The sequence below is a fragment of the Homo sapiens genome, chromosome 1 (genome assembly GCF_000001405.40).
Source record: "Homo sapiens chromosome 1, GRCh38.p14 Primary Assembly".
Taxonomy (NCBI): domain Eukaryota; kingdom Metazoa; phylum Chordata; class Mammalia; order Primates; family Hominidae; genus Homo; species Homo sapiens.
Genome location: NC_000001.11, coordinates 90870180 through 91158537, shown reverse-complemented (window position 1 = coordinate 91158537; position 288358 = coordinate 90870180). Strand labels below are relative to the sequence as shown.

The window sequence follows — 288358 nt, the reverse complement described above, 5'->3', positions numbered from 1 at the left end:
GGAACCAATCCTGGGGATGCCTTGATTTCTTACTTCTAGCCTCTAGAATGGTGCCACAGTAAATTTCTGTCATTTAAGCCACCTAGTTTGTGGTAGTTTGCTACAGTATCCATAGCAAACTAATACATCTCTTTTGCCACTTAAGGTAACATATTCACAGATTCTGAGGATTCAGACATCGGAATCTTTGGGGGGACAGGGCCATTATTCTGCCTACCACAGGATTAGACAGCAGATCCTGGCCAAATGACTTTCACTTGACCTTGTCGTGGGACTGTGGTCGGTAGCCCCCTACCATAAATGAAATAATGTCCTAGACCACAGGCCTGTTGCTTACAAACACCCTACCAGCATGAGAGGAGACTCAAAACAATTGGTCTTTGCATGGGACACCGTCCGGCTCCAGGCTCACTGATTTTTATATACGACAGTGAAAGGTGTTGGTATTTTCTGCTGTTTTTGAGAGGAAAGGTTGTGTTCCCAGAATCCACTGAACTGGACATCATTGGCTACTTTTGTACAACAAACAAATACATATATTCTGTGTTATCCTCTGTGATGGTTAATACTGTCAACTTGATTGAAGGATACAAAGTATTGATCCTGGGTGTGTCTGTGAGGGTGTTGCCAAAAGAGATTAACATTTGAGTCAGTGGGCTGGGAAAGGCAGACCCACCCTTAATCTGGTGGGCACAATCTAATCAGCTTCCAGTACAAAGCAGGCAGAAAAATGTGAAAAGAGAGACTAGCGTAGCCCCCCCACCTATATTTTTCTCCCATGCTGGATGCGTCCTGCCCTCGAACATCAGACTACAAGTTCTTCAGTTTTGGGACTCAAACTTGCAGACAGCCTATAATGGGACCTTGTGATCATGTAAGTTAACACTTAATAAACTCCCCTTTATATATATACATCCTATTAGTTCTGTCCCTCTAAGAGATCCCCGACTAATACACCCTCCAATGTGAGTTCACTGTAAGTTGCTTCCCTTACACTGTAGTGAGCAAGCATCACTCCCAGACCTTCCACCCAGCTCCATCACCCGCACAGGGACCAGGCCAGCTTGGCATGGACCATCTCCCCTGCCAGTTGGAGTAGCCCAGATGCCAGATAGCAGAAACTGAAGTAGAGTCCCAGCTGGTGAGACATGAACAACAATATTGGAAAGTAAATCTGTGACTGATAATAAAATAACAGGTTCATGCTCACTACAAAAAAGTGTTCACCTTGCTCCATGTCCCCCACCACTGTCCTAATCACGTCCTTATTCTCTTTGATTTGGACCACGCAACACTCTTCTAGGTGGTTCCATATCCTCAATCTCTTTCCTTCCATTTTTCATCCTCGATCTGTTCTTGTAATCAGGAAAAAGAAGAGTAAAAAACACACAGAAATCTGATAGTGTCATTCACCTGCTCAGGCTTAAAAGCATCCAGTGGCTCCCCCTGACATAAAGTGCAAGTTTCTCACCATGGCATTTGAAGTCCATCCCACATGGGCCCAGCCTGCTTTTCCAACCTCGGTGTTCATTGCTCCACACATCCAGGAATCTATGACAGTTTTCCCCGAAGTTTCTTGAGCACCAGAATTAGCATCACCTGGGGTGCTTGTAAAAAATGCCAGTCCCTCTGAATCAGAATCAGCAAGTGCAGGAAACCATTTCTGTGCTCACTCCAGCTGGGGTCACTCACCTAGAGCCACCAAGTTCTTTCTCCCGAGCCATTCCCCCTTCTTGGCTGCCTCCTTTTGAAGCATTGTTCATGTAGCCTCTTTTCTTTCTCATAAGCCAAATAAGTTGTTCCTGTACCCCTATTTCCTTAGCACTTTATGCAGATCCTCATAATACGTTTTGTTTTACAGATGTTTGCTACAGATCTGTCTTTCCTGTTGAGTTCTGAATTCCTTGTCATTAGGAACCAGGTCTTATTCATACTTTTTCCTGTAAGTAACTCTATAATTTCTCTGTTTCTACAGTGGGAATGTGTATTGACCATGTTTTCCTTTTCTCTGGCCCCCTAATGTGCTTAGGGTAAAATATCCAACTCAGGTATAACAATTAGGAAGGCCTGCATGTGCTGTGTATCTGTGTCCTCTTTTCTCTCTGGACTTGACCTATTTTAATTCATATTTCCCTTGCTCTGAGTTTTAAAAACCTGCATTTGAATGTTTTATTTTATATGTTTCTGCTACAAGCTGCCTCACATCCTTTCTGGAACAAGGTGGGAGAGAAATAAATTATTCATCTCAGTATTTCTACCAACCTGGACAGCATCTGGCAGATAGAAAATACTCAATAACTGTTTGTTAAATGTAATCAAAGGAATAAAGTTATGTAGATTCTGTGACAGCTATTTGAATTGTCGCTTAGAACATTTTCTGCTGATTTTTATCATAGTGTTCAAGAGCTAAAAATGCTGGAAGGATACCTGGTGGATAAGTGCCTGTTTCTGTATTAGGTTGGTGCAAAATTTATTTGATCGCAGCAATTCAATTATTGCGATTTTCCACCTTGATCCAAATGTAAACCATTTGAGAACTCAGACTGCTCATCAACTCTGTACTGTGCGATTAATCTTAAAAGATGGTGACTAGGTAGCCAGGAAATGAGAAAGGGGACCAGGACAGTGCAGCTCCATGAACAGGGAAGAGAGGTGTTCACATGGGATTGCATGAGGACAGAGCTGAGGATGGGACACAGGATGTTGAGGACAGGACCTCAGAGATGGGGAGGCGCACCAGAAATGGCAATAGACCAAGGGTGAGGAGCCCATGGGCAGAGGCGAGCCTTCTGTTTCCTAAAGACAAACCATCCCTATGCCCCCGTGTGCTGCTGGAAAGATGAGTGTGTTTAAGCACGCAGTTAAAGATGTCAGTATCAAATCTCTGCATAATAAAACTATGAAGAGATAAGAGGAAAATCTTCAGAACAAAAAACAGTCTCACTTTTTATACTCATTTTTCTTCAATTTACAACTAATGTTTCCATAAGAAAAGCCATCTTTTCCATCCCTATGTATTATATCTGAAGAAATAACAGCAGTACCCACATCTCTTTAAATTGGAGATTTTTTTCCCCTTGCAAACACATGAGCATGTGTAGTCTTGACTTTCAGTTGTCACCTCAACTTTCTAAACAAGTCCCTCACGCTTCCAGTTAGCTATTTTCAAAGCATCATTCAATTGGAATTTTTTTTTCTTTGAAGAAAATAAAGGTATGCTAACCTATTGATTGCTACTCCTAACCAACTACATGTAAAACCACATGTTTAATTTAAATTTGCTCCAGACGTATTTGTTTCAATCAAAAACATCAATTCAATGTGTTGATTTTAATCATATTCTTCTTCACAAAAACCTAGAGAATCTGAGTGAATTCTTTGAACAACATAAAAGAAAGGTGTTAATATTAAAAATATTAAAATGGAGAGTTTGTAGGAATGAATTTGGTTACATTTTTACCATGTGAACACATACATATGTGAGATTAAAGGACTGGCCCATCATAATAAAGTATGGCTCTTCCCCCCAAAATGATTTGAACAGCGAAACTGTGGGTTAAGGTTTGGGATACATGGTTTTTTATGTTGTCTTGGCCCAGTGAGCTACTTGTTCTGCCTGAGAGTTTGGTCTGGCCCTCAAAGGATTAAGTGTTAATGACAAGGCAGTCACCTCATCAGCCCAGACAAGGAGGCCTAGTTAACCTATGATCTGAGGGTCCAGTGCCTGGATATGTCAGACCAGGGCTGGGGTCAGGGGTCATGTGCCAGTCGCTCTATGGCAGGGGCCTCCTGCTCAGCTGAAGCTAAGCTGAGAGTCAGGCAAGTCTGTCATTTGTCACCCCCAACCCTAACTGATGGCACCAATACCCTCAACTTGTAGGCTTAGCCCTCCCGCATTCTGAGCCTAGGAATCACAACATGTATACGGCTGAAACAGTAAACTCAAAGGGACTCGATGCTTGGCATGAGGTTAGTCAGGCTGCTGTAAGCCTGGGAATGGGCTTAGGGACAGCCTGGAAGCATCTCTGCACCCATCAGGCTGTCTGGGCACTTCCTTGAACCCTTCTGCCGTCCCCCAATTCCTAGAATATGTAACTGCTCATAACTGCTGCTGTTTCCTCTGTAGCATTCCAGTTTCCCTTCTGAGACCTCAGCACCCTTAATGGAAGTCTTGATACCTCATCAAACTCTCTGCACCCATCAGGCTCCCTGGGCACTTCCTTGAACCCTTCTGCAGTCCTCTAATTCCCAGAATATGTAACTGCTCATAGCTGCTGCTATTTCCTCTGTAGCATCCCAGTTTCCCTTCTGAGACCTCAGCACCCTTAATGCAAGCCTTGATACTTCATCAAACTTTGGCCAGTTCCATCCCAGAAGCTGTATCCTGACTTGTTAAACAGAGGCACAATCCCCACCTCACATTCCTATTGGGAGTCTACCTGGTTCATCCTCCCTCCAGTCCTAGTCCCTAATAGCCCCCTTTCTATGCTCCTTTATGCCCCATGACTACTGCTGTTGTGATGTCAAATCACAATAATACAAGCTGACATGACTTCAGCCCTTGCCATGCACCAGGCTAGGTGCTAAGAACTTAACATACAGTATCTCAGGTCATTCTCACTACAACAGGATGAGATAGATATACTGTCTTAATTTTACAAGGTAAACTAAGGCTCAAAGAAGTTAAGTCGCTTACTTATGAGAACAACACTCATAAATGATAGAGCCAGGATTCAAACCTAGGACTGAAGAAGGCCAAAGTCACCCTATTTCTCCCTTACAATGAATGAGAGACGAAGAGATCATAGGAGTCATCTAGAATCTTAAGAATATTTCATTGCAATTGGTTGGTTTATTGACATGTCGTTAGTACCACTCCAAATCCCTTCAGCCCTACCTCTTCCTCCAGTCATGGAAAACTCAGCCAGTTCTGTGCAGGCTTCAGTTTGCCTCATGCACAAGTAAGCAGGCAGTGCCTTGCCTCATCCTGTGTCTCCCATCCTCTCACTTCCTGCTTTGTGACTTCTCTGATGTCACACCATGGGACACCATGGCACAACATTTCTACAGGACAACTCAAAACATAGGGAGTTAACCTCCTGGGGCCACTGTTGACCAGTGGCAGATGAGAGCTGATAAATAGATGTTTTACTCTTCCATTTCCACAATGGATATTCTGAAACACATCTCATCTGGCTCTGCAGAAAGTTCCACTGAGTTGAGCTCTAGTTGCCTATGGCTGTGGCCAACTCGACAATACATCCTTATATTGGCTTTCATTGCTCATCCCTGACCCCCTGGAACCACATCTCAAGTTACCTATCTGTACATAATCCTTTGTCTCAGGCTCTGCTTTTGGGGGAGCCCAGGCAGGTGAACAGAGAAATGCCCATTTCTCAAGAAAACTGGTCCATTCACTTACATATTGATTTCTACTAGTGACCACAGAGATTTTTCTCTCTGTTTCTGTTCAGTATTTTTCATCATGGGATCCCAGTCCCCCTTTCTCTTTCTAAAGTCACTACTGATTAAAATGTCCTGAAGAAGAGCTGACTGTGGCAGAGAGGACAGCCAACATCTCCAAGTCAAAGGCTTAGTGAGGGCAGGGCTTCCATAACACAGATGAAGATATGAATTTAAACAGAAGATAAAAGGTTTTCCTGCTACAAATATAGAGTAATTATTTTTGGAAAGAAGCTTCTCTCAGGACTGACAAAACACACAAAGAATATTGCTCATCACCTAAATGCAGGCATCTGGGCTGGGGCTGCAAGCCTGTTTCTAACCTGCTCCCACCAGGCTTCCCAGCATTTCTTTCCCTGTGGCAGGCAGAGTTCCAGCCTCTTTGTTTCCTTAAACCATTGCTACTTTTAATCAATGTAGTTGCTTCTTCTTTCCACATATATTCTCAATGGGGAGGTCAGTGTCATCACTCTCAGCCTGAAGATGGGCCTAGGGAAATCAGGAAGATGAAACGGATGAAGAGAATCCCCATTGCAGCCATACTTTCCATCTTATCTCAGCAGCTGAGGTGCGCACTGAACATTCCTGAGTGCCCTACTTGAATTCCTCCATCTACTTGAGCACAGGCAAAACCAAGGAGTGTGTCAGCCTCTTTTCCAGCCCTGAAATGAACTTTATTCGTTTTTTTCCAGATATTTATTTATTCTTATTTATTTTGAGACAGAGTCTCGCTCCGTCACCCAGGCTGGAGTGCGGTGGCACGATCTCGGCTCACTGCAACCTCTGCCCACCGGATTCGAGCAATTTTCCTGCCTCAGCCTCCCGAGTAGCTGGGATTACAGGTACCCACCACCATGCCCAGCTAATTTTTATATTTTTAGTAGAGACAGAGTTTCACCATGTTGGCCAGGATGGTCTCAAACTCCTGACCTCAGGTGATCCACCCACCTTGGCCTCCCAAAGTACTGGGATTACAGGCAGATATTTATTTAGAGTCAATTTTACATGGAGCCTTTCTGCTAAAATAGGCCTTGTACCCTTTTAGTTGTTTTCATCCAAAAATGGTGACCCATTTTTTGCTTTTGGATGCAACAGTTTCTTTTCTAAGAAACCTAGAATTTAATAAAATCATAGCACCCATGTCACATAATACATTACACTAAGAAATGGCAGTTCCTCTTTTTGTGACTCTAGCAATGATCAAATGATTGCCTACAAGTACCCTAAACCATTGTAGCAACAGTCATCTCAATGGCCACTACATTGCAAGGCTGTGTCCCACGGCTTCAGACCTCTGAATTTGGAGCTATTATGACAGAACTCAAATCCAAGCATAATTTGTAGTCTTAAATACCTAATACCTATTGTATGCATATGTATGACTATTTAAAAGTGTTTGTAGAAGCTGTTGTGAACAATACAATGCAAACCCATGGATTTATGTTTTAGCTCACTAGAAACTACTGTCATGGTAGGAGGTAGTATAAGCATATTTTAACTATTAAAATGAGGTCCTAGTGCTCCCAGAAGATTAGGGTAATTGGCGTCATGGAAAGCTTACTCAAGACAAGAGTCAGAAGACTTAGGCCCATATTCTAAACTCAGTTGTTGATGGGCTCTGAAACCTTAGGCAAGACATTGGTCTTGGTAAACCTCAGTTTCTTCTTCCACAAGAAGATAATCAAACCCACATCACAGAACTTTTATAAGAAATATAATCTGGGCCAGGTACAGTGGCTCATGCCTGTAATCCCAGCACTTTGAGAGGCCAAGGCAGGAGGATCGTTTGAGGCCAGGAGTTTGAGGCCAGTGTGGACAACATAGTAAGACCACACCTCTACACAAAGTTTCTAAAAGTTAGCCAGATATGGTGGAACTGAAGGGAAAAACAGACAGAAATACAATAAGAGAGGACTTCAACATCCCACTTTCCACAATGGATAGATCATCCAGATAGAAAATCAATAAGGAAACAGTGGACATCAAATGGACCTAAGACATATGGAACATTCTATCAAACAGCAGCACAATACACATTGTTAACAAATACACAAACATTCTCCAGGATACATCATATGTTAGGCCACAAAACAAGTTTTATCAAGTTTAAGAGGACTGAAATCATGTCAAGCATCTTTGCTGATCGCAATGGTATGAAATAAGAAAATATGAGAAGAAAAACTGGAAAATTCACAAATATATGGAAATTAAACAAACGCTCCTTAACAATTAAGTCAAACAAAAACTTAAAAGGAAAATAAAAAATAATCTTGAAGCAAATGGAAATGGAAACACAAAATACCAAAATGTATGGAATGCAGCAAAAGTAATTCTAAGAGGGAAGTTTATAGTGATAAACACCCACACTGTAAAACAAGAAAAAACTCAAATAAACAACATAACATTATACCTCAAGGAAACAGAAAAAGAAGAACAAACTAGGCCCAAAGTTAGCAGAAGGAATGAAATAATAAAGGTCAGAAGAGAAGTAAGTGAAATAGATTAGAAATACAATTTTAAAAACCAATGAAAGTAAACATTTTTAGGAAAGATAAACAAAATAGACAAACCTTAAACTAGACTAAATAAATACAAAAATCAAATAAAATTACAAACAAAAGAGGAGACATAAAACTGATACCAAAGAAATATAAAGATTTATGGGAGACTATTATGAAAATTTAATATGCCAACAAATTGGAAAACCTAGAAGAAATAGATAAACTCCTAGAAACGTATAGGCATACCTCATTATACTTTGCTTGAAGGTTTGTGGCAATTCTATGTTGAGGAAGTCTATTGTTGCCATTTTTTCAATAACTTGTGCTCACTATGTATCTCTGTGTCACCTGTTGGTAATAATCACAGTTATTTCAAACTTTTCATTAATGTTATATTTATTATGGTGATCTGTGATCAGTGATCTCTGATGTTACTATTATCACTGTTTTGGGTTGCCACAGACTGTACCTATATTTAATTTGATTAAGATGGCAAATTTAATCAATCAAAAGTTGTGTATATCTGACTGCTCCACAGACCAGTTGTTCCTTCATCTGTCTCTCTCTGTCTCTTCGGGCCTCTCTATTCCCTGAGACACAATTATATTGGAATTAGGCCAATTTAAAAACCTACAATGGCCTCTAAGTGTTCAAGTGAAAAAGTCATATGTCTCTCATTTTATATCAAAAGCCAGAAATAATTAAACTCAATGAGAAGGCATGCCAAAAGCCAAGATAGGCTGAAAGATAAATCTCTTGCACAGAACAGTTAGCCAAGTTGTGAATGCAAAGGGAAACTTATTAAAGGAAATTAGAACAATGATCTTGTTCTGATCTTAGAGGAAAAGCTTTCAGTGTTCATCATTGAGTATCATGATGGCTGTGGGTTTCTCATATATGAATAGGAGGGGGTTGGAGCAAGACGGCTAAATAGAAGCCTTTATCAATCATCCCACACACAGGAACACCAAATTTAACAACAGTCTATACGAAAAAACCACCTTCATAAGAACCAAAAATCAAGTGAGCAATTACAGTACCTGGTTTTAACCTTCTTTCATATCTCTGAAAGAAGCTCTGAAGAGAGTGGGAAAGACAGTCTTGTCCAGGCACGGTGACTTACACCTGTAATCCTAGTACTTTGGGAGGCTGAGGCAAGTGGATCACTTGAGGTCTGGAGTTCGAAACCAGCCTGGCCAACATGGTGAAACCCCGTCTCTACTAAAAATACAAAAAAAAAAAAAAATCAGCTGGGCGTGGTGGTGGGCACCTGTAATCCCAGCTACTTGGGAGGCTCAGGCAGGAGAATTGCTTGAACTTGGGAGGCGGAGGTTGCAGTAAGCCGAGATTGCACCACTGCACTCCAGCCTGGACGACAGAGTGAAACTCTGTCTCAAAATAAAAACAATAAAAAGACAGTCTTTAATTGCCATACCTGCCCCACCTCCCTGGTAGTGGCTGGGTGACATGGAGAATCTCTGAGTTTGGGAAAGGGGGAGCACAGTGATTGTGGGACACTGCACTGAACTCAGTTCTGCCCTGTCAGAGTGAAAACCAAAACCAGGCTTAACACAGCTGACACCCATGCACAGAGGGAGCATTTAGAACAGCCCTAACCAGAGGGAAATCGCCCATCCCAGCAGTCAGAACTGGAGTTTTGGCAAGCCTCACCACCATGGGCTAAACAAACTTGTATACATTTCACGATCCTAAATAAACTTGAAAAGCTGTCTAGGCGACAACTGCAATTTCTAGGCAATTCCTAGTGCTGTACTGGGCTTAAAGCCAGTAGATTGAGGGGCACATGACCTAGTGAGACACCAGCTGGGGCAACTAAGGAAGTGCTTGTGCCACCCCTCTCCCAACCACAGGGAGCACAGCTTGCAACAACAAAAATGATTCCTTCCTTCTGCTTGAGGAGAGAGGGGAGGTGAGAAAACCAAGAGAAATTCAAGATAATGCAGAGAAGGAATTCAGAATTTTATCAAATAAATTTAACAAACAGATTGAAATAATTAAAAGAATCAAGCAGAAATTCTGAAGCTGAAAAATGATGCATACTGAAGAATGCATCAGAGTCTGTTAATAGCAGAATTGATCAAGCAGAAGAAAGAATTAGTGAGCTTTCAAACAAGCTATTTGAAAATACACAGTCACAGCAGACAAAAGAAAAAATAATAAAAAAGAATGAATCATGATCTAGAAAATAGCCTTAAAAGGGCAAATCTAAGAGTTACTGGCCTTAAAGAGGAGGTAGAGAAAGAGATACAGGTAAAAAGTGTGTTCAAATGGATAATAAGAGAGAACTTCGCAAACCAGGAGAAAGATACCAAATTCAAGTAAAAGAAGGTTATAAAACACCAAGAAAATTTAACCAAAAGAAAACTACTTCAAGGCTTTAAATAATCAAACTCCCAAAGGTAAGGGATAAAGAAAAGATCCTAAAGCCACAAGAAAAAAGAAACAACAATACAATGGCGCTCCAAAACATCTGGCGGCAGACTTTTCAGTGGAAACTGTACAGGCCAGGAGAGAGTGACATGATAAAGTGTTGAAGAAAAAGAACTTTGACCCTAGAATATTAGGTGAAAATATCCTTCAAACATGAAGGAGAAAAAAAAGACTTTCCCAGACAAACAAAAGCTGAGGGATTTCATCAACACCAGACCTGTCCTACAAGAAATGCTAAAGGGAGTTCTTCAATCAGAAAGAAAAAAAATGTTAATGAGCAATAAGAAGTCATCTGAAGGTATAAAACTCACTGGTAATATTAAGTACACATGAAAACATGAATATTTTAACACTATACTTTTGGTGTGTAAACTACTCTTAAGTAGAAAGACTAAAAGATAAACCAATCAAAATAATAATTACAACAACTTTTCAAGACATAGTACAATAAGATATAAATAGAAACCACAAAAAGTTAATAAGCAAGAGGACAAAGTTAAAGTGTAAAGTTTTTATTTGCTTGCTTGTTTATGTAATCTATGTTGTCAGCAGATTAAAATAATGGGTTATACCGTATTTGGAAGCCTCATAGTAACCTCAAATCAAAAAATATATGACAAGCCAGGTGTGGTGGCTCATGCCTGTAATCCCAGCACTTTGGGAGGCCAAGGCAGGCAGATCATTTGAGGTCAGCAGCCTGGCAAACGTGGTGAAACCCCGTCTCTACTAAAAATACAAAAATTAGCCAGGCATGGTGGTGGGCACCTGTAATCCCATCTACTCAGAATGCTGAGGCAGGAGAATTGCTTGAACCTGGGAGGCAAAGGGTGCAGTGAGCTGAGATTGTGCCACTGCACTCCAGGCTGGGTAAAACAGTAAGACTTCATCTCAAAAAAAAAAAAAAAAGTGACAGATACACAAAAAATAAAAAGCAAAAATTAAATCATACAACCTGAGAAAATCACCTTCAACTAAAGGAAGACAGAAAGGAAGAGAAAAAGGAAGAGAAGACCAGAAAACAACAAAATGGCAGGAATAAGTCCTTATTTACCAATAATAATATTGCTGTAAATGGACTTTTATCCTTACAGAGTAGCTGAATGGATAACAACAAAAGAAGGCCCAAAGATCTCCTGCCTACAAGAAACACACTTCACCTATAAAGACACACACAGACTGAAAATAAAGGGCTGGAGAAAGGTATTTCATGCAAATGGAAACCAAAAAAAAAAAAAAAAAAAGGCAGCAGAATTAGTTATACTTATGTCAGACAAAATTGATTTCAAGACAACTATAAAAAGAAACAAAGAAGGTTATTACATAATTATAAAAGGGTTAATCCAGCAAAAGGATATAACAATTTAAAATATATATCCACCCAGTACTGGAGCACCCAGATATATAAGCTAAATGTTATTAGAGCTAAAGAGAGAGATAGACCCCAATATAATAATAGCTGGAGAATTTAACACCCCACTTTGAACATTGAACAAATCTTCCAGACAGAAAATCATCAAATAAACATTGGGCTTAACCTGCACTGTAGACCGAATGGACCTAATAGATATTTACAGAACATTTCATCCAATGGCTGCAGAATATACATTCTTCTCCTCAGCACATGGATCATTCTTAAGGATAGGTCATGTGGTAGGTCACAAAACAAATCTTAAAACATTCAAAAAATTTTAAATAATATCAAACATCTTCTCGACCACAATGGAATAAAACTAGAAATCAATAGCAAGAGGAATTTTGGAAACCATACAAACATGTGGAAATTAAACAATATGCTCATGAATGACCAGTGGGTCAATGAAGAAATCAGAAGGAAATTAAAAATTTTATTGTAACAAATGATAATGGAAACATGACATATCAAACCTATGGGATATAGCAAAAGGAGTACTAAAGGGAAAGTTTATAGCAATAAGCACCTACATCAAAAAAAGAAGAACATCTTCAAATAAATAAACTAACAATACATCTTAAATAAGTAGAAAAGCAAGAGCAAACCAAATTCAAAATTAGTAGAAGAAAAGAAATAATAAAGATCACGGCAGAAATAAATTAAATGAAGAAAACAGGCTGGGTGCCATGGCTCACGCTTATAATCCCAGCACTTGGGAGGCCAAGGCGGGTGGATAATGAGGTCAGGAGTTCGAGACCAGCCTGGCCAATATGGTGAAACCTCATCCCTACTAAAAATACAAAAATTAGCCGGGTGTGGTGGCGCATGCCTGTAGTTCCAGCAACTAGGGTGGCTGAGGCAGAAGAATTGCTTGAACCCGGGAGGTGGAGGTTGCAGTGAGCTGAGATTGCACCACTGCACTCCAGCCAGGGTGACAGAGTGAGACTCCATCTCAAAAAACAAAAAAACAAAAAGCAAAATCAAAAAACAAAAAAAAAACAATAAAAACACTTAATGGTCTTAGGTTTAAAAAATATTTCTTAAGTATGACTCAAACAGCATAACATATAAAGAAAAATTGGCCGGGCACGGTGGCTCATGCTGGTAATCCTGGCACTTTGGGAGGCCGAAGCGGGCAGATCATGAGGTCAAGAGATCGAGACCATCCAGGCCAACATTATGAAACCCCAACTCTACTAAAAATACAAAAATTAGCTGGACGTGGTGGTGAGTGCCTGTAGTCCCAGCTACTCGGGAGGCTGAGGCAGGAGAATCGCTTGAACCCGGGAGGCAGAGGTTGCAGCGAGCTGAGATCACGCCACTGCACTCCAGCCTGGCAACAGAGTGAGATTCCATTTCAAAAAAAGAAAAAGAAAAATTTAAAAATTGGACTTCACCGAAATTAAACACATTAGCTCTTTTAAGGCACTATTAAGAAAATAAAAAGGCAAGTCATAGACTGGGAGAAAATATTTTGAAACATACATCCAACAAAAGATATCTATTAGGTGAGTGCAAAAGTAATTGCGGTTTTTGCATTGTTGGAATTTGCCATTTGATCTTGGAATACATTCTTAAATAAATGTGGTTATGTTATACATCATTTTAATGTGCATTTTTCACTTTATGTTTTTTGCTAATAACTTATTACTTGCTGTTTATTTTATGTTTATTTTAGACTATGGAAATGATATTATTCGAGTTCAAAATGGGTCGTAAAGCAGCAGAGATAATTTGCAACATCAACAATGCATTTGGCCCAGGAGCTGCTAACCAACATACAGTGCAGTGGTGGCTCGAGAAGTTTTGCAAAGGAGAGGAGAGCCTTGAAGATGAGGAGCACAGTGGCCGGCTATGGGAAGCTGACAACGACCAACTGAGAGCAATCATCTAAGCTGATCCCCTTACAACTACACAAGAAGTTGCTCAAGAACTCAGTGTTGATCATTCTATGGTCATTCAGCATTTGAAGCAAACTGAAAAGGTGAAAAAGCTCCATAAGTGGGTGCCTCATGAGCTGAGTGAAAATAAAAAAAATTGTCGTTTTGAAGTATCGTCTTCTCTTATTCTGTGCAACAACAATGAACCATTTCTTGATCAGATTGTGATGTGTGACAAAAAGTGGATTTTATATGACAACTGGTGATGACCAGATCAATGACTGGACTGCGAATAAGCTCCAATGCACTTCCCAAAGCCAAACTTGCACAAAAAAAGGTCATGGTCACTGTGGTCTGCTGCCGGTCTGATCCACTACAGCTCTCTGAATCCCAACAAAACCATTATATCTGAGAAGTATGCTCAGCAAATCAATGAGATGCACCGAAAACTGCAACAATCACACGGGCATTGCTCAACAGAAAGGGCCCAATTCTTCTCCACAACAACCCCTGACCACAACGCTTCAAAAGTTGAGTGAATTGGGCTACAAAGTTTTGCCTCATCTGCCATATTCACTTGACCTCTCGCCAACTGACTGCCACTTCTTCAAGCATCTTGACAACTTTTCACAGGGAAAACACTTCCACAACCAGCAGGATGCAGAAAATGCTTTCCAAGAGTTCATCAAATTCCGAAGCATGGATTTTTACGCTACAGGAAAAAACAAACTTATTTCTCGTTGGCAAAAATGTGTTGATTGGAATTGTTCCTATTTTGATTAATAAAGATGTGTTTGATCCTACTTACAATGATTTAAAATTCACGGCCCAAAACTGCAATTACTTTTGCACCAACCTAATATGATACATAAAGAATTTCTATAACTCAAACAACACAATTAAAAAATGGGGTCTGAACAGTGACTCCACCAAAGAAGATATACAGATGGCAAACAGGCACATGAAAAGCTGCTGTACATCATTAGACATTAGGAAATGCATATTGAAATTAAAATAAGACACCACCACATAGCCACTAAAATGGCTGTTATAAAAAAGAGTGAAAATACCAAGTTCTGGGGAAAATGTGGAGAAATTAGAGCCATCATAAGCCACTGGCGGGAATGTAAAATAGTATAGCCAATCTGGAAAACAAATTGGAAATTTCTTTAAAATTAATCAACTTACCATACAGTTCAGCAATTCCACTCTTAGATATTTACCAAAAAGAAAGGTGACCAGGAGCAGTGGTGCACACCTGTAATCTCAGCACTTTGGGAAGCCAAGGCAGAAGGATCACTTAAGGTCAGCAGTTCAAGACCAGTCTGGCCAACATGGTGAAACCCTGTGTCTACTAAGAATGCAAAAATTAGCTGGGCATGATGGTGTATGCCTGTTGTCCCAGCTACTTGGTGGCTAAGTCAGGAGAATCACTTGAACCCAGGAGGCAGAGGTTGCAGTGAGCTGAGATCATGCCACTGCACTCCAGCCTGGGCAACAGAGTGAGACTCTGTCTCAAAAAAAAAGAAAAAAGAAAAGAAATGAAATCATTTTTTCACCCAAAAACTTGTACACAGATGTTCATAGAAGCTTTATTTGCAATAGCAAAAAACTAGAAAAAATGCAAATGTACATGAACTTGTGAATGAATAAACGAATGTTGGCATATTCATATAAGGTAGTACCACTAAAAATTAGAAAGGAACAAACTGATAAATGCAAAAAGAGAAATGAATCTGAAAGCATTATGTTAAGTGAAAGAAACCAGACACAACAGGCAACATACTGACTCTAATTACATGAAAGAAGGTAGACGCTAGGGCCTAGAAGGTGATAACAGGGCATCAATTGCAAAGAAGCACAAGGAAAGTTTTCGGAGTTTTGAAACTGTTCTATACCATGACTGTGATGATTATGAGACTTTATTATTTATAAGCACTTGTCAAATTTCACACTTAAAATTGATGAATTTTATTATATGTAAATTATACATCAATAAATCTAATAGAAGAAGGTGAAGAAGGAAGAAGAAAAAGAAAAGGAGAAGGAGAGCAGGAACAACAACATCTAGAAGAGTTTCTCTACCTGAGTTTGGTAAAACTACTGTAATCAAGATGGTGTGATATAGGTGGGAAAAAAGATCAGTGGAACAGATTGCCTGGATTCCAGGAATTCACTTTTATCAGACGTGCCAAGGATAGTGGTCCATGTTATGGACCACTACGTGTTCATTTCTTTTATTTTTTTTTAAATTGGGGCAAGGGAGCAGGTGACCTAACTTAGTCATACCATCAACAAAAATAAAAGCCAACCAAATCTTCCTTACAAGAAGAATACACAGATGATAGTGACTATTCAGTTCCCCATTCAGGGATCCTGCACATCTAGAGCTGTTCTGGTATAGGTGTATGGTGCTGAGAACCCATCTGAGAATGAAGTCAGTTCATAGGGAGGCAGAGCTAACAAATGGTAGGAAGAACAGAACCTCTTCTGTTAATATTGGGCTCATGGAGCTAGTTATATCTGACCCAGATTGTCCTTGAACTGCCTAGTTATTTGAACTAATAAATTCCTTTTTCTGTCTAAGCAAATTTGAGTTGGGTTTCTGTTTCTTACAACAAAAGGAGTTCTGAATAATATATATGTGTACTATGAGGTAGTATTAGAAAAGCACTGGCTTATGCACATACTAAATGGGTGCCCTGGGGAGGTTCTTTTAAAGCTCTGGGCCCAGGTTTCTCATCTCTAAGTAGAAGTGATTGGAGTGGGACAATAGTTTCCCAGAAGAGTTGCACAAAACAAAGGCACCACAGTGACCTCAATAGGAAACGAGGGAGAAGCACAGTCTCTACCTAAGCTAGACTGGAAGTAAATCCTCCTTTAAAAAAGTTTTAGACGTTGGAATTACACAGTATGATGTGAAAAAAATTTCTTTGCTTAAAACAATGGCCGGGTGCAGTGCCTCACACCTGTAATCCCAGCACTTTGGGAGGCCAAGGAAGGTGGATCACCTGAGGTCAGGAGTTCGAGACCAGCCTGGCCAACATGGCAAAACCCTGTCTCTACTAAAAATACAAAAAATTAGCCAGGTGTGGTGTTGGATTCCTGTAATCCCAGCTACCCAGGAGGCTGAGGCAGGAGAATTGCTCGAACCCAGGAGGTGGAGGTTGCAGTGAGCCGAGATCACGCCATTGCACTCCAGCCTGGGCGGCAGAGAGAGACTCTGTCTCAAAAAAACCCCCAAAAAACCAAAACTTTTGTGGTCTTCTCTAATTCCAAAATTCCAATATTCTATGTTGCTTTCTCAGAGGCATGTAGCACTGAGCATTGTATTCTAACAAGTGAGGTTGCCTGGGGTCTGAATCCAGCTCCACCCCTTACTAACTGTGTGATCTTGAACAAGTTTCTCTATTCCTTGGCTTCTTCATCAGTAAAACAGGAAAAATAATACTATCTATTTCAAAGGTCTGTTATGAGGGTTGATTGGCAATATATCCAAAACCTTTCCAACCATGCCCGGCACCTGGTACAAGCTTGTTAATTGTTAGCAATGATGATGACAAAGAGAAGGCATTGAAGATTTCAGTGGAACTGACTTTGGGTTTGCCTTTGTCACCTCTCCCAAGGAGTAAGCTGGAAAAAGAACAGAAATGCAAATCAGGTCACCTGCTTGTTCCCTGTAATTGTGTCAATAGGTTGAGAGTAGGGAAAACCTCTGTCTCTGTTCTTTGTTTTCTGAATATAATTATCCTTTCAACTAAAGACTAACCTAAATAATATTTTTTGTAGGCCGGGCACGGTGGCTCACGCCTGTAATCTCCAACACTTGAGGAGGCCAAAGCAGGCAGATCACTTGAGGTCATGAGTTCAAGACTAGCCTGGCCAACATGGTGAAACCCCGTCTCTACTAAAAATACAAAAATTAGCTGGGCGTGGTGGCAAGTGCCTATAATTCCAGCTATACAGGAGGCTGAGGTAGGAGTGAGCCGAGATCGTGCCACTGCACTCCAGCCTGGGCGATAGCGCGAGACTCCATCTAAAAAAAAATATATATATGTATATATATATATATATATATATACACACGTGTGTGTGTGTTTTTATATATATGTGTGTGTATTTATATATATATATGTATGTGGCTTAAATAGCTTTTTTTCTGATTATTAATAGCATATAATACATTGATAAGTATTTGGAAATTTAAAAAGAAAATATTAAAACACATAATCCTACTGTGAACAGATAAATGCTCTTAACATTTTGATTATTTCCTATTTCAACTTGGTGTTATTTTCTTCCAGATTTTCTTTTAAAGCATTTTTTAAAATATATAAATGCATATTAAAAACTTTATTATGTATGTATATATATGCATATGCATTGTTTTATGTCCTTCTTTTCTCAAAGTTGTGTTGTAATTTTCCATGACATTAAATATTCTTTGAAACAACATTTTTATGACTTCTTAACATTCACCGTATCACTCTGTCATCATTTATTTGACAAGTTCCCTATATTTCGACCTTTTTGTTGCTTTAAGTTGGCTCTAGCATAAATAATGCTGTTATAAACATCCTTGGATAACAATCTTGAAACTTCTCTGATTAGGATCCCTAGGATACTATTCCTACAGGTAGAATGTCTAAGTTAAAGTATGTGATCATTTATAAGGTCTCTGGTACACATCATCAAATGGTCCTCCAGAAAGTGTGCACCAATTTACAACACTGACCAGCACTGTGGGAGTGTTTGCAAACAGCGATTTTTTATAAGTTATAAACAATTTTCATTATAGAAACTACAGTGGGAAAGCAACCTGCTGTATGTATTGCCCTTGTTTGAGACATTAGATCGAATTATTTTTTAAGAGTGTTTTCCTTTAAAGCTTATGAAACGAAGCTTTTAGGGCCCAATACAGATCACATATTTTTTTCTCTAGCCCTTAAAGTTTACTATGTTTTTAAAATTGTTCCTGTAGGATCATAAAAATGAGAAGCCCATCACATCACAGTGATTCAGTCTTTATAAGCCATGGTGCTTACTAACTAGAAAATGAAGAAAACATTTTTATGATTATTTTAATTACCACATATTACCCAGGCCTTTCTTGCCATGCTTCATGAAGGACAAACATCCTGTAATTTAAATAGTGTGGTCAAATGAATTCCCTGCCTCACACTAATGCTGACTTCACACTGGCCCTAGAACAATTAATGCTCTCTGGTTTAGATCAGTGGTCTGTGGTTCATTAAGCATGAACATTTGAATTTAAGTGTGAAAGACAATTTGAAAATATTCCTTACACGTCTTTTATTCAAGCCCTGGAAACTTCAAGTAGGAAAACGGTGCAAGAGGGCAATTCTGTGATTGGAATGCCAAGTTGTGAAAAGCAAAATGGCATCGTTTAGAATTTAAAATACTGTTTTTAAAGCCCCAATTTAAATTCCCTAGAGCTATAACTGTGCCCTGACTGACATTCTGTTTCTCCATGAGACCTGAATATGCAGCTGATGTGATACATTCTTGGCCTTCTTCTCAGTGTGTATCTTTACCAACATTAACTGCTCTTTGTAACCTGAAGGGAACGAGCAGAGGTGAATCTGATCATGTACCCATCCTCCCTGCTGCTTAAGCATCTTGTCCAAGCATCAGCATGACAAGCAGACCCCCGACAATCTGGATCCTGCTATTCCACCCTCACAGTCTGTCATCCTCCTTCATCCTTCCCTCTGGTCACACTGATTTTCCCACCACTCTCTGGACTCTCCTTGGCCTTCTGTGTCTTTATTCCCGCATCAGCTGTGTCCCCTGGAAGAGACTTTCTCCTCTGTGTGGTTTGGTAAATTACATTTTCCCACATGGTCCCAGTTCATATGCACTAAGACCAAGATTGACATTTGTTATGTTCTTTTGGTTGCAAGGGATAGAAATTCCTTCAAACCACTTAAGTAATGGAGTTTGTTATTAACATAACTATGGGGGTAAGAGACAGGTGAAGAATCTCATAGAAACCAAGGGCAGCCTGCCCCCTCCCCTTCAAGATCCAAGACAGGTCTCAGATCTGAGTAGTTTTGTCACCCTCCTCAGTTACAAGATGTCAAGATCTCCATTCTCGTGCTCTCTTGCTAGGGTGCCTCCTACTCTGGCCCTGTGTATCTTTGTGTGCGACATCACTTTCTTCTCCCTACTGACAGCTGGCTCTTCCTCTGGCTCCTCATTCAAACTTGCTTGAAGTAGTCTCCCGGGCAGAGCTCCTCAGATAGGACCATCTCATACATGTGTCCAATCCCAGGATTAGCTGCCTTTGCTGGCTGCCCCAAACTAGTCTGGTCCAGTGGCCACCCTTGTTTCAATCCCAGCCTAAGACCCTGCTTTCTACAACAGAATTGTGTGGAAGGGCAGATACCCTTCATAAGGGGATAAAGGGCCGGGGGGAATCTTGCCAGGTATCTCTGATGCACCAAGTTTCTAAGTTTGGCCCTGTGAGTATTACTTTTGTGGATAGAAGATGGAAGACCATAGTTATGTGCTTCATATGTTGTAAGGGAGAGGATTCATAGTGAACTTGCTCTTTTTTTCTTTTGTTTTTTTTCTGTTTTTGAGACAGAGTTTTGCTGTTGTTGCCCAGGTTGGAGTGCAATGGTGCGATCTCAGCTTACTGCAACCTCTGCCTCGCGGGTTCAAGAGATTCTCCTGCCTCAGCCTCCCGAGTAGCTGGGATTACAGGCATGCACACCACCAGCATGCGGGCGAATTTTGTATTTTTAGTAGAGATGGGGTTTCGCCATGTTGGTCAGGCTGGTCTTGAACTCCTGACCTCAGGTGATTCACCTCCCTCGGCCTTCCAAAGTGCTGGGATTACAGGCGTGAGCCACCGCACCCGGCCTTATAGTGATCTTTCAAGCACTATCCTGGAATGATATCAGAGATTTTTAGAAACTTGTTTTACCTATTCCTACATCAACAAGCTGCTGCCCAGTGTCCACTCCATCCCTAGCCCTTTAAATGGGGTAGGCCTACTTACATAGGAAGTACCTAAAAAGCAGCTTTGGTCCACAGCTCCAATAACAGCTCTCCACCTACACTGACTTCCAGCTGGCCTTCCATAATCCCTTGGCTTCATTCTCTAGTTCCCATCACTTGCCCCAGGCCATCTTCCCCTTTCCCATGACCCACTCTGCTGTGGCTCAGCAGCTGCTGCTCAGACAAAGAGGTGCCTTCTCTGCTGGCTGTAATCACCAGCACCCCTTACTCTACCCACTGAATACTCCATCCCTTACCTCAACCCTCAAGAGAGGAGATTCATGATGCAGGGCAAAGTGGAGGATTGCCTGTAATGAGCTTTTGGTTTGGACTATGGCTAAGGAACCAATATATTCTACTTATCTGAGAGATTTGTTGTGAGGACTAAATAATATATGTAAAGTGCTCTGAATAGCTTATTTATTTATTTATTTATTTATTTATTTATTTATTTATTTGAGATGGGGTCTTGCTCTGTCATGCAGGCTAGAGTGCAGTGGCATGATCACAGCTCACTGTAGCCTCCAACTCCTCGGCTCAAGAGATTCTCCCTCCTCAGCTTTCTGAGTAGCTAGGACTACAGGCATGTGCCACTATACCCAGCCAATGTTTTTACTTTTTGTAGAGATGGGATCTTACTAGTTGCCCAGGCTGGTCTTGAACTCCTGGCCCCAAGGGATCCTCCTGCCTCAGCCTCCCAAAGCACTGGGATTACAGGCATGAGCCACTGTGTCCAGTCTAAAAATTAATGTATATATTATTATATTTCGCCATTTGAAATCCTCTTGGCAATCTCCTGAGCTGCTTATCCTTTTAGAGCAGGATCTGCTGTGTGCTGTAGTCCAATTTATGCAGAACAATTATATTACCAAGCAATGAGCACAAAACATTACATTTCGAAAAAGCATAGATGTTACTAATAATAGCTAGCATTTATTGAGAGTTTTAAAAATATCAGACCCTATGCTAAGTGCTTTGTAAATTTTATCTAATTTAGCCCTCATGAAGCATGTTTCCCCATTATCCCCACTTAATTAATGAAGAAACTAAGGCACAGAGAGATTAAGTAATTTACCCAAGGTCCCTTGGTCAGAAAGTATCAAAGTCAGTATTCAAACCAGGGTGTCTCTTCTACAGCCTCAAATTTCTGCCATTAACACTAATTAGACTAACCGCTAACCAATGGTCTTGAAGATTAACTTGCCCCCACTGGCTCGTTTTACAGATGGAGAAACTGAAGCCCAGGCAAGTGAAATGATTTTACCTAGATTGCAAATACTGTTAAAGCACAACAAGGACTAGAACCAGGACACTGCTTTCATTTCAGGGGTTTTCTATTATACTTTATAAGTGTATTAGGGTTCTCCAGAGAGACAGACCAATAGAAGATAGGTGATAGATAGATAGATAGATAGATAGATAGATAGATAGATAGATATGGATGCAGATTGATATAGATATGAGTTTATTAGGAAGAACTGGCTCACACAATTACAAGGTGAAGTCCCAGGATAGCCGTCTGCAAGCTGAGGAAACGAGAAGCCTCAAAACCAGGAAGCCAACAGTGTGGTCTGCAGTTAGTGGTGAAGGCCTACGAACCTCGGCAAGCCACAGGTGCAGTCCCAGAGTCTAAAGGCCGAAGAACCTGGAGTCTAGATGTCCACGGGCAGGAGGAGAGCAAGCAAGCGTCCAGCTCGGGAAGACAGCAATCCAGAAGATGCAGCAAGCAGGTTGATCCCCCTTCTTCCCCGGCTTTGTTCCAACCGCGCTTGCAGCCGATTGGATAGCGCCCACCCACATTGAGGGTGGGTCTTCCTCTCCCAGTGCACCATTCAAATGTCAATCTTCTCTGGAAATTCCCGCCCAGACACACCCAGATACAAGACTTTACCAGCTATCTAGGCATCCCTCAATCCAGTCAAGTTGACACCTAATGTTAACCATCACAATACGTTTATATGTTTCTATCTTTTAGGCCACTTTTATTAGCATCTGCAGAAATGCTATCTTCAGATAACAATGAAAACCAGGTTCATTTTGCTTGAGGGAGTTGTTTCTTCTTTTCATTTGTCAAAGCCAGCTTCCATATTCAGATATATGCTCAAAACTTGGAGAAATTACGTACTTTTCAGGAATTAATTTCTTTCTTTCTTTCTTTTTTTTTTTTTTTTTGAGATGGAGTCTGTCTGCCACCCAGGCTGGAGTGTGATGGCACGATCTCGGCTCAATTGCAACCTCTGCCTCCCGGATTCAAGTGATTCTCCTGCCTCGGCCTCCTGAGTAGCTGGGATTACAGGTGCCCGCCACCACGCCTGACTAATTTTTGTATTTTTAGTAGAGACGGGGTTTCACTACGTTGGCCAGGCTGGTCTCGAACTCCTGACCTCGTGATCCACCCGCCTCGGCCTCCCAAAGTGCTGGGATTACAGGCGTGAGCCACCGCGCCCGGGCTTAGGAATTAATTTCTTAACCTTTTCCCGCTTAGGAAAAAGAAAGTGCAGCTCGCTGCCAGCGCTCATTTAATTTTACATAAACACACTCTTTGAGGCTGAAGCAAGTTCGACTAATTTTCAACGTGAAAATAAAATATAATAACTTTTATTGGAGTTCTTTCTAAACAGAACTAACATCAAAATCGTCTATTTTGGAAAAATCAGATTCACAAAATGAATCTTCCATCAACAACCGTTCAAGAACAATGTTAACATCAAGTGTAGAAATGCTATGTTTTCTAGGATTTGACATTTTTAGCGATTGAGAATCACTATATTTTGCAAATGGAAATACTACTGCTAAAAACAGAATGCTATAAATAGAACGATGTCTTTTGTTTCCAAAGTCATATACTAGAGCGATAGTAAAATAATATTAAAACCTAGATATTTCGTGGCAAAGTTATCTCAGGGTAAATGGAGCAGCCTCAAGTGTCACGGCAAGAATTTTCAGGGAAGACGAGATAAGGGTTAGTATATTATACGTGGTGGTTGAGTTTGATGAGTCGTTTCTAGATTATGAATTTCAGCAAACAATAAAATTTCAAAAAACTTGGAGATGACACAGAATTGCCAACTTTTTGTTTTTAAAGGTAGAGATTTTTAAAAATCCACGTACAAAAAATAAAAACTAAAAACAAACTACCATCTAGATACTATCTTCATTCTGTAATACAAGGAATATTTCAGCACCAAAAAACTAGGATGACCATAATATTAGAATAAAAGATAAATCATTTAAAATGAATAAAATGTATTGCACGGAAAGACAAAAAATTGTTAATTGTTTTCATCATGGACCAGTGGAAATTTCGTCATGGATTGGCATTTGAGAATCTGCGTTAGATGACCGTCGAGGGTCTCTCCAGCTCTTAAACTCTGTGATTTTGAGTATCATTTCTTCCTTTACAATGATTTTAGAGGTTTCCAGTTGTTGAGTCTTTGTAAATTAATCCTTCTTAGGCTTGTCCTTAAAGGCTTTGCTGTGTTGTGTGTGGAATGACTACTGGAGATTTTACAATTAGAATAACAACACATGTGTGGACATATAATTAATTATCTGTGCCCCTTCTTAACACTTTGTAAGACTTCAGCTTCCCTCATCTCCACTCCAGAGAAGCAGAGCAATGAATCTGAACTCTGACCTCTCCCGTCTCCCCAGACTCCTTCAGACCATGGGAGTCAGGCAGAAGCTGCAACTAAAGATTCGCTTCTCTCCTGAGAGACCTCTGAGATTTGACTTCTCCTGTCCAGGGTCTAACTAGAGAATTTTGCCAACCCTTGGACTTAGAGGGAGAAATTCCTTAAGGAAGGACTACCTGATCCCATGTAACAACCTAGAGGAAGAGAAGAAATCTGGCCCCAGGCCCCTTTTGCATTTGTCCCTTCCAAAATTCACTTCTTTGTTTTCCACTTCATATTGCCATGTCGTGCCTATGTGTGTATTTGGGGCGAGAGGTGGGGATGGCAAGAGGAGGTCAGAGGATGCCAGGACTAGAGCCTAAATGCATTGAGGGCAGAGGTTTGTCCACTCTGCCTGTGTAACTCGAGCAATTTGCCTGGCCATAGCAAGAGCTTCGCAAATGTTTGCGAAATAAATCAAGTATTAAGCACATAAATTGAATAGCAACAACCCTTATTGTGTGACTACTAGTGCCAGGCACTGTGATCGACGCTTTACAGAAACTATTTCTACTTCTCACTAGAACTCTATTTGGTAGGTGCATCATTGTTCCTCTTATGTGGACAAGGAAACCGACGCACAAAGTGGTTAAGGAACTTTGGCCAAAGTAATAAAACTAGTTTAAAAGACAACCAAATCATATAACATTTTCAGTGTGCTGAGCTGCAGAGCCTGCACATAAGTTCCAGGAGAAAAAGGAGGGGAAAGGTGGCCGGCATGTTCCTCCAAGGGCTTAGCAAATCTCCTTTCTTGGCCAAGTCTCTGCATAGGCAGAGAGGCAATTGTGTCATCATCAGAGAGGACGGAATCATTGACTTTCTTTTTTTTCTTTTCTTTCTTTCTTTTTTTTTTTTAATTATACTCTAAGTTCTGGGATACATGTGCAGACTGTGCAGGTTTGTTACATAGGCATACATGTGCCATGGTGGTTTGCTGCACCCATCAACCTGTCATCTACATTAGGTATTTCTCCTAATGCTATCCCTCCCCTAACCCCCCAGCCCCCAACAGGCCCCGGTGTCTGATGTTCCCCTCCCTGTGTCCATGTGTTCTCATTGTTCAACTCCCACATATGAGTGAGCACATGCAGTGTTTGGTTTTCTGTTCTTCTGTTAGTTTGTTGAGCATGATGGTTTCCAACCCGACCTATCTCTCTGGCTGCCCTTAACATTTTTTCCTTCATTTCAACCTTGGTGAATCTGATGATTATGTGTCTTGGGGTTGCTCTTCTCAAGGAGTATCTTTGTGGTGTTCTCTGTATTTCCTGAATTTAAATGCTGGCCTCTCTTGCTAGTTTGGGGAAGTTCTCCTGGATAATATCCTGAAGAGTGTTTTCTAACTTGGTTCAATTCTCCCTGTTACTTTCGGGTACACCAATCAAACGTAGGTTTGGTCTTTTCTTATAGTCCCATATTTCTTGGAGGTTTCATTCGTTCCTTTTCATTCTATTTCCTCTAGTCTTGTCTTCATGCTTTATTTCGTTAAGTTGATCTTCAATCTCTGACATCCTTTCTGCTGCTTGATCGATTCGGCTACTGATACTTGTGTATGCTTCATGAAATTCTCATGCTGTGTTTTTCAGCTCCATCAGGTCATTTATATTCTTCTCTAAAGTGGTTATTCTAGTTAGCAATTCCTCTAACCATTTTTCAAGGTTTTTAGCTTCCTTGCATTGGGTTAGAATATGCTCCTTTCGCTCGGAGGAGTTTGTTATTACCCACCTTCTGAAGCCTACTTCTGTCACTTTGTCAAACTCATTCTCTGTTCAGTTTTGTTCCCTTGCTGGCGAGGAGTTGTGATCCTTTGCAGGAGAAGCAGCATTCTGGTTTTTGGAATTTTCAGCCTTTTTGCACTGGTTTTTCCTCATCTTTGTGGATTTCTCTACCTTTAGTCTTAGATGTTGGTGACCTTCTGATGAGGTTTTTGTGTGGACGTCCTTTTTGTTGATGTTGATGCTATTCCTTTCTGCTTGTTAGTTTTCCTTCTAACACTCAGGCCCCTCTGCTGCAGGTCTGCTGGAGTTTGCTGGAGGTCCACTCCAGTCCCTGTTTGCCTGGGTATCACCAGTGGAGGCTGCAGAACAGCAAAGATTTCTGCCTATTCCTTCCTCTGGAAGCTTTGTCCCAGAGGGTCACCTGCCAGATGCCAGCTGGGGCCCTCCTGTATGAGGTGTTTGTCAACCCCTGCTGGGAGATGTCTCCCAATCAGGAGGCATAGCGGCCAGGGACCCACTTGAGGAGGCAGTCTGCCCCTTAGCAGAGCTCGAGCGCTGTGCTGGGAGATCCACTGATTTCTTCAGAGCTGGCAGGCAGGAACATTTAAGTTTGCTGAAGCTGCACCCACAGCTGCCCCTTCCCCCAGGTACTCTGCCCCATGAGATGGGAGTTTATCTATAAGCCCCTGATTGGGGCCATTGCCTTTCTTTCAGAGATGCCCTGCCCAGAGAGGAGGAATCTAGAGAGGCAGTCTGGCTACAGTCTGGCTACAGGTCGAATTTCCCGGGCTTTGTTTACACAAAAGGGAAAAACCGCCTACTCAAGCCTCAGTAATGGCAGATGCCCCTCCCTGCACCAAGCTCAAGCATCCCAGGTTGACTTCAGACTGCTGTGCTGGCAGCAAGAATTTCAAGCCAGTGGATCTTAGTTTGCTGGTCTTCATGGGAGTGGGATCTGCTGAGCTAGACCACTTGGCTCCCTGGCTTCAGCCGCCTTTCCAGGGGAGTGAACGGTTCTGTCTCGCTGGTCTTCCAGGCTCCACTGGAGTATGAGAACAAACTCCTGCAGCTAGCTTGGTGTCTGCCCAAATGGCCGCCCATTTTTGTGCTTGAAACCCAGGGCCCTGGTGGTGTAGGCACCCAAGGGAATCTCCTGGTCTGCGGGTTGCAAAGACCATGAGAAAAGCATAGTATCTGGGCCAGAGTGCACCATTCCTCATGGCACACTCCCTCATGGCTAGGGGAGGGAGTTCCCTGACCCCTTGCACTTCCCAGGTGAGGTGACACCCCACCCTGCTTTGGCTCGCCCTCCATGGGCTGCACCCGCTATCTAACCAGTCCCAGTGAGATGAGCCGGGTACCTCACTTGGAAATGCAGAAATCACCCGCCTTCTGTGTTGATCTTGCTGGGAGCTGCAGACCCGAGCTGTTCCTATTTGGTCATCTTGCCAGCCACCCTTTTTTTAATTTTCTATTTTTGTAGAGACAGGGTCTTGCTGTTTTGCCCAGGCGGGTCTTGACTCTTGGCCTCAAGCAATCCTCTTGCCTTGGCCTCCTAAAGTCCTGAAATTACAGGTGTGAGTCACTCAGCATGACTTTCTTAGACTGTCTGAATGCTCTTCATTTTTCTAAGCGCATTTAGAGCTATCAGAAAGAGACAGGTAGAGCCCAAACTATGACCAGCTTTCCTGACAGCCTATCTGGTGCTTTAATCAACCTTCAGAGACCAGCAAAACCTGGAAAAGCTCATTGTACCTATTAGAATAGGCAAGCTGCTACCACCACTACCACAACTATTTAATTAAAATATCAGTAGCTTAATACAATACGAATTTATTTCTCATTTACATCACAGTCTTATGTAGGGAAGAGGGAAAGAGGGGAACCTCTTCTCTTCCCTCTGGGCTGGCCCTCTCTTAGGCTGTTAGTGTCCTTGGTATTCTATTTCACCAGGAAATGAAAAAGAGAGAGCCAGGATTATACCGGGAGGGTTTTACAGGCCAGGACTGAAAGTGGCACACCTCACTCCCACCCAAGTTCCATTGTCCAGAACTCATTCTGGTGGCTCCATCTAATTGCACGGGAGGTTGAGAGAAGTTGTCATACTGTGTGCTCAGGAAGAAGAGCCCTCATAGACATTTGTCAGTTCTAGAAGTCTATTCCGGGACAAGTTCTAGAAGTCTATTCCAAGACAAGTTCTAGAAGTCTATTCTGGGACCAGTTCCCAGATTGCAATTTTGTCCTGAGCATACTATGAGCACTTGAACTTTAAGTCGCTATAACATATTTATTTAAATATAACTTTCTTTGACGTTCACTGTAATTAGCATGCTTGCAGACAAGGGAGAAAAGGAAGGGGGCAGTGGCAGTGTCAAGCAGCTAAACAACTTTACGTGGCTCTTCAGGGCTTCTTGTCCTGCTTTTGTTGTTTTGTTTCATTTTTGTTTTGCTAATATTTATTGTATGCTTACTACTTGCCAAGTACTATACTAAGCATTTGGCACGTGTTATCTGTGCTAATTCTCATAGCAACTCTGAGAGGCAGGTACTATTATCATCTCCATTTCCCAGATATGAAAACGGTAGCTTAAAGGCATTAAGAGACTGACCTAGGTCACAAAACCAGGAAATGTGAGATCTGAGATTTTAACCTGGGTCTCTCCCATACCAGATCCTATGCTGTCCACTCCATTATCCTCTGACTGGCAAAATTCTGGCCAGAGCTGAAACCCAATTACAGCGTGGGACAGTTCTCTGAAGTTTACACACCTCTGAAGTTTAACCTCCATTTGTTGACATGTTGAGGCAAAGGTCACAAAGTGTGCTCCTCTACTAATAGAAGCTGCGGGGGATACTGACTCCCACCAGCATTCTGACCAAGTGAAGACATCAGCATTGCTTCAACTCTTCCTTGAGTGTAGAACAAGTTATTTTATGTACATACATCTTTGGTCTAAGTTTAGAGACTAATTTCACCCAAAATGAAATAATTTATGTTCAGTCAAATATCTTCTAAATAATTTTTAATTCACTGGGATATTTCAAAAGGAATACTGTAGCAGTTCTCTTAACCACCATGGTTACAGGCTAGTCAGATCTTACATTACACACTTTTAAATACTTAGAATGCTCTGAGATTGAAGCATGGGATCAATTAGGGAAAACTGACTAAAGGTTAATTTCACAGAGCCCTGAACTGATGCTCTGCTGTCCTGGCAGCTCGATGGTCTAACAAGCTGAACTGCTTTGACTGTCTAAACACCATTAAAGTATAACTGGTTGTGTACCCACCCCACCATTAGAGAGTAGCTTAAAAAACCTTATTAGAGGAAGCCATTGGGTAGGAGGCTGGGGAGCAGAAGGGGGACATAGGGGTCTGTAAGCTATTGAACTCTGATTGAACTATAAACAAGGGCTTATTATAAGCACCACTCCCAGTACTGTCAGCATGTGATCTCCTTTGGGAGTTTCACCGTAAGCAGAATGTAATCGCACATCTGTCTTTCTAGGGCATCATGCCACTCCACTTGCCTCTTATTCAAGTAACCGAAAGGTGTGAACAACTGATTTTGAGATCCTGGTGCTTTAAAAGTAGATTGTGCAAAGAGCCCCCAAGCAGCACAAGGCTGAGACCACTCTGGGATGGTCCCATGGCTCAGGACGCAGACTGGGAGCTGGTTCCAATCCCATGCACTCTTCTCTAGCAGTGACAGCCATCATGGCCATGGGCTGCCATATGTTAATTTTCTAGGGACTCATCACCTAGTTTTTAACTTGTCCCCATAGAGGAAGGGGGAGCCCCATGAATACCTGAGTGTCCCGCTCCTTGTCTAGCCCAGTAGTTCTGTTTCCTGGCTGCATTTCAGAATAACCTAGGGAACTCTTAAAATACTGATTCTTGGGCCCCTCCCTCAAGAGACGGTACTTTTTACAAGCTCCTTGGGAGGACCTAATGTGCAGCCCATGTTGAGAACCATCGGTGTGGCCCCCCTCCTTTTCTGTTTGGGTGATTCTGTAGCAGATGGAGTGATTTGGTCCTGCTGGACATCTTGGATATGGAAAATGGAACAGAAGGAGGTGAGTCTGAGAACTGCTAACTGTGACCAAGAGCAACCATTGGGTAGTCCAACATGCCCAATTTTATTAATGAACGGGGAACATGGTGGTGGTGATAATCCTGGGTTTTCAGCTCCCAACACAAGGCCTTTGCTTTTCCTTCTTCCTGTCACATTGCCTTACTTCTTGCCACATGACAATTTAATGAACATTTATTGAATGTCTTCTATATGCCAGGCACTGGGCTGGGCACCGTTAGGAAAAAGAAAGGAAGAGAAAGACATGATCCTTATCCTCAAAGAACTTACTAACCTTCGCTAGGGAAAGCAAATGCAGTGGTATGGAAATCAGTTTCCTACTTATTTACAGCTCCTATTAAAGGTTCCATAGGGTGAGATAAAAATGTCAAATTTTACAACATTTTGAAGGATTATTGGTGCTTTGCCCCATTATAGAAGTAATAAAGAGTTATCAATATCCCTTCTCCAGATCCATTCACATATGTGGCACACATACACACACACCTTCCAAAACAGGAAAGAGCCAAACATATATATTTTACACACCAGTCACAGGCCTGCTATCTTTTTTTATACAGACCTGTTTGTAGAAACACCTGGGTGAGCTAAGTTTAAGCAAGGCCCCAGAGTCCCTCTAGTTAGTCCCAAATTAACAAGAGCTTCCCACTGAGCTCATTAGGCCTTTTCAGAGGACCATTCCAGACCCCTACATTTATTCAAGATTTGAGTCCTATTATGCACCAGACACCATCCTAGACACTGGAAATGGAATAGTAAGCCAAAAAACCATCTCTACTCTAGTGGTGCTTAAAATCTAGCAAGGAAAATAGATATCAATTTAAAATTACTGTTGCAGTAAGATGTACATAAGGCATGTGAGAATGTTAAAGGGGGAACATAGGAAGTCATGGAAGGACCCCTGAGAAGTTGATCATGAACCCAGGCTCTAGGGCACAGAGCGTGATGGCCTGGTGAAGAGGGTGGGAGTGGGGCACATTCTAGTCAGAAGGAACGGTGTGAGTGAATTAGTGAGAATGGGTTGGATTGGTGATTCTCAAAGTGATCTCAGACCACTGGGAGTTCCAGAGATGCCTTCAGAGGTTTTGTATGGTCAAAATTGTTTTTTATAATGACACTAAGATGTTACTACCCTTTTCATTTGATTACATTTGCACTGATGATATAAAAGCACTGGTGGGTAAAACTTCTGATGCCTGAGCACTAATCAAACTGTACTAATTGTCATTGTATTTGTATTCTTTACTCCATGCACTTCAGGAGAAAAACAAAAAAACAAAACCTGTTTTACTTTAAAACGCCTTTGACTAAGTGTAAAAGTTATATCTTTTATTAAATCACTACCCAGGAGTGTAAAAGTTATTTCTCTTATTAAATCACTATCCAGGAGTACACATCTGTTTAATATTCTGTGTGACAAATGAGAAGTATGCATAAAACCCTCCTACTGCATACCGAACTATGATGGTTGTCTTGAGGAAAAGCACTTGTTTGATTTTTTCAGTTGCAAACAGAACTAGCTGCTTTTATCATGGAATGACATTTTTACTTGAAAAAACTGACAAACTATAGTTATTCAAACTTGGGTAGCTGGCAGACATTTTCTTGAAAATGAATAAAGTGAGCCTGTCACTTCAAGAAAAATGACTGACAGTGTTTGTTGCTAAAGATAAAATGCAAGCTTTCAAACAAAAATTGGAATGTTAGAAAACTTGTAGCCACCACTATCAGCTAGACAGCTTCCAGTACTTAAAGACTCCAATAAGATTGATGGTGATATTAATTAATGTGATTTTTTTAAATATTGTATAAAGAAATATGTTAACATTTGGAAGATCTGTGTAACTCAGTGAACTAGTCTTCTCCAAATAACCCATCATAAGGTTATAAGACCATGTATGGGTAAAGGATCCTTTCAAAGTGCAAGAGAGCCTAACAGATTTTAATGTAGCAGAGTATCAAAAGTTCATTGACATGATTTCAGATTCTACACTGTAACTAACTTTTAAGAAACTACCACTTGGGCCAGGCATGGTGGCTCACACTTGTAATCCCAGTACTTTGGGAGGCCGAGGCCGGAGGATCACCTGAGGACAGGAGTTTGAGAACAGCCTGGCCAACATGGCAAAACCTGTCTCTACTAAAAATACAAAAAAATTAGCTGGGCATGGTGGTGGGCGCCTGTAATCCCAGCTACTCAGGAGGTGAGGCATGAGAATCGATGGTACCCGAGCAGCACAGGTTGCAGAGAGCCAAGATTCCAGCCTGGGCAACAGAGAGAGACTCTGTCTCAATAAAAAATAAAAATAAATTTAAAAAAAAGGACAAAAAAAAAAGAAAAGAAAAGAAAAAAGAAATAAAAAGAAACTACCACTTAAAGAGTTTTGATGTAGTGTCTAAAAAGAATATCCACGATTATCAGAAGAGGATACTAAAATACACTTCTTTTCAACTATGTTATCTGTGTGAGGCCAGATTTTCTTCACATATCTCAACAACAAAAACAACAACAAAACAGACTGCAACTGATTAAATGCAGAAGCAGATATCAGAATTCAGCTGTCTTCAATTAATCCAGAGATTTGCAAAAATATAAAACACTGCCATGAGTTTGTTTTGGCAGCTAGCTGTTTTTCATAAAAATATTTAGGTTAAACTGTAATTGTTTTATTATTGTTATTTTAAAATTAATATATACACATCTTAAAATTTTCTCAGTTTTGATTTCTGATATGGAAATATTGATGGATGTAACCCACATAAACCAAAGCTCTTTGGGATCATCAATAAATTTTAAGAGTTTAAAGGGATCCTGAGACCAAAATGTTTGAGAACTACTGGGATAAATTATTTTGCAGTAACAAAGTTGTCTTGAATTTCAGTGGCTTAACACCACAAATGTTTATTTCCCACTCATGCACCATCAAGCAAGTTTCTAAAGACAGCTGTCCTCCATGTGCTGACTCAGCAATCCAGGTTACTCCATTGTGCGGTTCTGCTGTCTCAACACATGGCCTCTAGGATTGCAGCTGCAGAAGAGAAAGCTGGAAGACGGCACACCACTCTTCAATATTCTTCTGTGTGTCACTGCCACTCACTGCTCACTTGGCAGAACTGGTCACATGGCCCCACCCAACTGCAAGTGGGCTAGAAAATGTGAGACAGTTTGTGAATATTTGGTGAGCCACAAATGGCTGGAAACACTATGTGCAAAGAACTTGTGGTGAGAAACTGTAGTTCGATTGAATGAACTAATAGAGCACATACAGTGAGATAAGATGTAATGCAGAAAAAGGCTGAGGAGACCTCTAGGGCCAGATCATGTAGGCTGGTCTCATAAGCTGTGGTAAAGATTGTGGGCTTTTTCAGAGCAATGGGAAGACAATGAATGGTTTAAACAATTGGTGACAATGATCAGCTTTATCTTTGGATAGATCACGGCAGCTGTGGAGTAAAATGTAGGGGGATGGGAGTGCACATGGTGAAGTACTGTGCTGACAAATCAGATCTTCAGGGAAAACCCAAACGCCTTGACTCATGGTGCTTGCCAATTTCTGTAGTGTAAATATTTCCACCATGGCTAATTTCAAGCTTGCAAATTTGATGTCACTGAACACTATGAAGAGGCATGCACAATTAGCTGTTATGAGCCATTAAAGCAGGCTTCAGTGCCCCGGAGGCAAGAAAACTATTTGGGAGGCTACTCCGGACATAAGACATTTGTAGCTTAAACTTTCCTCTCCTTTGAGCATACAGCTGGAGCTAACTCCAGCATTTAGTCACAAACTTCATTACAGTGACTAAAACCCCTTGCCTACACCACAAATACAACCACCACCAACACTGCATATCATCAGGATTTTTCCTGCTATTGCTATAATATATGAAGGTGAGAGGTGTGGCTCTCTCCCCACTTGCATCCACAGTCTTGCTTCCAGTCCAAAAGACATGGGCCTATTTCCGGTAAGGATAGGCAAAGAGATTCTCTTCCACAATTAGCTCATCTTCCTAGCGTCACATTTGCAAACACCTCAGATATTCTGGCATAATATTTCTCCTCAACTCTTCCAAGAAGCGGGCAGCCCAGAAAGCTGCTAGAAAGGCCTTGTTTGGGTTTTCAACCACTCCTGATTTACATGAAAAGATTCACAAGAATCAAAATGGTTACAGGCTCTACAACTACAGGTTATACTAAAGACTTTGCAAACTTATGAAGGGGTGAAACCTTGGCTTTTGCTAGCTGGCTCAAAATGGAACCAGATGACTGTCTGGCAGGGATGAGAGATTGAGCTAGAGTGCCTACTCAGGGCGCTTTTGCTGAAGTTACCAGGTATCCGAGGCTTGCAGCAGCAGACAGCCATGACCTTTGTCTACTCGACCTCAGATTTAGCTAGTTTACCCAGGCTCTTTTTCCTTCTTCCTCCCCGTGGCTCAAGTTTCCAGTGCAAAATAACAGCTTATATATACCTGAAGTGGTGCCTGGGGTGCTGCTATTTAAATAATTCTGCCTCTAAATACAACAGGTGTCCCTCACAATGTAGCTCCCAAATTTTAACTGTTTTGTATTTTTCTCCAGAGAGCCATAGGGATTTTTTTAAAATGGCTTGTCTGGCTCAGATAATAATCCCTTCTTTTTTCTCTCCCTCCCTCCTTTCCCTCCCTTCCTTCCTTCCCTCCTCCCTTCCTTCCTCTCACTTTCTCTTTTCCTTTTGCTTTTCTCTTTATATAAAGCCACAGGCTGTAGTCTTTCTCAGCTGCCTCACCTGTCCCTCCTGCTGATTCTGGAAGTCACTGACCCTTGGGCAGAGTGGGACATTGGTGTGCTGGCTCCAAAGTTCCCTTCTCCTGGCTCTGCCTGTTGGACAAACCTCTAAACAGAAAAACGGGACTCTAACCAGGTTCAGTTGTTGTATCTGCATCCTCAATCAAAGACCTCCCATAACCCATGTCACCAGACACCCAAGTAATCAAAGGGCAACAAAGGCAGATGCGGTAGGCAGATGAGGAAGAAAATCCACAAAAACCTGGATGCCATCAAATGCTAATGTTCTCTCTTGAAACAAATTACAAAAACGAGATTGAATAGCATGGACTTTAATATTCTGTTTTACACATTTCAGTTCTTATTCCTAAATTAACTGAAACCACAAACCAAATAAAAGACCTGAAAACCAAAGAGAATACACCTCTTATTTTGCTGCAGTCACCTAATCCAAATATTCCTGGCTATGCTGGCAGAAATCCCGAGTGAATGGATTAAGATGCCAACTTCTTATATTGCAAGGTAAAGATACTTTTTAAAAACTATATTTTTATAGTTTTTTATAATGAAATAAAGGATATTTAAACATCAAATATTTTAATGAACTTGCATGATGAAAACGCTCTACATTGTCCTTTTTCACCTGGCAAAGGAATGGTGAAAATTATGGTCCATTTAGCAGCATTTGAGAATCCAAATCTCAGTGCATTCAACCACATCTAAGGAAGAGACACTATATTTGGCAGGTATTCTCATTACATCTATGGAGAAATAAAGTATCAGAGGGATTAAACAACTTGCCCAACATCACACAGCTAATAATGTCAGAGTTAGAATTCAACCCAAGATGCAACTCTTTCCATGGGGAAATAAAAATGGTAGCAGATTTTCCCAGCCTCAATATTGAGTATATTTTACTAGGCCTATTCTTCCTGTTGTATAATTCTCTGCCCATCAGGTAATCTTCCAATCATGTTTTTGATTTCACAAGGACACCTACTACCAGGTAAAGAGATTCCAAAATAGACTGCATCTGGTTGTAAATTATTAGCTTTGCTGTTTACAAATCAATCTCAACAGAGTTCAGGTGTCAGAAGCCTATTTCCTGAGGCAGGGCTGGGGAAATGAAGAATAGATTGTGGGATTTTTAGTCTTGAGAAACCTGACTTTCCAGCCCTAGAATTCAAAGGCAACAAACATGCTGATAAGCAGTGACAGGGCTGTAAAGAATATTCTGTCAGGCTGTGACCAAGGATGGACCCTCCACCTGCCAAGCAAATGGTTCTCCAGCAGGTATTCTCTGCAGGTGACGCCAGTAGCTGACTGTGAGCTTGGGTACGTCACTACACTCTCCACCCAAGTTACAGTTTCTTCATCCATGCTTGGGAAGAATCTGGATAAAATAGTCTCTAGGACTTCTCCTAGATTGACAAGCAAAAGTAATAATAATGACCAGTGAAATCCTAAGGACGTTTTCTGCTGCTAAATGTAGAAATCAGGCATTTTTCTTTTCTTTATTTTTTTTTTAAATTCTAATTTGGTTTATATGGCATTTCTTGTTTTTTAGCTACGCACAATCTGGAAACCAAGCAATACTCATTTCCTTCATTTTCTTCCCCCAGTGTCATCCACTTCCACCAGCTCCCAGCAAAACACACACTGTGCCAGCCAAAGCTACTTGCTTTTGAGGAGTGAAATGAGAAAATGGCTGTAATTCATGTAGGGCATGGTACCCTACAGCAAGCAGTCACTAAATGGTAATTATAATTATCATAGGTCTACATCTACTGCTTGATTGCCTCAATTTTTTTAATAGTATGACCTAAGTCCACACCCCCAAGTGTCCCCAGAGGGGACACATTTTATGCCCAGTTGGTCAGCTGCTGTCATCACAATGCCTGCTCTACTGTGGCTCCTGCTGCCATGTGTCTGGCCCCGCAGGCCCATGGGCTTTGGCCTTCAGGTGACTCAGAGACGAGCCAATGTCAAAGTTCACCAAAGGAGTGAACCCTGGACACTCCCAAAGCTCCCAGACACAGCATCAGAACAAAGCTGGGTGAGCTCTTAGGCAACAGAGAGGAGGAAGGAGAAAAATGTGTTGAAAGTCAGTAAAGGTTGCCTCTTATCAGTCATCCCTACCCTGCCTGCTTTGGCACCTATTGGGGTCCCAGTCCAACCACAAGCTACAGAGATATTAACTGACCATGCCATTGTTCATTGATAGAGGTTGAACACATTTGCTCCCCTGGCTCAGCCCATTTGCTTTGATAGGCTTCCTCTACCTCTGCCCCACCTTCCAATGAATCAAGTAATACTAGCCTAAAAGGTCATCCCTACAGGCTAATCCTTACTTAGCCAGACCCAGAAGTGACTTCATAGTTCTCTAGCTGGACTCCCTTAACCCTTTGTTCAGAACTTGCTGCCAGCAATGATCTCTGCAGCACATTCGTTTGCTTCTCTGTCTCACCCACTAGATGGTGAGCATTTTTTAAATTCCCCTCCCAACCCCAGTGCTGAGCTCAGCCCTGGAAACAGAGGAGTACTCAGTAAATGTTTACAAAATGAATAAATAATGAAAAAAATAGAGCATGAGTGCAGTTATTTTGAGAGCTAATAAGCAAAAGTAGCTGAAACTCTTACAGCAAATGAAAAGGGTAGGGTCAAAAATTTTTTCACAGAGGGAAAAGTGGAATGTTCATTCAACATTATTGAATAGATAAGTCATTTGGTGAGCATGCTCAGGGAAAACTGGGTTTTCCAAACCCCAACCCAATGTTTTCTCATAATGCCTTTATTACCTCTGTCACATTACTTTTGTTTGTGATTTGCAGCCTTTTGAGAATTACAACATCATCCTTCATTGTTTACTGGGTTTCACAATTCTCCCTTCCACAAAGCATATACAGTAACTGCTTTTTACATATCTAAGAATTTAAATTGTATTTTGTTTTGCAAACTTCATGACACCCCTTTGAGATAACTGGAAACACCTGGGGATGTTGCGAAAGCAGGCCTAGGAATGGCCTCTTCACAATGTGCTCAGCCGGGCTCCACAGTGGAGAAAGAACATGCAGTTCCTTGTTTGTAGTTTTCTTCTTTATATGTGTATCTGCGCCTATGCTCAGAACTCTCCATGCTCAACTCAGCTGGAACCCAGGAGAAAGTGGCAGGATAGTCCAAATTATTGAGGAACCAAAAATCTAAGCAGCAATAAGCACTTTCCTCCAAAATAGGCTATTAATTTAGGCACGGATTTTTATTTTTATTTTATTTTTTTAGAGATGTGGTCTCGCTCTGTCACTTAGGCTGGAGTGTAGGGGCACAATCACAGCTCACTGCAGCCTGGACCTCCTGGGCTCAAGTGATCCTCCCGCCCTAGCCCCCCAAGTAGCTAGAACTACAGGTGTGGCCACCAAACCCAGCTAATTTTTGTATTTGTTGCAGAGATGGAGTTACGCCATGTTGCCCAGGCTCGTCTCCAACTCCTGAGCTCAGGCAATCTACCCACCTTGGCCTCTCAAAGTGCTGGGATTATAGACATGAGCGACCATGCCCCCACTTAGGCATAGATTTTTGACTTGAATTATCATACTGTTTCTATTCTTTTACTTATTTAGTTAGCTATTTTAGAGACAAGATCTCGCTCTGTCACCTAGGCTGGTGTCCAGTGGCAGCATGATCAGAGCTCCCTGCAGCCTACACTCCTGGCCTCAAGCAATCTTCCCACCTTGGCCTCCTGAGTTGCTAGGACTGCAGGTGCACGCCACCATGGCTGGCTAATTTTTACATTTTTTGTAGAGACAGTGGTATCACTATGTTGCCCAGGCTAGTCTCAAACTCCTGGCCTCAAGTGATTGTCCTGCCTCAGCCTCCCAAAGTGCTGGGATTACAGGCGTGAGCCACCATGCCCAGTGTGTTTCTATTCTTTTTTTTCTTTTTTTTTTTTGGCTGGGGGTAGGGGTGTGTGTGGGGGAGGGGGGATGGAGTCTCGCTCTGTCGCCAGGCTGGAGTGCAATGGCACGATCTCAGCTCACTGCAACCTCCGCCTCCTGAGTTCAAGCGATTCTCCTGCCTCAGCCTCCCGAGTAGCTGGGATTACAGGCTACAGGCGCATGCCACCACATCCAGCTTATTTTTATTAGAGTCGGGGTTTCACCGTGTTGGCCAGGATGGTCTCAATCTCTTGACCTCCTGATCCACCTGCCTCGGGCTCCCAAAGTGCTGGGATTACAGGCGTGAGCCACTGCGCCTGGCCTTTTTTTTTTTTTTTTTTTTTCAGACGGAGTCTCACTCTGTTGCCCAGGCTGGAGTGCAGTGGCGCGATCTGGGCTCACTGCAAGCTCAACCTCCCGGGTTCACGCCATTCTCCTGCCTCAGCCTCCTGAGTGGCTGGGACTACAGGTGCCCGCCACCACTCCCAGCTAATTGTTTGTATTTTTAGGAGAGATGGGGTTTCACTATGTTAGCCAGGATGGACCCAATCTCCTGACCTCGTGATCCGCCCGCCTCGGCCTCCCAAAGTGCTGGGATTACAGAAGTGAGCCACCGCGCCCAGCCATGTTTCTATTCTTTACTTGGCTTTATGTAGGTCTGTGTGGTCCAGTATGGTAACCACAGGTCATTTACCACTACTGAGTACTTGAAATGTGGATTGTCTGAATTTTGAAGACTTACTACAAAAACAAAATGTAAAATATCTCAGTAATTTTTAGCATTGATCACATATTAAAATATAATATTTCAGGCCAGGCATGGTGGCTCACGCCTGTAATCCCAGCACTTTGGGAGGCCGAGGCAGGTGGATCACCTGAGGTCAGGAGTTCGAGACCAGCCTGACCAACATGAAGAAACTCCATCTCTACTAAAAATACAAAATTAGCCGGGTGTGGCTGGGCGTGGTGGTGGGCGCCTGTAGTATTTTGTATTTTTTTTAGTAAAAAATACAAAAATTAGCCAGGCGTGGTGGTGGGCGCCTGTAGTCCCAGCTACTCTGGAGGCTGAGGCAGGAGAATCACTTGAACCCAGGAGGCAGAGGTTGCAGTGAGCTGAGATCGTGCCACAGCACTCCAGCCCAGGTGACAGTGTGAGACTGCCTCAAAAAAAAAAAAGCCAGGCATGGTGGTGGCACACTCCTGTAATGCCAGCTACTTGGGAGGCTGAGGCAGGAGAATCTCTTGAACCTGGTAGGTGGAGGTTGCGATGAGCTGCGATTGCACCATTGCACTCCAGCCTGGGCAACAAGAGCAAAACTCCGTCTCAAAAAAAAAAAAAAAAAGATTTCAACATATTGGTTAAACATACTATTAAAATTAATTTCACCTGTTTCTGTTTGTCTTTTTTTAATGGGGCTACTAGGACATTTCTTATTGCATATGTGGGTTTCATTATATTTCTATTAGACAGTACTGGTGCACACAATGCCTATTCATACTCAGTAGACTATTGATGCAAAAAATCATAAAGATTGGGTCACTAACAGAGTGAAGGGAGAAATTATCCCAGGGGGAAAAATAGCTTATTTTAGATGAAGAGGAAAAGAAAATATCTTTTTTACCCGTTTTAAGTTCATGGCTGAGGCATCTCTAACAAAAGACAGATTAACAAGAGAAAAGCATAGGAACACATTTAATATAAGTTTTATGTGACATAGTAGTAGCCTTTGGAAATAAAGACCCAAAGAAATGGGGAAACCTATGTATTTTTATGTTAAGTTTGATGAAGGTGTGGATATTTGTGGAGTATGTATGGTTAGACAAGGGTGGTATGATCTAATGGTAATAAACTGGGGGCGGGGGGAACTTAGCTACACCTGTTCAGATTTTTCTAAATCTCAGTGTGACATTTCTTTTCCCCAGGTATAGAGAAGGTATCTCTGGAAGGTCTTATGATCTATTTCAGAGAAAGGTGAAAGAATTCTTTTTTGGCATGCTCAGGGGAGAAGGATGAGAGGAAGGTAAGAGTGACCCTTCTGCTTCTGCTGTTTTCTCAAATGCCAAGATGTCATATTTTGGTGTAGCATATCCTGAACCCCAATATAGGCTTATTCTAAAGAATAAATGAGCTTGTTGGGGCTCAGAACACAGTACCCCAAAGTATGACACCTTGATGTGCTGAATACTTTGAACTGAAGATTGGAAAGGCCTCAGGAGCAAAGTCTCTCCGACCTTCTCCTGCCCTTCTTTCTCCCCTGAAGGGAGTCATAGAAACCAGAATTTCTCCATCACAAGCCGGGTCATAGAAACTAGAACTCCTCTTCCCCAAAGCGAGCTGTAAAACCTAAAAAGGCCACACTCTTTCCCTTCTCCCTTTGCCCTTAAAGAACCTCAATTCAGAGGGCCCCTGACCCACGGGAGGCGGGGAATGCTTTACAGAGACACCAAAAAGCATCTGAACAGACAGGCCTCACTGGCTTTCCCCATGTCAATTACCATTCGATCACACCCTTTTGTCCAATCACATTTCTACATGGCTGTCTATCCCTAACTATAAAATAGACGGTTTTCCCTGGATCTTTGGGTCTTCATTTCTGCAGGCTCCCATGTCACACAGAATTTTGATTAAATAAATTTGCTACTCTTTTATGTTGTTAATCTGTCTTTTGTTATAGGAATGCCAGTTGTGACCTTTATGATGGGTGAGGAAAGGTCTCACACCTTTCTACCACAATGAGCTGATGTATGCGAAGCACTTCACACATTTGCAGTTCCTGGCACACAGGAAGTGTTAGATGTAAAGTGACAATGATAATTATTTATCCTGTTAGTCAAGGTCAAGGGAGAAAGGTGGTACAAAAAAGAACATGTGGGCCAGGCGTGGTGGCTCACACCTGTAATCCCAGCATTTTGGGAGGCTGAGGCAGGTGGATCACCTGAGGTCAGGAGTTCGAGACCAGCCTGACCAACATAGTGAAATCCTGTCTCTACTAAATAAAAAATAAATAAATAAATAAAAAATTAGCCGGGCATGGTGGCACATGCCTGTAATCCCAGCTACTTAGGAGGCTGAGTGAGTCAGGAGAATCGCTTGAACCCGACAAGCGGAGGTTGCGGTGAGCCGAGATTGCTCCATTGCACTCCAGCCTGGACAACAAGAGCGAAACTCTGTGTCAAAAAAAAAAAAAAAAAGAGAGAACGTGTGCTTTGGTGTCAGATCTGGAAATATGTTGGCTCAAATCTATATATTTGTGGTCTCAGAAAAGTAACTTAATCTTTCTGTGCTTCAGTTTACGCATTGGCAAGGTAGAACTCCACCTTGTAGGCTTGTTATGAAAATCAAAGGGGACATACTAAATACGCACATGGTGGTCAGCTATGATTATTGCTATTAAGATCTCTCCAATTTTAGCCTGAGAGACCCACCAGATTTACTACCTTCCAGCACCCAGTGCACTCCACACACCAAGCTTCCATGGCTAGGTTCCTGCTCTCTCACCTGTAAAAACTGACTATGATACATTAAAATCCCCCTACCATTCAAAATCCTGCTCAAACCTACTTCCTTAAATGTCCTTTCCTCTCCCCAGACAGAGAAGGTAGCTCTCCTTTGCTAATTATTCCCTCATTTAATCAATTCCAATGAGCCAGGTTGTGTTGCCCTTGGATACATTCAGCCTTCTGCACCACTAGTTCTTTAAAAAAGGCAATATAGATGCCGGGTGTGGTGGCTCACGCCTGTAATCCCAGCACTTTGGGAGGCCAAGGAGGGCGGATCATTTGAGGTCGGAGGTTCGAGACCAGCTTGACCTACATAGTGAAACCCTGTCTCTACTAAAATATAAAAATTACAAAAATTAGCTGGGCATGGTGGCGGGCGCCTGTAATCCCAGCTACTCCTGAGGCTGAGGCAGGAGAATCACTTGAACTCAGGAGGTGGAGGTTGCAGTGAGCCAAGATCGCGCCACTGCACTCCAGCCTGGGCGACAGAGCAAGACTCCCTCTCAAAAAAAAAAAAAAAGGCAACATAGAGAAAAATTATAATAACATAGTGAGTTTTATAAACCAATTCACATATCTTTCTCCTTTTTAAAATCAGTGCTAGAATCCTCTTTATTTTATATAATCATGGTAATGATAGATGATAGCTACTTTTTTTTTAGTGGCCTTCATCTTTTCTTTCATTTTTTATTTTTATGGGTACATAGTATTATATAGTTTGGCACTGTATCCCCACCAAATCTCATCTTTTTTTTTTTATTTTTTGAGACGGAGTCTCGCTCTGTCACCCAGGCTGGAGTGCAGTGGCCTGATCTCTGCTCACTGCAAGCTCCGCCTCCCGGGTTCACGCCACATTCCTGCCTCAGCCCCCCAAGTAGCTGGGACTACAGGCGCCCACCACCGCGCCCGGCTAATTTTTTGTATTTTTAGTAGAGACGGGGTTTCACCATGGTTTCTGACCTCGTGATCCACCCGCCTCGGCCTCCCAACCAAATCTCATCTTGAATTGTAATCCCCATGTGTCAAGAGAGGGACCTATAATCCCCACATGTTGAGGGAGGGAGGTGACTGGATCATGGTGGTGGTCCCCCATGCTGTTCTCATGATAGTGAGTGAGTTCTCTTGAGATCTGATGGTTTTATAAGTGTTTGGAAGTTCCTCCACACACTCACACTCTCCTGCACCTTGTGAAGAAGACGCCTGCTTCCTCTTCTGCCATGATTGTGAATTTCCTGAGGCCTCCCTAGCCATGTGGAACTGTGACACAACTACATTTCCTTTGTTTATAAATTACCCTGTCTCTGGTAGTATCTTTTTTTTTTTTTTTTTTTTTTTGAGACGGAGTTTCACTCTTGTTGCCCAGGCTGGAGTCCAATGGCGCCATCTCAGCTCACTGCAACCTCCGCTTCCTGGGTTCAAGCGATTCTCCTGTCTCGAGCCTCCCAAGTAGCTGGGATTACAGGTGCCCACCACCATGCCTGGCTAATTTTTTGTATTTTCAGTAGTGATGGGGTTTCACTATGTTGGGCAGGCTGGTCTCAAACTCCTGACCTCAGGTGATCTGCCTGCCTTGGCCTCCTAAAGTGCTGGGATTACGGGCGTGAGCTGCCGTAATCTTTATAGCAATGTGAGAACAGACTAATATATAGTAGGTGTATATATTTATGAGATACATGAGATACTTTAATACAGGCATATAATGGGTAATAATCACATTGAGGTAAATGGGGTATGCATCACCTCAAACATTTATTATTTCTTTGTATTGCAAATGTTCCAATTAGTCTATTTTAGTTATTTTTAAATGTACTATAAATTATTGTTGACTGTAGTCACATTTGTGCTATCAAATACTAGATCTTATTTGTTCTATCTAACTGTATCTTTGTACCTATTAACCATCTCCACTCCTCCCTGCCAACCCCACTACTCATCTCAGCCTCTATTAACCATCATTCTACTGTCTATCTCTATGAGTTCGATTGTTTTAATTTTCAGCTCCCACAACTGAGTGAGAACAGGTGAAGTTTATCTTTCAGTGCCTGGCTTATTTCACTTAACATAATGTCCTCCAGTTCTGTTCATGCTCTTGCAAATGACTAGATCTCCTTTTTATGGCTGAATAGTACTCCATTGTGCATATGTATCACATTTTCTTTATCCATTCATCTGTTGATGGATGCTTAGGTTAATTCCAAATATTGGCCATCATAAACAGTGCTACAATAAACATGGGAGTGCAGATATCTCTCTGATATACTGATTTCCTTTCTTTTGGGTATATAACCAGCAGTGGGATTGCTAGATCACATGATAGTTTTATTTTGAGTTTTTTGAGGAACCTCCATACTGTTCTCCATAGTGCCTGTAATAATTTACATTCTCACCAACAGTGTATGAGAGTTCCCTTTTCTCTACATCTTCACCAGCATTTGTTATTGCCTGTTGTTTGGATAAAAGCCAATTAACTGGGGTGAGATGACATCTCATTGTAGTTTTGATTTTCATTTCTCTGATGATCAATGACGTTTAGACCTTTTTTTTTTTTTTTTTTTTTGGTTGAGACGTAATCTCGCTCTGTTGCCCAGACTGGAGTGGAGTGGCAAGATCCCAGCTCACTGCAACCTCCATCTCCCTGGCTGAAGCAATTCTCCTGCCTCAGTCTCCCTTGTAGCTGGGATTATAGGCATGTGCCATCACACTTGGCTAATTTTGTATTTTTAGTAGAGATGGGGTTTAGCCATGTTGTCCAGGCTGGTCTTGAACTCCTGATCTCAGGTGATCTGCCCACCTCGGCCTCCCAAAGTGCTGAGATTACAGGTGTGAGCCACTGTTTCCAGCCTTTGGGCACCTTTTTATATGCCTGTTTGCCATTTGTATGTCTTCTTTTGAGAAATGTCTAGCTGGGACTACATGCATATGCCACCACACCCGGCTAATTTTTTTTTTTTTTTTTTTTTTGTAGAGATGGGGTTTCACCATATTGCCCAGGCTGGTCTCAAACTCCTGAGCTCAAGAAATCCACCTACTTCAGCCTCCCAAAGTGCTGGGACTAAAAGCCTGAGCCACCACATCCAATGTATTCTGCCTATTTTGCCCATTTTAAAATCAGATTATTAGATTTTTTTCATATTGAGTTGTTTGAGCTCTAATACTTTACTACTAATAATAATTAATAATCCCCTGTGAGATAGTTTGCAAATATTTTCTCTAATTCTGCCTGTTGTCTCTTTACTGTATTATTTCCTTTGCTGTGCAGATGCTTTTTAACTTGATGTGATCCCATTTGTACATTTTATCTTTGGTTGCCTGTGCTTTTGGGGTATGATGCAAGAAATCTTTGCTCAGACCAATGTCTTGGAGAGTTTCTCCAATATTTTCTTTTAGTAGTTTCATAATTTTTGGCCTTAGATTTTAAGTATTTAATCCATTTTGATTTGATTTTTGTATATGGAGAGAGGGGTCTAGTTTCATTTTCCTCTATATGGATTTACAGTTTTCCCAGTACCGTTTATTGATGAAAGTATTCTTTCCCCAGTGTAAGTTCTTGGCACCTTTGTCGAAAATTAGCTCATTGTACATGTATGGATTTATTTCTGGGCTTTCTATTGTGTTCCATTTGTTTATGTGTCTGTTTTTAAGCCAGTACCATGCTGGCATTATTATAACTCTGTGGTATAATCTGAAGTTAGGTAATGTGATTCTTCCCGTTTTCTTTTTACTCAAGATGACTTTGGCTATTCTGGGGTCTTTTGTGGTTCCATATAAACTTTAGAACTATTTTGTCTATTTCTGTGAAGAATGCCATTGATATTTTGATAGAGATTGCATAAATCTATAGACTGCTCTGAGTACTGTGGACATTTTAACAATATTGATTCTTCTAATCCATGAACATGGAATATATTCCCATTTTTTTGTGTATTCTCTTCAATTTATTGCATCAATGTTTTTTAGTTTTTATTGGAGAGATCTTTTACTTGTAAATGAGATTATTCTCTTGATTTCTTTTTCAGATCGTTGTTGGCATAGAAATGCTACTAGTTTTCATATGTAAATTTTGTATCCTGCAACTTTACTGAATTTGTTTACCAGTTCAAATAATTTTTTTGGTGTAGTCCTTAGGTTTTTCCAAATATAAGGCCATATCATCTGCAAATAAGGATAATTTGAATTCTTACTTGTTTTTCCCTTATCTGATTGCTTTAGCTAGGACTTCAAGTACTATGTTGAATAAAAGTGGTAAAAGTGGACATCTTTGTCATGTTTCAGCTCTTAGAGGAAAGGCTTTTAGTTCTTCCCCATTCAGTACTAGCTGTGGATCTGTCATATATGGCTTTTATTGTGTTGAGATATGTTCCTTCTATACCCTGCTTTCTTTTTAGGGTTTTTATCATAAAGCGATGTTGGATTTTATCAAATGCTTTTTCAGAATCAATTGAAATGGTCATAGGGCTTTTGTCCTTCATTCTGTTGATACAATGTATCATATTGATTTGTTTATGTTATACCATCCTTGCATCCCTGGGATAAACCTCACTTGGTCATGATGAATGACCTTTTAATGTGTTGTTGAATTTGGGTTGTTGGTATTTTGTTGAGAATATTTGCATCAATGTTCAAGAGAGATACTGGCTTATAGTTCTCTTTCTTTTTGCTTTTTTGATGTATCTTTGTGTGGTTTTGGTATCAGAGTAATACTAGTCTTGTAGAATGAGTTTGGAAGTATTCTGTCCTCCTCTTTTTTTTAGACTAGTTTGAGTAGGATTGATATTAGTTCTTTAAATGTTTGGTAAAATTCAGCAGTGAAGCCATTAGGTCTTAGGCTTTTTTTTTTTTTTTTCCTGGGAGACATTTAATTATGGCTTCACTCTCTCTACTCATTATTTGTCTATTCAGGTTTCCAGTGTCTTAATGGTTTGATCTTGGTAGGTTGTATGTGTCTCAGAATTTATTCATTTCTTCTAGGTTTTTCAATTTATTGGCATATGGTTGCTCATAGTAGTCCCCAGTGATCCTTTGAATTTCTGTGGTATAAGTTGTCATGTCTCCTTTCTCATCTCTGATTTTATTTATTTGGGTCTTCTCTCTTTTTTTTCTTAGGCTGGCTAAAAGTTTCTTTCTTTTGCTTATCTTTTTAAAAAACCAACTTTTCATTTTGTTGATTTTTGTGATATATCACATTGATTTTTTTGTTTCAATTTCATTTGTTTCTGCCCTAATCTTTATTTCTTTTCTTCTAATAATTTTGAACTTGTTTTGCTCTTGCTTTTCCAGTTCTTTAAGCTGCATCATTAGGTTGTTTATTTGAAGTTTTCTACTTTTTTAATGTAGGCACTTATTGCTATAAACTTTCCTCTTAGTAGTGCTTTTGCTGTATCCCATAGGTTTTTGTATGTATTTCCATTTTCATTTGTTTTAAGAAATTTTTCAATTTTTTTCTTAATTTCTTCATTGCCTCACTCGTCATTCAGGAGCATATCATTTAATTTCCATGTGCCTGTATAATTTCAAAAGTTTCTCTTGTAATTGATTTCCGGTTTTATTCCATTGTAGTCAGATGAGAGTCTTGATGTGATTTCAACATTTTCAAAATTTTTAGGACTTGTTTTACGGCCTTATGGTCTATCCTTGATAATAATCTATGTGCTGAGGAGAAGAATGTGTATTCTGCAGCCATTGGATGAAATGTTCTGTAGGTGTCTATGAGGTTCATTTGGTCTATAGTGCAAATTAAGTCCAATGTTTCTTTGTTGTTTTTCTGTCTGAAAGACCTGTTGAATGCTGACAGTGGGATGTTCAAGTCTCTATCTATTATTGTATTGGGGTCTATCTATCTCCTTAGTTCTAATAATATTTGCTTTATATATCTGGGTGCTCCAGTGTTGGGTGCATATATATATTTACAATTGTTATATCCTCTTTCTGAATTAACCTTTTTATCACTATATAATGACCTTCTTTGTCTTGAAATCTATTTTATCTGACAGAAGTAAAGCTACTTCTGTTCTTTTTTGGTTTCCATTTGCATGGAATATTTTTTCCCATCTCTTTATTTTCAGTCTGTGTATGTCTTTATAGTTGAAATGTGTTTCTTATAGGCAGCAGATCCTTAGATATAGTTTTTTATCCAATCAGCCACTCTATGCCTTTTTATAGGAGAGTTTAGTGCATTTACTTTTACGGTTATTATTGAAAAGTAAGAACTTACTACTGCCATGGGATAGTTATTATTTTTCAATATTACTTGGAAAAAGAAAAGTAAGTGGCCCTAAGTTGATCACCAAAATGTTTTTGGTTTTTATTTATTTTGCTCTTTTACTGATTTACAAAACAACAAAACAGTCTGGAAACTACTCCTTTACAGTGTATAGTATAGAAAAAGGAGATAAAAGGATGGAGGAGTTGAGATTAATAGGAGCTGGTCAGACAAAATTCAACAGCGCTTCATGCTAAAAACTCTCAATAAATTAGGTATTGATGGGACGTATCTCAAAATAATAAGAGCTATTTATGACAAACCCACAGCCAATATCGTACTGAATGGGCAAAAACTGGAAGCATTCCCTTTGAAAACTGGCACAAGACAGGGATGCCCTCTCTCACCACTCCTATTCAACATAGTGTTGGAAGTTCTGGCCAGGGCAATCAGGCAGGAGAAAGAAATAAAGGGTATTCAATTAGGAAAAGAGGAAGTCAAATTGTCCCTGTTTGCAGATGACATGATTGTATATCTAGAAAACCCCATCGTCTCAGCCCAAAATCTCCTTAAGCTGATAAGCAACTTCAGCAAAGTCTCAGGATACAAAATCAATGTGCAAAAATCACAAGCATTCTTATACACCAATAACAGACTAACAGAGCCAAATTATGAGTGAACTGCCATTCACAATTGCTTCAAAGAGAATAAAATACCTAGGAATCCAACTTACAAGGGATGTGAAGGACCTCTTAGAGGAGAACTACAAACCACTGCTCAACGAAATAAAAGAGGACACAAACAAATGGAAGAACATCCCATGCTCATGGGTAGGAAGAATCAATATCGGGAAAATGGCCATACTGCCCAAGGTAATTGATAGATTCAATGCCATCCCCATCAAGCTACCAATGACTTTCTTCACAGAATTGGAAACAACTACTTCAAAGTTCATATGGAACCAAAAAAGAGCCTGCATTGCCAAGACAATCCTAAGCCAAAAGAACAAAGCTTGAGGCATCATGCTACCTGACTTCAAACTATACTACAAGGCTACAGTAACCAAAACAGCATGGTACTGGTACCAAAACAGAGATATAGACCAATGGAACAGAACAGAGGCCTCAGAAGTAATACCACACATCTACAACCATCTGATCTTTGACAAACCTGACAAAAACAAGAAATGGGGAAAGGATTCCCTATTTAATAAATGGTGCTGAGAAAACTGGCTAGCCAAATATAGAAAGCTGAAACCGGATCCCTTTCTTACACCATATACAAAAATTAATTCAAGATGGATTAAAGACTTACATGTTAGACCTAAAACCATAAAAACCCTAGAAGAAAACCTAGGCAATACCATTCAGGACATAGGCATGGGCAAGGACTTCATGTCTAAAACACCAAAAGCAATGGCAACAAAAGCCAAAATTGACAAATTGGATCTAATTAAACTAAAGAGCTTCTGCACAGCAAAAGAAACTACCATCAGAGTGAACAGGCAACCTACAGAATGGGAGAAAATTTTTGCAATCTACTCATCTGACAAAGGGCTAATATCCAGAATCTACAATGAACTCAAACAAATTTACAAGAAAAAAATCAAACAACCCCATCAAAAAGTGGCCAAAGGATATGAAAAGACACTTCTCAAAAGAAGACATTTATGCAGCTAACAGACACATGAAAAAATGCTCATCATCACTGGCCATCAGAGAAATGCAAATCAAAACCACAATGAGATACCATCTCACACCAGTTAGAATGGCGATCATTGAAAAGTCAGGAAACAACGTGCTGGAGAGGATGTGGAGAAATAGGAACACTTTTACACTGTTGGTGGGACTGTAAACTAGTTCAACCATTGTGGAAGACAGTGTGGCGATTCCTCAAGGATCTAAAACTAGAAATACCATTTGACCCAGCCATCCCATTACTGGGTCTATACCCAAAGGATTATAAATCATGCTGCTATAAAGAGACATGCACACATATGTTTATTGTGGCACTATTCACAATAGCAAAGACTTGGAACCAACCCAAATGTCCATCAATGATAGACTGGATTAAGAAAATGTGGCACATATACACCATGGAATACTATGCAGCCATAAAAAAGGATGAGTTCATGTCCTTTGTAGGGACATGGATGAAGCTGGAAACCATCATTCTGAGCAAACTATCGCAAGGACAAAAAACCAAACACCGCCTGTTCTCACTCATAGGTGGGAATTGAACAATGAGAACACTTGGACACAGGAAGGGGAACATCACACACCGGGGCCTGTTGTGGGGTTGGGGGAGTGGGGAGGGATAGCATTAGGAGATATACCTAATGTAAATGACGAGTTAATGGGTGCAGCACACCAGCATGGCACATGTATACATATGTAACTAACCTGCACGTTGTGCACATGTATCCTAAAACTTAAAGTATCAAGTCTCAGTGTAGTGACTTTCTGCAGGCAGAATGGGGCCCCAAAGGTTCTGTTTAGGTGCTAATCAGGCACCCACATAAAACAGGCCACAATTAAAAGTACATTTATTTTCTAGAAACAATGGATAATCATGTAAACCAAAAATAAAAATTGAAGCCCCCAAATGACTGAATAGACCCTTCTCTTAGCCAAGGAGACCCAAAGAAACCTAAATAAGTGGTTCAGGCCATAATGAGAAGAGAGGGTCAGACATGCCTCATTATACTCTCCTCCTTTTGGAGTTCAGGCATAACTGAGTAGCATTAACATTAAAACAGAGGTCTTAAGACTGAAAACACAGACTTTCTAGCAATAAGATACTAAATTCTAACCTGACTGTAGTGTAGCTTCATATAACAAATAACAGACCCTAAAAGAAATAAAAGTGTTTTACTCCAAAATATATTTCTTTGACATATTTTAGAATGACCCTGCACAGCTGTCTCTTATGGGAGAAAACTGCATTCTGCAGGAAACATTGGCCATCTATTGTCTCTAAGAGTAGCCACTTATGAGACTTCATTTATGTGATAAGAACCTTGGTCTTCACAACTACTTATCTTTTTTTTTTTTTTTTGACAGAGGAGTCTCACTCTGTAGCCTAGGCTGGAGTGCAGATGTGTGATCTCGGCTCACTGCAACCTCCGGCTTCTGGTTTCAAGTGATTCTCCTGCCTCAGCCTCCCAAGTAGCTGGGATTACAGGTGCCCACCACCACGCCCAACAACTTTAGTATTTTTAGTAGAGACAGGGATTCACCATGTTGGTCAGGCAGGTCTTGAACTCCTGACCTCAAGTGATCTGCCTGCCTTGGCCTCCCAAAGTGCTGGGATTACAGGCATGAGCCACCACGCCCAACCCACAACTACTTATCTTAACCCAGACACTCCTTTCTATTGATTCCAGATTTTTAGATAAAACTTAACTCTTTCAACCAATTGTCATCAGAAAATCTTTGAATCTGCCTATGATCTGTATGCCCTCCCTTTGAGTTGTCTTGCCTTTTTGGGCTGAACCAATGTATACCTCACATGTATTGATTGATGTCTTATGTCTCCCTAAAATGTATAAAACCAAGCTGTAACTCAACTGCCTTGGGTCATGTTCTCAAGACCTCTTTAGGCTGTGCCTCAGGCCATGGTCACTCATATTTGGCTCAGAATAAATCTCTTCAAATATTTTACTGAGTTTGGCATTTTTGTCAATGATCATCTCTTTCTAATTCCAAGTTGCAATAGGTAAGCCTGGCTACACCAATTTTAAAACAATGCTTTTTAAACTCCAACATGCAGAATAAGCATCTGAAAAGTTAGTTAAACTCTAGAGTCCAGAGCCCACCCACAGAGACTCTGATTTAATAGATCTGGGGCATCTGCATTTTAAACAATCCTCGTGGGAATTGCTGATGTAGGTGGTCCCCAGGCCAGCCAGACATTGAAAACACTGTGCTGAAAGACAAATACTGACCAATTGGCTCTCTCCTATGTTTCCAAAGGTTCACTCACTCTGAGCCTCCACCCTTACCACCTTCTGTCTGATATTGCATCTGCTTTCACAGATGTGCAACCCTAAGGTGTCCATAAAACTTTTTTGGGGGGGAGGCCTTAGTAATCAAAAGAAGATGGCTAACTTCTCCTGGATCAAAATGAAGTCCATGTCAGTTTTTGGCAGCTAATTTAAAAGTCATAAGTATTGTGAATATCTGGGCGTTCTAAGACAAAGCGGCACACCTTCTACCTCCCCATCACTGCATCCAATCCATCTCTAGCAAGAGGCAAATGTTTTTCTTTTGCATGACTATATTGTGCAAGAAGCAACAGCATTCTGTTTCTTAGAGCAGATGATTAGGTGTTTGTTCGTGATCAACTATCTGAGTTTAGTACTACAGGTTTTCAGATGCCGCAGGAGAAAAAACATAGCTTAAAAAGTTACCTACTCTAAGTTGGCTGGGAGTGGTGGCGGGTGCCTGTAGTCCCAGCTACTCAGGAGGCTGAGGCAGGAGAATTGCTTGAACCTAGGCCAAGTTTGCAGTAGGCCGAGATCGTACCACTGCACTCCAACCTGGGCAACAGAGCAAGACTCCATCTGAAAGAAAGAAAGAAAGACAGAAAGACAGAGAAAGAAAAAAAGAAAGAGAAAGAAGGAAAGCAAGCAAGCAAGCAAGCAAGCAAGCAAGCTATTCTGAATGTGGCTGATTTAGAAAAAGCAAAGATAGACCTTAATGTGGAAATTGGCTCTTTTGTTTTACCAAAATCACTTAATTTCACTGACTTCACCTTCAGTCTATGCTCGTGACATTTGTCCATTTTCTTGTTCTAATCACCACTTAGTGTTGCTGTCATATTTTAATCATTTCTTTGCAAAAATCTTGACCAAGATTCATGCAAATAGCCCAAAAGAAAGGAAAAACAACCTTTCCTGAGACTCCCCCTATTGGAGTTTGCATCCTGGTGTTTATCCAGAATCATAAAGACTTTGAAAAGACTTCACAGGTGGGTAAAGCTCTCAAAGAGATTGATTTACAAAATGCCAGCTAGGGGCCAACCATGCTCCTCAAAGACTTGAGTTTCTGGAGGAGTGAATTTTAGGGGCCTAGGAACAAAGCCTAGATTTGGTAAGCTTAGGAGGATAGCTGAAGCAAGGAATTTCTTTGCTTTACCTACAAAATAATTGAAAAAGGAGGTGTATCAGTGAGAAGTGTGGGGGAAGGGCACACATTCCTGTGTTAAAAGAACAGAAAAGGACCATATTTTGCTTTTTAATTTTTTTATGCAAGGCAGATGGGCTGTTGATCGATACTAAATAAATCCTTGAATAAACGAATCTCTCTAGCACCGGGGAAGGTGGTGATAGAGAGAGTCAGGGGAGGATGGGAAGTGCCTTGTACATATGGAACAGATAACTCTTTAAGAAAAGGGGGATTAAAAGCAAGAACCTCAGGGCATTTAATAACTGTGGTGTTTTATTCTTACTTTATGTGGATTATTGGGGATTACCTGCTAAAAGCAAGAGCCCAGTCTAGTGTTACTTTTTGACTCACCCTTCCTTTTCTCTCATTTAAAATCTTCTGTCTCTTCCATGATTTTCATTTGGCTAATGGCTGACAAACCCAGAATGCAAAAAAAGTTTTCCTGATGAATAGAAGGCGCTACACAATCAACCTTCACTATGGGTTTTACTGTCAAATTCCACCTTTATAAAATCAAAAAGCCCAGTTAAATGCATTAAACAGTAGATCCATAAAAAGCTTTTCAACCAACTGCACTGGCTTAAAGCGTTGAGCTGCTGAAGCTCAGTAAAGCCAGTTAGTGGCAGAACGTGGGCCGAAACCCAGGCATCAGCAGCAAAGTGCTAGCTTTTCATTCCACCATGTGATCTCTGCAGGTTTTAGGTCGCACATGTTTATTAATACACTTTGCCTCTCAAACATCACAAATTACCTGCATTTCAAAAGGAAGAGTCTTTCCTTGGGCTTTGTGGAGACAGAAGAAAAAGAAATTTTAAGTTGAAACCCAGCATAGGTAAGATTTAGCCTCTATAAATTCAGTTTGGGGATTCTAGACATATGGGACAGTCTAGATATATGGTGTAGGGCTTCCCCTTTGCCCTTGGAAGGTTCGCTGAAAAAATCAACTTACAAAAGGCAGACTAATTTGAGAGAAGGCATACAAATTTATAAATGTGTACTCAAAGGAGAATCACAGAGTGATTACCCAATATACCAATGGAGTCAAAATACTTATATAACTTTATTTCACAGAGGGGTAGGGGGAGATAGGAAAATATGGATAATTTCAGGGGAATAGTAAATAATTCTTAAATTTTTTTTTTTTTTTGAGACAGGGCCTCACTCTGTGAGGTGCAACCTCAGCTCATTGCAACCTCCACCTCCTGGGTTCAAGCCATTCTTGTGTCCCAGCCACTCTGAAACCGCCTTTGCAAAATTATGACTGAGACAGTGAAAGAGAACTAACTTAATTGACTCCATCTTGCTTCTAACCTCCAAGCTGTCCTTGTTCATTCCTGGGCCTAGGCTAAATTAACTTTGGGAGAAACTTAGTTTATAGTTTAAACAAAGATGGTAACAGCCCTTTCCCAAAGCAGACTTCCTTCTTGCCTGGGGACTAGATTGCCTTTGTAGGACTAACATTAGTCACAAGATGAGAAATTATGGTTTAGGAGTCATGCAGCCGGAGGATACAAGATTCTGACTTTCTCTACATTGCTCCCAAGATCAGTGCTTGAGATATTTTGCAGACCCTGCACTTGATGGATCAGCTGGCACCACCCAGATCAATAAACTGGCTCAGCTGATCTTGTGGCCCCCACCCAGGAACTGACTGAGCACAAGAGAGCTCTGACTCCCTGTGATTTCATCTCTGACCAATCAGCACTCCTGGCTCACTGGCTTCCCCCCACCCACCAAGTTATCCTCAAAAACACTGCTCCCCGAAAGCTCGGAGAGTAATAATAAAACTCCAGTGTCCCTCACAGCTGGCTCTGCGTGAATTACTCTTTCTCTATTGAAATTCCCCTGTCTTGATGAATAAACTCTGCCTAGGCTTCAGCTAAGGCGAACCCCTTGGGCAGTTACAACCCGAGTAGCTGGGAGTATAGGCAAGTGCCACCATGCCCAGCTCAGCTAATATTTGTATTTTTAGTAGAGACAGGGTTTTGCCATGTTGGCCAGGCTGGTCTCGAACTCCCAGCCTCAGGTGATTGGATAATTTAGTGGGTTTGAGGAACATAAAAATGGCCTGGCATAAGCTGGTTTGGCCTGCAGAGTGAATAGTGGTTTGTGACAAGTCTGTCCAGGTGTGTTGACTGACTTCAGTCATTCTTCCTGAAATATGAGTTCAGTTAATGGAAACTCAGGGAAGGGACCAGAGGTAATTGTTTTCCTTTTGGGGAGTGTGACAGTTAATATTGAATGTCAACTTGATTGGGTTAAAGGATGCAAAGTATTGTTCCTGGGTGTGTCTGTGAGGGTGTTGCCAAAGGAGATTAACATTTCAGTCAGTGGACTGGGAAAGGCAGACCCACCTTCAATCTGGGTGGGCACAATCTAATTAGCTGCCAGCGAGGCCAGAATAAAAGCAGGCAGAAGAACATGGAAAGATTAGACTGGCTTGGCGTCTGAGCCTACATCTTTCTCCCGTGCTGGATGCTTCCTGCCCTCAAACATCAGACTCCAAGTTCTCCAGCTTTGGGACTCGGACTGGCTTCCTTGCTCCTCAGCTTGCAGATGGCCTTTTGTGGGGCCTCACCTTGTGATCACGTGAATCAATACTCCTTAATAAACTCCTCTTTAAATGTACATCTATCCTATTAATTCTGTCCTTCTAGAGAACCCTAATACAGGGAGGTCTGAATTTTGGCAGATGAGGAAATTTCAGAGAACAACATCCTGTCTTTGGGAGAAGTAGAGGATTGAGAGACAGGAAGGGAGGAGAAAAAAACAATTGTTCTCCTTGTTGGATCTGTCAGGTCTTTATGCAGGTAGGAGAAAAGTCTCTTCCAGCATCTGTTGTTCTCTAAGGGCCTTTAATTGAAAATACTCATTATACTAGGGGGCCATATTTTGGGTTCCCTGCATTCCTTTAATGGAATAATCTGAGAAGATCATAGTAGTATCAGGAATTACGGGAAGAGCAATGGGTTTTGCAGCCAACTCCAAAGTGTGGATTCTACTGCCAGTCCTGTTACTTATTTATGTTTTGTCCTGGGACAAAGTTTTTATGTTCTCTAAATCTAAGTATCTTTATTTATGTAATAGAAATAACAACATCTCTCTCACGGGGTTGTTGTGAATATTTATAATGGAATACGCAGAAAGCTCCTTCCTTCAATATGGAAATACTCAGTAAATATTACTTTCATTTCCCTCCTCTCTGTCTTCCTCCCACCTATCCCCACACTCCTTAGTCCAACCGAAACTCCCCAGTGCTGCTGTGCCAACATGCCTCAGTCATGCTTCAACCATCTGGCTCTTTGAGTCTCCTATTTGCAGAACTCGCATGTTTAATAAATTCCACATTAATAAATTCTTACACTTTTTTTCTATTAATCTATCTATTGTCATTTCATTTCAATAGACTTAGACGTGAACATTCACAGGGGAAGAAAAATATCTCCTGATTCCTACATTATCTATGTCACCTCTAAACAGAAGCTATAGAGCAGGATGATATTAACAGGAAGACTAGAGTCAGGCAGAGTAGAGGCCAAATGCTTAAACTCTTCCTCCTATATAATGAGGATAATAATAGTGTCTTTCTCATAGATATTTTTAATTCCTCACTTGACATTGTTGAGAATAAATGTGACGTTATATTTAAAGTACTCTACAAGGGCCCTGTATGTAGTATGCCCAGTATGTTATAAACGAAGTTGTTACTGATAAGGAAGATGATGATAATAACATGATGATGAAAATATACATTTTCCGTGTAATACATTGAAGAGCTCTCAGTAGGCTAAGCACATATGGTTGAGTATTCTCTATAAAATACAATGGCATGTTAGTCCAAAGCCAAATGGTCACTCTCCATAAATAGACATCCACCTTTATGTCCTGTTATGGCTGACGAGGATGTGGCATGGTGCCTCAAAGTGTACCATGAACTTTCACATCCATAACCTTTTTTAATCCTCACAGCTGGCCTTCAAGGTAGAGAATGAGGGCATAGCAATGTAGTATAGACCACTGGACACGAGTCGGGCTGGAGTTCCGCACTCGCCCTGTGACTTTGAACACGTCCTTTCACCATTTTAGTCTCCATTTGCTCACTTGTGAACTGAGATAGAATTCCTGTTTTGTGGAATCCACAGTCTTGTGGGAATCAAAAGGGAGACCATATGTGAAAGTGCTAAACCACCCTGCCCACATACAAAGATCTGATCTGCCCTTATTTTGGAACATAAGGAAACTAAAGTTGACAGAAGTGACCTGACATGTGCAAAACCTCTCAGCTTACAAGAGGGAGAGGCAGAATAGGAAACTGGGTCAGTGTGCCTTCCTTCACACAGCACTGATCCTGAACCGCTGACATTCCCTGCAGGCCCTTCACTGCAGAGGCAAAGTAAGAGAAAGACGCAGGTCACATAGACCCCTGCGGTCAGAGTTTTACAAAGCAGACCTGGCCAGTAGATCACTGCACCATGTCCCCACAGGTCAGGCCACCACCTCTCTGTGGGAAGCTACAGCTTCCTGTATCAGGCTCTGTGCCAAACCAAAGCCCTTTGTGGGTATTTAACTCTTTGCTACGTCCCAATTTATACTATGGTCATGAGAGGCAGAGTGAAAGTGAGGGGGCGCTGGGTTTAAGTTATCTGCTGATGAACTTGGAGCCATTATGAATTTGTCAGAGGGATGTGAACCAGAGCAACTCCATCTCAAATAGGATCTGGGTAAAATGAGGCTGAAACCTACTGGGCTGCATTCCCAGACACTTAAGGCATTCTGAGTCACAGGATGAGATAGGAGGTCAACACAAAATACAGGTCATAAAGACCTTGTTGATAAAACAGGTTGCAGTAAAGGAGCTGGCCAAACCCACCAAAACCAAAATAGCGATGACAGTGACCTCTGGTAGTCCTCACTGCTATACTTTCACCATTGCCATGACAGTTTACAAAAATGCCATGGCAACGTCAGGAAGTTACCCTATATGGTCTAAAAAGGGGAGGCATGAATAATCCACCCCTTGTTTAGCATATCATCAAGAAATAACCATAAAAATGGGCAACCAGCAGCCCATGGGGCTGCTCTATGGATCAGCCATTCTTTTATTCCTTTATTTTCTTAATTAAACTTGCTTTCACTTTGCGCTGTGGACTCGCCCTGAATTCTTTTTTGTGCTAGATCCAAGAACCCTCTCTTGGGGTCTTTCTTGTGCTAGATCCAAGAACCCTCTCTTGGGATCTTTCTTGTGCTAGATCCAAGAACCCTCTCTTGGGGTCTGGATTGGGACCCCTTTCCTGTAACAAATTGATCATTTAACTCGCTCTTTTTTTTTTCCTTGCTCTGTCGCCCAGGCTGGAGTGCAGTGGCACAATTTTGGCTCACTTCAACCTCCGCCTCCTGGGTTCAAGCAATTCTCCTGCCTCACCTCCTGAGTAGCTGGGATTACAGGCACGCGCCACCATGCCTGGCTAATTTTTCTATTTTTAGTAGAGACGGGGTTTCTCCATGTTGGTCAGGCTGGTCTTGAACTCCTGACCTCCTGATCCACCCGCCTCTGCCTCCCAAAGTGCTGGGATTACAGGCGTGAGCCACTGCACTGGCCCAGTGTTTCTCAAGGAATGGCCTGCAGGCTACATATATCAAAATCGCCTGATGCACACTCTCTCCCCTAACCCCACTCTCACCTATGGAATCAGACAAGAGTGGGAGCCCAGAAATCTGCATTTCATAAGGCTACAGTTCAGTCCCACAGACATCCAAGTTTGAGAACCACAGCCACACTCCCCAGCCTCCCAGAAGCATTCAATCAAAAGACAGACAAGGAAGGGAACAGTGTGACCTTCAATACTGAATGCTTCTTTGGCATCACTGTGGACAACAAAAGCCAAGTCCCTTTCCCCTTACTATTTGCTGAATAACCTGCACAGCTCTTCTTTAGCAGGTCTGAGTGGGACAAGGTTGTTTCTGTTGATTGACAGGGATTTTAGCATGAATATTTAATGGGCAGGGCAGCTGGTACACTTGGCTAATGTAATATTTCAAGCTCTGCTTTCACACTGTGGGGATTTGCCCTCCCTTAATGCATGTCTACATCCTGTCCCAGTCCTTCCAACAGCATTTCCCACACAGATAATGCCAGTTCAGGGGGCCTCTATTTTCCCAGTCCTCAGAGTAAGCTAGCACTTACTCTTATTTTGAGATAAGGTCCTTCATGCTGATAGAAAGCTACTGGGCATTCTCTTGATTTTTACCATTTCCTGTCCGGGCCCTCCAAGCCATCTCGGTTACAACCCATTGATAGAATCCACTTGGCTGATGTCATTTAGATGAGTCACTCACGCCTTTACCATTCTCTCTCTGTATCATCTCTATATCTTTCTCTATCTCTATCTCTGTCTCTGTCTCTCTTCTCCTTCCAGCCTCTGATATTTCCCAGCTTGCAAAATATTTGGTTCCAGTATTGTACTTATGATTTATCTGAGCCAATTAGGGGGACAAAGAACACTGTCATCGAGAAGAACAGTCTTACTTGCTGTGTTTCTGAAAATTCTTGGAGAGTAATTTCATGCAACTAACATTATACTTAATAATGAAGAACTAAATGCTTTCCCCTTAAGTCGGGAACAAGGCAAGGATGTTTACTCTTACCCTTCTATAAGGTAAATAAATAAATAAATGCTTTCTGATTGGACAGGAATATGTAAAACTGTCTTTATTCACTAATAACACAATATTGTATGTAGAAAATCCCAAGGAATCCACAAAAAACTAATGGAATTAATGAACAGGTTGTGAGGTTATAAGATACAAGAACAATACACACAAAAAAATTATACTTCTATATATTAACAGCAAGCAATCCAAAAATAAAATTAGGAAAACAATTTCATTTATAGTAGCACCAAAAATATATGTAGCAATAAATTTAATAAAAAGTAGAAAATGTACACTAAAAACTACAAAACATAAATGAGACACATTAAAGAAGATCTAAATAAGTGAAAAGACATTCCATGTTCATATTCAAAGACTCAATATGTCGAGATGGCAATCTTTCCCAAATTGATTTATAAATTTAATGCATCCCTATCAAAATCATAGCAGCTTTTTTTTTGTTAATTCACAAATGAATTTTAAAATTTATATGAAAATGTAAAAGACCTAGAAAAGTCAAAATAATTTTTTAAAAAGAGAACAGAGGTGGGGGATTTATACTGCTAAATATTAAAATTTACTGTAAGGCCACAGTAGTCAAGACAGTGTAGTATTAACGCAAGGACAGGCATATAGATCAATGAAACAGAATTGACAGTCCAGAAATAAACCTTACATTTATGGGGAATTGATTTTTAACAAAGGTGTCAAAACAATTCAATGAGGAAATTGTAGCCTTTCCAACAATGGTGCTGGGACAATTATTAATAGATACCCATATACAGAAAAGTGAACTTCCGTCATAAAATACACAAAGATTATCTCATAGACTTAAATGTAGGATCATAGACTTAAATGTAGGATCATAGACTTAAATGTAACAGCTAAAATGATAAACCTCCTAGAAGAAAATATAGCAGAGGCCAGGTGTGGTGGCTCATGTCTGTAATCCCAGCACTTTGGGAGGATGAGGCGGGCAGATCACCTGAGGTCAGGAGTTCCAGACCAGCCTGACCAACATGGAGAAACCTCCTCTCTACTAAAAATACAAAATTAGCCAGGTGTGGTGGCACATGCCTGTAATCCCAGCTACTTGGGAGGCTGAGGCAGGAGAATCGCTTGAACCCAGGAGGGAGGGGTTGTGGTGAGCCAGGATGGGGCTATTGCACTCGAGCCTGGGCAACAAGAACAAAACTCCATCTCAAAAAAAAAAAAAAAAAAAAGGAGGGCCGGGCGTGGTGGCTCACGCCTGTAATCCCAGCACTTTGGGTGGCCGAGGCAGGCGGATCACTAGGTCAGCAGATCGAGACCATCCTGGCTAACACGGTGAAACCCTGTCTCTACTAAAAATACAAAAAAAAATTACCCAGGCATGGTGGTGGGCACCTGCAGTCCCAGCTGCTCGGGAGGCTGAGGCGGGAGAATGGCATGTACCTGGGAGGCGGAACTTGCAGTGAGCTGAGATCGCACCACTGCACTCTAGCCTGGGTGACAGAGCGAGACTCTGCCTCAAAAAAAAAAAAAAAAAAAAAAGAAAATATAGCAGAAAATATTTGTGACTTCGTATTAGGCAAAGGTTTCTTAGATTTATCAAAAGTAAACCTATTTTTTGAAAACATGATGAATTGCATTTTATCAAAATTTAAAACATTGGTACTTCCAAAAATACCACTAATCGGTTAAGGCACTTGTATCTAGAATATAAAAGAATTCTTATAACTTAACAATTAAAAAATAATGAATTAGAAAATAGGCAAATGATTCAAATGAACTTTTTCCCAAAGATATACAACTGGTGAATATGCACACAAAAATGTACTCAACATCATTTAGTTATTAGGGAAATGTGAATGAAAATCACGATAAGATACCAATTCACATCTACTAGGCTGATTCTCTTACACTGCTGGTGGGAATGTAAAAGATGTAGACACTTTAGAAAACAGTTTGGCAGTTTTTCTTTCTTTCTTTTTTTTTTTTTTTTTTTTTTTTTGAGACGAAGTCTCACTCTGTTGCCCAGGCTGGAGTGCAGTGGTGTGATCTTGGCTCACTGCAACCTCCGCCTCCTGGGTTCAAGCGATTCTCCTGCCTCGGCCTCCCGAGTAGCTGGGACTACATGAGCAAACCACCATGTCCGACTAATTTTTTATTTTTATTTTTTTTGAGGCGGAGTCTAGCTCTGTTGCTCAGGCTGGAGTGCAGTGGCGCGATCTCGGCTCACTGCAAGCTCCGCCTCCCGGGTTCACGTCATTCTCCTGCCTCAGCCCCCCGAGTAGCTGGGACTACAGGCGCCCGCCACCACACCCGGCTAATTTTTTTGTATTTTTAGTAGAGACGGGGTTTCACCGTGTTAGCCAGGATGGTCTCCATCTCCTGACTTCGTGATCTTCGTGATCTGCCCGCCTCGGCCTCCCAAAGCGCTGGGATTACAGGCGTAAGCCACTGTGCCTGGCCATGCCTATGTATTTCATGCTTTCTGGAACAGAGAATTTATATTACTATTCAGCACAAAACAAAAAGAAAGGAAGAAAGAAAAGAAAGAAAGAGAGAGAAAGAAGAAAGAAAAGAAAGAAAGAGAGAGAGAGAAAGAAAGAAGAGAGAGAGAAAGAAGAAAAAGAAGAAAAGAAAGAAAGAAAAGAAAAAGAAAGCAAGAAAGCGAGCAAGCAGGAAAGAAAGAACAAATAAATGATATATTGTTAGAAGACAACTCTCCGGCTGGGCGCGGTGGCTCACACCTGTAACCCCAGCACTTTGGGAGGCTGAGGTGGGCAGATCACCTGAGGTCGGGAGTTCGAGACCAGCCTGACCAACATGGAGAAACCCTGTCTCTACTAAAAATACAAAATTAGCCAGGCGTGGAGGCGCATGCCTGTAATCCCAGCTACTTGGGAGGCTGAGGCAGGAGAATCGCTTGAACCTGGGAGGTGGAGGTTGCGGTGAGCTGAGATCGCGCCATTGCACTCCAGCCTGGGCAACAAGAGCGAAAACTCCGTCTCAAAAAAAAAAAAAAAAAAAAAAAAAAAATTCTCCATGGTCTGAGGCACTGATTGCCTGTTCCAGACCATCCTTTCAAGGATGATTGTATAGCAAACAGCTTCAGCTTTGGAAGATTGAGATAATACCTCTCTCTAAAGCAGAGAGATGGCTTGTGTGATATCCAGTTTAATGAAGACAATGTCCCTCTCCAAGACAAAGGTTGAGTAGGTTTGCTTGAAGGCTCTTATAAAAAATTAGAGCTAGGCATGGTGGCTTATGTCTGTAATTTCAGCACTTTGGGAGGCCAAGGTGGGCACATCACTTGAGCCCAGGAGGTGGAGACCAGCCTGGGCAATATAGTGGGACCTTCTCTCTCCGAAAAAACAAACAAAACCAAAATTATCTGAGTACGTGCCTGTAGTTGCAGCTACTTGGGAGGCTGAGGTAGGAGGATTGCTTAAGCTTAGGAGGTTAAGGCTGCAGTGAGCTGTGATCATGGCACTGCACTCCAGCCTTGGTGACAGTGCAAGACCCTGTCATAAATAAATAAATAAATATAAATAAAGGTTTCCTTAGCCTGTGGTCCCTTCGCTTTGACACGTTTATGTCCACTGCCTGTGCAGCATCCATCTAGGCCCCCTGTACCACTCCCTGGGACCTGAGGGGCATGGAGAAACAGCACAAACACAAAGCTGCCTGCTGAGCCATGAGTAATGAAGTCCTTTGCCCATGATGCAGGAGTCTCATGGTTTCTGTCAGTAGACATGAAACTGTGGCAGGCTACCTGATTAGCCTGCAAGTAGGGTAAAATCTCAGACCTTCCATAGTTCTTGATATATAAGCGAAACATGAATGAGCCTCAAAAATATTATGATAAGTGAAAGAAGCCAGAAGCAAAAGACTACCTATTGTATTATTCTAGTTACATGAAATATCCAGAAAAGGTAAATTTATAGAGAAAGAAAGCAGATGAGTGATTCCCTTGGGCTGAGAGTGGGAGCAGAGACTGATTGCAAATGGACATGAAGAAGCTTTTTGGAGTGATAGAAATTTTCAAAAACTGGCTTGTTGTGATGTTTACACAAATCTCTAGACTTAATAAAAATATCATTCAACTGTACCCTTACAATGGTGAATTTTTATGGTATGTAAACTACACCTCAATAAAGCTGTTTAAAAAACACAGTAAAACACTACTTCATACTCACCAGAATAGCTAAAATGGAAAAGATGCAATAACATGGGTTGGCAAGGGATGGAGAGCAACAAGAATATTCATGCATTGCTGGTGTGAATATGAAATGGGGCAACCCCTCCAGAAAACCATTTGGCAGTTTCTTGAAAAGGTAACATACATCAACCCTATGAGCCAGCAATTCAGCTTCCTAGGTATTTACACACAAGAAGAGAAATGAAAACATCTGTCTGTCCATGAAAGGGCTGTACTTCAATGTTTGTGACAGCTTCATTTATAATTACTCTAATTTGCAAATTACCCAAATGTTCTTCAACAGGTAAAGTGATAACCAAATTGTGATATATTCATACAATGAAATACTCTTGGCCAAAAAAAAGTTACTGATATATGAAGTAACATAGATGAATCTCACAGCTATTATGCTGAGCAAAAGAAACCAGATACAAAGGAGTACATAACATGAGTATTTATATAAAGTTCTAGAGCAGGTAAAATTGATCTAGAGTAATAGAAATCAAATTAATGGTTATTAGGCATGATAAGGGAAGGAAGGGCCACATGGGAATTTTCTGGGGACTGGCAAACACACACACACACACACACACACACACACACACACATATATTTCTTGTCAGAGACAGCGTCTCACTATGTTGCCCAGGCTGGAGTGCAGTGACTATTCACCAGCACAATCATACAAACACACTGTGGCCTTGAACTGCTGGTCTCAAGGGATTCTTCTGCCTCAGCCTTCCAAGTACATGGGACTACAGGCGGATGCCACCATGCCCAGCTAATTGTGTATCTTGATTTTCAGGTGGTGGGTACACAATACATACCTTTGCCAAAAGGCATCAACCTGTTTCATCAATCTGCTTACCCTGTGTAAATGTTATTGTACATAAATTACCTTATTTGAGTTCAAATTAAATAAGTTTATTATCTTCTCTCCAAATCACCACTATCATGGACGATAACACCCTCCACGTTAACCAGGTCAAAAACTTCAAAGGTTTGGCTGATTTTTTTCCTTCTTTATCTTTCAAATCCCATTAGCTATAGGTCCAGTGGATTTTCCCTTTGAAATCTATGCATTCATTCCTACCTTGGCCCCAGTACTGAAGTCTATTGTTTCCATTAGTCTTGCACAGGCAAAAGCAGAGGCAGAGTAGAGAAAAACAGAGAGAGGAGGAAGGGGTGGGGGAGGGAAACTGACAACCGTGAATTCCTTGTTTGTTATTTTTTTTGTGGGGGGCGGGATTTAAGCTTAACCTTTGTGTTTTGTTTCTATTATTGGCAACGAATGCTGAGGCAGAGTGATGTGGTGATTAGAAGCTTGACTGGAGCTAGAATGACTAAGTTTCGATGAATCTTGGCTCTATTAACTGTGTGGCTTTGAGCAATTTACTTATCCCTTTGAGCCTCAGTTTCCCCCCCATTACTGCACTACCACTACAAATGAAATGACCACACACTGTAAACTCTTTTCCACTCCTTGAGCATTTTTTTTTTGCCATTACATAATTAAATATTTAAAAAGCAAACAACGAAAAGCACATGTTAGATGCTGTGATAGAGATGGTGACCAAGTGCTGTGGGAGAGCTGAAGAGGAGCATTACTCCATCAGCCAGACTTCAAAGGCTGAGGGCTAATCCTCAAGACGGCTCTCACCAACTCCATGTTCAGGAGTTTCCCAAACTACCCTCAGATGCTAGGATTCTATAAAGACACAGAACTTACAGAAAGCTATTATTCTCCCAGTGACGGTTTAATTACAGGGAAAGGATACAGATAAAAATCAGCCAAAGGAAGAGGCACACAGAGCAGAATCTGAGAGGTTTTCAATTGTGAAGCGTCCATCGTCCCATCCCCCCGAAGTCAGGAAGTGTTACCCTCTCAGCATTGATGTGAGACAATGTGCATGGAATATTGCCAACCAGGAAGCTCACTTGAGCTTCAGTGTCCAGAGTTTTGTGGTTTCATTTATTTATTTACTTATTTAAGGTGGAGTCTCACTCTGTCACCCAGGCGGGAGTGCAGTGGCACGATGTTGGCTTACTGCAACCCCTGCCTCCCGGGTTCAAGCAATTCTCCTGTCTCAGCCTCCCAAGTAGCTGGGACTACAGGCGTGATCCACCTCCCCCGGCTAAGTTTTTGGATTTTTAGTAGAGATGGGGTTTCGCCATGTTGACTAGGCTAGTCTCGAACTCCTGACCTCAGGTGATCCACCCGCCTTGGCCTCCCAAAGTGCTGGGATTATAGGTGTGAGCCATCTTGCCTGACCTGTGGGGTTTTAAATTTTTTTAAAAAAATTTTATCTCTTAGACAGGGTCTTGGTATGTTGCTCAGGCTGGTCTTGAACGCCTTGGCTCAAGTGATCGCCCTGCCTCAGCCTCCTGAGTAGCGGGGACTTTAGGCACGTGTCACTGCACCCATCTCAGTGTCCAGAATTTTTATTGGGGATTCATTACATGAGCAGGATTAATTTATTGATTGACTGATTGATTGCCATGCGGTTGAATTCAGACTTCAGTTTTTATGATACCGCAAGACCCAAAGCCCTGACCCTAGGTCACATCATTGGCCTTTCTGGTATGGCTCATTCCCACCCTAAGACTGTTAGGTGTGATAAACCCCACGCTGAAATCTGGTGTGGCCATCCGCCATCCTAAACAGAGACTCTCCTGTCAGGTATGACAGAGTACCTCCTAGAGGTCTAGAGTAAAAGCCAGATATATTCTTTGGTGAGGCCAAATTCTTTACTACAAAGAATTTGGGAGCCAAGCTTTATGGTTAGGGTTGAGATAAGTTGAAGTCTAATTGAAGTCAGCAGAAGAATCTGACAAAAGCCATGATGGATTGATTTGTTACTGATATTTTTATGTAAAAAAAGAATCAGGGCTGGGAGCATTGGCTCATTCCTGTAATCCTGTAACCGCCCAAGAAGTTCACCTTGCCTGCTGCGTAGACAGGGCCACTTCATCAAGACAGGGGAATTGCAATAGAGAAAGAGTAATTCATGCAGAGCCAGCTGTGCGGGAGACCAGAGTTTTATTATTACTCAAATCAGTCTCTCCAAGCATTCAGGGAGCAGAGTTTTTAAGGATAACTTGGTGGGTGGGGGGAAGCCAGTGAGCCAGGAGTGCTGACTGGTCAGAGATGAAATCACAGGGAGTCAGAGCTGTCTTCTTGTGCTCAGTCAGTTCCTGGGTGGGGGCCACAAGATCAGCTGAGCCAGTTTATTGATCTGGGTGGTGCCAGCTGATCCATCAAGTGCAGGGTCTGCAAAATATCTCAAGCACTGATCTTAGGAGCGGTTTAAAGGGGGTCAGAATCTTGCATCCTCCAACTGCATGATTCCTAAACCATAATTTCTAATCTTGTGGCTATTATTAGTCCTACAAAGGCAATCTAGTCCCCAGGCAAGAAGGAGGTCTGCTTTGGGAAAGGGCTATTACCATCTTTGTTTAAACTATAAACTATAAACTAAGTTTCTCCCAAAGTTAGTTCAGCCTAGGCCCAGGAACGAACAAGGACAGCTTGGAGGTTAGAAGCAAGATGGAGTAGGTTAAGTTAGATCTCTTTCACTGTCTCTGTCATAATTTTGCAAAGGCGGTTTCAATCCCTCCCTTTGGGTTTTATAACACCTTAACCTTGAGGTGTAGGGTATGAAGATGGGAAAAGACCATTGATCGCTCTGGCTTCTTCTTGCTGATAGGGAACGTAGTGGGAATGGGAGTGAACCCCAAGGTGAGAAGAGTGGAACTGCTTTGCAATTGTCTCAGCAACTCATGCAGGCCTGGCTGGGCTTTCAAGGCTTGCATGGCAAAAACATTAGTACTTTCATCTATAGTTTTAGTACAGTGTTTAAGTGAATAGCCTACTATAAGGTAAATAATGAGTCCTAGGATAAGGAGTACAATTCCCAATTGTTTTTTTTTTTTTTTGAGACTGAGTCTCACTCTGTCGCCCAGCCTGGAGTGCAGTGGTGCAATCTTGGCTCACTGCAAGCTCTGCCTCCTGGGTTCATGCCATTCTCCTGCCTCAGCCTCCGGAGTAGCTGGGACTACAGGCACATGCCATCACACCTGGCTAATTTTTTTGTATCTTTAGTAGAGACCGAGTCTCACCATGTCAGCCAGGATGGTCTTGATCCCCTGACCTTGTGATCCACCTGCCTCAGCTTCCCAAAGTGCTGGGATTAGAGGTGTGAGCCACTGCGCCCAGCTTTTTTTTTTTTTTTTTGAGACCGAGTCTCGCTCTGTCGCCCAAGCTGGAGTGCAGTGGCGTGATCTTGGCTCACTGCAACCTCTGCCTCCTGGGTTCAAGTGATTCTCCTGTCTCGCCCTCCCAAGTAGCTGGGACTACAGGCATGTGCCACCACACCTGGCTGATTTTTTTTATTTTTAGTAGAGACGGGGTTTCACCATGTTAGCCAGGATGGTCTCGATCTCCTGACCTCGTGATCCGCCCACCTTGGCCTCCCAAAGTGCTGAGATTACATGCTTGAGCCACCGTGCCCGACTACAATTCCCAATATTAAAAGCAAAGATTTGAAAGCATTAGTTTGAGGACTTCTAACCCACAAAGAATTTAGAATTTAGTCTAAACTGCAGAAAAAAACCTCAAGAACAGCTATAGTTTTTCTGTGAAAGCATAATTTTTCTCTCTCCAGTCCTCATTTTTATTAAAAACAAATCATGACAGAACTTATTTGTTTACAAAATAAACTTTAGTCTTACTATACGTGGCCTGATTATTTGCATGAAATGCAGCAAGAATAATTATTTTTCACTTAGGCTTTTAAAATTGGCTTTGATAGAGCGTTGTTCTGTGAAGAATCTCAGATAAGACTTTTTTTTTTTTTTTGAGACAGAGTCTCACTCTGCCACCCAGGCTGCAGTGCAATGGCGTGATCTTGGCTCACTGCAGCCTCTGCCTCCCAGGTTCCAGCAATTCTCCTGCCTCAGCCTCCTGGTAGCTGCGATTACAGGTGCATGCCACCACGCCCAGATGATTTTTGTATTTTTAGTAGAGATGGGGTTTCACCATCTTGGCCAGGCTGGTCTTGAACTCCTGACCTCAGTTGATCTGCCTGCCTCAGCATCCCAAAGTGTGGGATTACAGGCGTGAACCACCATGCCCAGCCTAAATAAGGCTTTTAAAAAGCCCAGCCCAGCCATGGGTTTGTACCCTCAAATACCCCTGAGTTGGACAAATTCCTCTCCTCTTGAGGTCCCAAGATAACCTGGGGTTCCTGGGCCTGTTAGAAAGTGACATTCTTTACTTACCACAGGTCAGGAACCTTGTACAGGCACTCTGTGTGGATAAGGTATGAGGCCAGATTCCCCAACAGGCTTTAATTGGCTATACAAGTCAACTTTGATTCTTTAAAGGAAGCATGCCATTCCAGTCAAAGCCTTAGCAAAATAACCAATTTCTCCAATTGTGTCCTGTTACAAAAGAAAATGGATTCTTTTTGCACTTGTGCAATTAGCTATACTGCCATAAATTAAGAATATTCATAAACAGTTTCCAAATTCTGGAGCAATCAGGTAGAGAGGAACAAATATGCTCCAAATTTTGTTCACAGGAGTATATTTTACTCACTTGTTAAAAGTTGCAAATAGCCCTGTAATCCCAGCACTTTGGGAGGCCGAGGGGGGCAGATCATGAGGTCAGGAGATCGACACCATCCTGGCTAACACGGTAACACCCTGTCTCTACTAAAATTACAAAAAAAAAAAGAGCCGGGTGTGGTGGTGGGCGCCTGTAGTCCCAGCTACTCCGGAGGCTGAGGCAGGAGAATCACTCCGACCCAGGAGGCGGAGCTTGCAGTGAGCCGAGATCGCACCACTGCACTCCAGCCTGGGTGACAGAGCGAGACTCGATCTCAAAGAAAAAAAAAAAAGTTGAAAGTAGCTCTAAAGAAATAAATTCTCTTGACTCTGAAAACAAAAGGTTTCGCAATATTTAATACATTAGCTCTCCATGAGAATCCTAGAAGTTTGGACTAGCACAGTTTTTAAAGTTTTATCTGAGACCTGCACTTAGAGTCCTATATCTGAGTATAAACTGCCTTTTGAAAAGGACCAAAGCAAGCCAAAATGTCTGTGGATGACAAAAGTCTATAGTCACTATTAAAGCTACAGTTGATTAGCAATTTTGGTTACTTCTGTGGCATACAAAAATTTTACATAACAATTATAGTTACTAATAATGTACATAAATTATAGCAACATTATAGAAGTTTCTTATAATTTTAGAACACATACTAATAACATATTTATACAAATACAGTCCAAAATAGACCAAACACCATTCACTCTTGTATTTGAAAGTTTTTCCTCTATTCTAATGTCACAATCTCCAGTGTTATTAATCAGAATCCTGCATTAAGAGCACCTGTCAAATTTTATAGCTGATTATAAAACCATCTTTTAAACAGGAACAAAACAAGACAATTGTCTGTGGATGACAAAAACATTTTAGGGCAGCCACAATTAAAGACACGATTGACAAGGAAATTTGTTACATCTGCAGCACATAGCCTGTTAACATAATAATTATAATTATTACTGATAACATATATTAAGTAATATTAGAATTATAAGAGTTTTACATAATTTTGGAACATATACCAATAACACATTTACACAAAAATAGACGAAAGAAAGCCAAACATCATTTCATATCTGACAATGCTTCCTGTATGATTTTTGTACCAAATAAGCCAAATGTCACTTTTGGACTTTAGAGGACCTAATATCTAAAATATTAGATAAGAAAGAGACATAATTTATAATTTGATTTTGGAAAGTTTGTCAAATATCAAAGCTTTAAAACACTGGATATCACAAAATAGAATCCCAGGTCACCATAAGTCATTCATTTGGGCAAAATGATAACTCCAAAAATTTTTTTAAAAAAGAAAAACCTTTACTCTGATAGAGGAAACTTAGCTTTCCAAACAAGACCCAATGAAGATAGGATGAGGCCAACTGATTCTGTCTCTTCCCTCTCTCCTCCTTTTTTTTCCTGCCATTTACCCAAAGGAGAAAACAAAACCCTTTCATTATCTTTTAACATTACATAAAAATCATCTTCAAAAGAGAAAACCAAACCTCATGTTTACATTAGTGCATCTTTAATATTAAAGCTAGTTTTTTAAATAAAATTTTATAGCTCTATCCAGTTTTAATTAATTTGACCATAAGGTAAGATTTTCATCAACTTTTTAGAACCCTTTACAATTTTACATCAAACAGTAGATCAATTTTCTAAGAAAACTGTGTTATTTGGACACATGGGCCCAAATTCTGGCCCTACATCATATGATTTTAATGTTTTAACCTAAGGAAAAAAGCTAAATAATTTCTTTTAAATCTTAGCCAACTTGTTTATATCCACATAATTTTTATAAGATCAACCCTCTACAAACCCTTTTCACTTTGCTTAAACCTTCAGTTTTGTTCCTTTACTCTTTTAGGTTAAGACAATCTTTAAAACCCTCTGAACTAGACAAAATTACCTTCTCATTAAAAGCCATATTCCTGTGCCTTTTTATAATCTTTTACCAAAAACACACTCAATAAATGGCAAAGTTACACAAATAACAGATGGAAAAATTCCAGAAGCCAACAATTGAACCCAGGCCACCACTGTCAAAAGATAAAGGCTTAGCTACTGAGCTATACAGCACTGAGCAGTTTCTATTGCTTTTCCCAGAAGAAGCCTAGAGAAGCCAATTTCAAGCTTGCAGGGCTTTTAACTGCTCAAGAAAAATTTTTAGGACTATGACATGAACCCCAAAATTCTTGTCCTTTGGACGGTGGAAACCAAAAGAAAGTATCCCCACATGGTCACACAGTTAAGCTCTTAAGGACACAAAAAAAGACAGAGAAATTTCATACAGCATTGGTTTCAGGGACCCATAGCAAAGTTTGCAACTGACCAGTCTGCCAAGCTGGCTTGAAAAGCAGGCTTACAGTGGTCCTAAACCCACGTTCTATCCTGTGATACCCCTCTCTCAATCACAGAACACAGACAAATTCTTAGCTCAAAGTACACCAGATTTGCTACAGCCTAAGACTAGTCTCACAAATCCTTTTTTCTATTAATTAAACCCGTGCAGAGGAGACCAATAGTTTACTGTTTTACCCACACAGAGAAAGAGAGAGAGAGACCAGAAACTTGGCTGGTAAGAATTTCTTACCCTTTTAACTAGCATACCAGGTTTCTGGGTTCCCTTTCTCTGCAGCTTCCTGAAGAATGGAGCGGCTTCTGATGACCCTGCTCGCTTGTGCTATAGCTGTGGGGTTCAAGTCACTTTACAAGTGAAAATCACCCTTTACTGTTTTATGGAACCATAGGTAAGATTCTTAATGTGCAAGATGCTGCCCAATAGGCTGCATGGGGAACTGAATTAACATTTTCCATCCCAGCAAAATACACACAACAAAACAAGCATTAGTCACCTCATTCAGCATCCAATATCAACCTGGCAAAGCTCAAACTTTTTCCCGTTGGTCCCTGTTGCCTTTGATCCACTCCAGGTGGGGATGGACGACTTCTGAACAGTAATTCACAATGCGGTCTCTGGGCAAGGGGAAGAGCAGATAGTCACCCCAAGAGATAGGCTTCTTGAGCCTTCTTTAGGGTTCATCTAATGTGACCAGACAAATAAGAAGGGTTCTCTGAGTTAGGCCTGCTGGACTTCCATCAACAACCCCTCTGAGATCCCTTCCACATATACAAACACACACAAAGATGAGATGGACAGAAGGCCTTCCAAATCAGACCCCTAACCAAGAACTCCAAGAGTATCCTTTCCAAACTATCCTCCTATTTTCTGTCTGAGAAACCTCCTGGAAATTTTCCTGATTGAGGAGAAGTCTCCCAAACCAAGACCCTTCCTACCAGTTAGAAAGAGCCAATCAAGACCTCCAGGAGCCAGATATCCCACAGTGAGGCTACAGACACAGACACCCTATGGTAGAGATACAGACACCCTTCAATGGGGCCACAGACACCCCACCATAGGGATACATAACCAGTTAGGAGAAGGAAGGAGGTGTTGGCAGCGCTTAGGATACTCACCAATCCAGACACCCCACAGTGGGGCTACAGACAGACACCCTGTCATAGGGCTATAGTTAAAAGACGTCTCCCCAGGACTATTTCTCCATTGCAATTAAATCCATGCACATTGGGTCAGCAGTGCCCTGCTAGAGAGAGAGTACCAGAGTCAGCCCCCAGTCCAAGACAACTAGGCAGCCACTTGGGCTGGCTTCCAGATCCATCGCTGAGGGAGGAGGGGAGACTGAACGCTGGGGAGGTAGCCACAAGGGCAAACCAAATTTATAGCCACCCAAGGGGTTCATCTTGCCTGCTGCATAGACAGAGCCACTTCATCAAGACAGGGGAATTGCAATAGAGAAAGAGTAATTCATGCAGAGCCAGCTGTGCGGGAGACCAGAGTTTTATTATTACTCAAATCAGTCTCTCCAAGCATTCAGGGAGCAGAGTTTTTAAGGATAACTTGGTGGGTGGGGGGAAGCCAGTGAGCCAGGAGTGCTGATTGGTCAGAGATGAAATCACAAGGAGTCAGAGCTGTCTTCTTGTGCTCAGTAAGTTCCTGGGTGGGGGCCACAAGATCAACTGAGCCAGTTTATTGATCTGGGTGGTGCCAGCTGATCCATCAAGTGCAGGGTCTGCAAAATATCTCAAGCACTGATCTTAGGAGCGGTTTAAAGGGGGTCAGAATCTTGCATCCTCCAACTGCATGATTCCTAAACCATAATTTCTAATCTTGTGGCTAATGTTAGTCCTACAAAGCAATCTAGTCCCCAGGCAAGAAGGAAGTCTGCTTTGGGAAACGGCTGTTACCATCTTTGTTTAAACTATAAACTAAGTTTCTCCCAAAGTTAGTTCAGCCTAGGCTCAGGAATGAACAAAGACAGCTTGGAGGTTCCAAGCAAGATGGAGTTAGTTAAGTTAGATCTCTTTCACTGTCTCAGTCATAATTTTGCAAAGGCGATTTCAATCCCAGCACTTTGGGAGGCCAAAGTGGGCAGACTGCTTGCACTCAGGAGTTCAAGGCCAGCCTGACCAACATGGGTAAACTGTCTCTACAAAAAAATACAAAAATTAGCTGGGTTTGTTATGTGCCTGTAGTCCCAGCTACTTGGGGAGCTGAGGTGAGAGGATTGCTTGAGCCCCAGAGGTCTAGGTTGCAGTGAGCCAAGATCATGCCACTGCACTCCAGCCTGGGTGACAGTAAGACCCTGTCTCAAAAAAATTTCTTAAAAATTATATTCCTTTTATACTAAAATATTAATAGCAATAATTCTTACCCCTAGATTTTAATTTTATCCTGGCTATTCTTTTTTTTTTCTTGTTACCTCTTTCTGAAAAGCTCATGTTTTCCTAAAATTAGAAAGCTTTTAAAGATGGGTAGAAAAACTGAACTGAATGTTAAACACATACATTTTGCCTTTCAAAGAAGAAAGTAAAAGAATGACCACAATCAGGCTCAGGAGTTTATCTGTTTTCAGTAATCTATGCATTGTTCTACATTCCTCTAGGTAACTGAGAGTTGTCTGAGATCGGTTTTTGTAAATGTTTAATTTTACCTGCTTTTACAAGATAGTCATTTAGCAATAGAAATTTCCAAATAATTCCTCATTTCAGCAGTAATAGGCAAGAAAAGAAGATCAAATCCTTGAACTATTTACTTAGATGAACAGAAATATCCTTTTTTGAAATAATGGATATGCAAGATTTAGCCATTAAAGGGTTAGGGTAAGATGAAAATCCTCTCAGTAATAGTTGAAATCTGAGAAAATCTTTCAAGGAAATTAAACACTTGATCAAAAAGAGGAAAGGGTTATTGGTGAGAGCTGAGATTAAACAGCAGAGTTGTCTGAGAAGAGGCCTCAATTATAAGAAGCATGCAGTTAATAATACCCTCTCAGGGATCTGCCTTTCCTCAAGACATCATTTTGGGGAAAAATGCAATAGGGTTTCATTTTTTTAACTAAGAACACGCAAAGAAAATTTTAAAATGAAAAGTTAGTAAAAAATTAGAACCAAGAAGGAAGAATTTAGAAGTACACTTTTAGAATAATCTAAGAGATAGGAAACTGTTACCCCAAATTGGAGTCAAAGACATTTTAAAAGTACACGTCCATTAAATTTTATTTTGTGAACTGAAATATAGAAACAAACCAAAAGCAAGATACTATTCACACTCACTGCCATGAAATTAACTAAGCACTTCCATCATTTAAGTCCTTCGGCTCCTAAGAACACAGAAATCTCCAGAATGAGTCTGTTATTTGAGTCTCATCTTTGTCAGTGACTCATCACATGGTCCTGAAGAAGAAGAACCACTCTCCCCTGTTCCATTTCTTGACTGGGAAGTATAAGAATGGTTTACAGTCAAAATGTCCACCATCTTTATCATCACCAACCACCACATCATCACCACAACTACCACGTATTAGCTGCCACCTAGTATGGGCATTGTACTGGGTACTTTCCATAGTTTGTTTGTTTATTTATTTATTGAGGCAGATTCTCACTCTGTCGCCCAGGCTGAAGTGCAGTGGTGCAATCTCGGCTCACTGCAACCGCCGCCTCACGGATTCATGCGATTCTCCTAACTCAGCCTCCCGACTAGCTGGGATTACAGGTGCCGGCCACCACACCTGGTTAATTTTTTGTATTTTTAGTAGAGATGGGGTTTCACCGTGTTGCCCAGGCTGGTCTTGAACTCCTGAGCTCAGGCAATCCGCCCACCTCAGCCTCCCAAAGTGCTAGGATTACAGGCATGAGCTACTGTGCCTGGCTCACAGTTACTTAAATTAATTCGTATAAAAGCACCAAAGGTTAAAGTGTCATTATTCCCACTTTACAGATGAAAAATCTGGTGCTCAGCGAATTCACAGAGTTAGTAAGCAAAATAGTTAAGTTAAAACCTAATTCTGGGCTGGGCACGGTGGCTCATGCCTGTAATCCCAGCACTTTGGGAGGCCGAGGTGGGCGGATCACCTGAGGTCAGGAGTTTGAGACCAGTATGGCCAACATGGTGAAACCCCATCTCTACTAAAAATACAAAAATTAGCCAGGCATGGTGGCGTGCACCTGTAATCCCAGCTACTCGGAGGCTGAGGCAGGAGAATTGTTTGAACCTGGGAGGTGGAAGTTGCAGTGAGCAGAGTTCATGCCTGCACTCCAGCTCTGGCCACAGAGCGAGACTCCATCTCACGATAAATAAATAAATAAATTCCCTCACTCTTTATCCCCGCTTCTGTTGGTTCAATAGTTTAGCATTTCTTGTGAATATGTATTTGTAACTACAGCCAGTGCTCAGGTTGTCTTCATCACATTTGGCCTTAGGGTTAGCTCAGTCATTGGAAGGACAGTAAGGACTTTTCCTTGTCTGTGGGCCTAAGGTTAACAGAGGATGGAGCCCTACAACTCGATGGGCAACAGGCAGCTTGAGGCAGTCATCGTACCTAGGCTGTGAAGAGAGCTGTGATGGGTCCCAGCAGCAGACAGACCAATCTTGAGTTGGGCAAACTCTCTTTCACACTCTACCCCCATACCATACAGTGCCTCATAACATTCAAAGTTCTTTTTGATAGCATTTCAAGTCTATATGCCTTCTCTTACAGCATACTCCCTCTTGAGTAAATACACAAACAAAAAAGGTTTTATTGAAGTAGTTTGTTAGAATTCTGGCTGGATGAGACAAAGCCTCAACTTTTGCCTAAACAAAACAGATACATCTATCAACTTACATAGCTAAATTGTAAGAAGGCAGGAATAGAGCTGGCCTGAGAAAAGACGGAATGCAGAGGACTGGGTACCATCAGGCTTATCTCTCTCCCTCTTCATGGGAGCACCGGTGGTTCCAGGCTCATACTCTCAGAGGGTGGCAACATGAAAGGAGAAAGTGTGCCTGTGAATCTGAACAGCTCCACTTTGAAAAATTCTGGGAAAGAGTTGTGTCATTCCAACTTGGGTTATGTGCCAATCTCTTCGACCAATCACTGAGGCCAGGGAAGCAGAGTCATATGAGAGGATGTCCATTTGCATTCTGACTACAGGATTAGACTGCAGGAAAGATGGGTGGTTTCCCCAAAGAAGGAAATGACTCTGACTTGGGGCATTACTGTGGCAGCCTCCCTAGCCCCAACAACCAAAGATCATATCTGAAATAGGGATTAGGTTCTAGGGTCAGTCTGAAGGAGAAACATTACGTATTTAAAATCATCCTCAAAAATATCTAAATTGGTTACACATCCCTAATTCTTAGTCACACTAAGGACTGAAAAACACTAAGCTTGATTAAAGGAAAGAACGACATACAAGTCTATAAAGTGATGTTTGGGCATTGAAATGAACTTGCTTTTTCTTTTCTTTCTTTTTTTTTGAGATGGAGTCTCCCTCTGTTGCCCAGGCTGGAGTGCAGTGGCACTATCTCAGAAATGAGCTTGCTTTTAAGACAGAAATCACATCCCTTCCCAAGAGTAGGGGATGCAGAGAAATTTCCAAAACTATGTCTTTTTTTTTTTTTTTTTTGCTTTTTGAGTCGGAGTTTCGCACTTGTTGCCCAGGCTGGAGTGCAGTAGTGCGGTCTCGGCTCACTGCAACCTCTGCCTCCCAGGTTCAAGCGATTCTCCTGCCTCAGCCTCCCAAGTAGGTGGGATTACAGGTGCCCACCACCACGCCCGGCTAGTTTTCGTATTTTTAGTAGAGACGCGGTTTCACCATGTTGGCTAGGCTGGTCTCAAACTCCTGACCTCAGGTGATCCACCCGCCTCAGCCTTCCAAAGTGCTGGGATTACAGGTGTGTGCCATGGGGCCCGGCCAAAACTGTGTCTTCTTAACCACAGGGTGCACTCCTTTTTTTTTTTTTTTTTTGATATTAAGTTTGTGTTACCTTAAAACAAAACAAGAAAATCATTTGTTGAGATGATTTTAAAAGACATGTATAAATACATAGCATAGGATCTGGTCATAGAAGGTGTTCAATAAATAATTGCTGGATTTAAATCCAAATCTTCCTTGAATCTGAAAGGGAAGTTTCTATTTGGGTTGACATTTTGTTGTGGCTCCTTCAATCAGCAATCATCTCCTGATCATCCAGGCTTGGTCTCTGACCTTCAGTGGAATCACATGTTAGAGTAGTTTCTTACAGCATGGGTTTGTGCTAGGAGAGGCAGCTGGAGGAAAATGAAATGTGCTTGGATGGCTTGAAGAGCCTGGGTTCTAACCCTGGCTCTGACAAAATTAGTCATGAAACTTAAGGCAAACCCTTTCAGTTTGCTGGGCTTCAGTTTTCTCACTGGCAAAATTGGGATGTTAATGCCTCTCTACCAATAAAGCTGTTGGAGGGAGATTAAACTAGATAGCATATAACTGACTAGCTGGCTCATATTAAACACTGAAATGATGTCAGTTTCTTTCCTTCCTGAGAAGGAATTACATTATGGCACCCTCGGGATACTGACAACCAAAGAGAGTCTGTAATGCCCACTGATACATCTGGCATAAATAGTTAAAGAAGCAAATTCTGACTCAGAAATATGGTATGCAGTTCTTTATTACCATTTTCTCAGGTGGACAGAACTTTTCTCTGTTTCTATCAAGTTGCCAAAAGATTATTTAAAAACAATTTATATATACACATATATACGTGTATATATATACGTGTATATATACACCTATATATACGTATATATACACATATATACGTATATATAGGTGTATATATACGTATATAGGTGTATATATACACATATATACATATATACGTATATATGTATATACGTATATACGCACATATACGTATATACTATATACATGCGTATATACGTATATACATGCGTATATACATACACATGTATATGTACATATGTATACATATATACGTATATATGTATATATACATTGTTTTTAAATAATTTTTTGGCAACTTGATATATACATATATGTGTATATATACACACACACATATGTGTATATACACACACATATATGTGTATATATACACACACATATGTGTATATACACACACATATATGTGTATATATACACACACATATGTGTATATATACACACACATATATGTGTATATATACATATATACACATATATATGTGTGTGTGTGTGTGTGTATATATATATATATATTTTTTTTTTTTTTTGAGACAGAGTTTCCCTCTTGTCACCCAGGCTGGAGTGCAATGGCATGATCTCGGTTCATTGCAGTCTTCACCTCCCTGGTTCAAGCGATTCTCCCACCTCAGCCTCCGGAGTAGCTGGGATTACAGGCATGCACCACCATGTCCAGCTAATTTTTGTATTATTAGTAGAGGCGGGGTTTTACCATGTTAGCCAGGCTGGTCTTGAACTCCTGACCTCAGGTGATGCACCTGTCTCAGCCTCCCAAAGTGCTGGGATTACAGGTGTGAGCCACCGCGCCTGCCATTTTAAATATATTAAATTGTGCCTAATGAGAAGAAAATTTTTTTTGATTTGGATTTATATGTATACATGTGATAGGATGTTGGTAAAGATATACAACTATTGAGTTATCGAGCTTTGAAAGGCATTCTGGACACAGTGCTGACCGTTACAAATACTCATTTATAGTGTATGAGTTGTTCTAGAAATAAAGTTTTTTTTTTACTGTTTCATTGCTGGTAGTTGAATTTTTTCCTTTCTCAACATAGCCATTAGCCTCTGTAACCTTTCCTACTTGATTGTTCCAAAATGGTTTACTACTGTTCATTATAGTAGAGCTCTTATGTATGTGTGTAATACATGTTATGATTATGAGTAGGCCTTTTGGCTCACAGAAACCCAGACATGGCACAAATATTCATCACACATGGCCCCTGGAAATACCTGGCCTGGAAATCTCAGCCAACATGGGATTAATTTGATGTAATTCAATCTCTTGGAAAGATTGTCTAATATAATTGCCTTACATTATATTTACTGATTGGTTAATTTGGATAGAAATAAATTCTTTTTTGATAAGTGTGAATTAGAATCATATGCTAATTTTACAGAGGAGATTAAGTTATTTATTTAATTTTAATGTCCTTTCAGCACTCTGGTTCAATTGTTGGTGAAATACAGTATTGCTCAGTAAGTTGACACCCAGATTTAATTAGTTTCTTGGGGGAATTATTAGAAGACAGCATAGACATTAGCAGCAACCCAATTTTTAAAAACATCTATTGTGATATTTCTTTTCTTGGAGCACACATTCCCTATTATTGTATCTTATCTCTGGGATACACATTTCTCTAGAACAAATAGAATATTCATGACCATTACATAGGTTAAAACACTTACACACTAGAGAGGGTACAGCACGGGCCTCCAAACTACACCTAGAATACGGCTTAGCACACACTCATGAAATTAGTTATCCTGAGGATCATGGATCCGGTGAGAACATATGCCAGAATGCAGGACAAGAACATACAGATATATCACTAGCTTTTGTAAATAAGAAACATGAAGTTTGACTAAAGCCAAGACTGAACCATTCAATATTCTAGATCCTACCACCTCTTGCCTTGTTCATGTTGGCAATCATAGCAGCACCAAGTGATTCCTAGTTTATTTGCTAGTCAGGGTGAGATTGAGAGTGTAAAGCATTGCAGGAAGAGAGAGCAGCATGCCTAGAGATGAGAGAGAGCCTGGGATGCTCATGGAAATAAGTCCAGGAGTGCTGGGGTATGCAGACTAAGGGGAAGCGTGATGAGGAGGCATAAGGGCTAAAGTCTGCAGGAGTCTTTGGCTCATTCTAAGGACAGTGGGAAGCCACTGAAGAGTGCTAAACAAGGAAGTCACATGATCTCATCTGCATTTTTACAAGTTTTTGTCTAGCTGCAGGATTGAGACCAGAGGTCAGGAGAGTAGGTAGGAAGTAGAAGAAGGAGGCAAAGAAGACTCCCAGGCTTTTGACTTGAGCAGCTGAGAGCCTGGGCTATTTATGAAGCAGGGCAACACTGGAGGAAAGGCAGGGTTTTTTGTTTGTTTTGCTGTTATTGTTTGTTTTAAAAGATAGGGGAGAGTATGATGAATTCAGTTTTGGACCCACTGAATTTGGGGTGCCTATGACAACATTGTATTAGGCAGCTTGGGCTGGCATAACAAAATACCACAGACTTGGTGGCTCAGACAGCAGAAACTTATTTCTTATAGCTCTGGGGACTGGAAAGGCCATGATCAAGATGCTGACCAGGTACGTTTCATTCTGAGGCCTCTTCTCTTGATTTGTCGGGGGCCACCATCTTGCTGTGTGCTCACATGACTTCTTTGTGCCCTTGGAGAGGGCAGAGAGAGAGAGAAAGAGCGCCTTGGTGTCCTCTTTTTGTAGAGACACTAATTCTGTTGGATCAGGACCCTACCCTTATGACCTCGTTAACCTTAATTACTTCCTTGGAAGCCCCATTTCCAAATACAGCCACACAGGGGTTAGGGCCTCAGTAGAGGAATCTGGAGGGAGAGGGGAACAAACAGTCCATAACACTCACCCAAGCAGAGAGGTTAAGGTGTCATCAGGAATGGGAGTGGGAGGGGCTTTGGAGCTCAGAGAGGAGGCCTGGGCTGGAGCTCCTGATTTGATAGCTATTGGTATAAAATTGCCAACTTGAAGCTTCAGGAGTGGGCTGAAATCATCAAGGGAGAGAGAGCTCCAAAGAAAGGAGGGTCTCTCTAGGATCTAAACTTAGGGTAGAGGAAGAAAAGCTGGCAAAGGGGATTCAGATGGAACAGCCAGAAAGCTGGGAAGAAACCAGAGGAGTGTAGTAACTTGAGAACTGAAGGAAAAAGATCTCATGAGTGTTATCCCATTTCCCTTCTCATGGCCTGGCAAGCAGGAAGTTCCCCTGAACGTCAGACTTCTGGATCTGGCCCTGGTTCCTTCCCTCCCCAAAGCCACAACTGATTATTGAACAGATGTTGGTTGAGCAGTTAGTGTGTCCCAGCTCTAGTATGGCCTCCGTGGAGGACAGGAAGCAGCTGAAGAAGCAAGTCCTATTTAAGGAACTTATGGAAGAGCCAGGAAATATTTTGAAAGAGAAATAACTCTCAGGGCAGGGCCATGAATATTAACTGACATAACATGTATACAGTGACCATTGTAAGAGTTTAGAGGAGGCAGAGACTGCTCTGGCCCGAGGGAGTCAGAGGAAAAGTGGATTTGAGTGACAAGGGCTGCGTTCTTGTGGTGTGAGTGAGCAGGCATTTCAGGCAGAGGGCGTTGCATGAGCGCAGGACACCGAGATGACAAATCTGACCTTGCCATTGGTTCCCCAAGAGCTCCTGGTTGCTGGTACAGGGATTCTGGAGTCTTTAATGCTCTGGCCTCTGCCTGCCGCCCACACTCACCTCCCACTCCTACCCTACAGCCCACACTCACCTCCCACTCCTACCCTACAGCCCACACTCACCTCCCGCTCCTACCCTACAGCCCACACTCACCTCCCGCTCCTACCCTACAGCCCACACTCACCTTCCTACCCCTCCCCTTCTAGAAGATGTTTTGTATTCCAGCAGATCAGAACTCTTTGCAGCTTTTCACACATGAACACACACACACACACACACACACACACACACCCACCAAGCTTCTAGCGTCCCTGCCTTTATTCATACCATTCTTCTGCTTTGAATGCCACCTGCCCCTCCATCTGGTTTACCCTTACTCGGCCCCTAGGGCTGAGTCTAAGCCTGGGTCCTCACTGAGAAGCTCATCACATTCCATCACCGCCCCCTCACCCATCCCCATGAAGACCCCTACCGACACTCTTTGCTAAATGTCTAATTGTTTATGTGGCTGTCACCTGCACTAGATTGTCAGCTTCATGAGGGCAGGAACTGTGGTTCTTTTTTTTTTTTTGAGATGGAGTCTCGCTTTCTTGCCCAGGCTAGAGTGCAGTGGCGAGATCTTGGCTCACTGCAACCTCTGCCTCCTGGGTGCAAGCGATTCTCCTGCCTCAGCCTCCCAAGTAGCTGGGATTACAGGTGCATGCCAACACACTCAGCTAATTTTTTGTGTTTTTGTAGAGGCAGGGTTTCACCCTGTTGACCAGCCTGGTCTTGAACTCTTGACCTTAGGTGATCCGCCCACCTCGGCCTCCTAAAGTGCTGGGATTACAGGCAGGAGCCACCACACCCAGCCTTGTTTTGTTTTTTTAACACAACCCCAGCATCTAACCCACACAATACTTCGCTGTGGACAATGTTAATGCAACAAATAAAGCACCTTCTCCACTCCACTGTGCTAAATTTGACTTAACTGACATTCAACCTTATACTTCTTCCATAGTAGAATAAAATACAATAAAACATTAGAGGTATGGAAACGCAAAGCAGCCAGGGCAGACTTGGACACCATGTGACAGAAAGCATTAGCTAAGCAGCCAGGACCACTCTGGGGTCTTGCCTGTTTTGTCACCATGAGCAGCACGCTCAGTAACTCAGTGGTTCACGTGGATCAAATTTGGAAAATGCCATGATTAATGAGAGTGCAAAACCAATTAATAAGATGAGAAATTTATTTTGAAACATATAAGGAAAATACTAAACTATGCAAAACCATAATAGCTAACCTTTAGTGGGGACTTACTATGTGCTAGAGGCTTACTACTATATGCTCTTTACAAATATTAACATGTTTAATTTTCATAATAGCTCCATAAGATAATTCTTAAGTGAGTTAACATTTAAGGAGTAAAGTAGATGAGCATATAGTAAGCACTATGTACATGTTAGTCATTTCTTTTTTTTTTTTTTTTTTTTGAGACAGAGACTCGCTCTGTTGCCCAGGCTGGAATACAGTGGCACGATCTCAGTTCACTGCAATCTCCACTTCCCAGGTTCAAGCTATTTTCCTGCCTCAGCCTCCTGAGTAGTTGGGACTAGAGGCGTGCACCACCATGCTGAGCTAACTTTTTGTATTTTTAGTAGCGATGGGGTTTCACCATGTTGGCCAGGCTGGTCTCGAACTCCTGACCTCAGGTCATCTGCCTGCCTTGGCCTCCCAAAGTGCTGGGATTACGGGCGTGAGCCACCGCACCTGGTCCACGTTAGCTATTTCTATTCTTATGATCATTTTATGGAGGAGAAACCAAGTGGCAATGGGATGAATATAAATAAATTGCCTTAGTAATTTGGTAGGTGGTAAAATTGAGAAGTGAAGCCAAGTCATCCAATTCTAGAGTCCAGACTCTTAACCATTACATTAGAAGGTGACCAAATCCCCTATTCCACTGTAGGTAAAGTCAGTTTAGCTATTTCATTTGAAACAAGATAATAGTGTTTACACAAGAGAACCTGTGACCATTTGGTACCTGTAAAATCCACAGCCATAGGAAAGTAATGTTGTTAACCAAAGCAAAAAGTGCGGGTTGTAGGACAGAGGAAATCAAACTGTGGTTTAAAACATTCACCTGTGGGAAGTCTGTGCTAGTGCAGCAGTTTCCAAACCAGAAACATTGGCATGGGTAGTAAAGGGTGTGTGTGTGTCCAAAGGGAGCAGAGTCACCAAACATAAAGTCAAGTTCAGGGCATTAAAAAGAAATGATTGCGTTTCTGTCATTGTCATTTTTAAAAGAAAGATACGGAGAAGAGAAAACGTGAGAGAAATTGCTGAATGCTAGGCACTTTACTGGGTTCTTAACAAATTTTAGCTCATAAAATCATGGTGGCCACCTGGAAAGTACTTATCATTATCGTACTTTTGAAGAGAAGAAAACTGAGGTTCAATGACTTGCCCATAGTTTCCTAGTTTGTAAGTGGCAGGACTGAGATTTGAAACTAGGCCAGCCCAGTTCGGAGAACTACATTCTCTCCCTGATGCCAGACTGCGGGTAACCAAACTTTCCTCCCAGTCACATTCTTCTTCTTCTTATCAGAGCAATGGGAACCCCCTTGTAGTTCTTACTTTTAAAAGAATATTACATTGCTCCTATTCTTCCCTTTTTTTTTTTTTTTTGGTAGCAGAATATTAAGGACTTATAAAAGGGGTAAAAGAACAAAATCACTAAATTAAAAAAACCCTTCTGGGCGCAGTGGCTCAGGCCAGGCACTGTGGCTCATGCTTGTAATCCCAGCACTGTGGGAGGCTGAGGCAGGCAGATCACCTGAGGTCAGGAGTTCAAGACTGGCCTGACCAACATGGAGAAACCCCGTCTCTACTATTAATACAAAAAAAAAAAATTAGCTGGGCATGGTGGCGCATGCCTGTAATCCCAGCTACTCGGGAGGCTGAGGCAGGAGAATCGCTTGAACCTGGGAGGTGGAGGTTGCAGTGAGCCGAGATCATGCCATTGCACTCCAGCCTGGGTGACAAGACTGAAACTCTGCCTCAAAAACAAACAAACAAACAAACAAACAAACCCTCAAATATCATTGTCCCGCAATGGTTAATAAGGATAGTTTCACCACTTAGCCTTAAATGAGAAAAATAAAAACAATGTCCTCTGTTGCCCCATAAACTAAATGTATTCTTTAAAAATGACTTTTTAAAAAAATAATTTCAACTTTTATTTTACATTTGGGGGTACATGTGCAGGTTTGTTACTTGGGTATACTATGTGATGCTGAGGTTTGGGGTACAATTGATCCCATCAACCAGATAGTGAACATCGTTTCCAATAGTTAGTTTTGCAGCCCTTGCCCCCTCCCTCCTACCTCCGTCTAGTAATCCCCGGTGTCTATTGTTACCATCTTCATGTCCATGTGTACCTAAAGTTTAGCTCCCACTTATAAGTGAGAACATGAGGTATTTGGTTTTCTGTTCCTGTGTGAATTTACTTAGGATAATGGCCTCCAGCTGCATCCATGTTGCTGCAAAGAACGTGATTTCATTCTTTTTTATGGGTGTGTAGTATTCCATGGTGCATATGTACCAAATTTTCTTTAGCCAATTTACTTTTGATGGGCACTAGGTTGATTCTATGTCTTTGCTATTGTGAATAGTGCTGAAATCAACATATAAGTGCGTGTATCTTTTTGGTAAAATGAATTATTTTCTTTTGGATATATACCCAGCGATGGGATTATTGGGTCGAACGGTAGTTTTGTTTTAAGTTCTTTGAGAAATCTCCAATCTGGTTTGCACAGTGACTGAACTAATTTACATTCCCACCAGCAGTGTATAAGCATTCCCTTTTCTCCCCAGCCTCACCAGCGTCTGTTGTTTTTTGACTTTTTAATAATAATAAAAGGAATTTTATTCTAAGATTTTTTTTCTCCTACCTACCTGGTGTTAAAATACCTTTATTTTATGAAAAGGTGACGGCAACCAGTAATTTCTTTTTAATGTCTTAACCTGGCAATTATGTGTTTGCCCTGCCCCCTCCAAAGCCTCCCCCTGTCAACCTTCCTACCTCCTGCAAAATGTTATTGTTATCTCTCTAGGAAGTACTGCATGAATGCATGTTTGTGTGTGTGTGTGTGTGTGTGTGTGTGTGTGTACAAAGTTTGTCTATTTTTGCCCTAGATTCTCCTCCTCTTTTTGTTATTGCTTCTAATATCTGATGAAATATAATGAAATTTGTCAATGTCTTTGTGATTGCAACTGTATCCTGAACAGGCAGGATTTTTGCAAACAGAGATATTGACAACACAGTTACTCTCTGAAATATTTTCCCTGAAAAGAGTGACAATGCTGCCTGCTGAGGTCTCTTACACCAAACATGCTTCTGAATTACACACAGTCATGATTATAAAAGTGAAACTGACTCCATAACATATTAGCTCTTTTGTGGAAAGTGACTTTCTAATATCAGAAGAGCGTATTGAATAGAATTGAGGCAAAATTATTCTTGTGCCATATATAGAGAACTTTAAGCAAAAATAATTTTTTTCTAAGTTTATTTAGTAAGCTTCTTAAAATGAGATCCTCAGGTATAGTCATTAATTCCTATAGTGTAATTTTAAAACCAAAAAGAGCTTCTATTCTCCAAATATCTCTCTGCCAACCTATAACAAAACACAGTGCAGGGATCTGCCAACAGCAGGATTCCCAGGTTGTTTTGCCTTTTCAGGGGTGACTTTCCTCTGACATTATCTGGGGCCCAGGTTCTCTGCCCCTGGGCTCATAATCCTGTTCCCTGCCTTTCTCCTTTAAGTACCCCTCCCTCTCTCCATCGTGCCTCCTGCTCCGCTTCATAAGACTTTTATAAACTGTTTTTAATACACTGAGCGAAACTCAGGATCACACAATAAATACAAACTTGGAAACTATCCCAGTACTGAATTGTTTGACACTCGATCCACATCCCACCTTACACCCCTCTTCCTGCTACAAACTCAGGCTTTTTTTCAATCCTTTGCCACTCTCTTTCATAGTGAACTCAAGCTTCCTCCACTGGAAAGCAATCTTGCCATTTATGTTTCAGCTCCCTCCCACACCCTCTATCCTTTAGTGCAGGCCACTTCAACCTGGCTTTATACGATGGGTGGAATGCTGGAGCCAGCTCATGCTGTCTCAAGAGAGCTGATTATAAAATTTTTAGGAATTTTGCAAGCTGGATGTTAAAACAGTTATCATTAAAAATTAAATAATATAAACTTGAAATCAAGAAAGCTATATAAAAACAAAGATTATAAATAGTCCGGACTCACCACTGCCTAATTATTTTACTACATGTTATTATTTTTTATGCATTGAAAGTTATTTATGTCCATTATATCTGTGTCATGGAAATGGTATATAATAGTGTGGGCATCTCTTTCCCAGCCTGAGTTCAGTGGCATCATATCGGTAGCTTGAAATCTGTCATGGTTTACACCACTGATGCAAATCAGGGTTCTGGCCGGGTACAGTGGCTCACGCCTGTAATCCCGGCACTTTGAGAGGCCGAGGTGGGCAGATGGCTTGGGCCCAGGATTTCGAGACTAGCCTAGGCAACATGGCAAAACCATCTCTACAAAAAAAAAAAAAAATACAAAAAATTAGCTGGGTATAGTGGCGCATGCCTGTAGTCCCAGCTACTTGAAAGGCTGAAGGTGGGAGGATCATCTGAGCCTAGGGATGTCGAGGCTGCAGTGAGCTGTGATCTTGTCACTGCACTCCAGTGTAGGTGACAGAATGAGACCCTGTCTCAAAACAAACAAATCAGGCTTCCTGCCATCACACTGCCTAAAGCCAGTTGTGAAGTATTTACCAGCACATCTTCATGCAACACAATGGGAAGGCCCAGCTATTTAGTCTACAGAGCCAAGGAAAGCAGAGCTCTAATGATGTGGTTAGGCTTTGCGTCCGCACCCAAATCTCATCCTGAGTTGTAATCCTCAGGTGTTTAGGGAGAGAACTGGTGGGAAATAATGGGATTATGGGGGCAGTTCCCCCATTCTGTTATCATAATAGCAAGTGAATTCTCGTGAGATCTGGTGGTTTATAAATGGTAGTTTTTCCTGTGCTCTCACACACTCTTGCCTGCCACCATGTAAGACGTGTCTCTTCCCCTTCCACCATGATTGTAAGTTTCCTGAGGCCTCCCCAGCCTTGTGGAACTGTGAGTCAATTAAACCTCTTTCCTTTATAAATAACCCAGTCTCGGGTCTGTCTTTATAGCAGGATGAGAATGGCCTAATACACTGACATATCAACACCAATAGGAAACCCATCAGCTTCAGCTGGGCCCTCAGCACTGCTCTGCAGTCTTTTATGCTGCTCTGGTCAGTTTTCTCTTCCTGCTCCAGATGCTATTTTTTTTCTGATTTTCTTCACTTCCCTCCACCATCTAGCCATCTTTCTCTTTCCTCCTTACTCTCAGAAAACAAACTAAATTTCTATTTCACAGAGAAAACAGACGCCATTCAAGAAGTGCTCCCTTAACTTTCTGGCTCCAAATCTATCAATGGACATGTGTGTACATCCTGCCTTTTCCTGCTGCAGTGAAGGAGTTGTCCCTGCTTCTAAGGCTTGTCTTTCCGCCTCAGCCCTGGTCCTAGCCTCTTCTGCCTCTTCAAGAACTTCCCTTTCTCCGTTATCCTCTGTCTTCTCTGTTGTCACCTCCTTATCCAGTATTTTAACTTGTATTGTGCCCTTGTATTTAAACAAATGAGCTTTCTCAATTCAGTGTCCTCCTATAGCTACTGACCTACCTCTTCCCTTCTCTTCATAGCCACACTTGAGAACACTTGTCCAAACTCTTCAGGTCTACTTTCTTTTCTCCCACTCTCTCTTCACACTGATTTCTCGCCCAATTCCACCAAAACACTCTTGCTAATGCCATCAGTGGCCTCCATGTTACTAACTCCAATGGACAGTTCTCAATCTTTATTTTAGTTGATTTCTCTCCAATATTTGAGCTGATTTGAACTTCTACAAGATTTCCATCACTCTCTCTCTGAAATTCTTTCTTCTTTGGCCTCTGGGATATTGCTCTCGGCTGCTTTTCCTCATACTTTTGTGACCTCTGCTTCTTAATCTATGCAGTTTCCTTTTCTCTTTCCTTAGGAGTATGGGAGGAATGTAGAAAACCAAATGTTCTTGACAAAAGCTGGCACTGATTTTTCTGTACTACTGCTATCATTACTGCGGTTATCATCAGCAACATTCTGACCACAAGCCCCTCAGACACAAACCTGATAGGATGAGGGAGGAAAATTCTAAAATGTGTCTGCATTATTATAAAGTAGAGGCCGGGTGTAGTGGCTCACGCCTGTAATCCCAGCACTTTGGGAGGCTGAGTTGGGCAGATCACCTGAGGTCAGGAGTTCAAGACCAGCCTGGCCAACATGGGGAAACCCCGTCTCTACTAAAAATACAAAAATTAGCCAGGCGTGGTGGCAGGTGCCTGTAGTTTCAGCTACTTGGGAGGCTGAGGTTGGAGAATCACTTGAATCCGAAAGTGGAGGTTGCAGTGAGCTGAGATCGCACCATTGCACTCCAGCCTGGGTAAGAAGAGCAAAACTCGGTCTCAAAAATATATATATAAATGAAATAAAATAAGGTAGTGGAAGCAAGGAAGAAAACTAACATTTATTATTAAATGTCAGACATATTCATATATGTTATTCCATTTAATCTTCATGATTATATCATGAGTTAAATATTATCAACCCTGTTTTACAGATGATGAAATTGTCTAAACAACACACAACCATCAAGCTATCAAGTAGCAGAGGTGGAATTTAAACCTACTCCTCGGACTCCTAGGGTAATGCTCTTTTCAGTGATAGCATACCTGATCTGCTTCTGGTTTATAAGGGTTTTCTGGAAAACATTAAATGCTTCTGTTGAGTGTGCTGAGTTGGGAGAGAAATGTCTTATACTCGTGCAGAAGTAATGGGTTGTTGGCCTGGCTGGCGGGCTCCAGACAAGACTTCCAAGCACAGCAATATGTTATGGAAGACGTTACAGACCAGGGTGTGGTTTTTAGCTCTGCAGACTGAGAAACTTCATTCTTGCCAGAACACCCAGAAGCAAACAGTGTCTAGGGGACAGACACATCTGAATTCAAAAGACTGGTATATAAAGCAGAATGCCAATTTATACAACTGTCAAAATTCTAGTATTCACTCACTGATATATTCTGAGCCTATGGAAATATCTCTGTGAGATATTTTTTAATCAGCAGGCAACTAGGCAATACATTAAACAAGGAAATAAAAACCAGAGCGTTACACTGGTGGTGTTCCTTGCTGGAGCAATTAAACTATCATCTTTGCTAACAAAAAGAGGAGTGGGGAGCAAAATGTCATGTACCCTTAACTCTGGATTAGGCTGGAGAGTTCCCCCTGGCAAGTTCCTACTCTATGAGCCTCCAGGTTGGCCATGCGCCCCCATTCTGCTTATATGATGTGTTAGTTGGGGCACATGCCAAGCTGCTATAACAAAGACAGCATAAAATACTGTGATTCAAATATAATGGGGGTGGAGGGGCAGACTGAAGTGAATGGGGAGCTCTGCACCTCAAAGTCCTCCAGGAACTCAGATTTCTTCAATCTTGCTGATCAACTGTCCCCTAGGACTGCAAAGTGCAGTGTTCAGAACAGCAACATGAGCAATACCTGGGAGCTTGTTAGAATTGCAGAATCTCAATCAGCTCCAGACCTACTGAATCAGAATCTGCATTTTAGCAGATCCCCAGGTGGTTCTTGTGCACTAAAGTTTGAGAAGCACTGCCCTGGGGCGTTGCTCTTGACAGCATGGTTCAAACTGGTTTAACACCACATTTGCATCCAGTGTATGAGAAAGGAGAAGAAAGGAAGTAGAGGGAAACCTATTTTTTTTCAAGATGGTGACATAGGAGTCACACAAATCATTGCCATTCAGATTCCATTGGTGAGAGATTAATCATAAGGCCACATACTTAGCTGCAAAAGAGGCTGAGACATGTAGCTCCTAGCTGGGTGTCTGTGTTTGCTAAAACTCACAGGGATTCTATTACCAAAAGGAAAGCAGAGGAAATGCATCCCAGAGACAGTAATAATCTCTGTTATATACGTTTTTCTTCAACACATAAAAAAAAAGGTCAGGCCGGGTGCAGTGGCTCATGTCTGTAATCCCAGCACTTTGGGAGGCCAAGGCAGATAGATCACTTGAGGTCAGGAGTTCGAGACCAGCCTGGCCAAGATGGTGAAACCCCATCTCTACTAAAAATACAAAAATTAGCCGGGCGTGGTGGCAGGCGCCTGTAATCCCAGCTACTTGGGAGGCTGAGGCAGAAGAATTTCTTGAACCCAGGAGGTGGAGGTCCAGTGAGCTGAGATCATGCCACTGCATGCCAGCACGGGCAATAGAGAGAGACTCTAACTAAAAAAAAAAAAGTCAGTGCTATTTTGGGAGTCAGGGAACAATTAAATATTTGACTTATGTCTCAAAGGTTTCAGTCAAGACACTGAACCTTGTTGTCTTTGATATTAAAAACCACTTCTTTACAGTGTGGGTTCCTTTGCAGATTTTAATGTCTTTAATACCATATCATAGTCTCTTGATGTCAAATATCTTCTACCACTTTGGGTATTGCCCAACATGGGAGGAGGTTTTCTCTTCCTGGGTGAGACACAGAGCTTTAGGTACTTAGGAGGCCTCCGTTTCTCATGTTTGGAGAGTAGTCTTTTTAAAGAACTTACTTCACATTTAACAACTTGAAAAAACATCTGTGTTAACAAAAAGGGGGTGGTTTCTACAGAGGAGAATCAAAATTAGAATAAGCATTAGTTGTTCACACATCTGGGGTCAACTGCAGATCAGCTAGGTGGCTCCACTGAATGCAGCAAGGCTCATTCACACGTTTGGGAGTCAGCAGGCTGTGGGCTGAAATAGGCTCACCTTGGCTGCGTGGGACTCTGCTCCATTTGTTTCTCATAATCTCATTCCTGGGACTATCAGGTGAGTCTGGGCATTTTCTCACAATAATGGCTGAGGCACAAGAAAGCAAGTCAATTTTAAGCCTCTGCTTTTTTCATGCCTGTCAACATGCTGGCCAAAGTACATCTCGCCAGGATGTTGGCCAAAGTACATCTCATGGTCAGACTTCTTTTGACGAATGAGGCAGTTCTCTCTTCTTATGGTGGGAAGGCATCATAAAATTACTTGGCAAAAAGTATAGATACAGAGAGAAGTAAAAAAATTAGGACTATTTCTTCAATCTGCCAGAGGCTGCCCTCATAATCAAAATTATTCATGTTCCTTTCAGTGAAAAATATGCTCATACCCATTCCAGACCCCTTAAAGTCTTATCCAGGGCTGGTGGCTCATGCCTGTAGTCCCAGCACTTTGGGAGGCCGAGGCGGGTGGATCACCTAAGGTCAGGAGTTCGAGACAAGCCTGGCCAACATGGTGAAACCCTGTCTCTACTAAAAATACAAAAATTAGCCAGGCGTGGTGGTCCATGCCTGTAATCCCAGCTACTCAGGAGGCTGAGGCAGGAAAATCGCTTGAACCTGGGAGGTGGATGTTTCAGTGAGCCGAGACTGCACCACCGCACTCCAGCCTGGGTGACAGTGAGACTCTGTCTCAAAAAAACAAAAAAAAAAGTCTTATCCAGTCACAGCCACAGGCTCAAAGTCCAAGATCTTATGATCTACATCAGATCCAGATCAGATGCAGCTCCTCTGAATCTGGAGTCCCATGAGCTAACAACGTTATCTGTCCCCTACCCACCCAACAATTGTTGAACAGGTACAGGGTAATTACAACAAAGACTCCCATTCAAAAAATGGGAAAGAACAGGAGGTATACAACAGTCCCTGGTCCGTAATAATTCTGAAACCCTGCTTGGCAAATGTTCCCTACTCTGCGGTGGAGAATGCTCCTTGATTAGGCTCTGGTTTGGCTTCCTGAGGCCCTTGAGTCTCCATGCTTCTTGGCTCTCGCTCTGAGATGTCTCTCCTTTTCCTTCATTCTCCTTGGCCATTTCTATGGAGAACTTTGGAAAATAGCTTTTGGCAACTTTCTCACCCTACTTCTTTCCCAAAGAAAGTTGAGGGCCCGTAAGCCTTTCCCTGCCCTCATCATTTTGTACAGTTTCAGTCCAGGCCAACAGTGCTTTTGTCAATACAAGTCTCTCAAAAACTCTGTGGGATTTTTGTGTTTTCAATTCCAAATCCCTCCACTTACCAAAAAACACACCTCTAGTGTTTTCTTGAGACAAGCCTCTGTCTTTAGACTTAATCATTATTACTTTGAGCATGTCAAGTTAACTGTGGGACAAATGTCCCTTAAGACTCTTGGAAGTCTTTTTTGTCCAGTTACAAAGATTCATTTAGGTCTACCTTAATTTTTTTCAGACCTGGTGGCAAGATCGCCCGGGCGTATTCTCATGGCTTTGGCAAAGGTGCAAAAAGCAAATTCTAAGGAGCCCATTTCAAGCCTCTGCTTGTGTCTTATCTAAAAAACTCCCTTCGCAAAGGCAAATCACATGATTAAGGCCAATGTCAAGGGGAGGAGTAGGAGTGCACTGCAAAGTTATATGGTGAAAGGCATGGCTCTGAAGAGGAGAAAAGACTTGGGGCCATTGTTGCAATCTATCACACTCATTTCCCTTGGAAAATTATTTATAGGACATCTTTGAGGCCTAGGATGAAGTGATAGTCCACCAGAAAGGACTTAGTGTCTTTGCCAGGTAACTAAAGATGTGCTAGTCCGGGACTATTCCAAACTAAATTCATGCCTTGAGATTTCTGGTACTACTCAGATGTATTAGTTCATTTTCATGCTGCTGACAAAGACATACCTGAAACTGGAAACAAAAAGAGGTTTAATTGGACTTACAGTTCCACATGGCTAGGGAGGCCTCAGAATCACGGCGGGAAGTGAAAGGCCCTTCTTACACGGTGGTGGAAAGAGAGAAATGAGGAAGAAGCAAAAGGGGAAATCCCTGATAAACCCATCAGATCTCGTGAGACTTATTCACTATCACAAGAATGGCATGGGAGAAACCAGCCCCTATGATTCAATTAACCTCCCCCTGGGTCCCTCCCACAACACATGGGAATTCTGGGAGATACAATTCAAGTTGAGATTTGGGTGGGGACACAGCCAAACCATATCACCAGGTAAGATAGATTTGGCCTGAAAAACAGCACAAATACCAGTTGTGGTTGCAGCTTCTCATAGAATGGTCCTCTTTTCCTCCTTAGCGCCAGAACCAAGGCAGTTTTCCTTATTTACTTTGGGGATGAGGGTTGGTTGGGGAGGGGACTTGGTTCTGAATTATTCTACCCTGGGTTCTAGGCCTTTATAGAGTCTCAGTTTTCTTCAGAGAGGGTTTCCTATTAACAGGTGTCCCATAAGCCAAAACTATGAAAACTGTGCCACAATTTTCCCCCTTTCAGCAAACAACATCAGGGCAAAAGTAGCTTTGGTTCTCAGCTACCCTCAGGATTTCTGCCTTCACTTAGATTTTGGCCTGATAATTTATTACCTAAATGTAAGATGCTTTTAAGACGATATTTTAAATATATTTTTGTCCAGCATTTTTTTGTTGTGTTTAGCAAGAGGATTAGTTCAAATAACCTGTCCCCATAGTACTAATATTAATATATTATAAGTCCTCAATAAAAGGTCACTAATATCTTGCACAAATGACCAGAGAGATAAACTAATATGTACTCAGAATGAGGACTTGGGGAGGCTGAGGCAGGAGAATCGCTTGAACCTGGGAGGCAGAGGTTGCAGTGAGCCAAGATCACTCCACTGCACTCCAGCCTGAGCAACAGAGCAAGACTCCATCTCAAAAAAACAAAGTAAAATAAAGAATGGGGACTTGCTCAGTAGTGTCTCTAAAAGTGTGCTCTTGCCTTGTCTTCATCCTTTGGTAGATTCTGGAGCCCCACCCTAGGCCTGCTGATTAGAATTTTGGAATCAATCCAGATCCACATTGATAAGCTCTGTAGATAACTCATGAGCACCAAAGTTTGGAACAACTGAACTAAGACATGGTTTCAAATTAGATCTCATACATTCCCAGAAATGCCACTTTTTCTAAATCCTTCTCACCTGGAATATGCATTAGCAAAGCACTCATTTATGAGTGAGATTATTGCTCAGCACATCTTTTCATTTTCGTATTTATAATAAGTATTCATAGCAGATTCTTACTAGCATACTTAAATTACCATAAAGAGTGTATAAAACTTTAAAAATCCCAAGAATGCTTGATGGCATAGTCTTCATAAAAATCTAGAAACTGGAAATCCAGTTGTCAGTTGAATGGAGGAATTTAGACTGCTGACTGTAATTTGAATCACAAACCTAGTACTGTATTCCTAATCAGCATAAACCCTTTTACAGTTGCCAAAATAAAAATAAAGCAAACAAAAATACCTTCTTGATAGATTAAGGCATTTTGTAGTCTATGGATTATATTTTTCCATAATAGTATTTTCTTTTATTTATTTAAAACCCTTAACTTCTTTATTTGAGGTTTTATAAAAATTTTATATTCCTATGACCTCTAATTCTAGTGGAAGTCCAACTTTGAAAATAGCCACAAAAACGTGATAATTTATGATAGCCTAAAAGTATCCTTAATAGCACATAATTTTTTTCTTTCTTTTTAATATTTGAAAATTTGGATAGATATGTAATAAAATAGCATAGAAATATTGATGGTAAGATCTGGGAAGCAGTGTATGGGTATTCACCAAAATATTCTTTCAACTTTGTGTATGTGTGAACATTTTCATGGATCAATAGCTACATATGGTGAATCCCTGCATATTAGACAGCACAGCTCAACAACATGCTCTGCAGTGCCACAGTGCACCCTCAGCCTCAGACAGGCCTTCATGCACTTGACCACCTAAGGTTTGCACTTCCTTTGAGACACCATTCGAAAACCAGATCTTTTCTGATGCCCCACCCCAACACAGATATGATCAGGGCCTTTTTCTTCTGTGCTGTGCCTTGTATACTCCACCTTTGTAGTTTTTATCATGTCGTGTTGAGGGTGTTAGTTTATACAGCTTAGATTCCTACTAAACTGTAAGCTTCCTGAGGACAGGGGCTGTGATTTCATCCCTGCATTCTTAGGTCTCAAATCAGATCTCAACTCAATTATAATCTCCATTGAGAGGCCTTCCCTTCCTGTCCCAAGCTAAGTGAGTTGCCCATTATACATGTTCATAATATCCTGTACTTCTCCAAATCATAACATGCCTTATACTTTATGATAATCATTGGTTTAACTCTCTTTCTTCCCTGCTAGACTATAAGCTCCATGAGGGCATGGACCATTCCTGCCATTCATCCATAGTGTCCCAACATGAAGCACACCACATACGTGATATTCCATAAATATTTGTTAATTGAATGCTTAGCACAGAATAAGTGTTTAGTATGCATTTTTTGAATACATCAATGAATGAGTGTTGTCATCAAAAGGAGATTAGACAAGAAAATGTATGGTAAAGTCTGCACACAACTAATGCTTCAGATACAAACAAACAAAGAGCTTTATAACATAAAGGACATAATATTAAATTTTATCAAAAGAAAAGCTATCCTGTATTAAAGGAAAGGAAACTGTGTATCAGTATCTGTTTTCATCTTTATTTAAAAAAAAAAATGGAATCTTGCTCTGTCACCCAGGCTGGAGTGCAGTGGCGCAATCTTGGCTCACTGCAACTTCTGCCTCCTGGGTTCAAGTGATTCTCTTGCCTCAGCCTCCTGAGTAGCAAGGATTAACAGGTGCTTGCCACCATGCCTGGTTAATTTTTGTATTTTTAGTAGAGACGGGGTTTCACCATATTGGCCAGGCTGGTCTCGAACTCCTGACCTCAAGTGATCTACCTGCCTGGGCCTCTTTTATAATTCTTGAGGTCAGAAGTCCAAAATCAGTTTCACTGGACCTAAATCAAGGTATTGGCAGTGCCGATTCCTTCTGGAGCCTCCAACAGAAAATCCGTTTCCTTGATGTTTTTAGCTTCTAATGGCTCCCATGTTCCTTGGCTTGTGACCCCTTCCTCCTCTCCCAGGTGCATCACTCCAATTGCTGCTGCCAGCATCACATGGCCTGCTCCTCTGTGTAGTATAATCTCTTGCTCTCTCCTTCTTGTAAGAACACTTATGATTATGACATTTAGGTGCTACATGGATAATTGTCCCATCCCCAGGTCCTTAATTTCGTCACACCTGCAAAGTTCCATATAAGGTAGCATTCACAGGTTTGGGGGATTAAGGTGTGGATATCTTTGGGAGCCATTGTTTAGCCTACCACATTGATTTGTTGGAAAAACAAAAAATTCAGGCTGGGTGTGGTGGCTCACACCTGTAGCCCCAGCACTTTGGGAGGCTGAGGCGGGAGGATCACTTGAGCCCAGTAGTTCAAGACCAACATGGGCAAACATGGCATAACCCTCTCTCTACAAAATACACAAAAATTAGCTGAGTGTGGGGGCATGTGATTGTAGTCCCAGCTACTTGGGAGGCTGAGGTGTGACAGAGTGAGAACCTGTCTGAAAGAAAAAAAAATCAGATTAATTTGTTATAAAATTTACAGCATTCCTAGTTTTCAATACTAACTTTTTTTTGGTGAATATATTTGTAATATGGACGAGTAATACAAATATTACAAATATGGACTGGATTAAGGGCACATACACTTATTTCAGAATATTTTGTAGATGTGACTATTGTCAGCCTGGAAGTGCAGACAGAATTTTAGGATCAGGGTATGTATTAGGGAGTTTAGGGAGTGTTTCACCAGTCCACAACTCCCTCCTTCACCCACACACATCTATATCTTACCCTCCCACTCACGGGAGCAGACATATTTTAGTCTATGAGATTTCATCCACATTGACTGAATGAGGAATAAATACACCAAGCTACACTAATTGGATTAGTTCTTGCTAGGAATTTGGAATTTTACATTCAGAGATGTGAATGCTAATCAGTCTTACTTAGCACCTAAAGTCAGGTAATAATCTCTTGCCATACTTATGAAAAAACAGAGAAAAGTGGTCTGCAGAAAGAAAAGAATGAATGTGCAAAGAAAGAGATGAGAGAGCATGTTCTCCTGAAGAGAAAGAAGTGGGTAGAGCACATGGCTTTGAGTTCTTTCTAGGTTCCCCGTTCATCATGAAGTTCAAGGATACATTTGACTCACCAGCTTCCTGAGATAGCCCTACAGTGTTAGAAAACCTCCGTCTACCTTTTCTCCTCCTTCCTCCCTCCTTTCTTCATTCCTTCTCCCTTTCATTCTTTCTCTTTTTCTTTTCCTATTGTTTTAGCTATTTTGAGTATGTATCTATTATTTGCAATTAAAAGTATATTCTATTAGGATAGAGTCTTTGGTGATGACATTATTCTGATATTATGACAGGGACAACAGTTGTGGATTTGTGCTTTGAAATATAGAAATTTCTTGTACATGGAGTCTTAGCTTTGATTAAACAAACTAATCTGTTTTTGAAGTTTTTCTCTTTTTTGAGGGTTTTACTATTTAACAATGAGTTTTACTATTTAACAATGAGTTTCTAGGTGGAATTGCATATTTTGATGAATAAATTAAGGATCCCAATTTATAGAAAAATTCTTTTCTCTACTTTTATTTTATTTCATTATTGTTTCATATTTTTCACTCTGAACCGGCTATCTATAGGTTATGCTGTTGAGACTTAATCCATTTGTGCACAGCTAAGTAAGTCTTTGTTTTCCTTTGCTTTTAAAAAATGGATTTAGATTTGGAACAATCTGTGCTGCGATGATTTCCCTTTGTCTAGAGATTGTTTCAAATTTAGCTGTCAGTGGAAAAACTTTCTCTAAATTTTATCTCCTCATTGTTTGAACACCAATATTTCATGAAAGATAAATTTTTGAGTTGTTTTCTTCTTTTCTGCTTTGAACACTAATTAGGCACAAAGAATATCTAAATGACCCTATGAAATATTAACCTTTATACTTGTAATTTATTAAGAAAAAAATGAGTTTTCCTGTCTGAAAAATAAAGTGGGGGTCTCAGATTTATCTCATAAAGCTTTGTGGGATGTAAAACAGTAATAACAAACAAAACTTGAGCTTTATTTATTTTTTTACTTTTGCTATTTTCTCAAAAAAGCTTATACAATGTAGAAACTCTTCTATGTGTTTGGTTGAACCATATAAAACTACTGACTTTCCCGTATTTTTGACTTAGAAAATTGGCAATTTCATGTGTTCACTCTAAAAGGTTTCTCATCTTAATCACATATAATATTGATCTAGCTGAGAAATGTTGTGCATTATTTTGCTTCCTTTGTCTTTTCTTGGACACTTTCTATTTGGCAAAATATTCATAGCTATCAAATGTATTTTTTGTTCATAGTGGTTAAATGAACAAGTTATTTCTGTTTCTTTACATTTATAAAATTATTTTTCAAAAAACCAGTGGCAGCCATATGTGCTTGTGCAGATTAGATTCTGAGAGATGACTTGTTTTTAACCTTCTTAAACAGTTCTCCTATTTTCACTTCCTTCTCTATGCTTGAATGAGGGACATCTGTTTCTGCTTTCCGTGTTCCTTTGTTACACGAAGTGGAATATCAAAGTTTTCCTCCTTTGACAAGGAAAGAATGCTTTGGTTTTATTTTTTATTTCCTTTTATTTATTTTCATTGGTTTAAAAAATTATAAATGTTGTACAAAAAAAGATGAACTGCTCTCTGAAAAAATTTAAACAATAGAAAGTACAAAGTGAACCTCTCTCATCCAACTGGTCCTACTCCCCAGGGGCAACCATTGATGAGAGTTGGTGTATGCCTTCTAGACCTTTTTATATGCATATATGTAAGTATATATGTGCGTGTGTGTATGTACATATACACACACGCACATATATATATAGTTAGAAATAGGATCATACTTCACAATTTAATGCATTGGAACTTCTGAACATATGCTGGTTGCTATTGTTATTTTTCAACAATTATTTACTGAGCATTACCATATAACAGGCACTGGGTATAAATCAGGGAGGATAAATACACAACACAATTCTTGCCTCAAAGGCTTACAAATCTAGTGGGAAGTTAGTCATGCAAGGTTCAATTACGAGACAGTATGATAATACTGAATTGAAGGTCTCTACAAAGTACAGTAAGGACATGAAAAGAGGGCGGTGCGGTGGCTCACGCCTGTAATCCCAGCACTTTGCGAGGCCAAGGCGGGTGGATCACCTGAGGTCAGGAGTTTGAGACCAGCCTGGCCAAAACGGTGAAACCCTGTATCTACTGAAAATACAAAAATTAGCTGGGTGTGGTGGCACGCACCTGTAATCCCAGCTACTTGGGAGGCTGAAGCAGGAGAATCCCTTGAACACAGGAGGCAGAGGTTGCAGTGAGCCGAGATTGCGCCATTGCACTCCAGCCTGGGCAACAGAGCAAGACTCATCTCAAAAGAAAAACAAACAAAAAAAACGTAAAAAGAGCATTTATGTCTAACACCACTTATGTGCTGATGAGGTTTCACATTTCTAACCTTGACCCCTATTCCACACAGCATTGCCTCTGACCAACGCACTCACTTTATGGCTAAAGAAGTATGGCAGTGGGCTCATGCTCATGGAATTCACTGGTCTTACCATGTTGCTGATTATCCTGAAGCAGCTGGGTTGATAGAGGGGTGGAATGGCCTTTTGAAGTCACAATTACAATGCCAACTAGGTGACAATACTTTGCAGGGCTGGGGCAAAGTTCTCCAGAAGCCCATGTATGCTCTGAATCAGCATCTAATATATGGTACTGTTTCTCCCATAGCCACGATTCATGGGTCTAGGAATCAAGGTATGGAAGTGGAGGTGGCACCACTCACCATCACCCCTGGTGACCCACAAGCAAAATTCTTGCTTCCTGTTCCCATGACATTATGTTCTGCTGGCCTGGAGGTCTTAGTTCCAGAGGGAGGAACGCTGCCACCAGGACACACAACAATCCCATTAAACTAGAAGTTAAGATTGCCACCTGGCAACTTTGGGCTCCTCCTACCTTTAGGTCAGCAGGCTAAGAAGGGAGTTATAGGCTGGGGTGATTGACCCGGACTATGAAGATGAAACAAGTCTACTACTCCACAATGGAGGTAAAAAAGAGTATACATGGAATACAGGAGATCCTTTAGGGCATCCATTAGTATTACCATGCCCTGTGATTAAGGTCAATGGGAAACTAAAACAGCCCAATCCAGGCAGGATTACAAATGGCCCAGACCCTTCAGGAATGAAGGTTTGAGTCACTCCACCAGGAAAAAAAAATACAAACTGCTGAGGTGCTTGCTGAAGGCAAAGGGAATACAGAATGGATAGTAGAGGAAGGTAGTTGTCACTACCAGCTATGACCACATGACCAGTTGCAGAATCGAGGACTGAAATTGTGATGAGTGTTTCCTCCATATTTTGTTAAGAACATGTCTGTGCATGTATACACTTGTACTAAGAAGATACTTTCATTTTATTTCCTTTTTCCTTTATCATGTGACATAAGATTTACAGACTTCATATTAGCATTTAAGTATTGTTAACTTTATGTAATAGTATTTGGGTTGGAGATTGGTGCATTTCTGGTTATATAAAGGATAGTTGTATTACGTTAAGTGTAATTATGACCTTGTTATTGTCCTTATTTGAAGATTACGTATGATCTCAGGAGTTGTGTATGGGTTCAAGTTGTCAAGGGGTGGACTTGTGATGGTTAATACTGGTGTCAATTTGATTGGATTGAACGATGCAAAGTATTGATCCTGGGTGTGTCTGTGAGAGTGTTGCCAAAGATTAACTGAGTCAGTGGACTGGGGAAGGCAGATCCACCCTCAATCTGGGTGGGCACAATCTAATCAGTTGCCAGCACAGCCAAAATAAAAGCAGGCAGAAGAACGTGGAAAGATTAGACTGGCTTAGCCTCTGAGCCTACATCTTTCTCCCAGGCTGGATGCTTCCTGCCCTCAAACATCAGACTCCCAAGTTCTCCAGCTTTGGGACTCAGACTCGCTTCCTGGCTCCTCAGCTTGCAGATGGTCTATTGTGGGACCTCACCTTGTGATCATGTTTATCAATACTCCTTAATAAACTCCCCTTTATATATACATCTATCCTATTAGTTCTGTCCCTCTAGAGAACCCTGACTAGCACAACCCCTCTCCTACTCCAGACACATACAGAAAACTGTCTTGACACTTTCTCATTGATGTCTAACAGGCATAAACTTAACACAATATAAACAGAGCTCTTGATTTTTTCACCCTAAACCTGCTCCTCCCTCTGACTTCCCTCACTTGATAAATGGCACCATCCACCCAGTAGCTTGAGCTAAAACCTTGCAGTCAGCCCAAGGAAAGGAAGGAATCAAGAAATCAAGAAAAAAAGCTGAAACTAAGGAATATCTAATGGGTTTTATCTCCTGGCTAATCTTTTATTTAGCAGGAAATGCTCTTGGTTTCACTTCCAGTTTGTCTGCTTGGCTTCATCTTGGCTGCTACCACTCTCAGCCCACCTCTGCCTTCTCACTCTGAACTGCTGGAGTAGCCTTGTCGCAATCCTTCCTGCTCCTGTGCTAACTCTTCTATAGCCCACTTTCCACAGAGCAGCTAGAGTGAGACCCTTCCATGCCAATCAAGTCATCTTCCTATCTTGCTCACAACCTTATTTTTGCACTTAGCATAAAATCCTAACTTTTTCCCACAGCCTGCAAGGCCCTGCACCATCTGGCTGCTGCCTGTAAGGCTCAGCTTGGTCTACAAGTCCCCTCTGCACTGCTGTCCTGCTATTCCAACATCTTTTCTTGACTTGGAGCATTCTAAGCTCCAGGACCCCTTTATGGAGATTCCTCCATCTGAAGTCCCTTTCCACAGCTCTTCTATGTGGCCAGCTCATTCCCATCCTACAGATCTGCCTTCAAAGCTTTTTCACCCTACCTAAAGTAGCTTCTCCTGCATCAAAACTCTCTCTATCGTGTCACCCTGTTCATTTCCTTCACAGCACTTACCACAATGCGAAATGATCCTAATTATGTATATTAAATGCTTATTTGTTTAATGTCACTATTCTCCCCTTACCTTCCAACCCCCAGACTGGAATGGAAGCTCCCTGAGAGGTTGGACTTTTACTATCTTGTTCACAGCACCTAGAAGAGAACCTGGCACCTAGTAGGTGCTCAATAAATATTTATGGAGTAAATGAAAGAAAAACTGTCCGGGAGAGTTAATGAAGTCTTCACAGGGAAGGTATCTTTTGGGTGAGGGCATGAATAATGAACTCAAATTGGCCAGGTTGACATTCAGGTGAGAGAATACTACATATTCTGAGAATTGGGATATAAAGAGAACACGAGTGGAGAGGGGTGGGAGGGAGGTGATGTCAGAAAGTAAGATAGATAAGTAAGTTGGGAACGGAGAATGATAAGAGTTTTATACTGTGCTAAGGAGTTCAGATTTTATCCTGGAGTGACTGAAGCCAGTGGTTAATTTTGAGCTGTGAGGCCTTCTGTGTTAGTTTTCTATTGTTGCCATAACAAATTACCACCACTTAAAGCAACACCTGCAGGTTAGAAGCCTGATGTGGGTCTCAGTGGGCTAAAATAAACGTGTCAGCAGGGCTGTGTTTCTCACTGGAGCTCTAGGGGAGAACTTGCTCCCAAGCCTATTCAGGTTGTGGGCAGAATCCAGTTCCCTGTGGTGATAGGACTGGGGCCTTGTTTTCTCCCTGACTGCCAACAGCGTGCTGCTCTTAGCTCCTAGAGCCTCTTTTGGTACTTGCACTCCAACTCCTCCATCTCAGAGCCAGGAACAGCATATTGCCCTTCTCTCACTTGATATCTCTCTGACTTCTCCTTCTGCTGCATCCCTCTTCTTCCTCTTCATCTCTGTCCAACTTCAGCTAGAGATAGTCCTCTGTTTTTAAGGACTCATGTGATTACACTGGGCCCATTTCGATATCCCAGAATAATTTCTGTATCTTAAAATTAAACACCGTAATTACTTTGGCATGCAATGTAACATATTCAAAGGCTCCAGAGATTAGGGTGCCTTTTGGGGTGTGTGCGGGAGTACTCTACCTTCACATTCTGTGATCACATTTTCTTATTGGATTACTCAGCAGGCTGTGTGAGGTCATTGAACCAGAATTGAAGGGGGACAAGACTAGTAATATGGTGACTACTCTAGGTCAATAACAATGAAGGACTGAAATCAAATCAGGAAGGGCTGAACTAAGAAATATTTAATAGATTTTTATTTTCAGATTTGGTAACTGATTAGATGTGGGGATTGTGGCCAGGAAGACTCAGGGATGACTCCCAAGTAGTGTCATTTGGTGAGATAGGGTAAGAAGGAGCAGGTTTGAAGGAAAAATGATACATTTCCTGAGGCACTGAAGATAACTCCACATTTTGTTGAAGAGTTATTCATAATTAGAAAATTACTCAAATGGTTATGTTGATCATTTTCAACATAGTATTATTTATAAGGGTTCTTAACATATTTAGAGGATATTATTTTAAAACAAAATTAATTGTATGTACTGACTCCTTTCCAGACTAACAAACAGACCTAAGTCTTTCTTTGCATAAAGTGTGGATAAGATATGTAAAATCCTTTCTTGTATTTGATATGAAAGTAATGCCTGTCTAGCGAATTAAGACATGTAGGTACTGGCACAGGTTTGTTTGTTTGTCCTTAAGAATTTTGTTAAGAAAAGAAAAATCTTTTATTGAGTATTTACTTTTAAACATCTAACTTCATCCTTATAATAAAACAAGTAAAAGGAGATTATTTTTATTCTCATGTTCCGGAAAAGGAAACTAAGCCTAAAGGAGGTTATGTAACTTGCCCTAAATCCCATAACGAGTAACTAATAGAGGTAGAATTCAAACCAGGATTGTCTGATTCCAAACACTATGCTCTTTACCTGGGGCTACAGCACCTTACTCTTGAAGACCAGAGGAGGAGAGAAACTTCCAGACTTCCACTCAGATGCCTTTACCTTGCAGACTGTTTCTTGATCTCTCTGACTACATCATTTTCTTCTCTTCTGCACACCTCCATATAGCACCTTTTGGGTACTTACCCACAGTTGTAATTTACTTGTGCAGGTAAAGTGTATCTCTTCTCACTAGGCTCAAAATATCATAGACTAGGTACTGCAAGGCTTTTGGTTTATCCTTGAATTCTCAGTTCTTAGCATAGGGTTTGGCACATAGTAAATATTCAAAAATTATTTGTTCAGTAAACATATGCATGCATGAATCAATCAGTGAATGAATGTCATTTAACTTCTTTGCACCTCAAGTCTGTGATCTCTGAAATGAAGTAATCAAGACAGATTAATTTATTTCTACATTCAAAACATTTTTATTTTCCTACTAAATGGTCTGTAGTTCCCTTCAGAGAGACAAAAATACAGTAAAAAAAAATCTATACTAGAAGTGTTACATATGTTTATGTCTATGTCTATTTGTCTATTTATAACTATCTATCCATCTATCTTCTATCTAGAAAATTTATTTTCTACCTATAATTAGTAGTTATAATAGGGCTATTAATAAAGCCTTTTAATGTTTTAATGTTGGACAGGTTATTAAATATGTGGGAATATTTGAATTCTAATATGTTCTATTATTGGTGGCATTATCATTGTTGATGTTTTTGAAAGGTATCCTTTTATAGTTGAGGAAATTTTATAGATTCATAAATACAATTGTGTTAGCTTTATATTTTTTCTTTTTTACTACAAACTATGTTCTTTTTTTGTAATAGAAGCTGATAACATGAAGCATTGAATATAAGAGCTATAAAGTATTTATATTTGTTGTGTCTAATTTATTTATTTCTTTTTTTTTTATTTTTTGAAGAGTTTTGCTCTTGTCGCCCAGGCTGGAGTCCAATGGTGCGATCTCAGCTCACTGCAACCTCCACCTCCTGGGTTCAAGCAATTCTCATGCCTCAGCCTCCCAAGTAGTTGGGATTACAGGCACCCACCACCATGCTCGGCTAATTTTGTATTTTTTAGTAGAGACGGGGTTTCACCATGTTGGCCAGGCTGGTCTCGAACTCCTGACCTCAGGTGATCCACCTGCCTCGGCCTCCCAAGTGCTGGGATTACAGGCCTGAGCGACCACGCCCGGCCATTTCTTTTGTATTAGCAGTTCTGTAATTGGAGCTACAGAATGTTACATTTTATTTTCTGCAGGCTATTGCTTGCACTTTTTCTTTTGCTTACTCTGTCTTAGTGTAAATGTATTTCACTTCCTCAAATAGAAAAATTAAAAAAAAATTTTTTCACTTCATGTGAAGGAAGGTTTATTGTTGTAGCTATTTCACTTATTAAAGCTACTTTATACATCTAATATTTTACAATACATTAACAGATAACAGTATTTTAAAGTATCTTCCAGTAGATTTATTATAGTTACAACGTACTTATACTGGGATTGATATTTGGGTGACACTCTTTAATGCATAGAAACTGTCTGGTTTGGGTAAGAATACCCATCTCAAGATAATTTACTTTATCAGTAAAATGCGGCAAGTCTTAAGATAAACAATAACCTCTAAAAAACAGCAATATTTTCACCTGTTATTCTTTATGTGTTGAAAGTGCTGTTGAAAACAATTATTCCAGAATTTTTAAAATAATCTTCTAATAACTGAAAACTGTTCAATACTTGAGTACTTCTTTTATTCAGTGGCATGATCTTGGCTCACTGCAACCTCCACCTCCCAGGCTCAAGGGATTCTCCTGCCTCAGCCTCCCGAGTAGCTGGGATTACAGGTACACGCCACCATGCCTGGCTAATTTTTGTATTTTTAGTAGAGACGGTGTTTCACCATGTTGGCCAGGCTGGTCTCGAACTCCTGACCTCAAGTGATCTACCTGCCTCGGCTTCCCAAAGTGCAGGGATTACAGGCATGAGCCACCGCGCCCGACCAAGTACTATTTTCTATAAGATTATATATTTAGTATTGATGGAGATGGACAAACTGAATGATCCTTTCTTACGAGTATCCTAAACAAGTAGAAAAGAAGCATAGCACAGAATGATTTTGACCTATTGACCTCTGCAACCGAAAGTCTTATGCCTCACTTTCTTTCTTCCACAGTAAACTACCAGTGCCAGGGATGTTCTGAATAGTTCAGAGCAGTTCCCTGAGACCTCCTCTGGGACACTGAAATTCAGCTGTAACAAGTAGCTACAGGAGAAATCCATTCCCATTTAAGAGTATATGGTACCAACAGAAAATGATTGGAGGAAAGGGGAGACATATTGTTGATTTTTTTTCCTCATAATAAAAATGCACATAAGACACTTAAATAAATGGAGAGCAATATCATGTTCAAGAACTAGAAAAGTAAACATTGTTAAGAGGCAATTCTCCCCAAACTGATCAACAGATTCAATGAAATCCTTAACAAAATCTCAGCAGCTTTTTCTTTTTTTTGGTAGAAATTGAAGCTGACCCCAAACTTTATACAAAAATACAAAAAACCTAGAATAGACAAAACAATTTTGAAATAGATGAAAAATGTTGGAGGACTTTTTTTTTTGGATTGCACAAATTTATTAAAATTGGAGACATTGTTTTAATCTTCTTGTGCCATGAGACTCCATCAGGCTGTCTACAAAGACCATTGGGAGGCTAAGGATCACTTGAGCCCAGGAGTTCGAGGCTACAGTAAGCCTCAAAGGGCCACTGCACTCCAGCTTAGGTGAGGCAAGACCCTTTCAAGTGGTAAACTGCATGCTTGCTTGCTGTGGTCATTAAAAACCCTAGTTTAGGATAACAGGTCTGCCTGCATTTCTTCAAGCATGAATTCTGAGTCCTTTGCTTCTTTAAAACTTGTTCCACACAGTGTAGTCAAGCCGACTGTGTTGGAGGACTTTTATATGTTATTTTAAAACATGCTATAAAGATACAGTGATCAGCTGGGCACGGTGGCTCACGCCTGTAATCCCAGCATTTTGGGAGGCCGAGATGGGCAGATCGCTTGAGGTCAGGAGTTTAAGACCAGCCTGGCCAACATGGTGAAACTCTGTCTCTACTAAAAGTACAAAAATTGGCTGGGTGTGGTGGCTAGCACCTGTAATCCCAGCTACTCGGCAGGCTAAGGCAGGAGAATCTCTTGAATCCAGGAGGTGGAAGTTGTAGTGATCCAAGATAGTGTGACTGCCCTCCAGACAGAGTGAGACTCAGTCTCAAAAAAAAAAAAAAAAAGGTACTGTAATCAAAACAATATGATTTTGCCACAAAGGTAAACATATAGATCAATGAAACAGAATAGGGAGACCAAAAATAAATATATGGCTAATTAATTGTTTTTGACAAAGTTGCTGAGCTAAATCAGTAGAAAAGGATTTTTTTTTTTTTTCAGAAAGCAGTGCTGGCATAATTGGCATCTTTATGCAAACAAAACAAAACAACAAGTTGTTTCTTATCTCACCCATACACAAAAATTCACTCAAAATATACAATAGACCCAAATGTAAGAAACTAAAAATGAAAGAACTTTCAGAAGAAAATGGGAAAAATCTTTGTGATCTTGAGTTAGGCAATTCCTTAGATATGATTTTAAAAAGCACAGACGAAGTTTAAAATTGAGAAATTTAACTCCATAAAAAATTAAAGTATTTGTTCTAAGGACACCGTGTTAGTCCATTTGTACTGCTATAACAGAATACCCGATTCTGGGTTAATTTATAAATAGGAGAAATTTGTTTTCTCACATTTCTGGAGGCTGGGAAGTATAAGAGTAAAGCATCAGCATCAGTTGAGGGCCTTCTTGCACAAACAATAATAATAATAACACATTACTATTGTAATTACAAACACTGTTTTAAAAAGTACCATACTGTGAGAAAATATTTACAACATCCAATCAATGACAAAGATTAATATCCACAGTGTTTTTAAAAACACATTTAAAATAGTAATAGAATAACTGAAATATTTAGAAACTAGATAAATTTCTAAAGGGGAAAAATCACTCTCATGCTGCTAGGAGCACATTACCACACTCCCTTCTAGTCTTGTTTTAATACATATTTTAACATGGTTGAAATAACAATTTTATGAGCCTGAAGATTTTTTTGAATTATTTGATGAAAGGCTTTATAAAATCCAATGCTTGGCTAGGCTAGGTGGCTCACGCCTGTAATCCCAGCACTTTGGGAGGCTGAGGTGGGCGGATCACTTGAGATCAGGAGTTTGAGACCAGTCCGGCCAACATGGTGAAACTCTGTCTCCACTAAAAACACAAAAATTAGCAGAGCATGGTGGTGGGCGCCTGTAATCCCAGCCACTCGGGAGGCTGAGGCAGGAAAATCATTTGAACCCAGAGGGTGGAGATTGTAGTGAGCTGAGATTGCACCACTGCACTCCAGCCTGGGTGACAGAGTGAAACTCCATCAAAAAAAATCAAATGCTTAATTATAACATGAAAGGAAAAGACTTCTGGCTAATAATAATGAGTAAAGGGATGCATTTCTTCCATATGAAATGCAGTGAATAACAAATACATATTTCTTTTCACCACTACTCCCTTCCCTTTGTGTCCATAACTAGTGCTTCACCTAAGAAATGCTCCCAGGCTTCTCTTTCTCAGGTCTTTTTTTTTTATCAGTTAATATAGAGCTAAGAAGTCAAAAGATCCCGGATCCTTACTTTGTTCAAGGAATTGTGCTGCTATGCGTGGGCATTTAGCAGTGAACAAAAAATGACAGCCTTACAGAGTCTCTATCTGGAGAGGAAATTAGGCATTATATATAATAAATAATTTATTTATAATAATTAAATAGTACATAATTGAATAAGTAATTAAATCACTACAAGACTTGAGACTAAATCTGAACCCTGTTTTCACTAGTTAACGTCTAAAATGTAAGCCTACCTAAATGTAAGCATTATATCTTTTATGTACCATTATCCCTATAATGATCTGTATTTCCTGGTCCCCAGTTCAGCCCTTCCTCCATTATCCATCTTTTAAGCCCTTTCTATCTGACTTCTGTATCTACTCCAATATCAGTAAATTGGTCTACATTCTCATACTCATCCTCCTCAAAATGATGATTTAATATTGTAGTTCATTGACACTCAGGCCTAGCCCCCTTCCCTTCTCTAGAAGCCCTCCCTGAGTGAGCTCATTCATGTCCATAGTTGTGATCTACATCCTGACAGCTCCCAATTTTCTGTTTTCTACCTTCAGCCCTTGAGCCTCAGACCTATATACACAATTGTCTGCTTGACATTTCCACACATAGTTATCTCAAATTCAACGTTTCCCAAATTCAATTTGTGAGTTTCATCTGCCCCATCCAAAAAAGAAAAAAAAAAAAAACAGAAAGAAGGAAGGAAAAAAAATGATACCATAATCCATTCAGTTCATAAGCTAGAAACACAGGAATCATCATTGTTCATTCTCTCTTTCCTCCTCCAACCCTCATTCAGGATTGAAATAAATTAATAAGTACATTATGAGTCAGGAAGATAGGAATCACTATGCCAGCTTAACTACTGACAAAAGTCCAGAATGAAGAATGTGACTTAGGTGTGTGGTAAAAATCAGCTTGCTAACTTTGAACTCCAGCTTTAGGAAGATTAACCTAGCCAGTCCCTGATGGCACTAAAATACTACAGCCCTCTCCCCACAAAAACAGGATCTTCATTAAAAAGTCTGGCCTCTATGCAGACTGAAAGCACACGCTCCCGGCAGACAGGCCAGTGCTAAAGAAAAGGCAGGAAGACCTGAGCCTCTCAAGCTCAGTTACTGTCCCAAAGTCATTAATCACATGGAAGGAGCAAGAAGCCAGAAAAAGATAAAGAAAATTTCTCTTCATGGAAAGCAGAGGAATCCCCTCCCAATACAATGCAATACTAAAGCCTATTGATTTTATGTCCAAAATATCTCTGACAACATTACCTTCTCTCCTTTTCTATTACCACTTCCCTGATTCAAGCTAACATCATCTCTCACCTAACCCTCTGCAGTAGACTTCTCACCATTTTAACTACGAAAACATCAATTTTTACCTCCTTTCAATCTTTTTTCCATGCATCATCCACAGTGATATTTTCACAATGCAAATCTGATCATATTTTTTCTTTTCATCTTTTCCACCTCCTCTCTTAAGCATGGCTCTTAGCATAAAGACCCAAATTGTTTGCATAGTCCTCAATGCCTTGTAAAGCCTGGCTCCATCTACTGCTGCAGCCTCATTTTATAGGTGTATGTATTAGTCAGGGTTCCCTAGAGGGACAGAACTAATAGTGTATATATATATATTTATTAAGTATTAACTTACACAATCACATGGTCCAACAACAGGCTGTCTGCAAGCTTGAGGAGCAAGGAGAGCCAATTCGAGTCTCAAAACTGAAGAACTTGGAGTCCGATGTTTGAGGACAGGAAACATCCAGCACAGGAGAATGATGTAGGCTGGAAGGCTAGGCCAGTCTCGTCTTTTCACGTTTTTCTGTCTGCTGTATGTTTGCTGGCAGCTTATTAGATGGTGCCTACCAGATTAAGGGTGGGTCTGCCTTCCCCAGCCCACTGATTCAAATGTTAATCTCCTTTGGCGACACTCTCACAGACACACCCAGGAACAATACTTTGCATCCTTCAATCCAATCAAGTTGACACTCAGTATTAACCATCACAAGTCCATCCCTTGTCAACTTGAACCCATACACAACTCCTGAGATCATACATAATCTTCAAATAAAGACAATAGTAAGGTCACAATTATGCCTAACATAATACAACTATCTTTGCACAACCAGGAACGCACCAATCCCCAACCCAAATACTATTACATAAAGTTAACAATAAAGTCAGATATAAAGTCAACACCTTATGTCACATGATAAAGCAGAAAGAAAATAAAATGAAGATATTTTCTTAGTACAAATGTATACATGCACAACCATCTTTTTAACAAAAGAAGGAGGAGATACTCATGACAATTATAGTTCTTGTTTCTGCAGCTGGTCACGTGATCTTAGCTGGTATTGATGACCACCTTCTTCTACTATCCATTCTGTATTGCCTTTGCCTTCAGCAAGCACCTCAGCAGGCAGTGTTTTTTTCCTGGTGGAGTGACTCAAACCTTCATTCCTGAGGGGTCTGGGCCATTTGTAGTCCTGCCTGGATTGGGCTGTTGTAGTTTCCCATTGACCTTTATCACAGGGCATAGTAATACTAAGAGATGCTCTAATGATCTCCAGTATTCCATGCATACACTTCCTTAACTCCATTATGGAGTAGTAGACTGAATTTATCTTGATAGTCTGGGTCAATCACCCCAGCCAACACTGTAACTCCCTTCTCAGCCTGTTGACTTAAAGGTAGGAGGAGCCCAGAGTGTCCAGGTGGCAATCTTAACTTCCAGTTTAAAGGAATTGTTATTGTGTCTCCTGGTGGCAGCGTTCCTCCCTCTGGAACTAAGACCTAGGCCAGCAGAATGTAATGTCGTGGAAACAGGAAGCAAAAATTTTGCTAGTAGGTCACCAGGGGTGATGATGAGTGGTGCCACTTCCACTTCCTCCCCTTGATTCCTGGACCCATGAAGCCTGGCTATGGGAGAAACAGTACCATATATTGGATGCTGATTCAGAGCATACATAGCCTTCTGGAGAACTTTGCCCCAGCCCTGCAAAGTATTGTCACCTAGTTGGCATTTTAATTGTGACTTCAAAAGGCCATTCCATCGTTCTATCAATCCAGCTGCTTCAGGATGATGGGGAACATAAGACCAGTGAATTCCATGAGCATGAGCCCACTGCCACACTTCTTTAGCAAAAGTGAATGACTTGGTGAGTGGAAGTCCATGTTGCTGAGCCCATGTATAATCTCCATCCCTGCCACCATGGTCACTTTGTTCATGGGCCCATTGGGTGATGACAGGAGTGGTTGGGGAAAGAGGCTGTGTGGTGTCCATAGAACGGGTCATCCTATCCACTTGATTATTAAAATCCTCCTCTGCTGAGGTCATCTGTTGGTGAGCACTTACATGGGATACATATATCTTCACAGTTTTTGACCACTCAGAGAGGTCCATCCACATGCCTCTTCCCCAAATTTCTTTGTCACCAATTTTCCAATTGTGCTTCTTCCAAGTCCCTGACCATCGAGCCAAACCATTGACTACAGCCCATGAATTAGTGTATTATTGCATATCTGGCCATTTCTCCTTCCATGCAAAGGGCACAACCAGGAACGTTGCTCAAAGCTCTGCCCACTGGGAAGATTTCCCTTCACCACTGTCCTTCAGGGATGTCCTAGAAAGGGGCTGTAGTGCTGTAGCTGTCCACTTTTGGGTGGTGCCTGCATATCATGCAGAACCATGTGAACCATGTCTTCCCTTCCTAGACTAGAAGGCCCTAGTCTTCTCTTCCTCTGTCAACTCACCATAAGGAATTCCCCATGAGGCCATCTATGCAGGCTGGAGAAGAGAAGGTGGGGTGGCAGGAGAGGGGACCATGGGCATTTGAGCCACTTCCTCATGTAACTTACTTGTGCCTTCTGGATTTGCTTGAGCCCAATCACATATATACCACTTCCATTTGATGATGGAATACTGCTGTGCACAACCCACTTTATAGCTAGATGGGTCAGAAAGCACCCAGTTCTTGATAGGCAATTCTGTTCACAGGGTGACTTAATGACCCATAGTCAAAGGTTCATTTTCCACCAAAGCCCAGTAACAGGCCAACAGCTGTCTCTCAAAAGGAGAGTAGTTATCTGCAGAAGATGGCAGAACCTTCCTCCAAAATCCTAGAGGTCTCTGTGTGATTCACTTATGGGGGCCCGCCAAAGGTTCTAAACAGCATCCCTATCGGCCACTGACACCTCAGGTACCATTGGATCTGCTGGGTCATATGGCCCAAGTGGCAGAGCAGCTTGCACAGCAGCCTGGACCTGTTGCAGAGCCTTCTCCTGTTCTGGAACCCACTCAAAACTGGCAGCCTTTTGGGCCATTCGATAAATGGGCTGGAGTTACACACCCAAATGAGGAATGTGTTGCCTCCAAAATCCAAATAGGCCCAGTAGGCATTGTGCCTCTTTCTTGGTTATGGGAGGGGCCAAATGCAGCAACGTATCCTTTACATTAGAAGGAATATCTTGACAGGCCCCATACCACTGGACCCCTAGAAATTTTACTGAGGTAGAAGGTCCCTGAATTTTAGTCAGTTTTATTTCCCATTCTCTGGCATGCAAATGTCTCACAAATAAGTCCAGTGTGTTAGCTACTTCTTGCTCACTGGATCCAATCAGCATGCTGTCATCAATGTAATGGATCAGTGTGGATATCTTGCAGAAGCAAAAAGCAATCAAGGTCTCTCTTAATAAGATTACCACGCAAAGACTGAGCGTTGATATACCCCTGAGGTAGGACAGTAAAGGTATATTGCTAGCCTTGCCAGCTGAAGGCAAATTACTTCTGGTGGGCCTTATAGACAGGAATGGAGAAAAAGGCATTTGCCAAGTCAATGGCTGCACACCAGGTACCAGGAGATGTGTTAATTTCCTCAAGCAATCAAACCAAATCCGGTACAGCAGCTGCAACTGGGGTCATCGCTTGATTAAGCTTACAATAATCCACTGTCATTCTCCAAGATCCATCTGTCTTCTGCACTGGCCAAATGGGAGTGTTGAACAAGGATGTGGTGGGAATCATCATCCCTGCGTCTTTCAAGTCAATGACAGAGCTCTACAAGAGTCAGACTATTCTGATTGCTGCTTTGCCTCTGCTGTCCATTATGGTAGCTACGCCCTCCTTGCCTTTGATGGTGGGGTGCTGCCACTTGGCCCGTGCCACCTCAGAATCCAATTATTCCCATTGTGTTTAAATTTAAATTTAAATTTAATAGTTGAGTGACTGTGGTTCCCACTGTTAGATCTGACATACAGAGAAGAGCAATTACAGGGCTCTTCAAAGATACAGGTGCTGCCCTCACAAATCTATTTCACAAGGCATTGGTCAAGGGTATATCTTCTGGACCCTTCCAGCTGGAATGAGTAGGAATAAAGTGACTAATCCACTCCACCATCCCAATCTCCTCAAGCCTTTGGATCCCTTCCTCTACATTAAACCAAGGGATATCAGGCATTTCCAGCTGTCTCACAGTGGGCCATCTTTTAATCCATATTTCAGCTAACCAAGCAAATAAGCTATTAGAGTCTTTTTTTTTTTTTTGAGACAGAGTTTCACTCTTTTTGCCCAGGCTAGAGTAGCATAGCATGATCTCGTCTCACTGCAACTTCCACCTCCCGGGTTCCAGCCATTCTCCTGCCTCAGCCTCCCAAGTAGCTGGGATTACAGGTGCCTGCCACCATGCCCAGCTAATTTTTGTATTTTTAGTAGAGAGGGGGTTTCACCATGTTGGCCAGGCTGGTCTCGAACTTCTGACCTCAGGTGATCCACCTGCCTCAGTCTCCCAAAGTGCTGGGGTTATAGGCATGAGCCACTGTGCCTGGCCCAAATAAGTGCTTTAATTTTTTTTCTTTGAGATGGCTCACTTCAATCCCCACCTCCTGGGTTTAAGCAATTCTCCTCTCTCAGCCTCCCGAGTAGCTGGGACTACAGGTGCATGCCACCACGCCTGACTAATTTTTTTTATTTTTTGTAGAGATGGGGTTTCATGATATTGGTCAGGCTACTCTCCAACTCCTGATCTCAGGTGATCCACCTGCCTCGGCCTTCCAAAGTGCTGGGATTACAGGCATAAGCCACCATGCCTAGCCAGAACCTTTTTTTAACTCCCTGAGCTGCAACATTAAATGCAGAGTCCCTACTTAGGTGGGCCCAGATCAATAAATTCAGCCTGATCCAACTGTTTGTTCCTTCTACCATTATCCCATATCCTTAATATCCAATCCCATGCCTGTTCTTCAGATTTCTGTTTATATGAATTAGAGAACTCAAGCAGTTCTTTTTCGAGTGTGGTGCACCTCATCGTGGGTCACACTCTGAACCTCACTACTAGGAGCTAGGGGCCTGAAGGCACTTTAGTCTAGTCATAGGTCTAAAAGCAAACAGGGGTATTGGGGGTGGCCCCTGAGGAAAATCAACATTATTTTGTCTGGCAACTGTCTCAGGGGAGGCCATCACTATTTCCTCAGGCAGTGCAAGGTTTATCTCCTCAGACAAAGTGGAAAGGCTGATGGCAGCATGGGTCAGCAAGGGGATGTTGCCACTACTGGGATGGCGAAGCTGTTCCTTCTGGCAAAAAAGGTTCATCAGAGTTTACAAACTCAGTGGCCCCAGCTTCATCAGGGTCCTCCCACACATCCCCCATTCTAAGTTGCAGGGTCCCATTCTTTTCCAGTCAATGCCCTCACTTTAACAGTAGACACCTGGAGAGGCTGTGCATGCACATTTCATTGCAGGTCAGCCACTCGCATGATAAGAGCTTGCGTCTGTTTTTCCACAATTTCAGCTCTTTCTCTACAGGAGATAAGACTCTCATTTATGGCAATCTTAGCAGATTTGAGGCTCAGTATCTTCCTCTGAAGCAAGGATACAGAATCCCTGAGTTCATCGTTTTCTTTCATCACTTTGTCCACTGAACTTAGGAGTAACCAACCAGCTTCATTATGTTCCTTGGTTCTTCACATATAATCAAAGGTACTATGTATGGAGTCACTAATCTCCTTGTTGCTCATGAGCGGTGAATCAGGAGTGTCAAATGCATTTATTTTGCATAACTCTATAAGCAGTTCATGCCAAGGACTATCAGTGTTCTCCATACTATTAGAAGTAGAGTCCTTAGCATTTTCAGGTCTCACCATATTAAGCAGCTAACTCCAGAAACCCCAAAACCAATGAAAGAACTCCATCCTTAATATTCTGTTTCTCTGGAACCCCACTCCTGGCACCAAAATCTGTATTAGTCATGGTTCCCTAGAGGGACAGAACTAATAGGATATATATATATATATATATATACACACACACACACACATATATATACACACACACACATATATACACACATATATATACATATATAGATACACACATATACACATATATATACATATATATACACATATATACACACATATATACACATATATATACACACATATATACGCATATATATACACACATATATATGCATATATATACACACATATATATATGCATATATATATGCATATATATATGCGTATATATATGCATATATATATATGCATATATATATATGCATATATATATATATAGGAGTTTATTAAGTATTAACTTACACAATCACAAGGTCCCACAATAGTCTGTCTGCAAGTTTGAGGAGCAAGGAGAGCCAGTCTGAGTCTCAAAACTGAAGAACTTGGAGTCTGATGTTCGAGGGCAGGAAGCATCCAGCATGGGAGAAAGATGTAGGCTGGGAGGCTAGGCCAGTCTCACCTTTTCATGTTTTTCTGCCTGCTCTATATTCGCTGATTAGATTGTGCCCACCAGATTAAGGGTGGGTCTGCCTTCCCCAGCCCACTGATTCAAATGTTAATCTCCTTTGGCAACACTCTCACAGACACACTCAGGAACAATACTTTGCATCCTTCAATCCAATCAAGTTGACATTCAGGATTAACATCACAGTGTGCCCTTGCTTTTTGATATCCAGTTACACTGGTCTTCTATCAGATTTTGAATGCATCTAAATCTTTCCTGACCCAGGGCCTATAATATGCTGTCCCCGTACAGAAACTAATTACCTGACCAGGCACAGTGGCTCATGCCTCTCAGCCCAGCACTTTGGGAGGCCAAGGCAGGCAGATCACCTGAGGTCAGGAGTTCAAGATCAGCCTGGCCAACATGGTGACACCTCGTCTCTACTAAAAATACAAAAATTAGCCAGGTGTGGTGGCGCATGCCTGCAATCCCAGCTACCTGGGAGGCTGAGGCAGGAGAATGGCTGGAACCCAGGAGACGGAGGCTGCAGTGAGCCGAGATTGCTCCACTTCACTCCAGCCTGGGTGACAGAGCGAGACTCCATCTCAAAAAAAAAAAAAAAAAAAAAAGAAAGAAAATAATTTCCTTCTTCCAATTCATCATTAACTCCTGCTCACCCTTCTGGTCTAGGTCAATCATCATTTCCTTGGGGATGACTTTTCTGTGCTACCAAGTCCTTTCAAAGCATCATGTACTTCTATTTCATAGCACTTTTTATACTTAAAATTTGTAGGTACATGTGTGATTATTTGATAATTTCTGTCTCTTCCATTCGGCTCTAAGCTATGTGAGGGAAGGCATTATGTCTGTATTTCTTCACTAATATATATCCCTAGTTCCAGATACAGTACCTCGTCCATATTAGGTTCTTTTTTTTTTTTTTTTGAGACAGTATGTCACTCTGTTACCCAGTCTGGAGTGCAGTGGCATGATCACAGCTCACTGCAGCCTCGATTTCCCAGGCTCAAGCGATCCTCCCACCTCTGCCTCCTGAATAGCTGGGACTACAGGAACATACCACTATCCCCAACTAATTGTTGTATTTTTTGTAGAGATGGGGTTTCACTATGTTGCCCAGGCTGGTCTTCAACTCCTGGACTCAAGAAATCCACCTGCTTTCGCCTCCCAAAGTGCTCTGATTACAGGCATGAGCCACCGAGCCCCGCCTCCAAGGTAGGTTCTTGATAAATGTCTGTAATATTGAAACACAGGGATTAGAGGGGGGTTAGACCTAGAGTGATGGGTTATGAAGGTTTCACTGAGGAAGTGATCTTCTTTAAGAGATAATTAAAGCATGACTAGAAGTAGTTAGGTTAAGAGGAGAGCAAAGCATTTCAGGCAGAGGAAACAAGTGGGGAAACTTGCGAGATAAGCAATAGCCTGTGTAGTGAATCCCAGGAAAGGAGAGTTTCACAGTGACTGGAGCTGAAAGAGCGACAGCTTGGGAAAGAATGTGGAATTTATCCTAAAGGGAATGAGTAGCCTTTGGAGGGTTTTAAACAAAGTGTTGACATGGACAGAGCTGCATTTTCTGGCTGCTGTATAAAGACTGGATTGGATGGGAGAGAAGAGGCCTAAGTATGGGGAGACATTACCATAGCCCAGGTAGACTACGGTAGTGGCAATGAGGATAGGGAAATGAACAGACTTGAGACATTCATGTCTAAGATGTGGAAGGAATAGACTTGATGACTAATTAAATGTGATGATTGAGGGAGAGATTGAAGTCAGGAATGACTGCCAGGTTTTAACTTGGACAGCACTAGAGTGGATGGTGTACTACTGAGACTGGGAACACCAGAAAGGGCTTGGAAAGGAGATTAGTTAGTTTTGGACAATTTAATTTTGAAATATTCTTAAGACACCCAAATGAAGATATTCACAAAATAGTTGGAAATATGAGTCTGTCAGAAATAGGAGTGGTTCATGAGAGATCTGACATGGAAATAAAAATTTGGGATTTAGCATTTAAGTGGTAATTGAAACCCTAGGACCCTTGGTAGTAGATGAGATGTCTAAGGAGAGTATATGGAGTAGGAAAACACCTCAGGCAGTCTTGAGCAATTTCAACATGTAACAGTCGAGGTGAAGGACACCACAAAGGAGACTGGGAAGAACTTAAGAGAGAAACTGCAGAGAAACGGGGAGAGTGCTGTGCCGCAGAAGTCAAAGGAACACAGCGTCTTTAGGAGGAAGTATCCTCTTATATTGATGTTCAATTTCTACTATTTACATCTTAGTTTCTTGGAAGAAGCTCACCTAAAATATTTCTCACCTACTGAGACTTTTTTATTCCATCTTCCTGAAAAGTCCGCCCTCCTTTCTCTGCTTTGAGAAAAAGAAAACAAAGTTTTATTCCATAACTATCTCCGAGAGCATCTTTCACATTTTACTGTAGTCAGCTGTTTTCAAGACTGTCTTCCTTTTTGCATCATGACCAGTACAGTGCCAGGCACACAGGGGGAATTCAATGAATGTTAGTTGGAACATTCATTATATATAATATTAAGAATTCTGTTATTTATTAAATATTTACTGTTTCTGGGTACCTGTGCTACTATTTGATTTATAATAGCTTTTTAAAAGTCTTATAAAAAAACTGTGAGGGGGTATGATTATCCCCATTTTATAGATGAGGACGCTGAGGCTCAGAAAGAAAAGTAACTTCTCTAAAGTCGCACAGTAAGTTGCAGAGCTGCAATTCACAAACAAGACTGCCTGATTCCAAAGTCCATGCTTTTAACCACCACCTCTCCCAAGAGAAGTAAACATTCACATTTTCCAGACATCTGTGGAAGAGACATTTTTGAACTGGCAGCTTTCCCAATTCATCTCAAATCATAGCACATAAGCAACAGCCTGCTCTCATTCCAAGAATGCTTTATTCTGGGTCTGACAGAGCCCCTACTGTGCTGCCTTCCCTACCTGCAAAATAATAGATTTTTCCTTCATTCACTCACCTAAGCCTGCCTGCCTGAGCAGATTCTGGCTTCCTAACCAGGAGGTCTCTCTTCAGATTAGTACTCTAATTCCATTTTTCCCTTCCTAACAGTTCTTATATTGTGCCCACCAGATTAAGGGTGGGTCTGCCTTCCCCAGCCCAGTTGATTCATAGGATTACTTAAGAATCCTTTGCTTGAAGTGCCCATAGTGGTTTCTTATTTATCAACTCTTAGTGTTGAGCTACAGTCACGATAATAGAATGTAAGCTTCACAGGGACAGGGATCTTGTCAATTTTGTTTATAGCATTGTGCCCAGGATCCTAAACAGTGTGATTCCTGCGATCCAGTAGGCATACAATAGATAATGGCTGACTGAATTAGCATGTCAGTGATGGAATCCCAAACTTGGCTCTTACAACAATTTAGGTATCTTGTACTCTGGCACTTTGCAGAGAGAAATCATAAACTCATAGATGCCAGGAGAAAAACGATTTCCACGACGGTTTGCCTGAAGGCTCGCAGGCCAATCTTTCAAGATACAAGCAAACCTAAGGGTGGGTGAGGGGAGGCAGAGTAGGTTACCTTTGGGAAGAGGGGAAATTCTTCACAAGTCACCACAGATAACTCACAAAGCAGTCTGTCTTAAGGGTTATTTATGTAAGTATTCTCCAATTATTTATCTAAATAAAAAGTACTGAGAGCACACTTATAATAGTAATAAGCCTAACAATTCCTTATCTCAATAGTTAAGCTTCCGAAAACTAGGGGAAATTAAGAATTCCAGCGTCAAACCTTCTTCACTTTTTTTTTTTTTTTTTTTTTTTTTTTTTTTTTTTTTTGAGACGGCGTCTCCCTCTGTCGCCCCAGACTGGAGTGCAGTGGCGCGATCTCGGTTCACTGCAAGCTCCGCCTCCCGGGTTCACGCCATTCTCCTGCCTCAGCCTCCCGAGTAGCTGGGACTACAGGCGCCCGCCACCGTGCACGGCTAATTTTTTTCGTATTTTTAGTAGAGACGGGGTTTCACCGTGGTCTGGATCTCCTGATCTCGTGATCCGCCTGCCTCGGCCTCCCAAAGTGCTGGGATTACAGGCGTGAGCCACCGTGCCCTGCCGCCTTCTTCACTTTTAAGAGGCTGATTCATGAATCTGCTCTTATTTTCTGTTACTATTTCAACTATTCATCCTGGCAAGTATACTTGCAGGCACGATACTGATATTTGGCTCCATGTATGCTTTACATTTAATTAGGGATGATGATTATCCTGGGATTTCTGGCCAGATTACTTATGATGGCTATATAGAGAATCTGTGCATTGACCTCGTTTAGGGAAGTATCTGGCACACGATTTCTTTTCCTATTAAAAAGTCACGGCCAGGAGCGGTGGCTCACACCTTTAATCCCAGCACTTTGGGAGGCCAAGGCCGACAGATCATGAGGTCAAGAGATCCAGACCATCCTGGCCAACATGGTGAAACCCCGTCTCTACTAAAAATACAAAAATTAGCTGGATGTGGTGGTGCGTGCCTGTAGTCCCAGCTACTCGGGAGGCTGAGGCAGGAGAATCGCTTAAACCCGGGAGGTGGAGGTTGCAGTGAGCTGAGATCACACCACTGCACTCCATCCTGGCAACAGCAGAGCGAAACTCCGTCTCAAAAAAAAAAATTCACTATTTTTGGCCAGGTGTGGTGGCTCACACCTGTAATCCCAGCACTTTGGGAGGCTAAGGTGGGTGGACCACTTGAGGCCAGGAGTTCGAGACAAGCTTGGCCAACATGGTGAAACCTTGTCTCTACTAAAAATACAAAAATTAGCCAGGCCTGATGGTGGGTGCTTGTAATCCTAGCTACTTGGGAGGTGGAGGCAGAAGAGTTGCTTGAACACAGGAGGTGGAGGATGCAGTGAGCTGAGATTGCACTACTGCACTCCAGCCTGGGTGACAGAGAGAGACTCCACCTCAAACAAACAAAAAAATTCACTATCTTTATAGGGATAGAGAGATTAACACTTTGTCTCTTTAGGGATATTGCAGGCAGATGCTCCTTATTCCATTTTGTTCCTTTTTAGGAAAGTCTCGTTGTCACAAGAAAACTTCTACCGGGGCTATTACAAGACCATTTCGTTTTTATGCACAATGCAAAAAGTTGTTGCTTTTTCTGTTTCTAGTGCTTCTTTGCAACATTTTTTTCATATTAGTCAGATTGGCTATCACTGCTCATTTCCAAAGCCTACTGCCAAACTCATCAATTTCTATTCCCAACCTTTAGGCATTTGGTATTTTCGCCTTTTCACTAAAATAAATATCCCTTATGCATTCGTGCACATTTTAAATTTTTTTAGGCTAACAACAGCAGAAGAGAAAAGAACATGTGTATGTCTATCTTTTCCTCTTTATTACTGTTTAGTATTCTCTTCTGGTGGTGCCCTAAAAGACAGAATATTCTATCCTAGAATTATAATTTCATATGGGATTTCCTAGTATACTCAAAACTGATGTAATGGTAGAAAGAAAGTTTTACTTTTCTATCTCCCCTCAAAGCAAATGTGATTACTATCTTTACATTCTCTCTTCCCCTGCCTGGTGTGTGTGTGTGTGTGTGTAAACACACAACTGCAGATATTTGAGTATTATGTATCTGATATCTCTCTTTAAAGAGGATAAAGAGATACACTTCCATTTGATGCAACAGTGATACATTACTTAATATGTACAGATTTTCTAATAATCTGTTATCCAAACTGTGGGTGAGATAGCAATTTAGCATTCATCTTTAATGAAAAGTCATTGTGAAAATTTATTGAATTTCAAAGAAAGAAAATACCTAAACCTGTTATCTGACAGCATACTAGATAGCTGTGAACATTTCCTTGGGCCCTCAGGTCTCTAGTTATAGATCCTACAAATTCAGTGTTGGCCACACACCTCTCCCAACTTTTAATATCCACAGTAGGCGGGGTGCGGTGGCTCAAGCCTGTAATCCTAGCATTTTGGGAGGCTGAGATGGGCAGCTGATGAGGTCAGGAGTTCGAGACCAGCCTGGCCAAAATGGTGAAACCCCGTCTCTACAACAATACAAAAACTAGCCGTGCGTGGTGGCACGTGGCTGCAGTCCCAGCTACTCGGGAGGCTGAGTAAGGAGAATTGCTTGAACTCGGGAGGCAGAGGTTGCAGTGAGCCAAGATCACACCACTGCACTCCAGCCTGGGCAACAGAGCAAGACTCTGTCTTGGAAAAGAAAAATTATATGTGTGTATATATATATCCACAATAAAAAGGAGGAACCTGAGATGGGTCAAGCTTGAAAATGGGCACTTGCAATGAGGCCACCTTGATTATTAATGGTCAAGTGATGTGTGGCTGATATGAGTCCCGGGGAGACCTATGCTTGGGAAATGCACAGTCCTCTGAGGTCTGCAAGTGATCAGTGTTAGATCCTGTGGGAGTACGTTGCATATTCAGACATGTAAGCCTCAAAGCATGGATCATGTATATTTGGACTATTGTATATTCAGTACCACCTGACGCCTCACAGCTGAGTTAAAGGGCCTCAATAGATAGCTGTTGAATGAATGGATGAAAAATATCTTGGCATGTCTGACAAAGTGGTGGAGCAGATGCCATAGAAATCTGAGTGCTCAAGAGATTAAAGAAACTTCTGGGAGATTAAAGAAACTTCTGGGAGATGAAATGTGTTCAGAGGAAAAACAGGACTGTGTCTCTTTGCCTGTACTATTGACATGTGCTATAGAAAATTACATAATGATATGGAAGTAGTGTTACCATAGATTCTTGGTCCCCAATATCAACAGAACCTCCAGCTCTATTCAAATGCCAAGAGTTCTGGGTCTGGGTTCTCCAGCAGCTGTTTCAAACCTACTCCACCTTCTTCAAGACTTCTGCCAACCTATTTTAGGTCATTTGTGCAGAAAGCTTTGCTGCCAATCTTACCAACAAAATAGACAGCATTTGAGCAAAGAAATCTTTCATCTGCCTGATACCCCATGTTGAAATATGTCAAATAGGAGTGTTATCTGTCTCTGTCCAAGTGTACTCTGAATACCCTTCATATTCAACCACTACAAGAAACTCTCTCCTTCCATGCTCTCTCTTTAAAAACACTTTAAAGAATTTTATTCAAACTATTGTATATTGTAACAATAAACAGTACATATTTAAAGTGTACAATTTCATAAGTTTTGACATATATCTACACCAATGAATCCATCACCACATTCAAGAAAATAAACATACCACCCCCAAACATTTCCTCATTTCCTAATATAAAACCCTTACCCTCACACCTGCCTCTTCTTCCTCCACAACAGGCAACCACTGATTTGTTGTCTGTCACTGCAGATTAGTTGCATTTTCTAGGGTTTTATATAAAGATAATCACACAGCAACTATTCTGTTAGGTAGGCTGGCTTTATACATTAATCTACTGATGGGCATTCATGTTGTTTCCAGTTTTTGGCTGTTAGCAATAAAGCTGCTATAAAAATTCTTGTACAAGTCTTTGTGTGCATGTGTATTTCTTTTATCTTGAGTAATTACTTAGCAGTAAAAGGGATGAATCATGTTCATTATAGGGTGTGTATTTTTAACTTTTAAAGAAACTACCAAGCTTTTTCCTAAAGTGGTTGTACCATTTTACATTCCCATAAGCAGTGTGATAGAGTTCTAGTTGTTATATATCCTTGACAACACTTGGTATTGTTGGTCTTGTTATTTTTAGCCATTCTCATTCAGATGTGTAATGATATCTCATTTGGAGTTTTAATTTACATTTCTCTAATGACTAATGAGTATTTTTCATGTGCTTTTTTTTTTTACACCATTATATCTTTTTTGGTGAAGTGCCTGTTCATTCGTTTGTCCATTTTTTATTAGGTTATTTATTTACTTATTGTGTTTTGAGAATTCTTTATATATTATGGATACAAGTCCCTTATCAGTTGTGTAATTTGCAAATATTTTTTCGTAGTCTGGGGTTGTCCTTTCATTCTCTAAGTCTTTTAAGGAGCAAAAATTCTAAATTTCAATGAAGTTGATTTTAACAACTTTTTCTTTCATGAATTGTGCTTTTGGTGTCATTTCTCAAAAATTTTTGCCTAGCCCAAGCTCACAAAGATTTTCTCCTAAATTTTTTTTGGTCTAGGTTTTAGATTAGGTCTATAATTCATTTTGAGTTAATTTTAGTATATGAATCAAATTTCAATTTCTTACATATGGATATTTAATTTTTCCAGTATCATTTGTTGAAAAGACTATCCTTCTCTATTGAATTGCCTTTGCACCTTTGCTGAAATTTAATTGACCATGTAATTGTGGGTCTATTTCTGGACCCTCTATTTTCTTTTATTGATCTATTTGCCTATCTTAATGTTAATACCACACTATCTTGATTACTATTTTCCATGCTGGCCATGTCATAGACCACTTGCCAGCCTATGGATTAGTTTCCTTCGGATCAGGTGCCCATCCCGTGTCCAGTCAGATGTAGCTAAGTGTTGGGGAGAGCAGTTTTGCAGAGTGCAAAGCAGGGCTGCTGAGCACTACCTCTCCATGCAAGCTGAGGGCAGGGCAGCTTCCTGTAACATGTGCTATGATTATGCAGGTACAAGCTGCATAAATAACCTACTCTTCTCTCTGCATCCAGTTTTACCTCTTCAATACATTGTATATATTTCTAAAGTGCAAATTTTACCATTTAATTTCCTTTTAAGATCCCTCAATGGTTTCCCATTGCCCTTAGGATCAAGTCCAAGTTCCTTGTCCTTAGCAATCCAACTTCTGCTTCTCTTTCCAGTTTCATTTCTTACCACACTTACTCTTGCCACTTCTTGCATGTATACTCTGGTTTTGTGAATTACTTACCATTCCCTAAACATGGCATACTCTCTTGTACTTCTTATACTTTTTTCATGTTTCCCTCTGCGAAGAATATCTTTACCCCTACTCTTTCCCCCCAACTAGATTTTAAAAGTCTTTTAGGTCTTCACTAGTCTCAGTGGCTCATGCCTGTAATCCCAGCACTTTGGGAGGTCTAGGTGGGTAGCCCAGGAGTTCAAGACCAGCCTGGGCAACATGGCAAAACCCCAACTCTACAGAAAAATTTAAAAATTAGCTGGGCGTGGTGGCGTGTGCCTATAGTCCCAGCGACTCAGGAGGCTGTCATGAGGATTGATTGAACCTGGGAGGTCGAAGCTGCAGTGAGCCATGATCATGCCACTGCACTCCAGCCTGGGTAACAGAGAGAGATGCTATCTTTAAAAAAAAAAAAAGGAAAAAAAAAGTATTTTATGTCTTCTCTTAGATATGACATCGATTTAATTTAACAAATTTTTATTAAGCAACTAATGTGAGCTAAGAAATGCCCTGCACTGTAAGAAACAAGATTAATAGGGCCCTTATCTTCACGTAGCATAGAGTCTAGAGGAGGAGGTAGTCATTAAACAAGTAATTATAGTAAAATCCACATGTACAATAATGTAGAAATAACATGGTGAAATTATGTTCCCTGACAATGCAAAACCAATTTTAATACATCTGGCTATTAATCCTGCCCTCTCCCCAGTTCCCGTTTTCAATGTGGTGGGTTAAAGTTCCTATCTTGGAGGGGAAGACAAGGTGAAGTGGACCTCTGCACACCCAGGAAGTGGGACTCTGCATTCCCAGTATTCTCCCAGCCCAATCTGCCTGTATTAGACAGATCAAATGGCTGTCAAGAAGCCCAGAGATTCCTGGAATCAGTGCTACGATTCTGTAATTCCCAGCTAGTCATAGAGCCTAGAGTTATCCCCTGTATATTTATTTAAGCTGGAGAAGTCAAGTACCAGCAGACGGCTCCGAACTCTAGCTGAGACCAGAATGGATTTTGGTCACACAGCCAGACACTTGGTGCTCTCCAGCAAACTATGTGGGATCACTCCAATCATTTCATTAATCTCATAATAATATGACCTTGTAATTTGTGAAACTGAATTTTTAGATTCTATTTGTTCAGTTATAGTGGGGTTTATGTACACATGAGATAAGTATAACAAAAGAAGCACTGAGTGGTTTTTGAGTATGAGGTAAGAGGGTGACGGAAAGTGGCTCTGACAGAAGCCCAGGTGAATCCAATCAGCCAATTACATTAATTGGGACTGCTGAAGTATCAAGGCAGGCCCACAATGGTTAACTTAAAATGCAGGTGGGGCCGGGCGTGGTGGCTCACGCCTGTAATCCCAGCACTTTGGGAGGCCGAGGCAGGTGGATCACTTGAGGTCAGGAGTTTGAGACCAGCTTGGCCAACATGGTGAAACCCCGTCTCTACCAAAAATACAAAAATTAGCCAGGCATGGTGGTGTTCACCTGTAATCCCAGCTACTCGCGAGGCTGAGGCAGGAGAATTGCTTGAACCCAAGAAGTGGAGGTTGCAGTGAGATTGCACCATTGTACTCCAGCCTGGGCTACAGAGTAAGACTCCTTCTCAAAAAAATAAAAAATAAAAAAATGAATGTATAGGCAGGCATATGCCAAGAAGGAAAGCATATATGTAAATATATGTACACATACTTATGTATATTATATTTATATATAAATATACATACATAAATATTTGTATATACATAATTTATATGTATATTATATACACACAGGTCTTATATGTATATATATTTGCATTTATATATGCATATATTGTGATTATCTATATATGCATACATGTAGATTATATATATGTATATACAAATATATGCATTTAAATATAAATTATATTTACATATATAATCTACATATATGTATATATAAATAGATAATCACAAATTGGCCTACATTTGGGTAACCTATAAAATTGGTCAAAGGATTGTTGATATTAGCTATCCAAAACTAAGGAACTTAATCAAAGGGATATTTAACTGAAACTTGAAGAATGAGTAGGAATTAGCCCAGGTGAAGGAGTGGGAAGATGATTCTAGGCAGAGAAGGCATCCTCCAGAAGCCTTCCCTGGTCCACTAGACTGGGTTAGGACTCCCTCTTGGTGTTCCCAAGGTCCTACTGGATGCCTATTTCTAGCCCACCCTTATCACATGTGTCACAATGGTTTTTTTCTTTATTTTCCCCCATTAGACTGTAAGCTCCTTGAAGATAGAGACTGAGTAATTAGGGCCCAGTAGCATATCAATTCCCTCTGTGTGAAGGAATTCTCTCTGGGCAGAGGGATTGGGAAGGTAACTCTCTATGCAGAAGAATTAGAAACAGGCTGTTACAGACTCATGGGGTCAAGGATTGCTTCATAAGAAGTATCCTTGCCAGAAGAAAATGGCACTCTTTCTTGCAGATGGATTCAGCCCTGCACTAGGGGGCATGAGCTGGTGAGTAAGGAACAGGTTGAGTTTCAGCCTCCATTCACCTACTTGTCATCTTTGTACCGTGTACAAACTCCACAACTGTACATAGTGACCCTGTAGATTTTTCTCTGTAGTATCTACAGTGACTATTATAAAGCCCAACACATATTAAGTAAATATTTAGAAAACAGTCCATAAAAGTAAAAGCTTAGACTAGAGACTCCAATAATGGGTTACTTAGTACCATATGTATTCTAGATTGTTAGCTATGGCCATATTGGTGCCTGGCAATAAAATGGTGCTGCCATGTGGAATGCAGTTGTTTCCAGCAGGAGGCTCATCAGTAGCCACAGCAGATGGCTTGCCAAATCAGAGAGGGAATGAGGTAGCTAATAGGACCTGTTCCTAAGTACAAATGCCCCCTTAAGAGACTTTGCAGGCATTTTAAGCGTCCTGCAGTAAAAAGGGATGACAAAACCCAGTGAAATCTGGGTTACTTTATTTTTTATTTTTTGAGATGGAGTCTCACTCTGTTGCCCAGGCTGGAGTACAGTGGTGCAATCTCAGCTCATTGCAACCTCCACCTTCCGGGTTCAAGTGAGTCTCCTGCCTCAGCCTCCTGAGTAGCTGGGATTACAGGCGCCTGCTACCACACCTGGCTAATTTTTGTATTTTAGTAGAGAAAGGGTTTCACCATGTTGTCCAGGCTGGTCTCGAACTCCTGACCTCAGGTGCTCTGCCCGCCTCGGCCTCCCACAGTGCTGGGATTACAGGCGTGAGCCACTGCACACAGCCAAGTCTGGGTTACTTTAGAAGCTAAGAATACATCTGTGGATGAACTATCCTCCAGTGTCCTGTATCCCTTGGGAACTTAGCTCAATTACGACAGCCTGATCAGAATATGAATTGAGGAAAATAAAGCTTGACATAGTTTTTGAACTTAGGCTGTGTACGTAATGATGTAGTGGGGCAACTACTAAGTTGATGAAAGTCAATTTACCAAAACAGAAGTAAGGGAGTTTAAAAAAAGTCATGCAATTATCACATTCCACTAGATTCTAAGATACCACTGAAAGGTGTGCCCTTATTTTATGAACCCCTACGAAAGAAAAAACTGGTAATTACAAATTATGATTGTAAGACACAATTTGAAATGTTACAACATTTTTAAAAAAAGTAATAGAATTGATGAAATACGGATTATAAATACTTCATCTTCTTGTGGTTTGTATGTTATATATCTTAAAAGAAAGATTTTAACTCTTAAAAGAGTTATTGTCCTGGTGAAAGCAGACTAAACCGTCCAAGTTCCCTTGACAGGTACATCATCATGGCAGAGTGCAATTTGCTATCAAAGTTTCATGATACCATCTGCTGAGATCATATTCATCTAATTCTATGCTCATCAAGCAAGTAAATTGGTGTTCCTAGCATCCTTCTCTACAGAGAGGGAATGTGCTGACCAGTCTGCTTAGGTATTCCATTATGATTGGCAGTCAAAAATTTTACTGTAAATTAATATATCAGCGTTTGATTTACTTATTAATCTCTTACGCATTTCATCTATCTGCGCTTGATCAACTCTGGTTCAACTGATTCTCAACCTGCAAAGCTAAGAGCCAAACTCCAGAGGAAAATGATACCACAGCATTATCATCACTAGGTGAAGCACCAATTGAACAATGAGCTGATCTCTTTCTTTGTCAACTTTAACACGCAAGTTGCACATGCACATGAACATGCAACTTTTGATCCATTCCACCACAAAATATTTGAGAGCTGAGTGTGTTCTATTTACCTTCACATCCTCCAGGGGGCATGCATAATGATATGCTGAGTAGAATAGCAAATGTGTTTCTGAATATTAGATATAATTTTCATTAAATATGTGTATACTAAATCTATTTTGTACTATGTTTTATGAGCCTTTGTTTTTAACTGAGATTTGGAGAACTTTATTATCTATTCCTTATGTCCTCCATTCCCTGGTAAATTGAGAGTTGATTGTACCTTTTTGTCTAGCTCTTTCTTTGAAGTATAAAAGCACTGCATTCATTCAACAGTATTTATTGAATAGCTTCAAGGAACTGTCTTATTCATTTTTTTCTGACAGTGCCTAGTACAGTACCTTGCATAGAGTAAACAATCCACGAATGTTGGTTGAACTGAACGGAATTATTTATCGCATACCTGCTATGTGTAAAGCTCTGTGCTCAGGTCAGCGTGGAACAAAAATAAATACAAAACTTGGTTTCTGTTTACATCATCTCTCTTTCTACTCCACACATCCTCCCTACCCCCACTCCAATGAACAAACATACTGAACTATTTGCAGTTCCACAAGAGTGACTTGCTTTACAGTTTTGGTATTAAGAGGTTGATCCAGAACTAGTGGGATACTGAGCAAAATCCAAACTTGATTTGACTTTATTACTAGTAGATTAATGTTTCATTTCTTTCTTTTTGCTTGGAATTATAAAGCATTGGAATGAGGAGAATTATTTGTTTTTATCCAACACTGAACTGCATTTTCTTTTTGAGCAAGTCATTTGAGACCACAACTTACTTTATTTATTTATTTATTTTTGAGACGCAGTCTTGCTCTGTCACCCAGGCTGGAGTACAGTGGCGGGATCTCGGCTCACTGCAATCTCCGCCCCCCGGGTTCACGCCATTCTCCTGCCTCAGCCTCCTGAGTAGCTGGGACTACAGGCGTCCGCCACCACGCCCGGCTAATTTCTTGTATTTTTAGTAGAGACAGGGTTTCACTGTGTTAGCCAGGGTGGTCTCGATCTCCTGACCTCGTGATCTGCCTGCCTTGGCCTCCCAAAGTGCTGGGATTACAGGCATGAGCCACCGTGCCTGGCCACTTTATGTTTTTTATCAGGTAATTCCATTCACTGATAATCTGGTAATCACTAATGGATTCATACACTGTGTTAATATGGTCAGATTTTAACATATTAACAGTAGCCACATTATTAAAAAGTCAAAAAATAACATGCTGGTGAGGTTGCAGAGAAAAGAGAACACTAATATGCTGTTGGTGGGAGTGTAAATTGGTTCAACTGTTGTGAAAAGCAGTGTGGCAATTTCTCAAAGAGTTGAAAACAGAACTACCATTCAACCCAGCAATCCTATTGCTAGGTATATACCCAAAGGAATATAAATCATTCTACCATAAAGACACATGCATGTGTATGCTCACTGAAGTATCCCTCACAATAGCCAAGACTTGGAATTAACCTAAATGCCCATTAGTGGTAGACTGGATAAAGAAAATGTGGTATATATATACCTTGGAATACTATGCAGCCATAAAAAGAATGAGATCATGTCCTTTGCAGGAACTTGGATGGAGCTGGAGGCCATTATTCTTAGCAAACTAATTCAGGAATAGAAAACCAAAGGCTGCATGTTCTCACTTATAAGTGGGAGCAAAATGATGAGAACACAGGGACACAAGGGAGGGAACAACACACACTAGGGCCCACCTGAGGGTGGATGGTGGGAGGAGGGAGAGGATCAGAAAAAAATAACTACTGGGTACTAGGCTAAGTACCTGAGTCATGAGATAATCTGTACAAAACCCCAGTGACATGAGTTTACCTATATAACAAACCTGCATATGTACTCCTGAACCTAAAATAAAAGTTTAAAAACAACAACAGCAACAAAAACCAGCATCTTGCTTTTTATTTCTTTAAAACATTTACCAGGTGTATTCATTGGAGCATCATTTTATTCACAATGTGTTATGAATTTTCTCCCAAACTGTTTTCCACATCTTGACTTTCATTCTCAACTGTGATTTCCTTAAATATTTTGGCACTGAGCCACATAACTTGTCTTTGGATTTTTTCAGTTGCCTGTATGTTTTTTTCTGTCCATAAGTTTATTGTCTTTATCTGAAAAATCCTCATAGAAAATTGTTTGGTTTAGCTCTCAGCAGCCCGCTCCTGAGCTCTGAGGAAGCTTGCCTTCTTTTGAGCTACCCAATCTTTCTTCTGAGCAAGGGACATTTTGGGTCGGTTCCACTTCTTCTTTTTAACTTCTTTCTTGGGCTTCTTTTCACAGACTGGACTCTCTCGTATAGCAGCATGAGCTTTCTTACACATCTCTTCCATCATGTCTGGAGTTACACTGTTCTTCATGTATTGAGAGAACTGTTTCTTGTAACCATCTTCATCTTCTTCCATTAAGTAGCACATGTAATCTGCAACATTGTGGCCCATGATGTGCTTCCTGTGTACTTCTGCATTAAATTTCTTGCTTTCAGAATCATAACCAGGGAATCATTTAGTACTGTGAGGGACAGACAAGCCCCCATGCACAGCTCCCTTCAGAGTGCCAAAAACTTTACTGCCAGTAGTAGTTCTGGCAAGGCCTGCATCCTAATTGCAGGTAAAGGCACCTGGCTGACCATCAATGCTTACCACATTGTAGTCATCGCCAGTTGCCTCCACTTGGCCTTCATAGATCTTGTCCATGTCAAACCTATTGAGAAGCCTGCGGTCCAGCAGCAGGCCAGTACAATACGCTGCAGCATAATTTGTCAGGTCAACCTTCACACCATATTTTGGCAGTTCGTGTACATATGCTGTGCAGACTATCATATCCCCCTCTGTACGGGCATAAGCAATCTGACAAATGATACTCTGTTTGTTCCACGAACTATCATCCTGTATTTGGGTATGTTGTATTCATTTTTATCCTGTATCACCAAGTGTTTCTGAGCATAGTAATCAGTTTTACCCTCTCGTCGTCTTCTAAATTTCACTTGATATCTCTTAAAGTAGGCCTTATTCTTAATAACTTTTACAAACCCCATCCTGCAGAACAGAGACCCACGTCTGCGGCTAGACAGAGAACTCACGTGTATTTTTTTTTCTTTTCGCATTACCTTATTCAAGCTTTCTGTCATTATATTTTCTGCCATTCATAGAAGCTTTTGAGATCCATTTTGTACAGCGTTTCATCAACTATTACTACTTCTACTATTATAATTACTATGATTACTTTTACTGCTATTATGACTTCCACAGTATTACAATTCAGTTGCTGAGTTCTAGTGTAAAAAACAGCTTCATTAGTGAGACAAGTTCCTGATCATGGCTGAGTTCTGAATGATTCTATTTGCTTGTGTGATTTGTCTGCACATTAGTCAGTGGTATACATTAATGACAGTTATTTTCTTAGTAACTGCTTTTACAGTGATATAATGTAAGAATTTCCATAGTACATAATATTTTGTAGTAAGTCCAATAGTAAACTGAGAATGTCCAATTTTAATGGATTCTGCAAACGAAATGATCCAAAGAGCACCCCTCCCCCATTGACTGCAAATATATACGTATTTATATTTTATTGTTTACACATTTGTGTAAATGAAGACAGGAGATTTGCATTTTAAAGAGCCCAAAGAACTGTATGACTTCGAGAAAATCACCTTACTCCTCTTTGTCTCATTGGGTTACAATGAAATCGAGCAAGTTAGAACAATGCCTGGTACACAGTAAGCACTCAAAAGTGTTAGCTATTAAGTAATGAAGCAATTAATGTGTTTAGTCAAATATTTGTTGTTTGGAATCTACGTTTGCTGTTGCTGAAGGCATCATTCCATAGGAAAGAGAATGTTTCTCATTCTTGTCAAATAAATGCAGTTATGGTATATTCTTCCGAATGTCAATAACATCTTGAGGGTTTGGAGGGCCACAGTAATGACAGCTGTACAACTAAGGAAAACTTTTTTATTTTTAAATTTTTAAATGAGTAAACAGAGGTTCAGAGAAGCCAAATAATTAAGGCGGGACCAGTAGATTTCTCAAGAACTCTTGGTTAATCTTAAACATGTTAGCAGTTTCTCGTTGGCTCAGTCGAAAAACAAAAGAATAGCCCACTCAGTGTTTCTCTGCCCCAGGATCCTGTGGTGAAGTCTTGTTAAAAATGAAAATTTCCAGAACCCTCTAGGGACTGATTCTCTGAAGGGTTAACCAGCATCTCACATGCTTCTTATATAACTTTAATTCGTAGAACCACGACACTTTCAGTAATGCAGGGAGAGAGTATCCTCAGAGAGTCAAACTGGAGCAAACCTCGGCCACCTTTCAGGGCAGGCTGTCCGGGTAACTGAGATGTCACACTTGATGCTTTGCCTGGCCATCAAGCAACTCCCAACAATCTGCCCCCTTAAGATCCTAAAACCTTCCCTCTGCCATTACTCCACAGTTGTGATTGGCAAATATTGCTGTTTTCCTCAACAAGAGGAAAATAACAGAGATTTTTGCACGCTCGTGATCGTGGAACTCAAACCTGGGCCTGTTCCACCTTAAAGGGCCTAGGCATGCCTAGTGCTTGGGTCTTGCAGAGTTTGGGCACCACCATATTTGGAGCGTGCCTACTTTGGGGCGGGAACCTCCTTGGGAGTGATTAGGTCAGCGCTGGGGGAGGTGACCTTGTTTGGTTTCTGGCACCCGAGAACAGTGGTGCACTGTTTCCGCTGCCCTCGTTTGTCTAATTGGCCCAGACGCTCCACCAGCGCGAAGCTTCCCGGGAGCTCCTCGCTGGCCACCCCCGCGGCCCGCAGCCCGGCAGAGGCGGGAAAGCAGCGCGCCTGCGCCGTGGGAACCGGGGCTGGAGGCGAAAAGCGGGGAGCGGAGGGGGGCCGCTGGAGCCGAGTAGCGTACAGAGCGGCGTGTGACGCGGGGACGCCGCGTGCTCCCAACGTCGCCCCGGTTTGACGCACACGGCACCAAACTGTGAGTTTCAGGGGTTATTTGGTCAGATTCGCTGGGACCCGAGTGGGTTTCGGGCCTCTGGGCTGTGGCAGCGGCGGGACTGAGGGTGGCGGAAGAACTTGGGGGACCCGGCCTCCGGCTCTCGGGCCCGGGGAGCTACGCCCTAGGCTGGGTCCCAGCCATCCAAAAGGACGCATTTTGCCGCACAGGCTAAGATGGCGGCGGCGGCCGAGGAGGCGGAGTTGGTGCTACACAAGGAGCCCGGGCCCCGGGTTCGGGGAGGCGGCGGCCGCGGCGGTCGCTGGGGGCCACGGAGCCTGAGGTGAGCGGCGGCCGCCGCCGCGGGGCGGGACTCGGCGGGGGGATGGGGGGGGGGCTTTCCGCTGCGGCGTCGGAGGATCCGGTAGCGGACACAAAGGGGCTGAGCTGGGCACTAGACTTGGGGGTTTTGTTTAGTCACATGAAGCCGAGCAGCCAGTGAGCAGTAGGGGGAAGGGGCCGAGATCAGGCGGCTTGGGGAGCCTGGCGGTCGCCATTGCAATGCACTGAGTAACGGGGCGGGCCGAGAGCAGTCACCAACCCCTCTCGTTGAGGCTGCTCGGTTGTGGCCAGAAACGCTGGCTCTGGCATTAACTGTCTACACCCCTCCCCTTACTTGGGACAGGACCGCATAGCCCTCCCCTCCCCCCGTCCTGCAAGATCTTATGCGGCTAGGTGCCTGGGAAGTAACAGCAAGAGGTAAATCGCTCGAAGTGTTTGGGTTGCCAGGGGCTTGGTGGGTGTCCAGCTAAAGCTTTTTGCCTCTCCAGGTCTGATTCTCTGGCCTTTGTGTCCCTGGGAAGTTACTCTGCCAGAGGAAAGCAGGTGTGCTCCACTTCTCCCGTGAACCTGAAGATGAGTTGTCCCAGACTCTTCTCAGTGATTGGAAACTTAGGTGGTGGAGCTAAAGGTTACTTGTTACGAGACTTCTACAGACAACTCTTGTTGGGATCCATCTATGGTTTAGCAACATTAGTGGAAAAGTTTTCTTGAATATTGACTTTGAATATAAAAACGTTTATATTTAGACTTCAGATTTTGTGTGATCATCAAACTCAACGAGGGGATAAACATAATTGGGGGCGAATGATGGTCTTGTCTTGTTAATAATTTCAACAGAAGTATCACAACACCGCCGACTATCCTGTCCAGTCCTAATTCCACGCTTGTTGCATCTGGATGGTAGATTTGTTTTAATTGTGTATTCCCTCCCTGCAGTAGTTTGCTTTAGTTGTAAACATTTTTTGGTCCCATGAGAAGGAAAACATTTCAAAAAATAGACAACTAAAGTTTCTCAAAGAAAGGAAACCTGGCTGTTTGCCTTCAGTTGCATGTGTAAGTATCTAGGGAACTTGATGGCAGTAATATTGCATTTTGGTAGGCTTGCTAAGAAAAACCTCGTTTTTATAATAAGGCTATAATCTAGCTTAGACATTTTAATTGGTGAAGCATAAAGCTTGATTAGTATTAATGCAGTGGTATGTATTGCTTTTAAAAGTCTTACAATTTCTAACAAATTAAAGTTATACTGCAATTATATCATACTTTGTGTTGGTATTAACTCATGAAGTACAAAATTTTGAAACACCTAATGTTTTGTGTTGGCAATTAACAGAATTCCTTGGTTGGAGGGATATTTAAACACATTAGATCACTGTGTAGATCTCTGTGTTCAAACTGAAATTTGAATTTTTCAACATTAGTTAACTTTCATTTCCTTGTTCTTTTCAGATATATATTTTCTCTTTTTTTAGCTTCTAATACAGAACAGTCTTGTATTAATGAATAGGAGATGCATTAACATTAGCAAATGTATTCCTGGATCATAAAGTTTTACAGTGGAAGCAATATCAAAGAACAACTGCTCTTACCCTCCTCTTTTACAATATATTGAGGACCAGAGATGATTAAGTTAGTGGCATAATGGAAAATTGCCTTTCAGCCTCTACCCATTGCTGTTTGTATTTGTCATATTGCTGGGATGAGAAGGTGAATATCTACAACTAATGGTTAAAAAAACAAGGGAATGTTATTGAGAATACTTGTTAATTAAATATTGTTAGGTTCATGAGAACTTCTGTGACAATAAGTTAAAAACTTTCATATTGGCCTGGCACGGTGGCTCACGCCTGTAATCCCAGCACTTTGGGAGGCTGAGGCGAGCAGATCACGAGGTCAAGAGATCGAGACCATCCTGGCTAACATGGTGAAACCCCGTCTCTACTAAAAATGTAAAAATTTCCTGGGCGTGGTGGTGCCTATAGTCCCACCTACTCGGGAGGCTGAGGCAGGAGAATCACTTGAACCCGGAAGGCAGAGGTTGCAGAGAGCTGAGATCGTGGCACTGCACTCCAGTCTGGTGACACAGCAAGACTACATCTCAAAACAAAAAAACAAAAAAACTTTCATATTCTGTGGTTAACTTGGTTTTTAAAGTGACTTTCAGTGAAACAAAATCAGGTACAAAATACAGAAATATCAGATAGTTTCAGAGCAATGTTGCTTTTGAATTTTAAGGTTTTCCAAATGCAGTCTTGACCCAGAAATTGAAAAATTAAAAAACAACAACCAGGGACTTGATAAATTTCTTTGAAAGTTTGAAATAACTGCTGTTATTGCCAGTTATTATGTAGGAAAAGAAATGAGATCAATGCTGAAAATAATGGTGTCTTTCATTTTGTAATAGTGTTTTGGTTGGATAAACGAATGTGCCACTCAGAATGTTCCCTTTCTTTAAAACAACTTTTTAAGACTACTACTTCTACTGAGTGGTACCTCTAAGGTCTGTTAGGAAATTGAACAAGTAGTGACAGTCATTTATGGTGGAACCCTATAGTGATTTTTAACTTCTTTGAATGTCAGATTTAGCAAAAAGTTAAATTGTTTTAAGGTTTTAAAAGTTTTTATGGGTCATATAAGGTGCTTTTAAATTACTGATTTTTGTTAGTTGATAAGCTGTTTTATAATTTTCAACATTATGTGAGTGGATTTACTTACACTTTCATTTTGTGAAAATTAGAGTCACTTTCAGGTTATTTGTAGTTATAAAGTGGTCTGTCACCTGCCAACCTTAAACATTTTCCAGTTTTAGTTTGTCATTCAAGTTATAAGAGTGTTTTGGTTGAATTGAGACTGTTAATGGGTAGCAGGAGGAGAAAAGAAAGTTTCAAAGAGAATAGAAGTGGTGGGATATCTGCAATCTAGAGAAAGGTCAGGTCCATTTTTTTTCTGTCATCCTAAATATTGTTTTTTAGTGTTACTTATTTAGACCATTTTCTCAGGATGTGATTCTGGAAGGAAAAGTGAATCTTATTCTTGGGAAGGCTTTTCAGTCAGGTCTTAAGACAATTGTAGCTTGCAGCAAATGGAGAAATTGGCATGTTGAGTTATCTAACCCTGATTTTATAGAGCACTTGTTTTAACCATTTTTTAAACTGTTTTCTAAATGTTTTAAATTAGTAACCTTGTAAAATAAAACGAGAATGAAGAGTGGATACTGTAATACTATGGATACATATTCAAATGAGCTTTTATTTACACTTATTAATCTTTCTGGTAGAGAGAATGTCTATTTCGTATATGGAGAATCTGTAAATATTGAGTAAAGTTGTCAGGTATAGCATTGACTGAAGCAGTTCTAGAAGTGGTGTTTTTGATTCAGGTTTATTAGAGGGAAATAAATAGCTGCTGTTAATAGTGCAAGCCGTTTACACCATTGAGTTTTGGGAGATTTGAGAATCATGGAACTGATGCTAGCACTAGCTCACCCTGCTGGTTGGCTAAAAGATTTCTCCTCTTCCCCTTAAGAAACAAACATGAAGATCACAGGAGACCCAGAGGGTAGTAAGACTCTAAATTAAATTCTGTCTTTCTTCAGGGAGAGGAAGTTCCCATGAAAAAGGTGTTTTCTTGTCTCTAAGGCCTTAGTTGCTGCATTATAATTTTTTTTGCAGATCTGCCAAGTTGAACCATGGAGTTACTATCCTTTCTTTTTCTTTCTTTTTGGTTGGGGGACGGAGTCTCGGTCTGTTTCCCAGGCGCGGGTGCAGTGGTGCAATCTTGGCTCACTGCAACCTCTGCCTCTCAGGTTCAAGTGATTCTCCTGTCTCAGCCTCTCAAGTAGCTGGGATTACGGGCGCCGGCCACCACACCTGGCTAATGTTTGTATTTTTAGTAGAGATGGGGTTTCATCATGTTGGCCAGGCTGGTCTCGAACTCCTGACCTCAGGTGATTCACCCGCCTTGGCCTCCCAAAGTGCTGGGATTACAGGCGTGAGCCACCGCACCTGGCAGTAGTTACTATCCTTTTTGAACTTCCTGGGAACTCTTATGTGATTATGGAAAGTTAGTATATTTTTATTCTTTTAATTTCAAGATAAGAAATCCTTTGACAATTGAGAGATGTTAGGAAGAAAAACAGCCCTGTGAGAGTAACTTTCCAGGAGGAAAAAAGCAGAGGATTTCAAGAGTAAGAGGAGGAGGAGCCTGCCAGGGCAGAAGTAGCAGCAGTGCACACTTCTCTTGGTTGGGAGAAAGTGAGACTGGATTAAGATTAGCGTTTCTGGGAGATTTTCTTTCCCCTCTCCTACTAATCTTGGCCCTACCTCTTCTGTCTGCTAGCTGTGGTCTTCCCATTTCATTTGGAATCCTTTGAACTGAGATTTTGTAAGTAAAAATAAAGATAAATGATTTGTTCCTTGAAGCTTAATTCTGTTAGCCTAGATTTTGGTAGAATTGAAGCTGGGTTAGAGTGATGAAGGCAGATTTTATGTGTTAAGCCTTTTGGTATGTGTATCTTTTTTTTAAGTTGAAAATACAGCTTTTAAAATACTTTATATAGGCCGGGTGTGGAGGCTCACACCTGTAATCCCAGCACTTTGGGAGGCCAAGGTGGGTGGATCACTTGAGGTCAGGAGTTTGAGACCAGCCTGGTCAACATGATGAAACCCTGTCTCTACCAAAAATACAAAAATTAGCTGGGCATGGTGGCACGTGCCTGTAGTCCCAGCTACTTGGGAGGCCGAGGCAGGAGAATCACTTGAACCCAGGAGGCAGAGGCTTCAGTGAGCAGAGATGCCGTGCCACTGCACTCTAGCCTGGGTGACAGAGTGAGACCCTGTCTCAAATAAAAAAGACTTTGTTCAAACTCTAGAAACGTAAGTATATTTTGAGCCAAATAGACAACTGAAAATTAAAAATACCTAATAAAGTGTTGATTAAAATTCTTTACACTTTACAAAGCATGTTTACCTGTAGTCTATCAATTATTTTATCTAATTTTTTGAAAAGATTAATATTTTACTTAAAAGTATCTCTTTCATTAGTTTCTTGAGGAAGATATTAAATACAGTCATGTGCAGCATAATGATGTTCTTTGGTCAATAGTGGACTGCATTTACGATGGTGGTCCCATAAGATTGTAATACTGTATTTTTACTGTATTTTATGTTCTATGTTTAGATACACAAATACTAAACAGTTATGTTACAGTTGTGTGTGGTATTCAGTACAATAACATGCTTTACAGGAGCATGTTGTAGCCTAGGAACAATAGGCTATACCAAGTAGCCTAGGTGTGTAAGTAGGCTCTACCATCTAGGTTTGTTTGAGTACACTTTGTGATGTTTGCACAGTGACCAAATTGCCTAAGAATGCATCTCTCAGAATGTACATCCATGCTTAAGTGATGTATGACTGTAAAACTAGTACTTTCAGAGCACCATTTATTGGGGAGGAGAGGGGTAATTCCCAATTTATTGTTGGTTTGTGAAGGTGGGTAAAAGGCTTCACAGAGTTGGAATTAATTGCCTTTTGTTTGCTACTGACTCACTAAATACTTTACACACAGACACACACACACATAGAATCACAATTGCAATTGTAATTATGCATATATAAAGAGGCAGGATATGATAAAGTTTGAAAGTGTAAGCCTTGAAGTAAAATTGACAGGGTTCAGATTTAGCTGTGTGAGCACTAGGCAAGTGGAATTAGTAATTACCATCTTCAAAGAGGTTTAGGGTTGATATTACATAATTCATGTAAAGTCCTTAGCTTTCTGGCATACAATGCTGAGTAAAGTAAGTGTTACCTGTTAGAGTAATAATAGTTATTATTACCATTGTTTAATTATTCTTTCTACATTAACTTGAGATTTTCACCTGTGAGTGATTTGCAGTTGTATACTTTTGCTAATGTCCCATTTTAAGCCATGCCGATAAAGACAAGGTTGTTATAGAGGAAGTGAGAGGTAGGCATCAAAGTGTGCCTTCTCTGATTCTAGCAGCAGAATCTTATAACCAGGTTAAATATTTCAGGAATGCATTCCCAGCACTGTCAGCAGATGAGTAGATACACTTGGGAATGAGTACATTTTAATGAAGTTATTTCCCAGCCAGTGCATTGGTTTGTCTTTGTTATAACATGCTGAATTTCTTCACTCTCCTTTCAATTTTTGACTGTGAGGCCATGTGGTGACTATTAGTAGAGAGAAGAAGGTGAGTGGCTATGCGTATTTGTAATGTACGTATAAACCCAAGATGAGAGTGAGGAGTGGCTGGTAGGTAGCTAGATTGAGGCGGGTGGAATATAATCTTTTCATTGGATAGTCTGAGTTGGGAATTTCCCAAACAGCATTTCCTTTTGCTCTTTTCCTCTCCACACTTTGTTTTGTATATGTCTGTGCTGGTATGGTGTTAAAGTTATCAGTTCCCCCTCTTTAATTTTCTTTCTACCACCAACCTCCTCCTAGCACAAACACGGATTTTAAGCTTATAAGCAAATTTGTCAAAGACAGCTAGTAAAAATAATTTTAGGTTCATTTGAGGAGGGGTACTAGTATGAAATTGTAAGTTTTTCATTTATGCTTGAAAAATACAGCAATTTGGAAAGTGAGGGAGGGGAAGTCACCCATAATCTTATTACCATTATATAATTATTAGTATTAAAGACAGATGACGTTAATTAAGCATCTACTATATTCTTTTAATAATCCTGTGATGTATATATTCCCACTTTACATGTGAGGAAACACATCCACTTAATAATGGAGTAGCCAAGTTTGAACCTAGGTATATCTTGAGAAGGTCTAGAGAGGAGACCTTTCTGTTCTACCTTCCTGTTCTTCTTACATATATATCCTTTTACCTAGTTGTTACACAATTTGTAAGTTTCATCTCCTAGTTTTAAAACTTAGCATTATAAAAACATTTTTCTCCCCCCCCTTATTTCAAGTGGTGTCGTATTGCTCTCATTGTCTATTCATACCACCATATAAAGGCTCTTTGTCTTGGCTGCTGGACATTGGTACAATGATGTTGACCAAAATGGATGCTGCCCTTTACTGAGTGACTAAGATGAAAAAAATCAGGCTTAATCAGAACTAATACTTTATGGGATTTGGATTGCTACAGGTTTAATCATGCTATCTATCCTTGCTGGTGGGACATTTGACTTAGAATTGTATATAAGTAAAATATAGATGAAAAATTGTATAATTTATAGCTATCTGAAAACAACTTTTTTTTAATATTTGAACACTTTGAAATGCCTTACACTTCCTTGTTAAAAATCTTAAAGGGATATTAAAATTAAATGGCACTTAATTACTATTAGTAATTCCTAATATAATATTTAATTCATAAAAGAAAAAAGCTTAATGTTGAATTCTGGCACTCATCGGGAAGATGACATTATATGTTAAGAGATAATTTGTGGGGCATAGTAACTATAGTTAATATTGCATACTTGAAAGTTGCTAGGAGAGTACATTTTAAGTGTTCACACCACAAAATATAACTATGTGAGGTAATGCATGTGTTAATTAGCTAGATTTAACCATTGCATAATTTATATGTATTTCAAAATGTGTTGTACACCATAAATATATACAATTTGTATTTATCAGTTTAAGAAGAAGAAGAAGAAAAAGGTAATTTGTGGGCATTTATAAATAGATTGTATAGGTCAGCACTGCCCAATAGAAATATAAGTTGAGCCACAAATGCAATTTTAGATTTTCTATAGCCACATCAAAAAATAAAATAAATAGGTGAAATTTTATTAATGGATTTTTATTTAACCCAGTATCTAAATACTATTATTTCATCATATAAACATGATTGAACTATTTTACATTTTTTCTTTTTTTAACCATGTTAAGTCTTCAAAATCTGTTAGTATTACATACTTAAAGCACATCTCAATTCAGACTAGCCAGAGTTCAGGTATTCAGTAGCCACATGAAGTTACTGTATTGGACAGTGCAATTACAGATAGTAAGTCCTATGGGGTATAGGGAAAGAATAACATAGAAATTGAACTGAACCGTAAAGGATAGCTGAGAACAGAAAATGCTTGAGAAGAATATTCCCATAAAGAAGTGATAGGAATTAAAACAGCAAATACAGTTTGATACCAGGTAATAGAGTGGCTTGAATCCAGTTTAGGGAATTTGGTTTGGGTGTGTATATGTGTGTGTGTGTGTGTATGTGTGTGTGTGTGTGTGTGTGTGTGTGTGTGAGAGAGAGATTGGAAATATATATTGGAGGGTGCCTAATTCGTGTCTCATACATGAGCACTTGATAAATACTGAATTAACTGGGTGCATTGGCTCATGCCTGTAGTCCCAGCACTATGGGAGGCTGAGGTCGGCAGATCGCCTGAGGTCAGGAGTTTGAGACCAGCTTGGCCAATATGATGAAATATCCCGTCTCTACTGAAAATACAAAAATTAGCTGGGCATGGTGGTGTGCACCTATAATGCCACCTACTTGGGAGGCTGAGGCGGGAGAATTGCTTAAACATGAGAGGCGGAGGTTGCAGTAAGCCAAGATCATGCCACTGCATCCCCACCTGGGCGACAGAGTGAGACTCAGTCTCCAAAAAACAAAAGAAAAAAGATAAATATTGAATTAATATTTAGAGAGAATTAATATGACACTACAGAAAATGCTGGAAAAAACATCCTAACAAAGCCTAGTCGATCTTCAAAAGGGAAAGTGTTTCATTTAGGGAATATTGATGTTCTGTGATTAACAATATGATGGAGATTGATAAAGAAGGATGAGAATTGAGAAAAGGTTTTTAGATTTAGCTATTAATTGGTTACTTGTTTTTAAGTATTTTTTTTAGGTATAACATACAGTGAAGTGCACAAATCTTAAGTACAACTCAGTGAATTTATACATATAAGTATACCTAGGTAACTCCCAGGTAGTGGGAGGTACTGGGTTACACCTGGGGAGAAGAGGATGTAAAAAAAGCACAGACATGAGAATTGTGGAATGCAAGCATTTTCCGTGATTAGAGCCTATTTTAAATGAAATACCCAGATAGAGATGTAGAATATTTTTCTTCACTGATTAAAGGTGCCTTGTGCTCCCTCCTATTAATTTCTCCCTACAGAAGTAACCACTATTTTAACCTCTAACCTCTATCACCATAAATTAGTTTTTGCTTGTTTCTTTTTCTTTTCCTTCCTTTTTTTTTCTTTTGAGACAGGGTCTCAGTCTGTCACCCTAGCTGGAGTGCATTGGCGCAATCTCAGCTCACTGCAGCCTTCACCTCCCAGGCTCAAGCGATCCTCCTCCTTCAGCTTCCTGAGTACCTGGAACTACAGGTGCATGCCATCATGCCTGGCTGATTTTTTTTTTTTTTCTTTCGGTAGTAGAGATAGGGTTTTACCATGTTGCCCGGGCTGGAGTTTTTGTTTCTAAACTTCTTATGGCATATTTGTCCTCCCTCCCAAGGGTAGTGAGAATTGATGCTTGAATCCATCTCTCTTTTCTTCTGTCCTTGTTTGGCATTGTTATGAATTGGGAGGTAAATCAGGTGATATTTGGTACTATGGCCCTTTTTTCCCCCCAGTGACAAAATCAGAGAGGTGCTTCTTAGTGTTCATTAATAGTAATCCTTTAGAGGTTAGTTTTATGACTTGATATTTTGTTTAGAATGCAGAGATTTGAATTTGCCTCCACCGATAACATAGTTGCCTGGCTTGCTGTCATTACAGTATTCTCTAGGCATATAGCCAGGAAGTAGGTGGAGGAAGTTGTGGATTGCCTCCTTATATAGATGGTTTTTGGAGCCTCTTTGATGGTAGCTTCCAGGCATTATGTCAGTTAGCTATTAGGCATTTTAGGTTGCTTATTAAGGTATTTGGGTATTTCTGATTGTAATTTTAGAGGTAGGAATAAATAGGTGTACTTTTTTTTTATAGGTAGGCATCTACCTGTTCAACAGAAAAGTAGAATATAACTAGAATGTTACCTTATGGACAGTTGCTTACAAGTGTGAATGGTTAAAGCCCATGTAGGAGACTTTATAAATGGAAAACTGAAATAGAATTGTTGATCATGATTTTTACTTTTAGTGCTTGAATCAGTTTTTTTCCCCCAAATGGAATTAATAGTTGTAGCATTATTTTTCGTAAATACTGAGCAGTAGAAACCTTATTGTAGTATAGCAGTATTAAATTGGTGCTTTGCAGATAAAGAATTTTTTCTGAAATGGGTATTATAATGTTGTTAAACGTATATAATAAAAAATATATCTTCACATTCTAGTATATCTGGTTTTGAAGAATGAATATGTAAATTGCGCAGAAATGGGTATGAAAAGACTTTCTCATTAACATTTGGATTGTGAATGCTCGAGTTTATAAATGAAAATATTTACTCTATATAAAGAAGTTTTGTCTTTTGGAATTTGTAATAAGTTCATTTAATATACTCTTGCTCCAGGGATTTCAGTATTTGTCTTGAAGAAATAATAAAATCTCACCTGTCAACTTTTCTTATTGTAGCTTTTGTGAAGTATAGAAGGCTAAAGCAAATTGGTTAAATTAGACATTGAAAAAAGTATATGATTATTATCTCCAAAATATTGAGACTTTACACATAACAGCTTTTGGGGGCTAGATTTAGAAAATCACTAACATAAAACAATTAGAATGTTCTTAATTATAGTTTTCAGAACTGACTATGTAGAAAAAAATACACTCAAGTTTGTGTTCTATGTTTACATGTTGTTTTGACAAAAATGAATGTTATGTTTGAATTTAGTTTTGGGAGATTTCAGTTTTTTTGTATTCAGAAAAGTCTTGTTTGTCTGGTTGTATTTCCCCCAATTTTCATAACTTTTATTTAACTGGGTTAGTTGTCATACAAAATTCAGCTAATGCTCCACTAGGGGTAGGGTTGCATATACATAGAGCACAGATATGGCTTCTACTCCAAAGAGCTCATGATCTAAGATATAGCTTGAAGAGTACTTAACTATGAAACATTTAAATTACTGAGCTGACAAAATAAAATGAATGATCTGTAATAAGATTAATAAAGCTTTTTGACAAAAATAATTTTTTACCTAGATTTTGAAGAAGTGGTGTGTATAGGTTGGTGGAAAGGGAAGGAGATAACAGCTAGGGGGAAGAGCATGTTAAAAAAGCACAGATATTTTGGGATGCTGAGGCAGGTGGAGCACCTGAGGTCAGGAGTTTGAGACCAGCCTCGCCAACATGGTGAAACCCAGTCTTTACTAAAAATACAAAAAAAAAAAAAAAAAATTAGCCAAGCGTGATGGTGGGTGCCTGCAATCCCAGCTATTCGGGAAGCTGAGGCAGGAGAATCACTTGAACCTGGGAGGTAGAAGTTGTGGTGAGCTGAGATTGTGCCACTGCACTCAGCCTGGGCAACAGAGTGAGACTGTGTCTCAGAAAAAAAAAAAAAAAAAAAGGCACAGACATGAGAATTGTGGAATGCAAGCGTTTTCCTTGGTTAGAGTCTATTTTAAATGCATATAATAAAAAGTAATAAGATTGTGGCATGAGCTGGAGGGATCTAAAGAAGTTTGGATTAGAAATTGGAAATAAGGAGTTCTACTGAAGATCATTGAATAGAATTACATGAAGAAATATGATTAGCAGCCAGATACAGCGTGATTGGAGGGAGATTGAAGTGAGGAAGGCCAGTTGGTGATTATTATCTTTGTGAGTGGGAAGGGTATATTAAGAGTAAGGATGCATAGTTTTAAATAAGTCAAATCAAATATTGTGGCTCCTCAGTTTGTAGTGCAGAGCTAAAATAAGAATGAAAGAATTTTACTATCTTCTGGTATTCAAAATAAATGGAGATAGAGTTTGCATATGACTTACTAGCACTAATTGAGGTATGCCTTTTTCTTAAAAAAACTGGCTTGGCCTTTTTTTTCTGTTAAGTTTACTTTGAAAACCAATAAAGTTATGCTATAATGGTGTTTTCCTAAGTAAAAAATATTTAAGGTAACTGGTAAGAAGAGCTTGTACTTGTATGCTGAATTTTGAGTTAAAATTCTGTATTTTAGCCATGGCTTAAGAGACATTATAATTTGTATTGGAGCTGGCAGGAAAACAGGAAATAATAAAAATTAACAATGTGGACTACATATTTATATTTGTTTTTAAATAGATACTTGTTTTAAAATTTAGGAACATTTGGGAATACTCTGCTTTTATAGGAAAATAATGTTCTTAAAATGTAGAGTTTTTAATAATTCCTAAATTGAGTGTACCTTATGGTTTATTATGGGTAAAGGTCATTTTTAAAATAGAAGAATTAGAAAAACAGGAAAAATAGAAGTAATACAGTTTTTTAAATCCTCTTTTTTTTTAAGAGTTAGGAAATAGAACAGAAGCTTGGGAACTAATAGTTTTAGAGTTTTAAGATACCACGTTTTAGTATAACATTTACATTTTAAACATTCTCACAGTTAATATAGGCTTAACTTGGAAATATTAAGCTTTTAGGATTTAGTATGTAGTAGTTCTCTGCTGGCACTAAGTCTTTCCCCTTCGCTCCTTTCCAACAGGTATTGCCCAAGCTCTCATAAGCCGTTCTTTTCTTTCTATTATGATTATTATTTTGTAGAGATGGGGTCGCACTTTGTTGCCCAGGCTGGTCTTGAACTCTTGGGCTCAAGCAGTCCTTTTGGCCTCCCAAAGTGCTGTGATTACAGGTGTGAGCTGCTGAGACCAGCCTTTTCTTTTAATTCTGATGGTCAGTACTGATGAAGTCCTTTCCAGCTTTGGGTACACAGCCTTCTGTTATTCCTGCTGTCAATTTTTTGTCTTTCTACTGTGCTTTTCAACCTTGGTTATTCATGTATCACCTTCATCTGTGCGATTATTACCATTTAACTGCAGCAAGTAAAGACGTTAATAGTGAGGTTTTTGGGAATGTGGTAAAACCGGGAGGTATATTTGACTTTGTCCAAGTTATCTGATGAGGCAGATCAGCTAAAGCAAAATACAGTGGGTTGCTCCCTACTATCACTGGGACCTAGAGATTTCATCTACATCTCTGAAAAATGGGGTTTCTGTATGATAGTATGGGTGAGAAGGAATGACAGCAGAACTATCAACTGTTTTCTGATTATCCTGATGAACTAGTGGTATAGGAAGCTTTTCTGAAAACGCTGCTCTGAATTGCTTGCTTAAGTAGTTGCTTTTTTATTCCTGTGTATGGCTCCAGAGTTCTTGGGAATAGCCCTACCTCCATTTGTTTGTAGATGAGAGAAAGCTGAACCTTCTGCTGTCAGTGGAGAAGGCCTAGAATTAGTCTAGAACTGGTGCTATAGGGCCCTGGAATGCTTCAGGAATTGGTGGCTGCAGGGACCTCTGAAGGAATTGTCTAAAAGTCTGTATAACAAGTAAGCAACACTCATGGTTTCAGGAATGGATCTCTTGCCTCATCCAAGTTTTCTTCTTTGACATTCAACCTGAGGATCTCTGTACTTGAGAACAGTAGGCATAGTTCAGGTTAAGGGCATCATACTGGAAAACAGGGAGAATTAAATAAAAATCTGCATGTTGATCTGAGAGTTATTCCCAGTCTCTTTTTCCCTCCCAGTTCTGAGAATACTGGCTGACAAGTTCTTGCCCCATCTAGCTGTGAGATTAAAAGATTCATCCTGTGACAGCAAACTGCTGAGATCAGGAAAAATATCTAACTGATAACAGATGTGGCCCAGATTGATAATCCTACAGTATGTCTACTCATTAAGACAGAATCCCTAGGCAACTTTTAAGTGCCTCAATCTTAAATATGAGATTAAGGATCACCAAACATTTGAGGATAACCTTAATATGAAAGAGAAGAGGGAAATGGAAATACTTCAAGAAGAAGACAAGTTTTTGTAAAAAGTTAACTGATTTCTTCAGAAGTAAAGGTATTGCATCTTTGAAACAAGAAAGGATGCTATGAAAAAGCAGTGCCCAGAAAACAAGAGCTTCTAGAAATTTAGAATATGAAACACTTCATAGAAGAGTTGGAAATTCAGAATATTAAATTCTTAGAGGGTTGGAAGATAAAGTTGAGAAAACTCCCACGGAGGAGGACAAAAAGAGTTGTAAAGTGGGAGAAAATAAGAAAACTAGAGGATCACACTTGCATGCACGTTCAACATATGAAAAGTAAGAATTTGCTGGGCGCAGTGGCTCACGCCTGTAATCCCAGCACTTTGGGTGGTCGAGGTGGGCGGATCACCTGAGGTCAGGAATTCAAGAACAGCCTGGCCAACATGGTAAAACCCTGTCTCTGCTAAAAATACAGAAATTAGCAGGGCATGTTGGTATGCACCCGTAATCCCAGCAAATCGCTTGAACCTGGGAGGTGGAGGTTGCAGTGAGCCGAGGTGGCGCTACTGTGCTCCAGCCTGTGCAACAGAGCGAGACACTGTCTCAAAAAAAAAAAAAAAAAAAAAAAAAAAACAAAATGGGAGAAAATGGAAGAAATTAAGAATAATTGAACAAGAAATGTGAATTTCCACAGTGAAAGGGCTCATGAATGCTCAACATGGTGACTGAAAAAAAAGAACCACATCAAGATACATCATGGTGAAATTTCAGACACCAGAAATAAAGGGAAGATCAAGAAAGCTTTCAGGAATGGAGCACAAAGAAGGGATTAGAAATAGGTAGCATTGGAAAGTAATCAGTAATGGAATAATACATTCAAAATCCTGAAGGAAAGTTATTTCCAAACTATTCATTCTATACCTTACCAAGCTATCAAGTGTGGGAGGAGGCTAAAAATATGAAACATGAGGTTGTTAGAATATTTACTTCAAAAGTACTATATCAGGAACTTACTAGAAGGCACAGGCTCCATCAAAGTGATGGGTTAACTAAAAAGAGGGGGGATCCAGAAAGTAGGATGCATTACAGGAGAAGAGTGAAGAGAATTTCTAGGATGATTATGAAGGGAGATTCAAGGATAGGGCTGTACAGGAGGTCTGAAGAGTAATCAGTTCAGCTTGGGATAGGAGGTTGAAGGGATCTAGATGGCATGTCTTTAGAGAAAAAAAAGACTTTTTTGGTTTAATTCATAAGGGATATTTGTTGGTAGTTTTCTTGGGATAACTTTGTCAGATTTTGGTATGAGGGCAATATTGGCCTTATAGGAGTGAGTTAGGAAGTGTTCCCTCCTATTTTTTGGAAGAGTTTGAGAAGGAATAGTGTTAATTATTGAAATGTTCCCCAGATTCCAGGGAAGCAGTCTGGTCATGGATTGTTTGTTTGTTTTTATGAGACAGAGTCTTGCTCTGTTGCCCAGGCTGGAGTGCAATGGCACAGTCTTGGCTCACTGCAGCCTGGAACTCCTGGGCTCAAATGATCTATCCTCCTGCCTCAGCCTCTGAAGTAGCTAGGACTACAGGTGCTGTCCGCCGTGGTTGGCTAGGTCCTGGGCTTTTCTTTGTGGGAAGTTCTCTCTACTTGTTTTAGGTCTATTCAGATTTCCTATGTCATCTTTAGTCAGTTTCAACAGTTTGGGTTTTTCTAGGAATTTGTCCATTTCATCTACACTATGTAATTTGTTGGCATACAGTTGCATAGTGTTCTTTTATAATCCTTTTTATTAATATAAGGTTGGTAGTAATGACTCCTTTTCCATTCCTCACTGTAGTGATCTAAATCTTTTCTTAGTTGAGCTAAAGGTTTGTCAATTTTGTTCTTTTCAAAGAACCAACTTTTGGGTTGATTGATTTTTTTTTTCTCTACTGTTTTTCTGTTCTCTATTTCTGCTGTGTTCTTTATTTAATTTTTTCTTTTGTCTGCTTTGAGTTTAGTTTGTCTTTTTCTAATTTCTTAGAAAATTAGGTTATGGATTTAAGATTTTTTTTAATGTAGTCATATATAGCTATAAATTTCCCTGTAAGCATTGCGTTTACTTCATCCCATAAGTTTTAGTATGTTGTGTTTTTGTTTTCATTTTTCTCAATATACTTTCTGATTTGCAATGCAATTTCTTTGGCTTACTGGTTACATAGATGTTTGTTGCTTAATTTCCACATATTAACTTACCAATTTCCTTCTGGTATTGATTTCTAGTTTCATTCCATTGTGGTCAGAGAACGTACTCTCTATGATTTTTATTCCTTTAAAATTTATTGACACTTGTCTGATGGCCTAACACCTAGTACATACTAAAGAACATTCCTTACTCTGCTGTTGTTAGGTGGAGTATTCTGTAGAGTTTATAGTGTTCAAGTCTTCTATTTCCTTGATCTTCTATCTATACTATCCATTACTGAATGTGAAGTATTAAGGTTTCTAACTATTATTTTTGAATTATATTCTGCCTTTCAATTCTGTCAGTTTCTACTTCATATATTTTGGGGTTCTCTTATTAGGTGTACACATGTTTATAAGTGGCATGTAATTTTGATGGATTGACCTTTTTATTGTTACAAAACATTCTCTGTAGTAGCAATTTTTTGTCTTAATGTCTGTTGTTTCTGCTGTGAGAATAGCTGCATCAACTCTCTTTTGGTTACTTTCTGCATGGTATAACTTTTTTTATCTTTTACTTTCAGTTTATTTGTATCTATTTAATCTCAAGTGTGTCTCTTGTAGCCAGTTATAGTTGGATTATGTTTTTTACCCCTTCTGCCTATGTGCTTTTTGTTTGGAGTGCCTGATTAATTTCCATTTAATATAATTACCAATAAAGTGGAATTTACATCTGCTATTTTGCTCTTTGTTTTCTATGTGTCTCATTGTTTTTTGGGGTGGTTATTCCTCTAGTCCTGTAGTGCTGCCTTTTGTGTTAAATAGATATTTTCAAGTGTATCACTTAAATCACTTGTTTTGTACTGTATACTTTTAGTTCATTTTTGTAGTGGTTGCCCTGGGAATTATAATTAACAACTTAATTTTAGTCTAGTTGAAATTAATACTGTAAATTTTAATAATATACAAACATTTTGCTCCTATATAGCTCTATTCCCTCTCCTTCCTTCGTGCTGTTATTGCCATACATACATCCTTTTATACCTTTTAAATCAGACAGGAGAAGAAAAAGTTACAAAGAGAAAACAGTTATACTGTCTTTTATATTTACCTATGTGGTTACCTTCACCATGCTCCTTATTTCTTCAGATGGATTCAGATTGCTATCTAGTGTTCTTTCATTTCAGCCTGAGGGACACTCTTTAGTATTTGTTTAAATCTGTAAATGTCTTAATTTCTCCTTCTGTTATGAAAAATAGTTGTAGAATTCATGGTCGAGTCTTTTTCTTTCAGTACTTTGACACCATTGCCATCCGGCCTCCATGGTTTCTCATGAAAAATTAGTTGTTAATGTTACTAAAGTTGTTTGTCTGTGACAAGTTGCTTCTTTCTTGCTTCTTTTAGGATTCTCTCTTCCTTTTTCAGCAGTTTTATGATGATGTGTCTAAGGTGTAGATCTCTCTGGGTTTATCCTCTGTGTAGTTCCTTGAGCTTTTTTGGATGTTTAGGTTAATGCTTTTCATCAAACTGGGGGAATTTTTAGTCACATTTCTTTAAATGCTCTTTCTGCCTCATTCTTATCTCCCCTCTTTTGTAGAACTCCTATTAGGTATACAATGGGATGTTTAATGTTGTCTCACAGGTTTCTTAGGCCCTATGGATTTTTAAAATTGGTTTTTCTTTCTGTTCCTCAGACTGGATAATCTCAGTTGATCTATTTTCAGGTTTGCTGACTTTTCTAGTAAATTGTTCATTTTAGTTATTGTGCTTTTCAATTCTACAATTTGTTTTTTTCTCATAATTTTTTATCTTTTATTGATATTCTCATACTTTCTTTTAGTTTTTTAGACATGGGTTTCTTTTAGTTATTTGAATATGCTTAAAGTAGCTGATTTTAAAACATTGTCTTGTTTAGTCAGTCCTATGTCTGGGTTTCCTCAGGGACAGTTTTGTGAACTGCTTGTCTCTCCATGTGTATGAACCATACTTCCTTCTTTTTTTCTTTGTATTTTTTTTTGATATTATTATACTTTAAGTTCTAGGGTACATGTGCACAATGTGCAGGTTTGTTACATATGTATACGTGTGCCATGATGGTGTGCTGCACCTATTAACTCATCATTTAGCATTAGGTATATCTCCTAATGCTATCCCTCCCCCAGGCCCCCACCCCACGACAGGCCCCAGTGTGTGATATTCCCCTTCCTGTGTCCAAGTGTTCTCATTGTTCAATTCCCACCTATGAGTGAGAACAGGTGGTGTTTGGTTTTTTGTCCTTGCAATAGTTTGCTGAGAATGATGGTTTCCAGCTTCATCCATGTCCCTACAAAGGACATGAACTCATCCTTTTTTATGGCTGCATAGTATTCCATGGTATATATGTGCCACATTTTCTTAATCCAGTCTATCATTGATGGACATTTGGGTTGGTTCCAAGTCTTTGCTATTGTGAATAGTGCCGCAATAAACATACGTGTGCATGTGTCTTTATAGCAGCATGATTTATAATCCTTTGGGTATATACCCAGTAATGGGATGGCTGGGTCAAATGGTATTTCTAGTTCTAGATCCTTGAGGAATCACCACGCTGTCTTCCACAATGGTTGAAGTAGTTTACACTCCCACCAACAGTGTAAAAGCATTCCTATTTCTCCACATCCTCTCCAGCACCTGTTGTTTCCTGACTTTTTAATGATTGCCATTCTAACTGGTGTGAGATGGTATCTCATTGTGGTTTTGATTTGCATTTCTCTGATGGCCAGTGATGATGAGCATTTTTTCATGTGTCTTTTGGCTGCATAAATGTCTTCTTTTGAGAAGTGTCTGTTCATATCCTTTGCCCACTTGTTAATGGGGTTGTTTGTTTTTTTTCTGGTAACTTTGTTTGAGTTCATTATAGATTCTGGATATTAGCCCTTTGTCAGATGAGTAAATTGCAAAAATTTTCTCCCGTTCTGTAGGTTGCCTGTTCACTCTGATGGTAGTTTCTTTTGCTGTGCAGAAGCTCTTTAGTTTAATTAGATCCCATTTGTCAATTTTGGCTTTTGTTGCCATTGCTTTTGGTGTTTTAGACATGAAGTCTTTACCCATGCCTGTGTCCTGAATGGTATTGCCTAGGTTTTCTTCTAGGGTTTTTGTGGTTTTAGGTCTAACATGTAAGTGTTTAATCCATCTTGAATTAATTTTCATATAAGGTGTAAGGAAGGGATCCAGTTTGAGCTTTCTACATATGGCTAGCCAGTTTTCCCAGCACCATTTGTTAAATAGGGAATCCTTTCCCCATTTCTTGTTTTTCTCAGGTTTGTCAAAGATCAGATGGTTGTAGCTGTGTGGTATTATTTCTGAGGGCTCTGTTCTGTTCCATTGGTCTATATCTCTGTTTTGGTACCAGTACCATGCTGTTTTGATTACTGTGGCCTTGTAGTATAGTTTGAAGTCAGGTAGCGTGATGCCTCCAGCTTTGTTCTGTTGGCTTAGGATTGACTTGGCGATGCGGGCTCTTTTTTGGTTCCATATGAACTTTAAAGTAGTTTTTTCCAGTTCTGTGAAGAAATTCATTGGTAGCTTGTTGGGGATGGCATTGAATCTATAAATTACCTTGGGCAGTATGGCCATTTTCCCGATACTGATTCTTCCTATCCATGAGCATGGAATGTTCTTCCATTTGTTTGTGTCCTCTTTTATTTCGTTGAGCAATGGTTTGTAGTTCTCCTTGAGGAGGTCCTTCAGATCCCTTGTAAGTTGAATTCCTAGGTATTTTATTCTCTTTGAAGCAATTGTGAATGGGAGTTCACTCATGATTTGGCTCTCTGTTATTGGTGTATAAGAATGCTTGTGATTTTTGCACATTGATTTTGTATCCTGAGACTTTGCTGAAGTTGCTTATCAGGTTAAGGAGATTTTGGGCAGAGACGATGAGGTTTTCTAAATATACAATCATGTCATCTGCAAACAGGGACAATTTGACTTCTTCTTTTCCTAACTGAATACCCCTTATTTCTTTCTCCTGCCTGATTGTCCTGGCCAGAACTTCCAACACTATGTTGAATAGGAGTGGTGAGAGAAGGCATCCCTGTCTTGTGCCAGTTTTCAAAGGGAATGCTTCCAGTTTTTGTCCATTCAGTATGATATTGGCTGTGGGTTTGTCATAAATAGCTCTTGTTATTTTGAGATACGTCCCATCAATACCTAATTTATTGAGAGTTTCTAGCATGAAGGGCTGTTGAATTTTGTTGAAGGCCTTTTCTGCATCTATTGAGATAATCATGTGGTTTTTGTCTTTGGTTCTGTTTATATGCTGGATTACGTTTATTGATTTGTGTACGTTGAACCAGCCTTGCATCCCAGGGATGAAGCCCACTTGATCATGGTGGATAAGCTTTTTGATGTGCTGCTGGATTCGGTTTGCCAGTATTTTATTGAGGATTTTTGCATCGATGTTCATCAGGGATATTGGTCTAAAATTCTCTTTTTTTGTTGTGTCTCTGCCAGGCTTTGGTATCAGGATGATGCTGGCCTCATAAAATGAGTTAGGGAGGAGTCCCTCTTTTCCTATTGATTGGAATAGTTTCAGAAGGAATGGTACCAGCTCCTCCTTGTACCTCTGGTAGAATTTGGCTGTGAACCCATCTGGTCCTGGACTTTCTTTGGTTGGTAGGCTATTAATTATTGCCTCAATTTCAGAGTCTGTTATTGGTCTATTCAGGGATTCACCTTCTTCCTGGTTTAGTCTTGGGAGGGTGTATGTGTCCAGGAATTTATCCATTTCTTCTAGATTTTCTAGTTTGTTTGCATAGAGGTGTTTATAGTATTCTCTGGTGGTAGTTTGTATTTGTGTGGGATCGGTGGTGATATCCCCTTTATCATTTTTTATTGTGTCTATTTGATTCTTCTCTCTTTTCTTCTTTATTAGTGTTGCTAGTGGTCTATCTATTGTGTTGATCTTTTCAAAAAACCAGCTCCTGGATTCATTGATTTTTTTGAAGGGTGTTTTGTGTCTCTATCTCCTTCAGTTCTGCTCTGATCTTAGTTATTTCTTGCTTTCTGCTAGCTTTTGAATGTGTTTGCTCTTGCTTTTCTGGTTAATTGTGATGTTAGGGTGTCAATTTTAGATCTTTCCTGCTTCCTCTTGTGGGCATTTAGTGCTATAAATTTCCCTCTACACACTGCTTTAAATGTGTCGCAGAGATTCTGGTGTGTTGTGTCTTTATTCTCGTTGGTTTCAAAGAACATCTTTATTTCTGCCTTCATTTCGTTATGTACCCAATAGTTATTCAGGAGCAGGTTGTTCAGTTTCCATGTAGTTGAGCGGTTTTGAGTGAGTTTCTTAATCCTGAGTTCTAGTTTGATTACACTGTGGTCTGAGAGACAGTTTGTTATAATTTCTGTTCTTTTACATTTGTTGAGGAGTGCTTTACTTCCAACTATGTGGTCAGTGTTGGAATAAGTGCGATGTGGTGTTGAAAAGAATGTATATTCTGTTGATTTGGGGTGGAGAGTTCTGTAGATGTCTGTTAGGTCCGCTTGATGCAGAGCTGAGTTCAATTCCTGGATATCCTTGTTAACTTTCTGTCTTGTTGATCTGTCTAATGTTGACAGTGGGGTGCTAAAGTCTCCCTTTATTATTGTGTGGGAGTCTAAGTCTCTTTGTAGGTCTCTAAGGACTTGCTTTATGAATCTGGGTGCTCCTGTATTGGGTGCATATATATTTAGGATAGTTAGCTCTTCTTGTTAAATTGATCCCTTTACCATTATGTAATGGCCTTCTTTGTCTCTTTGGATCTTTGTTGGTTTAAAGTCTGTTTTATCAGAGACTAGGATTGCAACCCCTGCCTTTTTTTGTTTTCCATTTGCTTGGTAGATCTTCTTCCATCCCTTTATTTTGAGCCTATTTGTGTCTGTGCACGTGAGATGGGTCTTCTGAATACAGCACACTGATGGGTCTTGACTCTTTATCCAATTTGCCAGTCTGTGTCTTTTAATTGGAGCATTTAGCCCATTTACATTTAAGGTTAATATTGTTATGTGCGAGTTTGAGCCTGTCATTATGATGTTAGCTGGTTATTTTGCTCATTAGTTGATGCAGTTTCTTCCTTGCATCGATGGTCTTTACAATTGGGCATGTTTTTGCAGTGGCTGGTACCGGATGTTCCTTTCCATGTTTAGTGCTTCCTTCAGGAGCTGTTGACAGGCCTGGTGGTGACAAATCTCTCAGCATTTGCTTCTCTGTAAAGGATTTTATTTCTCCTTCACTTATGAAGCTTAGTTTGGCTGGCTATGAAATTCTGGGTTGAAAATTCTTTTTGTTAAGAATGTTGAATATTTGCCACCACTCTCTTCTGGCTTGTAGAGTTTCTGCCGAGAGATCCACTGTTAGTCTGTTGGGCTTTCCTTTGTGGGTAACCTGACCTTTCTGTCTGGCTGCCCTTAACATTTTTCCTTCATTTCAACTTTGGTGAATCTGACAATTATGTGTCTTGGAGTTGCTCTTCTCGAGGAGTATCTTTGTGGTGTTCTCTGTATTTCCTGAATTTGAATGTTGGCCTGCCTTGCTAGGTTGGGAAAGTTCTCCTGGATAATATCCTGCAGAGTGTTTTCCTACTTGGTTTCATTCTTCTTGTCACTTTAAGGTACACCAATCAGGCGTAGATTTGGTCTTTTCACATAGTCCCATATTTCCTGAAGGCTTTGTTCACTTCTTTTTACTCTTTTTTCTCTAAACTTCTCATTTCATTTCATTCATTTGATCTTCAGTCACTGATACCCTTTCTTCCAGTTGATCAGATCGGCTACTGAAGCTTGTGCATTCATCACGTAGTTCTCGTGCCATGGTTTTCAGCTCCATCAGGTCATGTAAGGACTTCTCTACACTGGTTATTCTGTTAGCCATTTGTCTAGTCTTTTTTCAAGGTTTTTAGCTTCTTTGCAATGGGTTTGAACTTCCTCCTTTAGCTCAGAGAAGTTTGATTGTCTGAAGCCTTCTTCTCTCAACTCGTCAAAGTCATTCTCTGTCCAGCTTTGTTCTGTTGCTGGCGAGGAGCTGCGTTCCTTTGGAGGGGGAGAGGCGCTCTGATTTTTAGAATTTTCAGCTTTTCTGCTCTGTTCTTTCCCCATCTTTGTGGTTTTATCTACCTTTGGTCCTTGATGATGTAGATGACGTAGAGATGGGGTTTTGGCGTGGATGTCCTTTCTGTTTGTTAGTTTTCCTTCTAACAGTGAGGACCCTCAGCTGCAGGTCTGTTGGGAGTTTGCTGGAGGTCCACTCCAGACCCTGTTTGCCTGGGTATCAGCAGCGGAGGCTGCAGAGCAGCAAATATTGCTGAACAGCAAATGTTGCTGCCTGATCATTCTCTGGAAGCTTTGTCTCAGAGGGGTACCTGGCTGTGTGAGGTGTCAGTCTGCCCCTAGTGGTGGGTGCCTCCCAGTTAGGCTACTCAGGGATCAGGGACCCACTTGAGGAGGCAGTCTCTCCATTCTCAGATCTCAGACTCCGTCCTGGGAGAACCACTACTCGCTTCAAAGCTGTCAGACAAGGGCATTTAAGTCTGTGGAGGTTTCTGCTGCCTTTTGTTCGGCTGTGCCCTGCCCCAAGAGGTGGAGTCTACAGAGGCAGGCAGGCCTCCTTGAGCTGTGGTGGGCTCCCCCCAGTTCGAGCTTCCTGGCCGCTTTGTTTACCTACTCAAGCCTCAGCAATGGTGGGCACCCCTCCCCCAGCCTCGCTGCTGCCTTGCAGTTCGATCTCAGACTGCTGTGCTAGCAATGAGCGAGGCTCCATGGGCGTGGGACCCTCCAAGCCACGCGAGGGATATAATCTCCTGGTGTGCCGTTTGCTAAGACCATTGGAAAAGCGCAGTATTATGGTGGGAGTGACCCAATTTTCCAGATGCCGTCTGTCACAGCTTCCCTTTGCTTGGAAAGGGAATTAATTCCCTGACCCCTTGCACTTCCCGGGTGAGGCGATGCCTCGCCCTGCTTCGGCTCATGCTTGGTGGGCTGCACCCACTGTCCACCACTCCCCAGTGAGATGAACCCGGTACCTCAATTGGAAACGCAGAAATCACCTGTGTTCTGCATCGCTCACACTGGGAGCTGTAGACTGGAGCTGTTCCTTTTCGGCCATCTTGGAACCGCCCCCCTCCCCTTTTTTTTTTAATATCTTGTAATTTTTTGTTGAATACTGCACATTTAAAATAATGTCACAACTCTGATAATCAGATTCTCCTCTCTGCCCCAGCGTTGTTTGTTATTTTAGTGATTTTTTTTTTGAAACTAATTCTATGAAATCTATATTCTTTGTCACATATGGGCACTGAAATCTCTGCTCAGTTGGCTTAGTGGTCAGCTAATGATTGGACAGAGATTTCATTAAATGCCTGGGAGCAATAAATCTTTTTGTTGAAGTTATGTGTGTGTTGGGATGCTCCTTCAACACTTAACCAGGCAGTTTACAACTCTGCCTTACTTTTTACTTCCTGCTTGTGTAGAGCCTCAGGTTTAGCCAGAGGTGAGCACTTAGGTCTTTCCTGGGCGTGTATACAGCCCTTTCTGTACATGTGGCTCTCTAGAGTCTCAGGAATATGTTGGAGCTTTACAAAGCCCCCAGCTTTTCTTTTTAAAGCTTTTAGTCTATTGTTTGCCTCAGCTGTTCTTCTCTCCCTCAGCCAGCTGCAATATGAAACAATTACCTCTGATTGTTTTTGACAAATGTCCTTTGGTTGTCCTAGGGTATTGGGGGAAGCTTTTTATACTAGGTAAGTGCTGAGTCAGGTCAAATTAAGATAGCTTTGCGAGTAGAGCCTTCCAGGAGACCACCAGATGTGTTAAATAATGACAGTTCTCTGGGAATGAGGTACTAAAAGAGCTCCAAACCTCTTCTGTCTTTCCTAGTGCCTGCCAGGCTGTTGGGTTTTTGTTTTTAGTTATAAAGCAGTGGGGCCTGGCTCTGTGCTCAGGCTGGAGTGCAGTGGCATGGTCATAGCTCACTGCAGCCTCAAAGTCTTGGGCTCAACTGATCCTTTGTCTTCAGCCTCCCGAGTAGCTGGGACTACAGATGCATGCCAACATGCCTAATTTTTAAACATTATTTAGAGACGGGGTACCACCATGTTGCCCAGACTGGTTCCAAGCACTTGGACTCAAGCATTTCTCCCACCTCAGCCTCTCAAGTAGTTGGGATTATAGGCATAAGCCACTGGGCCTGATCCCCCAGGCTGCTAATTTTCAAAGCTACTGTGGGGGAGAATGGGAATAGGGCAAGATAAGATGCCTTAAAGTGTGCTGGTCTTCCCAAATAAGATTCAGCCATCTATCACTCTTCCTAGATTGCTCCAAGCCTTTGGCTAGTTTCCAGAGTTCACAGAATGTTGATTTTCACAGTTTTTGCCAGTGATCTTGCTGGGTTTATGGAGGAGATGATTTTCGAAGGTTCTTATTTTGAAATTTTTGCTTATATCCTACTGTTGAGTTTTGGGAGTTTTAAATTATTTTAGATATGAGTCTTTTGTTAAGTATATAGTTGGCAAATATTTTCTGTTATTCTAGAGGGTATGTAGGGTTATCTCGTAGTGATTTTTATTTTGCATTTCCCTGATTCCAAATGTGACTGAGTACCTTTTAATATATGTATTGCCAGGTTTTATAAATGTTTTGTGTGTCTTTGGAAAGAATGTGTGCAGTATTTATGTGTCTGTGTCTTAGTTTGGGCTACTGTAACAAGTACTATAGACTGGGTGGCTTACAAACAACAGAAATTTATTTCTCACAGTTCTGGAGATTGGAAGTCTGGGATCAGAGTGCCAACATGGTCAGGTTCTGATGAGGGCTCTGAGCCTCTGATGTCATGTTTTTGATTTAGTGTTGTTACTACTTTCCTTCCCCTTTTAAAACTCTTGTTGTTTATCTGCTGGCCACAAACCCAATTTTTGTTTTCTGAAAATAACTTTTTTTCACCTCATTTTTGAAGGATAATATCATTGGATATAGAAGATGTTGTTTCAGTATCTCCATTTTTTCTGATAGGTCAACCATTAACAGTATTGTTGTTTTTGATATGTAACCAGTCATTTTTCTTTGGCTGCTGTCAAGGTTTCTCTTTGGCTTTCACCAGCTTGACTATGATATATATGCATATGTGGCTCTTTGTGTATATTCTGCTTGGGTTTGTTGAGATTCTTGGATTTGTTAAGTCAACATTTTCTACTGAATTTGAAATGTTTTGGCCATTATTTCATCAACAAAAAATTTTTTATGCTCATCTCATTCCTTTCTTTTTGGGACTTACATATATGTTGGACTGCCTAATAGTGTCCTACTGGTCTCTTAGGATATGTTTATTTTTCTTTAGTTATTTTACTTTCTGTTCTTTGGATTAGACAGTTTTATTTCCCTGTCTTCAAACTCACCAATTCTTTCTTCTGCTATCTCTAATCTTCTGTTGACTCATCTGAGGAATTTTTTATTGTAGTTATTGTATTTTTCAGCTTTTTCTTTTTTTTAAGTTTCTGTCAATTGTTTGAACATAATTTCTTTTAATTTTCATAACATACTTAGAATAACTGCTTTGAATTAATTCAGGTAGACTCAGAATCAGTATCTGTTGATTTACTTTTCTTTTTTCCTGAGTCTGGGTCACATTTTCCTCTTTCTTTGCATATCATGTATTTTTTGCCTGAAACTGCACATTATGGTATGTTTTAATGAATGATTCAGTTAATGTTCTTAGAGTTGCAGGTCTTTTTTTTAAGGTAGATAGTTAACTTACCTGGGCCCAGACTGCAAACTTGGTCTCCCCTGATGTATGCAGCCACGGCCATCTCTGTTTTCTTCTAGCTTTCCATTGCTGCTTTTTTGGCTTGGCTTGTTGGGGGTCTCCCAGTGTCTGAGTAAGTTGGTTGTTACCCAGAGATTTGTGGAGATTGTAGTCCAATTTTGCCCTGTGGTTTTCTTGCTTCTCGGAATTTTACTAATTTCCAGCTGTTCTACAGAGCTTCTAACCTTCACTAGTACTTCAACCTTGTAGAGCTGCAGCTTCCTGCTGCCTACACTGCATAGTTGGGGAATGCACTCTGTTGAAAGGCAACAGATTCAGTAATACAGTGCTATTTTCAAGTGTAGCATCATTCTTTCTAGTTTCTGCCTACTTTTTCCTCAATCCCTTCAGGTCTTCTCTGTGCCTACTGGTTTATCAGTCATCCAATTATTTGGGCAAAGTTTATACCTAGAATTTTTGTTTCACCCCTCTGGTTCTCTGACTGCCATGTTTTTCCCATTTAAATTTCTAGCTGTTTTCTCAGGCCTGAATACAGAGCCCTACAGTGATACTGTCTTTATCCAGAGATAATTTTTGTGTGCTTGTGGGGTCTCTAGCATTCTGTGATTACTTTAATTAAATTTTAGGGATTGAAGGATCGATGAGTGCATATGGTATCTATAGGATGATGTCTTTATTTTTGGCTTGGATTTCTTCCATAGTAATTTCATCCCTGAACATGTTCTCTCCATGAAGTGTGGCAAAGATAGCCACTGGCTGCTCTAACCTACATCGTTCTCATAACTGTTTCCACTGAGGATTCAAGTGACACTTTCCCAATAGTTTTTGCAAATGTACTAAGAAGCATTCTACATCTCCCATTTAGTCCCATCCATGAACAAATTACTGTGCTAGGAGAACAGGGTAATCTGATCAGCCTGAGAGTCACTTGTTTATCCTTCCATTCAGGTGCCTAGGATTGGGGCCACTGTAATAGTTGAGTAAGAATGTGTCCCTATCTGGAAATTAAGGTTACTATTAGTAAAAATAGAGGCAATATTAGAAATAGAAGATTGCTCTATAACAGTTTTTATAGATTTTGGAGTGTCCTGAAAAATTTCCTTGTATTGCTGGATCCAGTAAAGTTGTCTAGGAACAATATTTCACAAAAAAATTATAATTGAATGGTGACATTACTTACAAAATGATTTTGGTCAGTTTATGTGTCTCTGAGTTTGAAAAATTTTGTGACAGAATGTCTTGTAGAGTTACTGCTAATAAAAGAATGAAATAGATTTGTTCCTTTTTCCCCCCTTGTCTTCAAAAGTTAAGAGACCTAAATCAAATGTCAATATAAAATAACTCCTAGGGCTAAGAAAAACTTATTATGGTATTGTTAAGATAGAGTTGCTCTGTCAGTTAGCTAATTATTGTGTAACAAATTACTTTGAAACTTGGTGATTTAAATCAATAAACATTTTGATTAGAACAAGTCTGTGAGTCAGCCAGGTGGCGTTTCTGGTCTTGACTGGGCTCATTTATGAATCTGCATTTAGCAGCAGGTCAGGAAGGTGGCTCTGCTTCTCTTGGCTGGGTTCTCTGATATATTTGGGCATTGACTGGCCATAAGGTTGATCTAGGATGGCCTATATTGAGCTGGCTGTAGTTTGGTCTAGGATGTGCTGTGACGTCTGGGATACCCTCCCATTCTGAAGCAGATGAGAGTTGGCTTGTTATCATGGTGGTGGCAAGGTTTTGAAGGAAAGAGCAGAAGTATACAATGTCTCTTGAAGCCTAAGCTCAAAACTGGCAAACTGAAATCTGCTGGATTCCACTGGTGTTTCTTATAAGGTCAATCCCAGATTTAAGAGATCAGGGAGAGGATGCTACTTCTTTTTTCTTTTTATTTTTTAAGAGACAGGGTCTTGCTCTGTTGACCAGGCTGGAATGCAGTGGCACAGTCAGAGCTCACTGTAACCTCAAACTCCTGGGCTCATGCAATCCTCCTGCCTTGGCCTCTTGAGTAGCTAGGACCACAGACATGCACCACCACACCTGGCTAATTTTTGTATTTTTGTAGAGGCAGAGTCTCCTTGTGTTGCTCAGGCTGCTTGAACTTCTGGCTTCAAGTGATCCTCCTGCCTTGACCTCCCAAAGTGCTGGGATTACAGGCATGAGCCACTGCACCTGGCGGACCACCTCTTGATGAGAGAAACTACAAAATTTCCTTGCCAAATACATGGATAACGAGGTGAAACAGAATTGGGCTATTCACAATCAGGCTTTTTGTTTCAGTTGGTAAAATTAGATTAATTTTCAATGTTTAATTCTGAACTCATATTTCAGTAAGAATTGTTTGCATATAGAAATTGGGGCAGGTACAAATTTTGTATATCAATCTGTCCAGTAGTCCAGATTACTCTTTGCTATATTTGTTTCATACATCAGGTCTGATGAGATTTTGGAAGCATTGTTTATAGACTGAATTACCAGTTGTAGGTAGATGTTGGTAAATTAGCAGTTGTTCAAAGGTGATTCATTTATATCTTTTTTTTTTTTTGGTTATAAATGATTTTTTTTGGGTGTACATTTATTATTCTAACTTCGAGATTTGACTTTTTTCTATTTGTTCTTTGTATACTGTGAATTTTTAACAGATTTATTGAAGTATAATTGACATATTAAAAAATCACACTTAAAGTAAACAATTTGAACAGATTTGACGTCTGTATATACCTATGAAATCATTCAAGATAAGCAACATACCCTTTAGTTTCAAAAAGTTTCCTTATGCCTGTTGGTATTCTTCCTGTTTGCCCAGACAGTGAATGATCTGCTTTAGGTCATTTATAAGGTGCTATGCATATTCTGGAATTTTACATAAATCAACACATGCAGTATGTACTCTTTTTGTTTGGAGTTTTTTTTTAACTCAACGTATTTTTTTTGAGATTCATTCATGTTGCATATATCATTAGTTCAGTCCTACATATTCTGTTGCAGGTGTTTAATGTGAGGATTCACCTGTTGGTGGACATTTTTCCGCTAGTGTTTCAATATTACAAATAAGGATGGTATGGACATTTGCATACAAATCGTTTGACATGGTTTGGCTCTGTGTCCCTACCAAATCTCATGTTGAATTGTAATTCCCAATGTTGGAGAAGGGACCTGGAGAGAGGTGATTGGATCATGGGGACAGATTTCCACCTTGCTGTTGTTGTGGTAGTGAGTGAGTCTTCACGAGATCTGGTTGTTTAAAAGTGTGTAGCACTTCCCCCCCTTCACTCTTATTCTCCTGCTCCACCATGGTAAGATGCGCTTGCTTCCCCTTTGTCTTCTGCCATGATTGCAGGTTTCTTGAGGCCTTTCCCAGCCGTGCTTTCTGTACAGCCTGCGGAACTGTGAGTCAGTTAAACCTCTTTTCTTCATAAATTACCCAGTCTCAGGTAGTTCTTTATAGCAGTGTGAGAATGGACTAATACATCATTGTATGGACATATGCTTTCATTTGTTTGGACAAATACCTAGGAGTTTCCACTCCATGACTGGATCCTGTAGTAGGTGTATGTTTGACATTTTAAGAAATGGTGAAACTTTTACAAAGTGGTTGTACCATTTTATCTTCTCATATGAATGTATGAAAGTTTTAGTTCCTCCACTTGTTCACCAACACTTGGTATGGTTGGTCTTACTAATTTAGCCATTCTTATAGCTGTGTAGTGATAACTCTTTGTGCCTTTAATTTGCAGTTTCCCAGTAACAAATGATACTGAGCATCTTTTGATATGCTTGTCATTCATGTATTGTTGCCGAAGTGCTGCTTCAAATTTTCTGCCTATTTTGTAATTGGGTTGTTTTATTATTGAAGGTGTTAAAAGCAGGTTTATTGAGGCATAATTGACATGTAATAAAGTACACATATTTAAAGTATACAGTGAGAAAAATTTTGACACATATATATACTCAGGAGGCCACAAACAGGATGATGAATATATTCATCACCCGCAAAAGTTCTCCTGGTGCCACTTTGTAGTTCTTCTCCACCACGTTCCTTTTTGGGGGTCTGTCTCTTTAACAGCATATAGTTCAGGATTACTTTGTTTTCCCACTGAGGCAAGACTCCTTTTTGTCTGGTGTTAACGTGAATCAGGAGATTTTCCACTCTTAAGAGAACAGGTACTATTTCTGGTGCTGTGTAAGACTAGGGCAATTCCCTTTCATCCTTTTGGGTGACTCTTCCTTGCTTGGATAGTTTCCACACAGAGTTGCTCTAATCATTATGTAGCTAGATACTTGAGGGCGTTCTTTGTGGAATTATCTTCTCTTCAGTACTCTGCCCTCATGACTTCTTTAGGCTTTTAGCTCAGTCTCCTCAACTCAAGGATTACCACCAGATTCTGCATAGATACTCTTTTCCTTGGGCAGGGATCTGTACTTTCTCCAGGCAGTAAGTTTGCTCACCTTGTTTCCCTTTCAGGGTTCACCATCAGGGGTTGCCTAATGTCTAATATATGAAAACTATTGTTTCATATGTTTTCTGATTTCTTGAGTTTTCAGGGAGGAAGGCAAACCCAATTCCTGTTACTCCACCTTGGCTCTTATATGTACTTTCTACTCTTCATATTTATCTTTTATTTTGGTAAAAAACACATAACAGTAAATTTGCCATCTTAACTGTTTTTAAGTATACAGTCTAGTAGTGTTAAGTGTATTTACATTGTGTAACAGGTCTCTAGAACTTTTTCACTTTGGAAAAGAGAAACTCTGTGTCTGTTAAACACTAATTTCACTTCCTCTCTCCCCCAGATTTTGACAACCACTCCACTTTCTGTGATTTTTGACTATGTTAGGTATCTCATGGATGGAATCATATAGTATTTGTCCTTTGTGATTGGCTTATTTCAGTTATAATGCCCTTGAGGTGATTGAGGTTCATCCATGCTATAGCATGTGACACAATTTCCTTCTGTTTTAAGGCTGCATAATACTCCATTGTATGTATACACATTCCCTTGATCTGTTTATACATTGGTGGACAGTGGGTTTCTTCCTTCTCTTGGATCTTGTGAATAATGCTGTTGTGAACATGGGCATGTAAATATCGTTTTGAGATTCTGCTTTGGATTCTTTGTGTATATGCCCAGAAGTGGGATTGCTGGATCATATGGTAATTTAACTTGAAATTTTTTGAGGAACTGTCATGTTTTTCATAATGGCTGCACTATTTTATATTTTCCCCAACAGTGCACCAAGGGTTCCAGTTTCTCCACATTCTCGCCAACACTTGTTATTTCCTGGGTTTTTAAAAATAACAGCCTCTAGTGGATGTAAGGTGATATCTTGTAGTTTAGATTTGCATTCTCTGATGACTGGTGATGTTGAGTATCTTTTCTTTCTTACAATATTTTTTTTGGAACAGGGTCTTGCTATATTGCCCAGGCTGGAGTGCAGTGGCACAATTATGGCTCACTCCAGCTTTGACCTTCCAGGTTCAAGTGATCCTCCCACCTCAGCCTCTCAAGTAGCTGGTACTACAAACGCGTGCTACCACACCTATTTATTTTTTTTAGTAGAGACAAGGTCTTGCCATGTTGCCCAGGCTAGTCTCAAACTCCTGAGCTCAAGCGATCCTCCCACCTCAGCCTCTCAGAGTGCTGGGATTACAGTCATGAGCCACTACACTGGGCTGAGCATCTTTTTGTGTGCTTGTTTTATATGCTGTCTTTGGAGGATTGTCCATTGAAGTACTTGGCCCATTTTTAAATTCAGTCATTTCTTTTTTTGTTGTCAAGTTCATTATATTACATATTTTGGATTTTAACCTCTTATCAGATACATGATTTGCAAATATTTTCTCCCAGTCTGTAGGTTGTCTTTTCACTCCATTGATTACTTCTTTTGATGTACAGAAGTTTTTAACTTTTAATGTAATTCCATTTTTTGTTCCCTGTGCTTTTGGTGTCATGTTCAAGAATTCATAGCTAAATCCAGTGTCCCGAAGCCTTCCCCTATGTTTTCTTTAATAGTTTTATTGTTTTAGTTCTTATGCTTTGGTCTTTATCCATTTTGAATTAATTTTTGTATGTGGTGTAAGTAAGGGTCCGACTTCATTCTTTTTCACGTGGATATTGGATTTCCCAGTACCATTTGTTGAAAAGACTGTCCTTTCCTCTCTGTATAGTATTGGCCCCCTTGTCAAACACCATTTGACTAGAAATGCATGGGTTTATTATTGGGCTATCTATATTTTGTTTCATTGGTTTATATGTCTTTTTATGCTGGCACCATTGTTGTCTTGATTACTATTTGTATTTAGTATGTTTTGAAATCAGGACATGTAAGGCCTCCAACTTTGTTGTTCTTTTTCAAGTTTGTTTTGGCTCTATGGGGTCCTTTGAGATTCCATATGAATTTAAGGATAGGTTTTCCTGTTTCTGCAAAAATGCCATTGGGACTTTGACAGGGATTGCATTGAATCTGTAGATTGCTGTGGGTAGTATGGACATTTTAACAATAAATCTTCCAATCTGTGGGTACAGTGTGTTTCCATTTATTGGTATATTTTATGGTTTCTTTCAGCAGTGTGTTATAGCTTTCAGTGTACAAGTCTGTTGGATCCTTGGTTAATTCCTAAATATTGTATTCTTTTTGATACTATTGTACATGGAATTGTGTTAATTTCTTTTTCAAATTGCTCATTGAAATACAATTGATGTTTGCATGTTTGTGTGCTTTTATTTTTTGTATCCTTTAACTTTGCTGAAATGATTACTTCTAACATTTTTTTTCTTGAAAATTTAAGAGTTTTCTGCATATAAGGTCACATCTGAGAACCAGGGTAATTTTACTTCTTTCCAATTTGAATGCATTTTATTCTTTTTTCTTGTCTAATTGCTCTGGCTAGGACTTCCACTACTGTGTTGAATAGAAATGGTGACAGTAGGCATCCTTGCTTTGTTCTCTATCTTAGAGGAAACGCTTTCAGTCTTTCACGGTTGAGTGTGATGTTAGCTGTGGGCTTTTCATGTATGGCTTTTATTATGTTAAACTTTCCTTCTATTTCTATTTTGTTTTCATATGTTTAATTGTCCTTGCATTCCAGGAGTAAAGCCCACTTGGTCATGATGTGTAATCCTTTTAATGTGCTGCTGAATTTGTTTTGCTCCTATTTTGTTGTAGATTTTTGCATCAGTATTAATCACAGATATACGTCTATAATTTTGTTCTTGCTTGTTGTGTCTTTGTCTGGTTTTGGTGTCAGGGTAATGCTGACCTTATAGAATGAATTTGAAGTATTCCCTTCTTTTGAATTCTTTATGAGTTTGAGGAAGATTGGTGTTAATTCTTATTTAAATGTCTGGTAGAATTCTCTAGCAAAGCCATCTGGTCCTGGGCTTTTCTTATTTGGTAAGTTTTTGATAACTGCATCCAATCTCTGTTTACTAGTTATAGGCCATTCAGAGTTTTTATTTTTCATGTCCTCGTTTTGCTAGGTGTACATTTTTAGGAATATACCAATTTGTTCTAGATTATTCAATTGTTGATGTATAATTGTTCATAATATTCTGTTATAATTCTTCTGGCATCAGTTGTAATGTCCCCTCTTTCATTTCAGATTTTCATTTTTCAAGTCTTCTCTTTTTCTTAGTCTAGCTAAAGAGTTTATTGATTTTGTTGATCTTTTTTTAAAAAAAAAAAAAAAAAAAAACCAACTCTAGGTTTCATTGAGTTTTTTTCTTTCCTTGTCTTCAGTTCTATATTTAGTTGATCTCTGCCCTAATATGTATTATTTTTCTCCCTTCTGCTACTATTTGGTTTAGTTTGTTCCTCTTTTTTCTAGTTCCTTGAGATATAAAGTTAGGTTGTTGATTTGTGGGTTTTTTTTTTTTTTAAACATGTAAGCTTTTGCTACCATAAACCTCTCTCTTAGTACTGCTTTTGTTGCATCTCATAACGTAATGGTTTGTTGTGTTTTTGTTTTTGTCTCCGGATATTTAAAAAATTTCTTTGTAATTTCTTTGACCCATTGGTTGGGTAAGAGTAAGTTTTTTAATTTCCACATGTGTGGATTTTCTTGTTTTCCTTCTGTTATTGGTGTTTAGTTTCATTTCACTGTGATTAGAGAAGATAGTTGGTATGATTTCAGTCTTAAATTTATTCAGATTTGTTTTGTGACCTACCTTTTATATAATTTTAATGTGTTTCTGAACTTTCGGAGTTAATTCTGAAGACTTTTCTGAATTGTCAGTGTTTAGTTTTCTAAAATATGTTCATGTCTCTTCAGCATATTTACAATATTTTTGAAAATTAATAGACATTCTTTTTTAAAAGTTTTAGATTTACAACAAATTTCAGCAGGATAGTATACTGTTCCCATATTCTAACCACCCCTTCCAACTGTCATTTTTCCCTGTTGTTAACATCTTACATTAGTACAGTACATTTGTTACAGTTAATGAACCAATATTGACACATTATTATTAACTAAAGACCATAGTTTATTCAGATTTTCTTAGTTTTTACCCAATGTTCTTTTTGTGTTCCAAGATATATTACATTTAGTTGTCGTTTCTTCCTAAGTTTCTGAAGACTTTGTTTTTGATGACCTTATGAGGTTTTTTTTTTGTTTTTTGTTTTTTCTTTTCACCTTAACAGTTTTGAGGAATATTGGTCAGATATACTCTATGATCTTCTATTGGAATTTGTCTGATGTTTTTCTCATGATCAGACTGTGGTTATGGGTTTTTGGGAGGATGTGTTATACTTGACATTTTAGTATTCAGGTGTTCTCTTAGAATACTGCTTGAAGCAAAACCAGCGGTGCCAACTGCTTTTAAGTTTTATCCTCTTTTTTTGTACCCCCTCCCACTTATATAAGTAATATTCCAATTATATTTCTTAGGTGTAGATTTTAAAATACTTTCTATCATACTTGTTTGTAAAATCTTTTTTTAAAAAAATTTATTTGCTATTATCAAAAAGACAAAAGATAACAAATGTTGGCAAGGATGTGGAGAAAGGGAGCCCTTGTGTACCTTGTTAGGAATGCAAAATAAACAGCCATTATGGAAAACAGTATGGCACTTTCTCAGAAAACTAAAAATAGAATTACCATATGATATAGCAGTCCCACGTCTGGTTATACATCTAAAGGAATTGAAATCAGTGTGCTGAAGAGGTATCTGCATGTCCATGTTCACTACAGCATTATTCACAATAGCTAAAATAGGGAAGCAACCTAGGTGTCCATCATTGGATGAAAGGATAAACGTGGTATATATGCACAATGGAATACTATTCAGTCTTAAGACAGAAAAAAATTCTGTTATTTGCAACAACATGGATGAACCTGGAGGACATTATGCTAAGTGAAATAAACCAGGCACAGAAAGACAAACACCACGTAATCTAACTTACATGTAGAATCTAAAAAAGTTGAACTCATAGAAGTAGAGAGTGAAATGGTGTTTACCTGAGGCTGGGTTGGGGAGTGGATGGGGCAAGAGGAGATGTTGATCAAATGGTACAAAGTTTTATTCAGGAGGAATAAGCTTTAGTGATCTATTGCACAGAATTATGAAATATAGTAATAATGCATGTATATTTTAAAATTGCTAAAAGAGTAGATTTTAAGTGTTTTACCACAAAAAAATAAGTGTGAGGTGATGGATTTGTTAATTAGCATGAATTAATCATTCTACTATGTAAGCATATGTCAAAACATCACATTGTACCCCATAAATAGATAATATATACAACTAGTATTTGTCAATTAAGAATTAATAAAATAAAAATAAAGTGTCTAAAATGTGCTGGTTTAGGTTTGTGGGGAACAAATGCAGTTAAAAGGTTTTTTTTCAGATTTTGGAGAGTACGAGCAAAGCAAGGTAAAATTAAACAGCTTAAGTCAAAGTTTGTATGTGTGTGGTGTTTGTATATGCCTTTATTTTTTATTGTGGTAAAATATGCATAACAAAATTTACCATTTTAAAGTGTACAGTTCTATGGCATTCAAGTATGTTTATATCGTTTGTGCAACCATATATAGTTTTAAAAAATATGCATTGATCTGCTAGGACTGTCATAAAATACTACAGACTGGGTGGCTTACACAACAGAAATTTATTTTCTCACAGTTCTAGAGATGGGAAATTCAAGATTAGGGTGTTGGCAGGTTTTGTTTCTCCTGAGGCATCTCTCTTTTGCAGAGAGCCTGCCCTCTGTGTGTGCATACCTTGTATCTCTTAGAATGATACCAGTCAGGCTGGGCGTGGTGGCTCACGCCTGTAATCCCAGAACTTTGGGAAGCCAAAGCGGGTGGATCACTTGAGGTCAGGAGTTCGAGACCAGCCTAGCCAATATGGTGAAACCCTGTCTCTACTAAAAATAAAAATAAAAAATTAGCCAGGCATGGTGGTGTGTGCCTATAGTCCTAGCTACTTCGGAGGCTGAGGCACGAGAATCGCTTGAACCTGGGAGGCAGAGTTTGTAGTGAGCCTCTGTCTCCAAAAAAAAAAAAGACACCAGTCATATTGGGTAAAGGCCTCATAAGTTACCTTATTTAACTTGATTCCTGAAAGGCTCTCGCTCTAATATAAATTTCTGTTATGTAAGCCACCCAGTCTGTAGTATTTTATGACAGTCCTAGCAGACCAATGCAGTTCGTAACATCTTTTATATAGGGGTGCTTCCAGTTTATCTCCTTGAGAACTTGCTGTCTTCAGTGTATTAATTTCCTGTGGTTGCTCTAACAAATTACCACAAACTGGTTGGTGTAAAACAATAGAAATTAATTCTCTCACAGTTCTGGAGGCCAGAAGTTCAAAATCAGTATTATTGGGCCAAAATCAAGGTGATGGCAGGGCTTTGTTCCTTCTGGAGGGAGGCTGTAGAAGAGAATCCATTCCTTGCTTCTCCCTGATACTGGTGGGTGCTGGCATTCCTGGCTATGGCCCATGTCCTTCCAGTCTACGAAAGCAGCATTTTCAGTTCTCTCTGCCATGTCTTCTTCTTCTTCCTCTTTTTTGGAGACAGAGTCTTGCTCTGTTGCCTAGGCTGGATGCAGCGACGTGATCTTGGCTCATTGCAACCTCCGCTTCCTGAGTTCAAGCAAGATTATCCTGCCTCAGCCTCCTGAGTAGTTGGGACTACGGGCGCGTGCCACCACGCCCAGCTAACTTTTGTATTTTTAGTAGAGACGGGGTTTCACCATGTTGGCCAGGCTGGTTTCGAACTCCTGACCTCAGGTGATCTGCCCACCTTGGCCTCCCAAAGTGCTGGGATTACAGGTGTGAGCCACTGTGCCCGGCCTCTCCGCTTGTCTTCTCATTGCCTTCAGTGTGTGTCTCGTTCTTATAAGGATACATGTGATTGCACTGTGGTCCACCCAGATAATTCGGAATAATCCTCCCTCTCAAGATCCTTAATTTAATCATATCTACAAAGACTTCTTCTTTTTTTTTTTTTTTTTTTTGCCATATGAGGTAACATTGTCAGATTTCAGGGATCAGGGTGTGGAAGTCTTTTGTGGGGCAATAGTTCAGCTTATCCCACTCAGTCGTTTATAATAGACTTTTAATGTTCTTACTTTTATTTTATAGTTTAGTTTTTAACAGGCCCCCATGTCCACTTCTGGGTTGGTGGGAGATGATGGCATTGGGTGGCAGAGAAAATATCTCATCTTTTCTAGATACGATGCAGAAAATTCTAGGTCTGTGGTTCTAGGAAGGACAAATCAGAGATGATAGTTTGGAAATAAAACAGTTAAAGTAACCTAGCTTGAGAACAGAGGTAGGTGTGGTGGTGCTATTTTTTAAAGAATAGAGAATTTAGAAGAGTCACAAGCTAGTTTCAGGTATGGGGAGGAGGAGATATGTAGAGTGTGGGACATACTGAGTTTTCAGAAGTTCTGAAATATGGTAAAATTAGTAATGGTGGATATATTTTTGGCAAATGCATGTTCAGTGGATTGTTGGTGTAGAAGTCACTTTATACTAGATTAAAGATTAAATTGAAGATGGGGAGTATTGATACATTCTATTCTCTAGAATAATGATGCTTGGCATTTAGTAAGTAATCAGTGTTGGCTATTATGATAATTACTGTGGTTGCTCTAACAAATTACTTTGTTATATACTTTTATGTGTATATACTTTTATGTGTTCCAATACTATAACATTTTTGTCTTCAGCTGTTTGGTGTGTGTCTTGATATGTACATAATATTAAATAAATACTGATCTAGAAAGATGTGTGTTTTAGTAATTATTTTAATTATTGCCATTGCCATACTATTAAAATTAATGAAAACAATTTAGAATTTTTTTTAAAAAAAAGAATTAGTTTCAATTTCTCATTTGAATAGATTATTATTTCTCAAAAAAAGCAGTGAGGTTGGGGGGCACTTAGCAATAGTTTCCTAAAGATTAAAATGATGGTATTCTGGTTGAATGGTTTTTTTATGTTATATCAAGAAATATAATTTGGTTTGTGTTTTTTCATTTAAAATAATAGTGTATTGTAGCTATGGTTATTCATGCCTGAAACAAAAAATTAAACCTTGGTCATTGTGTGTATTTCTTTCAGGTTTGATTTAATTTTGGATGAGATCGTTCTTGCAGCAAGATGTTAATAAGACAAAATCTAGGTAAGTAGAAGACTGCTTTGTTAAATGTACATATCAAGGTAGGAATAATACAAAAAAATTATGTCTTAAAAATGTGGTGTTGAGTTCAGAACCAAAGAGTTTTTAAATAAAATTTTGAAATGCAAATAATTGACTTTTTGACACACTTGGTCCAGTTGATTTGATGGGAGTAAAATTATAACTATCACATTGTGGAACTAAATTTTTAGTTTCCTTCTTTTGTGTTGAGGTTAACTAAAGCATTCAAGTTTCCAGTGAATATTCTAAAATGTTAGAAAATCAAGTTAATGTTTGGTTCAGCCACTCTTATTGAACTCTGACCACTTCAGTAAGACATTTATTGTGTCACTTCATTGTTCTCTCCTTTGTTGATAAAGTATATGAATAGTCATTGCTTTTGTGAATTTTGCTTCATTTTTAATGTTAAGGAAGCACTTTCCCAAATGGGATAAATTTGCCAAATTGTGATTTCTTTCTGTTAATATAGTATTCAAAATTGTAAATTATTGTTTTAATGTTTTCCTAGTGGGTGTCTCTACTGAATGACCTCTCTAATATAGCATTCTGATTAGCTTTCTAAGGCTGTTCACTTTTAAAAAATTGAATTGGCATCATGTACTTTGGTATGTGAAAGAATGCTTTTTAATAATATAAGCCGTTGACATGTTTTAAAAAGATACATTTACTATTTATTGGTAAGTGAATATGGCTTCAAAATGGAAACAAGGGAAAAAGAACATTGAAAAAATTGGAGTTAACTTGGTTTTCCCTCTAACCAGATGTTTCAGCTGTCAAAAATTTGCTGATCTCAATGTTTGTTAAAGAAAAAAAAAGTCTAGGATGAAAAGTGCTGTAGTTCAGTAATATGCACTGAAGGAAATCTCAGTCAGTGGTTTGGGCATGTTTTGAAGCAAAATTTTGCTTTTATTGCTATTATATAATAATAACAGTAGTGGTAGTTTGAAGAGTACTTATTGTGCTCTAAATTCTGTTAAGTGCTTGTCATACCTTATTGATCGTTATAGTACCTCCTCTTGTTGTGTAGAAAAATTTTATTTTTTGCTTTATAGTGGGCTGTTTTTCTTTAGGAATAATAATTTACTTCTGTAGCATTTATTAGAAATAACACTTGCCTATGTATCTTCTTAAAGTGGAGAAGAAGCCATTCTTTTGTACTTGAAGGTCTTATTAGGGTTTGTTTTCTAGTTGAATATACAGTGTCTGTTAAAACTTTTGTTCTGATTTTCTATGTTTGATATTGCTTGTGGGATGACACTGGTTTAACTTATTCTGACCTTATTTTTCACCATGCTTATATATGTAGTTTTTTCTTTTTTATTATGGTATAGTTTACATATATATGGTAACATAAAATTTGAGGTATAGAGCTGAATGACTTTTCACATACACATTCATATGTGTAACCACCATCTAGATCAAGATATAGAACATTTCATTACTTTGGAAAGTTCCTTGTGCTTTCCCCGCTTCCAGTCTAATAGCCTTTTCCCCTGAAGTAATCATCTTTCTGAATTCTGTCAGCATAATTTAGTTTTGCCTGTTCTTGGATTTTATATATAGTATGTACTCTTGTATGTGGCTTTTTCATTCAACATAATGTTCTTGAGCTTCATCTATGTTGTGACTATGTCAGCAGTTCATTATTTTTTATTGCTGTTTTATTTTTAGTAATATTCCATTGTATGAACACACTACAAAGTATTTATGTTTTCTCAGTGATTTGGTTTATTGGATTCTCCATATCTCTGTTCCTACTTGCTAACTTTTTTATACTCTTTTCCTTCTTCTACCTGTCTCTTTAATTGTCCCCCATCACTTTCAGAATAAAATGTAGTAAACCTTATAACACGGCATGCAGTTATCTCACCGTAGCTATGCCAGAATGCTGAGGATTATATGAATAAACTAAGTATGATGTTTCATATTCCTAGTTCTAGTCCTAGGTACATGTTGTCACTTTCCCTCAATCCCATGCCTCCCCAGTTGCCAGAGACCTCTTTGCTAGTTGTCAGCTTATCTTCTGAAATAGCCTATCTGAAGCATCATCTGATCCTTTAAGCCATGCCTGGCCGTAGTTTGTCTTCTTTATTAGAGTATGAGTTTGAAGGTAGATACCATCCATGTCTCGTTTATCTTAGCACAGTGCTGGGAATACTGTGTGCATTCAGTAAATGTTTTGTTAAACATTGACCAATGAAAAGAGTTCTCCCAGGCAAATAGAGATTCAGAATGCTAGCTGGAATGGGATGGGGGCATTGGCACTTGAGTTGCTGTTGGGCCATAGGAAGGAGCCACTGAGGATAATCCACAGACAGCATTATAGACATTTTAGAAAGAGAAATAAAATATTTCCCAAGTCTTCATTCAATCCAGTTGAAATACAGTGGCTAGTAAAATATTCTTAATTCAGACCTAAAGTAAGACTGTCATTGTTGATTTTGATTAGTATTTCCAAGTGGAGGTATTAATCCATGTTGCAGAAATTTGAAGTGTTTGCTATGAAGAGTATTTTCTTTGTGGGTTTGTACTAGTTATTTCTTTAAAGATTTTGGAATGTTAGACTAATACAAGTAGAAGATTGGGAACACTAGTCACACGTGTAAGAAGTGAAGAAAACTTTTCCTTATTTCTCTGAAGGTAAAAAACTGTTAGGATGGAGGAAGAAATTGTAGAATCATAGCCTGGAACTGTGATAACATTTTTGATTCCCACAGCTTAGGAAGCTTGCTATTTGTTTAAAGGTACTTAAATTTTTTTAAATTGTAGATATGTAATGTAGCATATATAAACTATATACTTTTTTTGTTTTGTTTTTGAGATGGAGTTTCGCTCTTGTTGCCCAGGTGGGAATGCAATGGCACAGTCTCAGCTCACTGCAACCTCTGCCTCCCAGGTTCAAGCAATTCTCCTGCCTCAGCCTCCCAAGTAGCTGGGATTACAGGCATGCGACACCACACCCAGCTAAATTTGTATTTTTTAAGTAGAGATGGGGTTTCACTATGTTCGTCAGGCTAGTCTCGAACTCCTGACCTCAGGTGACCCACCCTCCTTAGCCTTCCGAAGTGCTGGGATTACAGGTGTGAGCCACTGCACCTGGCCTAAACAATATACTCTCTTAAGAAATAACACACTTCTTAAATTTTAAAGCATTTTGACTAGTGGTTCTTTTTTTTTCTGTGTTTGAAATTTGGCTAGTTGGGTTGGCTATAGTAATCATCTGGAGATTTTTATGCCTGAAGCTTGATTGCCCTCTAGCAAGTCCAAAGCAAGAAGAGGTTCTTCCCCACAGGGATCAATTTGTTGCTTTTCCTTTCTGCAGCTTCTGCCATAATGTTTGAACACAGAGTTAGACGTTGACATTTTCTCATGCTGTTCCTTCTGTCTTCCCACAAGGGTTTTCTTAGACATAGATTCTTACCGTATATAGACCTTGGTTCTTTTTTTTTTTTTTTAAATCCTGATTGTGAAGTGTGTTTAGTCATGTTGTTGGTTAGAGTTGAGGAGCCAGAGAAATTTAACCTTGAGATTGCCTAACTTACATGTCTCCACAAAGACTTTAGACTAATTTTTCTTCTCAGAGGCTGCTAGCTGTACCTCCGTTGCAGAGTCTTCGTCTTCATTTTGTGCTTCAATATTTAACATAGGCAGCTGCTGCTAAGACTGCAGAATCCCCGAATCCAAGGATTTGAAATTCTTTATGGATATTTGTCTTAGATTAATTTCTCTAATTTCTAACTTAACCTCTCTGTACTTCAGTTTCTTTAGTAGCATTGTAGATGTGCTGCCCTTTGTTGTAGCATGAAAAAGAAGACTTTTTAATTAATAAAATTCTTTGTCCTTCATTCTAGATGAGATTGTACAACGTACATTGACCCTTTCCAGCTGTATTGCCAAGTAACAGTTAGTATTTAGTATTTCACTTTTTTTTTTTTTTTTAAGACAAAGTTTTGCTCTTGTTGCCCAGGCTGGAGTGCAATGGCACTATTTTGGCTCCCTGCAACCTCCGCCTCCTGAGTTCATGCGTTTCTCCTGCCTCAGCCTCCTGAGTAGCTGGGACTATAGGTGCATGCCACCACACCTGGCTAATTTTAGTATTTTTAGTAGAGATGGGGTTTCACTGTGTTGGCCACGCTGGTCTCAAACTCCTGACCTCAGGCGATCCACCGGCCTCAGCCTCCCAAAGTGCTGGGATGATAGGCGTGAGCCACTGCACCTGGCCACATTTAGTATTTTCAAAATATAAATTTTTTATAAAAGTCACATGTGACCTTATGAGCAAATAGTACAGCAATGTTTAAAGTAAAAAGTAAAACTCTTCTCTCCCACCCAGCACTATACTCCCCATAAGTTACCAAAAATAGCTGGTATGTATTCTACATCTTTTTCTTTCTGCTTATCAATATATTTTGGACATTTTTCCATATATTTACCACATTTATTATAACTGTTACCTTATTAATATTTAGGTAAGTCTCAGGATTTTTTGCCTGTATATAAGTACTGCTGCAATAAATATTTTTGATGGTATTAACGGGAGTGTGTGAGAGTGTCAGGATAATTTGTAGCAGTAGATTGCTGGATCAAGGATATGTGCCCTTTAACTTCTGATGTAATAAAACTGCAATGAGGTTGTACCACTTAATACTCTTATTGCTAGTTTATGAGAATATCTGTTTTCCCACATTCTGCTAAATATTTGTTTTATCCTTGCTAGTCTAATTGGTGGAAAGTGGTATTTATTTTACTGGGCATTTTTTAAATTGTGAGAGTGCTCAAAGGTTTGAAATATCACCTTCATTACAACTTAAGTTCTGTTGGAGAATATATGTGAAGATTTTTATTTTTTACTGTTAAGTCCATCAGTTCCATCAATTAACATACCTTTGTGTTTTAGGTATTACAGTCAAAGTTATTTAATATTGAATAATCAGATTATTTGCCTTTTTTTCCCTTCATACTATTTTTTTAGGATAAATATTTCCTTATGGTAAATTTCTTTATAGTTTGCTACAAACTAACATCAGCATAGCCTGTAAATAAAAAGAAAATAAAAGCCATTACTAAATATTAGGTTCATTAAGTCTAGATTGATAGCAGACTGCTTAAAATCTGATGTCTTTTACAACGCAATCATTAGAATACTTTGCTTCTTTGTGGTTATTTTTTACTATCCTTATTATGTATGATAAGCTACAGTTGTTAGTCTTAATTCCAGCTTTAATGTGAGTGAACTCCTTTTTTTTTTTAAGTATTTAATTCTAGAAAACTTAAATACTTAAATTTACAACCAGAAAAAAAGAGCTGAGAAAATCCTTAATGTTTCTGTGATGGATTTCTCTGAGTTATTTTTACAAATTGGCATATTTTGGTATTTTTTAATAGTATTTTCTAGTGTGATGCCTTTATTCCTAGATATGTTTAAAGTACTATGCCATATTATATAAGGGATTTGAGCATCTGTGGATTTTGGTATCTAGGGGGTTGTCCTGGAACCAATCCCCTTCAGATATGAAGGGTCAACTGTATATCTGTCTGTCTTGATCTACATCTCTTAAAACTCACCCTTGGTTTCACTGTGCTGTTAAATTTGTTTAAAGGGAGGCTACATTGTTCTCTTTTGAAGTTGAGCTGTCAGTAGTTTTTCCAAAGAAAGTTTCAGCCATGCTTGTCTTTAGTATAAAAGTTTCTATCCAAATCTGAAATGTTTTTAAACCTAACAAAGGCTAAGCGGCAAATATCATTCCAATATGTGAACAGGAAACCATAAAACTGCTCCTTCAGACCAAAGAATTTTGCCATGGCTATACTTTAGCCTTCTATGATTGGTCTAAACTGTAAATAAAAGTGCTAAATAAAACAAGGCATTCAGTAAGCCTTTATTGAAATCTAATATTCTAGGCACTGTGCTATATGTTAGGGATGCATTAGTCATTAGAATTCCCAGTACCATGCAACTAGTTATAGTACAAGTGATGAACACAATACTGCCAAGTCTGAGTAGTATAGTGTAGTAGTAGGCCTGAGGAGGACGTTTTTAAGGAAGAAGTCAGGAAAGGCTTCATAGAGCAAGATATCATTTAGAGTTGAAAAAAAGAATAGAATTTTGACCTTGGGAAAATATGGGCAGAGGGGGCATGAACTAAAGCTCTTATTTTAGTTGCTAGACATTATTTCGTAAAAACAGTTTCATTTAACTGGATGTCCATATTGCCAGAGTTACTGGCAGTTTCTTAAATGTACTGAAGTTCACATTTTACCACAGCTTAGGAATTTATTATTTGAACTGTTTCCTTGTGCTATTTTTTCAAACTGTTTAAACAAGTTTAATTTTTTTGAATACACCAAGAAATAAATGATACTGTGAAAGCCTTCATACTCATCATTATTTTGATTATTCTAATGTTACACTTAAGGGTAAGAGATTCAGAAATAATGAATGACTGGCTTGAGGTCAGGTAGATAATTGCAGAAACAGAATTGGAACCTAAGTCTTCTGACCTCTGATTTACTATTCTTTTGAGATGACCATTAAAGTAGATATTTGAGGCCAGGCGTGGTGGCTCACACCTGTAATCCCAGCACTTTGGGAGGCTGAGGCAGGTGAATTGCCTGAGGTCAGGAGTTCAAGACCAGCCTGGCCAACGTGGTGAAACTCTGTCTCTACTAAAAATGCAAAAATTAGCATTATTTGGGTGTGGTGGCAGGCACCTGTAATCCCAGCTGCTTGGGAGGCTGAGGCAGGAGAATCACTTGAACCCAGGAGGCAGAGGTTGCAGTGAGCCGAGATCGCGCCATTGCGCTCCAGCCTGGGAGACAGAGCGAGACTCTGTCTCAAAAAAAAAAAAAAAAAAAGTAGATATTTGAAACTTTTAGGGTCTTCTAACTAGGCTGAAGCCCGTGGGCTCAGTAAATTTTTGTTTAATATTTTATTGATTCATCTGATGTTTTATGAATTGGTGATTGTAATTAAGTTGGTTTTAGATCACACTTTACTAGTCTGAGGAGAAAAGATAACTAAATATGTAATTATAATCAAGTATCATTAGTACTGTGATAGTCTCTGTTCCTGGAAGGCAAGGGCCATGTCTGTTTTATTTCTTAAGATATATTCAGTACTTTAATATAGCTAATACTTTACTCATAGACATTTAATAAATGTCTATTTAATGACTGGATGGAAATATGGCAAGGCCTCCCAGAAGTGACACTTAAACTGAAACTTGGAGGAACTGTTGGTGATTAATGTGGATAAAAAATGTGGGGAAGGACTGTTAGCAGAAGAAATAGCATGTTCAAAGGATGAGAGGTAACAGAAAGGGAAGATTGCTGGAACTGAAATAAATGTAAGTTTTGAATGTAGAGCTCACCGTGGGGTGTGGATGTGGGGAGTGGCTAGTCTCAAGAGATTAGACGAGAGAGTAAGGCTGGGCTATTTTATTGAGGTTTTTATAAACCATTGAAGGAGTTTAAATGTGAGGAAATGACTTTATTCTATCTGTTTTAGCAAATGAACCTAATTAAAATGGGGAGAACAGATCACAGGGAAAGCTGGATTGGATTCAGGATGACTAGTTAGTATGGGGAGCATGCTGGCCTGACTTGAGAGTGGTAGAAGTGGGGATAGAAAGATGTGGTTGGATTTGAGAGAGATTTACACAGCAAAAGAGACCAGCTTTGGTGGTTAATTGTAATGGAGGTGGGAGTAGGAGAATAAGAAAGGAGTTAAGTATGACTCATGTTTCTAGCTGGGCAGTAGTGCTGTATTATTCACAGATAGGAACTGTGAAGAAGAACATTTGGAGAGAACAAGAGCTACATTTTAGATGTATTAAGCTTTAAGTAGCTCAGGACTTCTGAGTAGAAATGTCAGGTGGCAGTTAGATATGAGACCTATCTATAACTCGAGATGTGAGAATCATCAGCGTGAAATCTTAATGTCCCTCAAATTCTTTTTTTTTTGAGACAAGAGTCTTGCTGTATCCCTCAGGCTGGAGTGCAGTGGCGCAATCTTGGCCCACTGCAATCTCTGCCTCCCAAGTTCAAATGATTCTCATGCCTCAGCCTGGGATTACTGGCGCCCACCACCTTGCCCAGCTAATTTTTGTATTTTTAGTAGAGATGGACAGTCATGCAGGAGTATGATTAGAGGACAAAAGGGTATGATCTAATGGTGATAAACTGGGGTGGACTTAGCAGAGCCTGTTTGTTCAGATTCTTCTTGGCATCTCTGTGTGACACATCTATACGGACACCTATCCCATAAAAGTTTTAGGAGAGAAGGGAGAGAAAGTCAGAGAATGACTTTCCTAGATTTTATGGCTTACTTCAGGGGAGAAAAAAATGAGAAAGTCAGAAGAGAGACCTTCCTGCTTCTGCTGTTTTCTCAAATGCCAAGGTGCCATATTTTGGGGGCAGCATTTCCTACATCTCATTACTAGGAAGTCACTTTCTCTTGATATTTATGATTGCAAACTGAGCCACCTATAAATTGAATGACTTAAAAGTATCACAAGATAATGAAGTGCTAAATATTGACGTCTCCTGCAGTGCCCTCTATAGATGACGGGCTCTTCTATTTTTTAAACTGGTAAAAACAAAAATCGTGGTTACCTTATATATATATATGTTTTCTTAAACAAAAGTTTATATGATGTTTACTCTTTCTACACTTAACACAGATATTTTTTGTCTGATGGATTAAAAATAAAAACCATGATAAATGCAGACTTATTTAACATTTATATAGTGCTTACTATCTGCCAGGCACTGTTATAAGTACTTTTTCAATATTAACTCAATCCTCATTTTACAGATAACAAAACTAAAATACGAGTTTAACAATGGAAGACCTAGGATTTGAACGGGGTAGTTTAACTTGAGAGTCTGCTATTAAAGGCTTATGTTATACTGCTCTCAACAGAGTGGTAAAATAATTTAGTAAATATTAAAATAATTCAGTGAAATAACATAAGAAATACTACACAGGAAAATACATAATTACATGTATACTCTTACTTTATTATACTCTCACCCATTTATGTATTATACTCTCACCCATTTTTTCCTCCCTCTCAGGTTATTCTGGAGCAAACCCAGACATATTTGTTATTTATTGATCTCCACCTCATCCCCATTGGTAATTTTTTTCTAGTTTTTTTTTTTATTATGGTAAACTATATGTAACATGAAATTTGCCATTTTAACCATTTTTAAGTGTACAGTTGAGTGTTCCTATATACATTTATAATGTGCACTCATCACCACCATCCATCTTCATAACTTTTTGTCTTGCGAAACTGAAACTCTGTACCCATTAAACAACAATTCCTCCGTTTCTCCTGCTCCTGAGGTCCTGGAAATCACCATTTTTCTCTCTTTGAATTTGACTAAGTGTCTCATAAGCAGAATCATATAGTGTTTGTCTTTTTGTGACTGGCTTATTTCACAAGTGTGATGTTTTCACGGTTCATTCATGTTACAGCATTTTGCAGAATTTCCTCCCATTTTAAGTCTGCATAATACTGTATTGTATGTATGTAACACATGTTGTTTATTTGTCCATTGGTGGACACCTGTGTTGCTTCCACCATTTAGCTATTGTGAACAATGCTGCAGTGAACATGGGTGTACAAATATCTCTTCAAGACCTTGCTTTCAATTTTCAAGGATATATACCTAGAAGTGGAATTGCTGGATCATATGGTAATTCTATTTTTAGTTTTTTGAGGAGCCACCATAGTTTTCTGTAGTGGCTGCACCATTTGACATTCCCACCAACAGTGCACAAATGTTCCTGTTTCTCTCCATCCTTGCCAACACTTGACATTTTGTTTTTTGTTTTTTGATAGTGGCTATGATGTGTCATTATGGTTTTGATTTGTATTTGTCTAATAATTAGTGATGTTGAGCATCTTTTCATATGCTTATTGGCCATATGAATGTCCTTGGAGAAATGTCTATTCAAGTCTTTTGCCCATTTTTTAATCATGTTGTTTTTCTGTTGAGTTGTAGTTCTGTATATGTTCTAGATATTAATCCCTTGTTAGATAACATGATTTGCAGAGATATTTTCTCCCATTCCATTGGTTTTCTTTACTCTGTATCTTTTGTTGCACAAAAATTTTTACATTTTCACAAAGTTCAATTAGTCTTTGTTTGTTTGTTTGTTTAGACAGAGTCTCATTGTGTCGCCCACACTGGAGTGCAGTGGTGTAATGACTTGGTTCACTGCAACCTCTGCCTCTGGATTCAAGTGATTGTCATGCCTCAGCCTCCTGAGTAGCTGGGACTACAGCTGCTTACTTGCATGTTTCATTGTTTTCCAGCCTTTACACTGTATGCTTAAAATGCAAACGGAATAATATAAGAATATAAGAATAATGAGAAGTAATACTTGGAAGTGTTCTGAGAAATGATGAAAAAAGGGCCTGGTTTCTATCTGATTGAAAGGAGGTGAGACTTGGGAGAGCAGTCAGACTCCCTCTCTCCTTCTCACCTCTTCTCCTCATCCCCTCCCCTAAGTGCTCTGGCTAGGAATTCTAGTACAATGTTACGTAGAAGTGGGCTTTTCTTGCCCTGGCGTGGTGGCTCACACCTGTAATCCCAGCACTTTGGGATCCGAGGTGTATGGATCATGAGATCAGGAGTTTGAGACCAGCCTAGTCAATATGGTGAAATCCCATCTCTACCAAAAATACAAAAATTAGCTGGATGTGGTAACATGCACCTGTAATCCCAGCTACTCAGGAGGCTGAGGCAGGAGAATCGCTTGAACCCTGTGGTGGAGGTTGCAGTGAGCCGAGATCACGCCATTGCACTTCAGCCTGGGTGACATAGTGAGACTCTGTCCCCCCACCAAAAAAAAAGAAAGAAAGAAATGTTTGAATATTGCTTTTATTACATTGAAGTAGTTTCCTTCTATTCCTAGTTTGTTGGATCTGTTTATTAACAAAAGGATATTGAATTTTGTCTTTTTTTTTTTTTGCATCAATTGTGATGGTCATGGGTTTTTGTCCATTCTTTTGTTAATGTGCTGTGTTACATTGATTTTTTTTTTTATGTTGATGAACTATCCTTGGATTCCAGAAATAAATCTCATTTGCTTACGGTGTATAATACTTTTAATGTGCTGTTTAATTTTGTTTGCTAGTATTTTGTTTGAGGTTCTCAATCTCTTTTCTACCTGGATAAATGAAGGCATACAGATAATTTTCATAATAAAGCCATACTACAGTGTATATTTATAGTTCAGTGGAATGTAAGTGATAGTGTTTTTTTTTTTTTTTTTTTTGAAATGGAGTCTCGCTCCATTGCTAGGCTGGAGTGCAGTGGTGTGATCTCGGCTCACTGTAATCTCCGCCTCCCGGGTTCAAGTGATTCTCCTGCCTCAGCCTTCTGAGTAGCTGGAACTACAGGCATGTGCCACCACGCCCAGCTAATTTTTGTATTTTTAGTAGAGACAGGGTTTCACCATGTTGGCCAGGATGGTCTCTATCTCTTGACCTTGTGATCTGCCCTCCTCAGCCATATATTTTTTTAATAGATAATCACTTATATACCCTGGTATTTGGTTGTATATGCTTCACACTAATTACAACACTTGATAATCATATGATATCTGAACTCTAGACCATTGTTTTCAATTATGGCTGCACTTTACAATGTCAAAGGAGATATTCGCACACACACCATTGCCAGAGTCATTTAGATTGGAATTTTTCAGAAGGGGACTGAACATTAGTAGTTTTAAAAAAGTCTTCAAGTACAGCAATATTTAAAAATTCTCTAGATTGTTTTGGCTACAAATACAAGTTGTATGGGGTGCTTTAAAAAGTCTATAGGCCTTGGTAAAGTGGAATCAAATTCCAGGGGAGGAGTTGCACAATCTGTCATTTTTAAAAGTTTCCCAAGTTTATCTGAAGCACAGCTAGGTTCTTAGTACTGGTCTAGAATTTTCTCAGCGACAAGAAAGGATAGTTAGCAATTTATTTTGATTAAGATCATTTGCAAGGGCCCTGAATACAGGTTTTCTATTGTATGGGCTGAAAGGAGATCCATATGTTTTAAATGTCAATTATACAGGAGCTAAGTTGTTTACTTAAGGAAATTGACATAGGTGCTTATCCAGATATTAATCTAATTGCTGTATAGGGTTGCAATAATATGAATAGGCAGGACCACCAAATATTTTCTTAGGCAAACTTGTTCTTATGTCTAAACTGGTATTCTGCTCACATCTCAGCATTTAGCATAAAGCATGTTGGAGATGACCTTAGTTTTGTGTTTTCAGAAGATAGAAATATTCATGTATATCACAGTAGAACTTAAATGCAGTGTGATTTAAAACATCTCATTTGTTCTGCCAAGTTGAGCATATTAGTCTGCTAGGGCTGCCATAAGAATCTACAGTAGACCTACCTAATCCGTGGGGGATACATTCCAGTACCTCCAGTGGATGCGAAAACCTCAGTACAGAACCTATATGGGCTGTTTTTTTCCTACATACACATATCTGTGATAAAGTTTAATTTATAAATTAGACACAATGAGAGATTTAAAACAATAATAATAGAACAATTAAGTAAAGTAAGGTTTACTTAGCACAAGCACTACGATACCTAGACAGTTGATTTGATAACTAAGATGGCTAATAGATAGGGAGCATTTACAGCATGGATACACAGGACAAAGGGATGGTTTATACATAACCTGGGTAGGATGGAGCAGGACAGTGTGAGATTACATCACACTACACAGAACTGTGTGCAATTTAAAAGGTTTGAATTGTTTATTTTTGGAATTTTCGATTTAATATTTTCAGACCATAGTTGACTAGGTAATTGAAACCTCAGAAAGCGAAACTGCAGATGAGGGGTGACTATTGTACCACAGACTGGGTAGCCTAAACAATAGAAATTTATTTTCTCACATTTCTGGAGGCTAGAAGTCCAGGATCAAGATGTTTGCAGGCTTGGCTTCTCCTGAGGCCTCTCTCCTTGGCTTGCAGATGGCTGTCTTCTCCGTGTGTCCTTACATGGCCCTTTCTCAGTGCATGCCCATCCTTGGTGTCTCTCTGTATGTCCTAATCTTCTTATAAGGACACCAGTTAGACTGGATTAGGGCCTACCCTAATGGCTTCATTTTAACTTTGTACTAGGGCTTCAACATATGAATTTTGGGGGGAACACAATTCAATCTGTAACATTGCATTTAAAGTGTTGTTCTTTATAGTGAATGAATTAATGAGTGGAGTTAAATTATTTGGAATTATCAGATGCTGCTTACTGAAGAAAATTTGCCAAAAATGATGACTTTGATTTTTGTAATGAATATTTAACCATACTTTTAGAATGTAATAACAAGATGTGGTGCATTGAGTCAGATGTGTGACTTTTGGTTTGCTGTGGCAAGTAAATAGGATAAATGCATCTAGATGTGCATATATGCATTCAAGGTATACTGATAAATGTATCTATTTATCAATATATCTATTTATCTGTATATATTGAAAGGTATCCTTAAAGTATTCAGGAAAAGAATCATAAATCTGAAAGGGAGTTACAGTATACCTTCATGTCATCTATTATACAAAGTTATTTAAAAAATTTATTCAACCCACTTTAAATATTACTGTGATATTTAAGGAAACAGTAAAAATTTGTACTGTCTGTTAAAATTACACAGTTTAATCTGGAGATAGTCATTGTTTAGGTACCAGAAGGCTAATGATACAACAATAAATGTGACAGAGATTTAAATTTTCCTTATTTTCTCAATTCAGAGAAATAGTAGTGATATTAGAACCATTGTAAAAAGTCTGTTTATCACACATCACATTAAAATGAGAGGCTCCCCCCCCAAAACCGAAATATATTAGAATGCTTATATACAGTTTAAAAGCAAATTAGCTAGTTGACAAATTTTTAATTTGGGGGCAAAAAGTTGCCTATGCAATACTATATTTTGACATTACCCTATTGTAAATTATATCTCATAGGCAGCCTTTTAAGTTTTCAGTGCATATCAGTACATTTACATACCTAGGAAATTTTAAAAATTTTCCTGCAAATTCCTACAAAATAACTGATCATGAGGCATGTGAATTAGGTATATCACTAATTGAGATAAGGTGTATAATGACAATTTCTATTACCTTTCATGCACTTTTAAATTGATTGCATGATTGAATATTAAAATAAGCTTGGATTTTTTTTTTTTTTTTTTTTTTTGAGACGGAGTCTCACTCTGTCACCCAGGCTGGAATGCAGTGGTGCAATCTTGGCACACTGCAACCTCCGCCTCCCAGATTCAAGCAATTCTCCTGCCTCAGCCTCCCGAGTAGCAGGGATTACAGGTGCCTGCCACCACTCCTGGCTAATTTTTTTTTTTTTTTTTGTATTTTTTTTAGTAGAGACGGGGTTTCACCATATTGGTGAGGCTGGTCTCGAACTCCTGACCTTGTGATCCACCCACCTCTACCTCCCAAAGTGCTGGGATTACAGGCGTGAGCCACCGTGCCTGGCCATAAGCTTGGATCTTTTTGTGCACTCACTGGTGGCTAGGGGCAGGCTACCCAGAAATATGCAATGTGTCTGATGAAACCAGTTGAAGTTAATAAAAGGAAAATTTGTTGTGTTTAATTCCTATAATTGACTGATATCAGGGCTTTATTCATTTATAGTCAGCCTGTGTTGTCTGTGTTCCTTCATTAGGTTGACTACTACCTTTTAGTTGTTCAAAACAGCATTAGTTGTTCAACACAGCATATGCAATAGAAGACATGGTTCCCATTCTCTTGGAATCACAGGGAAGGTTTTTATGTTTTATGTTTTGGAACTTAGGACCATTAGGAGAGAGAAATCAATAATCATCAGCTAAATATTTGAAAGAGTTCTGAAAGGAACCGTTCTGTAAGAGCATTTGTCAAAGGAACTTGACACAGAGTGGGTTGAGGAGAGCTTCACAGAGTAAGTGACTTTAAGAGCTGTGATCTGATGAGATTATGAGTTAAGGTTAACTAGATTTGTGCGATGGAGGGCTGAGGATTCCAGACCAAGGGAACTACATGTACAGAGGCCCTATGGTGAAGAGGAACATGTTGGGGAATTTGAGAGGAGGACAGTACTTTGGATCACTGAGAACTGATGGGAGTAGAATCTGAGACTACAGTGGAGAGATAGGCAGGGCCCAGCAAAGCCATTTCAACTGTATAAAAGATTTGGGATTATATCCTGAGAGAAGGGAAAATGTGTTTTACAGAGAAGTGGAAAGATGACTCTGCCTGTGGTGCAGAAAATGATTAGAAAGGGGAACAGTAGATTCTACTTAGAAGTCAGACATGCATTAACTTTAAGAAACTCTTTCTGCTTATGATAATGAACAAAAAAGTAGTCACAAATTCCCCACCTCAGCCTCCCAAAGTGCTCCTATCACGTGAGCTGCTCAGCTCTTACTTACTGCTACCTTAAGACCATCTCCCAAAATGCCTACTAGTCCATGAAGTTGGCCCGTTACCCAGATTTTTTTTTTTTTTTTTTTTTTTGAGACTGAGTCTCACTGTCACCCATACTGGAGTGCAGTGGTACAATCTTGGTTCACCACAACCTCCACCTCCTGGGTTCAAGCGATTCTCCTGCCTCAGCCTCCCAAGTAGCTGGAACTACAGGTGTACGCCACCACACCTGGCTAATTTTTATATTTTTAATAGAGACAGGGTTTCACTATGTTGCCCAGGCTGGTCTCGAACTCCTGACATCAGGTGATCTGCCTGCCTTAGCCTCCCAAAGTGCTGGGATTACAGGCATGAGCCACCCGCACCTGGCCCCTGTTCCCCAGATTTAATTTAGACCTTAACCTATGGCTCAAAATGGAACACTCTAGGCACTATTTTGGATGTCAAGGGTACATCAGTGAGCAAAATGTGTCTCTTTTCTCAAGAAGCTTACTTTGTAGTGGGGAGAAAAAAACAAATGATCAAATAATAATGTATCAGGTGTTAGTACTATAAAGAAAAATATCAGCAGAGAGGGGCATAGAGAGTTACTAAGAGTGCTCTTCTAGTAACTTTATTTTGGATGGTCTACGAAGAACTAAGAAGGAGATGGACACAAATGTGAAAGAAATGATCCGTAAGTATATTTGGAGGAAGAGCTTCAGGCAGAGAATATTAAGTGCAAAATAACCAGAGCATAGTCGAGAAATAGTAAGGCCAATATGAGTACATTGAGAAAGAGAGTTGGGGCCAGGCGCGGTGGCTCATGCCTATAAGCCAGGCACTTTGGGAGGCCGAGGTGGGTGGATCACCTGAGGTCAGGAGTTAGAGACCAGCCTGGCCAACATGATGAAACCCCGTCTCTACTAAAAATACAAAAAATTAGCTGGGTGTGGTGGCTGGCGCCTGTAATCCCAGATACTTGGGAGGTTGAAGCAGGAGAATCGCTTGAACCCAGGAGGTGAAGGTATCAGTGAGCCGAGATCATGCCACTGCGTTCCAGCCTGGGCAACAAGAGCGAAACTCCATCTCAAAAAAAAGAGAGAGTTAGTGGGAGATGGGGTCTAGGACAAAGTGCATTGGATATGAACTATATGACTCATTACTTATATCAAAATTCAGTCCTTTTTTGCTGATAACATTTTATGTAATTAAAATAGTATTCTGTTATTTTACAACTTTTAGGAACTATTTTTTGTCCTCCTTTTAAATAAGAAAAATATACAAAAATTTCAGAAAAGAAGAGTAGTGTTAAGGGTTGAATTATATCCTCCTCCAAATTCTTATGTTGAAATCCTGTCCGCCTCTACTTCAGACTATAACCTCACTTGGAAATATAGGGTCTTTATAGAGGTAATCAAGTTGAATGAGGTCATTAGGGTGGGCTTGTCCAGTTATCACTGATGTGCTTATAAAAAGGAGAAATTTGGATACCGAGACACTAATAGAAGGAAGACGATGTGAAGAGACCTAGGAAAAAGATGGCTCTCTACAGGCCAAGAAGAAATCTGAAACAGATCTTTCCTCACAGCAGTCAGAAGGAAGCAGCCCTACTGTACTTTTGTCTTGGACTTCCAGTTCCCAGATATTTCAGCCAATAAATTTTTGTTATTTAAGCCACCACTTGCAGGACTTTGTTAAAAGGCAGTTCTAGCTATACAGATCCAGTATAGCTTTTTCTGTTATCCTAGCAAATTAATACAGTTATTAACTAAAAAGTAAAACTTACTCTCCTCACTCCTTCCCCATACTTAACAAGGGTAACAGATTGTTATGAAACGTTCCAGGTCTTTTATTGTGTTTGTGTGTATGTGTGTGTGTTTCATTAATTTGTAAAGCAACTTATGTCTTCTAAGGAAATGTGGGGAATTTAAAAACAACAAGCAACAAAAAGTAAATGCTACAGCATTATATAATAGTTCCTTGCCTTCCAAGAAAATTTTTAACTCTAAAACTAAATACTATCACAAGATAATATGCACAACTCTTTTCCAAAAAAAAAGACCTCTTCTATTTTTAAAGTTTCATACTAATATACTTCACAGTCTTATTTAAATTTGTCAAAAGATTGATTTTTCCATTCCAGTATAATATTCCAGTATAGCTTTTTCTGTTGCTTCAGTGTGGTATTTTGGAAAAAGAATTTGTTACCACTTGGTGGCACTATGTGGCTTAAAAATGAATCACATTGTATGCAATTAACTATACTGTTCTAGGTAAATGATTAAATTCAGAGGGAAACTGATACTGAGCAACTTAATATAGTAAATGTTTGATTCTTCTGTAAATAAAATATTAATTGGTATTGTAGAGTTTTATTAAAATGTCATGGAATATAAAAATATAAACCAAGGCTTAGTTTGTTGGGTAGGGAAGTATATACATTTTTGATAGAAACCTCCTTTAGGTCAGGTGTCATTTATCATTCTGTCTTAATCCCCTTCTTTGTCTAAATGTGAGAAAATAGATTTTTAATATTAGAAACAAACATCTTCAACTTTAATAGTAATTAATGTTTTCCAAGATATGTATTTTATTTTCTCTTATATAAACTTAAGAAATTGAAATTTTTTCAAATGATTAAAATATGTAAAACTTAAAGGAAAACAGAAAAATTAAATATATTGAATGATGTCTTCCTGCAGCATATTGAAAAATCAAGCAGCCCTTTTAAAGATACTGTATTTGTTTCATTTAATTAGATAAAGGATCTTGAAGTATAACAAGAAAGTTATTTTGTTCCAGACATAATTTTTGCTGCCTAGCACTTGACATCTAATACCATAATTGTTAAGGTATTTGTGTAATGTATTGTTTTCTAGGGTCACATATATAGCTATAAAAGATGGTGCTCTGTGTCTTTTTAAAAATTTAAATACAATACTTACAGGAAAATGCATGAAGTGTAGGGTACAGCTCAGTGAATCACCACAAAGTAAACACTCCATGACCACCACAGATCGAGAAATAGAATACTGCCAGCAACCCAGAAACCCCCTATGTCTCTTTTCTCAGTCACTATCCCTGTTTTTTCTTTCCCAGGTTAACCACTTGCCTGACTTAAAAGAAAATAACTTTTTTTTACTTGTTTCTGAAATTTTTCAGAAATATACAGAAGTATTATTTTGTCTAGCTTATTTTGTTCAACATTATGTTTGAGAGTTAGAAATTTTGTCAGATGTCGCTATGGTTCACTTGTATAATTTTATCACAATTTGTCATGTTACTGTAGGAGGTTTGGGCTGAATAATGCTGCTGTGAACATTCTTGTACATGTTTCTTGGTGCATATGTGCAACATTTATACTAGGTGTATACCAAGACTAGAATCTGGGTCATTGGTTTGACCAGTGTATGTATGTTCAAATTTAGAAGATGACACATGAATTGTTTTCAAAATGGTTGTATCAATCACATCAAGTATATGAGGATTCCTGTTGCTCTGTATCCTCACTAACACTCGGTATTAATATCCCCTTTAATTTTAGTCTTCTGAAAGATGCATTTCCCTGATCCAAATGGAATTGAATACCCTTTCATAAATGTACTGGTTGTTTGGGTATCCATTTTTGCAACGTCTCTTCTCCTATCCTCACCACCTTAACAAAATTACTATTGAGCTTTCTAACTTACTGGTTTATAGGAACTATATGGTTTATACATACAGCCCTATTTTTCCTATTGGAGTTTCTGTACTTTTCCTTTTGTTTTTAGGAGTTTTTATATGCTCTAAATACAGACTCTTTGTTAGTTACATTTAAAAAATATATACATTCCACTTTGGCTTGACTTTCACCTTCTTAATATTATCTGTTAATGAAAGGAAGGTCTTAATTTTAGTATAGTTCATTTTATCATTGTTTGCTCTTATTGTTAATGCTGCTTGTGTCCCATTTAAGAAGTCTTTCCTTGCTCCAAGGACATGAAGATATTCTCTTAGGCTCAGAAACTATGCTTCTCTACTAGAGGCAGTTCCCTCCTCTCTAACCACACATCTCCCACCATCTGGGTGGGACATTTGGCAGTGTGAATACATGTTTAGTTTTTATAACTGAGTGAGTGGAGTACTCTGGTCATCTAGTGAGTTGGGCTAGTGGTGCTGCTAAATATCCTACAATGTACAGAATGCTAAGCATCCTACAATGCACAAAACAAACATCTAGCCAGGGTGTCACTAGTGGGTGAGGTTAAGAAACATTATCCTAGGATCTTTATTATTTTGCTTTCTACCATCTACCTAGAACTTACTATTATTATTTTGTATATTGTTTATTATGTATTTAGATCTACCTTCTATCTAGAACTGATTTTTGTATAATGTGTGAGGCATAGAATCACCTTTTCTTACATGTGAATGTATGTTTTATATGACATCATTTATTAAAAAGATCACTTCCCTACTGCTCTGTGGTATCAGCTTTGGCATAAATAAAGTGACCATATACATATGGGTCTGTTTATGGACTCTGTTTTTTTCCCCCATTGGTCTACTTTTGTCTATCTAAAGCACCAACACTATGGTGTTTTAATTACATGGCATAATAATAATAATAATAATGTCTTTATATCCACTAAGGCCTACCTTGTTCTTGTTTCATTGCTTTCCATAAATTTTTATTCATATCAGTTATATAAAATTGAATCTATTCATTGAGATACAGTTAACATCTTTATGATATTAGGTCTTATAGTTCATGAGTGGCAAATTATCCATTTATTTAGCTCACTCAGACTGAAATTCTTTCTTCTCAGGATCCCTTTGAACTTTTTAAAATAACTTTTATTTATATGATTATGTCAGGTTATTTGTTGCTTTTATCAAGATTGTTTCTCAGCCTTGGCACAATTGACATTTTGGGCCAGATAATTTTCTGTTCAGTGGACTATCTGGATGGAGACTATCTGTGCATCATAAGTTTTTACCTAGCCTCTATTCACTAGATGCCAGTAGTACTTACCCAGTGTGACAGCCAAAATGTCTCTAGACATTTCCAAGTGTATTGATTCCAGTTGAGAACAATATTTACTGCTTTTGAAATTAAACAAATTTTAAATGTTTATAAGTTTATTTTAATATAATAATATTCCATTACATGTTAACATAAATAACAGCATTTTGAGAAAAATATACATTCCAGAACAAAATTTAGTGAGAAGAGTACCATTGTTTTACATGTTTTAAAAATCTCTTTAATGTCTCACTTAATAGAAGACAGTTGGATTCTTATACTTGCTTCAGTTCAGATATCATACTTTATATAGCCTCTGGAAAACTCCATTGTACACTTGTGAGAGAATGGCAGTGAAAAGGCAAATAAGGTGTTAGTATTATTATGAAAATAGTTTTGTTTATTGAAGATCCTCTAATAAGGTCTTAGGGATGCCCCCTGGGCCCCACAACTCACACTTTTCAGACCTCATGTCCTAGAGATCACAGCATGCACCCTTGACCTAATTTAATCAAACTGTTAATAAATTAAGTAAATTAGATTAGATTGATAATTTGTTAATTTAATTGTTTTGTTTTTGCAGACAGTGCAAGAAACCTAAGACACTTTAATCCTATTCATTTCCTTCCATACTGTACCCCTTACTCAACTTATTTGCCACTATACTCTTGTGTTTTTAAATTCCATATATATTTTAGCCACCATGAAACGTCATCATCGTTTTGCTATATAGATTTACCTACATATTTACCACTTGTATCGCTTTTTATTCTTTCCTCCATCTTCATTTCTTCATCTGTGACCATTTTCTGTTTTTGAAGAACACTTTCTATTGTACCCTTTAGTGTAGGTCTGTAGTGAGAAATTCTCTTCATTTTTGTTGTCTGGTCATGTTCTGTATTTCACCCTCACTTTTGGATGATTCTTGTTTAGGATTCTGAGTTGGCAGTTATTTTCTTTTAATGAGGATGTTACTCCTTTGTTTTCTCTGCCTTCTGTTTCTGTTGAGAAATTGTTAGTCTTGTCAATGTCCTCCATCCAAAAAGACTAGCAAGAACACCTGTAGTTGAGCACATTTTTTACTTGTTGCAATGAGGGAGATCACACACTAAAGGGAGCTTTAGGGTGTCTTACTAAGAGGATATTAGAAGGAACCTATTACAGGATTTGGGCTTTGGTTGAGTAGTTTGGAGAGGGTCTAAGGAAGTGGAAATGTGTCCTAGATTGGGTGTCGTCAGGACATGGGACATTTTATGATTGGCTTTCTTTAAACAGAGGTAAAATTCACATTACATACGATTAACCATTTTTAGTGTACAATTCATTGGTATTTAGTGAACAGTAGTCCCTCTTTATCCATAGAGTGTACATTTGAAGACTGCCAGAGGATGTCTGAAACTGCAGGTCGTACCAAACCTTATTGCTGTCAGTCAGACACGTTTCTGTTCATGTCTTTCACCCATACATTTAATGCCTTTTCTGTTTTACCTAAGCTCTTAAAATGCACCACGTTCATAACTTTTGCAGCTTGAGGTGCAACAGGAAAACTTGCACAAATTTCTTTTTCCTTCTTACCAATTCAGCGAGTAGAAGATTTGTTCTTACGTAGATCTTAGCAACCTTAGCATTTTTTTTCTCTTCTTATTGAGAACTTTCACCTTTTTATGTAAAGGAAACGGCTTACAGCTTCTCTTTGACATATCTGAATTGCCAGTATCACTACTTTTGTGCTTTGGGACCATTATTAAGTGAAATAAAGGTTCTTGAACAAAAGTACTGCAATATCATGACAGTCAATCTGATAACCAAGATGATTACTAAGTGACTAATGGGTGGAGAACATATACACTGGACAAAGGGATTATTTATATCCCTCTGAGTGGGATGGTGCAAGATGTCATCAAGCTCCGTAGAATAGCAATTTAAAACCTGTAACTTGCTTATTTCTGAATTTTCCATTTAATATTTTTGGACTGTGGTTGACTTCAGGTAACTGAAACTGTGAAAAGTAAAACTGTAGATGAGGGACTACTGTATTTACACTGTTGTGCAACCACTAGCTCTCTAGTTTCTAAAGTGTTTCATCACCCCATAAAAACACTGCGTATTCATTACGTAATCACTTTCTATTTGCCCCCTTCCATCACCTGGTAAAGTAACCTTTACTTTCTGTCTCTATATATTTGCCTGTTCTGGATATTTCATATGAAAGAAACCATAGAATATGTGACTTTTTGTGTCTGGCTTCTTTTACTTGGCAAGTTGTAGCATGTGCTTCATTTCTTTATGTGGCTAAATAATATTCTATTGTATGGATATACCGCAATTTACATATTATTCCTTAATGAATATTTGAGTTATTTTTACTATTTCACTTTTATGAATACAGTGCTATAAACATATGTGTACAAGTTTTTCTGTGGACATGAGTTTACATTTCTCCTGGATGTATATCTAGGCATTGAATAGCTGGATCATATGGTAATCTAGCTCAACTCTTTTAGGAACTGCCAAACTTATTATCCATACTTATTATCCCACCAGCAGTGTATGAGGGTCTCTGTTTCTCTACATCAATGTCAGTAATTGTTAGTTTTGGTTTTTTCGTTTGTTTATTAAAGCTATTCTAATGGTTATGAAGTGGTATTATTGTAGTATTGATTTGCATTTCTTTAATGACCACGATGTTGAACGTCTTTTTATGGGCTTGGTCATTTATATATCTTTTTTTGAGAAATATCTGTTCACGTCCTTTGCTCATTTAAAAAATTAGGTTGTCTTTTTGTTGTTGAGTTTTTTATGTGTTCTGGATATTAATATATTTCAAATATATTCAATAATACCTGTTGATAAACAAAGGATTTTTATTTTGATAAAGTTCAATTTCTGTTTTTTGTTTGTTTTGTTTTTTGCTGTTCGTGCTTTTGATGTCAAAGAATCCATTGCCAAATCAAGAGTCATGAGGATCCAACCCATGCCTTCTGAGAGCTTTACAAATTTAGCTTTTATATTCAGATTGTTGGTCCATTTTGATTTAGTTTCTGTACCTGGTGTGAGACAGGCTTCCAACTTCATTCTTTTGCACGTGGTTATCCAGTTGTCCCAGTACCATTTGTTGAGAAGACTGTTCTTTTCCCCATTGAATGGTCTTGGCACTTTGTTGGAAATGAATTGGCCATAGACGATTGGGCTTATTTCTGGACTCTTAAATCTATTCCATTGATCTGTATGTCTACCCTGCTTCTACTGCCACATTGATTACTATAGTTTTGTAATCAGTGTTCTGAAATCAGGGAGTGTGAGTACTCCTTCTTTTTCTTTCTCGGTACTGTTTTTGTTGTTCAGGGACTCGTTCAGTTCCATATGAGTTTGAGGATAAGCTTTTACAATCCTGCAAAAAGGCCTTTAGAATTTTGATAGGGATAGAGTTGAATCTGGGATCACTTTGGGGGAATTTTGCCATCTTAACAATACTAAGTCTTGAAATCCATGAACATAGATGTGTTTCCATTTAATTAAGCCTTTAAGTTTTTCTAGCAATGTTTTGTAGTTTTTAGCGCACAAGTCTTTTACTTTCTTGGTTACATTTATTCTTTTTTTTTTTTTTTTTTTTTTTTTAGGAGTTTTGCTTTTGTCGCCCAGGTTGGGGTGCAGTGGTGCGATTTCAGCTTACTGCAACCTCAGCCTCCTGAGTAGCTGGGATTACAGGTGCCCACTACCACGCCCAGCTAGTTTTTATTTTTAGTAGAGACAGGGTTTCTCGCTGTTGGCCAGGCTGGTCATGAGGTTACACTTATTCTTCTGGTTATTTTTTAATTTTTGATGCTATTGCAAATGGATTTATTTTCTTAATTTTCTTTTTGGATCATTCGTTGCTGGTATATAGAAGCACAACTGATTTTTGCATGTTGCTGTTGTGCTTGCAAATTTGCTTTATTTGTTTATTAGCTCTAGTAGTTTTTTTGTGGATGCTAAGGAATTTTCTATGAATAGAATTATGTCATTCACAAATAGAGATAGTTTGACTTCTTCTTTTCCAATTTGGATGCCTTTTATTTATTTTTCTTACATAATTGCTCTGACTGACTTTTAGTACAGTGTTGAATGGCAGTGGTAAAAGTGGTAGCCTTGTCTCTTTACTGATATTAGGGGAAAAACTTGTCTCTCACCATTGAGTATGATGTTTGTTATGGGTTTTTATGCTCTTTGTCATGTTGAGGACATTTCCTTTTATTACTCATTTGCTGAGTGTTTTGCTTTTTTCATGAAACAGTGTTGAATTTTGTCAAATGCTTTTTCTGCATCCATTGAGATGATCATGTAGTGTTTTTTCTTTGTTCTATTAATGTGATATGTTACATTGATTGCATTTCTTATGTTGAACTACCCTGGCATTCCTGGGGTAAATCCCACTTGGTTATGTTATATGATACTTTTAATATGCTGTTGGTTTCAGTTTGCTAGTAAGTTGTTGAGGATTTTGGTGTCTGTTTTCATAATGGATATTTGTAGTTTTCTTTGAGTATCTTTGGCTTTGGTATTAGGGTAATGCTGGCTGCTTAGAATGTGTTAGGAAGTGTTGTCTCATCTTCCATTTCTGAAAGAATTTGAGAATAATTAGTGTTAATTTTGTTTCATAGAATTTACCAGTGAAACCGCATAGTCCTGGATTTTTCCATTTGGGGAGGTTTTTGATTATTAGTTCATTCTCTTTACTTGTACTAGGTCTGTTCAGATTTTCTATTTCTTCTTGACTTCATTTTGGTAATTTCTGTGTTTCTAGGAATTTTTCTGTTTCATCTAGATTATCCAATTTTTTGGCATCCAGTTATTCATAGTATTCTGTTATAATTCTTTTAATTTTTAAGGTTGGTACCAGTGTTCCCCCACTTCTATTCCTGATTTTTCACTTGTGTTCTTCTCTCTTTTGTTGTTGTTGTCAATTCCTTTGTCAATCTTGTTGATCTTTTTAAGGAACCAACTTAATTTTTTTAATTAGAGGACGGCTTAGGTAGGGGTTTCTTGTTTTTGTTTTTGAGACAGAGTCTGTTGTCCAGGCTGGATTTGAACTCCTGGGCTCAGGTGAGCCTCCTGCCTCAGCCTCCTGAGTATTTGTGACTAAAAGAACCAATATTCTCTTATCTTTATTCTAAAGATTGATTATTTTCTTCTTTCTACTGGCTTTGGGTTTAGTTTGCTCTTCTTTTTCCTAAGGTAATAATTCCCTAAGGCATAAAGTGAGATGGCTAATTTGACATCTTCTTTTTTAATGTAGGTATTTACAGCTGTAAATTTTCCTCTACATGCTGCTTTTGCTGCATCCTATAAGTATTAGTATGTTGTGTTTTCATTTTCATTTGTGTCAAGATTGGCCATCATACTAAATCTCATCTGTGGGGAATGCAGACTGAAGCTGAGATAAACTTACACTGGCATACCCTGTTTTATTGTGTGTTGATTTATTGTGCTTTTCGTATATTGTGTCTTATACAAACTGAAATTTTGCAGCAACCCTGCATCAAGCAAGTATACAGGTATCATTTTCTCAACAACATATGCTCATTCGTATCTCCGTATCACATTTAGGTAATCCTCACAGTGTTTCAAACTTTTTATTTTGTTATGGTGATCTGTGGTCAGTGATCTTCAGTGTTTCTATTGTAATTGTTTTAGGGCACCACAAACCATGCCCAATCCAAGATAGTGAACTGAATTGATCAATATTGTGTGTGTTGTGATTGCTTCACCAGCTGGCCCTTCCTTGCCTGTCTCTCTCCCTCTCCTTGGGCCTCCCTATTCCATGAGACACAACAGTATTGAAATTAGGCAAATTTATAACTGTACAGTGGCCTCTATTAGTGTTTGAGTGAAAGGATGAGTCACATGTCTCTCATTTTAAATCAAAACCTAGAATTAAGCTTAGTGAGGAAGGCATTATACAAGATGAGACAGGCCAAAAGGTAGGCCTCTTGCCGCAAACATTTAGCCAAGTTTGTGAATGCAAAAGAAAAGTTCTTGAAAGAAATTAAAAGTACTACTCCAGTGAGCACACAAATAGTAGGTAATCAAAACAACCTTGTTACTGATATGGAGAAAGTTTGAATGGTCTGGACAGAAGATCAAACCAGCCACAACATTCCCTTAAGCAAAAGCTTAATCCAGATCAAAACCCTAACTCTCTTCAATTCTGTGAAGGCCAAGAGAGGTGAGGAAGTTTCGGAAGAAAAGTTGGAAGCTAACAGAGGTGGATTCATGAGGTTTAAGGAAAGAAGCCATGTTATAACATAAAAGCTCAAAGTGATGCAGCAAGTGCTGATGTAGAAGCTGCAGCAAATTACCGAGGAGATCTAGCTCTGACAATTCATGAGAATGGCTACACTAACCAACAGATTTTTCAGTGTAGATGAAACAGCTTTCTACAAGAAGAAGATGCCATCTAGCACTTTCATAGCTAGAGAAAAGTAAATGCCTGGCTTCAAAACTGAAGCCTGAGAGACAGGCGGACCCTCTTGTTAGTGGCTAATGCAGCTGGTAACTTTTAAGTTGAAGCCTCATTGAACAATTCCATAAATCTTAGGGCCCATAAGAATTATACGAAATCTCTACCTGTGCTCTATAAATGAATCAGCAAAGCCTGGATGACAGTTCACCTGTTACAGCATGGTTTATGAACTATTTTAAGCCTACTGTTGAGACCTGCTAGAAAAGACTCCTTTTCGAAATATGCTCATTGACAATGCACCTGGTCATCCAAGATCTCTGATGGAGATGTACAAGATGAATGTTGTTTTCATACCTGCCAACACAGCATCCATTGTGTAGCTCATGGAACAAGGAATAATTTTGACCTTGAAGTCACTAAGTACATTTCATAAGGCTACAGCTGCTGTAGCTAGAGTGATTCCTCTGATGGATCTGAGCAAAGTAAATTGAAAACTTTCTGGAAAGGATTAGCTATTCTAGATGCAACTTAAACATTTGTGATTCATGGGAGGAGGTCAAAATATCAACATTAATATGAGTTTGGAAGAAGTCGATTTCAACCCTCATGTATGACTTTGAGGGATGCAAGACTACAGTGGAGCAAGTAACTGTAGATGTGGTAGAAATAGGAAGAAAACTAGAATTAGAAGTAGAACCTGAAGACTGGGTGCCATGGCTCACGCCTGTAATCCTAGCACTTTGGGAGGCCAAGGCAGGTGGATCACTTGAGGTCAGGAGTTCAAGACCAACCTGGCCAACATGGTGAAACCCTGTCTGTACTAAAAATACAAAAATTAGCCGGGCGTGGTTGTGCAAGCCTGTAATCCCAGATACTCAGGAGGCTGAGCCAGGAGAATTGCTTGAACCTGGGAGGTGGAGGTTGCAGTGAGCTGAGATGGCAATACTGCACTCCATCCTGGGCAACAGAGTGAGACTCTGTCTCAAAAAAAAAAAAAGTGGAACCTGAAGATGTAACTGAATTGCTGCAATCTCACGATAAAACCTGATCAGATGAGAAGTTGCTTCTCTAGCGAAGAAAGTGGTTTCTTGAGAGGGAGTCTACTCGTAGTGAAAATAGTGTGAACATTGTTGAAATGACAACATAGGATTTAGAATATTACGTCAGTAAAGCAGTAGCAGGGTTTGAGAAGATTGACTCCAATATCAAAAGAAGTTTTACTGTGGGTAAGATGCTATCAACATCATTGCACGTTACAGAGAAATCTTTCATGAAAGGAAGAGTCAATCAATGTGTCAAACTTCATTGCTGTCTTATTTTAAGAAGTTGCCACAGCCACCCCAACCTTCAGCATCTGCCACTCTGATTGTCAATATTAAGGCAAAAATCTCAGCAAAAAGAATCAAACTCACTGAATGCTCAGATGACTGTTAGCATTTTTTTAAAGCAATAAAGTATTTTATTTCATTTATTTATTTTTGTTGTTGTTGTTTTTTGAGACAGAGTCTCGCTCTGTCACCAGGCTGGAGTAGTGGCGCGATCTCAGCTCACTGCAACCTCTGCCTCCCAGGTTCAAGCAATTCTCCTGCCTCAGCCTCCCAAGTAGCTGGGATTACATGCGCCTGCCACCACACCTGGCTAATTTTTTGTATTTTTAGTAGAGATGGGATTTCCCCATGTTGGCCAGGCTGGTCTTGAACTCTTGACCTCAGGTGATTCATCCGCCTCAGCCTCCCAAAGTGTGGGATTACAGGTGTGAGCCACTGGGCCCAGCTACAATAGAATACTTTAAGCTATATACCTTGCTTTTTAGACATAATAGCTTCTGTGTAATTAATTGACAACAGTATAGTACAAACATAACTTTTTTTTTTTTAAGTTCCAGGGTACATGTGCAGGATGTGTAGGTTGGTTACATAGGTAAATGTGTGCCACGGTGGTTTGCTGCACCTGTCAACCCATCACCTACATATTAAGCCCAGCATGCATTAGCTATTTTTCCTGATGCTCTCCCTTCACCCCCTACCCCATAGGCCCCAGTGTGTTCCCCTCTCCATGTCTGTTAAATGTAACTTTTATACGTACTTGGAAACCAAAAAAAAAAAAAAAATGGTGGCTCATTTTATTCCAGTATTCACTTTATTGCAGTCGTCTGGAACTGAACCCACAGTATCTCCAAGGTATTCCTGTAATTGGTAAAGAAGGTGACAAATCACTCATTTTAATGAGGGGGGGAGATGTTTGGTAGTTTGTGTTGCACAATGACCTTGTCTGACATGGATGTTTTATGAGATACTATTTTTTTCTTAAGGCAACGTTGTGACAGAACATCAGATAGTCTGATAGCATGAGATTAGCTCTTGGACATCGGGAGCTGCTTTTTTTTTTTTTTTTTCCTCAGTCTAATTGTTGTCTCTTTATAGGTATTCTTTTTTTCTGTGGCTGCTTTTAAGATTTTTTTTCTCATTGTCTTTTATTTTCATTAGTTTTCCTGTGATGTATCTAAGTGTAGTTTTTATTTATTCATCTCAGAGTTCCAGGTGCTCCCAGAAGCTTTGGCTTGATGTGTTTTGTCAGTTTTACAAAATTCTCAGCGATTATCTCAGAAGTATTGCTTCTGTCTTATATTCTCTCTTCTTTCCTTCCGGGATTCCAACTAGATGTTGGAATGTATGTGTGATCTTTTACCATATCAGTTTCAGCTCTTACTCTTTTCTCTGTTTTCCATCCTTTTGTCTCCCCTTGCTTCATTCAATATACTTTGTATTGACCTTTTTCTAGTTCACTAATTATCTCTTTAATTGTATCAACTTTCTGCTTTGTTACATAGTGGCCAGAGCATATGGTCTACAGTGATTTCTGTTTCTGTTGGAAGCTTCTCAGTGGTCATTGTAATACATTCTCAGATTTTATAAATGTTCTGTGTTTTGAAAAAAATGCCTAGTTGTTGTATAGACCTCTCCCTATATGTTTGATCAGTGGTCTACATACTGTTTTCTTCACACACCTCTTAAAATAATTTTGGAAAACTATGGTATTTTTAAGGTGGCATCTGACATTTTTGTCACAAGTGAGAATAATTACATGTTTATACAGTACATTGTATGCATAATTTACATCTCATTTCTTCAGAATCTTTGTACTGTAGATTTAATTCATTAAGGTTACAGAAAATGTCTGTCTTGTAACATTTAACAAAGCCAGTCTTTACAGCTAAACCAAGGTGACCCTTTGTCAGTAAAAATGGCTTCATTTTAAAAATTCAAATAAATGTATTTGTATCACTGTTGATGACCTTTTCATTTCTGAATTTTAATTCTAAGACTGGGAGTCAGGGAGAGGGGTGAGAGAGAGAAATATGGAGAGAGAGAGAGACAGATACTGAACTCTTCCCTTGAGCTGTTTTTTGATTAACTAAGACTGTGTAGCCTTCAAATTTTCCTATTATGTGCTTTGCTGCAATGGCCTTCTGTCTGCCTAAGGAGCTCTGTATTCTCAAACCTTTTATTTGGTTCCCCAAAGGTTTTTACACACTGGAGCATTTGCGCAATGCTAAGATTCTGGGCAGCTCTCTTCTTGACCCTTGAGGTATTCAGTTAGCAAGGTACATAGAAATCTTTGCCTGTGAAACTTAGTATTAGAGGAGGGATGCACAAACTACAACCACAGTAAATAAATATATTGCATGGTGTGTTAGATGGTGTTAAGTGTTATGGGAGGCGGGGGAAGGGATAAACTAGTATAAGTAGATTTGAGAATGCCAGCAGTGTGGAGAAGGTAAGGGTTTTGGGGTGTCAGTTTAACTAGAGTGGTCCAGGTTGGCATTATTCAGAAGATAATGATTGAGCAAAGACTTGAACCAAGATGAAATAGTTTGCCATGAGACTATCTGGGAGAAAGAGCATTCCATCTGAGGAATAGTCAATGCTAAGGCCTTACGCTAGTAGAGAACATATTCAAGAATAGTAAAAACAAAACAACAACAAAAAAGCCAATGTGTCTACAGCAGAGTGAGTGAGTTGGGGAGAGGAGTAGGAAACGAAGTCAAAGGGTTACTAGGTAGTAGTATCTCTCTGTAGGTCCTTTCAGGTCATTGTAAGGGCTTTTCCTTTTTTATCTGAGAAAAACAGGGAGTCATTTTAGAGTTTTGAGGGACATTATCTGTATGGATCACTCCGATTGCTGTGTTGAGAATAGATGGTAAGTGTGTAAGGATCTGTCCTTGTACTAATACCAGATTAGTCAGCTGATGAAGTCCTAGTGGATCTGGGTATAGCAGTGATGAGAAGTGATTGGATTCTGGATGTATTTTGAAGATAATAGCAGTAGGAATTCCTGATGGTTTAGATATGAGGTGTGAGTAAACAAGAACAGTGAAGGTTGCTCCAAGGTTATTGGCCTGAACAACTGATATAGATGAGGAAGGCTGCTAGATATGTGTTTGGGAACCTTTCTTTTGTACAGTGAGAGAAGGGTGATCTTTAAAAGGGAGATGGGTAAGAAGAACTAGAGTATTGCAAATATAACATCCAGATCAATTTTAGGGAAAGAGTACTTACGGAAGTTGAGGAACTAGAAATTAATACTTGACCTGCATACTCTTTGAGAAGTCTGTCTGTACTTTCAGGGGCATACATAGCCCAGTTTGAAGACCACTGTTCAGATCAACCTTAGTAATTATGTTATTAAAATCTTCTATATTCTTCTTTACTTTTTAAGTCTGCTTGATTTGTTAACCTTTGGGAGAATCGTTTAAAGCCTCCCTCTGTGGCTGTTGATTTGTCAGTTTTTCTTTGTACTTGTAAAAGTTTTTTATTTTTATATTTTATAGCCATTTTGTTGTGTGCCAAGAGATTCATGAATATCTCTATACTTTATTAATGTATAAGATTCATCATTACCAGGCCTAGTACTTAATATCCTCAGGTTCTGTAAACTAGTATGTTTTCAATAAAGAAACACAATCTGCTTTTGGGAGGAGGCTGACAAAACACTTTGAAATTAAAAAAACTACTAACAATAACAACAACAAAGCACTATTATTAGCACTATTTCTTTTCTTTTCTTTTCTTTTCTTTTCTTTTGTTTTCTTTTCTTTTGTCCCCTCCCCTCCCCTTCCCTTCCCTTCCCTTGAGATGGAATCTCACTCTGTCGCCCAGGCTGGAGTGCAGTGGCACGATCTCGGCTCACTGCAACCTTTCCTCCCGGGTTCAAGCAATGCTGCTGCCTCAGCCTCCTGAGTAGCAGGGACTACAGGTGCATGGCACCACACCCTGCGAATTTTTTATATTTTAGTAGAGACGGGGTTTCACCATGTTGCCCAGGCTGGTCGTGAACTCCTGAGCTCAGGCAATCTGCCCACCTTGGCCTCCCAAAGTGCTGGGATTACAGGCGTGAGCCACTGCCCCCGGCCCCAGCGCTATTTTTTTGAATCAATAAATGAACAACAAAAAGGATTCAGGAACGGTGTTTGGTGGTATAAGCAAACATTCTCCTTAGCCACATACTGGGAATCCTATTGCTAAAAACACGCAAATTTAGCTGCTAACTAAAAATCAGTAACATACATTCAACCCTGGATATCCATGTGGGATTAGTTCCATGACCCTGCAAGAATACCAAACTCCAATGATGCTCCAGACCTTTACATAAAATGATGTTGTATTTGCATATAATCTGTACACATCCTCCCATATATGTTAAACCATCAATATATTTCTTGTAATACCTACTACAGTGTAAATGCCAAATAGTTGTTATACTTCATTGGTTTCTTATTTGTATTTTTTATTCTTGTAATTTTATTTTTTATTTCTTTTGATCTGAGTTTGGTTGAATCTGAGGATGCAAAACCCACAGAGAGAGCCAAGTATATTTTTGTTAAGACAATAATGTGAGAGAGAAGCACACTAATATATTTTGTTTCAAGAAAAGCAAATTTCTTGTATTTGAATTATTACCATCCTAAATTAAGATACTTGTAGAATAGTGATTATCTTGAAATATTTTTCTTAGATGATAATTGGATTTTTTCTGGTTTCAGAAAAATAAGTTGAGCAAGGATAATATTTCAAGAGTTCACATTTAATACAAAACATTTCTTTGAAGTAGCACTTTCAGTTTTGTTCTTTTTTTTAGTTCTCAAAGATGTCATACTTTTCCATGTGAATATATGGAATAAATATATTCAAATATATAAATATATAAATTCAATATATAAGTTTGAATTTACATAGTAGAGTTTGAATGTATATAATACAGGTGAGAGGTTAAGTACTCATTATAGATTATTACAGATTTACAGAAATTTGTTTACGATTTAAATCCTTCCTTCAATAGATTAAATTGTAAATCAGTGAAATAATTCAATCCTGGATGTCATATTATTCAAGTTCTATTTCTCATTAGACTTTAATTTTATATTTTCTAAATATGAGGTTAAGCAAATTAATTTATGGAACTTTTATAATGACAGATTATTAAAATCTACAGAAGTTTAAGAAATCTACATATTAAATAAAATCTGTGAACCTTTGAATTTGAAAAACTTAATTACTGAGGTATTAGAAGGAAACTAGTATACATTCGTTATGTTCCAAGCATCAGGCTAGACATGCTGGTAAGGGTTCTGTTGGTCAACTTTTCCCAAAAATGAAATACAGTTGACCCTTGAACAACATGAGCTTGAACTGTGCAGGTCCACTTAAACGTGGATTTTTTTCGATGAATATAGTCGACTTTCTGTATCTGTGGGTTCTGCATCCGCACCCAAACCAAATGCAGATAAAAAATACAGTCTTCATGGCATGTGAAACCTACATTTAAGGAGGGCTTGCTTATCTTATCCATAGATGGTGTCAAGTGCGGGGACTTAAGTATGCGTAGATTTTGGTATCCACCAGGTTTTTAGAACCAATCAGCCATGGATACTGAGGGATGACAGTAGTTTCATCCGCATTAACAATCTGTTAAGGCACCAGTTATCTCTTCAGCTGTTGTAAGGAGTCCCTTTAAAGCCACCATGTTTGCATTTGCAGTCATGCCACTAACTTTGTTGTGCATACTATAATGTGCCTTGATCCTGTGGAATATACATGGTTGGGGCAAAAGCTTCATCAACAGCACTTTGAACATTCTTAGCTTTTAAGTTCTTCAACAAATTCCTAGCATTTCCTGAATAAACATTAAGCAAATAGATATCTGACTTGGTGCTGATTCTATGCTCTAAAACCATTCTTTTGTTATTTCTTTATGTCTTGATAATTGTTGTGAAATTTATAGGTATAGCAGTTTTTTGAATGGTGAAATTGTCTTTGCCCTTTAAAATTATTTCTATTCTGAAGCAATTTATTCCATATGCACATATATTTATCTCACTTCTTTACGTATAATTGTCTCTATTTTCATTTATGTAATTACATACAGTCCCTGACTTACAATGACAATGATTCAATTTTGCGATGGTGTAGAAGCAATGTGCATTCAGTAGAGACTGTATTTTTAATCTTATCTTTTATTATTATAAAATTTTTATAGACTGTGTCAGATTATTTTGGCCAATTGTAGGCTAATGTAAGTATGTATAAGTAGGCTAAGCTACAATGTTCAATAGTTTAGATGTATTAAATGCATTTTCAACATGATGTTTTCCATTTATCATGGGTTTATTGGGAGGTAACCCCATTATATGTAAAGGAGCATCTGTATATGCTTTGTATTCCTAGGACTTTGAACACTCTCACTTTTCTTGAATTTATTAGATATGATAGTTTAGTATTTATATAATATTTCAAAACTGAACATAAACAGCAGACCCATCATAGGTTAAAGAATACCAGAAGGCTCAAAGTAAAATGACAATTTATGGCATAATACTTTCTGTGGAGGGCAAAGTTGACACACTGCCCCTGGAGTATGGGATTGACATACTTAGGTACATTGGTTTCTTTGAAAGTTTCACAGTTAATAATTTGAACAGATATGTTTTATAGTGAACTGACCCATGTTACACAAATGTGGTCAAAATATTTGATCAGTTACATATATATCACTCATTTCAAATGCTTAAATGCTTAAATTTGTCTTATTGGAGCCACGTGCATATATGTCTATTACGATGTAAGCTGAGACCATCACTTATTCTAATTACATGAAAGCATAAACAACACAACAGTCATTCTGTGCTAACTATGACTTAGTACTCTCCTTTGGTTGCAGCTGTAATTTATTGCCTTCTTCCAGTTGCAGAATTCTTCATTAGGAAATTAATGTTTGATTAGTGAACATCCTTTTGATTTTCTACTGTTGATTCTTATTGTTACATAATTTTGCCATGTCTTTAAAGTTATGTCTTTGTAGGGCCTCCCTGCCCTCCTTGCCTTCATCCACACAGTTACCTGCTTCCGTTTACCACATGGGAGCTTCTTTAGATGTGTTAGATTATATTTAGTATTTACTATACTTTGCAGTAAGAATGATCTTGAGTTATTAGGTGTTTATGGTCTGGTACCTGACTTTGTAACATCTGCCTTCCTGTTAACAAGTGAGGATGGTACATGGCATCAGGAACAAGCTGTTCAACAGGTTCAGTGTAATTTGTTTGCTTTTTTTTAATGGCAATCTATATATCAAACTCAGTGCCTTTTTTGTTTTGTTTTGTGTTTTGGTATTGCCAAGGAAAAAAAAATCTCTGGCTGTAACATTGAGTTTTCATGATACAGTTAGCTCTGTGGCAGTGTGTTGGTCATTTAATGTCATATTTTCATTGTTCAACAATCAATTTATTGACAGATCATAAGTTAACTAAAGGATTATTTCAGGTAATTGTGAATTTAAAGAATACTTTTAAGGCTCAGTAGTGTAATTCTTCAGTTTTTTGCTCATTATTTCAAATAATGTTAAATGTTAATTATGTAATAACTAAGTACTAAACATTTGTAGTACATATTAGAAGGGACCTTAGAAATCATCTTATTCAATCCTCAACTCCATATTCCTGTCTGTAATGTTCTTGACAAGTAAGCAGTCTAACCTTCTGAACCATTTTATTATTTGGCTTGGTTTTAAAGTCAGTCTCATGCTGGACACCCTTACAAGTGTTCTGTATTTTTTTAGTGTTTCTTCTCAATGTGACATCCAGAATAAGTTATTACCTGGATGATACATTCTGTCTTCTCTTGAAGTGTGCACTAGGTGAGATTTAGGTATATATGTTTGTACATTGTGTATGGTATATATAGGTTTAAATGCCACAATAATTTTAAATATAATATTTCAGTTAATTAAGATCTGTTTTACAGTTAGACTGACACTTGTGAATTGTTTTCTCTTCTTGACCCAATCTCATACATTACTAACTGAAGTTGTCATGTGTTCACAAGGATAATTTAAATGAACATAGGGTTTGTGAAAACCTGACAGATCCTAACTATAATTCAGCTAGTGGGCAGCATTATAATTTATTTATAGCTGTGTAATATAGCAATTAATGAACTAATATACAATGAGGGCAAATTGTACTATATTTTGCATGAAATTATACAACACAACAAAGGTTGGCATTATGTAGTTAAGTACCCACAAAATGTTAACCTACTTGCAATAAATACAATTAATAATGTACATAAAAGAATGAAATTAAGCTAATTTTCTATCAGAAAAGAATTATTCGTGAACAGAAAGTGGACAGCATAGATTTGATGACAGAAAGGTTGTATCTAATCTGAATTACTGAGTGACCTAGGAAGCTTGCTCAGAGGGATTACAGAATAATTATGTTAATATGCAATTATCACCTCATTTCTTCTGTAGTAACCTCAAGATGTAGTGTAGTGAGGGTGTTATAGCAAGTGCTGATAGTTTGCAAAAATACTGATGTTTGAGATTTCTGAGACAATAAGTCTAGCTTGAGGCATATAAGTGATGATCTGTCATCTTGAAGACAGATCTGACCTTTGTACAATTTTTTTAGTGCTCACAGTATATAACTAGAGGCAGTTATAGCTGTAGAACTCATTATGATTTTCTAGAAATTGAAATATATTTTATGTAGATTTAAAGTTCTGTTTGCAGCTTTTTAAAAAGGTGTGTGAATTTTTTAGACTTTTAAAAACCAGTTAAAAGAAAAATTCTATGGTTATATGATTATATGGGGAAGATTTAGTAATGGTGTCTAAACAGTGTTTAAAAATCTTAATTGATATATAAGGAGTCCAAACATCAGTTTATTTATCTTAATTTATTAGCTTCTGTTTTTTAAACTTAATGAATAATGCCCACCTTCAAATACGTTCCTACTTTGTTATAGTAACCTAAACTGGTATTGATGTCTCTGTTATATATACATTTGACTATACAAAGGTAGTTGAAAAACTATTTGAGATGGTGTAAAATTAACTCAAGTCAAATGCTTTCTTGCCTAGATGCCACATAACCCAACATGAATGTAGTAAAATAATTTTTGATGATGTTAAAATTCTGTATCAATTATTCAGTGCAACAGATTTTGATGATCCATGGTTCTGCATTGTATCTCAGCACAACAGCTATGAGTCTTGAGTACTGTTACTAAGAAGAAGTATATTTGGAGCATTGTATAATTAGAATATATTCTGAACATTTTAATTGTTCCTAAAATAAGTACCCACAAAACGTTAATCTACTTGTAGTAAATGCAGTTAATAATGTACATAAAAGAACAAAATTAAGCTAATTTTCTCTCAGTAAAGAATTACTCATGAACAGAAAATGGACAGTATAGATTTGATGACAGGAAGGTTGTATCTAATCAGAATTACCGAGTGACCTAGAAAGCTTCCTAAGTCAACTTTTGTAACATATTTTCAAACTGATGCAGAAGGTAACATCTTTTATTTTTGAGTAGAGATAATTAATAATTTAGGGGTAAGTAAGCCATATTTTATTATGTGGATGTGAAGGAAAACTTTCATTGTTAAAGACTTCATTTTATATTTTAACAATATTTAATCGGATTTTTTTTTGCTAGATGTGTTTTGTAGATAAAATATCTGTTATGCACATATATTTTTTCTATGTTTTTGAACAAAACAGGTTGATATCTTCAGAATGTGACCTTATGAAAAGCTCTTATAAAGCCATTCCGGTAATGAGGATGCAGTCTCCAAGCTGACATGATGTTCTCATAGTTTGTCACCCTGCTGTTCAGGGGGTACCAATGAAGTTGCTTTAAATGGGAAGCGTCTGTTCCATCTCTAAACCTCTAACACCAGAACAGATGGGTGGAACATAGAACATGGAAGGTTTTACCTCTGAGGTGGTAACAGTGAAGCCACTCATTAACACTGAATTTACCACTTCGTTAGCAACATTGCTTCCTGTTGAGAAAAACTAATATAGGCTTTCAAATTGACTTAGCATATATTTGTCCACCTCTGTGATTATAATAAGTGGGAACGGAAAGGAAAGTAACTGTCTTTCAAGCTAGTTTTTTGTCGTTCGTTTCAGATTTATGAGATTGTTGCTATTGAAGCGTTTTATGTTTTCTACCTAATTTAATGAGAAATATCAGGAATGAATGGTAGTGTAGCATTAAGGCTTGCTTTTCTTTCCCTTGACATTTGCACACCCTTTCCTAACACATGTTTATGTGCTGCCCATTTTTAACTTCTGTGTATGTGATGTAGAGACTCCTGCTGGGTGATGCATTAGCACCATTTTGGAGTGATATCATTAAATGTGATCTTATTGGAAGTCTATTTTTATTACCACAGAAGTTTGCCAATCTCAAAACAGAATTCTAAAACCTACGAGGGGTGGAAAAAATGATTGTTGGTATAAAAAACAATGTCAAAGATACTGGTAATAGGTATTTGTTGTATTAAATAACATTTTATGGAAAGAATAAGATCAGATTATAAGTGCTTGTTCTAAGTTATAAAATAAGAAAAATATAAGAACAATTTTATTATTTTATTGTTTTTTATTTTTTGAGACGGAGTCTCACTCTGTTGCACAGGCTGGAGTGCAATGGCGCAATCTTGGCTCACTGCAAGCTCTGTCTCCCGGGTACACGCCATTCTCCTGCCTCAGCCTCTCGAGTAGCTGGGACTACAGGCACCCACCACCACGCCTGGCTAATTTTTTTTATTTTTAGTAGAGACGGGGTATCACCATGTTAGCCAGGATGGTGTCAATCTCCTGATCTTGTAATCCACCCGCCTCGGCCTCCCAAAGTGCTGGGATTACAGGAGTGAGCCACCGCGCCCAGCCTAAGAACAATTTTATTATTCTTGAATTAGATTTAATGTTTTACAAAGCATGAAATTGGTACCCTTAAAGGATAGTAGAAATATTGAACTATATTGAACATGTTTTGATTTCTAAATGTTAGATTGTAAGGTCCTGTTGCCCTAAAATAGTATTACTTGTTATGCAAATTAAAAATACTGCAAAAGAAAAATATACAGGCTTCATTCTTTATCTGAGAGCAGGAACCTAACTTGTCTTGTTTACCATTATATCTGGAATACAGGAACAATGCATGGCACTACTAAGTGCTTAGGAAATATTTGGAGAATAACTGCAAAAAAGGAGAAGAAATATGGAAGCTTATGATGCCAGTACTTCAATTAGTTAATACCTGGGGTTGCCAAATAGCAGGTTCTTTAAATTGTACATGAAAATTACTGGATATTTTGAGGACCTTATTATAATTACTGAGTTAATAAATCAGAACCTGATGGAACTTGTGTTTGAATGGGGTATCCAAATTTCATAGGAACAAAACTGTTTTTCTTCTGTACACTTTAGGAACTTTTACTTTGATTTTTGAAATTGTGTTTTTATTAATCCAATACTTATTCAGTATTTTATTCAACAAATATTGCCTGAGCACCTATGGCAAGTGATGTACTAGGTTCTAGAGATATGATAGTGACTAGATTACATTCCCAGCCCTCAAAGAGCTGACATTCTTTGAAGAAGGCAGATACTTCCAATGTGGCCATTTCTAAGAGCAGGAAAAAAACAGGTTGCAAGGGAACTTTTCATAGTGGGGGTAGGCATTACAGTCATGGTGTGAATGGACCCCAAACATTCAGAAATACTGTTTCCTTTAAAAATATTGTACTTTTTTCTCATAATGATTAAATATCTTATCAAAAATGCCTAGAAAAGTTTTATCTACATTTTATATGAAATAAATTTAAAACATATGTTTATGCTATTCTATTGTAAAATGTGTTAGGCCATTGCACTAGACCACCAGATCATAAGTGGGATAACTGCTTTTAGAGAATGCCTAGAATTTGAGGCCCCACATATGAAAGTTTGACATAAACCTTCATTAATTTTAACTTTAGTAAAGTTAAAATTCGCTTTACTAAAATTTAGTTAACTTTACTAAAGTTAAAATTATAGTTAAGGTTAATTTGAATAAGGAATGAACAAAACTATGAATAAAGCATTTTTACAATTGATAGAATGTTGGGAGAACATTAAGCATCTTGAGAGCAAAGCAGTCTTTTAAAAAGGACTATTTCATACATAAAACATTGATGTTGATAGCAAATATGTTCATTCAATAAAGTTATTTACTGAATGGTGTTTTGTTACCTTCAGGAATGAACTTATAAGTGACAAATCTTTTACTTCTCTGCAATATTTGATAATTTATATTGTTCTCTAGAATAGAGTGACTACCTCTGATAAACCTACTTAAGTGAAAGAATTTTCTTTGTATTAGCAATCTCCACGTGAGGTTTAAAATTTTTTCAGTCTGTAGCATATTTATATTGTTTTTGAGTCTGTGTATACATGTGTATCTGTGTGTATGCTGCTTTTCCCTAGTGTGTTTGTGTATGTTGCTTTTCCCTAGACATTTTGTATACATGACGTATTGGACTGTTGTTGTTGCCTAGCATGAAGAACAATATTAACCTTTGAGGTGCTTTTTAAATATTTCAATATGTTTGTGTTCTTTCATTCTTGGAAAATTATTAGAATCTCAATATAAAGAGTAGAAAATTAAACTAATAAAAATATGTACTTTCAACTCTCCATACATTCTAATAGTATTTTTTCTTTCATGCAAATCTAAATTTTTTTTTTCCATTTTCTAGACTAAATGTGTTAAATGGGCTTGCCAACAATATGGATGATTTGAAGATAAACACCGATATTACTGGTGCTAAAGAAGAACTCCTAGATGACAACAATTTTATCTCAGACAAAGAGAGCGGAGTTCATAAGCCAAAAGATTGTCAAACATCATTTCAGAAAAATAATACGTTGACTCTGCCTGAAGAACTGTCAAAGGACAAATCTGAAAACGCCTTAAGTGGAGGCCAGTCTAGTCTATTTATACATGCTGGTGCTCCTACTGTTTCTAGTGAAAACTTTATCTTGCCTAAAGGAGCTGCTGTTAATGGACCAGTTTCACACTCCTCCTTAACTAAGACTTCCAATATGAATAAAGGCAGTGTTTCATTAACCACTGGACAGCCTGTGGATCAGCCAACAACAGAATCTTGTTCAACTTTGAAGGTAGCAGCTGATCTTCAGCTGTCTACACCACAGAAAGCAAGTCAACACCAAGTTTTATTTTTGTTATCAGATGTAGCACATGCTAAGAATCCCACCCATTCCAATAAAAAACTACCTACCTCTGCTTCAGTTGGTTGTGACATTCAGAATTCAGTAGGGAGTAATATAAAGTCAGATGGCACTTTAATAAATCAAGTAGAGGTGGGTGAGGATGGTGAAGATTTATTGGTGAAAGATGATTGTGTCAATACAGTAACGGGAATTTCCTCAGGTACAGATGGATTTAGGTCAGAAAATGATACAAACTGGGATCCCCAAAAAGAGTTCATTCAATTTCTTATGACTAATGAGGAAACAGTAGATAAAGCTCCACCTCATTCTAAAATAGGTCTAGAAAAAAAAAGAAAGCGAAAAATGGATGTAAGCAAGATAACTCGTTATACCGAGGATTGCTTTAGTGATTCTAATTGTGTACCCAATAAATCAAAAATGCAAGAAGTAGACTTTCTAGAACAAAATGAAGAGCTACAAGCAGTAGACTCACAGAAATATGCATTATCAAAAGTGAAGCCTGAATCAACTGATGAAGACTTAGAATCTGTGGATGCCTTCCAACATCTAATTTATAACCCAGATAAGTGTGGAGAAGAGAGTTCACCTGTTCATACTAGCACTTTTCTTTCAAATACCTTAAAAAAGAAATGTGAAGAGAGTGATTCTGAGTCACCTGCTACTTTCAGTACCGAAGAGCCATCATTCTACCCCTGTACAAAGTGCAATGTGAATTTTAGGGAGAAGAAGCACCTCCACAGGCATATGATGTATCATTTAGATGGGAATAGTCACTTTCGCCATCTTAATGTCCCAAGGCCATATGCTTGTAGAGAATGTGGACGGACATTTCGAGATCGCAATTCACTTCTAAAACATATGATTATTCACCAGGAGAGAAGACAGAAGTTGATGGAGGAAATTCGTGAATTGAAAGAACTTCAGGATGAAGGAAGAAGTGCACGATTACAGTGTCCTCAGTGTGTGTTTGGTACCAATTGCCCTAAAACATTTGTGCAACATGCTAAAACCCATGAAAAAGATAAAAGGTACTACTGCTGTGAAGAGTGTAACTTCATGGCAGTGACAGAAAATGAATTGGAATGCCATCGAGGCATTGCACATGGGGCAGTGGTAAAATGCCCTATGGTCACTTCTGATATTGCCCAGAGAAAAACACAAAAAAAGACTTTCATGAAAGACTCTGTAGTAGGATCATCCAAAAAATCAGCTACCTACATATGTAAGATGTGTCCTTTTACTACTTCAGCCAAAAGTGTTTTAAAAAAGCACACGGAGTACTTGCATTCATCATCATGTGTTGATTCATTTGGTAGTCCTCTTGGACTTGATAAAAGAAAAAATGACATCCTTGAAGAACCTGTAGATAGTGATAGCACTAAAACATTAACTAAACAACAGTCAACCACATTTCCAAAGAACTCTGCTTTAAAACAAGATGTGAAGCGAACATTTGGATCAACCTCACAATCAAGTAGTTTTTCAAAAATTCATAAGCGGCCACACAGAATACAGAAAGCTCGGAAAAGCATTGCCCAATCAGGTGTAAACATGTGCAATCAAAACAGCTCTCCTCATAAGAATGTTACAATTAAAAGCAGCGTTGACCAAAAACCTAAGTATTTCCATCAAGCAGCAAAAGAAAAGTCTAATGCCAAGGCAAATAGCCACTATTTGTATAGACACAAATATGAAAACTATAGGATGATCAAAAAATCAGGTGAATCATATCCTGTGCATTTCAAAAAAGAAGAAGCTAGTTCATTAAATTCTTTACACCTGTTTTCATCATCAAGTAATTCTCACAACAATTTTATTTCAGACCCTCATAAGCCTGACGCCAAAAGGCCTGAAAGCTTCAAAGATCACAGACGTGTAGCTGTAAAGAGAGTAATTAAGGAATCTAAGAAGGAAAGTTCTGTTGGAGGGGAAGACTTGGATAGCTATCCAGATTTTTTGCATAAAATGACTGTTGTCGTTTTGCAAAAACTTAATTCTGCTGAAAAGAAAGATAGTTATGAAACAGAAGATGAAAGTTCCTGGGATAATGTTGAGTTAGGAGACTACACTACACAGGCCATAGAAGATGAAACCTATAGTGATATTAATCAAGAGCATGTAAATTTATTCCCTTTATTTAAGAGCAAAGTGGAAGGTCAGGAGCCTGGAGAAAATGCTACTCTTAGTTATGACCAAAACGATGGCTTTTATTTTGAATACTATGAAGATACTGGAAGTAACAACTTTTTGCATGAGATACATGATCCTCAGCATTTAGAAACTGCAGATGCTTCATTGTCAAAGCATAGTTCTGTTTTTCATTGGACTGATTTGTCTCTTGAGAAGAAATCGTGTCCTTACTGCCCAGCAACATTTGAAACAGGTGTTGGGTTATCAAATCATGTCAGGGGGCATCTTCACAGAGCAGGATTAAGCTATGAAGCCCGTCATGTTGTATCACCAGAACAAATAGCCACAAGTGACAAAATGCAGCATTTCAAAAGAACTGGCACAGGAACACCTGTTAAACGAGTTAGAAAAGGTAAGTTCTCCATGGGGATGATTTGGGCTGATAGGTCTGTGTTCTAATTCTGAAGATTTAAAAGTTTTTTTTGAATTTAGTCTTTATTAGAATCATAATTTTATGTTTCAGAATTAACTCATTTTAGGGTGGTCAGTTTATATAAGAAAGTCTGATATTACTCTTAAAAATTTTTTTCTAGCTATAGAGAAGTCTGAAACCACTTCTGAACACACTTGTCAGCTCTGTGGTGGTTGGTTTGATACTAAAATTGGATTATCAAATCATGTTAGAGGCCACTTGAAAAGACTTGGAAAGACGAAATGGGATGCTCACAAATCTCCAATCTGTGTTCTGAATGAGATGATGCAAAATGAAGAAAAATATGAAAAAATCTTAAAGGCATTGAACAGTCGTCGTATTATTCCCAGACCATTTGTAGCTCAAAAACTTGCATCAAGTGATGACTTTATATCTCAAAATGTTATACCTCTTGAAGCATACCGTAATGGCCTAAAGACTGAAGCTCTGTCAGTGTCTGCATCAGAAGAAGAAGGGCTGAATTTCTTAAATGAATATGATGAAACAAAACCAGAACTGCCCAGTGGGAAAAAGAATCAGTCTCTTACACTCATAGAACTTCTTAAAAATAAAAGGATGGGAGAAGAAAGGAATTCTGCTATTTCTCCTCAAAAGATCCATAATCAGACAGCAAGAAAGAGATTCGTTCAGAAATGCGTTCTTCCATTAAATGAGGATAGTCCGTTGATGTATCAGCCACAAAAAATGGACTTGACTATGCACTCAGGTAAGAGGACGTTTATGACTATGCTATACACAGTTTAAATGCAGTTCAATTATGCCTTCTTTAATGGAATCTATGTGGAAAATACTTTCTCACAATCTTCCTGTTTAAGCTGCTTTTTTTTTTTACAGAGCACAGATTGGTTATTCTACTGTCATTTCTGTATAACTCATCAATTGATGCTCATTAGCACTGAGTTCTCTGTGCCTCTTTTCTTGGTCTGAATGTAAGGTGAGAACAAAAGCAGAAGAAAACCACACACACACACAATAAAAACAACAAACAAAAAGCTGATCTGTAAAAATAAAACTTGCTCTGGCTGGAGGATGGTTGTGGATGGGAGGTTGATGTTCAAAAGCATAGCATTATTGAAAAGGCATACCTCTGTCATATTTTTGCCAGTTCTCCAAGGTGATCATGTTTTCAAGATTTAGCTGTTGGTTTTTCCACTGCTTAGGTAAAACAAAACAGACTCTTAAAGCTGAATGGATTGGTGTCTGTTGTGATTAACCCAAAGAAACATCTCCCTCTCCAATTCCTCATTGTATTGCGGAATAGTTTGGTTTTGGAGAACAGTTGTGAACATAAAACATATTTGTTTGGGGTTTTAGGTTTTAAGATAGTGCTCTAATGGAACAGGACAGATGATTTAGCTTAGTGCTGGTGCACCAATAGTTTTTTCCTTTTGAAAGGAATATTTTGTATGTATTGGCAAATAATGTGGCAGATAAAGTAGCCAAACTTTATTCAGTATTGCCAAGTGTGGTTTATACTTTTAGACTAGAAAAATTTTAAGTGTTTTTTCTAGATTTCTTTTTGAAGGTTAATGTTGAAGGTTTATGTAAATGGTCTCATGATTAGAGCTCTAAGTTGAATGTGTCAGAGGTAATAGTTAATGGATTAATAACGACTAACATTACTGTAAAGTAATGTTGTTTATTTGCTTTGGGGCAGACATTGTGATATCCCGAATAGTTGTAATGCAGTTTTGATTTAAGGAAAGATAACTTTGTATTGTAAGTGGTCTGGAAAGCAGTTTATCTTGTATGAGCTTCTGTTTAATCCGGCTTTTTCTTTCGAATAAAGAGTCTCTGAAAGTCAATAGCTTTCAATATTTTTTCAGAAGGGTAAAACGCAGGGAAGATGTGTTAGCTGTGTTGACCAAGGGGTAGTATACTTCAGAGATGGAAAGCATATTTGTGGCTATCACAGTAATGCTGAAGAAACCAGTTGAAATGTGTTGGGGGAGTGAGGATTGTCTGAGAAGTTAGGAGTTTCTTATTGTTTGAACATGTTTTTCCTGTGATGACTAAGATGTTAGCTTGTTGATCATTTATTTAGCACAAAGATTTTAGCAAAAAACTTTAAATCATTAACTTTCATTATTGATTGCGCATTCAGAGTAATGAACATAAAATACCCTAAATAAAATGTTGTGTCTAACAGCTGTTCAGTGGTGTGTTTTACCACCTTTTCTCCCAGCCTTCATCAGAAAGCCTAATTTAGTATTGAGACTTTTACGGTTTTGTGGGTAAAACACTTTAATTACCACTTTGTCAACTAGACTTTTTAATTCTTTTTATTGGTAATGTTGTAAGCTTTGAAACTTCTCAACAGAACCGTGTTGTTCAAATCACAGGATTGTATTGTAGTAGGTTTAAGAAATAATCTGCGTAACACAGAAATCTGCAAGAAAGTAATAATAGGTGTATATCCAGAGGAGCTCAAAGGTTCAAGTCACTCCTCGTCTACCTTTCCAAAGAGCATGAGTTGACTCTAAATACTAACTACAAACTAATAACAGTTAACTTAATTTCCCCTCCTTATTTTAAGTTAACCTATTTCATTGAACGTTTTGAAAACCATCTTTATTGTGGTGCTTTTCTACACTCTTTAAGCTAAGAAAATTTCACTTTTTGAAGTGAGAACTGGATTATAGTTTTCTTTTGAATGATAGGTATGCCTGTGAAGCTTAGAACATGTGTGCATTGCAATACGACGTTTACAAGTGCTGTTAGCCTGTCCAACCACTTACGCGCTTATGCACGAAAGAAGAGTGCTGGACTTTTGACTGGTACAGGTATGTTTGAACAGATATCACAGCAAGTCTGTTTGATACAATACACTTTTTTTTTCCCCACCAGACTGGTGTTAATTCAGATCATATTTATAGCTTTCTTTGGTAAGCTGCATTTGAGTCTGAATACCCATTGAATTTCAGCAACTTGTAAACTGTTAGATGTAATTCTAAGCAAGTTAATCTTTTTCTTTTGGCTCTTATTGACTTAATTTGGGGGAAAAAAAATTAACCCAAGAGGTGTGGAACTTTGAGTCTACCTTAATCCCATTTATTTTTTAGAATACTATTTTTGATTTTTAAATTGATTTTAGATTCCAGTAAAACACCTCTCTTTATAGTTCTAGTCGGGCTCAGTGGTGTGCCCCTATAGTCCCAGCTACTCATGAGGCTGGCAGGAGGATCACTTGAGCTCAAGAGTTAGCGGCTATAATGTGCTATGATTGTGCCTGTGAATAGTCACTGCACTCCAGCCTGGGCAACATAGCATAAAAATATTGTAGTTCTAGCTTGGGGAAATCCTTTATTAGAAAAGGAAATTATAGGGAAATTTCAAAATGTAGACTTGATTAGGAAACTAAGCAAACTAATGAATTTTCATTAGTCTATAGATTAGATCTTTGAAGGGGTGAGCCTTAATAATGGCTTGTGTTGACAAGCGAATAGATTTTTCTTTTAATACTTCTTAAATATATTAAGGATTAATAAATTTAGCTATGCACATAAGTGTTAACATGCACATTTCTGTGTTATTTTTGGTTGGTTAGCCCAACCTTGCAGATACCTCTTAATACTGCTCATCTGTGAAAATTTTATTAGCTTACTTATATGTAATACGCTTCTTATAACCTACAAAATGCTTTGCACTTTCATTTGTAGTCTTTTAAGCTACCCTGCTTCAGCAAATCTCATTTCCCTCACATCTTAAAATATACCCTCTTTTTGACATAGATCTACATAAATTCTTTTGCCTAAAATTCTTTCCAATCATTTTATTTCTCTTGCTCTTTTTTAGATCACTGCCTCCTGCTTTCTTCTAGTTGTTTTCCCAGCTTTTTTGTTCTTCCTCATGTCCTAGAACTTAGATCCAATATGTTCTTGCTTTCAAAAAACCACTTATATTTATACTAGTGTCTTTCTTCTGCTTCTTTGCATTCTTCCTTAACTTGATATACAAATGACCAGGGATGAATGTTGACAATTTATATTAAAAAGAGAGGAGTGGGGTGAGTTTTAGTCTACTGGATTAGGCCTCCTACTCTGAGATTATAATTTTTATATACCCTCACCTTTATCAGGCTTGGCAAGTGATTGCAGACATTAGAGGTGGGGAACAATAAAAATAAGAGACTATACAAGTAGGAAATCATTATTGTTACCATACTTGCTAACTTTTATTGAACATTTACTATGTGTCAGGCACTATGCTATGCAATTTACATGCATAACATTTAATCTTTACAACAGCCATACAAGTTGTAGGTACTGGAATTCTCTTAACGTTTTATAGGAAACTAGGACTTAAAGAACTTAATTTGCTCAAACTTACACAGTTAATAAGTAGCAAGGTTGTAATTCAAATCAGGGCTATCTTACCTAATCTTTGTTTTTAATCACTATTCTCTACCTTACACAGGCGGTCTATTTTTGAATTTCTTATTTTTAAAATAAGAAATTGAAATAAAAATAAGCAATGGAAAATTCTAAAATGAAGGTGGGTTTGTTCATTTATTTATTTATTTATTTTGAGACGGAGTCTCGCTCTGTCACCCAGATTGGAGTGCAGTGGCGCGATCTCGGCTCACTGCAACCTCCACCTCCCTGGTTCAAGCAATTCCCCTGCCTCAGCCTCCCGAGTAGCTGGGATTACAGACTCATGCCATCATGCCTGGCAAATTTTTTTGTATTTTTAGTAGAGATGGGGTTTTACCATGTTGGACAGGCTGGTCTCGAACTCCTGACCTCAGGCAGTCTGCCCGCCTTAGCCTCCCAAAGTGCTGGGATTACAGCCGAGAGCCACCGCACCCAGCCTGAAGGTGGGTTTAAAATGGGGACTATTCTGGTGAAGACTGAATAAATAAGAGTCTAATTAAAAAGAGCAGAGATCCAAGAAGTGCTTAGGCCTAAATTAGACTTTAGAGGAGTTAATGTTCCATTCTGATTATTCAAGCAGATTATGCAAATATCCAATAAGGCAAGATATCTCCAGTCCAGATTTTATTAGTCCATTAAAAAAATGCTTTTACTTCATCTGAAAATTCTGCAAAACACAGGATTAATTACTTATAAATAACTGGTAGTAAATCTCCATTTACCAAGAATGCACTTATGAAGATTATCTAAAAAATCTTCATTATCAGAGAGAAAAGTAATGTAGGATGACTGGGAATATGTTTAGGTCCTGAAGAATAAAAGAGGGTGTTATTTTAAAAATATGATTAAGTACTACCAAAATATTAGAAGTACTAGGAAATAGAAAGCGTGTGTTTGGCAGTCCTAGGCAAAGAAAAGGAAAATGAGAAACTGAAGAAAGCCTAGGGTCTTATTTTCCACACCCAGTAGCCACTTTTGAGAAACTTTAAAAACTAATGCTTCTTTTTCTTGGAAATTCTGAAACATTTTTTCCCTCATTAAAAAAAATCTTCTTGATCAGTAGAGCTATACAGATGTCTTTGCTGCTTATTCATGCCAACTAAGAAGTTTTTTTTCAAGCTTTATTAACTTTTCTGTTTTCCAGATAGAGAATTCTGTATTGTATTTACAAACTCCACATACTGATTATCCCCCATATCAATATCACTGTTATAAAGCAGTGTTCCTAAAAACCTATGGCCCTAGAAGGTTCCACTTGGTTATTATAAGTGATTCATTAATTCATATGAGTAACAGGCATCATTTTTCAAGAACACATGATCTTTTAATGAATAAAATGCAAATTCATTTTTATAAAATCTTACCTTAGTATATCACAAAATTGGAACAATGTAAAGGGAAAGTAGATAGGAATAAAGCCTCCCTAACCATGTCCAGTATGTGTATTTCTAGTTTAAGCAGTCTTAATTCATGTAGATTTTAAGTTGTGTGGTCCACTCTTGAATACAAAGCTTAGATACCCTCAGACTAAATGGTAAAGGCCTGCTTTTGGTTACCTGTGATAGAATAAACTTTCAAGCCTTCTTAGAAGCCACAGCTCCTGGTCTTTTCTGTGGGAACTGGTGACCTTTTGAGGGAAGAAAAATATTTCTTCTAACTTATAATCTCTTCAAGTATCCTGAATACACTGAAAAGGATATCCCTCTTCTTCCCAAAATACCTGTTTACTGGTAACTTAAATACTTCTAATGTGATGGTTCTCAATCTTTACTGGGGTCACCGACATCTTTGAGAATTTCATGAAAGCTGTGGGCCCCATCCCAGAAACATGCACTTATTTGTTCTCAGATAAAAATTTTTGTGTGTATAGACTTTGCGTATCTCCTGAAGGCTATCATCAATTTGTCTGATGGCAAATTGAGAAAGGAGAGATGCCAGAATAAAAGGAAAGTAGAAACAGAACTAGGAATCAGAAGCCTTAAGAAGTTCTTTTTTTTTTAAGAGCAGAAGATGCTTAAAATGCAAGAATTGCATAATAGCAAAACTAATTGTGGGGTCATTATCTTCCCTAATATTTGTAAAAGGAACCGATGGGGGAAATAGGAAAGATTTAGAATTGAAGATTTGGAAGAGGTGGGCAGACTTGGGAGAGTTAAATTGTCATAAAAGAATAATTTCACAGATTAAAGTTTTGCCCAGAACTGTCCCAGTTTATCTTCTGTTGGGTAGGTTCAAATAAATTGTTTAATAATTTTTCTGTGTCTTCACTTGTAGATAATTTATGAAGCTGTTTTACTTCCTTTCCCCGATCAATCTTTATCAAAATAGACTAGAATCAAAGGGTTTATTTTATATCCTATATTGTAAATTTAAGGCAGACTTCTTATTCAAGAGTTTATTCTAGTTATTTATGGAATGCAGTAATGGTAGGGGTTTTTTTTTTTTTTGAGATTTTGTTCTCTTTAATGTTTTACATGCTCATACAGATTTTTTTCTGGTTAATTTTCCATACAGTTTAATGAGAACATTATATAGTTTTCATTAAATATTGAAATTTTATAATGTAGCTTATATTAATTACTTCTGGACTTTTTATTTTACTGATTAGCTTTTTTTGTGCCTAATGTTTTAATTAAATGATGTATTTTTATGCTAGCCATATTAAGAACATAGTTCTATTAAGTTATTAATGGAGTGACTATACATACTGGTTTACCTTGTTGTCACACCTAAGTACTAGTGCCTCTTTTACTCTCATAAGTGTCCTGGATTGAATGATAAATTAATCATCCTGGTTATTAAAATTGCTAAAGCATTTAAAATTAAGGTAAAGCATATTCTATCAACCTAATCTGCAATCAGGAAAAAAAATATATTTTGAGGTCAAAATAAGAGTGAATTTCAACAGGTAGGGAAAGGGAAATACAGAGTAGAGAGAATGTTGTTAAAGGAAGTAGATCTGTCAGATGAATGCCACAATGCTTTTCTATGGTAGATAGCATGTTGTTATCTTTTGTAAAGAAGAAACAATGATGGTAGCAGTCAGCATTTTAATTGAGACTTTATTTTATATCTTGACCACATGTACAAACTTACATTAATACAAACACACAATTCCTTGTGTACTCACCTAAATGTACTTTAATATTTTCTTTTTTATTATATTCTTTGTTGTGAAAAATTAATGCTGGTCATGAGCCAGTAAATTGATTTGCTACCCACTTAAGAAGTCACTATCATAGATTGAAGACACTGCCCTAACTGCCTCTTTCTCTTAGGGGTTGGTACTGACCAATGGTAGTAGTATCTTAGATGTCATAACTCTTCTGTGGCAGCAGGTGAATTTTCTATACTCATTCTATCCACATTTTTCTCTCTAGATCACTTTTGTAAATCAAATGCTAACCTCTGGGACTTAAAGTAATTGGAAATTTCTAGTTACTCATTTAAAATTAATGCAAGAAAAATATTTTTATATTTGGGAGGGGCTTCATTTCATTATCTTCAGAACAATTTTGTGTGTGTGTGTGTGAGACGGAGTTTCACTCTAGTTGCCCAGGCTGGAGTGCAATGGTGCAGTCTCGGCTCACTGCAACCTCTGCCTCCCAGGTTCAAGTGATTCTCCTGGCTCAGCCTCCTGAGTAGCTGGGATTACAGGCACACGCCATCACGCCCGGCTAATTTTGTATTTTTAGTAGAGATGGGGTTTCTCCATGTTGGTCAGGCTGGTCTCGAACTCCTGACTTTAGGTGATCCACCCGCCTGGGCTTCCCAAAGTGCTGGGATTACAGGCGTGAGCCACTGCACCCAGCCCAGAACACTTTCTTGATACGTTTTGGAAGTAAAGCCCAATTGTTGCTATTCTACAACAAATGACTTATCCATCATAATTATTTGACTTTTCTGATGAGGTCAATACCACTAGTGCAATATATTAACGTTTTTAAAAAATCAAGTCAGTGTTTTATTTTTCATACCATTTACTTTTAAGTGTAATCGTAGTAGGTTTCTTTTGCCTGTTTTCAGCTTTAATGATATAATTGGCCACACAGGACTGTAACAAGTACTAATGAACATATAGCACAGTATCAAGTGCTGAATGGGTTTGTAAGCCACTAGAAAAGTCATTCTTATGTTGTGGAAAGTGCTATGGGAGCACTTTCTGATGTGATAGAAAAAATAGTATTGTGAAAGCTTCCCAATGTGCATTAAATTATTTGTTCATTCATGAGTGTCACTGTAGTGTCTTTTAAAAATAATATAGTATTGCATGTTTGAAAAATTGCATGTTTTCATAGTGGTTCATTCAGACTGAAAGAGTGTAAGTAGAAAATTTTGATCTTCTTATTAAGATTAAACTCCAAATGAGCAAACTTGCTTCTGCTTAAAGCAAACTCCTTGACAATTCTTCCAGACTGGGCTGAGGAGGGTATGTGAAAAGTATGAGACATGTCTCTGCTGTCAGAGAAATTAGGAAAGGATTGTTGACAACATACATAAAACTATCAAAAATTGAAAACTATGCAAGATAGTATACAACTAAATGGCATATTGGCTTTAAGTGTTGTAGGAGTTCAGGTTGATTATTTTAGTCTAAGCCTCCTTTTGAGGGCAGCTGGGAATTGAGATTCCTTTTTTTTCTGATGCCCTTACTGTTTGTCTCATTGAATTAGAGCTTGTAAAAAACAGAAAAAATAAATAAATAAAAGTAGTTCATGCTGGTATGCTTCTTGTGACTTTTTAAATGCAAGAGAACAACAAAACCAGCAGCCATACAAAATTTTATTCATTCAACAAAAGTTTGAGTTCTTGTACCAAGACTGTTCATCGCTGAGCCAGTAAAGATACTGCACTCCAGCTGCATAAACATAATATAACCCAGTGGGAAAAGATCAAGTATGCCATTACAGAAGGGTTTATATGGTTTCAGCCAGACCCTGAAGTTGAAGGATGCAGTAGAGTTTTAGGAAGACGAGATGAAGTGTAGAATATTTCAGGCAGAGAAGAACATAGTGTGGACACAAAGGGATGAAATTTGGACTTCAAGTGTCAGGAGTGGAACTTGGAGTTCAAGTGTCAGAAGATTTGGTTACAGATGTTTGGTAAAATTGTAGTGCCAGAAAGGTGGGGTTGGTGCTTTGAATGCTTGGTAAAAAAAATTAGGAAGTCATTAAAGGATGTTTTAAAAATAAGGAGGCCGGGCGTGGTGGCTCACACTTGTAATCCCATTACTTTGGGAGGCTGAGGCAGGCACATCACCTGAGGTCAGGAGCGTGAGACCATCATGGTCAACATGGTGAAACCCTGCCTCTACTAAAAAAAAATACAAAGAACTAGCCAGGCGTGGTGGTATGCGCCTGTAATCCCAGCTATTCAGGAGGCTGAGGCAGGAGGATTGCATGAACCCAGAAGCTGGAGGTTGCAGTGAGCCGAGATTGTGCCATTGCATTCCAGCCTGGGCAACAAGAGCAAAACTCCTCAAAAAAAAAAAAAAAAAATCAGCCCAGTGTGGTGGTGCGCGCCTGTAATCTGAGCTACTCAGGAGGCTGAGGCAGGAGAATTGCTTGAACCTGGGAGGTGCAGGTTGCAGTGAGCCAAGATTGCGCCACTGCACTCCAGCCTGGGCGACAGAGTGAGACTCCGTCTCATAAATAAATACAAAAGGAAAATAGGCCAGGTGCCGTGGCTAACACCTGTAATCCCAAGCACTTTGGGAGGCCGAGGCAGGCGGATCACCTGAGGTCAGGAGTTTGAGACCAGCCTGGCCAACATGGTGAAACTCCGTCTCTACTAAAAAATACGAAAAAGTAGCCAGGCGTGGTGGTGGGCGCCTGTAATCCCAGCTACTCAGGAGGCTGAGGCAGGAGAATCGCTTAAACCTGAGAGGTGGAGATTGCAGTGAGCTGAGATCATGCTGTTGCACTCCAGCCTGGGCAACAGAGCAAGACTCCATCTCCAAAGAAGGAAGGAAGGAAGGAAAGAAGGAAGTGAAGGAGGGAGGAAGAGAGGGAGGGCAGAGAGAGAGAGAAGAAAAATAAGGGAATGGTATGGTTAAACTTATATTTTAAAAAGCCTTTCATGAGACAGAGAAAAGATGGGTCTTTATATTTCTTAGCTATAACTTATTTCTATAGTATTGTTCTTCATTAAGAGCATATATGTGTATACATTTATCTGCACAGTAACGTATCATTTATAAGTGATTAGCAAGGTAACGAATTATCTGAGTTGAGTAAATTCTCTAGGTGACTGAAGAATAGTCCTTTAACTGTTAATAACTTGATTTTTCCTAACCATTTTGGTGGTTATTGCTCCAAAATGTTGTTCTTATTTTTGCCTTGAGTAGCTTGGATATAATTTAATCGAGTATTTTGGGTAACCCTTATAGATACTCTACTAATTGTTTTATTATTCCAGCAAGAATTAGGCTATTTCTCCACCATACAAAAAAATGATCGGCTGATTTTTTCACTAATTCAACAAGCACTTTTTTCACCTCCAACTGTGCTAAGTATGCAGAGATACATTGGATCTTACAATACAGTAGAAGCACATATATGCATAACTGTAATACAAGACAAATTGTTAAGTGCCATTGGAGAGGTATGCGTGAAATACTGTGGAATTTCAGAGAAAGAGGAAGACACTTTCAGCTAGACTAGGAACTCCCAAGGCTTTTGGAATTAGCATTTGAATGGACCCTGATGTATAGCTAACTGAAATGGAAATGGGGGTCGGGGTGGGGAAGAGAAATGCCTGAAAGAGGGAGCAAGGTGGAACAATGTGGGAAGTTTATAGGAAATACTAGGAAGTAGGAGGTAAGGGAATTGAGTTGGACTGGTAAAGTGAGTCAGATAGATGACATAGAACGCTAGTCTAAGATGTTGGAATTAACTTTGTAGTGGGGAACTATTTGAATGCAGAATTTGTGTAATGCTTTTGAAATTGCTTTTTAAATAAAGGATTTGGCAGAGAGGAGGAAAAATTGCAGGGTAGATCATTTTAAGAGTCCTGTACCAGGTCAGTGACATTAAGAATGTAAAGGAGGGGTACTAGATGTATGGGTAATATTATGGAAATAAAATAAGCAGGATATGGTAGATTAGAGTTAAGAGATGACTCAAGATTTTAAATCTGAGTGGGAGGAGGATGGTTATACCAGTACAGTTAATCAATCTGCTACCATGCTGTCTGGTAGAAGGGCAGGCTTCATTACTTCTCTGTCATTTACTAGCAACACTTCAACATCCAGCTATCCACTATAACAAAGTATCACCTTAAAAGCAGGAGATCTACAAATTTGGAAAAGAGAGCTTTATTTCTTAGGAAGCTTGAAGCCTGCAGGCTTGGAAGTGTATCCTCAGACAGAGACCAAAAGCAAGCCCTTCAAAGGAGGAAGGGTGAGACAGGAAGTTATGTTGAATGGGTTGGCTAAGTATACATATTCAACAGATTATAGGAGGAGCTATGAATATTCATGAGGGGGTGCACACAAGCTTAGTGTGCACACTCCATGTTACATACATCCCATGTTCACTTTGAGTTGGAGACCTAACATTTAATCATAGTAAAATTAAGGTTTACATGTCAAAAGGTGAAACAGAGTTCATAGGCATCCTATGTGCAGCCTTCATGGACCAGCTAGAACCAGTTGGTGATCTCTTATCAGTAAGGAATGCTGGTCAGTTCAAAACCACAAAAACAGAGTGGAGTCTGGCTTCTGAGTTAGGCAATTGGTTGATATCAGTGGGGAGCAAGTCTTTTGAAAGGGTTGGTTTCTTTTTAACTCTTAGGAAGGAAAGTTTTATGGTGGTTAGTGAGGGAGGGGACCTAACGAGACTTGCTTTACCTCCTGTCCCATCATGGCTGGGAACTCAATTTTTAAGGTTTCTCTGGGGTCACCTTGGCAAAGAGGAGGGTGTCCATTCAGTCTGCTGTAGAACTTAGAATTTTATTTTTATTTCTCAAAAGCAAATAACCACACTTGTTGAATCAGTAAGTTTGTTTTTAGGAGAATATAGCCTAAGAGTTACACCATTGTAGCATAAAATACTTAAATTTTATGATGCTTGTTTTTTGCTGCTCATTGGTTTCATAAGGAAGGTGATCTATTTTGACTGACATCTTGTTTTTCATGCAAGTCTTATCTAGTTTCCTAGCATTACTATTGGTTTAATTATTTACTAAGTTTCTGGGTTTTGCTTTTTTTTTTTTAATATATGTTTGGGAATCTTAAATATATCTAATTATATCTTCAGTTATAATGTTTGTGTTTGCTATGATTTTTATTCTCTAAGCCTTAAATAATGAGATTCAGAAAATATCATTAGGTATAGAGTTTATTCAAGCCCAAAGCTTGAGGATGGCCACCTGGGAGCATAGGTTCAAGTTGCCCTGGATATACACTGTGATTAGCAGCAGTTACAAGTGAATTTTTAAGAAAAAAAGCGGTTTCTATGTTTATTTACCAAGAATTTACATTAAGATAACGTAAGCTATCGATTGGCTATACATTGTTCTTTGTATCACAGATTTCAGGAACATAAAAATAATGGGTGAGGCATCAGGTCAGGAACATAATGAATGCCTAGTTTAAACAATTGCCCTCCCCCCAGTGGGGGGCATGAGAGTCAAGTGACTGAAGTCCCCTACTCCAGTCTTTCTGGGCCTGGTAAATCTTGCATACTGTGCATAGCTGACTGCTGAGCTGCTTTCCTTCTCTCTAACATGAATTTCTTGAATGCGGTTTGTAATCTGGATTAAGATAGAATTAGCCCTTATAATATAACAAGGCATGTGGTTGGCCAGAGCTAAATTTTAGGTAATGTTTTAATTGACTTTACGGAAATAATAAAATAACACTCAGACTTTCTCTATTGGAGGTTAGGGCAAAAGGATGGCTTATTGGTAGGTAGTTCCTCACTTACTGCAGAAGTAGAAAAAAGTAGAAAAGTAGAATTTACTTTTTTTTTTGGTATGCCTAGGGTTTGAAGAATGAGGTTAATTCTTGTTATCCAAGGTTTATGTATTTAATTGTAGCTTAGCTGGAAGTTGGCTAAAACAGAAAATATCTGATCAATACCATGTTTGGTTATAGTTTGAATTTTGGCTGGAATTACACGTGTAAGGCTCTTGAGAACTATAAAAAGCCAAATCAGATCCATTGCGACCATGGATTTGTGCCATTTAGATTTACTAATATATTGTTGTGAGTCCTATCTAATTTAAGGTAAATATGATTGTATTGAAAATAATTTAAAGGAAATTTTAAAGTTTGGTGGTTTTCTTAGCTAATTTTATGATCAAGAACAATTTAATTATTGTTACTACATCTGAAATGATATATCAGAAATACGGAGATTTTAGAGGGCAGGGACTGTGATTATTTTGTTTGTAATTCTCAACAAAAGTGACTTAAAGCAGATTGTCATTATGTACTTTAATGTTTATTCTAATTTCAGATGTGTCTTACAAAAGTGGTTGATGTTGATGGCTAATGCCTATTTTGCTTAATAAAACGGCATACAAGTCCAACTTACTTGAAAAGAAATTTTTAAATGTTATTTTCTTACCTGTCACCACAAAGAAGTAATACGTTTGCTATCCTATCAACTCAGCTGACCAGTAAGCCACTTGTAGTTGTGATATTGTTAGCTTTTTTAGCTTTGGGTAAGCTGATAAAACTAGCCTGCCTCTAATTCCTGTTTATAAAAATGTGTGATGAAGTATCATATTTATGTCCAGCTTTTCCCTTTATTTACATAGAGAATACTTGCTCAAAATACCCTTTAGTAATCATCCCCTCTACTTTGAAATAGTGGAGTCTTCTACAAATTGTACTTTTTCTTTAACTGAATCCATTCAAGTTTAAATAAAAGGCTACTTCCATTTCCTTTAACTCTTTCTCTGAACTATAAGGCTGTTGACTATACTTAATTTAACTTCCTACTTTGTAGGACAAACTCAAGCAACCAGTCCTTGTGGACTAATAATTGTAAAACCACAAACCTAATTCTTAAAGCAAAGGAAATCTGCTTTCCAGGTATTTTGCATTTCATCCTCTTCCAGGTAAATTATTAAAACAAGCAGGAACTAGTTAACTTTGCCACTGATTGCTGTGTGATTGAGTTACTTATCTTTTTTTCAGTCATTGGGAGTGGAAACTCTAAAAATTAATGAAAGTTATTTAGGGTACTAAAAAATTACCCAATTTTAGAGTGAAAATATCAAGGGAAAATGTTGATGAAAATAAATACTTTTGAGGTGACCAAATGTGTATCTTTATACTTCATGCCTGACTGTAAGGGAAACATTGCTTTTTATAATGTAAACTACTCATCTTGGGAATAATGAAGTGGTATAGCTAGGAGCAAAGAACTGATGTTGATAGGAGTAGGGGAGTCCTTTTCAATTTTAATACTGTGTAGAGTGGGGATTTAACAATTTTTCTCAGCCTTTTTTTTTCCTTTTTTGAATGGGCCGAGAGATTGAGGGGTGGAACTGAATGCAGCCTTTCTCATTTATGATAGTAGATACTCAGGTCCCAGGGCTGCTATTTGCAAAGTCCAATGCAAAATGAGTTATGTGGTAGACCTCGTTCAAAAATTAATAGTTTCAAGGCTGCAACAGTAGAGCATTAAACTGAGTGTGGGGCTCTCCCTATGTGACTGTGTAAGTTGGACACCCATGAAGCTGGTCTCCTAGGCACTTTGTACAGAAAGAAAGATAAAAGCTGAATAAATGAAACTTTGGCTTCTCAGCAATTGGCTTTCTCTACCCCATTCCTGTTTTACACAAGCTAGCATGTTTTTGTTGTTGTTGTTGTTTTCTAAAAAAAGGCCCTGATTCTTTTTCATTTGAGGCCAAAGGAAAGAAAATTATATTTGCAGTCTTTTTATATGCTTGGGGCTTATGAACCTTGAAGGATTAGTGACAACAGTTATAATTGAATTTATTACTAACACAGGAACAGAAAACCAATACTGAATGTTTTCACTTATAAGTAGGGGCTAAACAACGAGAACACATGGACACAAAGAAGGGAGCAACAGACTGGGGCCTACCTTAAGGGTGGAGGGTAGGAGGAGGGAGATAATAAAAAAAACTACCTATCAGGTACTGTGCTTATTGCCTGGGTGATGAAATAGTCTGTACACCAACTCCCGTGACAATTTACCTATATAACAAACCTGCACGTGTACCCCTGAAGTTAAAATAAAGGTTTAAAAAAAAGAGTTGAGTTTATTTTTCTTACACTTGTGTATCCTTTGGCATGTGTGCATCCTCTTCCCACCTCACCACTGCCAGCACGACCTCCAGCACCAACTTTTTAATAGTGATAGAATGATGATTTACCTGTTCGTGTCATGTTTATTCCTACTGTAGTTCTGAATGAGCTCATAGCTAATATTGTCCACCAAACTTAACACAGGCCAACCACTTAGAGAAGAAATTTTCTTCCCTCTCGTAGGGGTATACTGTGCCTCTTACTTTGGGTATAGATACCCCAGTTGTTTCACTTTGTCCTAGAGATACCAGCAACCAATTAGAAAAGAAATGGATTAAACAAGACTTTTAAGTTATTGGGCAGGTGAGAATGATTACAAATAAAAATACTTCGGTGGCGAATGTTAATTTAGTTATGGTGTGCTTTATCAAAGAAGTTCCAGATGTTTTTATGAAATCTCATTCTCTTGGGTCATTTATATCGTGAAGGAAAAAGAAAATGAAACTCATTGAAGCAATTATTGTATAAAATGGGCAGAAAGGTGGAAAGAGCAAAAGATTTTAATGTCAAAGTCAAAAGTAAATTCTTAATCTTCTTTGTATAAAACTAAATAATGGCTCAGAAAACAGACTTGAATTTTTATGTGTTGTGTTATCTATTTATTTGCTTTGCACCAATCTGGTTTAGTGCTTTGGCATGTTGTTGTCGTCATGGTCATTGGTCGTCGTATTCATAGCATAGCAGTGTGGTGTTCTTTTTGAGGACTCATGAGTTTATTGTATTTCTCTTTCATATTTGTATTTGACCAAGACAAATATCTTACTGAAAGGTATATTCTATTTTTTTTTTTTGCATTTGACCTTACAGCTCAATTTATTCTCCGTATGAGTAAAATATTCTCAGTAGCAATTTAGATCTTTTATAAATCAGGTAACTTGAAAGATAACAGTCTTTTGGTTGAAATTGATCACTTAAACAGTTTCTGCCCACCGAATAGTAATCTTAGGAAGGTTTGGATGACTGGATTTGTTTCTTTCTATAGAAGCTTATGCTTGAGAAGAAAATTAATACTTTCTAAAAATAATTTTTTAATATATTTAAAGTATAGAAACAATGTTAGATTTAAAATACTTTGTAAAGAGAAAAGAGTGTGTGGGTTTTTTGTTTTTAAGTTCCTTGGAGTTTTTTGGTCACTAACAAGTGCAAATAAAATCCTATTACAAAAAAAGGCTTTGTGTAACAGTTATCTATTTGGCAGATTATTCATATAAACAACTCTGTTAAAGCTTTGGCTGTTTATCACAGATACTGATGAGCTGCATTATATTAAAACTGAATGTGTTAGTGATCTGTATTTAATGTTCTAGTGGCTCCTGGTACAGTCCAGAACAAAACTACTTTTCCCTCTAGATATAATAAAATCTCTTAAGTGAGAATATTGGTATAACAGACATGTTTCTACCTCATCCTTTTCATTTATTGAAATTTTCTGTGTAAATCATCCTTTTATGTAGAGGATCCTATATAGATGTCCCCTTTTTGTGCAGTTTTAATATGTTAAATACTCAATTTTAAACAGATTTTCCCAAAGGTATGGGCAGTATCACAGGAGTGGGTTTGGATATTGGCATTAGAAAAACTATTGTAAAATATGTTCATGTTTCACCTGCTCAAAAATATAACATTTCAGGAGATAATAAATCTAGAATTGATGAAGATATTAAAACACTGAGGCATTTAGATTTCAATTTCCAAAGTTCCCAGATTTTTAATATTTTAACTTTGTGAATAAGTTTCTAGGGATTCTCAGTGCATGAGATTCTGTAACCTTAACTTTGGAGCCCTGGGTTCTAGAGATGATTGATCAGTCATAAGCTGGCAGAGTTGTCCTGCTTTCCAAGGTTATAATACCTTCAAATACTCATTGCTACAAAAATGATGGCATTCTCATTTCAAGTTTAGATCTGATCATTCATAAAACAGCCTAAACTTAAGAGTTTCCACAGTCCATAAAGCATCAAAAGCCATAAAATAATTCTTTTTTCCCTATTAAAGAAAAAGCCAAAAATATTTCTGTATTTTAGAATAAACATTTCCAGTTCCATTTTTAAAATATTAACAACATGTAAATTTAAATGCTTTTGTAACTGATAAAATGTTCTTTTGCATATTTCCCTACCATCCTCCTGCCCTTCTTCCTCAATTTGCTTTACACCCCTAACATTAACATTCTGTGAACAAATTTTTAAGGGTTGTTATAATGTATTCTATTTGTATCCTACAGTAATTTATTTGCATTTTAAAAGGAGTTTGAATACAGTGTGGCAATTTTGACAACCAGCAAGCTCATCAAAGTAAGATTCTACCTGTAATCTTATGATACACCAAATGCCTGCTCTATTCTGCCTAACACAGACAAGGATCCATCTTTACAGATGGAAAGAATAGCTGACATCTAGTAGCACTTACTCTTTGAGTTCCCTGAACTCTATTTCTAGTGTATGAATCACTCATAACCCACTTAAATTCAGATTGCTCACCAAAGCGATTAGGAAAAAGGTTTTTCCTACTGGGTACAAAGCATAAGGTATTTCACTCTTGTAGTTGTTGTGAATAACCTAGTTTCTGTACATAAGCTGGCTGGTCAGTGATTTATATCTAGGATAATGAAGTATGTGTGACTGCAGCAACATATTTAAACAAATGATGCACAATGTTGTACAGGAATATTACCTGTATTAAATAGGAGTAAAACATTTTCATTCATAGGCTGTCTAAATATCAATGGTTAAATTACTGAGTTTTGCTTTATTTTTACTCCAGAAGTATTTGTTGAGTTCCTACTACATGCGAGGCTCTTGACTGAGATAACTAATAAGATCCTTATAAGATTTTTCTATTCCAGAGTTTGGTTGTTTAGCTTTGAATTACCCATTCTTTAATACCTAACTTGACTTCTAGTAGTTCTTTACTTATTAGACTCTTCTTCTAAGGATAAACAGAAAAAGACTGTGTCCTAGATTTTACTTTTGAATAGGCAGGTGACAGGAAGCTGAAACCAGTGGCTTCAATGAGATTTAGGTTTCTTGTGGTTTTGAATTTTCTATATGACATTTCTGTTATCATTGCCATTTGACTAAGGAACTATGTTTACTGGTTTTGTAATAGTAGCATCTATTCTTTTGGAATCTGGACTTTGAACAATTCGTTTCACAGAGTCATTGAACAGCCAGTTCCTTCTCTCTTACTTAGAATTTTTCCAGGGAATTTTTCACATGGCAGGATAATGGAAGAAAAGCCATTTGGGTAACTCTTCTGTTACATTTGTATCCCTCCCCCCTTGGATCCCTACAGATAAATTCTTACCTTCTCTTCCTGCTAATTGACCAGCAGCACCCTGGATTGCTATCATCCCTTTGTCCAAAGAAATGGTGTAGCTGTATTCAAAGACCTATAAAATGTTATGTGCTATCTATTGCTACCTATAAAAAATACCTTTTTTTCTTTTTAAAATCAGGTTGTTTTAGAATAAATAAAGGAAAAGTCAATTAATGGAAAAATTTCAAGAACAGTTCACATAAAATTTTGGTCTATTTTAATTTTTTTTTTTACCTTTTCAAATCACATTTTAAAATAAGCAGTTGGAGAAAATGTAAAATGAAAAATATGTAAAGAATAGTTAGCATTAAACATCAGATCCAATTGTAAACTTACGTGAGATAATATGGATTTATATTTATTTTCTAGTAAAATAAAACTTATATGATTGCATAATTGATTATTGTATATGCAATACAAATTAAGTTCAAAAATGAAAGTTGAGCTTTTTTTGTCCTTTCAAATGTAGGGCCAGCATACAATTTTAAGAGCTATTTATTATAAAATTCATGGTGAATCACTATGAAAATTGATTTTTCCTTGAGCTTTTAATTACATTATCCATATTCCCTTACGAAGTTTTCCAAGTATAGAAGACCTACTTAATGGAGCAGTAATCAAATGCAAACTTAATTTAATGATCTCAAATAAAAGGTTCTACTTTTCTGGAAATAAGATTAAACCAGATATTAAAATTATGTATGATTATAAAAGTAAAGATTACCATTATTGTAATAATTGACCAATTTAGTACTTTCAAGTTATTTAGTTACATTTTCTCAGTTCTAGTTTGGTGTGGTAAAGCATTATTTGAAAAGGCAGTATAGGAAGAATACAGATAGTATTCTTCAGTACAGATAATACCGCTGTACAGTACAGATAATATTACTGCTATTACAGAATCAGCAAGTTGAATGCATGCTTCAGGGAATAGGGAAATGAATGCGGACTTTTTCTAACTGATTTAGATGGTCTGTCTGACCTCTCTAGAAAAATATGTGTGTATGTATATTTTGAAATATATAAGGAATGTTAAGTCTTTCTCTTCCCCTTTTTAGCCTTAGATTGTAAGCAAAAGAAATCAAGGTCAAGATCTGGAAGCAAGAAGAAAATGCTAACATTACCTCATGGTGCTGACGAGGTTTACATTCTCCGATGCAGGTATATGCCTATATTGCCAAATCTGATCAGTTTCTTCATACTTTGCTTTGAAACATATTAGCTATTTCATTTGGGATTTTTAATTTGTGGCAGAGTGCATTCTCAACAATCAAGTTATAAATGAACTTTTGGAGATAGGCTTAAAATCTTAATTCAGCTCACAATATCCGTACTTCAACAACTAATGAATCAAGTTTTTTACATTAGCCAATAGTAATGTAAATCTATTATACTGTGATTTATTAAAGTAGCTTGGCCAGGTGTGGTGGCTCATGCCTGTAATTCCAGCACTTTGGGTGGCCAAGATGGGTGGATCACTTGAGGCCAGGAGTTCAAGAGCAGCCTGGCCAACATGATGAAACCTCGTGTCTACTAAAAATACCAAAATTAGCCAGGCTTTGTAGCGGGTGCCTGTAATCCCAGCTACTTGGGAGGCTGAGGCAGGAGAATTGCTTGAGCCCAGGAGGCAGAGGTTGCAGTGGGCCGAGATCGTGCCACTGCACTCCAGCCTGAGCGACAGAGCAAGACTCTGTCTCAGAAAAAAGAAAAAAAAACTGGCTTTCCTTGTGTTTATTTGGTTTGTATGGTTTAATTTTGTTTGGTTTGATGTTTTGTTGTCTTGAGTTCTCGCTTATTGGGAACACATTTTCTCTCCCCTCATAGTCACGCCTTCTTCCGTACTCACACTCACACACAACACACATGAAGAAACATAGACACAATGCCATTTAAGGAATGCTAAACTGGGGAAGGGTCTTTTCTAAAGAATGACATATTTTGGAGTAATAGTTGTTGTTTCAAGTGAATTAAGATGTGTAGATGTTAATTTTAAAATAATAATGCTCCCACCTATACAAAGATTACTGGAGTTTATTATAGCTGTTAATAAACATATGAATTGGGAGTTTTGATGTTTTATTAAATCATTTGACTTTAGAAACTTTATCAATTGCTGTCTTTAAAATATGATAAAGTTTATTCCTTATGTTTTAGGATTTTGTGTGAATTAGTTTTAAAGAAAGAGAATTGGTCATGTTAAGAGAATTGTTATCTTTCTGTAGGTTTTGTGGCCTAGTCTTTCGAGGACCCTTGTCTGTTCAGGAAGACTGGATTAAGCACTTACAACGACATATTGTAAACGCTAATCTTCCACGGACTGGAGCTGGCATGGTGGAAGTCACGTCACTACTTAAAAAGCCTGCCTCCATTACAGAAACTTCATTTTCTCTACTAATGGCCGAAGCAGCTTCATAGAACCAGGAAACCTTTTAAATAGCCAGTTTGAATTGGATGTAAATTTGAAATTCTTTTTTTTTAAGCCACATTAAATTATCTGTTTATAAATACTAAAGCAGGAAAATGGGGGGAAAGTGAATTACAGTGACATCAGAGCAAATTGAATACTTAAAACAGTAAGTAGTCTATATATTTTATATAGGGTGGAAGATGTGTTTTTAAGGTTTATGAAGTTTTGTTGGTTAACTGTGTTCACTCAGTAAAAGAGCAGTACATGTAAGCAGCCATTAATAAACTGTTGCACATGGATACTTATAGACAGACTTATTGGACAATTATGTTTTTTGCAGTGTTACCAGAATCAAGGCTCTGTTTATTCCCCACAAGACTTGCATAGAAAAATAAGATATTATATTTTGTTTGTATGTATTTAGTGTTTTGTATAATACCAAGAACCGCTGACTAAATTTACTCAAATTAGGGCATTAAATATCATGTACTTCATAGTTTGAGACTGTTCACTCAAATAGGGCAGAGTACTATTCTATCTAGATGTGTAAGTGTTTTTTTTAAAATCACATGGAACGGTTTTTTTTATACTAAAAAGTGGAGGGAGATTTGTTTAAACAAGTATTTCTAAAAGAAATATGTACATAGTTCTGGAAATTATTTGTGGTAAGGAAATATTCTTTACTCCAGTTGCATTTCTCAGACAATAAAGTGGTGCATCCATGCTACCTCCTACTTTGTCAACAAAGATGCTATTTACCCTTTACATTTTTGTATCATAATAGATTTTAAAAATCTAATGTTCTTTATTGCAAGACATTCTTTTGTTAACAGGTTTGTTTCTTTTTAATGTTTTACCTAAAATTTGACATGCTTACAGGACAGGTTTGCCTCTTACTTTATTTAACATTGTAGAAATGTAATTAATAAACAATGCTCACTACACAGTTTAGAATAGACGTTCTCATTTATATTATCTTCCAAATTTGATCAGTTAGCAAAACTTAATACACCAATTAAAATATTTCTACATATGAGAATGTTTACAATTTAAATTTTAGAACTTGTTTTGGATGTGATTATATGTACGAAAATCGTGTAACACTATGCTCATGCTAAGAACCGACATAACAGAATTACTGAAATAAATGTGCTGTGAGGAATGGAAAATATGGTGCAGGTGTCTTGGTCATGATAAATTGTGATTCTTTTTAAAAATTTTTTCCAAAAACAATTAGGTATTTTAATCTGAAATCAGATTCCTTTACAAACAACAAGTTTTTGTATGCAAGCACCATTTTATTTCATGTAGTATGGCTAATACTATAGTTGAACCAAGGATATGCATTGATTCTTTGCTTCGTATGTAAATAAAGTTAAAAACAGTTAAAATAAGGAGTATTTTGGTAGAGTATATACATACCTCACTGCCAGTGAAATTGCTTTCCTATGGTATATCTCCTTACCAGAAAAATCTCTAAATAAAAAAAGGTTTAAAGAAAATTAAAATGTGAAACATTTCTTATTTTTATCATTGGTGGTAATAGTTCACTTCAGGTTGTGTTTCATTGGATTTAAATTGTTTATCCTTGCCAGGTTACTTGGATCACAGAGCATAGTTTTTCTAGAATCACCTCATTGGTCAATATAATGTATGTGAGAAAAATCATTTTCCCCCTTTCATGATTAATCAAACCTCTAAATTCAGAGCCATCTTATATGCAAAATTAGAAGGTTGGACTAGTTGGATCATTCCCAACCAAGGGTCTCCTGATCCTTAGGTTAATAGATAAGGGAATAGTACTTGTAAGTTATTTTCAATTTTACAAAAGTCCCGATAAAAACTATGTATTTGTCTATAGTGACAAAACTAACTAAAACATCCCATTTCTTTACTTTTGACTGAAAATATACCAAGTCTGTATATATTGGTTATCTCTTACTGAACAAGTTTCGTTGATAGTTATATGTCTTTGAATATATATTTTTAAATTGGAAGACATACTACATAGCAAGTGGAGTCCAGAAGTAAAAACCAAACAAACAAACAAAAATCATAGGAATCTTGTGGGAAGGCTAGTAATCACTAGAGCCCCTTTCCACTCTAATTCTTTTTTTTTTTCTTTAAAGACAGAGTTTTACTCTGTCACCCAGGCTGGAGTGCAATGGTGTGATCATATCTCACTGCAGACTCAACCTCTCAGGACTCAAGTGATCCTCCCACTTCAGCCTCCCAAGTAGCTGGAATTAAAAGCACATGTCATCACTCTTGGCTAGTTTTTGTATTTTTCGTAGAGACAGAGTTTTACCATGTTGCCCAGGCTGTGCTTGAACTCCTGGGCTCAAGAGATCCTTCCGCCTCCGCCTCTCAAAGTGTTGAGATTACAGGCATGAGCCACCACACCTGGCCTCCTAATTCTTACACTTCTATGATTTTGTCTTATCAGGCCAAATATCAACATGTGTGAATACAAGTAGAAGAATTAGTTTGACCACAAGTTTCGGAATCAAAACTACATTTAATTTTAAAATATGTTGAACTATATGTAAACAATTATTTCTCCTTCTAGTTATATAAAGAATTCAGTCATCAGAATAAAATATTTCACATCAGAAACAGTAGACTAGAGTGACTCCTGAAAAGTAAATTAAGCAAAGAGCATTTTTCATAGTAAAGATATTTGGGTTACAAAATTTAAAGAATTCTTTAGGAAGCATTCAAAATTCGTCTTTTATTTGGCAACTAGAAAATTAATAATATGTTTTCATTTGGTTCCCACTAGAAGAAAAGTATAAAATATTGTCTCAATTTACATGATAGATTTTTATGTCAGCATATGGCCTGATTTATCATTCAGTATTGACTAATTTTCTTTTAATTCTTTTACCATTGCCTGAGATATGCAAGCTTCTAATGCTAAATTAGGGCTTTAAAAAATTCCAGTCTGGGCCAGGCGCAGTGGCTCACGCCTGTAATCCCAGCACTTTGGGAGGCCGAGGCGGGCGGATCGCGAAGTCGGGAGATCGAGACCATCCTGGCTAACACAGTGAAACCCCGTCTCTACTAAAAATACAAAAAAATTAGCAGGCGTTGCTGCGTGCGCCTCTAGTCCCAGCTGCTGGGGAGGCTGAGGCAGGAGAATGGCATGAACCTGGGAGGTGGAGCTTGCAGTGAGCCAAGATGGTGCCACTGCACTACAGCCTGGGTGACAGAGCAAGACTCCGTCTCAAAAAAAAAAAAAAATTCCAGGCTGCAGTGTTGATTTATTTAATGGCTTCAAGACAAAAAGGTTAACTTCTATGTATTATTTTCCACTATACTTCTTTAGAGTATATTAGAACTGTGGCATAACTCATATCTGTATTTTAGATTTTACTTATTTAATTATGGGTTGGGGAGATAATGATTTCTCAGTAATTTACTAGACAAACTTTTTTAAAGGACATATACATAACTTCTCAAGGACTGTCCAATTAGAATACAAAGTCCAAAGGATCACTCTGGGTTTTTCCTCACTAAGAAAATGTAATAGACCAGGCACAGTAGCTCACGCCTGTAATCCCAGCACTTTTGCAGGCTGAGGTAGAAGGATCACTTGAGCCCAGGAGTTCAAAATCAGCCTGAGCAACATAGTAAGACCCCATCTCTGAAAGAATTAAAAAAAAAGGCATGGTGGTGTGCACCAGTAGTCCCAGCTACTCAGGAGGCTGAGGTGGGAGGATTGCTTGAGCCCAGGAGTTCAAGGTGAACACAGTGAGCTATGACCATGCCACTGCCCTCCATACTGGGGCAACAGAGTGAGGCCCAGTCTCTTAAAAAAAAAAATGTAATCTATGCCCATTTAAAAAATATTAGAAAAACAAAAAAATAAAAATTGGGGAAATCACCTGTGATAGTATCACTCAAAGATACCTACTTTTAAATAGCTTGATATATTTATTTCTTTTATCTATCTTACTATTTCAATATAATTATGATCAGAATGTATTATAACGTATCTTGTTTTACCATTAATTTTAAATTCAGGTGCTGTATTGTATAGATTAACCTTTGAATACCACATAAATATATGTTAACCCTTGAATGTGACAGAAGCCAGTCCCCATCTGTGATATTTCAAATGACAGACTAGAATCACTTTTCATCCCCACTGCAGAAGATAGCTATCATATTTATTTCAACAATGGGAACTTGTTTTCTTATTTTGAGGGCCAGCCACATTCAATTATAGATCTTTCATCAGTAGCCATACCTTTACTACAACCTTGGTTTTTCTTATCACAAATTATTGAATAATACCTGTAATAGTTTAGGCAAACGACAACTGTAATAATAAATAAAATTTACAGAATTGATTCTTCATACTGCATGGTTCTTAGATTAGACCAGAAGTCAAGGTGAACAAAGAGTGCATATAATCTAATAAATTATTGATTTATTTCTTGTTAAAATTTTAGATAAGAAAAAGAAAAAAATACTTATAATTCCCTACATTAAAAATTCATCATATGCCCCCTAGTCTTTTTTTTCTGTTTGTAGAATTTTTCCTTTAAAAAAAAAAAAAAAAGAATTTGCTATGTAGAAATTGACCCTTTATTCTATTAGCAGTAGATCCATGAGCATTTTCATGCCACTAAATATTCATCTTAAATATACTTAAATTTTTTACAATTTTCCATTATCCTATACATTATTTACTCCTCCATTATTACTCATGTTATATTGTCTCCAGGATTGGGCATCATAAAGAATACTTTTGTCGGCCCAGCACAGTGGCTCATGCCTGTAATCCCAGCACTTTGGGAGGCTGAGGTGGGCAGATCACCTGAGGTCAGGAGTTCAAGACCAGCCTGATCAACATGGTGAAACTCCTTCTCTACTAAAAATACAAAAATTAACTGGGCATGGTGGCAGGCGCCTGTAATCCCAGCTACTTGGGAGGCTGAGGCAGGAGAATCACTTGAACCCAGAAGGTGGAGATTGCAGTGAGCTGAGATTGTGCCATTGCACTCTAGTCTGGGCAACGGAGTGAGACTCAGTCTCAAAAAAAAATGTTTTTGATGATTATTCTTGCAGTAAATTGTACACATCCAAAATTATTTCCTTAGAATAAATTTCTAGTAGTAGAGTTAATCAAGAGTTGAATATTCCTCAGTTGAGGCTTTATGTATACATTTCCAAATTACTATTCAGAAAGGTTATATAACTATATTCTCCTAACTTCAATGTATGGAGACTGGTTTCAGTTCCTCTCATCCTTGCCAGTATATTCTAAACGAAACAAAACTTTGCTTATTTAGTATGTAAAAAGTGGTATTGTGTTCATTTTTAACTGGTAAATGAAAACAAAATATGTGAACTTTTGTTCTTAAAGACATTACCTTTCTGATTTAAAATGAATATAATTATATATAATAACATAATACATACAATTATATTTTGCTGGATAATATGTCTAAAATAACTTAAGCTCTGATTTCATAATTGGCCACCAGGATAATGGAGAGTTTTAAGTGTCCTTAACCTGTAGTCTTTTTCAAGAGATCTTTGACTATTGTATTATGTGGTGTGTCTATACATTTTTCTGGGAGCTCCATAGCACTTAATTGCTCTGTGACCCCCACCTACCCCCAAAAAAGTAAACAGTAACTTCTTTGAAAGTAGCATATGTCACCATATCAACTGTCAAGTGTTTTGTGTTTTTGAGTATAATCCTAGACAAATTTTAATTAAAATTAACCCTCAAAATCTTCCGGCATATAAATTGGTGTTTGGGAATTAAAAAAAAACTTCTGGCATAGGTTTTTTCGTTTGCTTTTATATAATGTGAAAAATAGCATTAAATGTGAATTGTTTTGTGTCTTCTGAACAAGTTGGTAGACAAATATTATTTAGAAGTTTGCTCTAAAAAGATGATTTCTTAAGGATATAAATCCAGAGATTTAGTTCTTTCTTAAGTTTCTAAGGTCAAACTCGTGGTTTTTTGTTTGTTTTTTTCTATTGATGAGTTTAGCAAATTTCAGCAAATACTTTGAAGTAAGGAGCTTTTAGATAATGTGTAGTCACATTTACAACCTTAGTAGAATTTTAAAAACATTTAAAAGTGCATTTCTAAATTCAGTATATTCAGTTTCTATTTCAAGAACCTCTGTTCCCTGATTTAAAACCTTTTCAAGTACATAAGTATCTTTTATAAATAGAACAAATTAGTCTTAATATGTAGAACCTTGAATTATCTTGGCTATTTCAATGCCTCAGATAACTTAATAAGATTTCTACTTTAAAATGATTAGTACAAGTCCATGTTGATTACTCATTTACACATTTTTAGATTGGATTTAGGAGGCTGAACTGTTAGGCTAATAGACCAGATAATTCTTAAATATTATAAATACTCAAAATGTTTAAAGTATGAACAAATTGCCACTTACCAAATTGGCTTTATTGTGAGATAAAGTACGTAAATATGTTACTCTGATATTTAAAGAAATAACCTTAATTACCCTAAAGACAAGATGTAGAACATTGCCAGCATCCCCAATTAAATTCTCTTTCTTCTGTTTACCATTATTCTGACTTTTCTAATAATCATTTGTTTACCATTCTTAATAGTTTGACCTCTTAGAAAGCATGCAGTCTGCTTTGTCCTCATAGAAATGGAATTACACTGCGTGTCCTCTTTTGTGACCTGTTGCTTTTGCTTAATACCGTCTTTGAAGTTCATCTCTGTTTTTGTTAGTAACTATAGTTTATTCATTTTCATTGTTGTATTTTTTTTTTTTTTTTTTGAGGCGGAGTCTTCTCTGTTGCCCAGGCTTGAGTGCAGTGGCGCAATCTTGGCTTACTGCAACCCTCGCCTCCCGGGTTCAAGCAATTCTCCTGCCTCAGCCTCCTGAGTAGCTGGGATTACAAGCGCCCACCACCATGCCCGGCTAATTTTTTTGTATTTTCAGTAGAGATGGGGTTTCACCATGTTGGCCAGGCTGGTCTCGAACTCCTGACCTCAAATGATCCACCCGCCTCAGCCTCCCAAAGTGCTGGCATTACAGGAGTGAGCCACCACACCCGGCTTCACTGTTGTATATTATTATTATAGATATGACACATTTAATTATCCATTTTTGTTCTTGATAGACATTTGAGTTGTTTTCAGCTTATGGCTTTTAAAAGCTGTGGAGCTATGAACACTTTTATTATGTCTCATGATGAACATCTGTGGGTTTCTCTTAAGGTACATGCCAAGGAGTGGGATTTTTTAGTCATAGACTATATAGTTTATGCTTCTTAGATAAAGCCAAACTTTTCTAAAAAATGATTGTGCATGTTTTTACTCCCAGAAGGACTGTGTCAGAGTTCTTATTCCTCTGTATTCTCACTAACACAGTCAGACTTTTAAATTTTTACTCATTGGTGCATATAAATGATATTTCATTGTGAACTTAATTTACATTTCCCTGATTACTATAAGGCTGATTATTCTTTCTTAGGTTTATTGGCCACCTATGTTTCTCTTTTGAAAAATGTTTTTACTGATCGCCCATTTTTTTCTATTGGGGTGTCTGTCTTTTTCCATATTGACTCTTAGCAATTCCATTAATCCTTAGGTTGTATGTGTTGCAGATATCCTCTACTTTGTGACTGTACTTTTCACTTGCTTTATGGTGACTTCCAATAAATCCTTTTAAATTTTTTAGTCATTTTATGGCACATGTTCTTGGCTTTTGTATGTCTGGTGATGCCTTTATTTGGTTAATTTTTTTTTTCACTGTTTAGGGTTTATTTGATGTTTTAGTTAGTATGGATATTCACTTAATTCTAGAATGATATTTTTACTGGGTATGGAATTCTATATTGATAGTTATTTTTTCCTCACAGATTGAGGCTATTCCATCATTTTCTGCCTTGTTCTTGGAAGTTCAGTTGTTGCTCATCTTAAAATAATCTGTTCTCTATTTTCTGGCTGATTTTTAGACATTTATATTAATCTCGAGTTTTTAAAGTTTTCCTCTAATATGTCTGTGGGAATTTTTTTGTTGTTGTCAAGTTTGAGATCTCTGCTGGGATTCTGGAAATTTCCTGGCTGTTATTTATCTCTCAACTGTTTTTTCTGCCCCATTTTCTCTCTCTGGTTCTTTTGGGACTCTAAATATAAGTTAAATCCTTCTCACTGTGCTTTCTAGATTTTTTGTCTTCTCTGTTTTCTTTCTCTTTGTCTCTCTGTGCTGCATTCTAGTTTCTTCCCCTGATTTTCTCAGCGACTGTTACTTCAGTTATACTATTATTCAGATCTAGAATTTCCATTGGCTCTTTTTCAGATATACTTTTTATTGTTTTTAGTACCCTAGGTTGGCTTTTATTTCTTTGAATATGGTGCAAATAGTTATTTTTACATTCTGTGTTTGATAGTTCTGGGACTCCAAAATGTGGGTCAGATTCTGTTAGTAGTTGATTTTTTCTGCTTGTTCATGGCGTCTTGTTTTCTTATATGCCCATATGTTTGACTATGTGGTGGACATTGTATTTGAAATGTATTATAGAACTATTTTCAGGCCTAGGACAGTATCTTCTCCCATAGGATTTTCATTTACTTCTGCCAGGTGTCTAGGGGTGCTACTAGTTCAGAACACCCTAATCCAAGTTCATGTCTTGCATTTACCTGGCCTACTAAGATGACCCAAAGTCAGGCTATAAGAGCTATCTCATGGGAAGGCTGGTTTTACAACTGGTTCACCTTTTGCCCTGTGGGTATAGTTTTGTTCTTCTAGCCCCATGAGGCCATTGAAAGTGCAATTTAGTTTTATAGCTATTTATTCAGATCGGACATTTCCCCCTGGGCAAAACTAAAATGTATCCCTGCTGGATGGCCTCACTGAGTTTCTTGTCTTAAGATTTTTTTTTTTTCTGTGAACTCTGCGGAGAAGTATCTTTCGGATTTTTGGCTCAGTAATCCTTCACTGTCATATTAGTTCTTTGATGCCTATATGAAGTTTTTGTTTTTATTAATCCAACATTTTAATAAATCATTATAAATTTTCTGAGATTGGGCATGTTGTATGTTTTGTTCACTTCTATTCTAGAAGAGTACTGGTATATAGCATGCATCCAGTAGTTACCGAATGATTGAGTTTTGTTTGTTTTTGTTGTTTTTTGTTTTTTTGAGTCTGAATCTTGCTCTATCGCCTAGGCTGGAGTGCAGTGGCATGATCTCAGCTCACTGCAACCTCCGCCTCCTGGGTTCAAGCGATTCTTGTGACTCAGCCTCCCGAGTAGCTGGGATTACAGGCACCTGCCACCATACCCAGCTAATTTTTGTATTTTTAGTAGAGATGGGGTTTCACCATATCGGCCAGGTTGGTCTCAAACTCCTGATCTCAAGTGATCCACCCACCTTGGTCTCCCAAAGTGCTCAGAAGACAGACATGAGCCACTGCGCCCAGCCTGTGAATTAGCTATTTTAAAGCATTGCGTTTTTTTCTTCCACGTATATTTTAGAATTAGTTTGTCAAATTTGGGAACATCCTGAGATTTGGCTTAGAACTACACTGTAATTTGTGGAAAACGGGAAAATATAAGTCTTCCCTCTTAGGAACATGATATGTTTTTCCATTTATCTTTGTATTTTATGTCCTATGGGAAAGTCCTATAGTTTTCTTTATAGAGAACTGCACATTTCTTTTAAAATGTATTTTTATGTATCTTAGTTTTTGTTTTTGTTGCTAGTGAAAGAGGGGTTTTTATACCAGAATTTTCTAATTCAATATTGATACAAAGGAATCCATTCAATCCTATCATGCTGAACTCATATTCTAATATTTTTTCTGTAAGTTATCTTGAAATTTCTAAGTAGCCAATCATCTCAAAAAATCATCTCTTGCTTTCCAATTTTATTCCTATTCTTTTTCTTGTGTTCTTATATTATGAAGGATCCCCAGTACAGTATTAGCAATATATTAGCAGGTATTTCTCTCTTGCTTCAGATTATAACAAGGATACTGCTGTCATTATTGAATGTAATTTTGCTGAAAGTTTCTTGTAAACAGTTTGAGTTGAAAAGAGTTTATTTCTTGTTGGATAAGGGTTTTTGCATGTTTTTGTTTCAAATAACAAAGGAAACATCGATTTTAATAAGTATTAACTTTTGTTGAGATTGCCATGTGATTTTTTTCTTCTTTAATCGGTTGATACTAATAAAATATATTAATAGGCTTTTAAACATTAAGTCATCCTTAAATGCCTTTTTATAATCATGATGTGTTGGTTAATACTGTACAATTGATTTGTTTCTGCAGGTTGAGTATCCCTAATCTGAAAATCCAAAATGCTCCAAAATCCTTGAGTCACTCCCTTGAGTGTTGACATGATGCCACAAATGGAAAATTCCACACCTGACCTCATGTGACAAGTCACAGTTAAAACAGTCAAAACTTTGTTTCATGCACAAAATTATTTAGAATACTGTATAAAATTACCTTCAGACTGTGTATAAGGTGTATATGAAACAAATGAATGTTGTGTTTATACTTGGATCACATCCCCAATATGTTATGTAAATAATATAAGGATTATGTATATAACCTAATAATTTCTTTGGGTTTTGAAATATTTGCATATCTAATATAGAATATTTGCATAAATCTAATATATGTAAATATTTCAAAACCTAAAGAAATCCAAAATCTGAAACACTTCTGTTCTTAAGCATTTCAGATAAGGGATACTCAATCCATATTTCATTGAGGAATTTTTTTCATATATGTTTATTAGTAATATTGGCCTGTACCTTTCTTCTGCCTTACTTGTCTGGAATCTAAGTTGGGCTAGCCTAAGAAAATGAGTTAGGAAATTTAAATTTGTCTATGCTTTGACAGGGTTTTCATATCATGGACAATATTGCTTTCTTAAAGATTTGATGGTACTCATCCATAAACTCATCTGAGCCTGTTACCTTTTGAGAGATCAATATTTTGGAGAAGTTTACTGTTTCTTCTATAATCATAGATTGTTAGGGTTTTTTTCTTCTTTTTGAGCCAATTTTGGTTATACGTTCCTAGAAGAGTATCTATCTATCCTAGATTTTCCAAAATTTTGGAGTAACTTCTAGATAATATCCTCTTAAAAGTTATTTAATCTCTGTCATTTCCTCATTTACTGATGTTTTATTCTCTTTTTCCTTAATTAAACTTACTGAAGGTTTTTTCTGGGGTGTTTGTTTTTCAGTCTTTACAAGAACTTACTCTTGGTATTTTATTTATTAACTCTTCTACCTTCCAACCTAAATTTTATTTCCCACCTTTCTGGTTTTCTAGTAATTACATGTAAGGCTACATGTTTTTCTGTCCATGTCAATTTGATATCCCACAGGTGTAGATATACTAGAGCTATTGTTATTTACTTTTTACATTATATTTCAACTTTGATTTACTTTTTAACCAATTTCTACAGAACTTTTGGGAATTTGTTGAAATTTTTTCTGTGGTCTAAGATCTGTAATTACTTGTTGGTAGTGTTTAATGTGTTTGAAAATAATGTATAATCTTTTTTTGGTATAGAATTTTATATATTCGTGATATATCGTTTATTTACATATATTTTAAAATATAATTTATATCATATATATAGTCTGGATTTAAATGATGCTGTTTTAATTATCTATATTTTAATCATATATTTTCTTTCTTTCTTTTTTTTTTTTTTTTGAGACAGAGTCTCGCTCTGTTGCCCAGGCTGGAGTGCAGTGGCACAATCTCGGCTCACTGCAATCTCCGCCTCCTGGGTTCAAGCGATTCTCCTGCCTCAGCCTCCCAAGTACCTGGGATTACAGGTGCCTGCCACCGTGCGTGGCTAATTTTTGTATTTTTTAGTAGAGGTGGAGTTTAGCCATGTTGGCAAAGCTGGTCTTGAACTCCTGACCTCAGGTGATCCACCCGCCTCGGCCTCCCAAAGTGCTAGGATTACAGGCACGAGCCACTGTGTCCGGCCTACTCATCTATTTTCTATATAATTTGTCAGATTCTATGAAAGATAGTTTAGGATCTCAGTGTGATTGTTTTGTATCTGTTTCTGCTAAACCTCAGTTTATTTTTTAACCTTGTTTTTAAGTATATAGAGGTTCGTTGCTATTATATCTACTTGGTAGATTGTTCAGTTTTTCAAATACAAAAAAAAAAGGAGGGATATCTTTTTTCCTTCTTTCCTAATGTCAGTTTATTTTGGACGTAGAGCTAGATTTTCTTATTATTTCACCCAAGTTAAGATGAGTAGGTAAATACAACGATTCATATTTTTGTGCATATGTTTACACTTACTCTTAACATATTATGGTTTCTATGTATTGTGCTTTCTTAAGGATTCCTTTTCCAACTTTTATTGGATTGATTGAGGAGTTTTTGGTTAATTTTTATGCATATATTTGTATAGAATAATATAGGACAGAGAGAAATACCTCTTTTCTTAGATAATACATGTAGTTTTCTAGATATTTTTTAAAAAATTGTTTTAACCCATCTGGAATTTACTTTGGCTTTTACAGTATTATATAGGAGTCCATTTCTTATACCAAAAATGGATATCAACACCACTTACTGAACAGTTTTTCTTTGTCTAACAGAATTAAACAACTTTGTCACATATCAAATTCTTGTGTAACCTAGGATCTGCATCTGGAATCTCTATTCTGTTCAACTATTCTTTTTGTCTTTTTCTTAATCAATACCATATTTATTTGATTGCAGAGTTAATACTATATTCTAATAATGGCAGAACAGTTCCCTGTCCTTCTTGAGAATATACTTACCTCCTTCACTGCTGTCACAGTGAGAACTTCAGAATGATTTTGCTACCCTTCTCTTCTAAATTTTGCGTCCTTATTGTCATAATCCTAAGAAATCTATCCCTCCCCAATTAAATTTAAATTTACATGAGTAACCAGTGTTTCCTATTCTCTAATTCCATCTTGAGGCCTCTTTTCTAGTTACTTTTCTTTTGCCCTGAAAGATGAATAATTAATTGGCCAGGTAAAGGATCACTGGAGGCAGTCCATTCTCTCAGGGTGGATAGATGCTGTTTGTCTCAGGGTGGATAGACTGGCTCTTTCATTGCCAGTGTAACCTCTTTCCTTATAAGTAACTTGTTCTTTCTGCCTGGATGTTTATAAGATCTTCTGTTTAGAGTTCAGGAACTTTACCAACCATGTCTAAATGTACAGCTTGGGACTTACTGAGTAGATTTCAGTCTTTCTCTAACTCAGGTAAAATTTTCTACTATTACCTGCTGAATAATTTTATTTTTTTCATTTATTCCTTTGTCTCCTTCTAGAACTCCCATTGTATGTTAGATTTCTTTGATCCATTCTTTAAATCTTTTCCCTCACAGTTTCCATTTACATATGTTTGCTTTGTACTTTGAGATATTTCTTGTGCTTAGTGACCATCCTCCTTTTAAAACTATCATTCAAATTTTTTTTGTTTTTTTTTTTTAAGAGACAGGGTATCGCTCTGTCACCCAGGCTGGAGTGCAGTGGCAGGATCATAGCTCACTGCAGCCTTGAACTCCTGGGCCCAAGTGATCCTCCCACCTCTGCCTCCCAAGTAACTGGGATCAAACCACCATGCATAGCCCTCATTTAAAAATCTATTTAAAAAATAATGTTACTAAACTTTTGGAAGTTGTGCGTGTATGTGTATGTGCTGCACGTGAATCACCTTAAATGCTCTTATTTTTATTCATGTTTTCATCTTCTCTAGTATTTCTGTTTTACTAAAGGTGTATTCTGATTACTCTGCTCATTTTCCTCTTATTGCTGGGCCTCCTTAAATGGGTTATTTTTGTTTTTCAGCTCATTGAATTCTGGCCTGTTTGTTGTGGTGTCCTACATGTTAGTAATCCACCAAGCAGTAGATAGTGAAGTGGCAGTTCCTGCTGAAGTACCTGAAGGATGTGTCTGGTCCCTTATCACCCTGAGCTCTCTGGGAGATAATCTCTGGGTCTCAAGATAAGGGGGACTCAGTCCACTTACTCTTTCAAAAATACATAGTACACTTACTTGTGGGCCAGAATTGACCTTCTTCCCTGGAGCCTACATATTCCTGATATTCAGTCTCTCCCAAGGTGCATCTTCTGGTCCTCCACACTGAGCTTCCAACACTTGAAGAAGAAAGTTGCATATTGGTTCTCTTTTCTCTAATAGGACCCCAGCAGAGTGCCAAGCCTCATACACATCTACACCAGCTACTACAAGTCCCAGTCACCATCTGGCTTAGGAGAAGAGTAGAGGAAAGGGAACCTGTATTGAAATCACCCATGCATTTTATCTTTTTTCTCCAGCAACACAAGAACTTTAGTATGCTTTACTTCCCTCATGTTCAGCAACTTTTTTTTTCCTTTTGATCACTTGAAATTTGGCTTCCATATTTTTTTAATTTATTAATTTTAAGTCTTGACCCTTTATTACTTAATATTCTGTGTGAAGAAATGGGAAAAATGCATAAAGCATTTCTGCTGCATACTGAAGTGTAGTGGTTGCCTCAAAGAAAATTATATGCAGTTTGAGTTCCAAGCTGAACTAGTTACTATTTTTATGGAACATTTTTGCAGATTGTGGTAAACTTGATATAACAGAATTAACCATTTTAAAGTAAAAAATTTAGTGACATTTAGTGCATTCACACTGTTGTCCAACAGCCACCTCTACCTAGTTCCAAAATGTTTTCATTACCCCAAGAAGAAACCCTGTACATAGGAAGCACTTGCTCCCCATCTTCCCTTACCCCCAACCACTGGCAACCACCAGTCTATTTTGTCTCGGTGGGTTTACCTGTTGTACTTCCGTATTATTTTTTAATCAGTATTTTGTAATTTAATTCTTAAGTTCACCTTCCATGGTTTTTTATACATGTTTTACTCTTAGATTAGTTAGAATACAACCTCAAGGAGCTTTTTTTCACAAAGGGCTGTAACCTTATGGGTGGTATGCTCTCTGAATCTTTGTACATCTGAAAATGTACTTCCAGTTTGTCTAGGGGTAGAATAGATTTTCCCCTGGGCCTCTGAAGATTGTTCCATTGTCTTATATCTAGTATTGTGGTTAGTCTGGTGCCAATCTGGTCTAATTTCTTTGTCAATCTCCTACCCTCCCCCATGAAAGTTGTAAGATTATCTTTTTATCCTTAATGTTCTGAAAGTTCACCAAGATGTGTCATTTTTCCTTCATCCTGATCAATACTTTGTAGGCATTCTCAATTTGAGGACCAATGTCTGTTTTCAGTTCTGGGATACTTATTTTTATCATTTCTTGTTTCCCTTAATTATTTCTGTTCTGTCCTTGGTGGCACTTCTTTCTGGGTGTATATTAGGACTTATAAATCTATCCTCCATGTCTCTCTTAGTTTTTTATTGCACTGTCCTGTGGGAGAATTCCTTAGCTCAGTCTTCCATCACAGGTTGACTTTAAAGCTCTGTGCATTCTGCTCATCAGCTATCTGATGAGTTGTTTTGGGGTTTGATATTTTGGTTTGTTTGTTTATTGGCACTCAACACTTTCTATATCTAAGATCTTTAATTGTTCTTCTTAAGGATCCATTTTGTTTTGTGGATATGATTTCCTCTTGGCCCTCAGGAATTATATATATTTTTAAGTCTCTTTACTCTATTGAATGTTTTCTTGGGGTTAGGTTTTCCTCACATATTTGGTGATTCGTGCTTGTTTGCTCATCTTATGTTTTAGGTTCCTTGCTAGCCTTTCTGCAAACGTTATATTAATTCAGCCTGTTTCTGGTGATTGTAGGGAAAGAGTACAACATATAAATATTGAGTTTTCTAGAAATGGAGGCTGTTTCTGTTTTTGGTATTGTAGAGCAATGTCATAGCCTTGCCACATCTGAACTAAGAGAACCCCAGCCTCCAGAGCCTTTACCACCTGTTGTAGCAATCTTCCCATGTATCGTTTGGGTTAATTTCCTCATTTTATTAGATTTCTTTTGCCTTCTGTTTCTTCAGTTATTACAATTTTTTATTAACCAAAATATGCTATTTTTCCCCCAACCCTGTTACAGATTTAAATTTTTTCTTTATGTCAGTTTTTAGGGATTAGAGGATCCTGCAGTATAGTCTCTTTTTTTAATTGATTGAAGAATTGTTCATGTAAATATGAGTGATACATTATTTCCCTAAACCACTGTAAAGTCAAGTCTAAGGCATGGTAGTTATGCTTCAAAAGTGTTCTTTTTCAGCTGCCTCAAATCCTCTATTTTTTTTTCTGTGCCTAACTTTTTTAAGTCCTTTCAGATTATCACAACAATGCTGTCTTTCTACTCTCTACAACCACTGGATATGTATTTTTTATGAGATACGTAGAAAAAGACAAGGAGGAAAAGTATTTTTGTAATATGTTAACCTAAAACATAAAGTGATTTAAATGAACACATTTTTTACCCTGTGATTTAAGTTGTATATTCTGCATTCTGCTTTTTTTGTTTGTTTTTAGAAGGTGATGTTTACTGCTATTCATTTCTCTTTGCTTAAGGTGGTAACCAAGCTGCTAATTTGGAATACTTGTTATGGTACCATTTCAGAACTAAAACATTACTTACCAAAGGTGAATGATATCATGTGAACATGGTTTTTGCAGACCCTCCTAATATTTCGTATAATATGTTTAAGTCTGTACATCATAGATCATAGCTTCATGGGCCCTCTTCTCACTTAGGAGGCCAATACAATGAAGACTTAGGGCCATTCACTAGGAAGATGGAACTTATATTCGCTCATGTATAACGTTAAAGGTCTACTATTTCTGTTAGACATCTGGTAGTGTCATATTTTCTCTTCTGATAGGGCAGGCAAATGCCCTTGTCCTTGCCCTTCTACCTCCCTCCCTTCCTTTTTTCTTTTTTTTTTTTTTGACAAGGTCTCACTCTGTCACCCAGGTTGGAGTGCTGCGTGCAGCATGGTCGTAGCTGACTGCAGCCTCAAACTCCTAAGCTCAAGTGATCCTCCCACCTCGGCCTCCTGAGTAGCTGGGCCTACAGCCATGTACCACCACTCCTGGCTAATTTTTAAATTTTTTTTAGAAACAGGGTCTCACCATGTTACCCAGGCTGATCTCGAACTCCTGGCCTCAAGCAATCCTCCTTCCTCAGCCCTCCAAAGTGCTGGGATTATAGGCATGAGCCATCACCCCAGCCCCTTTCTGTCTAAGACTGGAGCTAATGTGGCTATTTGAATTGGTGATTGGGAACATTAGTATACAGTCTGCTGTGTGGTGTTGGGCCCACACAGTTTAAAAGGAAATCACTTTCTTATGCAGTTACTGCTAAAACCAAAGGGTTCTAAATGGTAATGCTGACACAACAGTAAATTTAATTTAATTCATACGAGAGGGAGGAAAGTTCTGATAGTATTTATTCTTCATTGTTATTTCTAAACTCTTCTTCGTCTTCTTTAAAAATCCTCAGCTTTGAAGCTCATGCTTCCAGGCTATACCACTGACAATTCCCCAGTATACCAAAGCCTTGAACATTTTTAGCTCCCGGTTACTCTCTACAACACTACCCCATTCTAAATCTTGAGATTTTATCGTCCAAGAGAAAGTGCCATTAAAGCAAGTTACCAAAGAAGGTGATATAATTAGCAGTATAATTGTCTTGGGGAAAAGTATTGGGCTCTAGGAAGGATAAGTGCAAAGGAGCATGGTTGGTGTTCTGAAGGAACCGGAAGAAGGCCACCGTGGCTGGAGAGAAACAAGTGGAAAAGTGGGAGATAGAGTCAGAGAAGTAATTTGGAGCTGGTCATGTAGGGCTTCTGTGTCATTGTAAGAAATGTAAGATCATAGGATGTCTCTAACAAACTTAGCCTTCACCCTTTCTTGGCCTCATACTCTCATCATGATGCTCTAAACCTTGTCTGTCTTCATGAAACTGCAGCCTATTTTTTCTCAGTTTCAATATTCCTACTCTCTGAACTACCACTTCTTATCCTTCTGATTTTACTGTCTCTTAAACCCTGACTCCAGTAATTCTTCAACCTCACCAGGGCCTAACAGTCCATTGATGTTACCACCTTTTCACTGACTCTCAGCTGCCATCCACCCCCTCCATGTTTTCCCTTAGTTCCTTACCCAAATTATATTCGTCGGTCTGTCATCAAGATCACTCTCTTATAATCACTCTTCCCTTGTCTGTCTCACTTTCTGTGCTCTCTTGGCAAAATCCCAACCCCAGTTAAACCATTCTCCACACTTACTTTCCTCCATCTTAAAACAAAAAACCTTTTTTTTGACCCCTGCCTTCTCCAGCTATCAGTCATTTCTGTTTTTCCTTTTAAAGCAAAACTTCTTGCGATAACCAGATAGCATTATGATACAGAGATAAAATTTATAATTATAGGTAATATTTATTGAGCACTTGCTATGTGTCAGACATCATTCTAAATATTTTACATATATTAATCTTTATTCTCACAGCAGTCCAGTGAAGTAGAAAATAGCATTTTTACAATGAGAAAAATGAGGCATAAAGACCAACTTTCTCAGTAACTGATCAATAGTAAGCGAAATTAAAAATCCAGGTGGTCTGGCATCAGAGCCTATGCCCTTTACTATTAGGATCTCAAGCAAAATGTGTTTTAAATGTCAGTTCTCCTGCAGGCAGCTAGCAGTACACTCCAGCTCCCAAGAGCGAGTATACCCTACTGCAGTTCTCATTCCTTATGAGGAGCAGGGCTAATAGGTCCTGGCTGTTGGGCATTGTGTTTGTTATAAGGTGGAGTTTTTCATGTTATCAGAAAGTTAAAAAGTGATTGCTTCTAGGCTGAGTGTTCTTTCTCTCTTGTAACCTTAGTGCTTTCTGGTTTCTTTATGCTTTTCATTTCTCGCTTACATCTCCTGTAAGTTCAGCTCAACACTGCCTGTCTCCGATAAAAGCATAAGCTCTACCTCATCCTATCCCTACCACATCGTAGGCCAAACAAGAACCAGAGTGGGGTCCCAGGAAAAGAAGTTCTAGAGAAGACTCTTCACCCTGATCTCTAGTCCAGAAAGAATCCTGGAGCTAAATCAGATTGGTAACCAGCAAGACTTCTTTGTCTGAATTGCTGCTTCTGCAATTGCTACTTTGGAATCTGTGGTGGCAATAGGTGGTAGATATTTGTTTTTTTAATCAGGCACCTGTGCTTTCTATCAAAGGGTTACCCCCTACCAATGACATAATTTTAAAACCCTTCAATTGGAGTTGTTTTCTATAGACCTTAATCTGATATATCCCTAGGGAACTTCTTTCTTAAATAATTGCCTGTAATCCATTATTTATTTGTCACTCCTTTCTTGTACTTATATTATATTCTTTGTTATATTTATCCTTTGGGAGTGGAAGAAATTCAGTTAAACATTTAGCATGTATGTTTTGTAACTATTGATTTAGAAAATTTTAAACAGTAAATCCTCAAAATCAATTTTTAAGTTTTAAGAGCAAGGAAAAATCAGAATAACGTTGGGTGACCTCTCCCACATTGTCATTGGCAGACACAGCAGAGATGCCCTTTCCTAAACAGTCACTGGCAAGGGATTACTATGATTGTCTTAACCCTTTTCTGCGTCAAATTGTAGAGTTTATTACCATACCTAGAGAGGAGTTGTTAGTATTTGTTATTTATTGGTTTTTGTTTGATTTTTTTGTTGTTCATTCTTAAAAGTTAAACTCTTGTCAGAGATAGTTTAAAATTCCTATTATAAAGAGCAGGCAAGTTTTTTTCAGCCATATTGTTATCCCCTTACCCCATTACAGTTCTACCTTTCTGAACCCCCACTTGTCTTAGTTACATTCCAGTACCCAAAAATGTTGAAATGTTATTAGTTTACACTGAAAGGTCCAGTCTCTACAAAAGGAACTGATGTTAATATGAAATTACTAAAATAATAATTAAAAAAAGAATTGACCTACAAAACTACCATGATGGAATGAAAATCCAACCATTTCCCAAGTGATTACTTTCCATTGTGCAGGTTTTATTTCTTAAAAAAAGATAAAGCTGAGTGATTTTGTCAAACTGGCCTAAACTTAATGAACAAACCCCACTGGTCCTTTAGGAGTGATATCTGAAACATTTATCTGTTTGGTTCTAAAGAAAATATATAACTTTGTTGGGGAGATTTGACTTAAGAATTGTAAATCCTATATGCTTTTAAGTGAGTTGATTCCTTTTACTAGACATCTATCCTGGGGCTTTGGCCTAACTAATTCTAGTAAATAAAGCGTTTTCATATTGATAGCTTAAAGAAAATCAATATTATCAAGGATTATGAAGACCAAGATTGTAATTTAAGAATCTGTGACCCAAGGTCTTACTGTGATAAATACAGTTGTACCTGTGTTGGATAATGCCACCTCCTACTACAGGAAAGGGCTTTTTATGTCTGTAAAAGGTAAATGTTAATCTTATAACAGGTCCTTCAGGTTGATGCCAGTGGTGTGGGTGAGGACAAAAGATAAATTGAACAAGAACATGATGAGAGATTTGATAAGCTGGACAGGTCAAAGATAATCTAATTTCTAAAAGAACATCAGAGATTCTAGAACTAGCACTAGGGGGTGTTAGAAAGGAGACTTCCATGAAAGCAATTTCAGACTCAACACAGTGGATATGCTGGAAGTGCCAGCCAGGAAAAGAAAAACAAATTTTGCTTCCTATGGATGAGGGCTGAGGGAGAAGGAGGTGTTCCAGAAAACATTCGTTAAAACTGATAAAGGCAGGAAGAAGGCTTCAGTTTTGAGAAGAGCTCTATGTGTCATTGCCACAGATTTCACACAGCTACTGTCTCTGATATTACAACACTGAGAAACACCCAAATCATAAAACCATAGTTGGCTTTTTCCTTTACTGAGTAAATATAATTTCCCCCTGACTATAGGAAGAATAAAATTATGCAAATAGAAGACCTTTTTTCATGATTTAAAAAAGAAACAAATGATATGTCCTACCGTGGTCAGATGATGATGACAATGATGATGATGAAGGCAATGTTTAAGTGTAGTGGTTGTTAGAGCGAAGCTAGGGAGTAGTAGTGGAAAGAATACTAACCCAGGTATCAAAACTTGATGTCTGCGCCTGGGTTTTGCCCTGCTTTATCCAGTACAAGACCCTAAATTCACAATTGATTTAGTTCTTTATCACTAGAAAGACTACCTGATCTTGTTTTTCCACCTCTAAAATTATATAATTACAACAGAAAAGTATCCACACTTACACTAATAAAATTTGTTTGAACAGTATGAAGATGATGAAAAATAGCATGTAAAAATAAGGTGTTGTTTTAATTAAGTTTATGCTTTATTTTAATAGGTTTATGCAACAATGAATTTTTTCTGGAAACTATACCTCTGACAGGGATGCAGAGTTCATTTTGGTAAACATAAAAAGCAGAACTGGTAGCACATCATATTGCCACATGGAGGCTAGCGAATTAGACATAAGCCAGACAAAATCACAAGGAGAGCCATAAATAAAAGACAGTCTTAATGTGATTTAAATACCGTGACTGAGTTGCATTCAGTATCTGCCTGGTCACCAAGTCCAATGCGACATCCTCCTCTATAGAGATGTATTCTAGCAAAAGACTTCTGCATCCACCATCTGGCCCCAGACTAAGAACACATCTCACTGAATGACACATAACCCAGTGGGATGCACCAAATTTGCTTAACCATGAGCACATCATCTTCTCATAACAAAAGCTGAATATGACCCTAATTTTATATTCTGTAAACTCTGTTGTGGAAATTATTAAAACAACTGTCTTCTGGGTAGTCTGTAAACATTCACTGATCTTTTTTCCTTTATTGAAGCCACAATTTAAAAAAAAAAATACTACAAATTTCAGTTTAAATTGAGAAGCCAGATATCTTTCAAAATGTATCCTTTATGTGGTAAAATAGAGAATAACATTGTTTTTAGTTAAGTAAAACTAAAGTACTGTTTCTAACTAGGTAATCTGGCCTTCCAAACACAGGAGTTTGAACAGAGAGTTCTAAAAATTAGAGTGTCTGTTCTCTGTCAGAACCTTCTGGGAAGAGTGTGTCAAATGAGCACTACTCAGGAGAAATTTCTAAGGTTTTAACTTAGTTTATACTTTAAACTGAGATTTCAGGCATGTTTCAAAATAAAGGCAATCACATCCTGTCTCTAAGATAGAGTCTATTGGGTGTCTTATATTCTGTATTATTTTGGAAATATTTTACACTTCAGGAGCAAGATATGATTTGCCTAAATGGAAAATATTCTTTCTTTAGTACTTCTTTGGCATTCCTCAGAATGCTAAATATTTTGTTGGCTGTTGGGCAAGAAGGAGATGATGATATCTCTTATTTCAAAAGCACCCTAAATTTACAGAACCCTGTAAATACTAAGAAAAAATTTTGGTGGTCTATGGTACTCTTTCTGATAAAAATAGATGCTAAAGAAGGAGCATGATATGGAAGTTGGAATAAAATTAAAAATAATCATTTTCTTCACCAAGTTCTATAAAACTATGACCCTTTATTGAAATAAAATGAGAAAACCTTGCTAAGAACTGAGCTGCAATTAATACAAAGGATATGTAAGCAACATTCTTTAGACAGCAGACTCTTCTAATTTATTTTTTGTAGACATGGGGGTCTTGCTATGTTGCCCAGGCTGGTCTCAAACTCCTGGCCTCAAGCAATCCTCCTGCCTCAGCCTCCCAACGCGTTGGGATTGCAGGCATGAGCCACCACACCCAGCCTCGACAGACTCAAAAAGGAAGGAAAATAGTCTGATAAATGAAAAGCAGGCGGCGCAGCGGTCGTTGACCTGTTGGCGGCGGCCGGGCGGGAGGCTGTGGGCCGCGGCGGTCTCCCGGGGTTGAGGGGAGGATGCAGGAGTCACACGTGGAGGCCGGACTGGACTAAGGGGGCAGGAGCGGCGACTGGGGCGCTGCGGCGGGGCTCTAGACCGCGGGAAGCCAGTGCTAGCGCTGGCGCGTGGTGGGCCCCTGAGGCCGCCGGAGTCCGGAGAGCTACGCGGAACCCGCGGCGCCAGGCCTGAGCGGTGGGAGGGCTCTGCGGGGCCTGGTGTTCAGGCGTCCCACCACGAGGGTGGAGCAGCGTTGGATACTTGTTCCTTAGGGACCGAAGGCTCTGGTGGCACCCGGGCTATTTCTCAGAGGACAATTAGTAACATGTCGCCATGAGGAGCCGGAGTAACTCCGGGGTCCGGCTGGACGGCTACGCTCGACTGGTGCAACAGGCCATCCTGTGCCATCAGAATCCAGTGACTGGCTTGCTTCCAGCCAGCTATGTTCAGAAAGATGCTTGGGTCCGAGATAATGTGTACAGCATCTTGGCTGTGTGGGGTTTGGGCCTGGCCTATCGGAAGAATGCAGACCGGGATGAGGATAAGGCAAAGGCCTATGAATTGGAGCAGAGTGTAGTGAAGCTGATGAGAGGACTACTGCACTGCATGATCAGACAGGTGGATAAAGTAGAATCCTTCAAATATAGTCAGAGTACTAAGGATAGCCTCCATGCAAAGTACAACACCAAAACCTGTGCCACTGTAGTGGGTGATGATCAATGGGGACACCTGCAGTTGGATGCTACCTCTGTGTACCTGCTCTTCTTAGCCCAAATGACTGCCTCAGGACTCCATATCATCCACAGCCTAGATGAAGTCAATTTCATACAGAACCTTGTGTTTTACATTGAAGCTGCATATAAAACTGCTGACTTCGGGATATGGGAATGTGGAGACAAGACCAACCAAGGGATCTCAGAGTTGAATGCCAGTTCAGTTGGAATGGCAAAGGCAACATTCAGATTCTCCTGTAGAACCATGGATATGTAGATGAAAACTTTCATAAGCTGCAGATTTGATATCCAACTGCTTTTGTGGCATGTCTCTACTTATATGCCATAAGGACTTGAAAGGACTTAAACTAAACTTATCATCTCTACCATTACAAAAACAAGCAAAAGAAGGCTTTTATTCCTTTCGTTTATCAGTTGACCAAGCTTTATATCAAGGAATCATCTTTCAATCCTCTATCCTCTTTATTTTCCTCCATCCCCCAAATCATCATCATCATCATCATCATCATCATTAGCAGCAGCAGCATTACTGTTCAACTTGGCTCTACTTTTTCATCCTACCCACTATTGTCTTCTCTGGAAACAAGAAGAAGACATACAATAAGATAGCAGGAATAAGATCAAACATATCCCCTCCCCCTCCCCCTCCCCTCCCCTCCCCCTCCCTCTCCCCCTCTCCCTCTCCACGTCTCCCTCTGATGCCTAGCCGAAGCTGGACTGTACTGCTGCCATCTCGGCCCACTGCAACCCCCCTGCCTGATTCTCCTGCCTCAGCCTGCCGAGTACCTGCGATTGCAGGCGCACGCCGCCACGCCTGACTGGTTTTCCTATTTTTTTGGTGGAGACGGGGTTTCCCTGTGTTGGCCAGGCTGGTCTCCAGCTCCTAACCGCGAGTGATCCGCCAGCCTTGGCCTCCCGAGGTGCCGGGATTGCAGACGGAGCCTCGTTCACTCAGTGCTCAATGGTGCCCAGGCTGGAGTGCAGTGGCGTGATCTCGGCTCGCTACAACCACCTCCCAGCCGCCTGCCTTGGCCTCCCAAAGAGCCGAGATTGCAGTCTCTGCCCGGCCGCCACCCTGTCTGGGAAGTGAGGAGCGTCTCTGCCTGGCCGCCCATCGTCTGGGATGTGAGGAGCCCCTCTGCCTGGCTGTCCAGTCTGGGAAGTGAGGAGCGCCTCTTCCCCGCCGCCATCCCATCTAGGAAGTAAGGAGCGTCTCTGCCCCGCCGCCCCGTCTGGGATGTGAGGAGCGCCTCTGCCCAGCCGCCCCGTCTGAGAAGTGAGGAGACCCTCTGCCTGGCAGCCACCCCGTCTGAGAAGTGAGGAGCCCCTCCGTCCGGCAGCCACCCCATCTGGGAAGTGAGGAGCGTCTCCGCCCGGCAGCCACCCCGTCCGGGAGGGAGGTGGGGGGTCAGCCCCCGCGAGGCCAGCCACCCCGTCCGGGAGGTGAGGGGCGCCTCTGCCCGGCCGCCCCTACTGGGAAGTGAGGAGCCCCTCTGCCTGGCCAGCCACCCCGTCTGGGAGGTGTACCCAACAGCTCATTGAGAACGGGCCATGATGACAATGGCGGTTTTGTGGAATAGAAAGGGGGGAAAGGTGGGGAAAAGATTGAGAAATCGGATGGTTGCCGTGTCTGTGTAGAAAGAAGTAGACATGGGAGACTTTTCGTTTTGTTCTGTACTAAGAAAAATTATTCTGCCTTGGGATCCTGTTGATCTGTGACCTTACCCCCCAACCCTGTGCTCTCTGAAACATGTGCTGTGTCCACTCAGGGTTAAATGGATTAAGGGCGGTGCAAGATGTGCTTTGTTAAACAGATGCTTGAAGGCAGCATGCTCCTTAAGAGTCATCACCACTCCCTAATCTCAAGTACCCAGGGACACAAACACTGCGGAAGGCCGCAGGGTCCTCTGCCTAGGAAAACCAGAGACCTTTGTTCACTTGTGTATCTGCTGACCTTCCCTCCACTATTGTCCTATGACCCTGCCAAATCCCCCTCTGCGAGAAACACCCAAGAATGATCAATAAATCAATCAATCAATAAATTAAAAAAAAAAATGAAAAGCAAAGTTCAAAATGATACGAGAACAAAAAATGTTAATAAATTTTATTGCCAATTTATTTCAGGTAAACTGTTCATTAAAAACCAGAGTGAAAATGGTGCATATGACTAGTAAGGTAAGAAGCAATACACGATTTTGGGAAAAGCCTACTTAAGCTGGACTTCTTCAGGGCTAAAGGCATTGATAACATGTCTCATACTGTGTTTCAAGAATTGACCTGAATTATTGTGGAACAAAATGATATTGAAGGGTTGTGAGCTGAATGAAGACTGCAAAACATATTAATGCTTATTCAGATGTCTAGTCACTTGGTCTTCCTACCCTGGAAAACCGCTGAAACTGGTGTAGGAAAAAAGAAAACTCATTTAAAAGAGCAGTAGGCCGAGTGATGGCAGTTTTAACATTTTTAAAGAACAAAGCCTATTCAGCCAGTCTCATACTGGGCCCTAAGCTTCTGTCTTGAATGTAAGCTCCACCCAGATACAAATATGAAGGGCGATTATGTGGAAGATGGTGATCAGCTGTTCTCTATCTCCCCTGCGTTCCAAACAATAAATGGATATAAGCCTCAGTGTGAGGGATTTGGGCAAGGAATGAGGAACAATCTTGTAAACTGAAGTGGGTTACCGAGTGAATCTTATTCTATGGAAGTCTTTTAAAAACTCATTACTATCTCCCACAACATTTATTGTCTATCTGTGACATGGGTAGCCCTGTAGTAAGAAATGTGATGAGCTACACAAGAATGAGAATCCCGAACCTGGAGAATGATCAGTACAAACATCAAATAACAAGATAGAAGCACAAAAATACATAATGACACAAATAAGAGAGCAATATGTATGTATCAATGTAATGACAGCATTTAACTAATTAAACTGGAAATTTTCTCAGTGCTCTTGGAATACTAAGGGAGTCTTCATTTTTAGCCTTGTCAGTTGACACAATTTTTAAATGAGCCTGAGTCTCATTGGCATCTCTGATCTGTATACAGTTTCTGGAAGAGCCTTCTCCTGGAGAGAATTTTCAAACAAACATTTGGCATCAATAGAATGTTTTTTAATCAAACTGTCTGTTTTCTATAGAACAGCCTTTGATTTCCAGAAGAGTCAAACTGTCTTAGAGACTGAGAACCTTAGGGCATTAGACCAGCACCAAATATATTACAGTGAAGGCTGGGATTCTGGGGAACTAGGATACCTAAGATTGAAGTACTTCTGCTGATACAGATCCAGGAAGATATTAGTGGTATTTTAGATTAAAATTTTAAGACTTCAAACAACCTGTTAACAACTGTACCCTCTTGGACTTTAAGAATCATAGACTCAATATCAGTAAGAATAGCATTCAAGAAGTTTAGTCTGGGCCGAGCGCAGTGGCTCACACCTATAATCCCCACACTTAGGAGGTCAAGGCGGGTGGATCACTTGAGGCCAGGAGTTTGAGACCAGCCTGGCCAACATGGCAAAACCCCGTCTCTACTTAAAAATAAAAAAATTAGCCAGGCACGGTGGTGTGCACCTGTAGTCCCAGCTACTCAGGAGGCTGAGGCAAGAGAACCACTTGAACCCGGAGGCAGAGGTTACAGTGAGCTGAGATTGCACCACTGCAGCCTGGGTGACAGAGTGAGACACTGTCTCAAAAAACAAAAAAAAAAAATTTATTCCGATGCAATGATGTGTCAGTCAGTGTTTAACAACTGGTTTTCCAGGCAAGGGTTGGGGGTGGTTATGTGCACAGGTACCTAATTTGTAGCATTTGCCAATTTCTATGATGTAAATGCTCTCGCTGTGGCTGACTGCAAGCTACCAAAATGATGTCACCAAAAGCAGAGTTGGGAAGAATTGTGCACACTCACCTCTCATTGCTCCAGCACACCAGTGGTCCTATGTCAAGTATACATAGAACACCAAAGTTCAGAATCATCACTTTGACTGTCACTCAGTGACAGCTACCACTGTCATTACCAAGTAGAACTTCTCCCTCCCACGTTGTCACAAACTATAAAAGTGAACCAGCCGGGCGTGGTGGCTCATGCCTGTAAATGCCAGCACTTTGGGAGGCCAAGGCGGGCGGATCACCTGAGGTCGGAAGTTCGAGACCAGCCTGACCAACATGGAGAAATCCTGTCTCTACTAAAAATACAAAATTAGCCAGGCTTGGTGACGCATGCCTGTAATTCCAGCTACAGGGGAGGCTGAGGCAGGAGAATCGCTTGAACCTGGGAGGCAGAGGTTGCCGTGAGCCAAGATCACGCCATTGCACTCCAGCCTGGGCAAACCAAACACAGGACTTCTCAGAGCTATGTTTTTTAAATCATAGAGACCAATATTTCTCAAAAAGATTCCCCCGTGATACTGCTGTTTGTAGTGTGTCACTCAGGCCTTTAAAGTTCTGGTTGATATAAACAGAAAAATCAGTTTACCAGTCAGCAGAAGAACTGATTCTTAGAAGCAGTAAGCCCACCCTTCAAAGTAAAATAATTTGGATGTTCTATTTTGGATTTTAGTATTTAGGTGTTTAAAAACTCAACACATTGGGAAATACTACGTACCATTCGATAAAAGCCCGACTAGAAACATTTCATAGCCATTACAGGATATTATTTATTTGCCAATTTTTTGAAAGAGTAGAACTTTCAGTTAACATGTCAGTTTATGGCCCACCTCCTATCTTCATTCTTGGACCTGCATGTATCTCTGTGACTCCAGGAAATGTATCTCTCATATCTTCAGTCTTGATGTAAAGGAAACAAAAGGCATTAACTTCTCCAGTGCCTGAATGCCCAAATGGCTGGTGTTCCTGCCTAGAAATCAAATACTGGGTAAGAACTGGAACCTCTAGTTGCCTTCACATTTACTTATGAATTTCTGCTTTCTGTATTTAAAAGACAAAACCATTTGGGAATTGCAAAAACTTCCCCTAAACCTTAGGAGAGAAAGCAATGGATTATCAGGACATAGTCACTCCCATCATGAGATGGCTAATATTCATACAAAACTAATAATGGTGTTCAAAATAATACTATACCTTCATCCCCATTAACAGTGAACTTGCACATGTTTACTCATTCATCTTCACAATAGTCCTCAGAGATGTCATTTTACAAATCAGGAAAGGCTCTGGAGAGCTAAAATCACCTGTTCAATGTCAAGTAACACATGTTGAATTTTGAATATTCATCTGATTATTAAATATCTGTTTCCTTCTCACTACACAATGCTGAATAACACTGGTAACATTGTTCAGTCTCAGACCCTCTACCAATGATTAGTACTGTGTTTATTCAATAAGTAGGTAATAGATGCTTTCTGTGGTGAGGCATAATGGAATCTGCCAGGATAAATAAAACATCACCATTGTCCTAATACAGTTTTGTTGTTAGGCTGCTGTTTGTCTGATTGGATGGTATTTCTTTTTTAGCTAGTTATTTAATGTAAATAATCTGCTCAGTTACAGTTGATGAACACATCTCTAAGTCAATGAGTTTTACCAGTTTCATGTACATTCTGTACTTGCATTGCTATGAAGAAATACCTGAGACTGGGTAATTTATAAAGAATAGAGGTTTAATTGGTTCTCAGTTCTGTGGGCTGTACAAGCATGGTGCCAGCATCTGCCTGACTTCTGGGGAGGCCTCAGGGAGCTTTTCCCATGGTGGAAGGCAAAGCAGGAGCAGCCATGTCACTTGGTGCCTGCTGGGTCATGATCCACCCTCATGACCCAGACATCTACCACTAGGCCCCACCTCCAATATTGGGGATTACATTTCAACATGAGGTTTGGTCAGGGACAAATATCCAAAGTATATCACTGCACATCCAAGGTCATACTCAAGATTTATTTCTTCACGAAATTTTTCTCTGACACAGTTAACAACCGTGTGACCCAGTCTTCTTAATTGCTTTGAGTTAACAGTGCTATTTTGCATTGCCGTGAGCTAATGAATTAGATTCATTGGCTGGTTCCGACTTGGTTGACATGAGCCACTGGCAAGATGACAGTGTAGAAGAAGGCAGGAAGAAGGAGGAGGAGGAAAGATCTTAGTTAAATCAACACTAAGATCTCAACCTTTGCAGCTGCCCAAGTAAGAAACAATGAAACATACGGAGGGCCTCCTGATCATTCTCCTTAGTATCACATTTTGATTCTCCCCTGATATAAAAAGAAAAATGGTAGAGAAAGTCGTGAATGATGTTATTCTGAAGCCACACAGGAAGACTTTCTGCAGATCCCCAGCACAATCCACCCTCTGTGGTACTAAAAAATTGCTAAGATACTTTTGATAGCTAGAGTTGTGCACTCCATATATGGATGAAAGGAGTTACTAAGAGAATCTTACTGCTTTGGTAATGGAGACTGATGATGGATCTTCTTGCAGATCAATGAACTTTGAATTTGACACACAAGGAATCAATGGCTCTCCTTGATGGCAAGGGATATATTGACAACTTAGGTGTTCCTCTGTTCCTCTGAGACATTTATGCACCGTAGATTTTTTTTTTGGGGGACAGAGTTTCACTCTTGTCACCCAGGCTGTAGTGTAGTGGCGTGATCTCGGTTCACTGCAACCTCCGCTTCCTGGGTTCAAGTGATTCTCCTGCCTCAGCCTCCCAAGTGGCTGGGACTACAAGCGAGTGCCGCCACACCCGACTAATTTTTGTATTTTTTTTAGTAGAGATGGGGTTTCACCATATTACCCAGACTGGTCTCGAGCTCCTGACCTCAGATGACCCACCCACTTTGGCCTCCCAAAGTGCTGGGATTGGATTACAGGCGTGAGCCACCATGCCCGGCCCCCTGCAGATCTTTAGTGGACGCTGTTAGGAAGTAAGAAGCTCTACAGAGGAGTCAGATCATATCACAAAAAAGACTGCCTCACTAGAGGTTTTCCAAGGCAAACCCTTTCCCTCAAATTCTGAATGCATGGTCAGGCCTGGGCCACTGCCAGGGTGTGGAGGTGTAGATATGTGTTTTCTAAACACTGGGAGAGCCAGACCTGGAACCACAGTTCTGTATTTCTCATATGCCAAATTTTATAAATGGAAGCCAGACCAAGAGGCATGGTTTGTGTATAGAACCACCAGATGGGACCATATGTGGAACGAAAGAGTATTTATATCCTCTGAAAGGTGGATGCTGGTTCTAAGTCATCTTAGTTTATAAATGATACCTTCTAAAACATCTCAGCTCAATGATCAAGAAGGAAATGAAAGAAAAGCTGCTTTCTTCTAATGGTGGATACCGCTTTTTTAGGCTTGAAAGGTGGTGTGATTTGGTGACATTTCTGAACTACTAAAAACCAATGTATTTATAAACTATTTCTAGGAGAGATTGAAATAATTGTTAAGCTACGATGGGGTGAGGCAGAGAAAGGGGCGCAGAGATCTTAATAAAAATTAAATATTATGTTGGGGAGAACTAAAGAAAAAGCATCAAAGGATAAGTAGAAATACAGAACTAAACTGGGTGTTTATACCAACACCCTTTAATCTAAGGAGAGAACATCACTTCCTATTCACAATGTAATTAGGTGAAATTATATGAAGTTGCTGATATTCAACCATCTTTGACCTAAAAATGTTCATGGAAAATGGTTCAATTTAAACTAGAAACTATTGGAAACAAGGTAGATTTATAAAATATGTAAAAAGCACACTAAAATTATCCCTTGGCTTACTAAAAGTGAATGCTAGAAAAACAATAACCCAAAATAAATTATTTTTTAATGATAGAGTCAACTCACTAACCCTAAATACTTACGGATTTTTGGTCCAAAGTACTGCATATGCCCAGGGATGATTTAAGGAAACAGCAGGTTTAGAGAGAAAGCAAGTTTAGTTAAGCAAGCATTTTTGTATTAATCTCAAAGAAATTTAACACCAAGCAGTGTGTTCTATTTTTCAGAATCTAGAGGAAGATAACTGTAGAAAAGGGGCACATGCTGGCGAGTATCAGTGTCTTCCTGCACTCATGGTATGGAACCTCCTCAAGCTGTGGAGTCTCACCCACAGCATAACCTTGACCTGCGATAGCACCCACCGTCCACCACCACCCTATAGCAAGGGAGATAATGTGTTTCTGTGAGCAAACAGGTGTTGGATCTGGCTGTGACAGCCTTGCTCTGGCCCATCCAGGTGCAGGTGGGATGTGAACTCTGTCTGAGGAGGGCCTGTTGGCATGTTAGACCTGCCAGTGCTCATTTATGGTTTCTTGGTCATTTGAGACCAGCTGTCTGTTTACTAACATCTTAAAAGGCCATAGAGCACTTTTTGGTTGTAAACATAAGAGGAAAGTAGGCCAGACTTTTGGAAGGAATATTGAGTAAAAATGTGACTTTTTTTCCTTATTAAATTTAAGAGTAATCTGATGTATAAAGGGGGAGGCAAAATAATATATTTATAGAATTTTTATGGGGTAAAAAGGGAAAGAGAAGCTATCAAATTTTCCCAAAATTATGGGGAAGTACTATGGGGATAAACCAATTCTTTAGTATAGTTTTGATCAAGACATAAGCATTTATGAGGGACTTGAGAGTTTACAATGCTTTTTCATACACAACCATCCTCATAGGGCTTCTATGACATGGGTATCATTTTCTTGATCTTATAGAAAAAGAAACCGAGGCCTCTTCCTAAAAGTTTAGTGACTTCTCCAGGGTCATAATTAGTAAGCCAAAGAGGGATGTTCCAGATGTAAGTTTTACTGAGGTTTATTGCATGGTAGAAGGAAAAGAGCCATGCTTTGACATCATGCATACCTAGGTTTGATGCCTGATGCCTGATACTGTTCCTTATTGTGTTACTTCATTTCTTATTCTCAAATTATCCTCTCTTACCTTCAGTTTCATCATGTGCAAAATGGCAATGATAATCCCTTTTTAAGAAAGTTGTTGTGAAGATTAAACGTAATATAGGGAAAGTACATAAATCATTGTAGGTACTCAAAAGATGATAAATTTATAAAAATTTAAAACCTCTTCTAAAGTCAACATTAAGAAAATGCAAAGGCAAGCCACAGACTGGGAGAATACATGTCTTCAAATATATATTTCTTTAAAAAAGACTTGTATCTGGAATAAAAAAGCAAAAATTTGAACAAATGAAGATATGTAAAAGAAGATATGTAAGTGGCCAATTGTCATATGAAAAGATATTCAATATCATTAATCAGGGCAATGCAAATTAAAACCACCACTTTGTTCCAATTATCTATTGTGTGACAAACCAGCTCCAAATATAGTGGTTTAAAAACAATGACAACATTTATTTTACCAACGTACTTGCAAACTAGTATGGCCTTAGGAGGGACAGCTCACCTCTGCTCCATTAGGCATTAGCTGAGGCCACTTAAATGCTGGGGCTGGAATTATCTGAAAGCTCATTCACTCATTTGTCTGGCAGTTGATGCTAGCCATCAGCTAGGATGATAACTGGGGTCGTTAGCTAAACACTTGCACATGGCCTCTCCGTATAGCCTGGGATTCTTCTCAACATGGCCAGATTCCAAGAGCAAGCATCCCAAGAGAGAGAACTAAGTAAAAATGCTATCACCTTTTAAAATCTAGCCTCAGAAGTTGAAGTCATACATCAACATTCTATCTTATTCTATTCATTAAAAGCAAGTCATTAAAGCTGGCCCATATTTAAGGGGAGAAGAAGAGTGTCAAAGAATTTGCAAACATGTTTATAGCAATCACAGTCTGTCACACATTATTTACATTCCTGCTTCATGCAGAACATATTCAAACCTCCCTGAAGACTCTTAACAGTATCAGAACCAGGTTTAAGTTCAAAGATTTCACCATCTAAATCAGATCCAGAGGCAGCTGAGGCTCCTTGGATGTGATTCCCTAAGTACAGCTCCTGAAGTACAGTTCTTGATGTGAAGACCTGTGAACTACAAAGAAATCTTCTCTCCCCTCCCTCAGTATACAATGGTGGGGCACGAAAACTGCTTTAGATCCATTCAAAAAGGTGGAAAATGAAGTACACAGAAGTTATTGCTCCATAGACTTTTAAAAATCTGGCAGGGCACATGTTGCCAGTTTCTTGATTAGTGCTTAGTCCTACTGCCTGGGAATGATTCCCTACAGCTCTTGGCTCTTCCCTCTGGGCTTTTTGTCATCTTTTCTTGAATTTGAGAGTCATCCTGCCTTGCACATAAGAAATGGTCTATGAGGCTACCAAGTAGATTTCTCAGCCTGCTTCCTGAACTTAGTAGTTTTGAGAGCCAAAACTTTCCTATCATTTTGTAGTGTCTCAGTCTCTTTCAGTTCAAGCTGGCAGTGTTTGCTGATACAATTTTCTTAAAAACTTTGTTGGTTTTCTATGAGTCTTATCGAGATTCAATCCATTAGACAAAAGCTGCACTCACAAGTCTTGTCAAGGTAAGTTATTCTTCTTGGGCTTCCTACAAGGTTCTGTGGGACAACAACCATAAGATCCTTAGGAGCCCTATTGTTTAATAGAGAGGATCTGTAAGGCATACTCTTAAGAGGCACCATCTTAAATCTTTCTGAAGTCTTACCAAAAGTCTTACAGTCATATGTTGGACTGCAATTATATACCATGTTTTCCTAACAGCCCTCCTAGATTTGAACTCTGTCCCAAATCCATTTCTTAATTTTAGCAACATTTGCCATCTGGAAAAGCTGGCAATGAGAGACAATTTTCTTTTCCAAACCAGCAAGCGCTTGTTAGTTTATATTTAACAGTCGTTCTTCAGCACTTCTTTCTTCTTTTGCTTTTACTGTAAGCAGCCAAAAGGACCTAAATAAGAAACTGAACATTTTGCCCGGAAATCTTCTTAGCTAGAACATCCAATTCATTGTGTAAATTTCCTAGTTTTCATGTTATTGAAACAAACAATGAAGTTCAACTTTCATTCCCATGTAATAATGGTCCCCTTCTCTCCAGTTTCCAATAACATTTTTCAAGTTCCTGTAATCCCTGTAATCCCAACAGCCTCCTTGAGGGCCATCAAGTTTCTGCTAAGAGTATCTTTAAGACCATTTTGACTTTAATTAACAATCCGTTTGAGGTCCTTCAAGCTTGCACCCAAAGCCAGTACCTATAATTGAGATTTTGGGTTACAGCAGCACACCTCTTTCAGGTACCTGACAATGATGGCTAATACTGAGGGTCAACTTGATTGTATGGAAGGATGCAAAGTATTGATCCTGGGTGTGTCTGTGATGGTGTTGCCAAAGGAGATTAACATTTGAGTCAGTGGGCTGGGGAAGGCAGACCCACCCTTAATCTTGTGGGCACAATCTAATCAGCTGCCAGCAAATACAAAGCAGGCAGAAAAATGTGAAAAGGAGATACTGGCCTAGCCTCCCAGCCTACATCTTTCTCCTGTGCCAGATGCTTCCTGCCCTCAAACATTGGACTCCCAGGTTCTTCAGTTTTGAGACTCGGACTGGCTCTCCTTGCTCCTCAGCTTGCAGATGGCCTATTGTGGGACTTTGTGATCATGTAAGTTAATACTTAATAAGCTCCTATATTAGTTCTGTCCCTCTAGGGAACCCTGAGTAATACGCTGACTGTATTCCAATTTCCTATTTACCTATTGCTGTATTTTAAAACACTCCAAAACTTAATAGTGTAAAACAATAACATTGAGTTTATCCATGAAACTGCAACTTGAGCAGGGTTCGATAGGGGTATACTTATCCCTACTCCACTTAGCTAGGGCTACTTAATGGAAAGGGACTAGAATCCACTGAAGGCTCATTCACTCATGTCTGGTAATTAATACTGGCCATTAGCTTAGACTGTAGCTGGGCTGTTGTCTCAAACACAATCATGTAGCCTATCCATATATTCTGGGCATTCTTCCAAAATGATGGCTGTCACCATTTGTCACTTATTCCAAGGATAAGTGTTTCAAGAGACAGCCAGGTGGAAATTGCATCATCTTTTTCAACCTAACCTTGGAAGACATTCAGCATTACTTCTGCTGCATCTATTCATTAAAAGTTTTTCACTAAGGAGTGATGTCAGATGAGAAACTCTGAAATTTCACCCCTCCAAAAAAGCAATGTAAAAACTGACAAAAACTGTCTGAATCAACTTTTTCAGAACTCAAGAAATAAACTAAAGTCTTGAAGCAAGCTGAGGAATGCCTATTCAAGAAAAACAGCTGAATCTCAGCAATAACAGTGAGCTTGGTGGCATTTTAATATACCTTGCTCCCATTCCCACTCCCCAACTCAGCAGTTGCCTTAAAAATAACAGTCCACAATCCAGGCACCTGAGGGAGCAGAATGGGTTTCATTCATAAAGAATTACTTGACCTGCCTGGTGGCTTCCTGGAAGATCAGCCAGAAAGGCTTCTCTTTATTTAAGTTGACTCAGAACTTGTCCAGTGCTAAAGCTGCCACACAAGTGGCATTTATTGAAACATTTACAGGCAAATGTTTCAGTTGCTGCTGGCAGGGATGATGGATAACAGTTGGGGCAAACAGTAGACTAATGAAAAAGTTTGAGAGAAAAGGCTGGGGAAAGATGTTCATATGGGCTTTGAAAAACAACATATTTCTTGGACTCTAGACGGCCACACACATAGCATAGGGCTCTGTGCATGCTCGGGAAAGCCCCAAGAAGGCCCTAGGCTATCACCTCTGGCTGACCTTGAAGCTCTGCACAAGCAGAAAGTGAAGGCTAAGGCAGAGTTGCAACTGCCTGCCTGAGTGCTGAAGATGTGCCCTAACATACACACGAAGCTCCTCAGCAAAGACAGATATTTTTTTGGCTCAAGGCATTTAAGGAAATTTCAGTGCAATTATTAGCTGACCACTCAATTAACCAAACAGAGACTGCAGTGACATCACACAACAGAGAATATAGCTTTATGGGACTGGTTCAGAAAAGTTGCCAAACAATAACTACTACCATAATCAGCAACAATGAACCCTGAGGAAAGTGAGAAAATCTGATTCCCTGACTTGCCATATTATATTATTTAATATGCCCAGTTTCAACAAAAATTTACAAGACATAAAAAGAAACAAGAAAGAATGTCCCACACTCAGGATAAAAGTAATCAGTAGGAAATGTCCAGAAGAGGCTCAGATGTTGGACTTTCTGGGCAAAAACTTCAAATCAGCTATTTTGAATATATTCAGAGGAGACCACATTTAAAGAACTAAAGTATGAGAATGATGTCTCACAAATAGAGACTATCAATAAAGAAATAGAAATTATAAAAAGAAAACAAATAGAAATTGATGGAGTTGAAAAGTACAATAACTGAAATGAAAAATTTACTAGAAGTGCTCAATAACAGATATGAGTTAGCAGAAACAGATTAAAAAAGAATAGATCAACTGAGATTATCTAAACTGAGAAAGAAAAAAATTTAAGAAAAGCAAATAGTCTCAGACACCTGGGGTACACCATAAAGCATACCAATATAAGCATAGTGGAAGTTCTAGAAGGAGAGAGAAGTGAAAGAAAAGGGCAGAAAGAATATTAGAGAATTTAATACTCAATCGTTGCCCAAAATTGATGAAAAACTTAATCTACACTTCCAAAAAATTCAACAAACTCCAAGTTGGATAAACTCAAAGAGATTTATACCTAGACATATAATCAAACTGTCAAAAGCCAAAGCCAAAGAGAAAAATCTTGAAAGCAGCAAAAGCAACTCATCACATACAAGAGATCTGCTATAAGATTAACAGCTGATTTATCCTCAGAAACTATGGAGGTCAGAAGGCAGTGTGATGTGATTACCTAGTCAAAGTACTGAAAGAAAAAAACCTGTCATCAACTAAAAATTCTATATCTAGCAAAACTAGCCATCAAAAATGAAGGAGAAATTAAGATATTCCCAGATAAACAAAACAGAGAGTATGTTGCTATCAGACTTTCCCTACAAGAAATGCTAAAGGGAGGCTTTTAGCAGAATAGATAAAAAAAGACATGATCCATTTATATGCCGTGTATAGGAGACTCATTTTAGAATCAAATATACAAATAGGTTGAGAGTAAAAGGATGGAAAAAGATATTCCATATAAACGGTAACTAAAAGCTGGAGTGGAGATACTAATATGAGACACAATAAATGTTAAAACAAATGTTGTTACTAGAGGCAAAGAAGGATGAAATATCAAGGCATCAAGAATATATGACAATTCTAAGCATATATAACGTATACAACAGAACCCCAAAATACATGAAGCACAAACGGACAGAATGGAGAAATAGTTTAGAAATGTCAAAAATTGGAAACTTCAGTACCCCACTTTCAGTAATGCATAAACAACTAGGCAGAAGATCAGCAAGGAAACAGAAGCCTTGAACAACATTATAAGCTATCTAGACCTAACACATCTAAAGAAAACTCTACTCAACAATAGTAGAATACACATTCTTCTCAGCTGCACATGGAACATTCTTCAGGATAGAACATGTGTTAGACCATAAACAAACCTCAATAAAATTTAAAAAATTAAAATCATACACAGTGTTTTTTCCAACAACAAAGGAATGAAATTAGAAATCAATAATAGGGGCCGGGTGCAGTGGCTCACACCTGTAATCCCAGCACTTTGGGAGGCCAAGGTGGGTGGATCACCTGAGGTCAGGAGTTCGAAACATGCCTGGCCAACATGGAGAAACCCTGTCTCTACTAAAAATGCAAAAATTAGCCAGCTGTGGTGGCAGGCGCTTGTAATCCCAGCTACTCAGGAGGCTGAGGAAGGGGAATTGCTTGAACCCGGGAGGCAGTGGAGGTTGCAGTGATCTGAGATTGTGCCACTGTACTCCAGCCTGGGCAACAAGGGCGAAACTCTGTCTAAAACAAACAAACAACAACAACAAAAAAAAACAAAACCAGCAACAAATCCATAATAGGAAGAAAACTGAGAAATTCACAAATATGTGGAAATTACACTTCTGAGTAATTAAGGGGTCAAAGAAAACCAACATAACTAAAAGCTGGTTCTCTCATTCCCTCAAAAAAAAAAAAAAATCAACAAAATTGACAAATCTCTAGATAGACCAAAGAAAGGAAGAGAGTAGACTCAAATTACTAAAATCAGAAATGAAAGAAGGAACATTTCTGCTGGCCTTACAGATAAAAAGGAGTATAAGGGAATACTTATTGTATTCCAATAGATAATTGTATGCCAACATATTAGGTAACTAGATGAATTGTATTAATTTCTAGAAACACACAAAATACCAAATCTGATTCAGGAAAAATAGTAAACATGAATAGACCTACAATGAAGAGATTGCATTAGTAATCAAGAAACACTTCCAACAAAGAAAAGTCGAGGATCAGATGGCTTCCCTATTGAATTCTCCTGAACATTTAAAGAATACTTGACACCAATTCTTCTCAAATTCTCCCAAAAAATGGAAGGGGAGGGAATGCTTCATAACTCATTCTGTGAGGCCAATATTACATTGATACCAAGGCCAGACATCATAAGAAAACTACGGACCAATATCCCTTGTAAATAGAGATGCAAAAGTCCTCAACAAAATACTTACAAACCAAATTGAGCAGTATAGAAAGAGGATTGCACACTATGACCAAGTGGAATTTATCCCAGGAATGGAAAGTTGATTCAAAATATGAAAATCAGTATATCACACCATATTAATAGAATTGAGTAAAATTTGTTACTATTGAGTAACATCTCAATAGATGCAGGAAATACCATTTGACAAAATCCAGCATTCTTTCATGATAAAACATTCAACAAACTAGAAATATAAGGGATCTTCCTCAACTTGATAAAGGGCATCTATGAAAAACCCTCAGTCAACATCATATTTAATGGTGAAAGACTGAACACTTTCCCCCTAAGATTAGGAACAAGTCAAGGATGTCTGGTCTCACTGCTTCCATTCAATATTGTACTGGAAGGGCAATTAGTGAAGAAAATAAAAGAAAAAGACATCCTGATTGGGAAGAAAAAGGTAAAACAATCTCTATTTGCAAATGACATAATCTTATATAGGTAGAAAGCCCTAAAAAACCTACAAAAAACTATTAGAGCTAATTAGTATCAGCAAAGTTGCAGGATATGAGATTAATATACAAAAATCAGTTGTATTTCTATAAATTAGCAATGAAAAATCAGAAAATGAAATGAAAACAATTTCATTTACAATAGCACCAACAAACATAAATTCTTAATAATAAATTTAACCAAAGAAGTGTAAGATTTATATACTGAAAACCACAGCACATCATTGAAAGAAATTAAAAAGACCTGGTCGGGTGTGGTGGCTCACGCCTGTAATCCCAGCACTTTGGGAGGCCGAGTCAGGCGGATCACGAGGTCAGGAGATCGATACCATCCTGGCCAGCATGGTAAAACCCTGTCTCTACTAAAAATACAAAAAAATTAGCCAGGCGTGGTGGTGGGCGCGTGTAGTCCCAGCTACTCGGGAGGCTGAGGCAGGAGAATGGCATGAACTCGGGAGGCAGAGCTTGCAGTGAGCCGAGATCGCGCCACTGCACTCCAACATGGGTGACAGAGCAAGACTCTGTCAAAAAAAAAAAAAAAAGAAGACCTAAATAAATGGAAAGACATCCTGTGTCTTGGATTGGAAAATATTGTTTAGATGAAAGAACTCCCCAAATAGATCTACAAATTCAATGCAATTCTCTATGAAAATTCCAATGGCTTTCTTTTGAAGAAATGGAAAAGCTGGTTCTAAAACGTATATGGAAATGCAAGGAACCCTGAATAGCCTAACAGTTTTTTTTAAAGAACATAATTGGAGACACACAGTTCCCAATTTCAAAACTTACTGCAGCAATCAACACAGAGTGGTACTGGCATAAGGATAGACATAAATCCGTGGAATAGAATTGAGACTTCACAAAGAAACCCATACATAGATGTTCAGTAAGGGTGCCAAGACCATTCAATGGACAAAGAACAGTCTTTTCAACAAATGGCGTAGGAATAACTAGCTATCCTAGTACAAAATGCAAAAGAATGAATTTGGACCACTATCTTACACCATATAGAAAAATTAACTCAAAATAAATCAACAATCTAAATTTTGTCAGAGCTAAAACTTTAAAAACTCTTTTTTTTTTTTTTTCTCAGACGGAGTCTCGCTCTGTCACCCAGGCTGGAGTGCAGTGGTGCGATCTCCGCTCACTGCAAGCTCTGCCTCCCGGGTTCACACCATTCTCCTGCCTCAGCCTGCCGAGTAGCTGGGACTACAGGCACCCGCCACCACGCCTGGCTAATTTTTAAAACCTCTTAAAGGGAAACAAATGTAAAGTTTTTCGGGTTTAAGACTTAGGCAACAGTTTCTTACGTATGACAGCAAAACATAAACAACAAAAGAATAGGTAATTGGACTTCATCGAAATTAAAAGTTTTGCATCCAAAGACACTATCAAGAATGTGAAAAAACAATCTACAGAATGGAAGAAAATGTTTGCAAATGATATATCTGATAAGGATCTAGTGTCCAGAACATATAAAGAACTCTTACACTTCAAAAATAACCCAATTTTAAAACAGGCAAGGAGTTTGAATAGACATTTCTCGAAAAAAGATATACAAATGGCCAATAAGCACATTAAAAGATGTTCAACATCATGTCAGTAGGGAAACACAAGCCAAAACCACAATGAGAAATACTTTACACCCACTAGGATGGATTTATAAAAAAGACAGACACTAAAAATATTGCCAAGGATGTGGAGAAATTGGAACCTGCATATATTGCTGGTGGGATTGTAAATTAGTGCAGCCACTTTGGAAAAGTTTGGCAGTTCCTCAAAAAGGAAGAAATGAAAACATATTCACACAAAAATTTGTACATGAATTTTCATACTAGCATTATTCAAAATAGCCCCAAAGTGGAAACAACCCAATATACATCAAATGGTGAATGAGTAAACAAATTGTGGTGTATCTGTGCAATGAAATAATATCCATAAGAAGGAATCAAGTATTGATGCAGGCTGTAATGTGGATGAACCTTAAAAACATTATGCTCAGTGAAAGAAGCTGGACATGAAAGGCCAGATACTATATGATTCCATGTATGACATGTCCAGAATAGGCAAATCCATAGACAGAAAGCAGATTAGTGTTTGCTAGGGAATGGGAAGTGAGGTGGAGATGGGAGGAAATTGGAAGTGACTGATAACAGTATAAAGTTTCTTTTTGGTGTTAAAGAAATGTTCTGGCCCGGGCGTGGTGGCTCACGCCTGTAATCCCAGCACTTTGGGAGGCCGAGGTGGGTGGATCATGAGGTCAGGAGTTCGAGACCAGCCTGGCCAATATGGTGAAACCTCATCTCTACTGAAAATACAAAAATTAGCCGGGTATGGTGGTGCGCACCTGTAGTCCCAGCTACTCGGGACAGAAGAATCGCTTGAACCCAGGAGGCAGAGGTTGCACTGAGCTGAGATTGTGCCATTGCACTCCAGCCTGGGCGACAGAGCAAGACTCCATTTCACACAAAAAAAAGAAAGGAAATGTTCTGACATTAGATACTTGTAATAGTTGCACATCATTATGAATATATGGAAAACTAGTCACTCAATTGTACGGTTTTAAATTGTAAATTTTATGTTAATTATATTTCAATAAAAACAATTACAAGGATGAAAATAAAAAGTTACTAAATCCAGCTCATATGCAATGGAAGGGGAGTTAGACTCCACCTGTTGATAGGTGAAGTGTCAAAGAGTTTGTTGGTCCAATGTTTCCACACCACACATGCTATATACCCATTAGGATGACTGAAATTAAAAAGATTGACAATAAATATTGGCAAAGATATGGAGCAACCAAAATCTCACACTTTGCTAGTGAGAATGTATGATAATACAATCACTCTGGGAGACATTTTGGCAGTTTCTTTTAAAGTTAAACACATGTTTACCTTGACCAATGATATACTTATTATGACAATCACATTCCTAGGTATTCATTCAAGAGAAACAAAACATATTCACACAAAGACTTGTACACAAGTATGTAGAGCAGCTTTATTCGTTATAGTCCAAATCTGGAAATGACCTAAATGTCCATTAACAGTAATGAATAAACAAATTGGTTTATCCAAACAATGGAATATTACTCAGCAAGAAAAATAGATGAACTACTGAAGCATGAAAAAAATGAGTAAATTTCAAAAGCAAGCTGAGAGAAAGAAGCCAGACATACACAAAAAAAGTAAGATATGGTTCCAATTTACATGAAACTACAGAAAAGACAAATCTAATGTGTAATGACATAAAGCAAATCAGTGGTTTCCTGGAGTTGGAGTGGGATGCATTTACTGCAAAGGGACACAGGCAACTTTTTTGGGTGATGAAATGTTCTATACCTTGATCATGGTAGTAGTACACAAATTTGTCAAAACACACAGAAATGTACACTTAAGTGGGTACATTTGATGGTATATATTACATCTCAAGAAAGTTAAGGAAAAAAAAATACATCCAGAATGCAACCCCTTCTTACCATCTCCACTATTTCCATCCTGATCAAAGTCACCATCATTTATCACATGGCTTATTGCAATAGGCTTCTTTTTTTTTTTTTTTGACAGAATATCGCTCTGTCACCCAGGCTGGAGTGCAGTGGCTCGATCTTGGCTTACTGCAACCTCTACCTCCCGGGTTCAAGCAATTCTTCTGCCTCAGCCTCCCGAGTAGCTGAGACTACAGGTGCACGCCACCGCACCCAGCTAATTTTTGTATTTTTAGTAGAGACAGGGTTTCGCCATATTGGCCAGGCTGGTCTTAAACTCCTGACCTTGTGATCCGCCCACCTTGGCCTCCTAAAATGCTGGGATTACATGCTTGAGCCATCGCACCCGGCTTGCAATAGGCTTCTAATAGATTTTCTATTCTTACTTTCGTCGTATTCTCAATCCGTAAGTCTTTACGTGATCTGCCTCCACCCTCCACCCTGGCTTCTGTCTGCCTTCTCTTCTATTAATTCCCCTTACTTGTTTTGGTCCAGCCATTCTAGCCACAGAATATTCCTCTTCAAACATACGAGACATATTCTGTTAAAAGGTAACAGAAACTTTTAAAAGGTTATTTGAGCAAACAGGGATGCATGAATCAAGAAGCACCAAACCAAAAGGTGGTTTAAGCCCTCACTAAGGAATGCAAAAGGAAATATTTTATAGGACAAACACAGAAGTAAGCAAAGAGATGGCATGGTGGCTGACACCTGTACTCCTACCACTTAGGGAGGCCGAGGTGGGCAGATTGCTTGAGCCCAGGGGTTCAAGACCAGCCTGGGCAACATGGCAAAACCCTGTCTCTACAAGAACTACAAAAAATAGCTGGGTATGATGGATAGGGCCTGTAGTCCCAGCTGCTCGGGAGACTGATGTGAAAGGATGGCTTGAGCCCAGGAGGTCGAGGCTGTACTCCCACTGCACTCCAGCCTGGGTGACAGAGTGAGACCCTGTCTCAAAAAAAAAAAAGAAAAAGAAAAAAAAGCCAGACACGATGACTCGAGCCTGTAATCCCAACACTTTGGGAGGCCAAGGCAGGCGGATCATGATGTCAAGAGTTCGAGACCAGCCTCGCCAACATGGGGAAACCCTGTCTCTATTAAAAATACAAAAATTAGCTGGGCATGGTGGTGCATGCCTATAATCCCAGCTACTCAGGAGGCTGAGACAGGAGAATCACTTGAACCCAGGAGGTGGAGGTTGCAGTGAGCCGAGATACTTTCATTGCACTCCAGCCTGCGCAATAGAGTGAGACTCCATCTCAAAAAAAAAAAAAAGTAATCAAAGAAACTATTTGATTGATTACAATTATACATGTGTCTCATTTAGTCTATCCTGCTGGAAAGTCCCTAGTTATAATAAGTTAGTTGGCAGCTTCTGATTGGTTACCTTTAAATTTCATTTTTCTTAATACAGGTGTCTACAAGAAATTGATCAAATTAGGTTTCCCTCATGTTTGCAAATTAAGCAAGGTTAAGGTCACTCATGAGGCCCAACTGGCTTTGTCTGCTCAGGGATTCTTCAGGCCTGGTCTCCATACTAATTCTTATCTCAGAGCCCGTACCTTGCTGTTCCGTTTGCTCTGAATGTTTTTCCCCAGGATCTCTACATGGCTTTCTTTCTCCCTTCTTCAAGTCTTTACTCAAATGTCACCTTTTCTATGAGGTCTTCCTTCCATGACCACCTTATTTAAAATTGCAAGCCCTTCTCTCTAAGTTTAAAGACAATTTGGCAATTTGGGGAGATTTTTAATAAAGTAAATAGTAAATAATATGAAAATAATTGTTTGATTTTTTTTTCATGAAATGTTAGATGAGGGTCTGCTCAGCATCTAATTGTGTGGGCTCAAATTTGTAGTAGCTCAGTTTGCTAACCCATAAATGCAGATGCCTCTGATAAACTCTTAGGAGCCTCAGGAAGTTTCACAGCATTTGAAAGTTTCACAGTCACAGCAGTTTGAAAGTGAAGTGGGAAGCTCACTGAAATTTGCCAATGCTGTGTTCATTGTGACTCACTGATGGGAGACCAAGGATTCCCATGCCATAGGTTAGGTGACAGTTGGGCTGTTACTTCCAAACAGAAAGGGCATAACTTGACCAAGGACTGCTTTTTGAAAACAAAAATATTCCAGCATACTCATAACCAAAAAGAGCTGTTTGCAACAGAATCCCTTCCATTCCTATCCTTCCCATCTCCCTCCCCTAAAGCTTTAAGTAACAGTTAACAGATGCGAAAAAATAAAAATAAAAAACCCTCCAGGGACTATGTGAACCTAAAAAAAAAACCCGAATATTTGAAATATTCGAGAAATCTTCTGCTTTTTATTGTAACAAATAAAGGATCTGTGAAGGCCAGATTCTCCATGGAGACTGAGAATAAGATTAGGCCTAAGGCCAGCTGAGAAAAAAAAAGGTACTGTTAAGGGCATATTTAATATGAATGATTTCTAAAGTGCTCGTAATTTCTTAGTTTTTCCCTCTGAAATGGATGAAGTAATAACTGGCATCTCAAAGATATGTTATTCTCCCAAGACAGTATCTCCTTCTCAAGAGAAAGAAAGGCCCAGAATTGCTATGGCAGGAGTTCTCAAACTTGTTTTGGGATGAGGTATTATTGAGTGGAGGTTGTGGGGGCCCTCACCTGACAGTGACCTGCAAAGGGGAGAAAAGGGGCAGGAGGGGAAGAAGACAGGGAGGGCAGATTGTGGGCTAGGAGGGAAAGTGGCTTGCTTGGAGTTATGTCTGTGTCAGAAATAAAAATATGTATTAAATTCAAAGTGTTTTCCTTCCTTACCATCTCACCTTTCCTTGTCTCTACTGGACCTTATCACTGCTGGGCCTGGAGGTGAGAACTGATGGGAACTGAAAGAGACTAGATTATACCATGTGGATAAAAAGCCAACAGAGTCCCCAGACAAGCCCTGGAGGCAGGGCAGTGAGGAGAGAGCCATAACCCAGAGCTTTGGGAGTCCGAGCATTGCCAATAAATGTGGCTTTGCCAATAGACAAAGAAGAGCTTTAGGGAGTTTTCTTGTGTGTTGTGAGGTGTGATTTGCCTTTTATTGCTCTCTCAGAAAGGGTTTCCATAAAGATGTATATTAACCTCAAGACTTTTGGAGTTGGAATGAAGCTGACACTGTGGCCTTAAGGTACATTTAGTGGCAAAACTGACACTAGAACTCTGTCTTCCTGAAATTTTTGTTTGCTACTAAAAAATTACCACTTGGGTAATATAAAGAAGTTGGTGCAACCTCTGCTGAAACTGCATCTGAGAGATGCAGGAGGGATCAGTTTGATCTCAAGGTGTCACAACCTGATTGCATGTGTGTTAGGGACAGCAGAGTATAATGAGTGCTGAAGGACTGCAAAACATTGGTCAAATACTTACAAACGATCCGTTTCCAAATGCATGCATATGTAGGTAAAGGTATAGGAAAGTTCTGAAAAGGTACACGCCAAACTGATCCTAAGAGTCAACCCTTATAGAGTACA

General features: G+C 38.9%; 1 protein-coding gene and 2 pseudogenes across 21 annotated transcripts, besides 12 other annotated features; 2 read left to right on the top strand and 1 right to left on the bottom strand.

Moving 5' to 3' along the window:
• Positions 34243-34984: an enhancer, noted in NCBI's record as "NANOG-H3K4me1 hESC enhancer chr1:91589111-91589852 (GRCh37/hg19 assembly coordinates)". NCBI's record gives its function as "activates a minimal SCP1, AML or CMV promoter by ChIP-STARR-seq in primed H9 embryonic stem cells {active_cell/tissue: H9 hESC(primed)}" and the evidence as "EXISTENCE:reporter gene assay evidence [ECO:0000049][PMID:30033119]".
• Positions 133671-134663, bottom strand: RPL5P6 (ribosomal protein L5 pseudogene 6; annotated as a pseudogene).
• Positions 135597-136146: an enhancer, noted in NCBI's record as "NANOG-H3K27ac-H3K4me1 hESC enhancer chr1:91487949-91488498 (GRCh37/hg19 assembly coordinates)". NCBI's record gives its function as "activates a minimal SCP1, AML or CMV promoter by ChIP-STARR-seq in naive H9 embryonic stem cells {active_cell/tissue: H9 hESC(naive)}" and the evidence as "EXISTENCE:reporter gene assay evidence [ECO:0000049][PMID:30033119]".
• Positions 136147-136696: an enhancer, noted in NCBI's record as "NANOG-H3K27ac-H3K4me1 hESC enhancer chr1:91487399-91487948 (GRCh37/hg19 assembly coordinates)". NCBI's record gives its function as "activates a minimal SCP1, AML or CMV promoter by ChIP-STARR-seq in primed H9 embryonic stem cells {active_cell/tissue: H9 hESC(primed)}" and the evidence as "EXISTENCE:reporter gene assay evidence [ECO:0000049][PMID:30033119]".
• Positions 136284-136513: a silencer, noted in NCBI's record as "silent region_1065". NCBI's record gives its function as "represses an Ori minimal core promoter by ATAC-STARR-seq in GM12878 lymphoblastoid cells {active_cell/tissue: GM12878}" and the evidence as "EXISTENCE:reporter gene assay evidence [ECO:0000049][PMID:35858748]".
• On the top strand, positions 136503-243234 carry ZNF644 (zinc finger protein 644). Of its 21 annotated transcripts, none has more exons than NM_001437612.1 (9): positions 136503-136548; positions 137337-137901; positions 138298-138555; positions 176168-176228; positions 217229-220266; positions 220448-221053; positions 223008-223130; positions 240384-240486; positions 241548-243234. In NM_001437612.1, the coding sequence occupies exons 4-9, from the start codon at positions 176185-176187 to the stop codon at positions 241738-241740; spliced, it is 4107 nt and encodes a 1368-aa protein (NP_001424541.1). In that variant the 5' UTR covers positions 136503-136548; positions 137337-137901; positions 138298-138555; positions 176168-176184; the 3' UTR covers positions 241741-243234. The 21 variants fall into 21 exon arrangements, with proteins under 21 accessions (NP_001424541.1, XP_047287894.1, XP_005271314.1 ...); XM_047431938.1 differs by having other exon boundaries at positions 136503-136849; XM_005271257.6 differs by lacking the exon at positions 138298-138555.
• Positions 136697-137246: an enhancer, noted in NCBI's record as "NANOG-H3K27ac-H3K4me1 hESC enhancer chr1:91486849-91487398 (GRCh37/hg19 assembly coordinates)". NCBI's record gives its function as "activates a minimal SCP1, AML or CMV promoter by ChIP-STARR-seq in primed H9 embryonic stem cells {active_cell/tissue: H9 hESC(primed)}" and the evidence as "EXISTENCE:reporter gene assay evidence [ECO:0000049][PMID:30033119]".
• Positions 136844-136913: a silencer, noted in NCBI's record as "silent region_1064". NCBI's record gives its function as "represses an Ori minimal core promoter by ATAC-STARR-seq in GM12878 lymphoblastoid cells {active_cell/tissue: GM12878}" and the evidence as "EXISTENCE:reporter gene assay evidence [ECO:0000049][PMID:35858748]".
• Positions 183971-184864: an enhancer, noted in NCBI's record as "OCT4-NANOG-H3K27ac hESC enhancer chr1:91439231-91440124 (GRCh37/hg19 assembly coordinates)". NCBI's record gives its function as "activates a minimal SCP1, AML or CMV promoter by ChIP-STARR-seq in naive H9 embryonic stem cells {active_cell/tissue: H9 hESC(naive)}" and the evidence as "EXISTENCE:reporter gene assay evidence [ECO:0000049][PMID:30033119]".
• Positions 229822-230427: an enhancer, noted in NCBI's record as "H3K27ac hESC enhancer chr1:91393668-91394273 (GRCh37/hg19 assembly coordinates)". NCBI's record gives its function as "activates a minimal SCP1, AML or CMV promoter by ChIP-STARR-seq in naive H9 embryonic stem cells {active_cell/tissue: H9 hESC(naive)}" and the evidence as "EXISTENCE:reporter gene assay evidence [ECO:0000049][PMID:30033119]".
• Positions 230428-231034: an enhancer, noted in NCBI's record as "H3K27ac hESC enhancer chr1:91393061-91393667 (GRCh37/hg19 assembly coordinates)". NCBI's record gives its function as "activates a minimal SCP1, AML or CMV promoter by ChIP-STARR-seq in naive H9 embryonic stem cells {active_cell/tissue: H9 hESC(naive)}" and the evidence as "EXISTENCE:reporter gene assay evidence [ECO:0000049][PMID:30033119]".
• Positions 231136-231748: an enhancer, noted in NCBI's record as "OCT4-NANOG-H3K27ac hESC enhancer chr1:91392347-91392959 (GRCh37/hg19 assembly coordinates)". NCBI's record gives its function as "activates a minimal SCP1, AML or CMV promoter by ChIP-STARR-seq in naive and primed H9 embryonic stem cells {active_cell/tissue: H9 hESC(naive and primed)}" and the evidence as "EXISTENCE:reporter gene assay evidence [ECO:0000049][PMID:30033119]".
• Positions 232978-233592: an enhancer, noted in NCBI's record as "OCT4-NANOG-H3K27ac-H3K4me1 hESC enhancer chr1:91390503-91391117 (GRCh37/hg19 assembly coordinates)". NCBI's record gives its function as "activates a minimal SCP1, AML or CMV promoter by ChIP-STARR-seq in naive H9 embryonic stem cells {active_cell/tissue: H9 hESC(naive)}" and the evidence as "EXISTENCE:reporter gene assay evidence [ECO:0000049][PMID:30033119]".
• PHKA1P1 (phosphorylase kinase regulatory subunit alpha 1 pseudogene) lies at positions 264529-265548 on the top strand (annotated as a pseudogene).
• Positions 266740-267419: an enhancer, noted in NCBI's record as "NANOG-H3K27ac hESC enhancer chr1:91356676-91357355 (GRCh37/hg19 assembly coordinates)". NCBI's record gives its function as "activates a minimal SCP1, AML or CMV promoter by ChIP-STARR-seq in primed H9 embryonic stem cells {active_cell/tissue: H9 hESC(primed)}" and the evidence as "EXISTENCE:reporter gene assay evidence [ECO:0000049][PMID:30033119]".

Bases quoted from the DNA above. Each gene is read 5' to 3' on its own strand.
- ZNF644 (XM_011542258.4), top strand. From the start codon at position 176,185: ATGAGATCGTTCTTGCAGCAAGATGTTAATAAGACAAAATCTAG. The intron at 223,131-240,383 runs GTATGTTTGAAC...TCCCCTTTTTAG, and splicing joins TGGACTTTTGACTGGTACAG to CCTTAGATTGTAAGCAAAAG. The intron at 240,487-241,547 runs GTATATGCCTAT...ATCTTTCTGTAG, and splicing joins GTTTACATTCTCCGATGCAG to GTTTTGTGGCCTAGTCTTTC.